Here is a 288,358-nt window from a genome sequence, read left to right on the forward strand (position 1 = left end):
ATGTAGCGGATTGCAAAAATGCACAACAGGTCAGTTTATCCTGTACAAAAAAGCACAGTAGGCTTAAGATTTCTATAAATTCCATCCATTTTGCTGAGACTGTAACACATGGCATTTTTGCCTAATGAAAATATGCGGCATCAAAAACTCACCAAAAACTTATTGTTGTAACTTAACCTTAATTTAAAATATATATTTCAATATCATGAGTGTTCTCTATGCCATTTGTTCAAACGTGTGTCCTTGCTAGCCTTGTATCGAAATGCAGTATGATGACCCTACTGTACCCCACCCCTCAACTGCCCCAACACAGCATGATCTCCCAATTCTTACCCCATATAGTACTCTATGCAGTACAATATGCCTATATTTAGTATGAGTCCCACACTGTATAATGGCCACAACACAGCCTTCCATGTAGTATGATGGACCCCACACAAACTTTCACACTGTATAATTGCTTGCATACAGTAAAATGGCCTCTTACATAAGCCTCCAAATATTATAATAGCCCCCACATAGTGCTTCATACAACATAATGCACCCTATAGTCTGTACAGTCTGTACAGTATAATGCACCCCATAGCCCATACAGGATAATGTAGCCCATATAGTATAATGCATCCCCCCTTGGTCCATACAGTATAATGCACCCCCATGGCCTATACTTTATAATGAATCCCTCATGGTCCATACAGTATAATGCATCCGCCCCTAGTCCTCAATACAGTTTTATGGCCACCACAAAGTTCTTAAAAAACCACTAAAATACAATACTCACCTCTCCTTCTTGTTCCTCTGCTGCATTGCACCTCAGCATTTAGGATGATATGTAGTGTCGTCATCACGCTGAAACGTTAGATGTCAAGGAAGAATGATGGGGAGGAAGCATCAGCTGATGCTCCCTCCTCCACCATTGTTTTCAACCGTATTGACGGAAGCCGATACAGTGAAACTCGCAGGGAGGCCTTGTATCGGTACATGTATGGCACAAGTCGGTAGTGAGTGTATGGAGTGGACACATGGGTTGAGCCCGCCCCAAACACGGCAGATAATGGCTCTATGTTACTCCCAGGGGTTTCCTCTAAAAGCTGCAGGTGGCGCAGAGCTCTGCCCGCAACTGTTAACCTGTTAAATGCCACTGTCAGACTCTGACAGCTCATTAATAGCATGCCAGCATGGGGGAATCATGCAATGCCTCCTTTGGTGCTCCAGTGATGTCTTTATGGGTCCCTGATGGATTGCTATGACAGCAGGGGTTTGTTGAAGACCTCTGTGCTTGTCATCGCAGCCTGTAGCTGGGCTTAAAAGGAGGCCATGATTTCTACTATATGCAGCAATACTGTGGAATGGCTATGTATAGCACAAGCGATTAGAAGATCTATGGTTCGTTCAAGTCCCTTAGGGGGACTAATAAACTCATCAAAAACTAAAATAACAAAAGTTTTAAAAATACTATTTTTTTTCAAAATTCACATTTTTTACCACTAAAATACAAAAAAACGGGACATGTTTGGTATCTCTGTAATTATACTGACGAGGGGAATCATATTACAAGATCTTTTTTACTACACAACGTACACCGTAAAAACAAATTCCCAAAAAACAATGTCAGAATTACATTATTTTTTTTTTTAAATTTCAGCAAACTTGATTTTGTTTTCCTGTTTTCCGGTCTATTATGTGGTAAAATAAATAGAGTGATTAAAAAGTACAACTCATTAAGTAAAAAACAAGCCTACATACATCTATGTGGACAGAAAAAAAAAATAAAGTTATGGCTCTTGGAGGAAGAGGAAAAAATAAAAATGAAAAAAATGATGTTGGCTATGTCGGTAAGAGATTAAAAAGAAATCACATTATTGTATAAACTTTTTTATTGCATCGGTTTGTCCTTTGAAATACAATCAAGTCTAAGATTATATGATAAAAATGTATACATAATCCATTATAATAAGAAGTGTATAATGTAATGCTGTTCAAGAAAAGTGACAATAGAGTGTACAATATTATTATTATTATTATTTATTATAGCACCATTTATTACAATATCATAATAATACAGTTTCTTAAATCACAGAACATCACATGAAATTAAGATTTTAGAGGAAAAAATAGAAGAGTTTTACCAGTGACATTCACATGCACGGAATGTGGATTTTCTGCTGCATAAAAATACAGCACAAAATCTACAGGAAAACACCCAGTGTGAACTTAACCTAATTTGTAGCAGATGTCTGGCCCTGGCTGAACAAAATACCGGAAAGAATAACCATAAAAAAAATAATTGGAAAAAAATGAAAAACTAGAAAACTAAAAAACTAAAAGCATCCTTAGAACTGAATAATAATAATAATAATAATAATAATAATAATAAGAAGAAGAAGAAGAAGAAGAAGAAGAAGAAGAAGAAGAAGAAGAAGATTGAAAAGAAGTTGAAGAAGAAGAAGAGGAATGAGGTGAAGAATGAGGTGAAGAATGAGAAGAAGAATGAGAAGGAGAATGAGAAGGAGAAGAATAAGTAGAAGAATGAGAAGAAAAAGAATGAGAAGAATGAGAAGAAGATGAAGAATGAGAAGAAGAATGAGAAGAGGAAGATTGAGGAGTTGAAGAAGAAAAAAACTAGAAAACAAAAAAACTAAAAGCATCCTTAGATCTGAATAATAATAATAATAATAGTAATAATAATAATAAGAAGAAGAAGATTGAAAAGAAGTTGAAGAAGAAGAAGAAGAGGAATGAGAAGAATGAGAAGGAGGAGAATAAGTAGAAGAATGAGAAGAAAAAGAATGAGAAGAATGAGAAGAAGATGAAGAATGAGAAGAATAATGAGAAGATTGAGAAGTTGAAGAAGAAAAAAACTAGAAAACTAAAAAACTAAAAGCATCCTTAGAACTGAATAATAATAATAATAATAATAATAATAATAATAATGATAATAATAATAATAATAATTAGAAGAAGAAGAAGATTGAGAAGAAGTTGAAGACGAATGAGAAGAAGAGGAATGAGGTGAAGAACGAAGTGAAGAATGAGAAAAAGAATGAGAAGATGAATGAGAAGAATGAGGAGAAGAAGAGGACGTAGAAGGACGTAGATCTGGGGATTTATTATGATGGAATATAGGCTGAACTGGATGGACAAATGTCTTTTTTCGGCCTTACTAACTATGTTACTATGTTAGTAAGAAGAAAAAGGAGAGGAATGACAAGAAGAATGAGAAGAAGAAGAAGAAGAAAAAGAAGAAGAAGAAGAAGAATGAGGAGAAGAAAAAGAAGAATGAGAAGAAGAAGAATCAGAAGAAGAATGAGGAGAAGAAGAATGAGAAGAAGAAGAATCAGAAGAAGAATGAGGAGAAGAAGAATGAGAAGAAGAAGAACATCGGTCAGACTAGCTGGTCGAGATTTCCTTCTTCCGTCACTATTCTGTTTCCTTTTTTCTGCTAGGCCATGTATGTCATACATATTTTAAGATTTCGTCTTCGAACAGTCTGTAATTTCCCCATTGATGTGCACCCACAACAGTGCTCGGAGGAGATAAAGTGTGACAGACACACACAAGTATGTTAATAGGTAAGGATGAATTCCCTGCCATGAAGCCCAGCCACACACTGTTTGAAAATTGTCAGCAACTTCCTGCAGACACTTTGAAGTTCCAATCTTTTAGAAGCTTCTGATCAATAGACCTTTGAATGAACTGGAAAGTATCAAATTACCGACAATTGGATAAGTTGTAAATAGAGGAGAACAAACAGAGCAATTGAAGGCTATCATTTGTTTTGTGCAACTTTGTGAATATCTTTTTTAATATGTATTTTCATCACTTCCGATTACTTTCTTGATGTTATAAATTAAGGTAATGTTTTTTTTTTTTACTTTTTTTGTTTGATGAACGTAATGGAGAAAATGACCTTAATCCATCTTTCCCTTAACCTAATCCCCCATCCAAGGAAATTATATAAAATAGACTGGGTACATTGGTAAAGCTTTTTAGAGTGGAATGATCCCCGGTTTATTGTCGCTAGCTTTGATATACTAAGACTAAATGACAAGGACAGAGCACAATTTTGTACAGTCTTGTTCTGTATTTATCTTTCTTCATGACATTTGACCCTGTAAAGTAATTCATATTTTATTTCATCATGTTTTGTTAATTATTTAGAGGCTATTACGAGTGTTTGCTTCTTTCATCGCATATATGCTTAGCCGTTCTTGGCGTTATATATTGTGGAAGACTTTAGTGGTTCTATATGGTCTATAAATTTGCTTATTTGCATATGGTTTGATAAAATGTGTAATAAAAAAATGAAAATATCTAAAGTACATGAATTGCACTCATATCCAATCCTCCACTGAGGGGTTCAAGAACCCATGACTCGCTAACACTTAAAGGGTTGGTCCAAAACTAACATTTATCCTAATCCTACATGTCTGTCTGTTTAATGTAATAATATTTTAATTAAAAACTCCCTACCATTCCCTCTCTATGCTATCTAACTGCATTATTTTTTTTACCTAATTCTGTTTATTACACTTCATTTGAGAAGCTGGTAAGAGAGTGCACTGTCAGTGTTCATTTTAGGGAGAAAACCCGTTGAACAGAGACCAGTCCTTCACTGCAAGTGACATTACTTGCAGCTGAGGGGCTGTACTCTGCTCCTGGGGGCGAGGATGGTCTCTGCTTAGAGTATCAGCTCACAATGCACACTGATACAACACACTCTTGCCACTTCCTCACTTCTCATCAGAGACCAGGAAGGAGCGCACTGTCACTGTGCATTAAAAAGGATACAAGATCTTATTGAGCATATATAGGAATTGACAACTGATGCTTGCTCAGTAGAGCATTCACCAGCCCAGCCCCTAAAATGGATGTCACAGATTTATTTATTTATTAATTTTACTGATTTACATAGTGTCATGCTAACCACCGAGCTCAGTGAAGCCTGATGACTCTTCATTTCAAGGTGGAGACAGAGGATGCAGTAGTGTATGCCCCTTGATCAAGTCTTATTTTAGCATCCCTGCATGCACTGTGGGCTCTCAAAAGAAATGTCATGAAAAAAGCATGTGAAAAGGTAAAGAAATTAGATACATTAGTGAGGGAATTTTTAATTAAAGTATATTAGAAAAGAGATTTGATTATGACATTAGACAGATATTTAGGATTAAAATTAATGTTAGTGGGCCACCCATTTAATACCGAATCCCAGGACTAAGTGTGACTGGTTCCCTTTATAGAGAACCAAGGCTATACTGTAAATGTGGCATTAGTCATCTCCACGGTACTTACAAACTTTCTAAGCTGGCTTTTTTGAAGCTTAATGTACAAGAGCCTTTCTCATAATGTACAGTTGTTGCTATGTAGAAGAAAATTATTATTACTATTATTATAGAAGATGTCTGGCTTATCACTTGCCTTACAGGCCTACAGTACCTTCTTCCACTTGCCCTAGCCAAATATTCATTGTCTACTTAGTTATAAAACATGTTTCGATGCATGACCTGCTAATGCATTTTCAATGCTTGCAGCTGATGGGGCCGGTTTCCAGGGGCACATACACCTAAAATAGTGTTTGGCTACACACTTGTGCAACTGTTTTCAGTGGGGGTAGTAAGCCGCTACCTTCCAGGAAAAGAAAAGGGGTAGGCATTTCAATTCAACATGTTCAATCCTCTCCCCTGGCATCAAATATTAAGCAAAAGCTGGGAGCCCACCTACTTTGAATATCGGCTAGTCTCCCCTCTCCCTATGGTCCATGGCTGACTCTTCTCAGGGCTGCTAGAGGTGATTGACAAATCTCTCCCTATGTACATGTGAGGGAAAGACCTGTCAGTCACCCATTAAAGGGTTTGACCTTTTCAAAAAATACCACTCATTTATATGTTGTCCATAGGTCCGGAGTTTCCACCAGTATTCCCAGTGTCTGATATTAGCGGTGCCACTGACGTAAGGACAGTATGGAGGCAAATCAGTGAGCTCAACGACTTTGAGGGGGTTGTTCAATCTAAACAAGAAGGGATGCAGAGCTGAATGATTGGCTGCAGTGTTGACGTGGACCCAGAGATGATGAATACAGAAGAGGATGTTTTTATCTAAAACTGAGTCTAATGACCGGGCAGTACTAAAAGTAAGATCCACTACGATCCATTTTGTGAGCCACATTCATTCCGGTGGTTTTCATGGATAGAACTCGTACCTGTGATAGTCTATTGGGCCGTTAAGATGTCCGTGAATTTCTGGGCAAAATTGAAGAGACATTGGAAAATCGGCAATGCAAGTTAGGGTTGAGCGAAACGGGTCGAACATTTTCAAAAGTCGCCGACTTTTGGCTAAGTCGGGGTTTCATGAAACCCGATCCGACCCCTGTGCGGGGTCGGCCATGCGGTACGCGACTTTCGCGCCAAAGTCGCGTTTCAATGACGCGAAAAGCGCCATTTCTCAGCCAATGAAGGTAAACGCAGAGTGTGGGCAGCGTGATGACATAGGTCCTGGTCCCCACCATCTTAGAGAAGGGCATTGCAGTGATTGGCTTGCTGTCTGCGACGTCACAGGGGCTATAAAGAGGCGTTCCCGCCGACCGCCATCTTACTGCTGCTGATCTGAGCTTAGGGAGAGGTTGCTGCCGCTTTGTCAGAAGCAGGGATAGCGTTAGGCAGGGTCCATTAACCACAAAACCGCTTGTGCTGCAGCGATTTGCACTGTCCAACACCACCCTCGGTGTGCAGGGACAGTGGAAGTTTTTTTTTTTTTTTTTTTCCCCTCAGCGCTGTAGCTCATTGGGCTGCCCTAGAAGGCTCCCTGATAGCTGCATTGCTGTGTGTACGCCGCTGTGCAAACCAACTGCTTTTTTCAAAGCACAAATCCTCTTGTTCCTTCCTTTCTGCACAGCTATCTTTTTTGTTTGTCCACACTTTTTATTTCATTTGTGCATCAGTCCACTCCTTATTGCTGCCTGCCATACCTGGCTGAGATTACTGCAGGCAGGGAGATAGTAGCTGCCTGCCATACCTGGCTGAGATTACTGCAGGCAGGGAGATAGTAATTGTAGGACATTCCCTGTTTTTTTTTTTTTTTTTTTTTTGGTGGGAGATTAAGATTGGCAATTTGGCATTTCTGCTAGAGTGCCATCCCTGTGTGTGCCATCTCTCTCACATAGTGGGCCATAGAAAGCCTTTTCATTTTTCTGTATTTTTTTTTGTGGGGTGTATAAATTCTCCCCGATAAAAATACAGTGGGAGATTAATATTGGCCTTTGGGCTTGTGTGCCAGTCCTGAGTGTGCCATCTCTCTCACAAATAGTGGGCCATAGAAAGCCTATTTTATTTTTTTTTGGGTTTTATAAATTCTCCCTGAAAAAAAGGGAGATTAATATTGGCCTCTGGGCTTGTGTGCCAGTCCTGAGCGTGCCATCTGTGCCAGCCCTGAGCGTGCCATCTCTCTCACAAATAGTGGGCCATAGAAAGCCTATTTAATTTTTTTTTTGGTTTTATAAATTCTCCCTGAAAAAAAGGGAGATTAATATTGGCCTCTGGGCTTGTGTGCCAGTTGTGAGCGTGCCATCTGTGCCAGTCCTGAGCGTGCCATCTCTCTCACAAATAGTGGGCCATAGAAAGCCTATTTAATTTTTTTTTTTGTTTTATAAATTTTCCCTGAAAAAAGGGAGATTAATATTGGCCTCTGGGCTTGTGTGCCAGTTGTGAGCGTGCCATCTGTGCCAGTCCTGAGCGTGCCATCTCTCTCACAAATAGTGGGCCATAGAAAGCCTATTTAATTTTTTTTTTGGTTTTATAAATTTTCCCTGAAAAAAGGGAGATTAATATTGGCCTCTGGGCTTGTGTGCCAGTTGTGAGCGTGCCATCTGTGCCAGTCCTGAGCGTGCCATCTCTCTCACAAATAGTGGGCCATAGAAAGCCTATTTAAATATTTTTTTGGTTTTATAAATTCTCCCAGAAAAAAAGGGAGATTAATATTGGCCTCTGGGCTTCTGTGCCAGTCCTGAGCGTGCCATCTGTGCCAGTCCTGAGCGTCCCATCTCTCTCACAAATAGTGGGCCATAGAAAGCCTATTTTTTTTTTTTTTTGGGTTTTAGAAATTCTCCCTGGAAAAAAAAAGGGAGATTAATATTGCCCTTTGGGCTTGTGTGCCAGTACTAAGCGTTCCATCTCTCTCTCTCTCTCAGTCAGTGGGCCATAGAACGCCTATTTTTGGTTTTATTTGTTTTCTAAATTCTCCCTGAAAAAATCATTTTATTTTATTTGGTTTCTAAATTCTTCCTGATAAAATCATATTTTTTTAATTATTTTTTTTTCTAAAGTCTCCCTGAAAAAAAAAAAAAAAAAAAAAAACAGTGGGAGATTAATATTGGCCTTTCTGCTTGTGTGCCAGTCTTGACTCCTGGGTGCGTCATCTCTCAGTCAGTGGGCCATAGAACGCCTATTTTTGTTTTTATTTGTTTTATAAATTCTCCCTGAAAAAATCATTTTATTTTATTTGGTTTCTAAATTCTTCCTGATAAAATCATATTTTTTTTATTATTTTTTTTTCTAAAGTCTCCCTGAAAAAAAAAAAAAAAAAACAACCAAAAAAAACAGTGGGAGATTAATATTGGCCTTTCTGCTTGTGTGCCAGTCTTGACTCCTGGGTGTGCCATCTCTCTCTCTCTCTCTCTCTCTCTCTCTCTCCAATTGTGGTCCATAGAAAGCCTATATTTTTTTTCCTTGATTTGGGTTCTAAAATCTACCAGAGAAAATAACTACATCAATCATTGGTAGAAAAATATTGGCCTCTGGGCTTGTGTGCCACTCCTGACTCCTGTGTGCGTCATCTCTCAGTCAGTGGGCCATAGAACGCCTATTTTTGTTTTTATTTGTTTTATAAATTCTCCCTGAAAAAATCATTTTATTTTATTTGGTTTCTAAATTCTTCCTGATAAAATCATATTTTTTTTATTATTTTTTTTTCTAAAGTCTCCCTGAAAAAAAAAAAAAAAAAACAAACAAAAAAAACAGTGGGAGATTAATATTGGCCTTTCTGCTTGTGTGCCAGTCTTGACTCCTGGGTGTGCCATCTCTCTCTCTCTCTCTCTCTCTCCAATTGTGGTCCATAGAAAGCCTATATTTTTTTTCCTTGATTTGGGTTCCAAAATCTACCAGAGAAAATAACTACATCAATCATTGGTAGAAAAATATTGGCCTCTGGGCTTGTGTGCCACTCCTGACTCCTGTGTGCGTCATCTCTCAGTCAGTGGGCCATAGAACGCCTATTTTTGTTTTTATTTTTTTTATAAATTCTCCCTGAAAAAATCATTTTATTTTATTTGGTTTCTAAATTCTTCCTGATAAAATCATATTTTTTTTATTATTTTTTTTTCTAAAGTCTCCCTGAAAAAAAAAAAAAAAAAACAAACAAAAAAAACAGTGGGAGATTAATATTGGCCTTTCTGCTTGTGTGCCAGTCTTGACTCCTGGGTGTGCCATCTCTCTCTCTCTCTCTCTCTCTCTCTCTCTCCAATTGTGGTCCATAGAAAGCCTATATTTTTTTTCCTTGATTTGGGTTCCAAAATCTACCAGAGAAAATAACTCCATCAATCATTGGTAGAAAAATATTGGCCTCTGGGCTTGTGTGCCACTCCTGATTCCTGTGTGCGTCATCTCTCACTCAGTGGCCCATAGAAAGCATATAGTTTGTTACATTTGTTTTCTAAATTCTCCCTGCAAAAATCTATTTTTTTTTTTTGGGGGGGTTTCTAAAGTGTTCCTGAAAAAAAAAAAAATAAAAAAAAAAAAATAGTGTGACATTAATATTAACATTTGTGCTTCAGTGACAGTCCTGCGTGTGGGGCATCTCTCTAATTTGCAGCCACCAAAAAAAGAGTGTGTAACATTGGGCCTGATTTTCGCTGTGGTCTCACCAACCTGTAAAGGGGTAGCTAAATCATACTGAAGTTATAGCTCACCGTGTAAGTTGTGTGACTGCAACAAATAACGTTAGTTTGGTTACGTTTTTAAAACAATGAGGAAGTCTAGTGGAAGAGGTCGTGGCCGGGGGCGTTCATTGTCAGCTGGTAATGAGGGTAGTGGTAGTGGTGGAGCATCAGGTGGTCGTGGGGAAAAAAATATTGCACCTAAGTCTGGAGCTGTGGAGCCAGGTTCGTCGTCCGGCTACACAAGGCCTCGAACGCTCCCTTTTCTGGGATTAGGAAAACCGCTTTTAAAGCCGGAGCAGCAAGAGCAAGTTTTGGCTTATCTTGCTGACTCAGCCTCTAGCTCTTTTGCCTCCTCTCGTGAAACTGGTAAAAGTAAAAGCAGCGCGTCGTTAGTGGATGTTCACGGTCAGGGACAAGTCACTTCCTTGTCCTCTTCAGCAAAAACAACAACAGAGAAGAATGCAGCAGGCGACACAACGGGTTACTCCATGGAGCTCTTTAAACATACCGTCCCTGGCTTAGAAAGTGAAGCAGTTAACAGTCCATGCCCATTACAAATTGAATCTGACATGGAGTGCACTGATGCACAGCCACAGCCAGACTACTATGCTGGTCCTTTGACTCAGACCACAACATTGCCCTCGCAGGGTGCTGATCAAGAATCAGACCCTGATGAGACTATGTTGCCCCATCACGAACGCTATACCACCGAACGACACGGTGACACAGACGAAGTTGCGCAGGAGGTACAAGAAGAGTTATTAGATGACCCAGTTCTTGACCCCGATTGGCAGCCATTGGGGGAACAGGGTGCAGGCGGCAGCAGTTCTGAAGCAGAGGAGGAGGAGGGGCCGCAGCAGGCATCAACATCGCCACAGGTTCCATCTGCCGGGCCCGTATCTTGCCCAAAACGCGTGGCAAAGCCAAAACCTGGTGGAGGACAGCATGGCCATCCGGTTAAAGCTCAGTCTGCAATGCCTGAAAAGGTATCCGATGCTAGAAAGAGTGCAGTCTGGCATTTTTTTAAACAACATCCAATTGATCAGCGCAAAGTCATCTGTCAAAAATGTTCTACTTCCTTAAGCAGAGGTCAGAATCTGAAAAGTCTCAATACTAGTTGCATGCATAGACATTTAACCACCATGCATTTGAAAGCTTGGACTAACTACCAAACGTCCTTTAAGGTTGTTGCACCCTCGGCCAATGAAGCTAGTCATCAACGCAACATCCCTTCCGGCAGTGTAGGACCACCATTTAGCGCACCACCTGCTGTATCTGTGCAGGTATCTTTGCCAGGCCAAAGCAGTCAGGGTCAGGGAATCACCAGTTTCGTAGTAGGAAACACTGCATCTAGGGCACCGGCGGCAACAATACCATCTCCCACCGTCTCTCAGTCTGCCATGTCCACCGGCACCCCCGCTAGTTCCACGATCTCCAGCTCTCCAGTCCAGCTCACCCTACATGAGACTATGGTTAGAAAAAGGAAATACTTAGCCTCGCATCCGCGTACACAGGGTTTGAACGCCCACATAGCTAGACTAATCTCGTTAGAGATGATGCCCTACCGGTTAGTTGAAAGCGAAGCTTTCAAAGACCTGATGGACTACGCTGTACCACGCTACGAGCTACCCAGTCGACACTTTTTTTCCAGAAAAGCCATCCCAGCCCTCCACCAGCATGTTAAAGAGCGCATCGTCCATGCACTCAGGCAATCTGTGAGCACAAAGGTGCACCTGACAACAGATGCATGGACCAGTAGGCATGGCCAGGGACGTTACGTGTCCATCACGGCACACTGGGTAAATGTGGTGGATTCAGGGTCCACAGGGGACAGCAAGTTTGGGACAGTTCTGCCTAGCCCACGGTCTAGTAAACAGTTGTCTGTAGCCGTTCGCACCCCCTCCTCCTCCTCCTCCTCCTCGTCCTCCTGCAGAAGCAAGAGCTCGTCCACAGACCGCAGTCGCACAAACACTCCATCCGCACCTGCCACTGTTGCACACCAGGTCTCCCATTATGGGGCAGCTACTGGCATACGTCAGCAGGCTGTATTGGCTATGAAGTGTTTGGGCGACAATAGACACACCGCGGAAGTTCTGTCTGAGTTCTTGCAGCAAGAAACGCAGTCGTGGCTGGGCACTGTAGATCTTGAGGCAGGCAAGGTAGTGAGTGATAACGGAAGGAATTTCATGGCTGCCATCTCCCTTTCCCAACTGAAACACATTCCTTGCCTGGCTCACACCTTAAACCTGGTGGTGCAGTGCTTCCTGAAAAGTTATCCGGGGTTATCCGACCTGCTCCTCAAAGTGCGTGGACTTTGCGCACATATCCGCCGTTCGCCTGTACACTCCAGCCGTATGCAGACCTATCAGCGTTCTTTGAACCTTCCCCAGCATCGCCTAATCATAGACGTTGCAACAAGGTGGAACTCAACACTGCACATGCTTCAGAGACTGTGCGAACAGAGGCGGGCTGTTATGTTTTTGTGGGAGGATACACATACACGGGCAGGCAGTAGGATGGCAGACATGGAGTTGTCAGGTGTGCAGTGGTCGAAGATTCAAGACATGTGTCAAGTCCTTCAGTGTTTTGAGGAATGCACACGGCTGGTTAGTGCAGACAACGCCATAATAAGCATGAGCATCCCCCTAATGCGTCTGCTGATGCAAAGTTTGACGCACATAAAGGATCAGGCGTCTGCACCAGAGGAAGAGGAAAGCCTTGATGACAGTCAGCGATTGTCTGGTCAGGGCAGTGTACATGACGAGGTACCGGGCGAAGAGGAGGTGGAGGATGAGGAGGATGATGGGGATGAGTATATTTTTAATGAGGAAGCTTTCCCGGGGGCACGGGAAATTGGTGGCGTGGCAAGGCCGGGTTCTGGTTTTTTGAGGGACACAAGTGACGTAGATTTGCCTGCAACTGCCCCTCAACCAAGCACAACCGCAGATTTGACAACGGGAACTTTGGCCCACATGGCGGATTATGCCTTGCGTATCCTCAAAAGGGACACACGCATTACAAAAATGATGAACGATGACGATTACTGGTTGGCCTGCCTCCTTGATCCTCGCTATAAAGGCAAATTGCAAAATATTATGCCACATGAGAACTTGGAACTAATATTAGCAACAAAACAATCAACTCTTGTTGACCGTTTGCTTCTGGCATTCCCTGCACACAGCGCCCGTGATCGTTCTCACACGAGCTCCAGGGGCCAGCAGACCAGAGGTGTTAGAGGGGCAGAAATCAGAAGTGGCGTTGGCCAGAGGGGTTTTCTGACCAGGTTGTGGAGTGATTTTTCTATGACCGCAGACAGGACAGGTACTGCAGCATCAATTCAAAGTGACAGGAGACAACATTTGTCCAGTATGGTTACAAACTATTTTTCATCCCTTATCGACGTTCTCCCTCAACCGTCATTCCCATTTGATTACTGGGCATCCAAATTAGACACCTGGCCAGAATTGGCAGAATATGCATTGCAGGAGCTTGCTTGCCCGGCAGCTAGTGTCCTATCAGAAAGAGTATTCAGTGCTGCAGGTTCAATACTAAAAGAAAAAAGGACTCGTCTGGCTACCCAAAATGTAGATGATCTAACCTTCATTAAAATGAACCACAACTGGATTTCAAAATCTTTTGCCCCACCCTGCCCGGCTGACACCTAGCTTTCCTATGAAAAGGTCTTGCCTGTGGACTATTCTGAATGACTTTTCCAATCTCGTAATTTTCTTCACCTGATTGTCCAGCATACGACATGTTTCCACCTCACGAAATGGCCAAACTCCCCACACGGGGCCGTGCTATCGCCACTTTGCGCTTGGACCCTTGAGAGTGCTGTTTGTCTGAAGAGGTGGGTGTGGCCGCTTTTGGTCGACGGCACTGCCACTGGGTCCCTCATAGTACAATAAAGTGTCTCTGGCGGTGGTGGTGCGCACCCAACGTCAAACACACCGTTGTAATATGAGGGGCCCTGTGCCTGTACCGCCGGCCACAAGACAGTTCCCCCCCCCAGCTCAAACAGTGCTCTACCACTAGCAAAATTATCTCTCACAGCTTCACCAATGTGTAGTCTAGGCGCTGACATCCTTCAATGCCTGGCACTGACAATACCATTGTTTTGACATTTTTGTTATGTTAGGCCTTCGAAGCCTGTCTGCGGTCCCTTCTTTCTACAACTACTACACTGACCAGGCCACTGCTGGCCGTGTTACCCTGGAACCAATTTAAAAGTGCCTACAGTCAGCCCAATTTTGTTATGTTAGGCCTTCGAAGACTGTCTGCCGTCACTCCTTCCACTAGACTTCCACTGACCATACACTGCTGCCCATGTACCCCTGGAACCAATTTAAAGTGCCTACAGCCAGCCCAATTTTGTTATGTTAGGCCTTCGAAGCCTGTCTGCGGTCACTTCTTCCACTAGACTTCCACTGACCAGACCACTGCTGCCCGTGTACCCCTGCAACCAATTTAAAAGTGCCTACAGCCAGCCCAAGTTTGTTATGTTAGGCCTTGGAAGCCTGTCTGCGGTCACTCCTTCCACTAGACTTCCACTGACCAGACCACTGCTGCCCGTGTACCCCTGGAACCAATTTAAAAGTGCCTACAGCCAGCCCAAGTTTGTTATGTTAGGCCTTCGAAGCCTGTCTGCGGTCACTCCTTCCACTAGACTTCCACAGACCAGACCACTGCTGCCCGTGTACCCCTGGAACCAATTTAAAAGTGCCTACAGCCAGCCCAAGTTTGTTATGTTAGGCCTTGGAAGCCTGTCTGCGGTCACTCCTTCCACTAGACTTCCACTGACCAGACCACTGCTGCCCGTGTACCCCTGGAACCAATTTAAAAGTGCCTACAGCCAGCCCAAGTTTGTTATGTTAGGCCTTGGAAGCCTGTCTGCGGTCACTCCTTCCACTAGACTTCCACTGACCATACACTGCTGCCCATGTACCCCTGGAACAAATTTAAAAGTGCCTACAGCCAGCCCAAGTTTGTTATGTTAGGCCTTCGAAGCCTGTCTGCGTCCCGTTCTTTCAACTACAACTACACTGACCAGGCCACTGATGGCCGTGTTCCCTTGGAATCAATTTTAACTTGCCTACAGCCAGCCCTATGTTATTATGTTAGGCCTTCGAAGCCTGTCTGCGTCCCGTTCTTTCAACTACAACTACACTGACCAGGCCACTGATGGCCGTGTTCCCCTGGAACCAATTTTAACTTGCCTACAGCCAGCCCAATGTTAGGCCTTTGATGCCTGTCTGCCGTCACTCCTTCCACTAGGCCTCCACTGACCTGTCTATTGCTGCCCGTGTACCCCTTGAACCAACATCATTAAATATAAAAAAAATTAATTTGATTATAAAAAATAAGATCGTGTTGAGATCTCAAATGCAGACATTTTAACAATCAAAACAAACACACAACAAATATCTGGAACTGTACTACAAAGGTCCAACAGCTACAATTTCTTTCTCCTGCAAGAAGTTAACTGAAAGTTTTTTGGAGTTGTTAACACAGATATGGCATCCACCGAGTGTTGTCCTGTCGCGTCTCCTTTAAATTATTTCCAATAAGATGTTAAACTATTAATTTAATAAAATCAATAATTAAAAAAATAATTGAGTAAGTCAAAAGCACATTGCAAATAAACATTAATTACAAATCAAGAAGCATGGCGCGTCCGAGGGTGAGTAGATACCGAATAAGAATATAATCACCCTCGGACGCGCAATGCTTATTTACAACAGCCTTCCTTCCTAAGAATCAGCCCTTTCGTGGTGTAGAGAGAGGTTGTGTTACACTCCAAGGTGTTCCCCAGGTTGCCTTTCCTGAGCTTCGATCTTCCGGCTCTCGTTTAGTAGCTGTTGGAAACTACGCTGCATTAGGCCTACTAATTGTGTATGGGTGAAACAGTGGCGCATCTGCGGTCCCTCCTTCCACTAGGCCTCCACTGACCTGTCTACTGCGGCCCGTGTACCCCTTGAACCAACCTAATAAAATATTTAAAAAATTAATTTGATTATAAAAAATAAGATCGTGTTGAGATCTCAAATGCAGACATTTTAACAATCAAAACAAACACACAACAAATATCTGGAACTGTACTACAAAGGTCCAACAGCTACAATTTCTTTCTCCTGCAAGAAGTTAACTGAAAGTTTTTTGGAGTTGTTAACACAGATATGGCATCCACCGAGTGTTGTCCTGTCGCGTCTCCTTTAAATTATTTCCAATAAGATGTTAAACTATTAATTTAATAAAATCAATAATTAAAAAAATAATTGAGTAAGTCAAAAGCACATTGCAAATAAACATTAATTACAAATCAAGAAGCATGGCGCGTCCGAGGGTGAGTAGATACCGAATAAGAATATAATCACCCTCGGACGCGCAATGCTTATTTACAACAGCCTTCCTTCCTAAGAATCAGCCCTTTCGTGGTGTAGAGAGAGGTTGTGTTACACTCCAAGGTGTTCCCCGGGTTGCCTTTCATGAGCTTCGATCTTCCGGCTCTCGTTTAGTAGTTGGTGGAAACTACGCTGCATTAGGCCTACAAATTTGGTATGGGGTGTAGAGACAGGTTGTGTTACACTCCAAGGTTTTCACCAGGTTGCCTTTCCTGAGCTTCGATCTTCATGCTCTCGTTTAGTAGGTGTCGGAAAGTAGGCTGCATTAGGCCTACAAATTGGGTATGGGGTGGAGAGAGATGGTGTGTTACACTCCAAGGTGTTCCCCAGGTTTCCTTGCCATTGCTTCGGTCTTCCGACTCTCGTTTAGTAGTTGTAGAAAAGTACACAGCATTAGGCCTACAAAATGGGTATGGGGTGGAGAGAGATGGTGTGTTACACTCCAAGGTGTTCCCCAGGTTGCCTTTCCTGAGCTTCGATCTTCATGCTCTCGTTTAGTAGGTGTCGGAAAGTAGGCTGCATTAGGCCTACAAATTGGGTATGGGGTGGAGAGAGATGGTGTGTTACACTCCAAGGTGTTCCCCAGGTTTCCTTGCCATTGCTTTGGTCTTCCGACTCTCGTTTAGTAGTTGTAGAAAAGTACACAGCATTAGGCCTACAAAATGGGTATGGGGTGGAGAGAGATGGTGTGTTACACTCCAAGGTGTTCCCCAGGTTGCCTTTCCTGAGCTTCGATCTTCATGCTCTCGTTTAGTAGGTGTCGGAAAGTAGGCTGCATTAGGCCTAAAAAATGGGGAATGGGGTGGAGAGAGATGGTGTGTTACACTCCAAGGTGTTCCCCAGGTTTCCTTGCCATTGCTTCGGTCTTCCGACTCTCGTTTAGTAGTTGTAGAAAAGTACACTGCATTAGGCCTAAAAAATGGGTATGGGGTGGAGAGAGATGGTGTGTTACACTCCAAGGTGTTCCCCAGGTTGCCTTTCCTGAGCTTCGATCTTCATGCTCTCGTTTAGTAGGTGTCGGAAAGTAGGCTGCATTAGGCCTACAAATTGGGTATGGGGTGGAGAGAGATGGTGTGTTACACTCCAAGGTGTTCCCCAGGTTTCCTTGCCATTGCTTCGGTCTTCCGACTCTCGTTTAGTAGTTGTAGAAAAGTACACAGCATTAGGCCTACAAAATGGGTATGGGGTGGAGAGAGATGGTGTGTTACACTCCAAGGTGTTCCCCAGGTTGCCTTTCCTGAGCTTCTATCTTCAGGCTCTCATTAAATTGTGGTTAAATGGAACAACTGCATTTGGCGTACTAGTTGGTTTGGGGCCTACTATCGGTGTCTGCCACTCCTTGCTGTTCTCCTGGTTTCCTGTCCTGAAATACCATTTTCAGCCTCTCGTTAAGTAGTTGTTAATGTTAGACTGCATTTGGCCTACTAGTTGGGTTGGGGCCTACTATCGGTGTCTGCCACTCCTTGCTGTTCTCCTCCACTGAACAAAGCTGTGCCGCCTGTTTACTACGGTTGCCAATTTTGAACTGCATTTCGACTACTTACTGATTTGGCCCTACTCTCTGTGTCAGCCTCTCATTCCAGTTGTCCTCCACTGCAATGCCCCCTGGTTATTCCTGTGTTACCAATTTTGAACTGCATTTAGCCCACTTTCTTCTTTGGGCCTATATCTGTGTTTCCACTTCATCGTGCCCATTGCCCAGCCAGTGATAGATGAGTCTGCTGGTACATTGACCCATAACGCAACATTCCCCGTGCACGCTACACAACAACATTGTGACCCTGCTGAAAGTCAGGTTGCTCTTCCCGCATACCATACCACCTTACACGGGGACAAAGAGGAAGGTGCAGATGAAAGTGCAGGTTCCTTCATCAGGTGGGGGGAGGAATACTAGTTGGCGACGTCACTGGCACAGGGCCTCTCATAGTACGCAAAAGTGTTGCTGCCGGTGGGAGGCGCCCCCGCCGTGCAAACACACCGCTGTACTTTGAGGGGCCCTGTGCCAGTGCCAATGCCAACGAGTGGGCCCCCCCTGCTTGCTCAGGTTCACAGCACTTGCAAAGTTGAAATACTTACCTCTCCCTGCTCCACTTCCGTGACGTGGTCCAGATTTCCTGGGCCCACTAATTACTTGAACCAGCCCTACCCCCCACAACTTTAGCCAAATGACCCCCAATTTCAAATGCCTTCCAATTATTATAAGGTAAATTACGCTTGACAAGCTTCATTAAGAAGAATGGATGGTTTTGACATTAAAATGGCCACTCTAGGTGTTTTCCTGGCCCCCACTCACTGCCGACTATGCTGCCCCATTGACTTGCATTGGGTTTCGTGTTTCGGTCGATCCCGACTTTACGTCATAATCGGCCGATTTCACTCGACCCGACTTTGGACATAGTCGGGTTTCGCAAAACCCGGCTCGACTCTAAAAAGGTCAAGGTCGCTCAACTCTAATGCAAGTCTATGGGTTCATGAAAAAATGCAACCTCACTCGGATTACATCTAAGTTTGGTCTTATTTTCATGGACTGTCAGAAAAGAGAAAGTTTTTTATTTCTCCATATACGAGAAAAACTGATGACACTTGAACCACACTCTGATCAAAATAATCGTGCGCGAGAAAACTGGTCGTCTGAGTGACGTCAAAGAATTATGCTGGAAAAATGGATTCTGGTGTAAATTTACATTAATGGGGTCAATCACATATTTCTATTGGGGTCCGGATTTATTTTTTCACATACTGACACTGGAAACAGTTTTCCTTATTGATGTCAGATATCACGTATCGTCTGATGGAATCCAATATTGCCTTTGTAAACAGGAACTGTTATCATTCCAAATATTATTCTGCTCCATTTCAAATATATAAAAATCATTGAAAGATGTCCTATGGTGTCAAATAATTACACCTCTTCCTGCCCTCCCGCCATTATATAAAAGGAGGACAATAATTGTTCCAAAAAATGAACAAACGGGAAGTGAACTTAAACAATATACAAAACTACTGGGAATAAAATAATAGTCGTTTTATGTTTAGGAAACCAAAGAAAAAAAAAAAGATCAAATAGGGTTTTTGATGTAGAAATAAAATATTTCCATTGTAGCTGCAAAACTTCATACAAAATGTATCAACGCTAAACTAGCAGATTATGTGGAATTTCGCCGCCGTTGTGCGGAATATCCTCAGATCCAGACAGAAAGCCTAGAAATTCTTAGATGCTTTGTGAGGCACAGTTGTCTAGGACCACATGCTGAATGTGTTCAATCAGCCAGGGCAGGCATACATCACAGCGTGAGTGCGGGCCTTTTACGGGGTAATCAATCTTATAAAAATGTGTTGGAACAGCTAAAAGGGGAAGTTCAGCGTGATAAGAAAACACTGCAGTAATAGTTTGTATTTCTCCACTCTTGGAACATCAGCTGCCAAATTACACAATCTTTTCATTACTGGCTTTAATAAATTAAAAGGAACGCCATCCATCTGTGGCCTGGGTTGTCTGCAGATTCATCTTCTATTGCTAGGAGTAACAGACAAACACACATCAACATGAAAGCAGACAGGGCTCCTCTGTGAAGTTCAGGAAAGGCAGCATCTAGCTGATTTTTTTTTTAATCACATCCAAGAGGTCACTGACTGGGTAAATTAGAAGACTGGGATGAAAAGATAGGAATGAGTATCATCTGGCAAACACTCCCTGCCCCCAACTCTATGTTACCCCCCACTTTCATCCCCAACAGCAGTGCATGCATCTCCATGGGTCCCTTGCCTAATGAATGATTGTCCCGAGGACAATGGCCCTGGTTGCTGGAGAGGTGGTGTGATAGCTTCAGGCTTTTGTTGTGATTATGTAAACATTGGCTATTCAACCTCAGGAACTCCTTTGATCTTAGAATAAAAAGCAATGACCTCTTCTCTTCCCTCTCCCCTCCACTCTCCTACATTGAATAACAGCTGCAGGAGAAGGAGAAGAAGGTCCTTGGATTTAAGATAGGTCTCTTCACTTCCGGCCTTTGAGGGTCCCATAACAAACATAACAAAACTTTGCTTGATATCTTTGTAAGTCTTTTATGTTGATGCTAGATCAAAGCTTCCAGACAAATAACTGTACGGCTCCGGAAAAACAATGGTCTAATCATGTTGTACTGTATAAAAAAAAAAAAGACATATTCCATCTCCATAAACGCAAGACTGAAAACATGATAAAACATGATGACACGGTTCTGTGGTATTTATGCTACACGTTTTACATTTACACGGCGCATAAACATTTTGAATGAGCGTGAATATTTTGAGGGGTCGTCCGGTCTAAAATGAAAAGTCTGCAGTCACTCCGTGTCACTCTGTGTGACTGTAGACTTGTGAATCCTCCCAGAGGATTCATAGTTACATAGTTATTAAGGTTGAAGGAAGACTATAAGTCCATCTAGTTCAACCCATAGCCTAACCTAACATGTTGATCCGTTGTCTGCCCTGAAAATGACGGTCAAGTACACGATATGCGTACTCCCGGGCAGAACCTTGCTACTGGACGCGGGTTTGCTCAATAAAAGTGTATGGAGTGGGCACGGTTGTCTAGTGGGCACGGTTGTCTAGTGTCTGCGGATACTTGTAGTGAGCAAAGCCGCACCAATTCAACAGATTCTGCCCTGTGGTATGCATATCACATTCTTGACCACCATTTTCGGGGCAGACAATAGCGAATCCATTCTGTGCGCTGGTAGGATTCACAAGTCTGCAATCACACAGAGTGACTGCAGACTTTTCATCTTAGATCGGACAGCCACTTTAAGGTTAGGTTCCCATGTCCAGTAATCATCAGTTAGAATGGATCCAGCATCAATCATTTGGCTAAAAAGCTGTTCGGACACAACTTTTTTGCCCACCTGAAAAAATTAGATCTTTTTTATAATCAGAGTCTATGGAAAACAGATCCCTTAAAGAGCCATCTGTTTTACTCCCATTAGAAAATCTGTTTTTTTGCTTACTGGAGGTGTAAAAAGAAATATTTAACTTACACTACTGGACATGTGAACTTTCAAGCAATCATCTATTTGAAATTGTTCCGTTAAGAAAAAAATGAATCCTTTTCAAATGGAAGAAAACAGATGGCTATTTAACGGATCCGTTTTCCATAGATTTCAATGTAAAAAAACATATCCAGCTGAAATGAGTTTTTTTCAGGCGGACATAAAAGATGTGTCTGGACAACTTCATTGATAACGGATCAGTACTGTGTCCATTCTAACTGATGACTACTACTGGACATGTGATCATAGTCTAACAGAAAACTTGGGTAGTCTATGATCACGTAGTCACTAATCATCCACCATCACCACTCTTTAACTAGAGACTCCAGTTCAAAACCCTAACCATGGCATACAAAGTCATCAAAAACCTGTCTCCTCCATATATCTGTGACCTCGTTTCCTGGTACTTAACTGCATGCGACCTCCGATCATCACAAGATCTTCTATATTCCCCTCTTATATCCTTTTCCCACAATCACACACAAGATTCCCCATGCATCCCCCCTACTCTTGGACTCTCTACCCTAACATAGACTCTCGCTTACTGTGGAAACCTTCAAAAGGAACCAGAAGACCTACTTCTTCCGACAGGCCTACAACCTGCAATAACCACCAATCCACCAAACCACTGCATGACCAGCTCTATCCTCACCTACTGTATCCTCACCCATCCCTTGTAGACTGTGAGCCCTCACGGGCAGGGTCCTCTCTCCTCCTGTACCAGTTGTGACTTTTATTGTGTAAGATTACTGTACTTGTTTTTAGGTATACCCCTTTTCACATATAAAGCACCAAGGAATAAATGGTGCTATAATAATAAATAGTAATAAATAACAATCAGAAATGGATTCAGAAGCAATTCGCTGACAAAATGTGAAGACGCAACATTTTTGTCCGAAACGAAAAAAAACCCCTGATTTTAACTGGATCCATTTTTTTTTTTTTTTAACATTGAAGGGTATGGAATCAAATCCGGTAAATAGCCATCCGTTTTCTTCCAGATCCATTAAGAAGAAAAAAGTTCTGTTTCAAATGGAAAAAAAACTGATGGCTGTTTAAAGGATTCAATTTACATAGACATCAATGTTTAAAAAAAATGGATCCAGTTGAAATACCTTTTTTTTTTTTTACAAAAAATTGCGTGAGCGGATTGTCAGTGGATTGCTGCTGGATCCGTTGATTACTGGACAGGCGAGTTTAGCCACAAAAGGTCATGTTTGGAATATGTTGGGAAATGCTCCTGACATGAGATTATTATACCACAGGGTACAGTAAGCTCAATGGCATCCAGCTGCTTGGATATAAAACTTCACCAATTTATTAGTACAACGTAAAATGTTCCAGGTCCTACTGACGGGTTTCCGACATAGAACTGTCCTTAGTGTTGGTAATTGGTAAGGTTTATACATAGGGGAAGGAGTCCGAACTAGTGGTGTGCGAACATGCCGGGATAAAGTGTTATCAGAGCATACTCGGGTGCTAACTGAGGGTCTTTGGCAACTCAAATAATATGTTCTAGTCCCCGTGGTTGAACTTCACCAATTTATTAGTACAACATAAAAGGTTCCAGGTCATACTGACGGGTTTCTGACATAGAACTGTCCTTAGTAATAGTAATTTGTAAGGTTTACACATAAAGGAAGGGATCCCATCTTGCATACTCGGGTGCTAAACGAGTGTCTTTGGCAACTCGAAAAATATGTTCTAGTCACCGTGGTTGAACTTCACCAATTTATTAGTACAACATAAAAGGTTGCAGGTCGTACTGACGGGTTTCTGACATAGAACTGTGCTTAGTAATAGTAATTGGTAGGGTTTATACATAAGGGAAGGGATCCCATCTTGCATACTCGGGTGCTAAACGAGTGTCTTTGGCAACTCGAATAATATGTTCTAGTCCCTGCAGATGCATGTCTTGCAGATGTTCAACAGCCACAACACATGCAGGGATTTTCTGCTTATTTTGGCTGCAGAGAAAACACAACTAATACGCTGTATGTGAATATAGCCTTACGTAGCTTTTACTTTCAGTGAACATCATATGATCCAAGCAGGAAAAATCATCGGATTAGCCAAACGATTCTGCAATGGCTATTCTGTAACAAGTTAATAGAGAACAGTTATGGAAACAGAAAGTGGTGACAAATCCTCTTTAATTATAATTACAATTAATAATTATATCGAAGCTAACGTTTGCCGTAAATGGTATGATGTAACTTAGGAATGTTAATTTTATATGAAAGTCCAACATATTACAAATTTGCAGTATGTCAGAGAGACTGATTACTTGTAATTCGTAGCATATCTGGAGTAGTATATCCATTGTTCCCTAAAATAGTCTGTCCATTGTGATAAAAACCCGCACTGGTTCATAGTTTTGTTGCCCCTTGCTGGCCATAAATGGTACTACAGCTGCTTAATATATGTATTGGATTGTACACTGTGTGCTCAATTATTAGGCAAATGAGTATTTTGACCAAATCATCATTTTAATACCTATTTTCCAGCTCCAAGCTGTAAAAACGCAATCTGCTTATTGGATGAAGCAGATCAGGTGATGTATATTTGTGTAATGAACAAGGGTGCAGCCTGAGAATATCAACTCCCTTTATAAAGGTGTGCAGAATTATTAGGCAAAGTGCACATGTTGAGTATTTGGTCAGTATTTTACCTCAGTATCAGTAGCCAAAACCAGGAGAGGAACAATCAGAGGAAAATGATAATAGAAAAAGGTCACCACTTCTGTATTAATCGCCCACTCCTGATATTGGCTTACAAATACTGAGATGAAAAAAAAGTCACCATATACTCAAAGTGTGCACATGGCCTTAGGCAGCTTGGTTTCTTAAAGGCAAATTAGGCCAGAAAAGATATTTAACTGATTTAAAAGTCCAAATTTCTCCGTCTCCTCTGATGCCGGCGTTTGCGGGAATCGCACTGCACTCTGGTGATATCCTAGTGCATTGCTATGTTCCACAAGCACCCATAGACGTATACTCAGCATGCAATCCCTGCATGCAATCACAGCATACTGCAATTTTTTTCCTGTTTGAGCGCAATCTGATTGGAGCATGGAAAAAAATGCAATTAGGACAGAACCATAGGATTAAATTGGTACGAATGCAGTCCTTTTTTTTAATCAAGAAACACCTACAAAACAAGGAAGCCAATGCCAGATTTCCAAATAAAGTCATCGATATATCTTTATTAAATAATCATATTAATTTTTTTTTTTTACAAACGTAGATACAATGCAAAAAAATAGTACCGCCATATACAGGACAATATCAAAGCATATACATTAAAAAAAAAACATAGTAGTAGTTAATGAGTCAAATCACAAGTTAAACTAACATCTAGATCTGAAAAAAGACGCAATAATTCCCAATCTTGATCCTTATAGCAAAGGTATGTCCACTACACAAATGCCCTAGGTAAATCAACCAAAGTAAAGTGCTCAATGCATATATAGCCATATAGGGGTAGTTACAAAAAGTGCTTAGTGCCACATAAATAATTGCAACAGTGCAAATATGTTTGTATATCCCTGGCTATTATTATAATACCACTAAGAGTACCATAACCAAAATGATATAAGGAATATCAGAGGGTAAAGTGCAATCCATAGCAAATGCTCCATAGACATGCACCTAAATGTAAGCTATAATAGAAAAAAGTAAATACCTAACCTGTATATGCGGTGCCTGTGCCCCGACGCGCGTTTCGCGTTTAGCTTCTTCTTAGGGGGTCTTTTTTTAATCAGTTTGCATTCGTCTGATTTAATCGCAAGCGGGAGCGAGCCCTAACAGATGAAAAACAATTGAGATGGGATATTTTTCATTTTTTTGCATAATAATTGTGCACATTAACAGTTGCCCGATAATTCTGCACACAGATATTATCCTATGTGACAGGGTCACTGGAGGTGTATGTGAGGGGAGATATGTGTCACGAAGATTGCTTTCTTCCATGATATGAAACCCATACATTTCTCCCCAGCATGCTATGTGCTGAAGGGGTTAACTGGCCAATGACCAAGCCAATTTTTACAATTTCATTATTATTATTATTATCTACTATATAAAGCTGAATGTGTGTGTGTGTGTATGTGTGTATGTCCGGGATTGGCATCTGCACCGTCGCAGCTACAGCCACAAAATTTTGCACAGTCACACGTCTGGACCCCGAGAGCGTCATAGCCTTTATTGTGAGGCGAAATTTTAACCCCGCGCGTTCCAATTCACCAAACAATTTTGCCCCTATCTACATAATGGGGAAAAAAGTGAAAGGAAAAGTGTTGGAGGCGTCGCAGCTACAGCAACAAAATTTTGCACAGTCACACGTCTGGACCCCGAGAGCATCATAGGCTACGTTGTGAGGTGAAATATTAACCCCGCACGTTCCAATTCACCAAACAATTTTGCCCCTATCTACATAATGGGGAAAAAGTGAAAGGAAAAGTGTTGGAAGCGTCGCAGCTACAGCAACAAAATTTTGCACAGTCACACGTCTGGACCCTGAGAGCGTCATAGGCTACGTTGTGAGGTGAAATTTTAACCCCGCGCTTTCCAATTCACCAAACAATTTTGCCCCTATCTACATAATGGGGAAAAAGTTAAATGAAAAGTGTTGGAGGCGTCGCAGCTACAGCCACAAAATTTTGCACAGCCACACGTCTGGACCCTGAGAGCGTCATAGGCTACGTTGTGAGGTGAAATTTTAACTCCGCGCTTTCCAATTCACCAAACTAATTTTCCCCTATCTACATAATAGGGAAAAGTGAAAGGAAAAGTGTTGGAGGCAAATTGACAGCTGCCAGATGTGAACAAGGGGGACTTAAAGAATGAGAGCGATGGCGCAAAAGAGTATATACCGATCAGTTGCTAAGGTGGGGCCCCGACATGAGATACTCACTACACATGGGGATATGAACACACACACAAAATGCGCCACACACTACCACGTGCTTGAACACATATACCACCCTCAGCACACATTTCACCACACATACACCAATCTCGCCACATAAAAGTCGAAACACAAAAGTCGCCGCTCAAAACTCGCTACGCGCAAAACTCGCCACATGCAAAAACTAGGCTCACGCAAAACTCGCCACAAGTGCAAAACTCACCTCATGGAAAACTCGCCACACGCAAAACTTGCACACGCGGAAAAATTGCCACATGCACAAAATTTGCAACACATGCAAAAGTTGCCTCACACAAAACTTGCACATACTCAAAAGGCACCAGACATAAAACTCACCACGCGCAAAACTCGCCATGCGCAAAACTTGCTGCACACAACTTGCTACACTAACCTGTTACATGCAACTCGACACACAAAAAGTTGCTACACGCATGTTGCCACACAAAACTCATCTCACAAAAGTCGCTACATGCATGTCGCCACACGCAACTCAACACACACAACTTGACAAACGAAACTCGCCCTAAAACATACACAAGTCTGGTATTAGCCTTCAAAAATAAAAATCTGATTAATAAGCAGACAAACTACAAGAGCAACAAATGTACCATATAGGAAATACAGCTCCTGTCAGTCACATGACCTGTCTATTATGTGTATGTGTGAGCTAATATATACTGCCAGGGGGAGGGCTTCCTGTTGGCTAGGGATTTATCAGGCTGCCAATTTATCTTACAAATACTGAGGTAAAAATACTGAGCAAATAACGTGTTAACGAGGTCTAATACAGGAGATCACACAGGTATATACTATATACAGGGGAGATGACACACAGATATATACTATATACAGGAGAGATAGCACACAGGTATATACTATATAGAGGAGGAGATGACATACAGGTACATACTATATACAGGAGGAGATGACATACAGGTTTATACTAAATACAGGAGGAGATGACACACAGGTATATACTATATATAAAAGGAGATGACATACAGGTATATACTATATATAGGAGGAGATGACATACAGGTATATACTATATACAGGGGAGATGACACACAGCATGTATATACTATAAACAGGGGAGATGACATACAGGTATATACTATATACAGGAGATGACATACAGGTGTATACTATATATAAGGGAGATGACAAACATGTATATACTGAGGTGAAAATGAGAGGTGTGAGGTGAAAATGAAAAGGTGTGAGTGCAAAATGAGAGGAGTGAGGGAAAATAGTGTAGTGATTGGAAAATGACAGATGTGAGGTCGAAATGACAAGTGTTGGGGGGAATGAGAGGAGTGAGGGAGAAAATGAGAGGTGTGAGGGAGAAAATGAGAGATGTGAGGGGGAAAATGAGAGGCGTGATGGGAAAATAAGAAAAGTGAGGTGCTATAACTAACCACAGATATTTACTATGCCCAGGCAACGCCGGGCTCTTCAGCTAGTTTATTTATATAGCACCATTGATTCCATGGTGTTGTACAGTTGTACATGAGAAGGGGTTACAATTCTGACCACTGTCATTTTATGAAGTTATGGCTCTGGAACGCTTCAACGTATCCCACTGATTCTAAGACTGTTTTTTTCGTGACATATTGTACTTCATGTAAGTGGTAAAATTTATTTGATATAACTTGCGTTTATTTATGAAACAAAATGTACATTTGGCAAAAATGTTGAAAATGTTGCAATTTTCAACCTTTTAATATTTGTACCCTTAAATCAGAGAGCGGTGTCACACAAAATAGTTAATAAATAACATTTCCCACACGTCTACTTTACATCAGCATATTTTTAAAACATAACTTTTTTTGTTGGGAAGTTAGAAGGGTATAAAGTTGACCATCGATTTCTCATTTTTCCATCAAAATTTACAAAACCTTTTTGTAGGGACCATCTCACATTTAAAGTGAGTTTGTAGGGTCAATATGACAGAAAATACCCCAAAATGAAACCATTCTAAAAACTGCATTCCTCAAGGTGCGCAAAACCACAGTCAATACGTTTATTAACCCTTCAGGTGCATCACAAGAACTAAAGCAATGTGGAAGGAAAAAATGAACATTTTACTTTTTCACAAAAAATTTAATTTGGAACCAATTAATTTTATTTTCACAAGGGTATCAGGAGAAAATAGACCACAAAATTTGTTGTGCAATTTCTCCTGAGTTTGCCTATACCATGTTTGTGGGGGAAAGCCAGTGTTTGAGCGCATGGCAGGGCTCAGAAGGGAGGGAGCACAGTTTGACTTTTTGAATGCAAAATTGGCTGGAATCAATGGTGGGCGTCATGTTGCGTTTGGAGACCCTTGATATACCTAAACAGTGGAAACCCCCAATTTTAACACTAACCCCAACCCTAACCACAACACACCCCCTAAGCCTAATCCCAACCCTAACCATAACCCTAACCACAACCCTAACCCCAACACCACCCTAACCCCAACACCACAACCCTAACCCCAACACAACCCTAACTCCAACACAGCACTAACCCCAACCCTAACCCCAACTCCAGCCTAACCCCAATGCCTCAACCCTAACCCCAACACAACCCTAACTCCAAAACAACCCTAACCCCAACCCTAGCTCCAACTCTAACCCTAGCGCCAACCCTAACCCTAGCTCAACCCTAACCCTACCCTAACTCTAGCTCTAACCCTAGCTCCAACCCTACCCCTAGCTCAACCCTAATCCTAGCTTTATCCCTAGCCCAACCCTAACCATAGCTCTAACCCTAGCCCCAACCCTAACCCTAGCCCCAACCCTAACCCTAGCCCCAACCCTAACCCTAGCTAAAACCCTAACTATAAACCCAACCATAACCCTTGCCCAACCCTAACCCTAGCTATAACCCCAACTATAACCTCAACCATAACCCTAACCCTAGCTATAACCCCAACTATTACCTGATCTATAACCCTAACCCTAGCCCTACCCCTAGCCCTAAACCTAACCCTAATGAAAAATTGGGAAAAAATACATTGTTTTTATTTTATTATTTTACCTAACTAATGGGGGGGTTTTCTTTACTATTTATTTTGATCGCTGTGATAGGGTCTTTCACAATGATCAAAATGAATTAATAGGAAAAATCTCCTATTGCTGCCGTCTGTCGGCTGGCAGATCTCGGCGGGCGCACTGTGCATGGGCCCGCCATTTTCTTCCAGGAAGAAGATGCCGACAGCCAGGGGACAGGACTGGGGGATGCAGCAGGGTCCAGGGACACCAGAGGTGCCGGGGGGCTAGGGGACCCCATTTCTCTCCTCTCTGATGTGTTAGATCATATCAGAGGACAGAGAAATTAAATGGGAAATCATACTTTATTTTTCTTTTAGCAGTCGCCGGTAGTGTTGAGCGATACCTTCCGATATCGGAAAGTATCGGTATCAGATAGGATCGGCCGATATTCAAAAAATATCGGATATCGCCGATACCGATACCCGATCCCAATGCAAGTCAATGGGACCAAAATATCGGAATTAAAATAAACCCTTTCTTGCCTTGTAGGTTCATTCTACATGAAGGAAAACAACTAAGAATAATGCCGGATGTATTTGGGGAGGTGGCGGAGACATTAAAGTCATAGAGGTTTATCCCAATCAAATAGAATAGCATGTTTTTTGTTTTTTTTTAAGACGTTCGGAGTGACAAAGATATTGACTATGTAAATTTTTTTTTTAATTTTGTCAGATATTGATGTTTCACTATTCCACGCCCTTCCCCTTCTTTTTTTTCTTTTTTTTTTTTCTTTTCCCACACTTTCATCTTCATCATCATCAGCATCTTTGACATCAACTTCTTCTTCACCTTATTCATCTTCTTCTTCATCCTTTACCTTTTTTTTTTTTTTTTGATTACATTCTTCATATTCATTTTATTCAACTATTATTATTCTTCCTATTCTACATATTCTTTTTATTCCACTGTTATTATTCTTCCTATTCTACTTCTTCATCATATTCTCATTTGTGACAGGCATTCCCGTAGTTGTTATCTATAAAAGTTGGAAGATTACACCTTCCGTTCTGCCAGTCACAAAAGTTACATTTGTCCGTGTTCAGTTTGGCCTGCAGCATCAGGCTTTATCCAGGGGCACCACGAGGAGGAACGGACTCACCCCCATACACTGCTTAGTCTTCTTCTGCATATAATTTAGATAATATCTTTTGCTCTGATATTAAGTCTTATGCATAATGTTCTTCTGCTCTTTGTTCTGCAGCCTCTTGTTCTTCTGCTTCTCGGTCTTCCATGTCGTCGTCTCCAGGGTCGTCATCTCCGCCGTCGTCGTCTCAGCCGTCGTCGTCTCCGCCGTCGTCGTCTCCGCCGTCGTCATCGGGGTGGTCTTCCGGGTCGTCGTCGTCGTCGTCATCGGGGTGGTCTTCCGGGTCGTCGACTTTAGGGTCTTCAACTTGGAAATGTAGCAGAAGGTACAAGAAGGCTGAGAAAATGCCAAGAACCAGCTGATGGAACTGGAACTCGGATGGCTACCCGAAGGTTCAAGAGCCTATGGAACTACCGAGGACCAGCTGACGTTACTGGAACCCGGTTACTAAGCAGGAGGTACCCGTGCTAAAAAGCACTACCAAGGACCGCCTGACGTTGGCGGACTCGGATACCCAGAAGGAGGCACCTAAGCCAAAGGCTCTGCCCGGAACCAGCTGACGGTACTGGAACCAGGATGGGGAGCAGAAGGTACAAGAGCAAAAGACACTGCCGAGAACCAGCTGACGGTACTGGAACCCGGATGGGTAGCCGAAGGTCCAAGAGCCAATGGAACTACCGAGGACCAGCTGACGTTACTGGAACCCGGTTACTAAGCAGGAGGTACCCGTGCCCGAAAGCACTACCAAGGACCACCTGACGTTGGTGGAACTTGGATACCCAGAAGGAGGCACATAAGCCAAAGGCTCTGCCTGGAACCAGCTGACGGTACTGGAACCAGGATGGGGAGCAGAAAGTACAAGAGCAAAAGACACTGCCGAGAACCAGCTGACGGTGCTGGATCCAGTTGGTGGACCTGAAGGTCCACAGGAGAGGAGAGAAAAGCTAGGCCGCGAGGCAGCCACAGTTACCAAACCCCAACAGTCTTACAGGGGGAGCTGGGCCTACTGGCACTACAGAACCAGCCTTGACTACCAGTTCACGCAGCCCACATAGGAAGCTCCTAAACTGGAGGCACCCTGGAGTTGGCTAACCCGACCGCAACACGACGGGGCAAGCATAGGCGTCTCAGCGAGTTTGACACAACCCGGAAACAGCTGACGGTGCTGAAACCAGGTTTGGCACGAGGGAGTACCTGTGACAAAAACACTGCGAGAACCAGCTGGCGGTGCTGGAACCCAGATGCGTTGCCCCAGTGTGCAAGAGCCAATGGCACAACCGAGGACCAGCTGACGGTGCTGGAACCCGGTTACTAAGCTGTAGGTGCCCGCGCTTAAAAGCACTACCAAGGACCGCCTGACGTTGGCGGAACTCGGATACCCAGGAGGAGGCAACTAAGCCAAAGGCTCGGCCTGGAACCAGCTGACGGTGCTGGAACCAGGTGGTGGACCCGAAGGCCCACAGGAGAGGAGAGAACAGCTAGGCCGCGAGGCAGCCGCAGTTACCGAACCCCAAAAGTCCTACAGGGGGAGCTGGGCCTACTGGCACTACAGAACCAGCCTTGACTACCAATTCACGCAGCCCACATAGGAAGCTCCTAAACTGGAGGCACCCTGGAGTTGGCTAACCCGACCGCACCACGACGGGACAAGCATAGGCGTCTCAGCGAGTTTGACACAACCCGGAAACAGCTGACGGTGCTGAAACCAGGTTTGGCACGAGGGAGTACCTGTGACAAAAACACTGCGAGAACCAGCTGGCGGTGCTGGAACCCAGATGCGTTGCCCCAGTGTGCAAGAGCCAATGGCACGACCGAGGACCAGCTGACGGTGCTGGAACCCGGTTACTAAGCTGTAGGTGCCCACGCTTAAAAGCACTACCAAGGACCGCCTGACGTTGGCGGAACTCGGATACCCAGGAGGAGGCACCTAAGCCAAAGGCTCGGCCTGGAACCAGCTGACGGTGCTGGAACCAGGTGGTGGACCCGATGGCCCACAGGAGAGGAGAGAACAGCTAGGCCGCGAGGCAGCCGCAGTTACCGAACCCCAACAGTCCTACAGGGGGAGCTGGGCCTACTGGCACTACAGAACCAGCCTTGACTACCAATTCACGCAGCCCACATAGGAAGCTCCTAAACTGGAGGCACCCTGGAGTTGGCTAACCCGACCGCACCACGACGGGGCAAGCATAGGCGTCTCAGTGAGCTTGACACAACCCGGAAACAGCTGACGGTGCTGAAACCAGGCTTGGCACGAGGGAGTACCTGTGTCAAGAACACTGCCGAGAACCAGCTGGCGGTGCTGGAACCCAGATGCGTTGCCCCAGTGTGCAAGAGCCAATGGCACGACCGAGGACCAGCTTGCGGTGCTGGAACCCGGTTACTAAGCTGTAGGTGCCCGCGCTTAAAAGCACTACCAAGGACCGCCTGACGTTGGCGGAACTCGGATACCCAGGAGGAGGCACCTAAGCCAAAGGCTCGGCCTGGAACCAGCTGACGGTGCTGGAACCAGGTGGTGGACCCCAAGGCCCACAGGAGAGGAGAGAACAGCTAGGCCGCGAGGCAGCCGCAGTTACCGAACCCCAACAGTCCTACCGGGGGAGCTGGGCCTACTGGCACTACAGAACCAGCCTTGACTACCAGTTCACGCAGCCCACATAGGAAGCTCCTAAACTGGAGGCACCCTGGAGTTGGCTAACCCGACCGCACCACGACGGGGCAAGCATAGGCGTCTCAGCGAGTTTGACACAACCCGGAAACAGCTGACGGTGCTGAAACCAGGTTTGGCACGAGGGAGTACCTGTGACAAAAACACTGCCGAGAACCAGCTTGGGGTGCTGGAACCCAGATGCGTTGCCCCAGTGTGCAAGAGCCAATGGCACGACCGAGGACCAGCTGACGGTGCTGGAACCCGGTTACTAAGCTGTAGGTGCCCGCGCTTAAAAGCACTACCAAGGACCGCCTGACGTTGGCGGAACTCGGATACCCAGGAGGAGGCACCTAAGCCAAAGGCTCGGCCTGGAACCAGCTGACGGTGCTGGAACCAGGTGGTGGACCCGAAGGCCCACAGGAGAGGAGAGAACAGCTAGGCCGCGAGGCAGCCGCAGTTACCGAACCCCAACAGTCCTACAGGGGGAGCTGGGCCTACTGGCACTACAGAACCAGCCTTGACTACCAATTCACGCAGCCCACATAGGAAGCTCCTAAACTGGAGGCACCCTGGAGTTGGCTAACCCGACCGCACCACGACGGGGCAAGCATAGGCGTCTCAGCGAGTTTGACACAACCCGGAAACAGCTGACGGTGCTGAAACCAGGTTTGGCACGAGGGAGTACCTGTGACAAAAACACTGCCGAGAACCAGCTGGCGGTGCTGGAACCCAGATGCGTTGCCCCAGTGTGCAAGAGCCAATGGCACGACCGAGGACCAGCTGACGGTGCTGGAACCCGGTTACTAAGCTGTAGGTGCCCGCGCTTAAAAGCACTACCAAGGACCGCCTGACGTTGGCGGAACTCGGATACCCAGGAGGAGGCACCTAAGCCAAAGGCTCGGCCCGGAAACAGCTGACGGTGCTGGAACCAGGTGGTGGACCCCAAGGCCCACAAGAGAGGAGAGAACAGCTAGGCCGCGAGGCAGCCGCAGTTACCGAACCCCAACAGTCCTACAGGGGGAGCTGGGCCTACTGGCACTACAGAACCAGCCTTGACTACCAGTTCACGCAGCCCACATAGGAAGCTCCTAAACTGGAGGCACCCTGGAGTTGGCTAACCCGACCGCACCACGACGGGGCAAGCATAGGCGTCTCAGTGAGCTTGACACAACCCGGAAACAGCTGACGGTGCTGAAACCAGGCTTGGCACGAGGGAGTACCTGTGTCAAGAACACTGCCGAGAACCAGCTGGCGGTGCTGGAACCCAGATGCGTTGCCCCAGTGTGCAAGAGCCAATGGCACGACCGAGGACCAGCTGGCAGTGCTGGAACCCGGTTACTAAGCTGTAGGTGCCCGCGCTTAAAAGCACTACCAAGGACCGCCTGACGTTGGCGGAACTCGGATACCCAGGAGGAGGCACCTAAGCCAAAGGCTCGGCCCGGAACCAGCTGACGGTGCTGGAACCAGGTGGTGGACCCCAAGGCCCACAAGAGAGGAGAGAACAGCTAGGCCGCGAGGCAGCCGCAGTTACCGAACCCCAACAGTCCAACAGGGGGAGCTGGGCCTACTGGCACTACAGAACCAGCCTTGACTACCAGTTCACGCAGCCCACATAGGAAGCTCCTAAACTGGAGGCACCCTGGAGTTGGCTAACCCGACCGCACCACGACGGGGCAAGTATAGGCGTCTCAGTGAGCTTGACACAACCCGGAAACAGCTGACGGTGCTGAAACCAGGCTTGGCACGAGGGAGTACCTGTGACAAAAACACTGCCGAGAACCAGCTGGCGGTGCTGGAACCCAGATGCGTTGCCCCAGTGTGCAAGAGCCAATGGCACGACCGAGGACCAGCTGGCGGTGCTGGAACCCGGTTACTAAGCTGTAGGTGCCCACGCTTAAAAGCACTACCAAGGACCGCCTGACGTTGGCGGAACTCGGATACCCAGGAGGAGGCACCTAAGCCAAAGGCTCGGCCCGGAACCAGCTGACGGTGCTGGAACCAGGTGGTGGACCCCAAGGCCCACAGGAGAGGAGAGAACAGCTAGGCCGCGAGGCAGCCGCAGTTACCGAACCCCAACAGTCCTACAGGGGGAGCTGGGCCTACTGGCACTACAGAACCAGCCTTGACTACCAGTTCACGCAGCCCACATAGGAAGCTCCTAAACTGGAGGCACCCTGGAGTTGGCTAACCCGACCGCACCACGACGGGGCAAGCATAGGCGTCTCAGTGAGCTTGACACTACCCGGAAACAGCTGACGGTGCTGGAACCAGGTTTGGCACGAGGGAGTACCAGTGACAAAAACACTGCCGAGAACCAGCTGGCGGTGCTGGAACCCAGATGCGTTGCCTATTAAAGATTGTCTTCCTAGAGCCCCAACTAGCGGTGCTGGAGCAAAGGGTAAGCAGGGGGAGCAGAGTGTAGGCCGAAGCCTGCACTGGAGGCAGCTTTGTGTCAGCGTTGCGTTTGCAGGACACTTTGCCGGCTACACAGTGTGGGAACAGCTGGCGTTGCTGAACCCCACTAACCCAATGGCGGGTGTTTTTCTCTGTGCAGCTAGCACTTGCGGGCAAAAACTTGCGATGTTAGAGCCCGTGGTGAAGCAGGAGGAGGAAGAGAGGAGCAGAGTGTAGGCCGAAGCCTAGTTGAACCAATTTCAAAGGAAACCTTTAACCCCCCCCTCAGGTGTTACAAACTACAAGAGACACACCTTGTGCAGTATTAATGCTGCACAAGTGAAAGGTTGCTCTATTTAATTTGCTCCTTGCACACGCTGAATAAAACACGTACACTATTTAGCCCATTCTACAGTCAAACTGTAGTGGATGCGTGACTTGGCTTTTTAAGGAGACGCAGCACAGGTGTCCCAAATAACGCCTTGGTGCTTGGCGCAGCTTCCTGAGCATTGTTATTTGCTGTACAGGAGTCTGCGCTCTTGTGTTATTCCTTGGCAATGCCCTGTTAGAGCTGCCCGTCTTATGACCTCATTTCATGTTGGCCGGTGCGGTTAACGATGGCCATAAATCCCAGACCCACAGTGCCTTTTCATAAAGTCACACTGCGGTGCTGGGATTCGTGGCCTTGAGCAGTAAATATTTTGGCCGCTCACACACGTCCTTACACCTGCTTCAGACTGGGCGGCCTCTGCTGATCCCTTCTCGCATGCCGCGGCCATGAGGCTGCACAGTCTGAAGAAGGCGGAAGGAGATGAGTTAAGACAGGCGAAGATATGCACTGCTCGTGCCCATCAAGCACACCCTCGCAGTCAAAATAAGTAAGACAACGAGGAGCATTGTTTCAGGCAGGGTGGACGCACAGGCGCAACAAGCCAACCAATGATGTCAGAAGACGGGCAGCGCTACCAAGGGGGGTGCTGCGTATCATTAGAAAGGAAAGTCACACCTCAGGGACAGTGGAATGGTCTCTAATGAGACACATTTTGTACGTGTTGAGTTCCACATGGGCAAGGAGAAAAAGTCAGCCACCTTGTACAAATGCAGCAGTACTGCTGTACAAGGTGGCTGTTATACATAGAAACACCTGGGGGGGTGGGGCCAGGTTCCCTTTAATTTCAGTTCATGTGCCTGCGTGGCGTTTGCAGGTCACGTTGCCGGCTACACAGCAGGGGAACAGCTGGCGGTGCTGAACCCCACTAACACATTGGCTGGTGTTTTTCTCTGTGCAGCTAGCACTTCCGGGCAGAAACTGGAGGTGTTTGAGCCCAGGGTCAGCAGGAGGAGGAGAGGAGCAGAGTGTAGGCCGAAGCCTGCACTGGTGGCAGCTTTTGGTCAGTTGTGCCAGCGTGGCTTGTGCTGGACACGATGCCGGCTACACAGCGGGGGAACAGCTGGCGGTGCTGAACCCCACTGACACAATGGTGGGTGTTTTTTTCTGTGCAGCTAGCATGTCCGGGCAGAAACTGGCGGTGTTTGAGCCCAGGGTCAGCAGGAGGAGGAGAGGAGCAGAGTGTAGGCCGAAGCCTGCACTGGTGGCAGCTTTTGGTCGGTTGTGCCAGCGTGGCTTGTGCTGTACACGATGTCGGCTACACAGCAGGGGAACAGCTGGCGGTGCTGAACCCCACTAAGACATTGGCTGGTGTTTTTCTCTGTGCAGCTAGCACTTCCAGGCTACAACTGGCGGTGTTATAGCCCAGGGTCAGCAGGAGGAGGAGAGGAGCAGAGTGTAGGCCGAAGCCTAGTTGAACCAATTTCAAAGGTAACCTTTAACCCCCACTCAGGTGTTGCAAGGTACAAGAGCCACACCTTGAACTGCATTAATGATGCACAAGTCAAAGCTTGCTCTCTTAATTTTGCTCCTTGCACACGCTGAATAAAACACGTACACTATTTAGCCCATTATACTGTCAAACAGTAGTGGAGGCGTGACTTGTCTTTTTAAGGAGACGCAGCACAGGTGTACAAATTTACACCTAGGTGCTGGGCGCAAATTCCTTACTGTTGTTATTTGCAGTACAGGAAACTGCGCTCTTGTGTTATCCCTTGGCAATACCCTGTTAGTGCAGGCCGTCTCATGACCTCATTTCATGTTGGCCGGTGCGGTTAACGATGGCCATAAATCCCAGACCCACAGTGCCTTTTCCTAAAGTCACACTGCGGTGCTGGGATTCGTGGCCTTGTGCAGTAAATATGTCCGCCGCTCACACATGTCCTTACACCTGCTTCAGACTGGGCGGCCTCAGCTGATCCCTTATCGCATGCCGCGGCCATGAGGCCGCACAGTCAGAAGAAGGCGGAAGGAGGGGAGTGAAGACAGGGGAACATATGCACTGCTCGTGCCCATCAATCACACCCTCGCAGTCAAAATATATGAGACAACGAGGGGCGTTGTGTCGGGCAGGGCGGACGCACAGGCACAGCCAGCCAACCAATGATGTCAGAAGACGGGCAGCGCTAACAATGGGGGTGCTGCGTTTCATTAGAAATGAAAGTCACACCTCAGGGACAGTGGAATGGTCTCTAATGAGACACATTTTGTACGTGTTGAGTTCCACGTGGGCAAGGAGAAAAAGTCAGCCACCTTGTACAAATGCAGCAGTACTGCTGTACAAGGTGGCTGTTATACATAGAAACACCTGGGGGGGTGGGGCCAGGTTCCCTTTAATTTCAGTTCATGTGCCTGCGTGGCGTTTGCAGGTCACGTTGCCGGCTACACAGCAGGGGAACAGCTGGCGGTGCTGAACCCCACTGACACATTGGCTGGTGTTTTTCTCTGTGCAGCTAGCACTTCCGGGCAGAAACTGGAGGTGTTTGAGCCCAGGGTCAGCAGGAGGAGGAGAGGAGCAGAGTGTAGGCCGAAGCCTGCACTGGTGGCAGCTTTTGGTCAGTTGTGCCAGCGTGGCTTGTGCTGGACACGATGCCGGCTACACAGCGGGGGAACAGCTGGCGGTGCTGAACCCCACTGACACAATGGTGTGTGTTTTTCTCTGTGCAGCTAGCATGTCCGGGCAGAAACTGGCGGTGTTTGAGCCCAGGGTCAGCAGGAGGAGGAGAGGAGCAGAGTGTAGGCCGAAGCCTGCACTGGTGGCAGCTTTTGGTGAGTTGTGCCAGCGTGGCTTGTGCTGGACACGATGCCGACTACACAGCAGGGGAACAGCTGGCGGTGCTGAACCCCACTAACACATTGACTGGTGTTTTTCTCTGTGCAGCTAGCAGTTCCGGGCAAAAACTAGCGGTGTTTGAGCCCAGGGTCAGCAGGAGAGGAGCAGAGTGTAGGCCGAAGCCTAGTTGAACCAATTTCAAAGGTTACCTTTAACCCCCCCTCAGGTGTTGCAAGGTACAAGATCCACACCTTGTGCAGCATTAATGCTGCACAAGTAAAAGGTTGCTCTATTTAATTTGCTCCTTGCACACGCTGAATAAAACACGTACACTATTTAGCCCACTATACTGTCAAACAGTAGTGGAGGCGTGACTTGTCTTTTTAAGGAGATGCAGCACAGGTGTCAAAATTTACACCTAGCTGCTGGGCGCAGATTCCTGAGCGTTGTTATTTGCTGTACAGGAGTCTGCACTATTGTGATCCCTTGGTCATGCGCTGTGAGCGCTTCCTGTCTTCTGACCTCATTTCATGTCGGCCGTTGCGGTTAGCGATGGACATGAATCCCAGACCCACAGTGTGATTTCAAAAAATCACACTGCGTGGCTGGGATTCGTGGCCTTGTGCAGTAAATATGTTTGACACTCACACATGTCCTTACACCAGCTTCAGACTGGGCGGCCTCATCTGATCCCTTATCGCCTGCCGCGGCCATGAGGACACCCAGTCTGAAGAAGGCGGAAGGAGATGAGTGAACACAGGCAAACATATGCACTGCGCATGCCCATCAATCACACCCTCGCTGTCCAAAAAAATAAGACATCGAGGGGCGTTGTTTCGAGCAGGGCAGACGCACAGGCGCAGCCAGCTAACCAATGATGTCAAAAGACGGGCAGCGCTAACAAGGGTGGTGCTGCGTATCATTAGAATGGAAAGTCACACCTCAGGGACAGTGGAATGGTCTCAATGAGACACATTTTGTACGTGTTGAGTTCCACGTGGGCAAGGAGAAAAAGTCAGCCACCTTGTACAAATGCAGCAGTACTGCTGTACAAGGTGGCTGTTATACATAGAAACACCTGGGGGTGGGGGGCAGGCTCCCTTCAATTTCAGTTCATGTGCCTGCGTGGCGTTTGCAGGTCACGTTGCAAGATACACAGCAGGGGAACAGCTGGCGTTGCTGAACCCCACTGACACATTGACTGGTGTTTTTCTCTGTGCAGCTCGCATGTCCGGGCAAAAACTGGCGGTGTTAGAACCCAGGGTCAGCAGGAGGAGGAGGAGAGGAGCAATGTGTAGGCCGAAGCCTGCACTGGTGGCAGCTTTTGGTCGGTTGTGCCAGCGTGGCTTGTGCTGGACACGATGCAAGCTACACAGCAGGGGAACAGCTGGCGTTGCTGAACCCCACTGACACATTGACTGGTGTTTTTCTCTGTGCAGCTCGCATGTCCGGGCAAAAACTGGCGGTGTTAGAGCCCAGGGTCAGCAGGAGGAGGAGAGGAGCAATGTGTAGGCCGAAGCCTGCACTGTTGGCAGCTTTTGGTCGGTTGTGCCAGCGTGGCTTGTGCTGGACACGATGCAAGCTACACAGCAGGGGAACAGCTGGCGTTGCTGAACCCCACTGACACATTGACTGGTGTTTTTCTCTGTGCAGATCGCATGTCCGGGCAAAAACTGGCGGTGTTAGAGCCCAGGGTCAGCAGGAGGAGGAGAGGAGCAGAGTGTAGGCCGAAGCCTAGTTGAACCAATTTCAAAGGTTACCTTTAACCCCCCCTCAGGTGTTGCAAGGTACAAGAGCCACACCTTGTGCAGCATTAATGCTGCACAAGTAAAAGGTTGCTCTATTTAGTTTGCTCCTTGCACACGCTGAATAAAACACGTACACTATTTAGCCCATTATACTGTCAAACAGTTGTGGAGGCGTGACTTGTCTTTTTAAGGAGACGCAGCACAGGTGTCAAAATTTGCACCTAGGTACTGGGCGCAGATTCCTGAGCGTTGTTATTTGCTGTACAGGAGTCTGCGCTATTGTGATCCCTTGGCCATGCGCTGTGAGCGCTTCCTGTCTTCTGACCTCATTTCATGTCGGCCGTTGCGGTTAGCGATGGACATGAATCCCAGACCCACAGTGTGTTTTCAAAAAATCACACTGCGTGGCTGGGATTCGTGGCCTTGTGCAGTAAATAGGTTTGCCGCTCACACATGTCCTTACACCTGCTTCAGACTGGGCGGCCTCAGCTGATCCCTTATCGCCTATCACGGCCAGGAGGCCGCACAGTCTGAAGAAGGCGGAAGGAGATGAGTTAAGACAGGCGAACATATGCACTGCTCGTGCCCATAAACCACACCCTCGCTGACAAAATAAATATGACAACGAGGGGCGTTGTTTCTAGCAGGGCGGATGCACAGGCGCAGCCAGCTAACCATGATGACAAAAGACGGGAAACACTACCAAGAGGGGTGCTGCGTATCATTAGAAAGGAAAGTCACACCTCAGGGACAGTGGAATGGTCTCAATGAGACACATTTTGTACGTGTTGAGTTCCACGTGGGCAAGGAGAAAAAGTCAGCCACCTTGTACAAATGCAGCAGTACTGCTGTACTAGGTGGCTGTTATACATAGAAACACCTGGGGGGGTGGGGCCAGGTTCCCTTTAATTTCAGTTCATGTGCCTGCGTGGCGTTTGCAGGTCACGTTGCCGGCTACACAGCAGGGGAACAGCTGGCGGTGCTGAACCCCACTGACACATCACCTAGTGTTTTTTCTGTGTAGACAACACTTCCAGGTGGCAACTGACAGTGTTGAAACCCAGGGAATCAAAGAGGAGCAGAGTGTAGGCCGAAGCCTGCAGTGGAGCAAGTTGAAAGGGAACCTTTAACCCCCCCCCCCAGGCATTTGTTGCTGAAAGAGCCATCTTGTACAGCAGTAATACTGCACATGGAAAATGGTGGCTCCGAAAATTATGCTCCTTGCAAACGCCTAGGGGGGGGGGGTCAGGTCCCCTTACATTTTAGTTGTGCCAGCGTGGCGGTCGCATGACACATTGCCGGATACACAGCTGGGGATCAGCTGACGTTACTGAACCCCAATAACAGAGGAGCGACTGTTGACTGTGCACACAGCACTTCCAGGCACCAACTGGCGGTGTTAGAGCCCAGGGACAGCAGGAGGAGCAGATTGGAGGTATTGCCGCACACACAGCTGGGGATCAGCTGACGTTACTGAACCCCAATAACAGAGGAGCGACTGTTGACTGTGCACACAGCACTTCCAGGCACCAACTGGCGGTGTTAGAGCCCAGGGACAGCAGGAGGAGCAGATTGGAGGTATTGCCGCACACACAGCTGGGGATCAGCTGACGTTACTGAACCCCAATAACAGAGGAGCGACTGTTGACTGTGCACACAGCACTTCCAGGCACCAACTGGCGGTGTTAGAGCCCAGGGACAGCAGGAGGAGCAGATTGGAGGTATTGCCGCACACACAGCTGGGGATCAGCTGACGTTACTGAACCCCAATAACAGAGGAGCGACTGTTGACTGTGCACACAGCACTTCCAGGCACCAACTGGCGGTGTTAGAGCCCAGGGACAGCAGGAGGAGCAGAGGAACAGAGTGTAGGCCGAAGCCTGATTGGAGCAAGTTGAAAGGGAACCTTTAACCCCCCCCCCAAGACGTTTGTAGCTGAAAGAGCCATCTTGTGCAGCACTAATGATGCAAAAGGAAAAGGTGGTTCTTTTAATTATGCTCCTTGCAAACACCGAAGTAAACACTAAAAATGTGTCCCCTTATACCGTTAAACCGTCCCGGAGGTGCGAATTTCCTTCGTAATGGGACACAGCACAGCTGACATTCCTATCCCCTTGGTGCCGTGCGCTGCCTCCTCAGCGTTGTTTTAAGCTGTCACGGAGCCTGCGCTGTTCTGTTAGCCCTTGGCCATGCCCAATTAGCGCTGCCTGTCTTCTGACATAATTTGGTGTCAGGCTGTTACTGCCTGTGCGTCCACGCTGCTCCAGATCCCACCTCGCAGTCTCGTCCAACGTAATCCCACTGCGGGCCTTGGAACCATGGACATGCACAGTGCATATCCTCGACTCTCACTCCCCTCCTTCCCTCTTCTTCAGACTGTGCGGTGTCACGGCCGTGGCATGCTATTAGGGATCAGCTGACGGCGCACAGTCTAAAGAAGGCGGAGGGAAATGAGCGAGAGCCCGAGGGGAAGATATGCACTGCGCATGGCCATGGATCCCAGGCCCGCAGTGTGACTCAATCAGAAGACACAGCGAGGCGGGATCTCGGGCAGCACGGCCGCACAGGCGCAGCCAGCCTGACACCAAATTATGTCAGAAGACAGGCAGCGCAAATAGGGCATGCCCAAGGGATAACAGAACAGCGCAGGCTCCGTGACAGCTTAAAACAACGCTGAGGAGGCAGCGCATGGCACCAAGGGGGTAGGAATGACGGCTGTGCTGCGTCACATTGCGAAGGAAAGTCCCAGCTCCGGGACAGTATAACGGTATCAGTGAACACATTTTATAAGTGTTAAGTTCTGCGTGTGCAAGGAGCTAAAAAAAAAGAGCTACCTTTTCCTTGTGCAGCATTACTGCTGCAAAAGATGGCTCTTTCAGTAACAAACGACGGGGGGGGGGGGACAGGTTCCCTTACATTTAGGTTGTTGTGCCAGCGTGGCGGTCGCAGGACACATTGCCGGCTACACAGCTGGGGATCAGCTGACGTTACTGAAACCCAATAACACTGGGTCGTATGTTTTTACTGTGCAGCCTGCACTTCTGAGCCGCAACTGGCGGTGTTGGAGCCCAGGAATAGCAGTTCAGGTGGTAGAAAGATGAACACAGCAGGAGACCTGGATGACACCCAATTACTTAATTAGGCAGAGGAGTGGCAAATTCCTGCGAGATCCAGGCCTGGTTCATTTTCAGGAAAGTAAGCCGGTCAACGTTATCGGAGGATAGTCGCACGCGACGGTCTGTTAGTACACCACCTGCGGCACTAAAGACACATTCCGATAAGACACTAGCCGCAGGGCAAGCCAGCACCTCCAATGCATACTGGCTTAGCTCTGGCCATGTATCCAGCTTAGAGACCCAAAACTTGAACGGGGAAGAGCCGTCTGGGAGTACAGTAAGAGGGCAAGCCATGTAGTCTGTCACCATCTGACGGAACCGTTGCCTCCTGCTGGCTGGAGCCGCCGGTGATGGTGTAGACATTTGGGGCGGGCACACAAAAGTGTGCCAGAGTTGTGCCATACTGGGCTTGCCTTGGGCAGAGGCACTGCTTCTGCTCCCTCTTTGGGCAGAGCCTCCCCCACTGCCTCGACGCACTGAGCTGCTTTGTAAAGCACTAGCAGCACTCCTCTCAGTTGGACAGGAGAAGATGATGGAATTCACCAGTGTGTCGTGGTACTCCCGCAATTTACGCTCCCGGGTCAACGCAGGGATGAGGTTTTGGACGTTGTCCCGGTAGCGAGGATCGAGGAGGGTGAACACTAGTGTTGAGCATTCCGATACCGCAAGTATCGGGTATCGGCCGATACTTGCGGTATCGGAATTCCGATACCGAGATCCGATATTTTTGTGATATCGGGTATCGGTATCGGAAGTGTAAAATAAAGAATTAAAATAAAAAATATTGTTATATTCACCTCTCCGGCGGCCCCTGGACATCAGCGGGAGGATCCGGCGTCCGGCACGGCTTCTTTCTTCAAAATGCGCGCCTTTAGGACCTGTGGAATGACGTCCCGGCTTCTGATTGGTCGCGTGCCGCCCATGTGACCGCCACGCGACCAATCAGAAGCCACGACGTCATTCCTCAGCTAAAGTCCTAGAATGAGCGCCTTCTAGGACCTGAGGAATGACGTCGCGGCTTCTGATTGGTCGCGTGGCGGTCACATGGGCGGCACGCGACCAATCAGAAGCCGGGACGTCATTCCACAGGTCCTGAAGGCGCGCATTTTGAAGAAAGAAGCCGTGCCGGACGCCGGATCCTCCCGCTGATGTCCAGGGGCCGCCGGAGAGGTGAATATAACAATATTTTTTATTTTAATTCTTTATTTTACACTTTAATATGGATCCCAGGGCCTGAAGGAGAGTTTCCTCTCCTTCAGACCCTGGGATCCATGAGGATACATTCCGATACTTGATGTCCCATTGACTTGTATTGGTATCGGATATCGGTATCGGCGATATCCGATATTTTTCGGGTATCGGCCGATACTATCCGATACCGATACTTTCAAGTATCGGACGGTATCGCTCAACACTAGTGAACACCCAATAATCAGGCATGTTGAGAATGTGGTCGATGCGGCGGTCGTTTCTCAGGCACTGCAGCATGAAATCCACGATGTGCTGCAGAGTGCCAACTGGCCCAGAAATGCTGTCCCCTGCTTGAGACATGATCTCTGCCCACTCGTCATCACCCCACCCTCGCTGTACACACTGACCACTGGACAATTGTGTCGCTCCCTCCTCTGGACGGAGCTCTTCCTCCTCCATTGACTCCTCCTCATCCTCCTCACAAATTGGCCCCTGCGTACCCCTTTGTGAGGAACCACGTGGCGCTGACTCTCCAGAAGCTGATGGAAAAGGTGACTCCTCATCCTCCACCTCTTCCACAACATCATCCCTTAACCCTTGCAAAGTTTGCTGAAGCAGGCAGATAAGGGGGACAGTCATGCTGACTAGTGCATCATCTGCACTTGCCATCCGCGTGGAATAATCAAAAGGACGCAAAACCTGGCAGACGTCCTTCATAGTGGCCCACTCTGTGGTTGTGAAGTCTGATCGGCGCTGACTGCGACTTCTTTGCGCCTGATGCAGCTGGTACTCCATAACTGCTTGCTGCTGCTCACACAACCGCTCCAACATATGTAACGTGGAATTCCACCAGGTAGGTAGGTCACATATGATGCGGTGTTCCGGAAGGCGGAATCGGCGCTGCAGAGCAGCAATGCGGGATCTGGCCAAGCTGGAACGCCGCAAGTGAGCACACTCTAGGCGGACCTTGTGCAGCAGGGCATCAAGATCCGGATAGTCCCTCAGAAAACTCTGCACAACCAAATTGAGCACATGTGCCAGACATGGGATGTGAGTGAGGTTGCCAAGGGCCAAAGCTGCCACCAGATTTCGGCCATTGTCACACACTACCATGCCTGGCTGGAGATTCGCTGGCAGTAACCACACATCGCTCTCCTGCTTGATGGCATTCCAGAGCTCCTGCGCTGTGTGGCTTCGATGCCCCAATGAAACTAGTTTCAAGACGGCCTGCTGACGTTTGGCCACGGCTGTGCTCATGTCGGTCATAGGAAAACGTTCACGGGTCCATGTGGAGGTGGACTGTGACGGATCCTGCAGAGAGGAATCTGAGGAACTGGTGTAAGAGGAGGAGTCGATGCGTACAGACTGGATTCCTGCAATCCTTGGAGTGGGCAGGACACGTCCTGCGCCACTCGCACGATCTGTACCTGGCTCAACAACATTAACCCAATGGGCAGTGAGGGAAACATATCGCCCCTGTCCATGCTGACTGGTCCACGCATCGGTGGTGAGGTGGACCTTGCTACTGACGGCGTTCAGTAGCGCATGTTTTATGTTTGCCTCAACATGCCTGTGCAGGGCAGGGACAGCCTGCCTGCTGAAGTAAAAGCGGCTGGGCACCTTGTACTGTGGGACTGCCAATGCCATCAAGTCACGGAAGCTGTCAGTCTCCACCAGCCTGAACGAGAGCATTTCCAGGGACAACAGTTTTGCAATGCCTGCATTCAGAGCCTGTGCTCGGGGGTGGTTGGCCGAGAATGCCCGCCTTTTCTCCCATGCCTGTACTACCGATGGCTGTAGAGTAGACTGGGAGTGTGAGGATGACTGGGAAGGTGGTGCTGTGGGTGGAATTACACTAGGTCTCTGGACAACAGTGGAGGAAGAGGCAACACGAGATGAAGAGGTGGTAGCTGCCGCTGTTGGATGGCCTACGTCTTCACTGTGTTTCTGTAACTCCACCGCGTGCCTGGTCCGCACATGTTTCCACATATTTGTGGTATTGAGGTTGCTGACACTTTTACCTCTTTTTACTTTCTGATGACACAGCTTGCATTTGACAAAACAAATGTCATCTGCAACTGTGTCAAAAAAGGACCAGGCACTGCAAGTCTTGGGAGCGCCCTTTTTGGCTTTGGAAAGAGACAGGCTCCTAACGGGTGCCAAAGTGGAGGCTACAGGCTCCGCAGTCTTCCCCCTCCCTCTCCCTCTTTGGCCCGTAAGGGGAAGCTCTTCCTCAGAGCTGCTCCCACCACCTTCCTGTTCCTCACGCCACGATGGGTCAAGGACCTCATCATCTCCACTACCCTCTGCCACCAACTGCTCCTCCTGGGTAGTCTCGGCAGCACAGTACGCATCAGAAAGCGGCACCTGAGTTTCATCATCAGATGCGTACTGCGCTGTGGTCACCGGAGGCACTGGCCCACCTGCCTCTTCAGAGTCAGAGAGAAAAAGCTGTTGGGCATCACTGCACACTGCCTCTTCTTCCATTTCTCCAATGCTGCTTGGCTGGCCCCCTGTTTCCAAGCCAAGAGATTCAGAGAACAGAAGTAGAGACGGCTCCTGTCCTGGGCTCTCTGACTGCCTGGCCAATTTGGCAGGTGGTGAAGAGACAGATGGCTGCTCTCCAGTGCTCTGTGCCTGAGAGGATGTGGCACTAACTGAAGTCGATGCCGAGGCGTTAGCTGCCATCCACCCGACAACGGCTTCAATTTGGTCTTCACGCAGCAGCGGTGCACGGCGCTCTCCGACAAAGCTGCGCATGAAGGACTGTTCCCTGCTGAAACTGAGTGACGACGAGTCACCGGCGCCCGCAGCAGGCACAGAATCACCACGTCCTCTTCCTGCTCCTCTCCCTGCTCCGCGCCCACGCCCACGTGCCTTACTCCCTGCCCTCTTCATCTTGGTTGACAGATAAAGATAAGCAGAAAAGTACTAAGGCCTTAGCGTGCTTATTCCTGAAATGCTCCTCCTAACAGGTGTAAGAAACACTAATGTTGTAAAGTGTGGACTAAACTTTATTATTTTTCAAATGTGGCCTACACAAGTGTTAAGTTGTGTTTGGTGAACTTTACTTTTTTTTTTGTGCAGATCGGGCTACAGAGCTAGTTTAACCCCTTAGTGACCGAGCCAAATTTTTGAAATCTGACCAGTGTCACTTTTTGTGGTAATAACTCTGCAACGCTTCAACAAATCCCAGTGATTTTGAGATTGTTTTTTCGTGACACATTATACTTTATGATAATGGTAAATTTAGTTCAACATTTTTTGTGTTTATTTATAAAAAAAATCAAAAATTTGAGAAAAATGTTAAAAAATTAGCAATTTTCTAAATTTGAATGATTATCCCTTTAATCCAGATGGTCATACAACAGCAAACCATTAATAAATAACATTTCCCACATGTCTGCTTTACATCAGGACCATTTGTAAAATGTTATTTTATTTTGTTAGCATTTTAGGAGGTTTAAAAATGTAGCAGCAATTTTTCATTTTTTCAAAGAAATTTACAAAATTTATTTTTTTAGGGACTTATCCATGTTTGAAGTGACTTTAGGGGTCCCATATATTGGGAAACCCCCAAACGTGATACCATTTTAAAAACAGCACCCCTAAACATATTGAAAACTGCTGTCAGGTAGTTTATTAACCCTTCAGGTGCTTTACAGGAATTAATGCAAATTGGTATGACAGAAATGAAAATGTGTATTTTTACCACCTAAATGTTGCTAACTTCTAAACCGATTACTACAGCCGTCAGACTCTAAGGCCGCTATTTGGTCATGAATTGCCATGGCAAACCTCAGGACCGCAAAATCATGATCTGAGGGCACCAATTGGGATAAAGAGGAAGCCCCCACACTCTGTTAACCATTTATAATGATGTAGTCACTATTGACAGCAGCATCTAAGGGGTTAAACAGATTTAGAAGGTGCAAATACTGATCGTGGCTGGTGCAGCAAGTTGTCAGCTATAGTGTACAGCCGACAGATGATGGATTGTCATCTGTATGGGGATACTATTCTCTTATATCTAAGGTCAGTTAAAAGACGTATTGGCGGTCATTAAGGGGTTAAATCACACGGAGACCGTGCAGACAGCCGTAAACGGCGCTGCAAGGCCAAAAAACCCTCCTCTAGGTTATCCTATGTAGTGTTTTTCCACTATTTAGCTGGAGACGGGTGGAAAGACACTAATAGGAATTTTTTTTTTAAAATTTTAAACAGGCTGCACTATTTGAAAAAAAGGAAATTCTTTTTCAAGGTATGAGGCAGTAACGCACCCTGAGCTGAATCCAACCGGCTATGGCTGCACACAGACTACAGGGCGAGCTGCGCTCACACAGAGACCGTGCAGACAGCCGTAAACGGCGCTGCAAGGCCCAATAAACCCCCTCTAGGTTATCCTATGTAGTGTTTTTCCACTATTTAGCTGGAGACGGGTGGAAAAACACTAATAGGGAATTTTTTTAAAAATTTTTAAACAGGCTGCACTATTTGAAAAAAAGGAAAATTTTTCTCAAGGTATGAGCCAGTAACGAACCCTGAGCTGAATCCAAACGGCTATGGCTGCACACAGACTACAGGGCGAGCTGGGCTCACACGGAGACCGTGCAGACAGCCGTAAACGGCGCTGCAAGGCCCAAAAACCCCCCTCTAGGTTATCCTATGTAGTGTTTTTCCACAATTTAGCTGGAGACGGGTGGAAAAACACTAATAGGGAATTTTTTTTAAAATTTTTAAACAGGCTGCACTATTTGAAAGAAAGGAAAATTTTTCTCAAGGTATGAGCCAGTAACGAACCCTGAGCTGAATCCAACCGGCTATGGCTGCACACAGACTACAGGGCGAGCTGGGCTCACACTGAGACCGTGCAGACTGCCGTAAACGGCGCTGCAAGGCCCAAAAAACCCCCTCTAGGTTATCCTATGTAGTGTTTTTCCACAATTTAGCTGGAGACGGGTGGAAAAACACTAATAGGAAATTTGAGAAAAAATGTGCAGCAGGCTGCACTATGAGCAAAAAAGGACAACTGTGTGAGGCAGTGTGAACCCCCCCTGAGCTGAATACAACCGGGTATATGGCTGCACACAGACTACAGAGTGAGCTGCACACACACACACACACAGAGACCTTGCAGAACGCTGTTAAAACAGCGCTGCAAGGCAAGAGCAAGGTGAACAGTGAAGAACACACAGCGTTTTGCTAAATTAGCCTTTGGAAAGGAAAATAAAGCAATTAGCTAGCTCAACTGGCCCTCAGTTAGAACACAGCGTCCTGTCCCTAACTGAAATCACAGCAGAGTGAGCGCAAAATGGCGGCAGCGTTTTTTATAGTGCAGAGTGACATCATTTCAGCAGCCAATCACAGCCTTGCCAGTACTTACATGCCCACCATGCTAAACAGGATGTGCCCACACTTCCAATCATTCCTCATTGGCTGCTGCGTTCAGTTTGAATTCTGGGAACTTCCGATTCCGGTATCCGATACGCGGGAAGTATCGGAATTCGGTATTGGAATTCCGATACCGCAAATATCGGCCGATACCCGATACTTGCGGTATCGGAATGCTCAACACTAGTCGCCGGTGATCGCATCACTAAGGTCGGTAAAAACTGACTGAAATCATGTTTTCCATTGTCTCAGCTACCCCCGGTAAACGAGACCCCGGAGAAATTCCTACATTGGGTGGGTTATAAACTTGTTTCTCAGCGCCGTTAAAAACGCGGTGCTGAGGAATAAGTACCCTTAAGGTACTTAAGGTGCATCGGCAGTCATTAAGGGGTTAATTAAATGACTTTACTCTGCGTTTTTATTAAATTTGACTATGGGGTTAGTAATGAGGGTGTCTGATAGACTAACTGCAAACATAAAACAGCTGACATCAGCCCCACAACTAGTGATGGGTGAACTCATGGATGTTTGGGTGTGGCAGGTTAAGCCGAATATTTTTAAAAAGTTCAGTTCAGGTACCAGAATGGTACCCGAACGAGAATTCGAACCTGGACCCAAATCAAATGAATTATTGGAGCCCAAACATTCAGTGATTCCTATACTGTCATCTGTGTGACCGCACAAGAAACTCCAGCTCCGATAGGTGGTAAGTTCCTTACCACCAGTCAGAGGGCTGTGGTTTCCACACTGTCATATAGATGAGAGCATGTGAGCCAGCAGCTGTGACCGGCTGTAAAAAGTTACCACCAGTCACAGGCGTCGGCTGATAAGAGTGCTACTCTCATCATAGTATGCAAGGTCTCACTGATAGCAGCGAGAGCAGGCATACGATGATGAGAGTATTCATCATCCTGTGCAATACATAAATAAATTTAAAAAAATAGCATTGTGCCCCCTTTATTTTTCCTAACCAGCAAAGACAAAACTGACAGCTGCGGAATGCAGCCCTCAGCTATCAGAGTTATCTTGACTGGTTAGCAAACATAGAGGGGTCCCCACACCATTTTTTTTTAATTATTTAAATAAATTAAATAAATCATTTTAACCCCTTAAGCCCCGAGGGTGGTTTGCACGTTAATGACCGGGCCAATTTTTACAATTCTGACAACTGTCCCTTTATGAGGTTATAACTCTGGAACGCTTCAACGGATCTTGGCGATTCTGACACTGTTTTCTCGCGACATATTGTACTTCATGATAGTAGTAAAATTTCTTTGATATAATTTGCGTTTATTTGAGAAAAAAACAGAAATTTGCAGAAAATATTGAAAATTTCGCAATTTCCCAACTTTGAATTTTTATGCCCTTAAATCACAGAGATATGTCATGCAAAATACTTAATAAGTAACATTTTCCACATGTCTACTTTACATTAGCACAATTTTGGAACCAAATTTTTTTTTGTTAGGGAGTTATAAGGGTTAAAAGTTGACCAGCAATTTCTCATTTTTACAACACCATTTTTTTTTAGGGACCACATCTCATTTGAAGTCATTTTGAGGGGTCTATATGATAGAAAATACCCAAATGTGACACCATTCTAAAAACTGCACCCCTCAAGGTGCTCAAAACCACATTCAAGAAGTTTATTAACCCTTCAAGTGTTTTACAGGAATTTTTGGAATGTTTAAATAAAAATGAACATTTAACTTTTTTTCACACAAAATTTATTTCAGCTCCAATTTGTTTTATTTTACCAAGGGTAACAGGAGAAAATGGACCCCGAAAGTTGTTGTACAATTTGTCCTGAGTAAGTTGATACCCCATATCTGGGGGTAAACCACTGTTTGGGCGCATGGCAGAGCTCGGAAGGAAAGGGGCACCATTTGACTTTTCAATGCAAAATTGACTGGAATTGAGATGGGACGCCATGTTGCGTTTGGAGAGCCCCTGATGTGCCTAAACATTGAAACCCCCCACAAGTGACACCATTTTGGAAAGTAGACCCCTTGAGGAACTTATCTAGATGTGTGGTGAGCACTTTGACCCAACAAGTAACATAGTAACATAGTAACATAGTTAGTAAGGCCGAAAAAAGACATTTGTCTATCCAGTTCAGCCTATATTTCATCATAATAAATCCCCAGATCTACGTCCTTCTACAGAACCTAATAATTGTATGATACAATATTGTTCTGCTCCAGGAAGACATCCAGGCCTCTCTTGAACCCCTCGACTGAGTTCGCCATCACCACCTCCTCAGGCAAGCAATTCCAGATTCTCACTGCCCTAACAGTAAAGAATCCTCTTCTATGTTGGTGGAAAAACATTCTCTCCTCCAGACACAAAGAATTCCCCCTTGTGCCCGTCACCTTCCTTGGTATAAACAGATCCTCAGCGAGAATCTTCATAGAAGTTTATAATGCAGAGCCGTAAAAATAAAAAATCATATTTTTTCACAAAAATGATCTTTTTGCCTCCAATATTTTATTTTCCCAAGGGTAAGAGAAGAAATTAGACCACAAAAGTTGTTGTGCAATTTGTCCTGAGTACGGTCATACCCCATATGTGGGTGTAAACCATTGTTTGGGCGCATGGCAGAGCTTGGAAGGGAAGGAGCGCCATTTGACTTTTCAATGCAAAATTGACTAGAATTGAGATGGGACGCCATGTTGCGTTTGGAGAGCCCCTGATGTGCCTAAACAATGAAACCACCCACAAGTGACACCATTTTGGAAAGCAGACCCCCTAAGGAACTTATCTAGATGTGTTTTGAGAGCTTTGAACCCCCAAGTGTTTCACTACAGTTTATAACGCAGAGCCGTGAAAATGAAAATTCTTTCTTTTTTCACAAAAATGATTTTTTAGTCCCCAGTTTTGTATTTTCACAAGGGTAACAGGATAAATTGGACCCCAAAAGTTGTTGTCCAGTTTGTCCTGAGTACGCTGATACCCCATATGTGGGAGGGAACCACTGTTTGGGCGCATGGCAGAGCTCGGAAGGGAAGGAGGGCCATTTGGAATACAGACGTAGATGGATTGGTCTGCAGGCGTCACGTTGCATTTGCAGAGCCCCTGATGTACCCAAACAGTACAAACCCCCCACAAGTGACCCCATATTGGAAACTAGACCTCCCAAGGAACTTATCTAGATGTGTTGTGATAACTTTGAACCCCCAAGTGTTTCACTACAGTTTATAACGCAGAGCCGTGAAAATAAAAAAATCTTATTTTTCCCACAAAAATGATTTTTAGCACCCAAATTTTTATTTTCCCAAGGATAACAAGAGAACTTGGACCCCGAAAGTTGTGTTAGGGCTAGCGGAACGCACCGAGTAAATAGAGATGTTTATTGATATTGGTGCGTTCGCAGCCCGGGGTCCACCGTGCAGGAGTACCTGCTGCTAGCAAACGGCGGAGCTATATGGCGGTATAGACTTACTCAGTTAATTCACTGAGTAGCCGTGAAAGGAAAGCACTGTGCCCTGTTAGACTCCACAGAGGCACAGGCTAACTGCCCAAACAGAGAGCAGTCAGTGGTCACACAAACACACAAAACTCCTCGCCGGAGGAGCCAGCATTCTAGGGGCTTATTTCAGCCGGGTCCCTGAATACACTCAGACTCAATCTCCTCGCCGGAGGAGCCAGCATTCTAGGGGCTTATTTCAGCCGGGTCCCTGAACACACATACATGTGACCACACTGGCGCAAAGCACATAACATAAGACAATACTAGCGCATGGCCGTGCGGTCATGCGCAGTTTATATAGTTGCAGCACAGGAAGCTGCTACTGAAGTTTTTGCCCTTTCAGGACCTTCCAGAAGGACCAATGGAAAGTGCTGCAGTACCTGAGCATGTTTTGCCCTTTCAGGACCTTCCCGAAGGACCAATGGAATGTACTGCAGCACCTGAGCATGTGACCGAACATGTGGCCCTCGACCTCCAATGGGAGACCCTGCCCTGGGCATGCTCAGTGTGAGTAAACAAGGACTTAGTCCCAGAGAGGCTCGCTCGCCGCAGATCAGTGCAGGGTACCATAGGAAAGCCAGAAAAGGCAGTAGTGACCCTATGCACCGAATCAGCCCCAGCGAGACGCTGGGAGCGACATCTCCGCTGAGCAGAGCCCACTGCGGCCGATACCGAATGGGAGACCGCAGCAGACACAGATCGAGATTCCCCCTGTGCAGCAGAGGAAACTCGACTCCTAACATTACCCCCCCCTCCTAGGGCCCCTCCCTCCTTGAGCCTCACTACGCTCAAAAGCTGCGATAAGCAGCGGAGCCCGAATGTGCTCCACAGGCTCCCAGGTTCTATCCTCTGGGCTGTGACCCTTCCAGTCCACCAGATAAAATTTCTTGCCACGTACCACCTTGCACCCCACAATAGCATTCACCTCAAACTCATCCGTGGATGAACCCGATGTCCCAGCAGATGACTCAGAAAACCGGGACAAATGAACGGGCTTTAAGAGGGAAACGTGGAAAGTATCGGTGATACCAAGGCGTGGAGGAATAGCCAAACGGTAGACCACAGGGTTGACCTGTTCCAGAACCTTAAACGGGCCAATGTAGCGAGGAGCAAACTTAGTGGACTCAACTCGCAGCCTGATGTTACGGGCGGAGAGCCACATTAAGTCGCCAGGAGTAAAGACCGGAGCGGGTCGCCGGTGTGTATCAGCCGAAACCCTCATTCTCTCCTTGGAGGCCCGGATGGCATCCTGTGTGCGGTCCCAGATGTCACGTGCCTCCACCGCCCAGTCTGCCACCCTAGAATCGGTGGATGACACGGGCATGGGCACAGGGACACGCGGATGCTGGCCGTAATTAAGGAGAAAAGGAGTTTGACCAGTGGAATCGGCTACGGCGTTGTTCAGGGCAAATTCCGCCCAAGGTAGCAAAGATGCCCAGTCATCCTGCCTAGCAGAGACGAAATGTCGCAAATATGTCACCAGAGTCTGGTTGGTTCTCTCCACCAACCCATTCGTCTCGGGATGGTATGCAGAGGAGAGGTTTAACTCTATGCTGAGTAAACGGCAGAGCTCTCTCCAAAACCGAGATGCGAACTGGGGACCCCGATCGCTGACAATCTTATCAGGCATACCATGCAATCGGAAAACGTGTTTAATGAACAACACCGCCAAGGCCCGTGCTGAGGGTAACCGAGGAAGCGGCACCAAATGCACCATCTTGGAGAAATGGTCGGTGACAACCCAAATAATGGAGCAGCCACGCGACTTGGGTAGACCCACCACAAAGTCCATCCCGACCATCTCCCAGGGCCTGTCTGCCACCGGTAGAGGGTAAAGCAACCCAGCAGGCCGTTGCCGAGGAGACCGATTCTGGGCGCAAGAAACGCACGCCTGAATATAGTCCTTGACATCTCGGGCCATATGCGGCCACCAGTATGTTCTCGCCAGAAGCTCAGATGTCCTCTTGATCCCAAAATGCCCACCCACTCTGGAGGAGTGAGCCCAAGAGAGAACCTCCGGTCGCAAGTTAGCTGGTTTGAAAGTCTTTTCCAGGGGCACAGACTCTAGCAAAACCGGAGCTACAGTTCTCAGGCTCTCAGAAGGGACAATAAGCCGAGGCTCCTCCTCCTCCGATGTCACCACGGAGCGGGAGAGAGCGTCAGCACGAACGTTCTTCTCCCCGGAGAGGAAATGGAGAGTAAAATGGAACCGGGAGAAGAACAGGGACCATCTAGCCTGGCGAGAATTCAGCCGCTGGGCCGTTTGCAGATACACCAAGTTCTTGTGGTCAGTGAAGACTTGGAAGGGAAAGCGAGCTCCCTCCAAGAGATGTCTCCACTCCGAAAAAGCCAACTTCATGGCCAGCAACTCCCTGTCCCTGATGGAATAATTCCTCTCCGCTGGTGTGAAGGTCTTGGAGAAGAAGAAGCAAGGATGCTTCCGACCTTGAGCATCCTTTTTGGAAAAGGACTGCTCCAGCACCAACGGATGAGGCATCCACCTCCAAGATAAATGGCTTATCAACATCGGGGCGATGTAGGATGGGAGCGCTAGCGAAGTGTGACTTGATCGAGAGAAAGGCTTTGGAGACCTCCTCTGACCACAACTTGGGATTTGCTCCCTTCTTGGTGAGGGCAACCAAGGGAGCTACCAAAGTTGAGAAGTGTGGAATGAACTGGCGATTAATGAACCCCATAAAGCGCTGCACCGCTTTAAGAGAATGGGGTTCCTGCCAGTCCATTACAGCCTGTAGCTTGGCAGGATCCATAGCCAAACCCTGGGCAGAGATGATATAACCAAGGAAAGGCAAGGACTCCTGCTCAAACACACACTTCTCCAACTTGGCGTAGAGGGAGTTTGCCCATAAGAGGTCGAAGACTTTGCGAACATCTCTTCGATGGGAGTCAATATCTGGAGAGAAGATGAGAATATCATCCAGATAGACTACGACCGAGGTGGTGAGCATATCCCGGAAGATGTCGTTGACAAAGTCTTGGAAAACGGCTGGGGCATTACAGAGCCCAAAGGGCATCACCAGATATTCATAGTGCCCATCCCTGGTGTTAAAAGCCATCTTCCATTCATCCCCCTCACGGATGCGAATCAGGTTGTAAGCACCCCGCAGATCTAACTTTGTAAATACCCTCACTCCCCGTAGCCTATCAAACAGCTCAGATATCAGGGGTAGTGGGTACTTGTTCTTAACGGTGATGGCGTTAAGACCCCTGTAGTCTATGCATGGACGTAAGTCTCCAGTCTTCTTCTGTAAGAAGAAGAACCCTGCCCCTGCCGGTGACACTGACTTCCTAATGAATCCTCTTGCCAGATTCTCTTGGATGTACTGGGACATTGCCTCCGTCTCCGGGAGAGATAACGAATAGACTCGACCCCGGGGAGGCTCAGCACCAGGCAAGAGGTCAATAGGACAGTCATAGGGGCGGTGAGGCGGAAGGGTCTCCGCAGCTCTTTTGGAGAACACATCTGCATAGGGCCAATAGTGCTTGGGGAGAGAGGAAAGATCTGCGGGTACCTGTGTAGTAGCAACCTGAACGCACTCCCTCAGACATCTACCCTCGCAGGATTTACTCCATCCCAAAATTCTCCCAGAGGACCACTCAATATGAGGAGAATGGTAGCGAAGCCATGGTATCCCCAACAGGACCTCATCAATTCCCTCAGGAATGACTAATAGGGAGATTATCTCCTGATGTGATGGAGACACAGATAGCGTGAAAGGAATGGTTTGGTGGGTAATCTGTGATGGTAGTGTTGACCCATTTACCACTTGAACGGTTACTGGCTTGGCGAGCATCACCAAGGGTATTGCGTGACGCTGGGCAAAAGCGGAAGACATAAAGTTACCCTCTGCCCCAGAATCCACGCATAGCTCGACCATAAGAGTGGATGGGCCTATGGTAATTGTCCCCTTGAAGGACAACTTTGAGGCAAACGTCGCCGTGTCTAGTGTACCTCCTCCAACTGCCACTAGACGCTGACGTTTCCCTGACCACTGAGGACCCTTGGAGGCAAGGTGTCCTGACTGCTGGCAAACATGACGGACCTTATGTGCACGGGCAGACTGAGACTTGGATCCCGCTCGTGTCACCTCTAAGGCCTCATGTGACTCGGATGCCTGAACTGGAGATTCCAAAGGTTTGGCGAAGGTGGGAGCCAGCCGAAACCTCTGCCTACACTGGGCTCGCTCCAACCTCCGCTCGTTAAGACGGAGGTCAATACGAGTAGAGACAGTTATTAACTCCTCCAGTGTGGCAGGAATCTCCCTAGTGGCCAGAGCGTCCTTAATGTGGTCAGCCAGGCCCCTCCAAAATATGGGGATAAGGGCTTTATCCGACCACTCCAGCTCGGAAGCTAAAGTACGGAAGCGGACGGAAAAATGGCTGACCAAGGACTCACCCTGAGTTAATGCCAGTAGTTGGAGCGCTGTGTCATGGGTGACTTGAGGTCCTAAAAAGACCTTTTTCAGAGTGCTCAGGAACAACGGAGCACTCTGCACCACATGATCACCACGCTCCCACAGCGGCGTAGCCCACTCCAACGCCCTGTCCGACAAAAGAGACACAATAAATCCCACCTTAGCCCGCTCTGTAGGAAAACGTGCAGCCGGGAGCTCGAGGTGAATAGAGCACTGACTCACGAATCCCCTACAAGTTTTGCTATTTCCAGAAAATTTTTCTGGCAGCGGGAGGCGAGATAACGTCGGAACAGGGGTGGCAGTGGACAAGGTTGCTGCAGCCACTCTAGCAGCCTGTACAGCAACTGCGGTAACATCCACAGCTGAGGTTGAGCTCTCGAGAGCCGCCAACCTACCCTCCAGCTGCTGGATATACCGCAAAGATTGCTGAATGTCCGCCATTTACTAGCCAGACCCTGGCGCTAGTATTCTGTTAGGGCTAGCGGAACGCACCGAGTAAATAGAGATGTTTATTGATATTGGTGTGTTTGCAGCCCGGGGTCCACCGTGCAGGAGTACCTGCTGCTAGCAAACGGCGGAGCTATATGGCGGTATAGACTAACTCAGTTAATTCACTGAGTAGCCGTGAAAGGAAAGCACTGTGCCCTGTTAGACTCCACAGAGGCACAGGCTAACTGCCCAAACAGAGAGCAGTCAGTGGTCACACAAACACACAAAACTCCTCGCCGGAGGAGCCAGCATTCTAGGGGCTTATTTCAGCCGAGTCCCTGAATACACTCAGACTCAATCTCCTCGCTGGAGGAGCCAGCATTCTAGGGGCTTATTTCAGCCGTGTCCCTGAACACACATACATGTGACCACACTGGCGCAAAGCACATAACATAAGACAATACTAGCGCATGGCCGTGCGGTCATGCGCAGTTTATATAGTTGCAGCACAGGAAGCTGCTACTGAAGTTTTTGCCCTTTCAGGACCTTCCAGAAGGACCAATGGAAAGTGCTGCAGTACCTGAGCATGTTTTGCCCTTTCAGGACCTTCCCGAAGGACCAATGGAATGTACTGCAGCACCTGAGCATGTGACCGAACATGTGGCCCTCGACCTCCAATGGGAGACCCTGCCCTGGGCATGCTCAGTGTGAGTAAACAAGGACTTAGTCCCAGAGAGGCTCGCTCGCCGCAGATCAGTGCAGGGTACCATAGGAAAGCCAGAAAAGGCAGTAGTGACCCTATGCACCGAATCAGCCCCAGCGAGACGCTGGGAGCGACGTCTCCGCCGAGCAGAGCCCACTGCGGCCGATACCGAATGGGAGACCGCAGCAGACACGGATCGAGATTCCCCCTGTGCAGCAGAGGAAACTCGACTCCTAACAAGTTGTTGTCCAATTTGTCCCTAGTACGATGATACCCCATATGTTGGGGTAAACCCCTGTTTGGGCTCACCGGAGAGCTCGGAAGGGAAGGAGCACTGTTTTACTTTTTCAACGCAGAATTGGCTGGAATTGAGATCGGACGCCATGTCGCGTTTGGAGAGCCCCTGATGTGCCTGAACAGTGGAAACTCCCCAATTCTACCTGAAACCCTAATCCAACAACACCCCTAACCCTAATCCCAACGGTAACCCTAACCACACCCCTAACCCTGACACACCCCTAATTCTAATCCCAACCCTAATCCCAACTGTAAATGTAATCCAAACCCTAACTTTAGCCCCAACCCTAACCCTAACTTTAGCCCCAACCCTAACCCTAACTTTAGCTCCAACCCTAGCCACAACCCTATCCCTAGCCCTAACTCTAGCCCCAACCCTAATCCTAGCCCTAACCCTAGCCCCAACCCTAACCCTAACCCAAGCACTAACCCTAGCCCCAAACCTAGCCCCAACCCTAGCCCTAACCCTAACCCTAGCCCCAACCCTAGCCCCAACCCTAGCCCCAACCCTAACCCTAGCCATAACTCTAACCCTAGCCCTAACCCTAGCCCTAACCCTAACCCTAGCCCTAATGGGAAAATGGAAATAAATATATTTTTTTAATTTTATTATTTTTCCCTAACTAACGGGGTGATAAGGGGGGTTTGATTTACTTTTATAGCGGGTTTTTTAGCAGATTTTTATGATTGGCAGCTGTCACACACTAAAAGACACTTTTTTATAGCAAAAAAGTTTTTGTGTCTCCATATTGTGAGACCTATAATTTTTCCATATTTTGGTCCACAGAGTCATGTGAGGTCTTGTTTTTTGCGGGACGAGTTGATGTTTTTATTGGTAACATTTTTGGATACGTGACAGTTTTTGATCTCTTTTTATTCCGATTTTTGTGAGGCAGAATGACCAAAAACCAGCTATTCATGAATTTCTTTTGGGTTAGGTGTTTATACCGTTCTGCGTTTGGTAAAATTGATAAAGCAGTTTTATTCATCGGGTCAGTACGATTACAGCGATACCTCATTTATATCATTTTTTTATGTTTTGGCGCTTTTATACGATAAAAACTATTTTATAGATATAATAATTATTTTGGCATCGCTTTATTCTGAGGACTATAACTTTTTTATTTTTTGCTTATGATGCTTTGTGGCAGCTTGTTTTTTGTGGGACAAGATGACATTTTCATCGGTACCATGATTATTTATATCCGTCTTTTTAATCGTGTGTTATTCCACTTTTTGTTTGGCAGTATGATAGTAAAGCGTTGTTTTTTGGCTCGTTTTTTTTTTTTTTTTTCTTACGGTATTCACTGAAGGGGTTAACTAGTGGGACAGTTTTATAGGTTGGGTCGTTACGGACGCGGCGACACTAAATATGTGTACTTTTATTGTTTTTTTTTTAAGATAAAGAAATGTATTTATGGGAATAATATTTTTTTTAATTTATTTATTTAGTAATTTTTTTTTTTTTTTTTTTTTACACATGTAGAATTTTTTTTTTTAAACTTTTTTACTTTGTCCCAGGGGGGGACATCACAGATCGCCGATCTTACAGTTTGCATAGCTCTCTGTAAGATCGGCGATCTCACTCACATCGCTGCAGGCTTACCAGCACCTGCAGTCGACCCGGAAGTACTCCCTGCAGGACCTGGACGCAGCCCCGCGGCCATTTTGGATCCGGGGACTGCAGGGAGAAGACGCTCGGTACAAGGTGAGCACATCACCTTGTACCGATCGTCTCAGGGAAGCACGCAGGGAGCCCCCTCCCTGCGCGATGCTTCCCTGTACCGCCGGCACACCGCGATCATGTTTGATCGTGGTGTGCCGGGGGTTAATGTGCCGGGAGTGGTCCGTGACCGCTCCTAGCACATAGTGCCGGATGTCAGCTGCGATAGTCAGCTGACACCCGGCCGCGATCGGCCGCGCTCCCCCTGTGAGCGCGGCCGATCGCTATAACGTACTATCCAGTCGGTAGGAATTAAGGCCCACCCCACCTCGACGGGATAGTACGTCATATGGGATTAAGGGGTTAAAAAACAGCGTGGGGTCCCCCCATTTTTGACAACCAGTCAAGCTAAAGCAGACATCTGTAGTCTAACATTCTCTAACTGGGAAGGGCCCCCATCCTAAAAATAGAAGGCGAAGCAGCCCCAGAAAAGTTGCATCTATTAGGTACACCAATTCTGGAACTTTGCCCAGTTCTTCCCACTTGCCCTGGTGCGGTGGCAAGTAATGTAATAGTTGTGGGATTGATGTCACCTTTGTAATGTCAGCTGACAGCAAGCCCATATCCATAAGACATTAACTCCATATTCAGATGTAATAAAAACACAGACACAGAGAAAAGTCCTTTATTTTAATAATTTAAAACACAGACTACTTTACTTGAAACATTACCAACTCTCTTATACTTATTTAATGTAAAATTAAAAATATTAAAACACCATATTTCTCACATGTCCGACAATAATTCATATGTCCTAGGAAGTACTCCAACTCTGCTACATCTGGATTGCATAGATGAGCGGTGGTGTGATGCGACTGCTAAGCCGTGAATGCAGAAGACACTTAGCTGAGCCTGAGCACACAGCTTCAGGGACTTGTGGTGACTTCACTGAGGTTACAACTGCTAATCCATGCGACACCCTTGATCTCTTGTAATAAATGAAAAAATAACAAACCAACAATATACCCACACCTGTCCGGTGTTCAGTCCCACGCTGTAATCCATATCTGGGGAATATACAGTTTGCAGCCAGGAGCGGTGCTAATGCGACCACCCAGGCTGTAAACTACTGGGGAATGACTGAGAAGCTGCCGGCGCTTGCTTCAGAGACAAGTGCTGACGTCACTGAGTCTGCCCTCCCTCACAGTCCAAACTCAGATGAACTCTTGAGTGTGGGAAAATGCCAGCTGAGAGTCAGCGCAGCACAGGACGCCCCCGGAAGAAGCGGGATGCGAAACGCGCATCAGGGTGAGGATGGACCCTGTAATCTGTGTGTGGCTGCAATCCTTATCACTGCATTATCTTTCTGGTAATATCTACCGTTTATATTTTTCATGATTGCATGCTTGAATAACCTCTATTTAGCCTGGCCACTGATGTATGGCACATGCCTATTATATGTCATTCTTTGCTTACTTTTGGGTAAGTGTTGTGACTTGAAATACATCAGCTATTTGATATGGGCTTGTAATGTGTCATAATTTTCCACATAATGCAGTGTGTTAGGGCTAGCGGAACACACAAAATAATAAGATAGATAGAATAAGGTGCGTTTGCAGCCCGAGGTCATCCGGGCAGAGATGGAACCTGCTGCTGAGTAATGACGGACTATATGGCGTTACAAAATGGATTCACACACGGGTTAACTTCACTCTGTATGAAGAAAGCGAACCCTGTTATGTCACAGGGCCGCGGTACCGCACAAAAGAGCACAAGCAAGGAGTCACAGAACGTAATCCCAAGACTCTGGATTAGAGTTCATCTAGACCTCTTGCTCTCTACACTGCAACTGGGGTGTCAGAGTGAATGAAATAATAATAATTATTTAGATGCACAAGAGTGCGTGTGGTGCCGCTCTGGCGGACACCACAATCCACCCAGGCTTGGGTAAGGAAAGCGCTGTGAAAGCGCATGGCGCCGCACTGGCGGTGACAGCAATTTGACGCTGTTTTGTGTGTCACGTGCTGACAGCTAAGTCGGGCGCTAGATAGCAATCATCCACCTTACTCAAGCAGTCATACACAAGGGAGGGGATAATTAATAAATGACTTTCACACGTCAACACACACACGTTTCCAAGTGTACACTAGCGTATGGACGAGCGGCCATGCGAACCTTTTATAGCGGCAGTGCTACAAGACCTTCCAGATGGTCCAATAGGAGCCGCAACAGGACCTGAGCATGTGACCCTCTACCTCCAATTGGAGGTCGTCCTGTGGGCATGCTCAGTATGGGAAAAGCAGGACTTAGTCCCAGAAAGATCTGCTCGCTGCTGATCAGTGCTGGCTACAAAGGCAGAGCCTGGAAGCACAGTAGTAACCAGTCGCCCAGTATCAACCTGAGCTAGACGGTGGGACCGACGTCTCCGCTGAGCAGTCTCCATTGCAGCTGGAGAAGAATGAGAGACCACAGCGGAGATGGTTCGAGATTCCCCCTGTGCAGAGGCAGGAACTCGACACCTAACATGACCTTGCTACGCTCGAAGGCCGCAATGAGCTGTGGAGCTCGAATGTACTCAATAGGCTCCCAGGACCTGTCCTCTGGGCTATAACCTTTCCAATCCACCAAATAACATTTTTTACCACGTACCACCTTACACCCCAAGATAGCGTTCACCTCGTAATCGTGCGTAGACGAACCAGATGTCCCGGGAGATAACTCGGAAAACCGGGACATGTGTACAGGCTTTAAGAGGGACACATGAAAGGTATCAGTGATACCAAGGCGTGGAGGAAGGGCCAGAAGGTAGACCACAGGGTTAACCTGTTCGAGAACCTTGAAGGTACCCAAGTAGCCAGGTGCAAACTTAGTGGACTCAACTCGCAGCCTGATGTTATGGGCGGAGAGCCATACTAAGTCGCCAGGAGCAAAGGTCGGAGCGGGGCGCCGATGTGCATCGGCGAAAGACCACATTCTCTCCTAGGAGGCCCGGATGGCATCCTGAGTGCGGTCCCAAATGTCATGTGCCTCCACAGCCCAGTCTGCCACCCTAAAGTCAGCAGAAGATATGGGCATAGGCACAGGAACCCGCAGATGCTGGCCGTAATTAAGGAGGAATTGGGTCTGACCAGTTGAGTCGCCTACGGCGTTGTTTAGAGCAAATTCCGCCCATGGAAGCAAAGATGCCCAGTCATCCTGCCTGGCTGAAACAAAATGTCGCAGGTATGTGACCAGGGTCTAATTGGCCCTCTCTACCAAGCCATTCGTCTCGGGATGATATGCTGAAGAGAGATTCAACTCAATGCTGAGAAGACGACAAAGCTCTCTCCAGAAACGAGACACAAACTGGGGACCCCGGTCACTGACAATTTTGTCCGGCATACCGTGTAGAAGGTAGCCGTGAAAGAGGCACCAAGTGCACCATTTTGGAAAAATGGTCGGTGATCACCCAAATAATGGTGCAGCTACGAGACTTGGGTAAGCCCACCACAAAATCAATCCCAACCATCTCCCAGGGCCTGTCTGCCATCAGCAGGGGTAAAGCAACCCAGCTGGCCATTGTCAAGATGACTTGTTCTTGGCACAGGAGACACATGCTTGAACATAGTCTCTGATGTCACTTGCCATATGCGGCCACCAGTATGTCCTCGCCAGCAGCTCAGATGTCCTTCTGGTCCCAAAATGTCCACCCACCCTGGAAGAGTGAGCCCAAGAGAGAACCTCTGGATGAAAATTTGATGGTACAAAAGTCTTGCCCGGAGGCACAGACTCTAGCAAAACCGGAGCCATGGTTCTCAGGCTCTCAGAAGGGACAATAAGCCGAGGCTCCTCTTCCTCCTCCTCATATGATACAACGGAGCAAGAGAGAACGTCGGCACGAATGTTCTTCTCGCCAGAGAGAAAATGGAGGGTGAAATGGAGAAGAACAGGGACCATCTGGCCTGGCGAGAATTTAGCCACTGGGCTGTCTGTAAGTAGACCAAATTTTTGTGGTCTGTGAATACTTGGAAGGGAAAGCGAGCCCCCTCCAAAAGATGTCTCCATTCTGAGAAAGCCAGCTTCATTGCTAGCAACTCCCTGTTCCCGATAATTCCTCTCCGCTGGTGTGAAGGTCTTGGAAATAAAGAAGCAAGGATGCTTCTGACCTTGAACATCCTTTTGGAAGAGGACTGCTCCAGCACCAACGGATGAGGCATCCACCTCCATTATAAACGGCTTATCTACATCTGGGCGATGTAGGATGGGAGCGCTAGCAAAATGAGACTTAATAGAAGTAAAGGCCTTGCAGACCTCCTCATACCACAATTTGGGATTTGCTCCCTCCTTGGTGAGGGCTACCAAGGTAGCTACCAAAGTAGCTACCAAAGTTGAGATATGAGGGATGAACTGGCGATAATAGTTAATGAACCCCATAAAGCGCTGCACCATTTTAAGAAAATGGAGTTCTTGCCAGTCCATCACAGCCTGTAATTTGGCAGGATCCATGGCCAATCCCTGGGCAGAGATGATATAGCCCAGGAAAGGTAAGGAGTCATGCTCAAATACACATTTCTCCAACTTGGTGTAGAGGGAATTTGCCCATAAGAGGTCAAAAACTGCAAACACCTCTCCGGTGGGAATCAATATCTGGAGAGTAGATGAGAATATCATCCAGATAGACTAGGACCGAGGTGGAGAGCATATCCCTGAAGACATCATTTACAAAGTCTTGGAAAATGGCTGGGGCATTACAGTGCCCAAAGGGCATCACTAGATATTCATAGTGCCCATCCCTGGTGTTAAAAGCCATCTTCCATTCATTCCCCTGACGATGCGAATCAGGTTGTAGGCACCCCGCTGATCTAGTTTATTAAATACCCTTGCTCCCCGAAGCCTATCAAAGAGCTCAGATATGAGAGGATACTTATTCTTAATGGTGATGGTGTTAAGAACCCTGTAGTCTATGCATGGACGTAATTCCCCGTTCTTCTTCTGCACGAAGAACCCAGCCCCCACATGTGACACTGACTTCCTAATGAATCCTCTTGCCAGATTTTCCTGGATGTACTGTGAAATTGGCTTAGTCTCCGGGAGAGATAACGTATAGACTCGACCCTGGGGAGGCTCAGCACCAGGCAAGAGGTCAATAGGACAGTCGTAGGTGCGGTGAGGCGGAAGGGTCTCCGCAGCCCTTTTGGAGAACACGTCCGCATAGGACCAATATTGCTTTGCGAGAGAGGAAAGATCTGTGAGTACCTCAGTAGTAGCAACCTGAACGCATTCCCTCTGACATCTACCCCCACAAGATTCACTGCATCCCAAAATTCTGCCTGTTGAGAGTGGTACCGTAGCCAAGGTATCCCCAACAGGGCCTCATCAATTCCCTGAGGAATGATGAGCAGAGATATAATCTCCTGATGAGATGGCGGCATGGATAGAGTAAAAGGGATAGTCTGGTGTGTTATCTGTGAGGGCAGTGTCGACCCATTCACCACTCGTATGGTTACAGGTTGAGCAAGCGTCAACAGGGGTATTGCGTGTCATTAGGCAAAGGCAGAAGACATAAAGTTGCCCTCAGCCCCGGAATCCATGCAAAGCTCTACCAAATGAGTGGATGAGTCAATAGTAATTGTCCCCTAAAAGGACAATTTGGAGGCAAACGTCACCGTGTGTAGTGTACCTCCACCTACAACCACTAGACGCTGATGTTTCCCCAACCGCTGGGAACATCTGGTGGCAAGATGTCCTGACTGCTGGCAGACATGACAGACCTTGAGTGCATGAGCGGTCCGAGACTTAGATCCCGCTCGTGACACTTTCATGGCCTCATGTGAGTCAGGCGCCTGGACCGGAGATTCCAAAGGTTTGGCAAAGGTGGTAGCCAGACGAAACCTCTGCCTATACTGGGCTCGCTCAAACCTCTGCTCGTTAAAACGGAGGTCAATACGAGTGGATATAGCTATTAGCTCCTCCAGTGTGGCGGATATCTCCCTAGTGGCCAAAACGTCCTTGACATGTTCAGCCAGCCCCCTCCAAAATACAGGGATAAGGGCTTTATCCGACCACTCCAGCTCAGATGCTAAGGTGCGGAAGTGGACCGCAAAATGGCTGACTAAGGATGAGCCCAGAGTCAATGCGAACAGTTGGAGCGCCGTATCATGGGTGACTTGAGGTCCTAAAAAGACCAGTTTCAGAGTGCTCAGGATCAGCGGAGCACTCTGCACTAGAGTTGAGCGACTTTTACTTTATTCGGATCGAGTCGGGTTTCGCGGAACCTGACTTTGTCAAAAGTCGGGTCGGGTGAAATCGGCCGATAATTGCAAAAAGTCGGGGGTCGACTGAAACACGAAACGCAATGCAAGTCAATGGGGAATCAAAGTCGACAGTGAGTGGAGGACAGGAAAAAACCTACAGTGCCCATTTTAATGCCAAAAACATCAATTCTTATTACTTAAGCTTGTCAATCTTAATTTACTTTATAATAATAGTTAGGCATTGAAAACTGGAGGTCATTTGGCTAAAGTTGTGGGGGGGTAGGGCTGGCTCAAGCTTTTCATGGGCCCAGGAAATGTGGAATACATCATGGCGGTGGAGCAGGGAGAGGTAAGTATTTCAACTTTAGAAGTGCAGTGATCCTGAGCAAGCAGGGGGGGCCCACTCGTTGGCACTGGCACAGGGCCCCTCATAGTATGGCAGTGTGTTTGACGGCGGGTGGCGCCTCCCACTGGTAGAGACACTTTTGCGTACTATGAGGGGCCCTGTGCCAGTGACGTCGCCAACAAGTATGCCCCCCCACCTGATGAAGGAACCTGCACTTTCATCTGCACCTTCCTCTTTGTCCCTGTGTAAGGTGGTATAGTATGCGGGAAGGGGAACCTGACTTTCAGCAGGGTCAGATTCTGGCTGTGTAGAGTGCAAGGGGAATGTAGTGGTCTGGGTCAATGTACCAGCAGACTCATCTATCACTGGCTGGGCAATGGGCAGGATGAGGAGGAAACACAGATATAGGCCCAAATAATAAAGTGGGCTAAATGACTGCCAAAAAAATTGTTCATAAATAAACATGTGGCATAGCTAGGTACAGGGGTGGGCTCCTCTGCTGAGTAGCAGACAGTGGTAGTAGGCGCAAAGTTTAACTGGTCTAAATGGATGCCAGGGCCCCTGCATATTTGAACTATCATCTGTCATTTCAACAAATTGGTATTGGTAGTGTCATTGAAGGATTTAACAGCACAGACTACACAGTGGTGGAGCAGGGAGAGGTAAGTATTGCAAGTGGTAGAGCACTGTTCGAGCTGGGGGAGAACACTCTCTCGTGGGCGGCGGTACTGGCAGAAGGCCCCTACTATTGTCCGATTCATCTTGTAATGGGCAGTTAACAATTTCCCTTTCTAACCCAGGCACGGTATGTGTAAAGAGCTCCATGGAGTAACCTGTAGTGTCGCCTGACGCATCCTTCACTTTAGGTTTGGGTGAAGGAAACAAGGAAACGTCTTGTTCCTGACCAGGAGCATCCACTGATGACTTGCTGCTTTTATATTTGGAACTTTCTGAAGAGGAGGCGAAAGAGCTAGAAACTTTTTCCTGCTGCTCTGGCTTTAAAAGCTGTTTTCCTACTCCCAGATAAGGGAGCCTTCGAGGCCTTGTGTAGCCAGATAATGACGCTGGCTCAACACCTCCAGCCTTAGGGGCTATTGTGCTTTTGCCACTACCACCAGATGCACCACCACCACCATCAGTACCAGCTGGCAACCACCACCCACGGGCTCTTCCATCAAACGACCCTCATTTTTTGGAAAATCTAACCAAAATAACAACCGTCATATGGTACTGTAAAACAAGGTAGAAGGTGTATATAAACGTGTTGAGAATTTAAATCTCCCTTTTTTGGGGGAGACTGAACCAAAACTCAGGCCCTGTGCAAAAAACAACACAATGTAAGTGGCAGAAAGTGGCTGGCTGATATACAACAAACTAACAGGACTGCAGTATATCCACTTTGTGAGAATTTGAATCTCCCCTTTTTTTCTTGGGAGACTGAAACAAAACTCAAGCCCAGTGTATATAACAACGCAATCTAAGTGGCAGAAAGTGGCTGGCTGATATATGACAAACTAATAGGACAGAAGTATATCCACTTTGTGAGAATTTGAATCTCACTTTTTTGGGGGGAGACTGAACCAAAACTCAGGCCCAGTGTATATAACAACATAATGTAAGTGGCAGAAAGTGGCTGGAAGATATATGAAAAAATACAAGGACTGTAGAACAATTTCAATCTCCCTACAATGATCTCAGGAAAAGTATGGCAGCAATAAAAAGGACTGCTGCACATAAAAGTGTGGACAAATAAACAAGATAACTGTGCAGAAAGGAGCAACAGGATTTTTGCTTTTAAAAAAGCAGTTGGTTTGCACAGCAGCGTACAAACAGCAATGCAGCTATCAGGGAGCCTTATAAGGCAGCCTAATAAGCTACAGAGTTGATGCACAAAAATGTAGCCTCCACTGTCCCTGCAAACAAATGGTGGTGTTGGACAGTGGAAATCGCTACAGCACAAGCAGTTTGGGGGTTAATCTTCCCTCCCTAACTATATCCCTTCTTCTGATGAAGCTGCAGCAACCTCTCCCTATGCTAAGATCGGCAGAAGTAAGATGGCGGCCGGCATGCACGCCCCTTTATAGCCCCTGTGACGCTGGAGAAAGCAAGCCAATCACTGTCATGCCCTCTTTTAAGATGGTGGGGACCAAGACCTATGTCATCACGCTGCCCACACTCTGCGTCCTCCTTCATTGGCTGAAAAATGGCGCTGAAAGTGTCATACGAAACGCGACTTTTGCGCGCAGATCGGTGACCTCATGGCCAATCCCACACTAGGATCGGGTCGGGTTTCATGAAACTTGAATTTGCTGAAAGTCGGTGATTTTTGAATGTGTCCGATCCGTTTCGCTCAACTCTACTCTGCTACATAATCGCCATGCTCCCATGGTGGCGTAGCCCATTCCAACGCCCTGTCCAACAGGAGAGACAAAATGAATCCCACCTTTGCCCGCTCTGTGGAGAAACGTGCAGCCAGGAGATCGAGGTGTATAGAGCACTGGCTCACGAAACCCCTACAAGATTTACTATCACCAGAAAATTTTTCTGGCAGCGGGAGGCGAGATAGGGTTGGAACAGGGGTGGCAGAGGACAAGGTTGCTGCAGCCGCGCTGGCGGCCTGAACATCTACTGCGGTAACATCCACAGCATGAAAATGGATTCACACACGGGTTAACTTCACCCTGTATGAAGAAAGGAAAACCCTGTTATGTCCACTGAGCAGACTCCACTGTGGCTGGAGAAGAATGGGAGACCACAGCGGAGATTATTCGAGATCCCCCCTGTGCCGAGGTGGAAACTCGACACCTAACACAGTGTTCCCCCTAGTTAGGGTGCTCTAGTGTTTACTCTATTGTTTTAATATGTGCGTTTTTGACTTTTTTTTAGTATTATTAATAAAGCATTGTAATTTTGAGCAAATATGTTGTATCCTTCTACATAAGGTTAGCTTGTTTTTGAAGACTTTGCTTCCATGGATCCAATATTTGGAGGATATGAGATTGCCTTTTGTAGCAAACAGATGGACCAGACAGTTGGGGACCGGAGGCATACCCCTCTTGCTACTCAGTTTTCTTCTTCTCCTTTATTTTTATTTTTCCTCTTCTTCTTTTCCTCCTTCTGTTGTTTTCCTATGCTCTGATTTGTACAAAAAGAGCGCTGTGTTATTATGCCATGAGATCTTATTTACTAATTCATTTGATTTTCTACTTTTCATTGTATAATGGTTCAATAAACACTGCCCAAACCACAGTATCATGATTATAGCCGGGTGTCTTTAAAAAAAATGTACCAGACTGGAATCTGCAGATGAGCTCAGATTCATGCTGCCTGGGGATTGTGTTGCATGAATAGATTGACAGGTTCTCTTTAACTGTAGCTGAAGACACAATACAGATTCATTGTTATTTATAGTGCACAGTAGGTGCTAAAATAATGGAGATATTTCTCTGAAAAAATACTGATTAGATTGCTTGGAAAATTTATCTCCTATAACAAGTAATATAAACTCCTCAACATTGCAATTCCAAATCCAGGAAGGAAAAGTTGTGGAATTATGGAGATCACAGGATGGATAGAAATGTTACTGATATGCAAATGATGGAAAAATTGAAACTAAATTTTCAAAATATCTCGATTTCTTCAGCATCAAGTATGAGTGCCATGTGTGAAATCCATGCAGTTACAGTCTTGGCTGCTATCAATGAGGTTATTAGTAGTAGTCTGAGGAATGTTCTGTTGCTCTGAATGCACTTGGGCAAATCATCAAGATTCGCTGCTGGCAGCTCTCTTTGCAGTTTTTAACCAATAATGTCCAGGGTAGAATACAAGACCGGAGATGCTACAGATCATGGCAGCATGTTTAGGTCCCGCTCTTGTCTTGGATGCAATGATAGAATGAGACTGGTCTTGAGACCACGTGGACGACACTGTGAAGAGGTCTTCAGGAGGGAACGTCACAACCGATCCTACTCAGCGGATTAGGGTATGGGGGGTTAAAATGAATGGTAGCCAGATCCAGAACTAGACTGGTCCAGTTTAGTAGTGGGCCACATTGGCCTGCAACACTTAACACTATCGGTGTACTCAGGAGTAATAAAGCACTAAGCAGCTTCTATCACAGGCACAAAATGGAGCCCATATACTGTTCTTGTACAGGGGCCATCTTCTAACTGTGTCCAGCACTGCATCAGGCAGTGTGATGACATCACTGCATAGGGAGTAACATCCCAGTGCTGGACCTGCGCAGGGTGAGTAAACACGTTTTAATGGTATTCAGTTCTTTGAAATGTAAATCCATTTACTTCTTTATACCTTTTTTCTGTTGCTGCATTTCTGAGAAATAAGCTCCTTCATTAATGTACAGAAGAGGTATTTAGTGCTCTGGGTGTGTCCGAGCACTTAAGGAGCCACTGTCCCCACAGTTTATTTCCACACCCATCATCAGCATCTTTAGTTTGGTTGATAGCTCACTGTCTGATTTCCTTGCCTGTCACTCACAGGCAGTGAGCTATCAATTAAGCAAAATAAACTGGTTCTTTAACACCTCATTTGCATATGAATTAAAGCACTGATTCCTCGGAAATTCATCAACAGAAAAGATATAAATGTGTCAATGATTTACATTTCAAAGACTTGTAATCCCATAGATTGGGTTAAGGGGTTGATCTTACAAACAGATTCCCCTTATTTAGTGGTATGCTTGGTAAATGTGATCTTGCAGTAAAGGTACCGTTACACTAAACGACTTACCAACGATCACGACCAGCGATATGACCTGGCCGTGATCGTTGGTAAGTCGTTGTGTGGTCGCTGGGGAGCTGTCACACAGACAGCTCTCCAGCGACCAACGATGCCAAAGTCCCCGGGTAACCAGGGTAAACATCGGGTTACTAAGCGCAGGGCCGCTATATAAAAAAAAAAACACATGCTCACATTCCAGTGTCTGTCACGTCCCCCGGTGTCAGCTTCCCTGCACTCCTCCTGCATCCTGTGTAAGCGCCGGCCGTAAAGCAGAGCGGTGACGTCATCGCTGTGCTCTGCTTTACGGCTGGCCGGCGCTGACACAGGATGCAGGAGGAGTGCAGGGAAGCTGACGCCGGGGGATGTGACAGACACCGGAATGTGAGTATGTGTTTTTTTTTTACATTTACAATAATAATAATAATAATAATCTTTATTTTTATATAGCGCTAACATATTCCGCAGCATATTCCGCAGCAGTTTGCACACATTATCATCACTGTCCCCGATTGGGCTCACAATCTAGAATTCCTATCAGTATGTCTTTGGAATGTGGGAGGAAACCGGAGTGCCCGGAGGAAACCCACGCAAACACGGAGAGAACATACAAACTCTTTGCAGATGTTGTCCTGGGTGGGATTAGAACCCAGGACCCCAGCGCTGCAAGGCTGTAGTGCTAACCACTGCGCCACCGTGCTGCCCTGGTTACAATGGTAACCAGGGTAAACATCGGGTTACTAAGCACGGCCCTGCGCTTAGTAACCCAATATTTACCCTGGTTACCAGTGAACACATCGCTGGATCGGCGTCACACACGCCGATCCAGCGATGACAGCGGGTGATCAGCGACCAAATAAAGGTCCTGATCATTCGCAGCGACCAACGATCACCCAGCAGGGGCCTGATCATTGGTCGCTGTCACACATAACGATTTTGTTAACGATATCGTTGCTACGTCACAAAAAGCAACGATATCGTTAACAAAATCGTTATGTGTGACGGTACCTTATCTCTTATTTCCTTGAATGCCGACAGGGTAATATTTGTAATAGAAGCCCCCATCTGGGGAAATGGATGAGATGCTGGCTCTGTATACTGTCAAATGCCAGGGCAAAATCTCCATCCCAGTCAAGCACAGGTTGGATCCCTCTAGTCCTCATTTCGGACATTTAAATAATTTGGTGGTGGCACCAATGGTATGTCTATTTCTACAAAGCATCCCAGGAACAGTCTTTCGACGGGCAACCACGGGCCGCATGTTGCTCATGCTACTGTCAGCAGCCAGACTGACCAAATATGCTACCATGGTCTGCAGTGTCTCCAGACTAGTTTCTCATCAACCACATCTAAGACTAAATAGATCGAGACGTTTCAAAAAATTTGCTTCCATTTTTTCAAAATTTGCGTATCATTAACATATTTATTCATCCTATGATTTCCATAATTCCATGACTTTTCCTTCTTGGTGTTGAAATTTCATTGCTGAAGAGTGTATGTAATTATGATGAACACTGAAGGTTGCCATATACCTAAGAGAGTGGTCTCAATAGGGAGGGGGGTACACTACTGCCACGTCTGATTTTTGCCTACTTACCTTTGAGACCAAAAGATCAGGCATTTTTGATACTTCTTACACATTAGATGGTTGGTCAGTTTATCCAAAATAATGGAGTTTGGCAAAATGGGGCTTCTCGCTAACTATTTGTGTCACCTATCTACAGAACAGGTCTTAAATGTATTATCACTTGGGCTTCGCTACCCATCAATCTCTAGAACTGGAGTCTCAAAGTCTCATGCGCAAAAAAGAGCAACGGTGCATAGTGTGACCGCTAATCCATTTATGCCCCACGGGACTGACAGGGATAGCAGAGTGCTGGTCGCACAACTCACCATTGCCTTATTTAGAGGGGATTTTGAGCCCCCTGATCTCCTCATTGATGGAGGGCCCAAAAGGCAAACACAAGCAATCATATACTCATCACCTATGCTGTAGACGGGATAATTACCCCTTTACGGTAAATTCACACAACGCAGATTTTTTGTAGACATTTCAGGATTATGAAGTGGTTTCATCTGAACAGGGTTGTTTTGGCAGAAAGCTTGGATTACTACAAACCTTATTCAAGTGAATGCAAGAAACAAAAAACATTTCTTCACCAAATCTGCTGCATGTGAATATGTCCTGAAGGTGCAGGGCCAAAATGTGATATTGGGTGATATAATTCAGTATTGTGAAAAATCATAAAGGAAAAAATCATAAAGTTTAACATCTGCACCAGTAATAAAGTTATAATACAATATAAAAGTAAAATAGCACTATTATAAAAGGTAAAGAGCACATGTGTACAGCCCACATGTCTGGCATTGTGCCTATCCCACCCGTTATATACACATGGGCACATAATCTTGCACTTAAGCAAATTCAGATTTTAGAGCCATTATTCTGACCTCATTATGTGCTAAGGTGTTTCCAATACAACTAGCGCTATCATATCATGAGATACTACATACGTCCAGACTCATGCAAAAAGAAGTTTTTTTGTGTTTTTTTTTGTACCAGCTGATATAGGTGAGTAGAATTACATGGCTTCTCACATTTGTATTGTATTGTGTGTGATTAAAAACTTTGATTGCTACTGCTATTTTGCGTGGTGCTATTTTCCCATTTTCAATGGTTTTTGATCAAATATTTCAAGAACGGTCGGTTTTATTTCAAACCTTCAGAAGTGCCTGATTTACCTTAATGCCAAATTTGGTGCAGATTGGTCCCTTCCTCTGACCATATATCACTATTGATTAAAAAAACTGACAGTCACATCCAAACATAAACTAACTGTGAACAGGTGCTGAACCTAGAGTCACCAACTCATATACAGTCAAATAAATAAGGCAGCACTCTGTAGCACCAAAACTTGCAAACATGAAATATGAAAATTGAATAGCATTACTGCACCAGAAGTATGAAAAATTGAGAAAGTTTAGCGCTTAAATTGGCCAATCCATGTGCACCTGGAAGCCACGATAAGGCATAACTCGTTTACCTGGACCTGACGATGTCTTTCATCTCTTAGAATAAAGTCTTCTTCTGTGTGGGAACATGAATCCTCTGTTAGACTAAAATCTCTCTCTCTGTGGAAGGGTAGTGGTCCTGCTGGAATTAAAAACACCTGTGGCTAAAAGGCGGAGTGCTCAGTCAGAAGGCTAATGAATGCAAATTTTAAAAAACTGACCATCACATCCAAATATAGACCAAGTGTGAACAGGTGCTGAACCTAGAGTCACCAACTCATACACACTCAAATAAATAAGTCAGCATTCTGTAGTGCCAAAACTTGCAAACATGAAATATGAAAATTGAATTGCATTACAGCACTAGAAATGTGCTAAACTTTTTCAATTTTTCATATTTCTAGTGCAGTAATATAATTAAATTTTCATATTTCATGTTTGCAAGTTTTGGTGCTACAGAGTGCTGCCTTATTTATTTGATTGTGTATGAGTTGGTGACTCTAGGTTCCGCACCTGTTCACACTTAGTCTATGTTTGGATGTGAGGGTCAGTTTTCTGAAATTTGTATTCATTAGCCTTCTGATTGAGCACTCCGCCTTTTAGCCGCAGGTGTTTTTAATCACAGCAAGACCACTACCCTTCCACAGAGAGAGAGATTTTAGTCTAACAGAGGATTTATATTCCCATACAGATGAAGACTTTATTCTAAGAGAGGAAAGGCAGTGCTAGGTCCTGGTAAATGAGAAATGCATTATCGTGGTTACGAGGTACACAAGAATTGGCCAATTTATGCGCTAAACTTTCTCAATTTTTCATATTTCTAGTGCAGTAATGGAATTCAATTTTCTTATTTCATGTTTGCAAGTTTTGGCGTTACAGAGTGCTGCCTTATCTATTTAATAATATATCAATATTGGCTTTCTTATTCCATTTTTTTTTCAACATTCGCAAGAAACAGTAGGTCCTAAAGAGCAGAAACACAGTGTAAAGTCTTCAAAAGTGCCTGGTTTGCCCAGGTAAAGAAACAATGCGTGAGAGCGGATGAGGAGAATAAAATGGCGGATATCGTCAGAGCGCCCCAATGCAAGTTTACGTATGATTTTGTTGCAAGTGATTAATCAATTAATTATGTCTGTTTTGTTCTATATAAAGCCCTTAGTGATGCCCAGTGTTAAGATGGGTTGCCGAGGACCCACCAGTAATATTGTCTTTGGGGGCCCAATTTTCACCTGCAAACTAGAGTTGAGCGACCTTTACTTTTATAGGATCGGGTCGGGTTTCACGAAACCCGACTTTTTCAAAAGTCGGGTCGAGTGAAATCGGTCGATCCTATAAAAAAGTCGGGGTCGGGGTCGGCCGAAACTCGAAACCCAATGCAGTGCATTGGATTTCCATGGTTCCCAGGGTCTGAAGGAGCGGAAACTCTCCTTCAGGCCCTGCGATCCATATTTTAGTGTAAAATAAAGAATTAAAATAAAAAATATCGCAATACTTACCCTCTGACGCGCCCTGGTACTAACCGGGAACCTTCCTTCCTTAGAATCAGCCTTCCAGGACCTTGCGGTGACGTCGCGGCTTGTGATTGGCCGCACGGCCGCCCATGTGACCGCTCGCGCGACCAATCACAAGCCGCGACGTCACCGCGACGTCACCGAAGGTCCTGGAAGGGCTGATTCTTAGGAAGGAAGGCTGCCGGAAAGAAGCAGGGCGCGTCCGAGGGTGAGTATATACCTAATAGGAATATATACCTAATAGGAATATACTCACCCTCGGACGCGCCCTGCTTCTTTCCGGCAGCCTTCCTTCCTAAGAATCAGCCCTTCCAGGACCTTCGGTGACGTCGCGGTGACGTCGCGGCTTGTGATTGGTCGCGCGAGCGGTCACATGGGCGGCCGCGCGGCCAATCACAAGCCGCGACATCACCGCGACGTCACCGCAAGATCCTGGAAAGCTGATTCTAAGGAAGGAAGGTTCCCGGTTAGTACCAGGGCGCGTCAGAGGGTAAGTATTGCGATATTTTTTATTTTAATTCTTTATTTTACACTTAAATCTGAATTCCGATACCAATTCCCGATATCTTAAACATATCGGGAATCGGTATCGGAATTCCGATTCTAGATTCAAAACATCGCCGACTTCATGGCCGACCCCACACAGGGGTCGGGTCGGGTTTCATGAAACCCGACCTTGCCAAAAGTCAGCGACTTTTGAATATTTTTGACCCGTTTCGCTCAACCCTACCGCAAACAAATATTGCACTACCCTAGTTCACAAATTTGCCTATATCTTTATATAATAAACTGGCTAATTTGGTTACTGAATGATGAGATGCTGCTTTTTTTTGTACAGAGTAAATCAAGTGAATTAGGCCATGTACTGCCCAAACAATGGGGTTGGGGGCCCATGTCTGGACAAGGGCCCACCAGGGGATTCCCTTGTTCCCCTATGGGCCAGTCTGAGCCTGGTGATGCCTATGTTTGTACTTACTTGATGAAGGGGATGTACAATCCCTGAAATGCATAGTTTTCCTCAAATCGTTATCCTCATCTGATCTGGCTGGTCTTCTCACTTGCAGCATGGTGCCCTGATGATGTTCGCCCTTTTACTTTTTCATCTTTCGTCTTGATTTGCATTTGCCGAGGTGACATATTTTGGGGCAAATTGGTCAAGTCGATTGGCCGTAAACTAATGTTTGCATTCATGTTCTGCTTGTATATTACATTATTAGGTGACTACGTCTTGGAGAGCTGGAACCTGATATTAAACCTTGTGAAGTTCCTAATTTACCTACGTGGTAAATGTGAGAGCTGAAACCTAATAAAAGCTTCAGAAGGGCCTGATCAAAGTTTAGGGCAAATTGATTCTGTTGCTTGGCTGTAAAGTAACATCTTGTATTCTTGTTCTTTTTTTGGCAAATATCTCGAAAATGGCAAATGTGGGCAAGATGCAGCCAATTAGCTTTAAATTAATATTTGCGTTTGTGTTCCTTTTTTTCTGCATATCATGAGAATAAAAAACCTAGAAAGCTTAAACCTGATAGAAAACCTTCAGAAATGCCTATTTACCTAGATAGAAAGTTTGGGGCAGATACATTTCCTTGTTTGTGAATTAAAAGTTTACATTTCTGATCTATTTTTGCGGCAACTATCTTAAGAATGGTAGATTGAAGAAGGCTGAAACCTTTACTAAAACCTTCGAAGAGGTTGATTTACCTATGGGCCAAGTTTAGGTCAGATTGCTCCAGTTGCTTTGCTGTAAATTAATATTTGCTTTCAAGTTTCTTTTTAAGTAAATATCTGGAGAATAGTACTATGTTTTTTGGCAAATACGCTGTGTGCAGAATTATTAGGCAAGTTATATCTTGGAGGATTATTTTTATTATTGATCAACAACTATGTTCTTAATCAACCCAAAAGACTCATAAATATCAAAGCTTAATATTTTTGGCAGTTGGAGTGGGTTTTTTATTTAGATTTGGCTATCTTAGGAGGATATCTGTTTGTGCAGGTAACTATTACTGTACAGAATTATTAGGCAACTTAATAAAGACCAAATATATTCCCATCTCATTTGTTTATTTTCACCAGGTAAACCAATATAACTGCACAAAATTTAGAAATAAACATTTCTGACATGCAAAAACAAAACCCCAAAAAATTAGTGACCAATACAGCCACCTTTCTTTATGATGACACTCAGCAGCCTTCCATCCATAGATTCTGTCAGGTGCTTGATCTGTTTACGAACAACATTGCGTGCAGCAGCCACCAAAGCCTCCCAGACACTGTTCCGAGAGCTGGACTGTTTTCCCTCCTTGAAGATCTCACATTATGAGGGACCAGAGGTTCTCTATGGGGTTCAGATTCAGGTGAACAAGTGGGCCATGTCATTATTTTTTCTTCTTTGAAACCTTTACTGGCCTGCTACGCTGTGGAGTAGTTGGAGGCATATGATGGAGCATTGTCCTGCATGAAAATCATGTTTTTCTTGAATGATACCGACTTCTTCCTGTACCATTGCTGGAAGAAGTTGTCTTCCAGAAACTGGCAGTAGGTCTGGGAGTTGAGCTTCACTCCATCCTCAACCCGAAAAGGTCCCACAAGTTCATCACCAGCCCATACCAGTACCCCACCTCCACCTTGCTGGCGTCTGAGTCAGAGTGGAGCTCTCTGCCCTTTACTGATCCAGCCTCTGGCCCATCCATCTGGCCCATCAAGAGTCACTCTCATTTCATCAGTTCATAAAACCTTTGAAAAGTCAGTCTTAAGATATTTCTTGACACAGTCTTGACGTTTTATCTTATGTTTCTTGTTCAAAGGTGGTCGTTTTTCAGCCTTCCTTACCTTGACCATGTCTCTGACTATCTCTTGCGCTTTTTGTTACTCCAGTAATGTTGCAGCTCTGAAATATGGCAAATGGCATCTTGGCAGCTTCACGCTTGATTTTCCTCAATTCATGGACAGATATTTTGTGCCTTTTTTGCCCTACACGCTTCTTGCGACCCTGTTGGCTATTTGCCTTGAAACGCTTCAAAACGCTTCAAAAGTTTGGCAATTTCAAGACTGCTGCATCCCTCTGCAAGACATCTCACAATTTTGGACTTTTCAGAGCCCGTCAAATCTCTCTTCTGACCCATTTTGCCAAAGGAAAGGAAGGTGCCTAATAATTAAGGACACCTTATATAGGGTTTTGTTGTCATTAGACAACACCCCTCCTCATTACAGAGATGCACATCACCTGATTTACTTAATTGGTAGTTGGCTCTCAAGCCTGAACAGCTTGGAGTAGGACAACATGTATAAAAAGTATCATGTGATCAAAATACAACTTGCCTAATAATTCTACACACAGTGTAGGGCATAGAGAGCTGAAACCTGATGTAAAAGCCTTCTGAAGTTTCTAATTTACCTATGTCTCAAATGTGGGGCAGATTGGTGTAGTCATTTGGTTGTAAATTATAATTTACCTTTTATGTTCCTCTTTTTGGCAAATATGTCTAGAACAGTAGGTCTAAAAGCAGAAACCCAATGTAGCCCCCTTTGAAGCTCCAGATTTATCTATATGGGCTCATTCCCACTTGTGATGAAATCATATGAATGCAATCCGATAAAAAAATCGGATAGAATTCAGACAAATGTTATTCTATGATTGTGTGTTCATTTTTTTTTCCAGCTCGGATTAGATCACGATTGGACTTGGAAAAAAGTTGCAGCATGCTGCAATTGTAATCGGAAATTGGATTGCATCCCGCAATAGAAGTCAATGTGTGCGAGAAAAAATCCCACAGCACTCGGACCATGCGAGTGCTGTTAAATTTTTATACACTGATCGCATTTGAAAAGCTGGCAATTCATGTGCCACATACAGTAAAATCACACTGACAGGTTACAATGGAATAGATAGAATTGGTGTACACACATAGAATACATAGATATATACAGTGGGTACGTAAAGTATTCTGACCCCTTTACATTTTTCACTTTTTGTTTCATTGCAGCTATTTGGTAAATTAAAAAAAGTTCATTTTTTTCTCATTAATGTACACTCTGCACCCCATATTGACTGAAAAAAAAACAAAAAATGTAGAAATTTTAGCATATTTATTAAAAAAGAAAAACTGAAATATCACATGGTCATACGTATTCAGACCCTTTGCTCAGTATTGAGTAGAAGCACCTTTTGAGCTAGTACAGCCATGAGTCTTCTTGGGAATGATGCAACAAGTTTTTCACTACTGCATTTGGGGATCCTCTGACATTCTTCCTTGCAGATCTTCTCCAGTTCCGTCAGGTTGGATGGTGAATGGTGGTGGACGCCATTTTCAGGTCTCTCCAGAGATGCTCTATTGGGTTTAGGTCAGGGCTCTGGCTGGACCTGTCAAGAATGGTCACAGAGTTGTTCTGAAGCCACTCCTTTGTTATTTTAGCTGTGTGCTTAGGGTCATTGTCTTGTTGGAAGGTGAATCTTCAGCCAAGTCTGAGGTTCAGGGCACTCTGGAAGAGGTTTTCATCCAGGATATCTCTGTACTGGGCCGCATTCATGTTTCTCTGAATGATAACCAGTCGTCCTGTCCCTGCAGCTTAAAAATACCCCCATAGCATGATGATGCCACCACCATATTTCACTGTTGGGATTTTATTGGGCAGGTGATGAGCAGTGCCTGGTTTTCTCCACACATACCACTTAGAATTATCACCAAAAGGTCTATCTTCATCTCATCAGACCAGAGAATCTTATTTCTCATAGTCTGGGAGTCATTCATGTGTTTTTTTTAGCAAACTCTATGCAAGCTTTCATATGTCTTGCACTGGGGAGAGGATTCCGTCGGGCCACTCTGCCATAATGGCCAGACTGGTGGAGGGCTGCAGTGATAGTTAACTTTGTGGAACTTTCTCCCATCTCCATAATGCATCTCTGGAGCTCAGCCACAATGATCTTGGAGTTCTTATTTACATCTCTCACCAATGCTCTTCACCCACGATTGCTCAGTTTGGCTGTACAGCCAGGCCAAGGAAGACTTCTGGTGGTCCCAAACTTCTTCCATTTAAGGATTATGGAAGCTATTGTGCTCTTAGGAACCTTAAGTACTGCAGAAATTCTGTTGTAACCTTGGCCAGATCTGTGCCTTGCCACAATTCTGTCTCTGAGCTCCTTGGCCAGTTCCTTTGACCTCATGACTCTCAATTGGTCTGACATGCACTGTGAGCTGTGAGGTCTTACATAGACAGGTGTGCACCTTTCCAAATCAAGTCCTATCAGTTTAATTAAACACAGCTGGACTCCAATGAAAGCATAGAATCATCTCAAGGAGGTTCACAAGGAAATGGACAGCATGTGACTTAAATATGAGTGTTTGAGCAAAGGGTCTGAATACTTATGACCATGTGATATTTCAGTTTTTCTTTTTTTAATAAATGTGCAAACATTTCTACATTTCTGTTTTTTCAGTCAAGATGGGGTGCAGAGTGTACATTAATGAGAAAAAAATGAACTTTTTTGAATTTACCAAATGGCTGCAATGAAACAAAGAGTGAAAAATTTAAAGGGGTCAGAATCCTTTCTGTACCCACCATATATAAATAAAGAAACACTGGAATATGTATCCAGGAAAGAGGCAGCAGCAAACAGTTCCACCAGTTCTTATATACACTGCTCAAAAAAATAAAGGGAACAATTAAACAACAGAACATAACTCCAAGTAAATCAAACTTCTGTGAAATCAAACTGTCCACTTAGGAAGCAACACTGTTTGACAATCAATTTCACATGCTGTTGTGCAAATGAAATAGACAACAGATGGAAATTATTGGCAATTATCAAGACACACTCAATAAAAGGAGTGGTTCTGCAGGTTGGGACCACAGACCACATCTCAGTACCAATGCTTTCTGGCTGATGTTTTGGTCACTTTTGAATGTTGGTTGTGCTTTCACACTCGTGGTAGGATGAGACGGACTCTACAACCCACATAAGTGGCTCAGGCAGTGCAGCTCATCAAGGATGGCACATCAATGCAAGCTGTGGCAAGAAGGTTTGCTGTGTCTGTCAGTGTAGTGTCCAGAGGCTGGAGGCGCTACCAGGAAACAGGTCAGTACACCAGGAGATGTGGAGGAGGCCGTAGGAGGGCAACAAACCAGCAGCAGGACCGCTACCTTAGCCTTTGTGCAAGGAGGAACAGGAGGAGCACTGCCAGAGCCCTGTAAAATGACCTCCAGCAGGCCAGAAATATGCATGTGTCTGCCAAATAGTTAGAAACCGACTCCGTGAGGATGGTCTGAGTGCCTGACGACCATAGATGGGGGTTGTGCTCACAGCCCAACACCGTGCAGAATGCTTGGCATTTGCCACAGAACACCAGGATTGGCAAATTCGCCACTGGTGCCCTGTGCTCTTCACAGATGAAAGCAGGTTCACACTGAGCACATGTGACAGACTTAACAGAGTCTGGAGATGCTGTGGAGCGTGATCTGCTGTCTGCAACATCCTTCAGCATGACCAGTTTGGCAGTGGGTCAGTAACGGTGTGGGGTGGCATTTCTTTGGATGGCCGCACAGCCCTCCATGTGCTCGCTAGAGGTAGTCTGACTGCCATTAGGTACCGAGATGAGATCCTCAGACCCCTTGTGAGACCATAGGCTGATGCGGATATCCCTGGGCTCCTCCTAATGCAGGACAATGCCAGACCTCATGTGGCTGGAATGTGTCAGCAGTTCCTGAAAGATTAAGGCATTGAAGCTATGGACTGGCCCGCCTGTACCCCTGACCTGAATCCGATTGAACACATCTGGGACATCATGTCTTGCACCATCCACCAATGTCATGTTGCACCTCACACTGTCCAGGAGTAAGCGGATGATTTAGTCCAGGTCTGGCAAGAGATCCCTTAGGAGACCATCCACCGCATCATCAGGAGCAAGCCCTGGCATTGTAGGGAGGTCATACAGGCACGTGGAGGCCACATTCTACTGAGCATCATTTCCTTGTCTTGAGGCATTTCCACTGAAGATGGATCACCCTGTATCTTAATTTTCCACTTTGATTTTGAGCATCATTCCAAATCCAGACCTACGTGGGATATTAGTTGTGATTTACGTTGATACTTTTTAGGTTTTATTGTTCACAACTCATTCCACTATGAAATGAATAGAGATTTACAGCTGGAATATTTCATTCAGTGATATCTAGGATGTGAGATTTTAGTGTTCCCTTTATTTTTTTGAGCAGTGTATGTTAATTCTTGTATGGCTGATGGTGAAGTGTCTCTTTCTTCACTTGAACAGACGGAAAAGGTGGAAGACAGCTTATGTCAATCCAGGAAGAGTTAATAGTACAGGTGCACATATTGTCAGAACAATGGAACAACTAAAAAAATCAAAGACAATATAGACAACATAGCAAGTGAGAATTTCTGCTGCACAAAGTAGGGCTGTAGCCCTGCTGTGGGTAGCACAGATGATCAGATGATTGCAGCTTCTAACCTCCCATGGAAACTATTGAAGCAATTGAAAAGTTAAAAAAAAAGTTTTTAAAAATATAAAAAAGAAAAAAATATAAAAGCTTAAATCACCTCCATAAAAAAAACACTTAAAAATATATAAAAAATACACATATTTGGCCATGTTAAGAATCGCCCTATCTATCAATATATACAAATAATTAATCCGATTGGTAAAAGGCTTAATGAGCAAAAAAAAAGCAAATCACCCGAATTACAGTTTTTAGTCGCCACAACATTGCATTAAAATGCAATAACGGACTATCAAAACTACGTATCTCCACCAAAATAGTATCAATAAAAATGTCATCTCAGCACACAAAAAATAATCCCTTACTTGGCCACAGATCATGAAAAATGGATACGCTATGGGTCTCGGAAAATGACACAATTTTATTTTTTTTCACAAATTTAGTTTTTTTTTTCACCACTTAAATAAAAAATAACCTATACATGTTTGGTTTCCACGAACTCATAATGACCTGGAGAATCATAATGGCAGGTCAGTTTTAGCATTTGGCAAACATGGCAAAAAAACAGAAAACAATTGGGCAATTGCACCTTTTTTGCAATTTCACTGCACTTGGAATTTTTTTTTCCATTTTCCAGTGCATTATATGGTAAAATCAATTGTGTTGTTCAATGGTACAACGCGTTCCGCAAAAAACAAGCCCTCACATGGCAGAACAAAAAATATATGGCTTTGGGAAAATGAGGAAAATACAGTGGGGCAAAAAAGTATTTAGTCAGTCAGCAATAGTGCAAGTTCCACCACTTAAAAAGATGAGAGGCGTCTGTAATTTACATCATAGGTAGACCTCAACTATGGGAGACAAACTGAGAAAAAAAAATCCAGAAAATCACATTGTCTGTTTTTTTTATCATTTTATTTGCATATTATGGTGGAAAATAAGTATTTGGTCAGAAACAAACAATCAAGATTTCTGGCTCTCACAGACGTGTAACTTCTTCTTTAAGAGTCTCCTCTTTCCTCCACTCATTACCTGTAGTAATGGCACCTGTTTAAACTTGTTATCAGTATAAAAAGACACCTGTGCACACCCTCAAACAGTCTGACTCCAAACTCCACTATGGTGAAGACCAAAGAGCTGTCAAAGGACACCAGAAACAAAATTGTAGCCCTGCACCAGGCTGGGATGACTGAATCTGCAATAGCCAACCAGCTTGGAGTGAAGAAATCAACAGTGGGAGCAATAATTAGAAAATGGAAGACATACAAGACCACTGATAATCTCCCTCAATCTGGGGCTCCACGCAAAATCCCAACCCGTGGGGTCAGAATGATCACAAGAACGGTGAGCAAAAATCCCAGAACCACGCGGGGGGACCTAGTGAATGAACTGCAGAGAGCTGGGACCAATGTAACAAGGCCTACCATAAGTAACACACTACGCCACCATGGACTCAGATCCTGCAGTGCCAGACGTGTCCCACTGCTTAAGCCAGTACATGTCCGGGCCCGTCTGAAGTTTGCTAGAGAGCATTTGGATGATCCAGAGGAGTTTTGGGAGAATGTCCTATGGTCTGATGAAACCAAACTGGAACTGTTTGGTAGAAACACAACTTGTCGTGTTTGGAGGAAAAAGAATACTGAGTTGCATCCATCAAACACCATACCTACTGTAAAGCATGGTGGTGGAAACATCATGCTTTGGGGCTGTTTCTCTGCAAAGGGGCCAGGACGACTGATCCGGGTACATGAAAGAATGAATGGGGCCATGTATCGTGAGATTTTGAGTGCAAACCTCCTTCCATCAGCAAGGGCATTGAAGATGAAACGTGGCTGGGTCTTTCAACATGACAATGATCCAAAGCACACCGCCAGGGCAACGAAGGAGTGGCTTCGTAAGAAGTATTTCAAGGTCCTGGAGTGGCCTAGCCAGTCTCCAGATCTCAACCCTATAGAAAACCTTTGGAGGCAGTTGAAAGCCCGTGTTGCCAAGCGAAAAGCCAAAAACATCACTGCTCAAGAGGAGATCTGCATGGAGGAATGGGCCAACATACCAACAACAGTGTGTGGCAACCTTGTGAAGACTTACAGAAAACGTTTGACCTCTGTCATTGCCAACAAAGGATATATTACAAAGTATTGAGATGAAATTTTGTTTCTGACCAAATACTTATTTTCCACCATAATATGCAAATAAAATGTAAAAAAAACAGACAATGTGATTTTCTGGATTTTTTTTTCTCAGTTTGTCTCCCATAGTTGAGGTCTACCTATGATGTAAATTACAGACGCCTCTCATCTTTTTAAGTGGTGGAACTTGCACTATTGCTGACTGACTAAATACTTTTTTGCCCCACTGTATATGGCTTTGGGAAAATGGGGAGCTAAAAACAGAAATGCAAAAACGAAAATGGGCTGCAGCGTGAAGGGGTTAGTCAATATTGAGCAGAATTAATTTCAGCCTGTTGGTTCGGCCTCCACAAACGGTCTTTCATATAGCCCCTTGGGAAAATTAATCTCCGACCCCTGCTCTATTTTGCATAGCGCTATGTTATGTACAGTGCCATACAGCAGGGAAAAAAGTACTATCTCTGTACGAATGTGGCCCAGAGCACTTGTCTGTTGCTCACATCTATCTATATAATTGTCTAAGGGTCACTGCCGTCTTTCTGTCTGTCTTTCTGTCTGTCTGTCACGGAAATCCCAAGTCGCTGATTGGTCGCGGTCAAACGGCCACGACCAATCAGCGATGGGCACAGTGCGGCTGCGAAATGGCCGCTCCCTACTCCCCTGTCGTCACTGCAGGCTCCATACTCCCCTCCAGTCAGCGCTCACACAGGGTTAATGGCAGCGTTGAAGGACTGCGTTATGCCACGGTGTAACGCACTCCGTTAACACTGCTATTAACCATGTGTGACCAACTTTTTACTATTGATGCGGCCTATTCAGCATCAAAAGTAAAAAAATCTAATGTTAAAAATAATAATTAAAAAAAATCATTATATACTCACCTTCTGTCGGCCCCCAGATCCAGCTCAGGCCTTTCCCGCTCCTCGCGACGGTCTGGTCCATGCATTGCAGTCTCACGAGATGATGAAGTAGCGGTCTCACGAGATCACTACGTCATCACTCTTGGGACCGGAGCGTCGCGGGGAGCATCGGTAAATGCCTGGGCTGGATTCGGGGGCGACGGAAGGTGAGTATATAACTATTTTTTATTTTAATTCTTTTTTTAACAGGGATATGGTGCCCACATTGCTATATACTATGTGGGCTGTGTTAGATACTGCGTGGGCTGTTATATACTACATCTCTGTGCTATATGCTATGTGGGCTGTGCTATATACTATGTGGCTGTGGTATATATTATGTTGCTGGGCAATATGCTACGTTGCTGTGCACTATAATATGTGGCCTGTGTTATATACTGCATGGGCAGTGTTATATACTACGTCTCTGTGCTATATACTACATAGCTGTGCAATATACTACGTGGCTGTGCAATATACTACGTGGCTGTGCAATGTATTATGTGGCTGGGCAATATATTATGTGTCTGTGCTATATACTACGTGTTTATGCTATATACTACGTGGCTGGGCAATATACTACGTGGCTGGGCAATATACTACGTGTCTGTGCTATATACTACATGTCTGTGCTATATACTACGTGGCTGGGCAATATACTACGTGGCTGGGCATTATACTACGTGTCTGTGCTATTTACTATGTGGGCTGTGCTTTATACTACGTGTCTGGGCAATATACTACGTGGCTGTGCTATATACTAAGTGGCTGTGTTATATACTACGTGGCTGTGTTTTATACTAAGTGGGCTGTGTTATATACTACGTGGGTTGTGCTATATTTCTCTGCTGTACCTGTGCATCATGAATCGTGGTATGTGTTAAAGAGGGAGGCCCACGGAGACTCTTTCGCCCGGGGCCCTCAAAAACCTGGAGCCGGCCCTGGCTTCACTGATTGGTCACGCACAGCCGTGAACAATCAGCGACAGTTGCAGTATGCCCGTGAATTGGCGCGGAATTTGAACCACGCTTCGCTAATTGCACGTGGCCGGCCGGCCGAATCCTTTGTATAAATTGCATTATTCTGAAAACTTCATAAATAAACTACATACATATTCAAGAACACCCGATGTGTTAGAATTGGGCCACCATCTAGTGATCTACAAAAGAGGATCATGTCACATGAAACCTCGGGAGGCCACGCCTACTAATCTGACCTCGGCCAGGCTACTCTTATTCTGCCCCTGCAAATAAATGTTTGTCTGCTGTTACGTACTTCTCCCCGATCCAGCACAACTTCTTCTTGTCTTATTGGTGACTACGTTGCTAATACAATCAGCAGCCATTTTTCACGTTGCATTTCACTAAAGCATCCAGTTGTATAGGCAAATCAGGCAGCCTATAAAAAGAGGAGCTGTCAAGAGGTCAGACGCCATCACTAGGGTTGAGCGACTTTTACTTTTTTAGGGTCGAGTCAGGTTTTGCGAAACCCGACTATCTTAAAAGTCGAGACGAGTGAAATCGGCTGATTATCGCGTAAAGTCGGGGTCGGGATCGACCGAAACACGAAACCCAATGCAAGTCAATGGGGGAGCATAGTCGGCAGTGAGTGGAGGCCAGGAAAACACCTACAGTGCCCATTTTAATGGTAAAAACATCCATTCTTGGTACTAAAGCTTGTCAATCTTAATTTATCTTATAATAATAGTTAGGCATTGGAAATTGGGGGTCATTTGGCTAAAGTTGTGGGGGGTATGGTGGTTCAAGTATTTAGTGGGCCCAGGAAACGTGGACCACGTCACGGCAGTGGAGCAGGGAGAGGTAAGTATTTCAACTTTGCAAGTGCTGTGATCCTGAGCAAGCAGGGGGGCCCACTCATTGTCATTGGCACTGGCACAGGGCCCCTCACTGATGCGTACTATGAGGGGACCTGTGACAGTGACGTCGCCAATGAGTATCCGCCCCCCACCTGATGAAGGAACCTGCACTTTCATCTGCACCTTCCTCTTTGTCCCCATATAAGGTGGTATAGTATGCGGGAAGGGGAACCTCACTTTCAGCAGGGTCAGAATCTGGCTGTGTAGTGTGCAAGGGGAATGTAGCGGTCTGGGTCAATGTACCAGCAGAGTCACCTAGCACTGGCTGGGCAATGGGCAGGATGAGGAGGAAACACAGATATAAGCCCAAATAATAAAGTGGGCTAAATGCACTTCAAAATTGGTTACAGGACTAACCAGGCGGCATTGCTTTGTTCAGTGGAGGACAACTGTAATGAGAGGCTGACACAGTGAGTAGGCCCAAATCAGTAAGTAGTCTAAATGCAGTTCAAAATTGGTAACCGTAGTAAACAGGTGGCACTGCTTTTTTCAGTGGAGGAGAACAGCAAGTAGCGGCAGACACCGTTAGTAGGCCCCAACCCAACTAGTAGGCCAAATGCAGTGTAATATTAACAACTACTTAACGAGAGCCTGAAAATGGAAGTTCAGGACAGGAAACCAGGAGAACAGCAAGGATTGGCAGACACCGTTAGTAGGCCCCAACCAAACTAGTAGCCCCACTGCAGTTGTTCCATTTAACAACTATTTAACAAGAGCCTGAAGATAGAAGCTCAGGAAAGGTAACCAGGAGAAGACCTTGGAGCGGCAGACACTGTTAGTAGGCCCCAACCAAGCTAGTAGCCCCACTGCAGTTTTAAAATTCCGATAGGCTGAAAACCTGATAATTGCAGGTCATTTTTTTAAAGAGGACAGCTGTATTGAGTGATGCAGCCAGACACTGCTAGTAGGCCTTACACCACAAAGTTGGCTCGATGCAGGTTTAAAGAAGGTTACATGGTTACACGGTCAGCATTGGTGTGGTCAGTGGAGGACTATTGGAAGGATGGACCGCAGACAGACTTAGTAGGCCTAACATAAAAAAGGTGGCTCAATGCAGTTTCAATTTTCTTGCAGGGGTACATAGGCAGCATTGGTGTGGTCAGTGGAGGATAATTGGAAGGAGGGACCGCAGACAGACTTAGTAGGCCTAAAATAACAAAAGGAGGCTCAATGCAGTTTCAATTATCTTGCAGGGGTACACAGGCAGCATTATTGTGGTCAGTGGAGGACTATTGGAAGGAGGGACCGCAGACAGACTTAGTAGGCCTAAAATAACAAAAGGAGGCTCAATGCAGTTTCAATGATCTTGCAGGGGTACACAGGCAGCATTGGTGTGGTCAGCGGAGGACTATTGGAAGGAGTGTCTGACACAGTTAGTACTCCGAAAGAATACATAGATGTTAATGTCTCGCAAAAAAACAAAACCCCCCAAAAAAGGTGGCATACTTAGGTACAGGGGAGGGCTCCTCTGCTGACTTTCAGACATTGTTATTTGGCGCAAAGTATTTACTGGTGTAAATGTAGGACAGGGCCAATGAATATTTTAAGTAGCATCATACATGTCAACAAATTGGTATTGTCAGTGTGAGGCATTAAAGGATTTCACCGCATAGACTAAACAGCGGTGGAGCAGTGACAGATAATTTTGCAAGTGGTAGAGCACAGTTTGAGCTGGGGGGTGGGGGGCACTCTCTCATGCCCGGCGGTAATGGCCAAAGGCCCCTCATGTTACAACAGTGTGTCCGACGTTGGGTGCACGCCACCACCGCCAGAGACACTTCATTGTACTATTAGGGACCCGGTGGCAGTGCCGTCGACCAAAAGTGGGCACACCCACCTCTTCAGAAAAAAAGGCACTCCCTCGTGGGGGGAGTCAGCCCATTTAGGGAGGTGTAAACCTGTCGTATGCTGGACATACAGCAGCTGCAAATGGAGAAATTGCAACACTCAGTAAGACCAGTCCAAAAGCAAGACCTTTTTAAAGGAAAGCTATGTGTAAGCCGGGAAAGGTGGGGCAAAATAATTAGAAATCCATGAGTGGTTCATTTTAATGAAGGTTAGATCATCAACATTTTGGGTAGCCAGACGAGTCCTTTTTTGGTCAGTATTGAACCAGCAGCACTGAATACTCTTTCTGATAGCACACTAGCTGCTGGGCAAGTGAGCTCCTGCAATGCATATTCGGACAATTCAGGCCAGGTGTCTATTTTCTATTTTGGATGCCCAGTAATCAAATGGGAATGACGGGTGAGGGAGAACATCGATAGGGGAGGAAAAATAGATAGTAACCATACTGGACAAATGTTGTCTCCTGTCACTTTGAATTGATGCTGCAGTACCTGTCCTGTCTGCGGTCATTGCACAATCACTCCAAAACCTGGTCAGAAAACCCCTCTGTCCAACGCCACTTCTGATTTGTGCACCTCTAACACCTCTGCCCTGTTGCCCCCTGCATCTCGTGTGAGAACCATCACCGGCGCTGTGTGCTGGGAATGCCTGAATCAAACGGTCAACAAGAGTTGCTTGTTTGGTTGCCAATATTGGTTCCAGGTTCTCATGTGGCATGATGTTTTGCAGTTTCCCCATATAGCGTGGATCTAGGAGGCAGGCCAACCAGTAATCGTCATCGGTCATCATTTTTATACTGCGGGGGTCCCTTTTTAGGATACGCAAGGCATAATCCGCCATGTGGGCTAATGGTCCAGTTGTCAATTCACTGCTTGTGCTGGGTTGAGGAGCACTTTCGGGCAAATCAACGTCTCTTGCCTCCCTCAAAAACCCTGAACCTGGCCTTGCAACGCCACCAGTTTCTATTGCCCCCTGAGAAGCTTCCTCATCCAAAAAATACTCATCCCCATCATCCTCCTCGTCCTCCTCCTCTTCGCCCGCCACCTCGTCCAGTAGACTTCCCTGACCAGACAATGGCTGACTGTCATCATGGCTTCCATCGTCCTCGGCTGCAGACGCCTGCTCCTTTATGTGCGTCAAACTTTGCATCAGCAGATGCATTAGGGGGATGCTCATGCTTATTATGGCGTTGTCTGCACTAACCAGCCGTGTGCATTCCTCAAAACACTGAAGGACTTGACAGAGGTCTTGTAGCTTCGACCACTGCACACCTGACAACTCCATGTCTGCCATCCAACTGCCTGCCCCTGTATGTGTATCCTCCCACAAATACATAACAGCATGCCTCTGTTCGCACAGTCTCTGAAGCATGTGCAGTGTGGAGTTCCACCTTGTTGCAACGTCGATGATTAGGCGATGCTGGGGAAGGTGTTGTGAATTCTGTTGTTAAGCTCCCTCCTGTGGTCAAGAATGGTACTTCGGCTGGTTCTGTCCATGGGCTTCCTCTAGTGGCTGTGAGTGGAGCTGCTGCTTCTGAGTTTCCTTCCACAGGTGACGAGGTTAATTCGTTAGCTGGCTGCTCTATTTAACTCCACCTAGATCATTGCTCCATGCCACCTGTCAAAGTTCCAGTATTGGTCTAGTTCGCTCCTGGATCGTTCTTGTGACCTGTCTTCCCAGCAGAAGCTAAGTTCCTGCCTGTTTTTCTCTGTTTGCTATTTTTTCTGTCCAGCTTGCTATTTTGATTTTTGTCTTGCTTGCTGGAAGCTCTGGGACGCAGAGGGAGCGCCTCCGCACCGTGAGTCGGTGCGGAGTGTCTTTTTGCGCCCTCTGCATGGTCTTTTTGTAGTTTTTTGTGCTGACCGCAAAGTTACCTTTCCTATCCTCTGTCTGTTCAGTAAGTCGTGCCTCACTTTGCTAAATCTATTTCATCTCTGTGTTTGTAATTTTCATCTTAACTCACAGTCATTATATGTGGGGGGCTGCCTGTTCCTTTGGGGAATTTCTCTGAGGCAAGGTAGGCTTTATTTTTCTATCTTTAGGGCTAGCTAGTTTCTTAGGCTGTGACGAGGCGCCTAGGGAGCGTCAGGAGCGCTCCACGGCTATTTCTAGTGTGTGTGATAGGATTAGGGATTGCGGTCAGCAGAGTTCCCACGTCTCAGAGCTTGTCCTGTATTATTAGTAACGATCAGGTCATTCCGTGTGCTTTTAACCACCAGGTCCATTATTGTCCTCACCAACAGGTCATAACAGTACAGGTGGCCCAAAGTATTAATGCATCTCAATAGAGGGATAAGAGAAGTTCTGAGACCATTTTTTTTTCTTTGCAGTGTGTTTTGTCTCTCTTTTCCCCTTTACCTCTGGGTGGTTCAGGATACAGGTGTAGATATGGACATTTAAGATTGGAAATCTATGTCTGTGTCCAGCTATGGTTGTCAGGGGGTACATGGTGATGTTCCATTTTTGTCTATTTCGTCATCCACCCCTTCTGAAGTCCCGGAGTTTTTGTCGGATTACCGGGATGTATTTGATGAGCCCAAGTCCAGTGCCCTACCTCCTCATAGGGATTGCGATTGTGCTATCAATTTGATTCCTAGTAGTAAGTTTCCTAAGGGCCGACTGTTCAATTTATCTGTGCCAGAACACGCCGCTATGCAGAGTTATATAAAGGAAACTCAGAAGCAGCAGCTCCACTCACAGCCACCAGAGGAAGCCCATGGACAGAACCAGCCGAAGTACCATTCATGACCACAGGAGGGAGCTTAACAATAGAATTCACAACAGGAAGGTTCAAAGATCGCTGATGGTTCTGCATACGGCTGGAGTGTATGGGCGAATGGCGGATGTGCGAGCAAAGTCTGCGCACCTTCAGGAGCAGGTTGGGTAACCCCGGATAACTTTTCAGGAAGCACTGCACCACCAGGTTTAAGGTGTGAGCCAGGCAAGGAATGTGTTTCAGTTGTGAAAGGGCTATGGCAGCCATAAAATTCCTTCCGTTATCACTCTCTACCTTGCCTGCCTCAAGATGTACACTGCCCAGCCATGACTGAGTTTCTTGCTGCAAGAACTCGGACAGAACTTCCGCGGTGTGTCTGTTGTCGTCCAAACACTTCATTGCCAATACAGCCTGCTGACGCTTGCCACTAGCTGTTCCATAATGGGACACCTCGTGTGCAACAGTGGCAGCTGCGGATGGAGTGGCCGTGCGACTGCGGTCTGTGGACGAGCTGTCGCTTCTGCTGGAGGAGGAGGAGGAGGAGGAGGGGGGCCAACGCCTACAGCCAACTGTTTCCTAGACCATGGGCTAGGCAGAACTGTCCCAATATTGCTGTCCCCTGTGGATCCGGTATCCACCCCATTAACCCAGTGTGCAGTGATGGACACGTAATGCCCCTGGCCATGCCTACTGGTCCATGCATCTGTTGTCAGGTGCACCTTTCTGCTCACAGATTGCCTGAGTGCATGGACAATGCGGTCTTTTACGTGCTGGTGGAGGGCTGGGATGGCTTTTCTCGAAGAGAAGTGTCGACTGGGTAGCTCGTAGCGTGGTACAGCATAGTCCATCAGGGATTTGAAAGCTTCGCTTTCAACTAACCGGTAGGGCATCATCTCTAGCAATGAGGGCGTTCAAACCCTGTGTACGCGGATGAGAGGATGAGTACTTCCTTTTCCTAATGAGAGTCTCTTGTAGGGTGAGCTGGACTGGAGAGCTGCATATGGTGGTACTAGTGGGGGTGCCGGTGGACATGGCAGACTGAGAGAGGGTTGGTGATGGTATTCTTGCTGTTGGCCTACATACAGTGTTTCCTACCAAGAACCTGGTGATTCCCTGACTGCTGTGGCCTTGCGACAAAACCTCCAAATTTGCTGCAGGTGGTGTGGTAAACGTTGGGCTTACAGTGAGGGAAGTGATGTAGCGTTGCTGACTAGCTTCATTGTGAGAGGGTGCAACAACATTAAGAGACGTTTGGTAGTTAGTCCAAGCCTGCAAGTGCATGGTGTTTAAATGTCTACGCATGCAACTTGTATTTAGACTTTTAACATTCTGACCTCTGCTGAAGGTCCTTGAGCATTTCTTACAGATGACTTTGCACTGATCATTTGGATGTTGGTTAAAAAAATGCCAGACTGCACTCTTCCTACTATTGGATACCTTTTCAGGCATTGCACACTGAGCTACTTTAACCGGATGGCCACGCTGTTCAACAACTGGTTTTGGTTTAGCCACACGTTTTTGGCCAGATACAGGCCTGCCAGATGGAACCTGTTGCAATGTTGATGCCTGCTGCGGCTCCTCCTCCTCCGCTTCAGAGCTACTGCCGGCTGCACCCTGTTCATCTATGACCTCCTCTTCTATGCGCTATGCGCCTTCCTCTGTGTCACCGTGTAAGCCGGTGCTATAGCGTTCGTGACAGGGCTCCATAGTCTCATCTGGGTCAGATTCTGGATCAGTACACTGCGAGGGCAATGTTGTGATCTGAGTCAAAGGAACAGCATAAGAATCTGGCTGTGGCTGTGCATCTGTGCACTCCATGTCCGATTCATCTTGTAATGGGCATGACCTGTTAACAATTTCCCTTTCTAACCCAGGAACGATATGTGTAAAGAGCTCCATGGAGTAACCAGTTTTGTCGCCTGACGCATCCTTCTCTGTTTTTCTGGGTGAAGAACGCAAGGAAGCGACTTGTCCCTGACCGGGAACATCCACTGACGACATGCTGCTTTTACATTTTGCAGTTTCCGAAGAGGAGGCAAAAGAGCTAGAGGAAGAGTCAGCAAGGAAAGCCAAAACTTGTTCCTGCTGCTCCGGCTTTAAAAGCGGTTTTCCTACTCCCAGAAAAGGGAGCGTTCGAGGCCTTGTGTTGCCAGACGATGACGGTGGCTGAACAACTCGAGACTTAGGTGCTATATTGCTTTTCCATTGACCACCTGATGCTCCACCACCACTACCATCATTACCAACTGGCAATGACCGCCCACAGCCACGACCTCTTCCACCAGACTTCCTAATTCTTGGAAATATGTAACCAAACTTACAAATGTTATTTGGTATTGTAAAACCTGTTACAAGGTGGATGCAAAATTGTTGTGAATTTAAATCTCCCTTTATAGGTGTGTGAGAGTGCAGGGAAAATCAGGCCCACTGTATTAAAGTACACAGTTTCAGTGGCACACAGTGGCTGACAGATATGCCACTAACAGGACTGACGCAGATGCACAGATTTGCCAATATTAATCTCCCCTTCTTTTTTGGGGGGGATGGGAGACTAGTAAATCAATCTGGCCCATAGTTTTACAGTAGTGTTTCAGTGGCACAAAATGACAGACCGATACCACTAACAGGACTGACGCAGATGCACAGATTTGCCAATATTAATCTCCCCTTCTTTTTTTGGGGGGATGGGAGACTAGTGAATCAATCTGGCCCACAGTTTTACAGTTGTGTTTCAGTGGCACAGAATGACAGACCGATACCACAGACTGGACTGGCACAGATGCACAGATTTGCCAATATTAATCTCCCCTTTTTGTTTTTATATGGAAGACTAGTGAATAAATCTCGCCCACTGTTTTACAGTATTGTTTCTGTGGCTGAAAATGACTGACAGATACAACAGACTGGACTGGCACAGATGCACAGATTGGCAATATAAATCTCCCTTTTTTTAGGTGTGGGACAGTGCAGAAAAATACAGGCCCACTGTTTCACACTACACAGTTTCAGGGGCAGAAAGTGGCTTGAAGATATATATAAAAAAGGAACTGTACTACAATGACTATCTCCCTACAGTAATCTCAGAAACGTATGGCAGGCAGCAATAAAAAGGACTGCTGCACACAAAAGTGTGGACAAACAAACAAGATAGCTGTGCAGAAAGGAAGGAGCAACAGGATTTGTGCTTTGAAAAAAGCAGTTGGTTTGCACAGCGGCGTACACACAGCAATGCAGCTATCAGGGAGCCTTCTAGGGCAGCCCAATGAGCTACAGCGCTGAGGGGAAAAAAAAAATGTAGCTTCCACTGTCCCTGCAAGGAAAAGGTGGTGTTGGACAGTGGAAATCGCTACAGCACAAGCGGTTTGGTGGTTAATGGACCCTGCCTAATGCTATCCCTGCTTCTGACGAAGCGGCAGCAACCTCTCCCTATGCTCAGATCAGCAGCAGTAAGATGGCGGTCGGCGGGAACGCCCCTTTATAGCCCCTGTGACGCCGCAGACAGCAAGCCAATCACTGTAATGCCCTTCTCTAAGATGCTGGGGACCAGGACCTATGTCATCACGCTGCCCACACTCTGCGTCCCCCTTCATTGGCTGAGAAATGGCGCTGAATGCGTCATATGAAACGCAACTTTGGCGCGAAGGTCGCGTACCGCATGGCCGACCCCACACAAGGATCGGGTCGGGTTTGCCAAAAGTTGGCGACTTATGAAAATGACCGATCCGTTTCACTCAACCCTAGCCATCACTTTTTGCTCTTGTTTTATTCCTGCCATTTCCCTAATTATTGTGTTGGTTTTATAAAATTCCCTCTGCGGTTCCAAAGATAAAGGCCTTTTTACGTAGTGCTTATTTTTATGGCTCACAAGATAATAATGCAGAGCTGCCTAAAGCCACACATGGAATCATGTGAGCCACACTTCTTGCTGGAGACTATAAAACATTGCATTTAAAAAAAAGTCCATATCTCCAGAAACAGAGCAGATTTTTTTTTTTTTGCAATGTTTTAAAAAACCTGAAAACTCAGAGTATTGGCAGGAATAAAACTGGAGAAAGAACTTATCACTTTTCTTCTGATGATAGACAGAGGTGTATCTAGATTTTCTGGCACCCAGGGCAAGAATTCAGTTTGGCGTCCCCCCAGCACCCCAAGCAGGTACAATACAGAGCAAATGTTTGGACACACCTTATAATTTAAAGATTATTCTGTGTTCTCATGACTATGAAAATAGTACATTCACACTGAAGGTCTCAAAACTATGAATTAACACATGTGGAATTATATACTTAACAAAAAACTGTGAAACAACTGAAATTATGTCTTATATTCTAGGTTCTTCAAAGTAGGCACATTTTGCTTTGATGACTGCTTTGCACACTCTTGGCATTCTCTTGATGAGCTTCAAGAGGTAGTCACTGGGAATGGTTTTCACTTCACAGGTGTGCCCTGTCAGGTTTAATAAGTGGGATTTCTTGCCTTATAAATGGAGTTGGGACCATCAGTTGTGTTGTGCAGAAGTCTGGTGGATACACAGCTGATAGTCCTACTGACTAGACTGTTAGAATTTGTATTATGGCAGAAAAAAGCAGCTAAGTAAAGAAAAATGAGTGGCCATCATTACTTTAAGAAATGAAGGTCAGTCAGTCCGAAAAATTGGGAAAACTTTTAAAGTGTCCCCAAGTGCAGTGGCAAAAACCATCAAGCGCTACAAAGAAACTGGCTCACATGAGAACCGCCTCAGGAGTCTTTGTGCAGCAGGCCTTCATGGTAAAATAGATGCTAGGAAACCACTGCTAAGGACAGGCAACAAGCAGAAGAGACTTGTTTGGGCTAAAGAACACAAGGAATGGACATTAGACCAGTGGAAAACTGTGCTTTGGTCTGATGAGTCCAAATTTGAGATCTTTGGTTCGAATCACCATGTCTTTGTGCGACGCAGACAAGGTGAACAGATGGACTCTACATGCCTGGTTCCCAATGTGAAGCATGGAGGAGGAGGTGTGATGGTGTGGGGATGCTTTGCTGGTGACACTGTTGGGGATTTATTCAAAATTGAAGGCATACTGAACCAGCATGGCTACCACAGCATCTTGCAGCGGCATTCTATTCCATATGGTTTGCGATTAGTTGGACCATAATTTATTTTTCAACAGGACAATGACCCCAAACACACCTCCAGGCTGTGTAAGGGCTGTTTGACCAAGAAGGAGAGTGATGGGGTGCTACGCCAGATGACCTGGCCTCCACAGTCACCAGACCTGAACCCAATCGAGATGGTTTTGGGTGAGCAGGACCACAGAGTGAAGGCAAAAGGGCCAACAAGTGCTAAGCATCTCTAGGAACTCCTTCAAGATTGTTGGAAGACCATTCCCGATGACTACCTCTTGAAGCTCATCAAGAGAATGCCAAGAGTGTGCAAAGCAGTGATCAACGCAAAAGGTGGCTACTTTGAAGAACCTAGAATATAAGACATAATTTCAGTTGTTTCACACTTTTTTGTTAAGTATATAATTCCACATGTGTTAATTTATGGTTTTGATGTCTTCAGTGTGAATGTACAATTTTCATAATCATGAAAATACAGAAAAATCTTTAAATGAGAAGGTGTGTCCAAACTTTTGGTCTGTACGGTATGTAATTTTCACACTTAGGGCTCATTCTCACATGCGAGAAACTCGGATGAGTCTCGCACGTCAATACCTGGCACTGCACCCGACACTCGGATCGGAGCGTGCACCACGTAGCAATACATGCAGCCTCTCGCTCCGCTCCTGAGTGCCGAATGCAGTGCCGGGTACTGACGTGCAGGGCTGCCACTAGAAATTTCGGGGCCCCATACTGGCAAAATTTTCGGGGCCCCCTTGAAACTCCACCCAGGCTCCACCCCAGCCCCGCCTCCAGGCTCCACACCACGAACTGTCCACAGTCCCACTGCTCTCTCTTGGAAAATCTCCACTTCTCACCTATCATACATTAACAGTTATCATCACCAGATCACACATATAGCCGGCAGCTTTTGTTTTGGCCAAAAGATTTTTTAAGCCGACACCATAACACGGTAGACACTTTTGGCCGGGCCCTACTCTACTGTAAACTACTAAATATTTGTTAAAATATGCAATACAATTTAGGTATATTTTTATTTATTTTTCAATTTTTAAAATGACCTATAATACTACATACAAGGAACAAATACCACAGCACTATGACCAGATGACATATTACCACCACAGTGATCGAATAATATAAAATACAAGGAACAAATGACTGAATACTACAATACTGATCAGTAATAAAAAAAAACCCCACAATACTATCACCATCAGTGCCATTATGCACAGGAGATCTGTAATTAGTAAGCAGTGTCTGTGTACAGGTAATACAGTGATCACCGGTGACATTACACACAGGAGCTCTGTATATAATGTATAGGTAATACAGTGATCACTGGTGACATTGTACACAGGACCTCTTTATATAGTATACAGTGTATAGTGTCAGTGTATAGGTAACACTGACTCACCAGTGACGTCTCTAGGTGAAGTCCTTCATCTTTCATCCAGCACAGACCGCCATCACTTCATCCAGCCAGGACTCGTCTCTGCAGGAAATAAAACAGTTATCTCGAGTTCCGCTTGTAGAACACATTACTTAATTTTCCCAACTTCTACATTACACCACATGAAGAAGGCAACATAGTATCACTCTACACAGTAACAGGACCGCCCCTCCATTTAAAACAGTATACTCAAAAAATAAAATAAATACATCACTGCAATAATAATATCCCTTAATTAGCCCCTATGGTAATATTCACCATCCTAGCCCCCGTGTGTCTCATTCCAGGCTCCAGCCATATGTTCTCCCATCCTGCCCTCATGAGTATCCATTCTGCCCCATATGATCTCCCCATCCTGCCCCATCTGTCTCCATCGTATCCATCCTGCCCCATCTGTCTCCAATCTTGCCCCATCTGTCTCCATCCTGCCCCATCTGTTTCCAATCCTGCCCCATTTGTGTCCAGCACTCTGCCCCATCTGTGTCCAGCACTCTGCCCCATCTGTGTCCAGCACTCTGCCCCATCTGTGTCCAGCACTCTTCCCCATCTGTGCTCAGCACTCTGCCCCATCTGTGTCCAATCCTGCCCCATCTCTGTCCAGCACTCTGCCCCATCTCTGTCCAGCACTCTGCCCCATCTCTGTCCAGCACTCTGCCCCATATCTGTCCAACACTCTGCCCCATCTGTGTCCAATCCTGCCCCATCTCTGTCCAGCACTCTGCCTCATCTCTGTCCAGCACTCTGCCCCATCTGTTTCCAATCCTGCCTCATCTCTGTCCAGCACTCTGCCCCATCTGTGTCCAGCACTCTGCCCCATCTGTGTCCAATCCTGCCCCATCTGTGTCCAGCACTCTGCCCCATCTCTGTCCAGCACTCTGCCCCATCTCTGTCCAGCACTCTGCCCCATCTCTGTCCAGCACTCTGCCCCATCTCTGTCCAGCACTCTGCCCTCCATGTGTCCAGCTTTCTGCCCCCCATGTGTCCAGCTTTCTGCCCCCCATGTGTTTCAGCTTTCTGCCCCCTCTGTGTCCAGCTTTCTGCCCACTCTGTGTCCAGCTTACCCCCCCCCCCCCCCCGGATCGCCGCTCCCAATAAAAAAAAAAAAAAAGTTCTGCTTACCTGCCGCGCTCCTGATCTCTCCACGCAGCTGCACTGTGCACTCGCCGGCGACTGACAATGACGTCAGACGCCGGCGACCTGCACGCTGCGGCTGGCAGGCCCGCACGTCAATAGCGTTAAACAGCTGTAGCGCCGGCCGCCGCTAAGGGCCCGGTTCAGCCTGCGGCTGCCGGTAGGGGCCCGGTGAGCAGGTAAGAGGGGGCCCGATACGGGCCCCCTCTGCTCACCGGGCCACATACGCCAGTCACGGCTGTAATGCCCTGATGGCGGCCCTGCTGACGTGCAAGACTCATCCGAGTTTCACGCATGTGAAAATGAGCCATTAGTCATGTGCTGACGTGCTGCTCGTCCTAATTCATTGTTCAGTGAAAAACTGAGAGAAGCAGGAAAAGAAGCTCGTTGTCACGTAACAGCATACGTATGAAAATTGTATTTGAGTGAAGCAGCCATGTGATGATGACTGCTGGGACCTGCAAGCAGAGCTTGATCTTGACAGTGAGGATATTTCATGCTATGAGGATTGGCTGCAGGGCTTCATTTTATAATTAAAGGGTGCGTTCAGGTTTGAGATGAAAATCTGGACTATAGGTGGCTGCAGGCATCTGAATTCTCACAGCGCATATACTGCATACTTTTAGGATTTTTCCTTGCACAAGTATGTGATTTGTATACTTCAGGCCACATTCTGACTAAACGTGCCCAGCTTCACTCAGTTCATTTTCATTGAGTGAGGCCACACATGTCTAGTCAGCACGTGACCACATGTATGCAAATCAGCGGCACCAAAGAATCCAGACAGCATGCAGTATGCACTGTGAGAATTCAGAAATCTGCAGTCGCATACAATTACTGCAGACTCAACCCAAACCTGGACAACCACAGTTCAAATTCATCGCAGTGAAATTCTCCCAGTAAACTGCAGTGAACTCGCTTCTGCATCGGGAGACTTTTTCTCACTGTGCTAGCGGTGATCTCACTGAGGTCACCGTAGTTCATTGGCTCAGCTGGGAATGCAGCCTCAGTGACTGGCAGTAACTTCGATGATGTCACCACTAGTCACTGATGTTGTGCTCGCAGCAGCTCATTCTTCAGTGGGTTTCAGCCTGGACGGTCGCATCTTGGCCAGGTTGAAAACACATTTTGGCACAGTTCTCTTTCTCAGTTTTTGTTTTTTTATTTTTACAGTTTTCATGATATAGCAAAGAATGACTTTCCAAGTCAGTAGAACTACGGCGATACCAAACATGCCTAGTTTTTTTTCTTTTTTTGTTAAAGGGGTTGTCTGTTCCGGCTCAGAAATGGGCAAATTCCCACAGTGCATAGTGTGTGCGCTGGGGGGATTCATAAGTCTGCATTCACACAGACTAACTTCAGACTTATAGATTTGGACCGGATTAAGCAGTGAGAAAAATTCAGAAATATTTTTTTTTAAATGTCAATTTTGTTGCCTTTTTCCGAGGCCCGTAACACTTTAAATTTTCAGTCTATGGAGCTGTGTGAGGTATTGCTTTCTGCACCCTCGACCAATATTTCTATTGATACCAGTTTAGGGTAGATTCAAACTTTTATGTTTTCTTTTTAGGGTATTTTGCAGTCTTCTTAGTGAACTTGAACCTGGGATTGTCTGACCGATTGTAATATACACATCAATACCATGGTATTGCTCTTTACAGCCAAACCATGGTCATTTATGAATACCAGAAAGTGGCTGGCATCCGTAGCAATTACATCATGGGGGTGCCGGAGCGCAATCCGAAAAGCGAACCCCCACGCTGCTTGCAGAAAATGCTGTTGTCACAAACTGACCCTGTCATTTAAAAGGTTAGAGGCAGACGACAGCTGAGTTTCTGAGCCTGTATTGAAGTCAGGGAGTGGATGTATGATGTTCTATTGCATCATGTGTTGGTAAGGGGTTAATACATCTGGTATATTTTATGACTTGACTCTTAATTTTCTAGGCGCACTGTTTTGCATGTCATACCGCACCCCTTCCTGATAAACCACACCCCTTTAATATAAGGTCACATCCCCTGCCAGACAAACTTCTTAACAAATATTGTGTCGGTCATTCGTGGCACAAATTACACCAGAATTTTGGCGTCTTTAGCTCGATAAGCCGTCTGTGAGTGAGATTAGTGCTTGGTAATCCAGTATATATAATCTCATAGTTTTGCATCAGAGTAAATTCACCTTCCACATGTATCATAAGCTGCTGTTTCCTCCTCTACTTTCTATTTTCTTTTCTCTGTACTTCTTTTTTCTTTACGGACTTTAATATCAGCTCTGCAGTATGAGTAGGTACAGTCCACCAGCCTGTGTGCAGCACAATAGTCTGCTTCACAAATCAGTCGTGATGCCCCGGGGCCGGTAGCCAGGTGGCTGCCAGGCTCTGTGCACTTGTGGTTGGGACAGCAGGAGGTGCGTCAGAAGTTCTGGAACAAAACACAGGTTGCCGTGGGCAGATTTAGGTTAAAGGAGTGAAGTTTAATATTTGAGACAAAGTTTAACCCTTTAGAAAAATTAAAAAAAAAAAAAACACAGAACAACCCAAAAGAATCGTGTAGAGAAGAAAGTTCTAACAGCATAAAGGACGTTTGAAAGATGTGGGCCTATCAAAACAGCTAAGCCGTGTGGATGTTACAAAATGGGGTCACTGCTGAGGAACCCTGCTGTGAAGAACGGTGGAGACTAGAGCATTTCTAATCCTGGAAGTTCTGACCTTCTGTGTAGTAGATGGTTAGCTTTACATCCAAATGGTGGCCACAGAATCAGCTACTTGTCAGGACAACTTCTTTTTTAAAGAGATGCTCACAGAGATGAGTAAATCATTTCTAGTGGAGTTGTCTTCTTCTCGAATTTTGCTAAAAATCTTCATTGACCAAAAGGCCATTTTTGTATAACTGATTTCCACTAAAGATGAAAAAACTGGCTATACTCACCTCACCGCTGACCTCTTTTGCCCCCTTTCACCTCACCGCTGACCTCTTTGGCCCGTTTTCACCTCACCGCTGACCTCTTTGGCCCATTTTCACCTCACCGCTCACCTCTTTGGCCCCTTTTCACCTCACCGCTCACCTCTTTGGCCCCTTTTCACCTCACCGCTCACCTCTTTGGCCCCTTTTCACCTCACCGCTAACCTCTTTGGTCCCTTTTCACCTCACCGCTCACCTCTTTGGCCCCTTTTCACCTCACCGCTGACCTCTTTGGCCCCCTTTCACCTCACTGCTGACCTCTTTGGCCCCTTTTCACCTCACCGCTCACCTCTTTGGCCCCTTTTCACCTCACCGCTGACCTCTTTGGTCCCTTTTCACCTCACCGCTCACCTCTTTGGCCCCTTTTCACCTCACCGCTGACCTCTTTGGCCCCTTTTCACCTCACCGCTCACCTCTTTGGCCCCTTTTCACCTCACCGCTGACCTCTTTGGCCCCTTTTCACCTCACCGCTGACCTCTTTGGCCCCTTTTCACCTCACCGCTCACCTCTTTGGCCCCTTTTCACCTCACCGCTCTCCTCTTTGGCCCCTTTTCACCTCGCCGCTCACCTCTTTTGCCTCTTTGCTGCAAACCACCACCACTCAGCCAGTTCTTGCCATATCTTCTGTTTCCCCTTCTCTTTGAGGCTCTCACGTAGGGTGTCATGGTGCCAGAAAGGGTTCTATGCAGGTGCCTCGAAAGTCACGGTGCACGTAATGAGATAATGACGCTGCTGGCCTACCTGCTATGAAGTCTGGCAGACACCAGGACACCCGGATATCCAACGCAGTAGAAAAGGACCGAAAATCCCAACGTGAGTGATGGAGTATTAGAAGATGCAGCGAGGACTGGATGAGTGAGGAGCGGAGGGGCTGGAGAGGTGACCGGTGAGGAACGTATAATGATTTTTTATATCTTTTACATACTAATTTTATATGCTCAGGGGCATGGAGAGACTACAGTGCATAATAAGGGACATTAAATTCATGGAGAATAACTTGTCCATAAATACTTTTTTTTAGTTTTTTTGCAACAAATGTATTTAAGGTCATATGTTAATTTTTTAATAATTTCAATATTTTTTTTAAAGGACTGTATGCATTGTATTTTGGGGATTATGTGGTCCTTTGGCAATCTGGCCTACAATTAATGCCAGAAAGAAATTAAACATTTTTTGTAAATATGACAACAACTTTACTCATATGAATCACAAAGGTATGTGACGTAAGCGATATTTATTTTTGCCAAATTTGTGTCATTATTGCAAGAGAACAGAGAAAAACAAAAAATGGGATAAAGAACTTGACATATGTTGGCCACAGATTTTACACATATACTGTAAAGTAATCATAAGGATTTATGTGCAATGATAATTATGTCCTTTGTCATGCAATAATTCACAAGATTCAGTTAAAAGGGTCAGATATATGAAGGGTGTTGATTACTTTGTACACATTAGGAAGATGTGGGCTCCAGGACTGGTATTCATTTTTTGAAGAAAAAAAAAACCTGAGATTCCAGTGTCGGCTCTGCTGGAATGGTTTCAGATGTGTAGTAAAATTAATTCAACTGCATCTGTTATTCTGACACCTAGTGGCAAATATAAAAACTGCAATACTTGTAACACTAGGAAAAAAGCAATAAACTACAAAAGAAAAAAATAATTTGAAAAATAGGTATACAATATATTGTAACAAAATAAATTATACCGCATACTACTACTATTGGCAATAATAATAAATAAAATAAAAATTATGGAGAGCAAGGAATTATACCAAGTTATGAAACAAAAGGCAGTTGTTTGCTGGCAATGAGCAACACAGAGAAAGAATCCACACGGTAAAAAAGATAAATGCACTCTGAATCCTCATCGCTGAAACTGCGTCACCAGGAAAGTTGTGAGTTACCAGCTTTTCACATCTAGAGGTGACATTTTTGCCCCTTCTTCATTGCACACTCGCTCTAGCTCGGGGATATGGGATGGAGACATCTGTTAACAGCAATTCAAATCCTTGTAATGCTTGAAGGTGAAGATATGCCCATCTCTCAACTTTTGATTCCTCTAACAGGTTGTTCTCCAGGGTTGTCCTGTATTAAACTCCATCCATCGTCCCATCAACTCTGACCAGCTTCCTTATTCCTGATGAAGTAAAGCATCCCCAAAGCATAATGCTGCCACCACTATGTTTGACAGTAGGGATGGTGTTTTCAGGTGCTGTGCAGTGTTATTTTTCTACCACACATAGCATTTTTCATTAGGTCCAAAACTTTGGTGTCTTCTGATGAGAGTACCTTCTTCCACCTGCTAGCTGTGTCCCCTACACGGCTTTTTGCAAATGGGACTTAGTATGCCTCATGGGGGCTATATCCAAATGAATGTCAAAATTTTCACATGTTTATTTTTAAAATATTTTATAAACCATTTATCAGTTCCTTTACACTTCACTAATACTTGCTACTTTGTGTAGTTATATCACACAAAATCTCAATAAAATACATTTAAGTTTGTGGGTGTAACATGTAAAAATGTGGAAATAAAGACATAACGCTGAGACTGTGTTCACATGAAGCATAAACGATTTGATGATTTTTTTTTCTGCACATTTTCTGCAGATGTCCGCACCACACTGCCCAATAACAATCTTCTCTGATTATTGAGTTTTTCTGCCTTGTTTTATAAATTTTCCCTCTTATTTGACGCGTTTTTGATGCAGATTTTAAGTAATGTTCTTAACGTATATTTTTAAAAGCTTTGATTCTGCACTTAAAAATTAATTTTAAGTTAATTTTTCTTCAAGCTCTAAATAGAAGCCTATAGTGAAAAAATGCACCAAACCGCACAGTTTAACCAGTGAGGTCTGAATTTTTCCTATGTAGCATAAATGCTGTGTCTTTTTCTGCTGCTTTTTTTCCTCAGAAATTCTGCTGTGTTTAAATGTTGAAACACACCTACAGACGTTGCTGAAATGTGCATTTTTTTTTTTTTTTTTTTAGTCTATAGACTTATGGGGAGCCTAAAAAAATGTAGTTTTTCAGTGGAGAATCTAAGCATTTGATAAAAAATCATTAAAAATACTGTTTGAAATCCCCACTAAAAATGCATCAAATAGGGGGAAAACACATTTAAAAAATTCCGCAAAAATGCAATAACCAGAGAAGATTGCTACTGCATAGTTTGGTGCGGACACCTGTAAAAAAAAAACATGGCGGAATAAAAAAAGCAAAGTATTTAAGCAAAGAGTGAACACGGCCTTACAAACACAAAGAAGTAAGATGATACTTGAGAAAGTTATAGCTGCTACAACTTTGAATAAATGAACAAAAAATAAATCCATGAAACCCAACTGTCCCGGATTTGGGGGAGAGGTAGGTTCTGAATTTGGGGAGGGGGTCCTGGATATGGAGTGTAAGGAAGGACACCAAGAATTGTACATTTTAATATGACCTTTGTTCATCACGTTACAATATTAATTTATTCCAGGACGATATAAATTGAAAATATGGAACTTGGGATCGTAACTCCTTGGATAAATAGTAATTGGTTCCATGGCATCAAATGCATTATCCCAAACTAAGAAAAAAATAAGGAAACCAAATAATAAGATACCTAAGGGAGATTTGTGCAATTTGCGACATTTAAGCCATGCCCTTAGGAATCCCCCCAAAATGCCAACTTTTAGGCATGATTTTGCTACCAAACAATACCCAGCCCATCTAGATAGGAGTATTTAGTCACACAGCTTATTGTTCTAAATTAAACATCCACTTGATATTAAAATCATTGACCCACTAAATCGTTCTGGATGCAGTCTGCACCCTCATTCTCAAAAAAATGATCAGTGGGTTATTTTTTCGTTATCATGTAAATGTTAATAGGGTATAATACACTTTGGAATAAACACTGGTGCAGCATATTATGAGTACTATTAATAAGTCTGCTGACACATGACTTGAGCATGGTGGCATGGTCTGAGAAACAGCTGGAGTCATCAATACTGATGAGCTGGTTGCACATATTAAATAACTGTGGCTTTGCTAAGCATGGCCATTTGAAGACTCAGTTCGATGGACCATATGTCAAAATAGCCTTCATCAAGTGCAGCCTTAAAGTGCACATTACAAATGTACCAGAAGTGATCAGAAGGGAAATGCTACCACAATTTACTAACTGCACCTTCCTTTTCATTTTCCCACACTTACTCTCAGATCTTACTTACATATGCCATAATGGTTACTGCTTCAATAATTTTTACTCTCCTTCGCTATCTCCAAATCCCCAAATCTCTCCACCTGATCTCATCTACAGAACTGCTGCTAAACCTCAGATCCCTCATTCTAAACCACAAAACAAGCCAAGCACTCTCTTCCTCCAACTTGTTTTCTATTCCTGTTTCTTTTCAGTATTGGTGATATATAGCCCAAACCCGGACCTCCACCGCCAATACCACCCAATATTTCTTCCTCCTATCACTCCCCACAACTACAAAATACTGCAACCTCTCCAACATAAAACCCATTCTCTTGACCCCCACTCTGCCAGTGCCTCTCTCAGGAGTTCTTTGGAAAGGCCATTCCATCTGCAATAAGAGCTATATCATTCAAGGTCTCTTTATGTATCACAACCTATTCTTCTTAGGCTCCACCAAAACATGGCTTACACCCTTCGACACAACCTTCTCTATTGCATTGTTACGGGTGCCTTCACTTTTCCCACACTACTCACCCTGGCAATAGAAATAGTGGAGGAGTTAGTACTCTTCTTTCCAACAACTGCACCATCAGCCCAATCCTACTTCTACCCTTCATTATCCCTTCTATTGAAGTACACTCTGTCTGTATCCGCGCTCTCTCCAACCTCCCAGTGACGATCACTTTTCTACCATGCTTCTACATTTCCTCTGTGCTGACATTCCCACCATGATCATGAGTGACTTCAACAACCCCACTGACATCCACCGGTTGTCCGACTCCAAACTCCTGTCTCTTGCTTCATCCTACACTGAGGTCATCCACAGCCTCCCACACAGACAGGTAGACCTTATCATCACCCGCATCTGCTCCCTATTGAACCTCACAACTTCATCTCTTCTCCTATTTGACCACCATCTACTTATTTTCTCATGCTTGACCTCTTCACCTGCCTCCCAAGTTTGGAAGCTAGCACACCCTCACAGACATCTTGCACACTTAGACATTTTCACACTCTATAACTCTATAACTCTATTCTACTGCTGTCACCACCACTGTCTTCACTACATGACACAGATAGCACCACCATTTTCTACAGTGCCACATTCACATATGCTATTGACTCATTTGCCCCTCTCATGCATGTCATAGTGTGACGAATCAATAGACAAGCCTAGAACACCAGCCTTACTAAAAAGGTTTGGCAAGTGTCCAGGGTTGCAGAGCTGACCTGGAAGAAAATGAACTCACAGGAAGAATATATTACATTCCAGCAAAAAAACTTTCACATTCAAATCAGCCCTCACCTTTGCTAAACAGGTCTACTTCACAACCCTCATATCTTCTCTATACCATAACCCCAAACAGTTATTCAAAACATTTAATTCCCTTCTCTGCCCACCATTTCTCCCTCCGACCTCTCTCGTTACTGCAGAAGACTTTGCCTCCTATTTCAAAAACAAGATTGACCAAAAAAGACTAGACTTTACAGCTCAACTACCACAATCTCTATGTATAACAGACCACTGCCCTTCTCCATAACCTTTTTCCCACAATCTCCAAAGGAAAGCTTAATCATCTCCTCTCCAAATCACAGCTCACCCCTTGTGTACTTGACCCAATCCCACCTTCTTCCCAATCTCACCACTACTCTTATCCCAGTCTTAGCCCTATTATTAATTTGTACCTTCCATTCTGTTTAAAATCATGCAACAATCACACCTATCACGAAAAAGCCATGCCTCATCCAAACTTCTGCATACAGCTATAGCCTCAAATTGCTGCTCCAGTGCACTTCCTAACTCCTGGAATAGCACATTCACATCAAACTTTTCTCCCATCTCTCATGCAACTCATTTCTTGACAACCCTCAATTTTGCATCCATGCCCACCAGTCCACCGAAACAGCCCTAGCCAAAATTACTAGCAACTTACTGCCATCTCACCTATACGAACTATCACAATAAAGGACATCATGCTTTCCCTGTATCATAAGTCCGCTTCCTCAGAGTAACCTTTGTCTCTGGCTTGTCCTTCAAACCATATATCCCAGCCCTTTCCTCTTCCTGCCACCTCCAACTCAAAAATATTTTCAGAATTCATCCTTTTCTCAACCCTGTAGATACTAATACATTATTTTAGTGCATGTCCTCATAATCTTCCACCTAGACTACTGTATAGCCTATTCTGTGGCCTACCTGCAAACACTCTCGCACCTCTCCAGTCTGTCCTTAACTTTGCTGCCCAACTAATCCATCTCTCTCCTTCATTTCTTTCCTCTACAAATCCCTTGATTGGCTTCGAATTACCAAACAATCCAGTTCAAACTACTAACATTGACCTACAAGGCCATCCATAACCTGTTCCCTTCCATATATCTCCAAACTAATCTCTCTATGTCATCCCTCATGTACTCTCTGATCCTCCCAAGACCTCCTTTTCTCCTCTACACTTGTACATTCCTCACCCAATTGACTACAAGATTTTTCCCAAGTATCCCCCAATCTCTAGAATTCCATGCTCCAACACATCCGATTATCCACTAAATTTTGTATTTTCAGCCATTACCTGAAAACTCATCTCTTCTAATGGGCTTACAGCTAGCAATGATGCCCCTGTCACCTCACCACCACCAAAGCAGCCACCCTGATGAAGTCACTTAGGTGACGATACGCGTTGGGTGGGCTATTTTGGAGCTGACTTTCCCTCTTTTCACCTCAAACTCCTCAGCCCTATGCAGTATGTGAGCTGGCCTATTAGGAACTATTTGTTAGGTAAATGTATTTTTTTCCCTGATTAACCCTTTGGGGTCTTTTTGCTCAACCATGCTGTGTATCTATTGAGATTCCTATCTAGATTTGGTGCCAAACTGTTATTTGTGCTTTTGCGTTATTTAGCTACATGTGTTCTTGATGCCCATTATATTAGCACCATAACTGCACTCTATACTATATTATATTGTTTACATTGTTTATATCTATATTGGGTACCAATCCATAATCAATAGGCTGTTTGGAGGTAAAATATGATTTATTGATGTTTGTGGGGCATTATACGATTCTTTGAGGTTATTTGGTGAGGGATTGTCCTCTTCCATTGGCAAGATTCCATCCTTGTACACTGCCCTTGTTCTTGGGTGTATTTTTGTATTCATGTTTTTAGATGTTTTTAAAATTCCAGTTGTGTGGTTAAAAGACATTAAATAAAACGTTATATGTTTATATACTATATACTGTCTTGGTGATCCCTGCGTTTGTGCATGTTTCTTTTCTCTTTTTTTGCAAAGCAGCCACCCCAACACCACCAAAGCTGCCGCAAACCTCCAACCTACGTCTTCGTCCATTCTATCCCGTAGACTGTAAGCTCACAAGGTCAGGGCCCTCTTCCCCTTGTTACCAGTCTGTCATTGTTAGTTTGTTCATTGTAACCTATATTTGTGTTTTATATGTCAACACTAGGGTTGAGCGAAACGGGTCGAAAATTTTCAAAAGTCGCCGACTTTTGGCAAGGCCCGACCCCTGTGTGGGGTCGGCCATGAAGTCGGCGATCTTTTGAAACTAGAATCGGAATTCCGATACCGATTCCCGATATGTTTATATCGGGAATTGGTATTGGAATTCAGATTTAAGTGTAAAATAAAGAATTAAAATAAAAAATATCGCAATACTTACCCTCTGACGCGCCCTGGTACTAACCGGGAACCTTCCTTCCTTAGAATCAGCCTTCCTGGACCTTGCGGTGACGTCGCGGTAACGTCGCGGCTTGAGATTGGCCGCGCGGCCGCCCATGTGACCGCTCGCGCGACCAATCACAAGCCGCGACGTCACCGCGACGTCACCGAAGGTCCTGGAAGGGCTGATTCTTAGGAAGGAAGGCTGCCGGATAGAAGCAGGGCGCGTCCGAGGGTGAGTATATTCCTATTAGGTATATACTCACCCTCGGACGCGCCCTGCTTCTTTCCGGCAGCCTTCCTTCCTAAGAATCAGCCCTTCCAGGACCTTCGGTGACGTCGCGGTGACGTCGCGGCTTGTGATTGGTCGCGCGAGCGGTCACATGGGCGGCCGCGCGGCCAATCACAAGCCGCGACGTCACCGCGACGTCACCGAAGGTCCTGGAAGGGCTGATTCTTAGGAAGGAAGGCTGCCGGAAAGAAGCAGGGCGCGTCCGAGGGTGAGTATATACCTAATAGGAATATACTCACCCTCGGACGCGCCCTGCTTCTATCCGGCAGCCTTCCTTCCTAAGAATCAGCCCTTCCAGGACCTTCGGTGACGTCGCGGTGACGTCGCGGCTTGTGATTGGTCGCGCGAGCGGTCACATGGGCGGCCGCGCGGCCAATCTCAAGCCGCGACGTTACCGCGACGTCACCGCAAGGTCCAGGAAGGCTGATTCTAAGGAAGGAAGGTTCCCGGTTAGTACCAGGGCGCGTCAGAGGGTAAGTATTGTGATATTTTTTATTTTAATTCTTTATTTTACACTAAAATATGGATTGCAGGGCCTGAAGGAGAGTTTCCGCTCCTTCAGACCCTGGGAACCATGGAAACCCAATGCACTGCATTGAGTTTCAGGTTTCGGCCGACCCCGACCCCGACTTTTTTATAGGATCGGCCGATTTCACTCGACCCGACTTTTGAAAAAGTCGGGTTTCGTGAAACCCGACCCGATCCTATAAAAGTAAAGGTCGCTCAACCCTAGTCAACACCTTTTTACATGTACAGCACCATGGAATCAATGGTGCTCTAAATAATAATAATAATATTAATAATAGTAATAAACTGTGTTTGCCACCAATATACCCCTATTTAATTATACTGGCTCTAAATCTGTGCCTCAGTGATACACTATGTGGACAAAAGCTTACTTCAGACCCTAGGAACCATCCAGGATACATTCCGATATTTGTGTCCCATTGACTTGCATTGGTATCGGGTATCGGTATCGGCGATATCCGATATTTTTTGGATATTGGCCGATACAATCCGATACCGATACTTTTAAATATCGGAAGGTATCGCTCAACACTACTGCTATGTGCTAGCGTCGGGTAGAACAGGCAGGTTGTTATCAACTAACTAGAAATCTGAAGAGAAGTACGGCAACACTCACCGATCCAGTGTGGTGCAACAATCTTTATTCAAGCCTTTAAAACGCCATCACATAGACGGCCCGGGACAGTGGAACAAGGGAGGAGGTGAGCAGGATGTGACGATGGCCGTTTTGCGCCTACGTCAGCGCTTCAACGGGTCTCCCTCATGCCTGGAGGCCTTGTTGTCAGCACACTGATCTCACAGCAGCTGTGCGATCAAACTTTCTTCTTTGTTTGTTATCAACTAACTGCCTGTCAATTTTTAGGCCCATAATAAAACAAAAGTCCTGGACAACCTTTTGTATTTAGAAATATTATATAACTGTGTGTTGGTGATGTAAAGTCAGCTCATGTATTGGAGGAAGGTACGGTTTTGTTTCGAAAACTTTTTAGAAGCAGCAGGTTAAAATGAGTTGACAAAAAAACAAACATCTCATACTCAGGGCTGTTAGTGTAATATGCAAAATATGAAATATGGAGGCAACTTGTGCTACTTATATACCCAAGTACAAATGGAGCATGACTGCTATATTCAGACAAGTACGGTCAAGCAGCTTTTTTTTACTGCAACAAAACAAAAGTGGTTTTGCTACATTTTTGTGACATTGGTCCTAAATATCCGCAACTGATCACATCATTTTAAACTACCCTAATGCAGTTTCCTTCAGGGGTTAACAAGAGGATTCTGCTTATTTAATGATTTAGTAATCTGGCCACATATGAAACAGATCAAACTGTGAATTTTCCTCTGACTTGTTTGTGAGGCCTAATGGAAGGATCCCCATGAGAGCTTAGAGATAAGCATGAAAAATAAAGCTTTAAAGGCAAAAACAGCTCAAGCTGTGTAATGTACATCTGACATGTGCGTCTGGTATTTTATATTATATACCGGTAGTATATAACGTATCGTGTCATCACTACTCATCTTATTGCCAACATTGATGTCAATTGTATTTAACGGCTGTACTAGATATAAAATCAGCTCTGCCGATTGGGATAGTCTGTATATTGCAGAAGAAAGATGAAGGGATATTGCACATTATTATTCAGTGGATATAGTTTACAAGATTCAACTCCGTTCCCCACCGCAAAGCATTATGGTTCAGAATGTCGGAACCATGAAAAATGCACTTAGTGGTGATTTGCTTTGTTAATTATCTTAATGTCGAATTACTAACTGGATGATGTCGGCATGGAAACATTCATGTACATATGCAGAAAACAGTTATAATTCTCATTATATATATATATATATATATATATATATATATATATATACTAGCTGAAGAGCCCGGCGTTGCCTGGGCATAGTAAATATCTGTGGTTAGTTATAGCACCTCACTTCTCTTATTTTCCCATCACACCTCTCATTTTCCCAATCACATCTTTCATTTTCCCCCTCACATCTTTCATTTTCTCCCTCACACCTCTCATTTTCTCCCTCACTCCTCTCATTCCCCCCTAACACTTGTCATTTCGACCTCACATCTGTCATTTTCTGATCACTCCACTATTTTTCCTCACTCCTCTCATTTTGCACTCACACCTTTTCATTTTCACCTCACACCTCTCATTTTCACCTCATCACCTCAGTATATACATGTTTGTCATCTCCCTTATATATAGTATACATCTGTATGTCATCTCCTGTATATAGTATATAACTGTATGTCATCTCCCCTGTATATAGTATATACCTGCTGTGTGTTCCATCTCCCCTATGTATAGTATATACCTGAATGTCATCTCCTTCTATATATAGTATATACCTGTGTGTCATCTCCTCCTGTATATAGTATATACCTGTGTGTCATCTCCCCTGTATATAGTATATATCTGTGTGTCATCTCCTCCTGTATATAGTATATACCTGCATGTCATCTTCTATATATAGCATATACCTGTATGTCATCTCCTCCTGTATATAGTATATACCTGTAGGTCATCTGCTCCTGTATATAGTATATACCTGTGTGTCATCTCCTCCTGTATATAGTATATACCTGTATGTCATCTCCTCCTGTATATATATGTACCTGTATGTCATCTCCTCCTCTATATAGTATATACCTGTGTGTCATCTCTCCTGTATATAGTATATACCTGTGTGTCATCTCCTCCTGTATTAGACCTTGTTCACACGTTATTTGCTCAGTATTTTGACCTCACTATTTGTAAGCTAAATTGGCAGCCTGATAAATCCCCAGCCAACAGGAAGCCCTCCCCCTGGCAGTATATATTAGCTCACACATACACATAATAGACGGGTCATGTGACTGACAGCTGCCGTATTTCCTATATGGTACATTTGTTGTAGTTTGTCTGCTTATTAATCAGATTTTTATTTTTGAAGGATAATACCAGACTTGTGTGTGTTTTAGGGCGAGTTTCGTTTGTCAAGTTGTGTGTGTTGAGTTGCGTGTGGCGACATGCATGTAGCGACTTTTGTGAGATGAGTTTTGTGTGGCAACATGCGTGTAGCAACTTTTTGTGTGTCGAGTTGCATGTGACAGGTTAGTGTAGCAAGTTGTGTGCAGCAAGTTTTGCGCATGGCGAGTTTTGCGCGTGGTGAGTTTTATGTGTGGTGCCTTTTGAGTATGTGCAAGTTTTGTGTGAGGCAACTTTTGCATGTGTTGCAACTTTTGTGCATGTGGCAATTTTTCCGCGTGTGCAAGCTTTGCGTGTGGCGAGTTTTCCATGAGGTGAGTTTTGCACTTGTGGCGAGTTTTGCAAGAGCCTAGTTTTTGCATGTGGCGAGTTCTGCGCGTGGCGAGTTTTGAGCGGCGACTTTTGTGTTTCGACTTTTATGTGGCGAGGTTGGTGTATGTGTGGTGAAATGTGTGCTGAGGGTGGTATATGTGTTCAAGCACGTGGTAGTGTGTGGCGCATTTTGTGTGTGTGTTCATATCCCCGTGTGTGGTGAGTATCCCATGTCGGGGCCCCACCTTAGCAACTGTACGGTATATACTCTTTGGCGCCATCGCTCTCATTCTTTAAGTCCCCCTTGTTCACATCTGGCAGCTGTCAATTTGCCTCCAACACTTTTCCTTTCACTTTTTCCCCATTATGTAGATAGGGGCAAAATTGTTTGGTGAATTGGAAAGCACGGGGTTAAAATTTCACCTTACAACATAACCTATGACGCTCTCGGGGTCCAGACGTGTGACTGTGCAAAATTTTATGGCTGTAGCTGCGACGCCTCCAACACTTTTCCTTTCACTTTTTTCCCCATTATGTAGATAGGGGCAAAATTGTTTGGTGAATTGGAATGCGCAGGGTTAAAATTTCGCCTCACAACATAGCCTATGACGCTCTCGGGGTCCAGACGTGTGACTGTGCAAAATTTTGTGGCTGTAGCTGCGACGGTGCAGATGCCAATCCCGGACATACATACATACACACACACACATTCAGCTTTATATAATATATATATATATATATATATATATATATATATATATATATATATACAGGTCCTTCTCAAAAAATTAGCATATAGTGTTAAATTTCATTATTTACCATAATGTAATGATTACAATTAAACTTTCATATATTATAGATTCATTATCCACCAACTGAAATTTGTCAGGTCTTTTATTGTTTTAATACTGATGATTTTGGCATACAACTCCTGATAACCCAAAAAACCTGTCTCAATAAATTAGCATATCAAGAAAAGGTTCTCTAAACGACCTATTACCCTAATCTTCTGAATCAACTAATTAACTCTAAACACATGCAAAATATACCTGAGGCTTTTATAAACTCCCTGCCTGGTTCATTACTCAAAACCCCCATCATGGGTAAGACTAGCGACCTGACAGATGTCAAGAAGGCCATCATTGACACCCTCAAGCAAGAGGGTAAGACCCAGAAAGAAATTTCTCAACAAATAGGCTGTTCCCAGAGTGCTGTATCAAGGCACCTCAATGGTAAGTCTGTTGGAAGGAAACAATGTGGCAGAAAACGCTGTACAACGAGAAGAGGAGACCGGACCCTGAGGAAGATTGTGGAGAAGGACCGATTCCAGACCTTGGGGAACCTGAGGAAGCAGTGGACTGAGTCTGGTGTGGAAACATCCAGAGCCACCGTGCACAGGCGTGTGCAGGAAATGGGCTACAGGTGCCGCATTCCCCAGGTAAAGCCACTTTTGAGCTACAGAGAAGCAGCACTGGACTGTTGCTAAGTGGTCCCAAGTACTTTTTTCTGATGAAAGCAAATTTTGCATGTCATTTGGAAATCAAGGTGCCAGAGTCTGGAGGAAGACTGGGGAGAAGGAAATGCCAAAATGCCTGAAGTCCAGTGTCAAGTACCCACAGTCAGTGATGGTGTGGGGTGCCATGTCAGCTGCTGGTGTTGGTCCACTGTGTTTCATCAAGGGCAGGGTCAATGCAGCTAGCTATCAGGAGATTTTGGAGCACTTCATGCTTCCATCGGCTGAAATGCTTTATGGAGATGAAGATTTCATTTTTCAGCACGACCTGGCACCTGCTCACAGTGCCAAAACCACTGGTAAATGGTTTACTGACCATGGTATTACTGTGCTCAATTGGCCTGCCAACTCTCCTGACCTGAACCCCATAGAGAATCTGTGGGATATTGTGAAGAGAAAGTTGAGAGACGCAAGACCCAACACTCTGGATGAGCTTAAGGCCGCTATTGAAGCATCCTGGGCCTCCATAACATCTCAGCAGTGTCACAGGCTGATTGCCTCCATGCCACGCCGCATTGAAGCAGTCATTTCTGCCAAAGGATTCCCGACCAAGTATTGAGTGCATAACTGAACATTATTATTTGTTGGTTTTTTTGTTTGTTATTAAAAAACACTTTTATTTGATTGGATGGGTGAAATATGCTAATTTATTGAGACAGGTTTTTTGGGTTATCAGGAGTTGTATGCCAAAATCATCAGTATTAAAACAATAAAAGACCTGACAAATTTCAGTTGGTGGATAATGAATCTATAATATATGAAAGTTTAATTGTAATCATTACATTATGGTAAATAATGAAATTTAACACTATATGCTAATTTTTTGAGAAGGACCTGTATATATATATATATATATATATATATATTATATATATATACACAGCTCTCTGGTAAAAGTTAAGAGACCACTTCAGAATGTTCAGTTTGTCTGATTTTTCTCTTTATAGGTATCTTTTTGAGTAAAATGTAAATTGTATTATTATTATTGTAAATTGTTCTTTTAGTGTATGAATTTCTGCCAACATGTCTCCGAAGTTCCAAGCAATACATTTTGTATTTATTTTATGAAAATGAGAAATGGTCAAAATAGCAAAAAATGCATTGCTTGCAGACTTCAAATAATGCAAAAAAAAGTTCTTAGTCATTTAGAAACAACAATACTAATGAATTAACTCAGGAAGAGTTCAGAAATCAATATTTTGTGGAATAACCAACATTTTTTAATCACATCTTTCATGTGTCTTGACATGCTTTCCACCAGTCTTTCACACTGCTTCTGAAGCTAAAATGTAAGCAGTTCTTCTTTGTTTGATGGCTTATGACTATCCTTCATCCTCTTTATTGCATTCTAAAGGTTTTCAATGGGGTTCAGGTCTGGAGATTGGGCTGCCCATAACAGGTTTTTGATGTGGTGGTCTCTTAATTTTTGCCAGAGATAGATATATATATATAGAGAGAGATATATACTGTATATATATTTTGCCATAAAAGAAGGGGGATCCAGACACATTTCTTGCACACGGACCCCAAGCTTTCAATGTCCACCCTTGGGAGTGTGTACTATTCATAATTAATGTCACTAGTACTATGGTGAACTGTCTATTCCCACCCAATTTCCCCTTGCATTAAATTAAACTTTAACAATTTACCATACTTTACTCTGAATACTATTTTCTTGTCTTTATGTCACTCTTGAAATGAGTGGGGCGAGAGGTCAGAACCAATAAATTGAAATGTACAGAGCTCCTCTGAGTGTTCCAGTGTGGGAACACTTATCTCCTGAGACCCACCATGGTGGGAGAAAGGAGGATCAGAGCGAGAATTATGTGGTCCAGACTTTTGACTAGTGAGACAGGACTGTGTAGAAGACAGGGTGATGCTGAGAAACATGCTGGGGGCATTATCTGCCATCCAACCGACCACCTGTTTGCACTGTTCTGGCTTCAAGAGTGGTGTCCTGCGCTCCATTGCAAAGTGGGACAGAAAGCAAGGTCTTGTGGGTGAGCATGTTTGTTGTACTCCTGAGTCCCTTGCCATAGCATTTCATTTCATTCAAATGTTGAGGAATAGTTTGCACTGATACTGATGCAACCTCAGCCTGCAGGGCAGATTGAATTTCTTTGGAACTTGATTGGGGCTGCTTATCCACCATTTGGACTATCCTGCATTGCAACCTTTCGTCAATTTTTCTGTGCCATCCACATTGAGTGAGATTAGCTCCCATGCCTTGGGTTGTAAACTTCATTATTATTTTGCACACAGTGGACAAAGGACCATCAAGATCTCTGGAGGTGGACATGTAGCCTTGACTTGAGATTGTTGATTTTTTCAATAATTTTGGTTTTCAAGTCCTCAGACAGATCTCTTCTCTTTCTGCTCTCCATACGTAGTGTAGCACATACGGACACACAATGCAAAGATAGAAACTGTAGAAGTTGATTCAATCTGGTTTCAGGTGTTATTTTCATATTGCCCACACATGTTACTTCCAATATTCTTGAAACAAAGCTGTTTACCCACAATTTTGGAAAGGTGCCAACAATTTTGTCGGGAACATTTTTAAACTTTTGTGCGAAATTATGTCCAAGTTGCCTATTTTTTCCTCTGTTTTTTTTGTGTTGTTCCAATACACACAAACTAAATAACATGTGAAATTGCAATAATTATCTTAGAGAAATACTTCATTTTTTGGAACAATTTCAAGGGTGCCAACTAATGTTGAGCGATACCGTCCGATATTTGAAGGTATCGGATGGTATCGGCCGATATCCGAAAAATATTGGATATCGCCGATACCGATATCCGATACCAATACAAGTCAATGGGACACAAATATCGGAAGGTATCCTCTATGGTTCCCAGGGTCTGAAGGAGAGGAAACTCTCCTTCAGGCCCTGGGATCCATATTCATGTGTAAAATAAAGAATTAAAATAAAAAATATTGATATACTTACCCTCGGACGCGCCCTGGTTGTCACCGCTGCAACCGCCATGCTTGCGTTCCTAAGAATGAGCGTGTTAAGGACCTTCGATGACGTCGCGGCTTGTGATTGGTCGCTGAGCGGTCATGTGACCGCTCACGCGACCAATCACAAGCCGTGACGTCATCGAAGGTCCTAAACACGCTCATTCTTAGGAACGCAAGCATGGCGGTTGCAGCGGTGACAACCAGGGCGCGTCCGAGGGTAAGTATATCAATATTTTTTATTTTTATTCTTTATTTTACACATGAATCTTAATCCCGATACCGATTCCCGATATCACAAAAATATCGGAGCTCGGTATCGGAATTCCGATACCGCAGATATCGGCCGATACCCGATACTTGCGGTATCGGAATGCTCAACACTAGTGCCAATACTTTCGGTCATGACTGTATGTGTTTATGGAAATAATGCAGCAAAGTAAGACTGCTTGAGAAAGGCCATGTGATGCGACAAAACATTGCCACATGGGCTAATAAAGTCCGCTTTTTTAAAATTTCCATGTGTTGAATTCTTGCTCCTTTTATGTATCTATGTCTTGGTTATACCCCTCAGTGTGTTTTGGATGCAGTTAATGACAGCTTAGCCATCTAATCTAGTGCAGGGGCATGCTGACCTGTCGGTGCGTTGATTGACACATTGGCCATCCTATCTGAGAATGAGAGGTGCTGGCTGTCTCCAGTTGTTCATTGTTTCAGGTAATTGCCAGGCTACTTAACTATGCTGCTAATCCCAGATTTCTGCCAGATGTATATTCAGCTATTTTGTTGTTTGTCTCTCTGTGCCTAGCATTCTGTTTGTTGATCGTTCAATGCCTAACCTTGGACCTCATTCTGATCATCCGCCTGTTTTACCCCTTCTGCTCTGATCCGCTATCCTCGTGGTATTTTGACTTCAGAATGTTACCTGACTATGCTTTTGTCTCTTTCTTCTGTTTATGATGTACTCTCTTGGCTTTTGTCCTCATACAGAATAGTCAAGGATAATAATCAAAGGTATCCAAACAAAAAGCATATTTGAAAAGTAAGCAAGTAGAATAATTACTGAAGATAGCCAAATAGGCGACCAGTAATAAGGGAAACTCCACTATATATGAACCCTATATGCAACTTGGAGTCAAAAGAACCCCCAGAAAAAAACATGTAAAAATATAACAAAATTTATTTCACAGAAAAAATTATGTACAGAAACATAACGATACAGATGTAAAGAGTAAGGCTACTTTCACACTAGCGTTAACTGCAATACGCTAAAATGCATCGTTTTGCCGAAAAAACGCATCCAGCAAAATATTTTGCTGGATGCGTTTTTTCCCCATAGACTTGTATTGGCGACGCATTGCGACGAATTGGCATACGTCGGTATACGTCTTTCGACGGATGCGTCGAAATTAGGCGACACGTCGTCTGGAAAAACGTAGATTGTAACGTTTTTTGGCTCCGACAATAAAACGTGTCTCGGCGCATCCTGCGGCATGCGTCTTTTGCTACAATGAAAGTCTATGAGCGACGGATGCGTCGAGACACGTCGTACGACGCAATGCAGCGCTGCAATACGTTTTTTTCTACTGAGCATGCTCAGAAACAGGATTTTTTATCTAATTGGCCAGACATCCCCAAATCTATATAAACCTGGTCTGGGCCTTCAACCCCCACATATGCCAGCAAGACCCAGAGAGAAGAAAGAAGCCTCCAGCCAGCCGGACACCAAGACCCCAGCCTGGCAGCAAGACCCCAGACTGGACACCAAGACCCCAGCTGGACACCAAGACCCCAGCCTGGCAGCAAGACCCCAGCCTGGCAGCAAGACCCCAGCCTGGCAGCAAGACCCCAGCCTGACACCAAGACCCCAGCCTGGCAGCAAGGACCAGAGACACTCCAACAGTGTGAGTATATTGCCATTTTTGTGTGTGTGTGTGTGTGTGTTTTCGTGCGCATTTGTGTATGCCGTACTGACTACAGCAAGAGCTTTTAAAACCTGAATCCAACCTGAGGCCTGCCGTCGTCCTGCAACAGCCAGTGCCCTGCTACAGTCCAGATCCACCCTGAGGCCTGCCACTGTGAAGACATCCAGCTCCAGCCGGAGGACTGATGGCCGTGTGTGTGTGTGTATTTTTGTACCGCTGTGTGCTTTTGTATGTATGTGTTCACGTGCCTGCACCTTATTATGCCTTTGTCAATATTACGCCTGTTCATGTGTTATGCTTGCGTTACGACTCTGCTTGCAGGTACGTTTGTGTGCGTTTTGTTGGTTGCATGTGCATTTGTCAATGTCATATTGGTTAATGTACTTTTTTGATGTATTTACTAGTATAGTGGTTTGTGCAGCCTGTGTGTTTTTGTTTTTAATCTGATGTATTATTGCAAAGTCTAGTGGTCTGCAGCTTGTGGTTAGAATGTGTTTTTTTTTTTTTTTACAAAGTGTTGATTTTTTTAACTGTTGAAACCATTCCAAGGTGATGTACTTGTATTTAAAATAAAGAGCATTTCTGCTCCATTGTGATTACTTTAAAAAAAAAAAACGAAAAAAAAATAATAATAAAATGTTTAAAAAATTGTCCGTAGTATAATTTCATAAAGGTAAATTTTAAACTGGTGTATGTACCAATGGTTATACAGAGTTGGTTGAGGGCTCATTTTTTACTAAAGGCTATCCTTGGAAGGTTTTTTGGGGGAGGTTATTTTAAAAAAAAAAAAATGTGGTAAAAATATTTTTCCATGGTGTCTCATTTTAATTTTTTTTTTTTTTTCTGGGACATGGAAATGAATGGTATAACGTGCATCTGTTTTTGGGTTTTGGTTTTCAGCCATTTCTCACATTTTAACAGGGTGTTTATTAGCAAACATTAACTATTTCTGCGGTGGTCTAACTATAAATCCATAATACTTATTATATTGCAGATAGAGTAGGGACCACAGCGACCAGCCGTAGCCACCAGGACCACAGCCACTGGCCGTAGCCATCTGGACCGCATCCTGAAATTCTTAAAAGTAAGTTTTGAAGACCCCAAATCTGCTACTTCAATGTGTAGAGCAGATTGGAAGTGTCTTTTAACTTACAGACCCACCAGGACCACAGCCACTGGCCGTAGCCACCTGGACCGCATCCTGAAATTCTTAAAAGTAAGTTTTGAAGACCCCAAATCTGCTACTTCAATGTGTAGAGCAGATTGCAAGTGTCTTTTAACTTACAGACCCACCAGGACCACAGCCACCAGGACCACAGCCACTGGCCGTAGCCACCTGGACCGCATCTTGAAATTCTTAAAAGTAAGTTTTGAAGACCCCAAATCTGCTACTTCAATGTGTAGAGCAGATTGCAAGTGTCTTTTAACTTACAGACCCACCAGGACCACAGCCACCAGGACCACAGCCACCAGGACCACAGCCACTGGCCGTAGCCATCTGGACCGCATCCTGAAATTCTTAAAAGTAAGTTTTGAAGACCCCAAATCTGCTACTTCAATGTGTAGAGCAGATTGCAAGTGTCTTTTAACTTACAAACCCACCAGGACCACAGCCACCAGGACCACAGCCACCAGGACCACAGCCACTGGCCGTAGCCACCTGGACCGCATCCTGAAATTCTTAAAAGTAAGTTTTGAAGACCCCAAATCTGCTACTTCAATGTGTAGAGCAGATTGCAAGTGTCTTTTAACTTACAGACCCACCAGGACCACAGCCACCAGGACCACAGCCACCAGGACCACAGCCACCAGGACCACAGCCACCGTGTATCAGTAAGTAACCCAATTTTTTTTTTTTTTTAATTTTCTTAATTTTTATTCACTACATGCATTTATTATGTTTAAACAGGAATCAGAATCCGATGAGGAGCTGTCAGAAGGGACCGAGATGGGTGGAGATATACAAGTGGAGGAGGAACCAAGTGTAAGTAGTTGTGAAACACTTGCTTCACACCATACACCAGCACCATACACGAAACAGATTTTCAGATACAACGGAACCAAGAAAACATATACATACATTAAAGCTAACTTTTTTCTCCTTTATTTCAGTCTCCTGCTGCTGCTGCTGCACACCATGAAGGTTCTCCCAGGCACTCCCAGAGTCGGCGGACTCAACGCCGCGGTCGGCCATCAGTAAGTTGCTTTTTTTGGGGGGGCTTCGATTAGTCATTTTTTTTTTCAGTGTACTAATTTTTATTTTTTTTTTATATTTTTTTTCTCACAGGCTTCACAGCGTGCTCCAGCAGAAGATTATGACATTGAAATTGAAGCCCTCATCGAGGAGGTTCGCGAGCGGGAGCCGCTGAGGAACATGGCTGACCGCAGGCATGCTGACACCAGTGTCACCCGTCGGCTCTGGGAGGAAGTATGCCAGAACATATTTCCGAGGTGGGAGGACCTTCTTCCACAGCAGCAGAGCAAACTATGTAAGTATTCACTTTTCAGTGATGTTTAGAGCTGAATGTAATGTCTTGCATTTACCATTTTTTTTTCTTCATTCCTGTCTTCACAGGTAGCAAGGTTAGGAAGCGGTGGCGGTCACTGAGGGATCGCTTTAAGAGGGAATTTAACCAGGAGATGCAGGCCCGGAGTGGCTCAGCAGGAAGGAAGAAGAGAACATATAGATACGCCCCTGCCCTCTCCTTCCTGAGGTGAACCATGCTGAGTAGAGTGTAAGTATTCAACATCCCAGTAATAACCATGTTAACCTGTCTAATCACAAAACTTTTGTTTCAGTCCGGGCTTTTCCATATCAATATATTAATTGTTTTTGTTTTTTTCTTTCACAGCACCTACTCCTGAGTCCGCCACCGGGGACCACATCGGTAGGCCCCACACCTCTGACCCCTCTGTCCCCTCCACTGCATCCACCTCAGGCACTGTAGCGCAGCCTTCGTTACTCGCATCTGATGGTCAACAGATAGCGTTCCCTTTACCCCACCCCTCTGACCCTGCCACCTCTACACCACCATTAGGTTCGTGGCGGCAGCGTCAGAGGGGTCAGGAAAGGAGCTATGCTCCTGAGTTCTTGCATCTAAATGCAGGCTTCCAAAGTTCTTTTGAAATTTTGGGAGAACAAGTGACTGCTGGTTTCAGCATGGTGCAATCACGCATCAGTGAAACCCACCATGAAATCAGCAGTCGCTTGGATAGGCTGCATTTAGATGTAAGTCAAGCTCCAGCAAATCTTTTTTTTCAATCCATGCTCAGGAGCATGGAAAAGCTTTCTTTTGATCAGCAGATGCGGGTAATGAATAGCTGCCATAACGCTCTTCTTAAGGTCCTCAACGAATCCCAATCTACCCCCACACCTCCCCACACATACCAGTCACCATTCCCACACCATGCCCCCAATATCAACGTCAGTCTCAATACCATACCAGGCCCCCATTCCAAATGTATTCCCCAGTGTTTTCGTCTTCCTTGCCCAGCTTTTCTTCCCCATTCAGTTTCACAACTATCCCAACACAACCCTCCTCTGGTCAGCCTCCTGCTTTTCACCCCCCTTCCACTGCAGAACAAACAAGTAGGGTTTCCCCAATCCCACCTACCGATGTGGTCAAACCTTCCAGCCCCTCCTCCCATAGTTACTCCACCCGACACTACCAGGACTTGTAGTCCACAAATGTAAAATTTTAGAAATGTTAAAAAAAATCTTTATTTTGCAACTAAAAAAAAATGTTTTTTGAAAATGAAAAAAAAATGCAAAACAAGGTTTTAAATAAAAATCTTTCTGGTTTAAAATCTACTCTGTGTGTTGATTCAATAAGGTAAATATTAAAGGTGAAGTGAAAAGAAACACCAGACATTTTAAAGGTATAACAAAATGGTTTTATATTACCAAGCAAACCACACTTTGGGATTTTTTTTTTGGGGGGGGGTTTTGTTATGTTGCTACAAACACAATTTTTACATAAACAACAAAAGCCATGAAAAACATGCCACACAATGATGTCTTGCCATGGAATCCGCCCAACAGGTGACAAAAAATAATCCGCAAACTGGTCCCTCATCCTAGTAACAGAACCGGTGGAGCGAACAGAGGCACTGCGGTAATCCCACAAGGTTGTCTCCAATTCTTCGTCATCCAAGGTAACGGGCTCCTTTGAAATGACAAAATTATGGAGCACTACACATGCCTTGACAACATCGTCTACAGTTTTGGTTTTCAGTTTTATTGCCATCAGCAGAACTCTCCACTTTGCCGTCAATATACCGAAAGAGCACTCTACTACTCTTCTTGCTCTGGTAAGACGGTAATTAAATACCCGCTTGGTACGGTGTAATTCACGGCTGCTGTATGGTTTCAGTAGGTGCGGCGACAGTTGAAAGGCTTCATCACCTACACACACATATGGCATGGCTGGTTCACTTGTTCCTGGGAGCGGTCTTGCTGGCGGGAAATTGTATGTATCTCCATACAGGCAGCGACCCATTGGAGAGTTTTTAAAAACTTGGGAGACGTTGGACCGGCCATACGCTCCTATGTCCACAGCAAGGAATCGGCAGTTGGCGTCTGCAATAGCCATGAGTACAATGGAGAAATATTTTTTATAGCTATAGTACTCGGATCCTGTTCCTGCCGGTTTAGCAATCCTTATGTGTTTGCCGTCCACGGCACCAACACAATTTGGGAAATTGCAAATTCTCTCAAATTGTTCGGAACTTCTCAACCAGATTTCCATTGATGGTTGTGGGATATACTCCAGCTGTAAAGTGTCCCAAATCGCTCGACATGTGTCCTTCACAATTCCGCCAATAGTGGAAATCCCCTGCCTGAATTGGAAATGGAGTGAAGTCAGAGACTCACCCGTAGCTAGGAAGCTGCAGAAAAAAAAATCTAAAAAAAACTTGCACAGACCATCAACAAAAAAAAACAGTGGAATGGCCTCAAACAAACCAAAAAATTACATGCTGCAGAAAATGCTGCGCAATGTGTCAGTGCAGTTTTCTCTGCAGCATGTAATAATATTCAATATGACCAATGACACAAGAAAAAACAACCAGTGGAATGGCCTCAAACAAACCAAAAAATTACATGCTGCAGAAAATGCTGCGCAATGTGTCAGTGCAGTTTTCTCTGCAGCATGTAATAACATTCAATATGAGCAATCACATAAAAAAAAGATGCTTACTGCAGTGTCACCAGGAGCCGCTCCGCCGGTGTGATGGCAAGCCTCATCCTTGTGTCCTGCCTTTGGATGACATCCTCTAGTTTTCCAACCAAATAATCGAAATGTTCCATCTTCATCCGTACATAATTAAAGAATTTCTGTGGGTTGCACCGCAACTCCAGATAGAGAGTGGACTGGACACCCCTGGTCATCCGCAGCTCATTGATTGGATGTATCCAGAATCGTCGCCTTCTCCGTTGCATCCTCCGTCTTTCTGCTGCCGCCTCCTTCTCCCGCACTATGATATCCAGGCGATTCGTCTCAAATATAACATCAGTAACCAAACTTGCAATCCTCCCAAGTACACCATCCATCCTTGCCACTAAACTAAAACCCTCAAAGATGGGCTGTAAATACAGTCAGTATATAGATTTCCCTTAGTTTCCAGTAGCCAATCAAATTTTGGTGCCTCCCATTTTAACAACGGATCCGTCGTAAAAACGGATGCAATGGATGGTAAAAACTTATGCAACGTATGCAACGCATCCAGCATTTCAACGCAACCATTTATCGGATTTGCGACGGATCCGTCGAAATGCTGTATGCGTTGCATACGTTTTGCAGTTTTGACGCATCCGTTTTTTCGGGAAAAAGACGTTTTTGTGACGGTTTGCAGTTTAACACTAGCGTTAAAGTAGCCTAAAAAGTACAACAGGGAAAAGGTGATGTCACAGGATGTCACAAAAAAATGCAATCTCACATAAAAAAAGTGAAGGGAATAGGTAAGTCAAAATCCCTATGGACAGGGTATGCCGGAAGTCTAGTATCCATAATATAGACCTAGAAATGACATAGTATTAGGTACACTCTTCACACATTAAGTGCTTAAAAGGTATATATATTATGTAATTTATATTAACTCAGAGGAATATGTATGGAAGCAAAAATAAACATAAACCACATGAATGAGAATGGTAGATAAGGGTAAGATGACCTGATGCCCAGTAACCCTTGTGAGAGAGCACAGCAAAAGAGCAGCCCCAATGCGCGTTTTGTGTTGGGTTCCTCGGGCGCTGTCAAGAAGTAGTCAAGAAGTCTAACGGCTTGTCTGTGAGAAATAACTCAGCATCACAATGTATATATAATGAAGACATGTGAATGCTTTCACTAGAAGTTCTAGAGGCGATAATTGTTTATTTTGTTCAACTAATAAGATGTAAAGAAAATGAACAAAAGGGAAGTCTAAAGCAAATCAATATTTAGTGTGACCGCTCTTTGCCGTCATCAGTTCTTCTAGGTACTTTGCACTTGTACACAGGTTTTGAAAAAAATCAGCAGGGAGGTTGTTCCAAACATCTTGGAAAACAAAGATTGTTCAAATCCTTCTGTCCCTTCATGTAATCTCACACAGGCTTGAAAATGCTGAGATCAGGGCTCTGTGGTGCAATATCATCATTTCCATGACTCCTTGTTCTTGTTGACCCTGAAACTAGTTCTTAATGACACTGGCTAATGTTTGGTGTCATTGTGTGGATCTGTGGTTACTTCTCCAAGACGTTTGGAGTAAAAGAGGGGTACTTTGAGGAATCTAAGGTTTAGCACATTCTGGTTTGTTTCACACATATTTCTTAACTCCTTGTATCTATATGTGTTCACTCATAGATTTCCTGCCTTCAGCCTGAATCTACATACTGCATATTCCGATAAAAATAAAGTAAACCATGAAAAGTTACGTTCAAAATTTTGGTTGACTATACATATAGCTAAACTTATTTATAAAAATAGGTAAAAGAGGCAGCACTCCAAATTCAAGTACAAAAAAAGAACTTTCAAGCCTTCATACCCTTGAGAAAGGCTCATTGTAGCCGAATCGTTGCCACTAGAGTTGAGCGACTTTTACTTTTTTCGAATCAAGTCGCGTTTCGCGAAACCCGACTTTTCGACTTTTTCAAAAGTCGGGTCGGGTGAAATCGGCCGATTATTGCGAAAAGTCAGGGGCTGACTGAAACACGAAACCCAATGCAAGTCAATGGGGAATCAAAGTCGGCAGTGAGTGGAGGACAGGAAAACACCTACAGTGCCCATTTTAATGCCAAAAACATAAATTCTTATTACTGAAGCTTGTCAATCTTAATTTACTTTATAATAATAGTTAGGCATTGAAAACTTGGGGTCATTTGGCTAAAGTTGTGGGGGGGTAGGGCTGGCTCAAGATTTTCGTGGGCCCAAGAAATGCGGAATACGTCACGGCGGTGGAGCAGGGAGAGGTAAGTATTTCAACTTTGCAAGTGCTGTGATCCAGAGCAAGCGGGGGGGGGGCACTCATTGGCACTGGCACAGGGCTCCTCATAGTACAGCGGTGTGTTTGATGGCGGGTGGCGCCTCCCACTGGCAGAGACACTGTTGTGTACTATGAGGGGCCCTGTGCCTGTAACATCGCCAACGAGTATGCCCCTCCTACCTGATGAAGGAACCTGCTCTTTCATCTGCACCTTCCTCTTTGTCCCCGTGTAAGGTGGTATAGTAGGCGGAAAGGGGAACCTGACTTTCAGCAGGGTCAGATTCTGGCTGTGTAGAGTGCAAGGGGAATGTAGTGGTCTGGGTCAATGTACCAGCAGACTCATCTATCACTGGCTGGGCAATGGGCAGGATGAGGAGGAAACACAGATATAGGCCCAAAGAATAAAGTAGGCTAAATGCAGTTCAAAATTGGTAACAGGACTAAAGAGGCGGCATTGCTTTGTTCAGTGGCGGACAGCTGTAATGAGTGGCAGACACAGTTAGTAGGCCCAAATACTAAAGTAGGCTAAATGCAGTTCAAAATTGGTAACAGGACTAAATAGGTGGCATGGTGGGCTCCTCTGCTGATTAACAGGTACAGGGGTGGGCTCTTCTGCTGATTAGCAGACAGTGGTAGTAGGCGCAAAATATTAACTGGTCTAAATGGAGGCCAGGGGTCCTGTATATTTTAACAATCATCTATCATTTTAACAAATTTGTATTGGCAGTGCCATTGAATGATTTAACAGCACACACTACACAGTGGTGGAGCAGGGAGAGGTAAGTATTGCAAGTGGTAGAGCACTGTTCGAGCTGGGGGGAACACTCTCTCATGGGCGGCGGTACTGGCACAGGGCCCCTCATATTACGACGGTGTGTCTGACGTTGGTTGTTCACCACAACCATCAGAGACACTTCATTGTACTATGAGGGACCTTGTGCCAGTGCCATCGCCCAAGAGTGGGTGCACCCACCTGTCCAGGCAAACGGCACTCGCACGGTTGCTTGCGCCAGGTGGTGACCACGGCCCTGTGGGGGGAGTCAGCCCATTTAGGGAGGTATAAAAATGGCCTATGGTGGACATTCAGCAGCTGCAAATGGAGGAATTGGAGAAGTCAGTACGAGGAAGCCAAAAGCAAGACATTTTTCAGGCAAGCTACGTGTCAGCAGGAGAAGGTGGGGCAAAAAAATTTGAAATCCATGATTGGTTCCTTTTAATGAAGGTTAGATCATCTGGCTTTAAAAGCTGTTTTCCTACTCCCAGATAAGGGAGCCTTCGAGGCCTTGTGTAGCCAGACGATGACGCTGGCTCAACACCTCCAGCCTTAGTTGCTATTGTGCTTTTGCCACTACCACCAGATGCTCCACCACCACAACCACCATCAGTACCAGCTGGCAAGCACCGCCCACGGGCCCTTCCACCAGACTTCCTCACTTTTTGGAAAATCTAACCAAAATAACAACTGTTATATGGTACTGTGAAACAAGGTAGAAGATGTATATAAACTTGTTGAGAATTTAAATCTCCCTTTTTTTTGGGGGGGGGACTGAACCAAAACTCAGGCCCAGTGTATATAACAAAGCAATCTAAGTGGCAGAAAGTGGCTGGCTGACATACAACAAACTAACAAGACTGCAGTATATCCACTTTGTGAGAATTTGAATCTCACTTTTTTTGGGGGAGACTGAACCAAACCTCAGGCCCAGTGTATAAAACAACACAATGTAAGTGGCAGAAAGTGGCTGGAAGATATATGAAAAAATACAAGAACTGTAGTACAATTTCAATCTCCCTACAATGATCTCAGGAAAAGTATGGCAGCCATAAAAAGGACTGCTGCACACAAAAGTGTGGACAAATAAACAAGATAACTGTGCAGAAAGGAGCAACAGGATTTTTGCTTTTAAAAAAGCAGTTGGTTTGCCCCGCGCTGTGCAAACAGCAATGCAGCTATCAGGGAGCCTTATAAGGCAGCCTAATAAGCTACAGAGCTGATGCACAAAAATATAGCCTCCACTGTCCCTGCAAACAAATGGTGGTGTTGGACAGTGGAAATCACTACAGAACAAGCAGTTTGGGGGTTAATCTTCCCTCCCTAACTATATCCCTTCTTCTGATGCAGCTGCAGCAACCTCTCCCTATGCTAAGATTGGCAGAAGTAAGATGGCGGTCGGCGTGCACGCTTCTTTATAGCCCCTGTGATGCCGCAGAAAGCAAGCCAATCACTGTCATGCCCTTCTCTAAGATGATGGGGACCGAGACCTATGTCATCACGCTGCCCACACTCTGCATCCTCCTTTATTGGCTGAAAAATGGCGCTGAAAGCATCATACGAAACGCAACTTTTACGCACAGATCACCGACCTCATGGCCGATCCCACACTAGGATCGGGTCGGGTTTCATGAAACCCGACTTTGCCTTGGGCTCTGCATTTAAAATATAGGACATCAGAGATGGATATCGCTATTTTCCCCTGTATTGTATAAATGGTCTGCCAAAAATAATTGATTCTGTATCTAAACTTTGAAACTGCACTCCTTGTTAAGTCACATCATTAAAGTACACTAGTTTTTTTTTTACTTTTGATAACTATAACTTTTTTGTGAAAAGGTAACTGTGGAGACATGAGGGGTCAGTTTGTGCTCTTGTCTGCTGGCCCTAGATCGTATGGACCAGAGCTCATCCCACTGAATGCCTGCTCTCATTTTCCCATGGACATAATACTACTCTGACAACACAGGATGAGGGTATAGCAGAGTGGCAATACTTTATTGAATTTCCAACAGACAATAGCACATAGAACAGTCCCAGTAAATCACCCAAGATGGTGAAAATTACAGAGTCTCACCCTTCCGCTAAATCACCAGGATTAGAGCAGCTGTGACTTTGGACTTCCAGGACAGACTACCTCCACCTGTGGCACCCCGCTTTTGTTGGGCACTCAGAGAGGAGGTAACGACAAGCTTAGAAAGCTGACAGTCCATTGAGGCACATGACCAGATGGCTTCTCCAAATATATTCATGGGTTCCAGGTGACCGGAGTGTCCCAATCTGGCTTCTCCAAACTTCTCCATGGAGCCAGGTGACCAGATGGTCCCAATGTGGAGTTATCCAAATGTATCCATGAGTTCAGTGACAGTCAATGGAGCAGATTTGTATTCATCCAGCTGGGGCCATGGTCCCCTAAGCTGACATCCTGTGGAATGTCAAATCTGTGTACCTTTTGATGGAGACATGTTGTCCTGGTAGAGTGTTCTTTTATGGAGTCATGGTGCCCCAATTCCTTATTGTTGTTCAAACAAAAACACAAAATGTCAAAAAATAAACATAAATATAATAGCCCATGTTGCCAGGCCTACTGACAATAGACGTCTGGATAACTAAGATTTAACACGGTCATCACAGTAACAATTTTAGAGGAAGTGGTCAACAGAGTTTGCTACTTAACCCATCAATGTTGAAGGAGGGATATACATGGGATATACATTAAGGTTCCTCCTCTTACCTTAATCTCTGAACTATTCTTTTTCCCTGGGGAGGAGCACCATTGGCTTCATCTGCCTAGGGCACTAAAATACTTTGTTTCTGCAATGATAATTCCCGCAATGACTCTGCGACGAAAATAATGTTCTTTTTGTGTCTGTTAGAAAATAATAAAGGAGCACAACATTGCTCGCACCTGCTCCCCACAGGGTTAATTTGGCAAGTAGAGCAATGCATATTATCCACGAAATATTACATTTTTTTTTTAAATACTTTCAAGTTTTGTTTTTTTTTATTTTATTTTTATTTTTATTTTTTTTATAGAATTTTTTAATATAAAAACAAGAAACCCAAAACAACAACGTAAAGACAGAGGAGACCGTTTAGGATTTAATTGAAGTAATGGATTTGTACAGAGAGGGAGATGACCTGTTTGAGGAGGTCTCCTCTCTTTTTCTAGTAGGTTGTGTGTGTACCGTATATACTCGAGTATAAGCCGACCCGAGTATAAGCCGACCCCCCTAATTTTGCCACAAAAAACTGGGAAAACTTATTGACTCGAGTATAAGCCTAGGGTAGAAAATGCAGCAGCTACCGGTGAATTTCAAAAATAAAAATAGATGCTCCATACCGTTCATTATTGCCCCATAGATGCTCCATATACAACTGTGCTATATACAATGCTCTGCACCGTTGATTATGGCCCCATAGATGCTCCTTATAATGCTGTGCCCCTTACATGCTCTGCACCTTTATGGCCCCATAGGTGCTCCTTATAATGCTGTGCCCCTTACATGCTCTGCACCTTTATGGCCCCATAGGTGCTCCTTATAATGCTGTGCCCCTTATATGCTCTGCACCTTTATGGCCCCATAGGTGCTCCTTATAATGCTGTGCCCCTTATATGCTCTGCACCTTTATGGCCCCATAGGTGCTCCTTATAATGCTGTGCCCCATATATGCTCTGCACCTTTATGGCCCCATAGGTGCTCCTTATAATGCTGTGCCCCTTATATGCTCTGCACCTTTATGGCCCCATAGATGCTCCTTATAATGCTGTGCCCCATATATGCTCTGCACCTTTATGGCCCCATAGATGCTCCTTATAATGCTGTGCCCCATTTATGCTCTGCACCTTTATGGCCCCATAGGTGCTCCTTATAATGCTGTGCCCCATATATGCTCTGCACCTTTATGGCCCCATAGATGCTCCTTATAATGCTGTGCCCCTTATATGCTCTGCACCTTTATGGCCCCATAGGTGCTCCTTATAATGCTGTGCCCCTTATATGCTCTGCGCCTTTATGGCCCCATAGGTGCTCCTTATAATGCTGTGCCCCATATATGCTCTGCACCTTTATGGCCCCATAGATGCTCCTTATAATGCTGTGCCCCTTATATGCTCTGCGCCTTTATGGCCCCATAGGTGCTCCTTATAATGCTGTGCCCCTTATATGCTCTGCACCTTTATGGCCCCATAGGTGCTCCTTATAATGCTGTGCCCCATATATGCTCTGCACCTTTATGGCCCCATAGATGCTCCTTATAATGCTGTGCCCCATATATGCTCTGCACCTTTATGGCCCCATAGGTGCTCCTTATAATGCTGTGCCCCATATATGCTCTGCACCTTTATGGCCCCATAGATGCTCCTTATAATGCTGTGCCATATATGCTCTGCACCTTTATGGCCCCATAGGTGCTCCTTATAATGCTGTGCCCCTTATATGCTCTGCACCTTTATGGCCCCATAGGTGCTCCTTATAATGCTGTGCCCCATATATGCTATCCGCACCTTTATGGCCCCATAGGTGCTCCTTATAATGCTGTGCCCCATATATGCTCTGCACCTTTATGGCCCCATAGGTGCTCCTTATAATGCTGTGCCCCTTATATGCTCTGCACCTTTATGGCCCCATAGATGCTCCTTATAATGCTGTGGCCCATATATGCTCTGCACCTTTATGGCCCCATAGGTGCTCCTTATAATGCTGTGCCCCATTTATGCTCTGCACCTTTATGGCCCCATAGGTGCTCCTTATAATGCTGTGCCCCATATATGCTCTGCACCTTTATGGCCCCATAGATGCTCCTTATAATGCTGTGCCCCATATATGCTCTGCACCTTTATGGCCCCATAGGTGCTCCTTATAATGCTGTGCCCCATATATGCTCTGCACCTTTATGGCCCCATAGGTGCTCCTTATAATGCTGTGCCCCATATATGCTCTGCACCTTTATGGCCCCATAGATGCTCCTTATAATGCTGTGCCCCATATATGCTCTGCACCTTTATGGCCCCATAGATGCTCCTTATAATGCTGTGCCCCATTTATGCTCTGCACCTTTATGGCCCCATAGGTGCTCCTTATAATGCTGTGCCCCATATATGCTCTGCACCTTTATGGCCCCATAGATGCTCCTTATAATGCTGTGCCCCTTATATGCTCTGCACCTTTATGGCCCCATAGGTGCTCCTTATAATGCTGTGCCCCTTATATGCTCTGCGCCTTTATGGCCCCATAGGTGCTCCTTATAATGCTGTGCCCCATATATGCTCTGCACCTTTATGGCCCCATAGATGCTCCTTATAATGCTGTGCCCCTTATATGCTCTGCGCCTTTATGGCCCCATAGGTGCTCCTTATAATGCTGTGCCCCTTATATGCTCTGCACCTTTATGGCCCCATAGGTGCTCCTTATAATGCTGTGCCCCATATATGCTCTGCACCTTTATGGCCCCATAGATGCTCCTTATAATGCTGTGCCCCATATATGCTCTGCACCTTTATGGCCCCATAGGTGCTCCTTATAATGCTGTGCCCCATATATGCTCTGCACCTTTATGGCCCCATAGATGCTCCTTATAATGCTGTGCCATATATGCTCTGCACCTTTATGGCCCCATAGGTGCTCCTTATAATGCTGTGCCCCTTATATGCTCTGCACCTTTATGGCCCCATAGGTGCTCCTTATAATGCTGTGCCCCATATATGCTATCCGCACCTTTATGGCCCCATAGGTGCTCCTTATAATGCTGTGCCCCATATATGCTCTGCACCTTTATGGCCCCATAGGTGCTCCTTATAATGCTGTGCCCCATTTATGCTCTGCACCTTTATGGCCCCATAGGTGCTCCTTATAATGCTGTGCCCCATATATGCTCTGCACCTTTATGGCCCCATAGGTGCTCCTTATAATGCTGTGCCCCATATATGCTCTGCACCTTTATGGCCCCATAGATGCTCCTTATAATGCTGTGCCCCATATATGCTCTGCACCTTTATGGCCCCATAGATGCTCCTTATAATGCTGTGCCCCATATATGCTCTGCACCTTTATGGCCCCATAGGTGCTCCTTATAATGCTGTGCCCCATATATGCTCTGCACCTTTGATTATGGCCCCATAGGTGCTCCTTATAATGCTGTGCCCCATATATGCTCTGCACCTTTATGGCCCCATAGATGCTCCTTATAATGCTGTGCCCCATATATGCTCTGCACCTTTATGGCCCCATAGATGCTCCTTATAATGCTGTGCCCCATATATGCTCTGCACCTTTATGGCCCCATAGGTGCTCCTTATAATGCTGTGCCCCATATATGCTCTGCACCTTTATGGCCCCATAGATGCTCCTTATAATGCTGTGCCCCTTATATGCTCTGCACCTTTATGGCCCCATAGGTGCTCCTTATAATGCTGTGCCCCTTATATGCTCTGCACCTTTATGGCCCCATAGGTGCTCCTTATAATGCTGTGCCCCATATATGCTCTGCACCTTTATGGCCCCATAGGTGCTCCTTATAATGCTGTGCCCCTTATATGCTCTGCACCTTTATGGCCCCATAGGTGCTCCTTATAATGCTGTGCCCCTTATATGCTCTGCACCTTTATGGCCCCATAGGTGCTCCTTAGAATGCTGCTGGTGCTGCCATAAAAAAAAAAAAAATCACATACTCACCTCTCTTCTCAGGACGCCGGCGCTTTCAATAATTACCTGCTCCTCTGCGGCTCCGTCTCCAGCACTGACGCTCAGCAGAGGGCGCGCACTGACTACGTCACAGCACCCTCTAACCTGAGCGTCATTGCTAGAGGACGCTGCAGACGAAGCCGCACCGGAGCGAGGAGCAGGTAATTATAGCGCTGCGCTCCCCTTACCTGCTGCGGCGCGGTCCCTGCAGTCCCTGGCTTCTCCGGCGCTGCAGCTTCTTCCTGTAATTGAGCAGTCACATGGCACCGATCATTTACAGCAATGAATATGCGGCCCCTCCCCTATGGGGGTGGAGCTGCCTATTCATTTCTGTAATGAGCGGTGCCATGTGACCACTCAGTACAGGAAGAATCTGCAGCGCCGGAGAAGCCAGGGACTGCAGGGACCGCGCTGGGAGCAGGTAAGTATAATTACACAGCCCCCGCTCCCCCTCCCCTGCTGACACCCGGGTATATGACTCGAGTATAAGCCGAGAGGGGGACTTTCAGCCCAAAAAAATGGGCTGAAAATCTCGGCTTATACTCGAGTATATACGGTATATTTGAACAGAAATCAATTTGACAATTTTCTTAGAATGCTACAATTTAAATCTATTGATCTATATGCAGTATATATCCTTAACCTGTTTTTAACAATACAGGAAAGACAAGAGTTTTCAGGATTGTAACCACACGTTCATCTGACTTGGTTGTATATAAAACTCCCCATATGCCACATCACTTCATACACCTGAGAAAGGCTCATTCAGAGCAGAAACGCGTTGTGTTTTTTAAAAAGTTTTTTACGTTGTGAGTGCATGAGCACTTAAAAAATATTTTTAGAATAAATTTAATTGTACAAGTGTAATATTGTTACTCTGGAACACCACCTGGAGGTTGCTCCAGAATTAAGGTCTTTTTGGGATTCCAGCTACTAGAGGGAAGCACCTCCTAAAAAGCTTTTCAGTAATTTTTGGTTCCTGTTATTTTAGTGAAATACTGATACTTCCCTGTATTGTAGTATTAAATTATACAACTTTGCCGGTTTCAATTCATCTACTTATAAGCTATATATTATTTCAGTAGAAGCATTTAGACATATTAATTCAAACTATAGATCTATCTAATACAGTACCTACAAGTAGTATTCAACCCCCTGCAGATTTAGCAGGTTTACACATTTGGAATAAACTTGGCATTGTGATATTTGGACTGTAGATCAGCCTGGAAGTGTGAAATGCACTGCAGCAAAAAAGAATGGTTTTTCTTTGTTTATTTTTTTTTTTAAATTGTGAAAAGTCTTTTCAGAGGGTCATTTATTATTCAACCCCTCAACCCACCAGAATTCTGTTTGGTTCCCCTAAAGTATTAAGAAGTAGTTCAGGCACAAAGAACAATGAGCTTCAAATGTTTGGATTAATTATCTCTTTTTCCAGCCTTTTCTGACTATTTAAGACCCCCCCCAAACTTGTAAACAGCACTCATACATGGTCAACATGGGAAAGACAAAGGAGCATTCCAAGGCCATCAGAGACAAGATCGTGGAGGGTCACAAGGCTGGCAAGGGGTACAAAACCCTTTCCAAGGAGTTGGGCCTACCTGTCTCCACTGTTGGGAGCATCATCCGGAAGTGGAAGGCTTATGGAACTACTGTTAGCCTTCCACGGCCTGGACAGCCTTTGAAAGTTTCCTCCCGTGCCGAGGCCAGGCTTGTCCGAAGAGTCAAGGCTAACCCAAGGACAACAAGGAAGGAGCTCCGGGAAGATCTCATGGCATGGGGACATTGGTTTCAGTCAATACCATAAGTAACATACTCCACCGCAATGGTCTCCGTTCCAGACGAGCCCGTAAGGTACCTTTACTTTCAAAGCGTCATGTCAAGGCTCGTCTACAGTTTGCTCATGATCATTTGGAGGACTCTGAGACTGACTGGTTCAAGGTTCTCTGGTCTGATGAGACCAAGATCGAGATCTTTGGTGCCAACCACACACGTGACGTTTGGAGACTGGTTGGCACTTCATACGACCCCAAGAATACCATCCCTACAGTCAAGCATGGTGGTGGCAGCATCATGCTGTGGGGCTGTTTCTCAGCCAAGGGGCCTGGCCATCTGGTCCGCATCCATGGGAAGATGGATAGCACGGCCTACCTGGAGATTTTGGCCAAGAACCTCCGCTCCTCCATCAAGGATCTTAAGATGGGTCGTCATTTCATCTTCCAACAAGACAACGACCCAAAGCACACAGCCAAGAAAACCAAGGCCTGGTTCAAGAGGCAAAAAAATCAAGGTGTTGCAGTGGCCTAGTCAGTCTCCTAACCTTAACCCAATTGAAAACTTGTGGAAGGAGCTCAAGATTAAAGTCCACATGAGATACCCAAAGAACCTAGATAACTTGGAGAAGATCTGCATGGAGGAGTGGGCCAAGATAACTCTAGAGACCTGTGCCGGCCTGATCAGGTCTTATAAAAGACGATTATTAGCTGTAATTGCAAACAAAGGTTATTCCAGAAAATATTAAACCTAGGGGTTAAATAATAATTGACCCACACTTTTATGTTTAAAATTTATAAAAATTTAACTGAGCAACAAAACTTTTTGGTTTGTAAGATTTATGCATCTGTTAATATATCCTGCTCTTGTTTGAAGTTTGAAGGCTAAATCTGCAGGGGGTTGAATACTACTTGTAGGCATTGTATATAAAGCTGAATGTGTGTGTGTATGTATGTATGTCCGGGATTGGCATCTGCACCGTCACAGCTACAGCCACAAAATTTTGCACAGTCACACGTCTGGACCCCGAGAGCGTCATAGGCTATGTTGTGAGGCGAAATTTTAACCCTGCGCATTCCAATTCACCAAACAATTTTGTCCCTATCTACATAATGGGGAAAAAGTGAAAGGAAAAGTGTTGGAGGCAAATTGACAGCTGCCAGATGTGAACAAGGGGGAATTAAAAAGTGAGAGCGATGGCGCCAAAGAGTATATACCGTACAGTTGCTAAGGTGGGGCCCGGACATGGGATACTCACCACACATGGGGATATGAACACACACACAAAATGCGCCACACACTACCACGTGCTTGAACACATATACCACGATCAGCACACATTTCACCACACATACACCACCCTCACCACATAAAAGTTGAAACACAAAAGTCGCCGATCAAAACTCACCACGTGCAAAACTCGCCACATGCAAAACTAGGCTCATGGAAAACTCGCCACACGCAAAACTTGCACACGCGGAAAAATTGCCACATGCACAAAAGTTGCAACACATGCAAAAGTTGCCTCACACAAAACTTGCACATACTCAAAACGCACCACACATAAAACTCGCCATGCGCAAAACTCGCCATGCGCAAAACTTGCTGCACACAACTTGCTACAATAACCTTTCACATGCAACTCGACACACAAAAAGTTGCTACACGCATGTCGCCACACAAAACTCATCTCACAAAAGTCGCTACATGCATGTCGCCACATGCAACTCAACACACACAACTTGACACATGAAACTCGCCCTAAAACATACACAAGTCTGGTATTATCCTTCAAAAATAAAAATCTGATTAATAAGCAGACAAACTATAAGAGCAACAATTGTAGCATGTAGGAAATACGGCAGCTGTCAGTCACATGACTGCCAGGGGGGAGGGCTTGGGGATTTATCAGGCTGCCAATTTAGCTTACAAATACTGAGGTAAAAATACTGACCAAATAACGTGTGAACCCGGTCTAATACAGCTGGAGATGACTTACAGATATATACTATATACAGGGGAGATGACACACAGATATATACTATATACAGGAGGAGATGACATACAGGTACATACTATATACAGGGGAGATGACACACAGGTATCTATATATATAATTGTCTAAAGGTTTTTCCGTCTGTCTGTCTTTCTGTCTGTCTGTCTGTCTGTCCTGGAAATCCCGCGTCTCTGATTGGTCGAGGCTGCCAGGCCTCGACCAATCAGAGATCGGCACAGCATCGACGTAGAAATCCCGCATCTCTGATTGGTCGAGGCCTGGCGGCCTCGACCAATCAGCAAGGGCACAGCGACGATGATGTCATAAAGGACGTAGACATCCCGCGTCTCTGATTCAGCGACGGGCACAGTATCGACGTAGATGTCATAAAGGTTGCCATGGCGACGATGATGTCATAAAGGTTGCCTCGACCAATCAGCGACGGGCACAGTCTGCCGCGAATTCTGGAAACATCATTGTCCATATACTACGGGGACATGCATATTCTAGAATACCCGATGCGTTAGAATCGGGCCACAATCTAGTATACTATATACAGGGGCGATGACACACAGGTATATACTATATACAGGGGAGATGACACACAGGTATATACTATATACAGGAGGAGATGACACACGTATATACTATATACAGGGGAGATGACATATACAGTGGGGCAAAAAAGTATTTAGTCAGTCAGCAATAGTGCAAGTTCCACCACTTAAAAAGATGAGAGGCGTCTGTAATTTACATCATAGGTAGAACTCAACTATGGGAGACAAACTGAGAAATAAAAATCCAGAAAATCACATTGTCTGTTTTTTTAACAATTTATTTGCATATTATGGTGGAAAATAAGTATTTGGTCAGAAACAAACAATCAAGATTTCTGGCTCTCACAGACCTGTAACTTCCTCTTTAAGAGTCTCCTCTTTCCTCCACTCATTACCTGTAGTAATGGCACCTGTTTAAACTTGTTATCAGTATAAAAAGACACCTGTGCACACCCTCAAACAGTCTGACTCCAAACTCCACTATGGTGAAGACCAAAGAGCTGTCAAAGGACACCAGAAACAAAATTGTAGCCCTGCACCAGGCTGGGAAGACTGAATCTGCAATAGCCAACCAGCTTGGAGTGAAGAAATCAACAGTGGGAGCAATAATTAGAAAATGGAAGACATACAAGACCACTGATAATCTCCCTCGATCTGGTGCTCCACGCAAAATCCCACCCTGTGGGGTCAGAATGATCACAAGAACGGTGAGCAAAAATCCCAGAACCACGCGGGGGGAACTAGTGAATGAACTGCAGAGAGCTGGGACCAATGTAACAAGGCCTACCATAAGTAACACACTACGCCACCATGGACTCAGATCCTGTAGTGCCAGACGTGTCCCAATGCTTAAGCCAGTATATGTCCGGGCCCGTCTGAAGTTTGCTAGAGAGCATTTGGATGATCCAGAGGAGTTTTGGGAGAATGTTCTATGGTCTGATGAAACCAAACTGGAACTGTTTGGTAGAAACACAACTTGTCGTGTTTGGAGGAAAAAGAATACTGAGTTGCATCCATCAAACACCATACCTACTGTAAAGCATGGTGGTGGAAACATCATGCTTTGGGGCTGTTTCTCTGCAAAGGGGCTAGGACGACTGATCCGGGTACATGAAAGAATGAATGGGGCCATGTATCGTGAGATTTTGAGTGCAAACCTCCTTCCATCAGCAAGGGCATTGAAGATGAAACGTGGCTGGGTCTTTCAACATGACAATGATCCAAAGCAAACCGCCAGGGCAACGAAGGAGTGGCTTCATAAGAAACATTTCAAGGTCCTGGAGTGGCCTAGCCAGTCTCCAGATCTCAACCCTATAGAAAACCTTTGGAGGGAGTTGAAAGTCCGTGTTGCCAAGCGAAAAAGCCAAAAACATCACTGCTCTAGAGGAGATCTGCATGGAGGAATGGGCCAACATACCAACAACAGTGTGTGGCAACCTTGTGAAGACTTACAGAAAACGTTTGACCTCTGTCATTGCCAACAAAGGATATATTACAAAGTATTGAGATGAAATTTTGTTTCTGACCAAATACTTATTTTCCACCATAATATGCAAATAAAATGTTAAAAAAACAGACAATGTGATTTTCTGGAATTTTTTTTCTCAGTTTGTCTCCCATAGTTGAGGTCTACCTATGATGTAAATTACAGACGCCTCTCATCTTTTTAAGTGGTGGAACTTGCACAATTGCTGACTGACTAAATACTTTTTTGCCCCACTGTATATACTATATACAGGGGAGATGACACACATGTATATACTATATACAGGAGGAGATGACATACAGGTATATACTATATACAGGAGGAGATGACACACACATATATACTATATACAGGGGAGATGACACAGGTGTATACTATATATAGGAGAGATGACACACAGGTATATACTATATACAGGGGTAGATGACACATATATACTATATACAGGAGGAGATTACACACAGATATATACTATATACTATATACAGGAACAAATGACACACAGGTATATACTATATACAGGAGGAGATGACACACAGGTATATACAATATACAGGAGGAGATGACACACAGGTACATACTATATGCAGGGGAGATGACACATATATACTATATACAGGGGAGATGACACACATGTATATACTATATAAAGGAGGAGATGACATACAGGTATATACTATATACAGGAGGAGATGACACACAGGTATATACTGTTGCAGAGTGCGTCTTCTTGCAGTCACCGCTGTACTTAGGAAAGCTTCAATCAGCAAGATATCTTGAGTAAACAGTATTTACTTCATACTGGATAAACATGAGATACAATTCAGTGTCACACAGTCCGTGCACTGAAGACAACACATTCATGAAGAAAAGCAAAACCGAAAGTAAGAAAACAACCAACCACTGAGAGCTTCCCTCCCCACATTACAGCAAGTATATGACTTTACACACTATCGCCATCTGCTGTATGGTTAGTATAAAGTCCTCCTTTCACTTATAATAAGTCCCAATCTGTTGCATATGCCAACATATACAATATACAGGAGGAGATGACACACAGGTACATACTATATACAGGGGAGATGACACATATATACTATATACAGGGAAGATGACACACATGTATATACTATATACAGGAGGAGATGACACACAGGTATATACTATATACAGGGGGAGATGACATACAGGTATATACTATATACAGGAACAGATGACACACAGGTATATACTATATACAGGAGCAGATGACACAGGTATATTCTATATACAGGAGATGACTTACAGGTATATACTATATACAGGAGGAGATGACAAACTACAACAAATGTACCATATAGGAAATACGGCAGCTGTCAGTCACATGACCTGTCTATTATGTGTATGTGTGAGCTAATATATACTGCCAGGGGGAGGGCTTCCTGTTGGCTGGGGATTTATCAGGCTGCCAATTTAGCTTACAAATAGTGAGGTCAAAATACTGAGCAAATAACGTGTGAACAAGGTCTAATACAGGAGGAGATGACACACAGGTATATACTATATACAGGGGAGATGACACACAGATATATACTATATAAAGGAGAGATGACACACAGGTATATACTATATAGAGGAGGAGATGACATACAGGTACATATATATACAGGAGGAGATGACATACAGGTATATACTATATACAGGAGGAGATAACCTACAGGTATATACTATATACAGGAGGAGATGACATACAGGTATATGCTATATATAAAAGATGACATGCAGGTATATACTATATACAGGGGAGATGACACACATGTATATACTATATACAGGAGGAGATGACACACAGGTATATACTATATACAGGAGGAGATGACACACAGGTATATACTATATAAAAGAGGAGATGACACATAGGTATATAGAGGAGGAGATGACATACAGCAGGTATATACTATATACAGGGGAGATGACATACAGATATATACTATATACAGGAGATGACATATATGTATATACTATTTATAGGAGGAGATGACTTACAGGTATATAGTTTATTCAGAAGAGATGACATACAGGTATATACTATATACAGGAGGAGATGACACATAGGTATATACAATATACAGGAGGAGATGACATACAGCAGGTATATACTATTTACAGGGGAGATGACGTACAGGTATATACTATATACAGGAGATGACATACAGGTGTATACTATATATAAGGGAGATGACAAACCTGTATATACTGAGGGGAAAATGAGAGGTGTGAGGTGAAAATGAGGGGTGTGAGGTGAAAATGAGGGGTGTGAGGTGAAAATCAAAAGGTGTGAGTGCAAAATGAGAGGAGTGAGGCAAAATAGAGGAGTGATCGGAAAATGACAGATGTGAGGTCGAAATGACAAGTGTTGGGGGAATGAGAGGAGTGAGGGGGAAAATGAGAGGTGTAAGGGAGAAAATGAGAGATGTGAGGGGGAAAATGAGAGGCGTGATGGGAAAAAAAGTGAAGTGAGGTGCTATAATTAACCCCAGATATTTACTATGCCCAGACAACGCCGGGCTCTTCAGCTAGTTACATATAAAACAACATAAAATACCATGCCACCACACTCCACTCAGAGAAGAGAAACTCGGCTTTATAGCGTTGTGATTAAACCTTGAAATGACTTTGTAAATTGTTGTAGCTTATGCTTTAAGTGTTTGATCTGCAAGTTTAAACTGGTAAGACTGGCAGCAAATTGATTAAAGGTGCAATTGACAAAACAAGCAGGAAATCAAAAGCACTGGAATATTTTGCAATGACTGAAGTGCTAAACCGTCATTTTAACCTTTTCATGACATTTTACTGGAGAAACTTAACATAAAAACTGAAGTTCGTACTAGATATGTTCTATTTGACTGCTATACACTTCATGTTTTTTACCAGCATTACTAGAAAAAAATAATAATAACATAGTTACTCAATAAAAATAATATCTCCTGAATGTAGCACCTCTTTTTCTCATTTTTTTTAAATAAAACATTTATTTAAACAAACACTTTTTTTTCTCATCTTTGTGAGGATTTTATACTGTTTTTATTGCATTTTCCTTAACATGGTTATAATGGCAGTCATCATGCCTAAATTGAAGCTACAAAGATTTGCTTGACAAGTAAACTAATGGGGTCCAATACCCCCTCAAATGTCCATGTGTTTCCACCAAGAAGAGAGAAGTATACCACTGACAGACTTGTTTTAGTGGGCATTTCATCTTTCGCATTAACCGTAAGATAGGCATTATAATTCAACATGCTCTCTCCCTCAACATTATCTGTTTGGGAGGGAGGGAAATGAGACACCCCAAAACACATTAGATAGATGAATGTTCCTATGAAAATTGGAGGATTTGGCCAACATCACTCTAATGTATATAAGAGGCTTAAAAAGGTTCCCGCTAGTGATGGACGAACCCATGGATGTCCGGGTCCGGCGGGTTCGGCCTAACATCTAAGAAAAGTTCAGTTTGAGTACAAGAACAGTACCTGAACCCCAAACCCATTCAGATTATTGGGGGTCAGGACATCCATTGCTTGCCACGCTGTCATCCATGGAACAGCGCTGCAAACACAGGCTCTAATTGGCGGTAAGATCATTACCAGATGACAGCATGAGCCAGCAGCTGTTACCAGCAGATTTAAAGGCTACCGCTGGATACAGGCGTAGCCTGATTAGAGAGTACTACTCTCATCAGTACACGTGTGCTGTCACAGATAACACCAAGAGCAGGTGCGGCTGATGGGGAATTCATCGGCCGGCACCTCTGCTATAAAAAAAATGACATGGGGCCTCTTCTATTTTTGACAACTAGAGCAGGCAAACAGACAGCTGCAGGCTGCAACTCTCAGCTGTCAGCTTTATCAATTATGGCATCGCTCACTGCTTGACAAAATTAATTTCTGGGGTGGCTGTGGGCTGCCATTTTTAGGCTGGGTGAGGCCAATATCCATGGTCCCTTAACAGCCTTAGAATATGAGCCCCCAGCTGTCTGGTTTAGAGTGGCTGGTGTCAAAAATCGAGGTACCCCACACCATTTTTATGAAAAATTATTTTTAAATTATTTAAAAAAATGTTGTGGGACCCTTCTATTCTTTATATCCAGCCATGATAAAGCTGACAGCTGAAGGCTGCAATCTGCAGCTGTTGGTTTTGCCTGTACTGGTTATCAAAAAAAGAAGAGGCCTAACATAATTTATTTTTTATTTATTTATAGCACAAGTGCTGGCTGATGAATACTCTCATCAGCAGCGCCTGCTCTGGCTGAAATGAGTGACAGAAGGTGTACACTGATAAGAGTAGTACTCACTAATCATCCAACACCTGTGACCGGCAGGAAATTTTTTCCCACTGGTCATGCCTGCTGGTTCATGTTGTCATCTAATAGCATGGGAACTTTGATGGGCAGTAACTAACTTACCACTGAACAGAGAAGCCAATATTTCTAGTGCTGTCACACAGATGACAGCATGGGAAACAACTGATGCTTGGGGTGTCGAATCTGAACAGTAATACAGATGTCCTGGAGAAGTCCATGCTACTCAGAGATATACCTTGAAGACTTCTGTGTCCTAGTGCAAATTTTGTAACTAGTGTTGAGCATTCCAATACTGCAAGTATCAGGTATCGGCCGATATTTGCGGTATCGGAATTCCGATACCGACTTCCGATATTTTTGTGATATCGGGAATCATTATCGAGATTTAGATTAATGTGTAAAATAAAGAATAAAAATAAAAAATATTGATATACTTACCCTCGGACGGGCCCTGGTTGTCACCGCTGCAATCGCCATGTTTTCCTTCCTATGAATGAGCTTGTTAAGTACCTTCGATGACATCGTGGCTTGTGATTGGTCGCTGAGCGGTCATGTGACCGCTCACGCGACCAATCACAAACCGCGATGTCATTGAAGGTTATTAACGCGCTCATTCCCAAGAATGAGCACGTTAAGGACCTTCGATGACGTCGCGGCTTGTGATTGGTCGCGTGAGCGGTCACATGACCGCTCAGCGACCAATCACAAGCCGCGACGTCATCGAAGGTCATTAAAGCGCTCATTCTTAGGAAGAAAAGCATGGCGATTGCAGTGGTGACAACCAGGGCCGTCCGAGGGTATGTATATCAATATTTTTTATTTTTATTCTTTATTTTACACATTAATATGGATCCCAGGGCCTGAAGGAGAGTTTCCTCTCCTTCAGACCCTGGGAACCATTACGGATACCTTCCGATACTTGATGTCCCATTGACTTGTATTGGTATCGGATATCGGTATCGGCGATATCCGATATTTTTCGGATATCGGCCGATACCATCCGATACCGATACTTTCAAATATCGGACGGTATCGCTCAACACTATTTGTAACAAGTCCTCTCAACTACTATGCGTTGTTCATAATACTGTGTGGCAGAAAGGCCCATATGCACCCCACACAGCAACACCATTGTTCCTACTTTACACTAGTCTTACTCTAGACCTCAATTCCTTTCTTGTAAGTTTTCCCACATCTGTCTTAACAATCCTCACGTGCAAATCTGAGTGATCTCAGAAATGTTTGTTCACTGTAGCATTATCTGCATCTGCAATTGCAGATTTGGACTGTCAGTATCGTTTTTGGAGTTTACTAAGAAAAACATGGAGGACAAGATGATGCAAATAAAAATGAGAGGTAACACTTGCATTTACTGTCACTTTAATGATATAATTCTATATTCAATATTTAATTATATATACTTATAATAAAGAAGTGCATCAAAGGCAACTCCATGTTATATATATTTTTCATGAATTACTCCCTTATGTGCACTATTCATTTTGGGGATTCTGTGGTACAGTAACAAATCATATTTTCCTGATCAAACAATAAATGAGATGACAAAGCAAGAGGGAAATATTTTTTAATACGTTACGGCTAGCCCAAAATTTAATTACTTTATTATATTTATATATTTTCCTTGATGACAGAAACAATGATTGTGTGCGGTAATGATTAAGGAAACCAAGACTATGAATGAGTTAAGTCACTGTATGGAGGCAATTATACTTACCCTTCCCCCTTCATAAAACAGCAGCATAGCCAAGAACAACATCTGCTGTATAAATCAGAGCACATTCTTTCTCACTGGATCAACCGGCCTCTTTAGCTTTCCTTATTGTCAAAAGATGTACCTACTTATTCGCTGTCACTGGAAAAGTACCCATGGCATAAAAAGAGGAATTAGGAAGGAGTAGATTTATTTTGACTGTTAGCTGTGTAAAAGAAACAGATTGTGTTCAAAGGGAAACTTCCCACATTTAAAGGAATTAAGCATGTCCGCACCTGCGGGGAATCCCTTGTTTCCATTATACTGCATTTTCTTTATTACAATATATTTCTAAATTAGTTCAATAAGTTAATTCCATCACATTACTCACATTCTTCTTGAGACAACATACGCAATATATGTATAACTTCTGTTGTCTCAAGAAGAATGTGAGTAATATACCTCTGTATACATGCATGTATATACAGTCGTGGCCAAAAGTTTTGAGAATGACACCAAAATTATATTTTCACATGATCTGCTGCCCTCTGGTTTTTATTAGTGTTTGTCTGATGTTTATATCACATACAGAAATATAATTGCAATCATATTATGAGTACCAATAGGTTATATTGACAGTTAGAATGAGTTAATGCAGCAAGTCAATATTTGCAGTGTTGACCCTTCTTCTTCAAGACCTCTGCAATTCTCCCTGGCATGCTCTCAATCAACTTCTGGACCAAATCCTGACTGATAGCAGTCCATTCTTGCATAATCAATGCTTGCATTTTGCCAGAATTTGTTGGTTTTTGTTTGTCCACCCGTCTCTTCATGATTGACCACAAGTTCTCAATGGGATTAAGATCTGGGGAGTTTCCAGGCCATGGACCCAAAATCTCTATGTTTTGTTCCATGAGCCATTTAGTTATCACCTTTGCTTTATGGCAAGGTGCTCCATCATGCTGGAAAAGGCATTGTTGGGCGCCAAACTGCTCTTGGACGGTTGGGAGAAGTTGCTCTTGGAGGATGTTCTGGTACCATTCTTTATTCATGGCAAGACTGTGAGTGAGCCGATTCCCTTGGCTGAGAAGCAACCCCACACATGAATGATTTCAGGATGCTTTACAGTTGGCATGAGACAAGACTGGTGGTAGCGCTCACCTCTTCTTCTCCGAATAAGCTGTTTTCCAGATGTCCCAAACAATCAAAAAGGGGATTCATCAGAGAAAATGACTTTGCCCCAGTCCTCAGCAGTCCACTCCCTGTACCTTTTGCAGAATATCAGTCGGTCCCTGATGTTTTTTCTGGAGAGAAGTGGCTTCTTTGCTGCCCTCCTTGAAACCAGGCCTTGCTCAAAGAGTCACCACCTCACAGTGCGTGCAGAAGCACTCACACCAGCCTGCTGCCATTCCTGAGCAAGCTTGGCACTGCTGGTAGTCCGATCCCGCAGCTGAAACAGTTTTAAGATACGGTCCTGGCGCTTGCTGGTCTTTCTTGGGCGCCCTGGAGCCTTTTTGATAACAATGGAAGCTCTCTCCTTGAAGTACTTGATGATGCAATAGATTGTTGACTGAGGTGCAATCTTTGTAGCTGCGATACTCTTACCTGTTAGGCCATTTTTGTGCAGTGCAATGATGGCTGCACGTGTTTCTTTAGAGATAACCATGGTTAACTGAAGAAAAACAATGATACTAAGCACCAGCCTCCTTTTAAAGTGTCCAGTGATGTCATTCTTACTTAATCATGACTGATTGATCGCCAGCCCTGTCCTCATCAACACCCAGACCTGTGTTAAAGGATCAATCACTAAAACAATGTTAGCTGCTCCTTTTAAAGCAGGACTGCAACGATGTTGAAATGTGTTTTGGGGGTTAAAGTTCATTTTCTGGGCAAATATTGACTTTGCAAGTACAGTAATTGCTGTTAAGCTGATCACTCTGACATTCAGGAGTATATACAAATTGCCATTAGAAAAAATGAAGCAGTAGACTTTGGAAAAATTAATATTTGTCTCATTCTCAAAACTTTTGGCCATGACTATATATATATATATATATATATATGTATACATAAATGTGTGTGTATACAGGATATATTTCTCACAGACATGGACCGATCATGATGGCGTGTGTGTGTCACTGAGGTGCGTAGCCTCGGTGGTGTGAAACCTGGAGAATCGGGCTCCAGCACATATTCTGCTGAGAGGTATTTTAATGGACATGGATTTTGGGTCCTGGATTTAGGAATGACTGGAAGAGTTGGACTGGACTGGTCATTCCCATCCTCCAATCAAAGCTGTACAGATAGTGTAAAAGGGTAGCTAGACTGCTTCATAATGGTCTGTGGATGGAGGTGGAAAGACCTCTGGTGTTGTTTTGTCTCTGCCACAGGCTTGAGTGTGGACCTTAAGCTGAGCGGGTGAGCCCTACAGTGCAAGGAGGTTGGTGCAGACAGGCAGTGACCACAGGAAGTTCAAAACAAAGTTTCTTTACTGTCCAACGTACTCACAAACGGAAAACAAATAGTATCCTCCGGATCGAAGCCGGGAATCAAATCCGTATCTGATACTTTTTGTCGCCAGCGACTGCACCACCATGTCACATTGAGGGGTGCCAGGCCTTTTGGCTTTGCTTGGCTCTGTGTTACTTCACACAGGCTGAGACTTGCAGAGCACCCTGCTCTGCAGTTTGCAAACCAATACTGACACACCCAACCCTTTGCTGCAGGGATTTAAAATGGAATCTGTGGCCGTGGGCCACTTCTACGACTCGGCCTGGAAGGAGCGAACTGCCCCACTACCATTCTGTAGTTTGCTACAAAAATAAAAGCCCATGCCAGGTTTTCTTAAATCTGCCTTGGGCAAATAGCTTGTCCAAGACCAAACGTACTTTTATTTTGCACTGTAATCACAGCTATATCTGTGACTGCAATGCACTCCAGCAGCCTTAATACTCTTCTATGCACATTCTGGGGGACATATAGCGACCCTCGCATATAACACCTGTCACTGCCTCACAGCCCGTATTGCTTTATTGACTATTTTGATTTTGGTATACCTTTTATGCCAATGAAAGGCTATTTTGCTTCATGAGCTGTGCACTGTTTATGGACATTTAATAAAATGCTCACTGTTTGATACAAGAACCTTGTGACTGTGTGAATGCTGCCAGCTTCTGAGAGAGTGGATCCCTATATATATATCTACTATATAATTGTCTAAGGGTCACTTCCGTCTGTCTGTCTGTCTGTCCTTCTGTCACGGTTCTTCATTCGCTGATTGGTCTCACCAGCTGCGTGTTATGGCTGCCGCGACCAATCAGTGAAGGGCACAGTCCAGAAGAAAATGGCCGCTCCTTACTCCCCGCAGTCAGTGCCTGTCGCCCGCATACTCCCCTCCGGTCACCGCTAACACAGGGTTAATGCCGGCGGTAACAGACCGCGTTATGCCGCAGGTAATGCACTCCATTACCGCCGCTATTAACCCTGTGTGTCCCCAACTTTTTACTATTGACGCTGCCTATGCGGCATCAATAGTAAAAAAAATGTTAAAAATAAAAAAAAATAAAAAACTGCTATACTCACCCTCCGTAGCAGCTCACGCCGGCCGCCATCTTCCGTTGCATGTTCCGGTGGCAGAAGGACCTGCCATGACGTCACGGTCATGTAACCGCGACGTCATCACAGGCCCTGCGCGCCTGCGCGACAAGGACCTGCCATGACGTCACGGTCATGTGACCGCGACATCATCACAGGCCGTGCTCGACAAAGACCTGCCATGATGTCACGGTCATGTGACCGCGACGTCATCACAGGTCCTGCGCTCATACCAACCCTGGGACCGGAAGCTGACGTGGACAACAAGGGCTCCCTCGGAAAGGTGAGTATATGTTTATTTTTAATTTTTTCACCTGTGACAAACCTGGCTGGGCAATATACTACGTGACTGGCCAATATACTACGTGGCTCTATGCTGTATACTACTTCTCTGTGCAATATACTACGTGCCTCTTTGCTGTATACTACGTCACTGGGAAGTGTACTACGTCACTGGGAAATATACTACGTCACTGGGCAATATACTATGTGTCTGGCCAATATACTACGTGGCTCTGTGCTGTATACTACGTCGCTGTGCAATATACTATGTGGCTCTGTGCAGTATACTACGTCACTGGGCAACATATTACGTGGCTCTGTGCTGTATACTAAGTCACTGGGCAATACACTACATAACTGGGCAATATACTACGTGACTGGGCAATATACTACGTCACTGGGCAATATACTACGTAACTGGGCAATATACTACGTGGCTGGGCAATATACTACGTGACTGGGCAATATACTACGTCACTGGGCAATATACTACGTAACTGGGCAATATACTACGTGGCTGGGCAATATACTACGTGGCTGTGCAATATACTATGTAGCTGGGCAATATACTACGTAACTGGGCAATATACTACGTGGCTGGGCAATATACTATGTGGCTGGGCAATATACTACGTGGCTGGGCAATATACTACATGCCTGGGCAATATACTATGTGGCTGGGCAATATACTACGTCACTGGGCAATATACTACGTGGGCTGTGCAATATACTACGTGGGCTGTGCAATATACTACGTGGGCTGTGCAATATACTACGTGGACAAGCATATTCTAGAATACCCAATGCGTTAGAATCGGGCCACCATCTAATATATATATATATATATACATACACCGTATATACTCGAGTATAAGCCGGCCCGAGTATAAGCCGACCCCCCTAATTTTGCCACAAAAAACTGGGAAAACGTATTGACTCGAGTATAAGCCTAGGGTAGGAAATGCAGCAGCTACCCGTGAATTTCAAAAATAAAAATAGATGCTCCATACCATTCATTATTGCCCCATAAGATGCTCCATATAAAGCTGTGCCACATATAATGCTCTGCACCGTTGATTATGGCCCCATAGATGCTCCTTATAAAGCTGTGCCCCATATAGAATGCTCTGCGCCATTCATTATGGCCCCATAGATGCTCCACATAAAGCTGTGCCCCATATAAAATGCTCTGCACCATTCATTATGGCCCCATAGATGCTCCTTATCAAGCTGTGCCATATAGAATGCTGCTGCTGCAATAAAAAAAAAATCACATACTCACCTCTCTTCGCTCAGGACCCCCGGCGCTTTCAATATTTACCTGCTCCTCGTGCGGCTCCGTCTCCAGCACTGACGCTCAGCAGAGGGCACGCACTGACTACGTCACCGTGCCCTCTGACCTGAGCATCACTGCCAGAGGACGCTAGAATTCCTTCTTCTTTGATGCTGCCTGAGGCTGCATGGTCAGAGCAACAGCATCATCTCCATGTCCAAAGGTTGGGCGGGGCGCACCACATACTGTGCAAAAACTCCCTATACCATGAAATCTGTTGAGAGCATGGGGAGGCGCTGATGCTCTGACAATGCAGCCTCAGGCTGCATCAAAGAAGAAGGAATTTTCTTTTTGTCTTTCTCCTCTATCTTTCTCCTCTCTATCCTCCTTTTTCTCTGTCACTCTTTCTCTCCTCCTTCTCCTTTCTCACTCTCTCCCTCTATCTCTCCTCTGCACATCTACTCCTCCTTCTCCTTCTTCTCCACACCTCTTTCCTCTTTCACTCACCCTCCTTCTCTCCTCCTTCTTCACTCCCCCACCACACCTATCTCCTCCTGCTCTTCTTTCTCCACACCCATCTCCACGCTTCTCTTCTCCTCCACACCTCCCATCTTCGCCTCCCTCTGTTCCTTTTTCCTCACTCCTCACCTCCTCCCCACACCTTTCATCAACCCCTCCTTCTTCATCTCCTCCTTCTCTGCCCCATACATCTCCTCCTGTTTCAGACTCTTCTTCTTCTGTGTTGCCGGCTGGGCCAACGCCCAATTCAAACAATGTGGTGCTTGCAGGCAACCCTTCTATGTCCCTGGCACAGCGCAGCCATTGCCAGTTGTGATATCTGGGAAAGAAGGTGAAAATTCCCCTACACAGAATACAGTGCGCAGCTCCCAGACACATCAGGCAGCAGACAGCTCAGCCCTGGGTGCAGAGGGGGGAGGACTGATATCATCATCATCATCTGCTGATAATGTACAACTTCAGCACAGGTCAGAGCTGCCTACATTCACACCAACATAGAACTATAAGCCTATGCTTCAGCAAGGGGGGAAACATCCTCACACAAAAAGGCAACTTCTAAGTCCAAAATCAGCCAGTGTATGACCCCAGCGCACGCTATCACAACTATTCCTCTGATGAAGATGAAGAGGGAGCATCATACATGCTGTCCAGTACTAGGAAAAGAAACCCACAGGCACCAAGAATTCAGGGGCAGATAGAGGCACCACCATTACACTATGTGCACTTCAAGTCAGGTGACAATCTTCCAGACCCAGGGATGCATCCCATGCCATTTCACTGAAGAATGTAGCTGAACCAGCGAACATATATAGCCACCTGGAATGATCTCTGGGCCATAAATGGAAATAAAAGCAGGTGATGCACTCTGGCCAATCATGAAGGAACAATTCAAACTTCCAGCAGAATTAGATGTACACGCTTGAGAGTCAGGGCCACAGCTAATTGAACAGCTCAGAGAGTGGGCCAAAGGCAGATTGGCAGGACAAGCCCTCAGCTTACATGACATGAGCCAAGACAAGACAGAGTCTGTAAAGAAGTTTCATGGCAGAGTAATGCAAGTATTCCAAGACTTGAGCTTCACTATTCATGACCAAATACACACGCAAATGTTGGCACAGGCCTTTGTGCATGGACTGAGACAGCCAATCAGGAAACCACTGATAGTGTCTAGGCCCGAGAACAAGTCAATAGCAGTGGACTGACCCAGCAAAACGGGTTATGTGCGCCTGGGAGACTGTTTATTGCCAATTGTCGACAAAACTGCTGCCATCATAGCGCCACAAAGAGCGCGAAGAATGAAACGGGTGCCATGCTGCTGAGATTGCGGGAAGGGGAGCCAGAGGTAAAGACGCTGCAAAGTGTCGAGTGACATGCCGAGAGAACCGCTGCAGACTCCAGAGAGGAGACACCGACCTCAATAAGGTTAGCAAAGGGGAGAAGCTATGTTAAAGCAGGGGGAAGAAGTGAAGGCAGATGCAGGCGCAGCCCCTGTAATACCCCAAGACCTTGGGTTGGATGCAGCTGCCGGTCTTATGGCACCCCCGGGCCTCGCCATGGATGCACCTGCAGGCCCCATCTTACCACCGCAGCTTCAATCAGCAGGCCGGACCCCGCTGCCACTACAGTGTCCATCATGCCGTTATCCACAGTAGCCAAAGCGATTGAGTGCCAACCAGAAGTGCAGAGGACGGCCCCTCATGTTGACCACTGACCTGGAAGCGCAACCACCCTACAAAGACAGAACAAGTGTCAAGTGTTTCAACTGTGGCAAGTTTGGCCATTCCCGGAACCAGTGCAGAGCACCCATGCAACCCAAGAGTTGGTCCAGAGAAACAGGTCAAGCAAGAAGTACAGAAGGCAGTGAAGTACCCCTTCCGTATGACAGGTGCAAGCAAGCCAGGTCCGCAAGACACTACGCTCCTGACATGTAAAACCCCATCTGCAGGGCCAACACCTCAAATTACTCTGAAAGTGGATGGCGTTGTCAAATCTTTTCTTCTGCACACCAGTGCAGCCAGAAGTGTGATGAGACATGGGGAACTCCCTGATCCCACCTGCCTTTTAGAATCCTCTGTGTCTCGCATGGGCATCGATGGTCAAGTCAGACATTCTCAGCTTACAAAGCCTCTGAGCGTGTGCACTCAGCCAGGACATTCTATCCTGCCCGAGTTTGTGATGTCAGGGACCTGCCAATCAACCTGCTGGGAGCGGACCTACTGCAGAAGCTGAAGGCAATCACAGTGTTCCAGGATGATGGGACCGTGACACTTTCTTCATCCCTGACCCAAGAAGAATCATGCTGGCGGCCCTACAGGAACCTCAAACAACCGACGGAGGCCTACCCAAGGAGGTACTGGACGTAGTACCAGAAAGTCTATGGTATAAGGGACCCCAGGACGGGGGAAAACCTCAAGTTGCCCCAGTGTGGGTATCACTCAAGCCAGGCACTCCATATCCTCATAAGGCCCAGTATCCCCTGCCCATCGCCCAGAGTCAAGCTGCCTCTGACCAACTGAAGGTCTACCTGCAGTACCCCACTTTTCCCGGTCAAGAAAAAGACTGTAATAGGAGAGCTAGCCAAGTTCAAAATGGTACATGACCTGAGAGATGTGAAAGACGCCACAGTGTTTGAAACTCCAGTTGTGCCGAATCCGCACACTCCGCTCTCAAATGTGCCTGCCACAGCAAAAGTGTTCACAGTGACCGACCTGGCTAATGTTTTTTTCAGTGTTCCCCTTCACCCTGATGACCAGTGCCTGTTTGCCTTAATGCACCAGGGGGGGACAGCACGCATGGACAGTTATGCCACAGCGGGCCCAGAACAGCCCTTCACGGTTCAGCAAAGCAATGTCCACAGTCTTCACCAACTGGGTCACAGAACATGCAGAAGTAACCCTGCTACAATGCGTGAACAATCTACTCCTTTGTACACGTGTAAAGCCCATTCCTTGTCTATCCAACTCTACCTGGCAGAGCAGCACTGCAAGGTCTCAAATAACCAAGTCCAGTGGTGTCTGAAGCGAGTTACGTTCCAGAGACACTGTATTGCTCACCAGATGAAACATCTGACAGAAAACCGGAAGACCACAGTGGAGAAGAAGGTTCCTCCAACAACTCTAAGGGCCTTCTTTGGTCTAGTTTTGTATTGCAGAGCCTGGATCCCTGATGCCTCAGTCCTAATGCAGCCTCTGTGTGATTACATCAGTGTAACCCCGTTCCTCCTGACAGATGCAGCCTTCAGCTCGTTCAAGAAGTTAAAAGGCTCTGTAGTCTCAGCGCCAGCACTAGGCCTACCTGACTACGAGAAGCCATTCCGTCTCTGCCTGATGGAAAAAGAAGGCCTTGCTACTGGAGTCCTGATGCAGCTTCAGGGGGGAAAGCAGAGACCTTTGGGCTACTTTTCAGCTTGCTTGGATCCAGTTGCAAGGGAAGCCCCCCCCCCCCGTGCATGAGTGCAGCATTTGCAGCATACGCCCTCCTGGACAGGACTGCTGTCATCATTCTTGGGTATCCATTGGAAATTCTGGCTCCGCATGACATCTCAGCAATCCTCAACCGAACCCAGCCAAAACATCTCTCCACCGCCAGGCATCTTCGCCTCCAGTGCTCTCTACTCCTGCCCGACAATGTCACCATCTCTAGATGCACAGTCCTCAACCCATCCACTCTACACCCACTCCCAAGGGGGATACAGATATGGCCCTCAGATCAAAATTCTGATCAAAACCTGCATGATACCTTCCGTAGGGATCTGGATTTGCTCTGGACGGATGACCATGATTGCTTCAGCATCATGCCACAGGAAACAGCAGGACTACCCAAGGTGGCAGAAGAGCCAATGATCAAACCAAAGTTGATCCTCTACGTGGATGGCTCCAGATTTGCAGATGATGAAGGAAGATTCCACACGGGATGAGCAGTGACCAGCAATCAAGAGATCCTGTGGTCCAGAAGTCTGCCGCCTAGTCTGTCAGCTCAGGAAGCAGAACTGATAGTGCTGACGAAGTCCTGCCAGATTGCAGAAGGCAAAACATATACACCAATTCAAGGTACTCGCATGGCATAGCGCATGACTTTGGACCCTCTGGGCTGCAAGAGACTTCATCACAGCAAGCAGAACAGCCGTGAAGCATCATGTAGCTGCTGGATGCACTCCAACTTCCAAAAAATGGTGGCAGTACTAAAAGTCAAAGCATATGGAAAATTGAACACTGTAGAGGCGGATATAGCAGCCAAAGAAGCAGTCAAAGGAAGTTAATATGGAGAAGTGGGAGAGGTCGCAGAGTCGGACAGCTACTAACATGACGACTGAAGACAAGAAACCTGACCAGATGATGTCCTGAGATCTGCTCAAAACGTTACAAGAGCAAGCCCCAAACAAGGACAAGAAGGAATGCTGGTACGCACTCCTTGAAGCCAGGAGACTGGGTGTTGGTGAAAAAAATTTGTAAGGAGAACACCACTCGATCCCAGATTGATTGTCCTGTCCAAGTGCCGCTGATGACACCAACCTCTGTGAAGCTAGAGGGAAGACCCACTTGGATCCACGCATCGCATTGCAAGAAAGCTCCCCTACCAGAAGTTGACACCCAAGCCAGAATGATGTTGTGGATGCACTGCCTGACCGAATAGATACCATATCTGATAAAGAATGCATTACACATGCTATTGACTAAGAGACTGATTGCAACGAACCCCCATTAGGGACAGATCTCCTGACCACCCATTTGCGAAAAGTCTGTACGGAGTGGGGCGTAGGCGCTAGGCTTGCGTCAGTTCACCGGTAGCACAAAAGAATTGCAGCGCTTTGGAACAGGAGGCTAGGATAAGGGCAAGTGATATGTAAGGGGGGCTTGTGATAGAAATATATATATATCATATAGATCTCACTTGCATTTATCCTCCTCTATAATTATATATACTCATATATCCACAGCTAATATATACATTATAATCAATGGCTTAAAATGGTTGACATAAACTGATATAAGCCAGACAAACTGTATGGGGTTTTCCAAGCAAAAACAGGAACTTAGGCCAGATGTCCTGAAGTAATGTCTAGAATATCGCTGAATCTTGCTGAAATGGCAGATCAACAGTGCCAGATGTATTGAGTGCTGATTAGATGTCTCAACTCTGTCCTAAATGCCAAGAGCTACATTTTAGTTGCTTAATCAGCATTCATATGTGCATTTATCACAATATTCCATATATATTTAAATAACCAATAACAGAGGAGCTAGACAATATGGTAATTAAGTAAACACCCCTAACCACTCCTTTCTATATGCAATTACAAAAACTATGTATGTACAATAAAGTGTCAGTATTGATGGAATGTTATTGTCACAATGTTGTGCAGTCTCATTCTTGAGCGCTCAAAATACTCAGTCTTATTGGGAATGGCTGCAGCACACAGGGATAGATTTATCCAACCCAAATTTCCATTACAAAACAAAATTTGACATGTGCATAAGTATGGGCACCCTTATCATTTTCTTGTTTTAAATACTCCTACCTACTTTTTACTGACTTACTAAAGCACTTTTTTTGATTTTCTAACCTCATTGAGTTTTGAACTTCATAGCCAGGTGTATGCAATCATGAGAAAAGCTACTTAAAGGGCCACTTGCAAGTTGTTCTCCTGTTTAAATCTCGTCTGAAGAGTGGCATCCTGGGCTCCTCAAAACAACTGTCTAATGATCTGAAAACAAAGATTATTCAACATAGTTGTTCAGGGGAAGGATACAAAAAGCTGTCTCAGAGATTTAACCTGTCAATTTCCACTGTGAGGAACATAGTAAGGAAATGGAAGAACACAGGTACAGTTCTTGTTAAGGCCAGAAGTGGCAGGCCAAGAAAAACATCAGAAAGGCAGAGAAGAAGAATGGTGAGATCAGTCAAGGACAATCCTCAGACCACCTCCAGAGAGCTGCAGCATCAACTTGCTGCAGATGGTGTCACTGTGCATCAGTCAACTATACAATGCACTTTGCACAAGGAGAAACTGTATGGGAGAGTAATGCGAAAGAAGCCGTTTCTGCAAGCATGCCACAAACAGAGTCGGCTGAGGTATGCAAAAGCACATTTCGAGAAGCCAATTTCTTTTTGGAAGAAGGTCCTGTGGACTGATGAAACCAAGATTGAGTTGTTTGGTCATACAAAAAGGCGTTATGCATGGCGGCCAAAAAACACAGCATTCCAAGAAAAACACTTACTACCCACAGTAAAATTTGGTGGAGGTTCCATCATGCTTTGGGGCTGTGTGGCCAATGCCGGTACCGGGAATCTTGTTAAAGTTGAGGGACGCATGGATTCCTCTCAGTATCAGCAGATTTTTGACAATAATATTCATGAATCAGTGACAAAGTTGAAGTTACGCAGGGGATGGATCTTTCAGCAAGACAATGATCCAAAACACCGCTTCAAATCTACTCAGGCATTCATGCAGAGGAACAATTACACTGTTCTGGAATGGCCATCCCAGTCCCCAGACCTGAATATCATTGAACATCTGTGGGATCATTTGAAGATGGCTGTTCATGCTCGGCGACCATCAAACTTAACTGAACTGGAATTGTTTTGTAAAGAGGAATGGTCAAAAATACCTTCATCCAGGATCCAGGAACTCATTAAAAGCTACAGGAAGCGACTAGAGGCTGTTATTTTTGCAAAACGAGGATCTACTAAATATTAATGACAGTTTTCTGGTGAGGTGCCCATACTTATGCACCTGTCAAATTTTGTTTGATTGCAGATTGCACATTTTCTGTTAGTACAATAAACCTCATTTCAAGGCAGAAACATTACTGTGTCCAACAGTTATTAGATATATGAAACTGAAATAGCTGTTGCCAAAAAAACAATTTTTAGAAAACATTAAGCTTAATATTAATAGGGTGCCCAAACTTTTTCATATAACTGTTGTGAGGCTGTGGCCTCTGATACAGCTAGGGGGCGCTGTTTGTTCTCCCCAGAATGTGCATGCAGACGGATGAAGTCCATAGGTGTGCATGAGAGTTATGGATTTCCGGTCCGGGTTTTCCATGTGGCTGAAGGCCACAGGTTTGTGTGTGTTTAAAAACCCTGCAGTAAGGGGTATGGGTGTGTCAGGCCGTGCAGGCCATGTCACGTGTCTGGCCAGGAGAGGCCAGGTGCACATCAGTGTCAGCCTGGTGTTTGCTGGTCTGCAGAGTGCATGGATTCCAGCAGAGCCAGCACCCAGGGCAGCTGATAGTCTGGCACCCGCAGCGTACACAGAGATGGAAGTCGTCCATGGTACTGGTCTCGGATGTGGACAGTCCTGTGCCTGGAGGTGGATATCCTGTGCCCGTAGGAGTCGGATGTGGATAGTCCTGTGCCCGGAGGTGGATGTCATGTACATGAAAGAGGACTAGCATGTGTAACGATTGCAAACAGGTGGATATGGTGCCCGGCTGCTCTCCGGAGGATATCCTGAACTGTGTACGACTGTGTGAGTAAAGAGTCTGTAAAGGGACTGTGATACAGCGATGCAGGACACCCACGAGAACTAGTCAGAGGAGGGCTGGCTGTGTAGTGTCTGCAACATATGAGGCTGTGTGTAGGGAGATGTATAGAGACTGTGAGATGGCGTGCGGTCGCCCAGGGAAACTGGACAAGGAAAGTCTGGCCTGTTTAGGGACCGCAAATCTAAAGCCATGTGACATGCATTACTTTGAACTGGTGTAAACTGATCAATGAAGTTATATGCATTTACTGTATGTGAAGTGGACTTTAATGCTGTGAAGAAACACATTAAAAGAGACTTTTGTGTTTGAATTTGTGGGTCACTGCTTCTTCACTGCGTACGATGCTACTGCAGCTTTACACTGTATATATATATATATACTAGCTGAAGAGCCCGGCGTTGCCTGGGCATAGTAAATATCTGTGGTTAGTTATAGCACGTCACTTCTCTTATTTTCCCATTACGCCTCTCATTTTCCCAATCACATCTTTAATTTTCCCCCTCACATCTCTCATTTTCTCCCTCACACCTCTCATTTTCTCCCTCACTCCTCTCATTCCCGCCTAACACTTGTCATTTCGACCTCACATCTGTCATTTTCCGATCACTCCACTATTTTCCCTTGCTCCTCTCATTTTGCACTCACACCTTTTCATTTTCACCTCACACCTCTCATTTTCACCTCAGTATATACATGTTTGTCATCTCCCTTATATATAGTATACACCTGTATGTCATCTCCTGTATATAGTATATACCTGTATGTCATCTCCCCTGTATATAGTATATACCTGCTGTGTGTCATCTCCCCTGTATATAGTATATACCTGTATGTCATCTCCTCCTATATATAGTATATACCTGTATGTCATCTCCTCCTATATATAGTATATACCTGTATGTCATCTCCTCCTATATATAGTATATACCTGTATGTCATCTCCTCCTATATATAGTATATACCTGTATGTCATCTCCTTCTATATATAGTATATACCTGTATGTCATCTCCTCCTGTATATAGTATATACCTGTGTGCCATCTCCCCTGTATATAGTATATATCTGTGTGTCATCTCCTCCTGTATATAGTATATACCTGTATGTCATCTTCTATATATAGCATATACCTGTATGTCATCTCCTCCTGTATATAGTATATACCTGTAGGTAATCTGCTCCTGTATATAGTATATACCTGTGTGTCATCTCCTCCTGTATATAGTATATACCTGTATGTCATCTCCTCCTGTATATAGTATGTACCTGTATGTCATCTCCTCCTTTATATATATATACCTGTGTGTCATCTTTCCTGTATATAGTATATACCTGTGTGATCTCCTGTATTAGACCTCGTTAACACGTTATTTGCTCAGTATTTTTACCTCAGTATTTGTAAGATAAATTGGCAGCCTGATAAATCCCCAGCCAACAGGAAGCCCTCCCCCTGGCAGTGGCTTCACCCCCTCGTGGCTACGATCGCTCTGATTGGCAGTTTCACTTTCAACAGCCAATCAGAGCGATTTGTAATATTTCACCTATTATAACGGGTGAAATATTACAATCCAGCCATGGCCGATGCTGAAATATCATCGGCCATGGCTGGAAATACTAATGTGCCCCCACCCCACCCCTCCGATCGCCCCCCCAGCCCCCCGATCTGGCCGGTACACTGCTCCGGCTCCCCTCCGTCCAGTGCTCCGCTCCCCCCCCGTGCTCTTGTCCGCTCCCCCCGTGCTCCAATCACCCCCCCGTGCTCCAATCACCCCCCCTGCACTCCGATCCACCCCCCCGGTGCTCCGTTCCACCCCCCCCGTGCTCCATTCCAGCCCCCCCGTGCTCTGTTCCACGCCCCCCGTGCTCCGTTCCACCCCTCCCGCGCTCCGATTCCCCCCCCGTGCTCCGATCCCCCCCCCATGGTCCCCCCCAACCCCATCATACTTACCGATCCAGCCGGGGTCCCGTCCGTCTTCTCCCTGGGCGCCGCCATCTTCCAAAATGGCGGGCGCATGCGCAGTGCGCCCGCCGAATCTGCCGGCCGGCAGATTCGTTCCAAAGTGCATTTTGATCACTGAGATAGATTATATCTCAGTGATCAAAATAAAAAAAATAATAAATGACCCCCCCCCCTTTGTCACCCCCATAGGTAGGGACAATAAAAAAATAAAGAAATTTTTTTTTTCCACTAATGTTAGAATAGGGTTAGGGTTAGGGGTAGGGTTAGGGTTAGGGGTAGGGGTAGGGGTAGGGTTAGGGTTAGGGTTAGGGTTAGGGGTAGGGCTAGGGTTAGGGGTAGGGTTAGGGCTAGGGTTAGGGTTTCGGTATGTGCACACGTATTCTGGTCCTCTGCGGATTTTTCCGCTGCGGATTTGATAAATCCGCAGTGCTAAACCGCTGCGGATTTACCGCGGTTTTTCTGCGCATTTCACTGCGGTTTTACAACTGCGATTTTCTATTGGAGCAGTTGTAAAACTGCTGCGGAATCCGCACAAAGAAGTGACATGCTGAGGAATGTAAACCGCTGCGTTTCCGTGCAGTTTTTCCGCAGCATGTGTGCAGCGATTTTTGTTTCCCGTAGGTTTACATTGAACTGTAAACTCATGGGAAACTGCTGCGGATCCGCAGCGTTTTCCGCAGCGTGTGCACATACCTTTAGAATTAGGCTATGTGCACACTGTGCGGATTTGGCTGCGGATTGGCCGCTGCGGATTCGCAGCAGTATTCCATCAGGTTTACAGTACCATGTAAACATATGAAAAACCAAATCCGCTGTGTCCATGGTGCGGAAAATACCGCGCGGAAATGCTGCGTTGTATTTTTCGCAGCATGTCAATTCTTTGTGCGGATTCCGCAGCGTTTTACACCTGTTCCTCAATAGGAATACGCAGGTGAAATCCGCACAAAAAACACTGGAAATCCGCGGAAAATCCGCAGGTAAAACGCAGTGCCTTTTACCCGCGGATTTTTCAAAAATGGTGCTGAAAAATCTCATACGAATCCGCAACGTGGGCACATAGCCTTAGGGTTGGGTTGGAATTAGGGTTGTGGTTAGGGTTGTGATTAGGGTTATGGCTACAGTTGGGATTAGGGTTAGGGGTGTGGGGGGGTTAGTGTTGGAGTTAGAATTGAGGGGTTACCACTGTTTAGGCACATCAGGGGTCTCCAAACGCAACATGGCGCCACCATTGATTCCAGCCAATCTCGTATTCAAAAAGTCAAATGGTGCTCCCTCACTTCCGAGCCCTGACGTGTGCCCAAACAGTGGTTTACCCCCACATATGGGGTACCAGCATACTCAGGACAAACTGCGCAACAATTACTGGGGTCCAATTTCTCCTGTTACCCTTGTGAATCTAAAAAAATGCTTGCTAAAACATAATTTTTGAGGAAAGAAAAATGATTTTTTATTTTCACGGCTCTGCGTTGGGGGTTCAAAGTGCTCACCACACATCTAGATAAGTTCCTTTCGGGGTCTAGTTTCCAAAATGGGGTCACTTGTGGGGGGTTTCTACTGTTTAGGCACATCAGGGGCTCTGCAAACGCAACGTGACGCCCGCAGAGCATTCCATCAAAGTCTGCATTTCAAAACGTCACTACTTCACTTCCGAGCCCCGGCATGTGCCCAAACAGTGATTTACCCCCACTTATGGGGTATCAGCGTACTCAGGAGAAACTGGACAACAACTTTTGGGGTCAAATTTCTCCTGTTACCCTTGGGAAAATAAAAAATTGCAGGCTAAAAGATCATTTTTGAGAAAATAACTTTTTTTTTTTATTTTCATGGCTCTGCGTTATAAACTTCTGTGAAGCACTTAGGGGTTCAAAGTCCTCACCACACATCTAGATTAGTTCCTTTGGGGGTCTAGTTTCTAAAATGGTGTCATTTCTGGGGGATCTCCAATGTTTAGGCACACAGGGGCTCTCCAAACGTGACATGGTGTCCGCTAATGATTGGAGCTAATTTTCCATTTAAAAAGCCAAATGGCGTGCCATCCCTTCCGAGCCCTGCCGTGCGCCCAAACAGTGGTTTACCCCCACATATGGGGTATCAGCGTACTCAGGACAAACTGGACAACAATTTTTGGGGTCCAATTTCTCCTAATACCCTTGGCAAAATAGGAAATTCCAGGCTAAAAAATCATTTTTGAGGAAAGAAAAATTATTTTTTATTTTCATGGCTCTGCGTTATAAACTTCTGTGAAGCACCTGGGGGTTTAAAGTGCTCAATATGCATCTAAATAAGTTCCTTTGGGGGTCTAGTTTCCAAAATGGGGTCACTTGTGGGGGAGCTCCAATGTTTAGGCACACAGGGGCTCTCCAAACGCGACATGGTGTCCGCTAACAATTGGAGCTAATTTTCCATTCAAAAAGTCAAATGGCGCGCCTTCCCTTCCGAGCCCTGCCGAGTGCCCAAACAGTGGTTTACCCCCACATATGAGGTATCGACGTACTCGGGAGAAATTGCCCAACAAATTTTATGATCCATATTATCCTACTGCCCATGTGAAAATGAAAAAATTGAGGCGAAAAGAATTTTTTTGTGAAAAAAAAGTACTTTTTCATTTTTACAGATCAATTTGTGAAGCACCTGAGGGTTTAAAGTGCTCACTACGCATCTAAATAAGTTCCTTGGGGGGTCTAGTTTCCAAAATGGGGTCACTTGTGGGGGAGCGCCAATGTTTAGGCACACAGGAGCTATCCAAACGCGACATGGTGTCCGCTAACGATGGAAATAATTTTTCATTCAAAAAGTCAAATGGCGCTCCTTCCCTTCCGAGCCTTACCATGTGCCCAAACAGTGGTTTACCCCCACATGTGAGGTATTGGTGTACTCAGGAGAAATTGCCCAACACATTTTAGGATCCATTTTATCCTGTTGCCCATGTGAAAATGAAAAAATTGAGGCTAAAAGAATTTTTTTGTGAAAAAAAAGTACTTTTTCATTTTTACGGATCAATTTGTGAAGCACCTGGGGGTTCAAAGTGCTCACTATGCATCTAGATAAGTTCCTTGGGGCGTCTAGTTTCCAAAATGGGGTCACTTGTGGGGGAGCTCCAATTTTTAGGCACACGGGTGCTCTCCAAACGTGACATGGTGTCCGCTAAAGAGTGCAGCCAATTTTTGGTTCAAAAAGTCAAATGGCGCTCCTTTCCTTCCAAGCCCTGCCGTGTGCCCAAACAGTGGTTTACCCCCACATATGAAGTATCAGCGTACTCAGGACAAATTGGACAACAACTTTCGTGGTTCAGTTTCTCCTTTTACCATTGGGAAAATAAAAAAATTGTTGCTAAAAGATAATTTTTGTGACTAAAAAGTTAAATGTTCATTTTTTCCTTCCATGTTGCTTCTGCTGCTGTGAAGCACCTGAAGGGTTAATAAACTTCTTGAATGTGGTTTTGAGTACCTTGAGGGGTGCAGTTTTTAGAATGGTGTCACTTTTGGGTATTTTCAGCCATATAGACCCCTCAAACTGACTTCAAATGTGAGGTGGTCCCTAAAAAAAATGGTTTTGTAAATTTCGTTGTAAAAATGACAAATCGCTGGTCAAATTTTAACCCTTATAACTTCCTAACAAAAAAAAATTTTGTTTCCAAAATTGTGCTGATGTAAAGTAAACATGTGGGAAATGTTATTTATTAATTATTTTGTGTCACATATCTCTCTGGTTTAACAGAATAAAAATTCAAAATGTGAAAATTGCGAAATTTTCAAAATTTTCGCCAAATTTCCGTTTTTATCACAAATAAACGCAGAATTTATTGATCTAAATTTACCACTAACATGAAGCCCAATATGTCACGAAAAAACAGTCTCAGAACCGCTAGGATCCGTTGAAGCGTTCCTGAGTTATTACCTCATAAAGAGACACTGGTCAGAATTGCAAAAAACGGCAAGGTCTTTAAGGTCAAAATAGGCTGGGTCATGAAGGGGTTAAGTCCCACTTGTTCACATCTGGCAGCTGTCAATTTGCCTCCAACACTTTTCCTTTCACTTTTTTCCCCATTATGTAGATAGGGGCAAAATTGTTTGGTGAATTGGAAAGCGTGGGGTTAAAATTTCGCCTCACAATGTAGCCTATGACGCTCTCAGGGTCCAGACGTGTGACTGTGCAAAATTTTGTTTCTGTAGCTGCGACGCCTCCAACACTTTTCCTTTCACTTTTTTCCCCATTATGTAGATAGGGGCAAAATTGTTTGGTGAATTGGAAAGCGTGGGGTTAAAATTTCACCTCACAACGAAGCCTATGACGCTCTCGGGGTCCAGACGTGTGACTGTGCAAAATTTTGTGGCTGTAGCTGCGACGGTGCACATGCCAATCCCGGACATACACACACACACACACACACACACACACACACACACACACACATTCAGCTTTATATAGTAGATATATATATATATATATTTATATTTATATTCAGTTAGGGCCAGAAATATTTGGACAGTGACACAATTTTCGCGAGTTGGGCTCTGCATGCCACCACATTGGATTTGAAATGAAACCTCTACAACAGAATTCAAGTGCAGATTGTAACGTTTAATTTGAAGGGTTGAACAAAAATATCTGATAGAAAATGTAGGAATTGTACACATTTCTTTACAAACACTCCACATTTTAGGAGGTCAAAAGTAATTGGACAAATAAACATAACCCAAACAAAATATTTTTATTTTCAATATTTTGTTGCAAATCCTTTGGAGGCAATCACTGCCTTAAGTCTGGAACCCATGGACATCACCAAACGCTGGGTTTCCTCCTTCTTAATGCTTTGCCAGGCCTTTACAGTCGTAGCCTTCAGGTCTTGCTTGTTTGTGGGTCTTTCCGTCTTAAGTCTGGATTTGAGCAAGTGAAATGCATGCTCAATTGGGTTTAGATCTGGAGATTGACTTGGCCATTGCAGAATGTTCCACTTTTTGGCACTCATGAACTCCTGGGTAGCTTTGGATGTATGCTTGGGGTCATTGTCCATCTGTACTATGAAGCGCCGTCCAATCAACTTTGCAGCATTTGGCTGAATCTGGGCTGAAAGTACAGTTAGGTCCATATATATTTGGACAGAGACAACATTTTTCTAATCTTGGTTATAGACATTACCACAATGAATTTTAAACAAAACAATTCAGATGCAGTTGAAGTTCAGACTTTCAGCTTTCATTTGAGGGTATCCACATTAAAATTGGATGAAGGGTTTAGGAGTTTCAGCTCCTTAACATGTGCCACCCTGTTTTTAAAGGGACCAAAAGTAATTGGACAATTGACTCCAAGGCTATTTCATGGACAGGTGTGGGCAATCCCTTCATTATGTCTTTCTCAATTAAGCAGATAAAAGGCCTGGAGTTGATTTGAAGTGTGGTGCTTGCATTTGGAAGGTTTTGCTGTGAAGTAAACATGAGGTCAAAGGAGCTCTCCATGCAGGTGAAACAAGCCATCCTTAAGCTGCGAAAACAGAAAAAAAACATCCGAGAAATTGCTACAATATTAGGAGTGGCAAAATACAGTTTGGTACATCCTGAGAAAGAAAGAAAGCACTGGTGAACTCATCAATGCAAAAAGACCTGGGCACCCACGGAAGACAGCAGTGGTGGATGATCGCAGAATAATCTCCATGGTGAAGAGAAACCCCTTCACAACAGCCAACCAAGTGAACAACACTCTCCAGGAGGTCGGCGTATCAATATCCAAATCTACCATAAAGAGAAGACTGCATGAAAGTAAACACAGAGGGTTCACTGCACGGTGCAGCCACTCATAAGCATCAAGAACAAAAAGGCTAGACTGGACTTTGCTAAAAAAAACATCTATAAAAAGCCAGCACAGTTCTGGAAGAACATTCTTTGGACAGATGAAACCAAGATCAACCTCTACCAGAATGATGGAAAGAGTAGAGTATGGTAAAGGTATGGTACAGCTCATGATCCAAAGACTACCACATCATCTGTAAAACATGGCGGAGGCGGTGTGATGGCTTGGGCATGCATGGCTGCTAGTGGCAATGGGTCACTAGTATTTATTTATGATGTTACACAAGACAGAAGCAGCCGAATGAATTCTGAGGTATTCAGAGACATACTGTGTGCTCAGATCCAGCCAAATGCAGCCAAACTGATTGGTCATCGTTTCATACTACAGATGGACAATTACCCAAAACATAAAGCCAAAGCAACCAAAGAGTTTATTAAAGCAAATAAGTGGAATATTCTTGAATGGCCAAGTCAGTCACCTGATCTCAACCCAATTTAGCATGCATTTCACTTGTTAAAGACTAAACTTCAGACAGAAAGGCCCACAAACAGCAACTGAAAACCACTGCAGTGAAGGCCTGGCAGAGCATCAAAAAGGAGGAAAACCAGCGTCTGGTGATGTCCATGAGTTCAAGACTTCAGGCAGTCATTGCCAACAAAGGGTTTTCAACCAAGTACTAAAAATGAACATTTTATTTACAATTATTAAATTTGTCCAATTACTTTTGGTCCCTTTAAAAACAGGGTGACCCATGCTAAGGAGCTGAAACTCCTAAACCCTTCATCCAATTTTAATGTGGATACCCTCAAATGAAAGTTGAAAGTCTGACCTTCAACTGGATCTGAATTGTTTTGTTTAAAATTCATTATGGTAATGTCTATAACCAAAATTAGAAAAATGTTGTCTCTGTCCAAATATATATGGACCTAACTGTATATCCCGGTACACTTCAGAATTCATCCGGCTACTCTTGTCTGCTCTTATGTCATCAATAAACACAAGTGACCCAGTGCCATTGAAAGCCATGCATGCCCATGCCATCACGTTGCCTCCACCATGTTTTACAGAGGATGTGGTGTGCCTTGGATCATGTGCCGTTCCCTTTCTTCTCCAAACTTTTTTCTTCCCATCATTCTGGTACAGGTTGATCTTTGTCTCATCTGTCCATAGAATACTTTTCCAGAACTGAGCTGGCTTCTTGAGGTGTTTTTCTGCAAATTTAACTCTGGCCTGTCTATTTTTGGTATTGATGAATGGTTTGCATCTAGATGTGAACGCTTTGTATTTACTGTCATGGAGTCTTCTCTTTACTGTTGACTTAGAGACAGATACACCTACTTCACTGAGAGTGTTCTGGACTTCAGTTGATGTTGTGAACGGGTTCTTCTTCACCAAATTAAGTATGCGGCGATCATCCACCACTGTTGTCATCCGTGGACGCCCAGGCCTTTTTGAGTTCCCAAGCTCACCAGTCAATTCCTTTTTTCTCAGAATGTACCCAACTGTTGATTTTGCTACTCCAAGCATGTCTGCTATCTCTCTGATGGATTTTTTCTTTTTTTTCAGCCTCAGGATGTTCTGCTTCACCTCAATTGAGCGTTCCTTTGACCGCATGTTGTCTGCTCACAGCAACAGCTTCCAAATGCAAAACCACACACCTGGAATCCACCCCTGACCTTTTAACTACTTCATTGATTACAGGTTAACGAGGGAGACGCCTTCAGAGTTAATTGCAGCCCTTAGAGTCCATTGTCCAATTACTTTTGGTCCCTTGAAAAAGAGGACGCTATGCATTACAGAGCTATGATTCCTAAACCCTTTCTCCGATTTGGATGTGGAAACTATCATATTGCAGCTGGGAGTGTGCACTTTCAGCCCATATTATATATATAATTGTATTTCTGAACATGTTTTTGTAAACAGCTAAAATAACAAAACTTGTGTCACTGTCCAAATATTTCTGGCCCTAACTGTATATATATATGGCCGCAACAGAAACAAAGCAAACAAAGCACGAGCGGCACAGTCCCACATCCAGCGATGCCACAAGACCGTTTCACACAGGGTATGCCACTAGATGAAACTTATCCACGCACAGCTGACTCAAAATTTCAGGTGCTCCTTCAGGAAAAAAGACTTCTATCCGCATAATCCTGGTAAGAAAAATACTGAGGGCACTCACCAGTCTTCAAATGTCACTTCTTTATTAATAACAACTCCAGATGAAATTCATGGCTGGGGGAGAGGGAGCCGAAGCTCATGTGAGCAGGGGAGGACGACGGCCGTTTCGCGCTGTGCCTGCGCTTCTACGGGTCCCATAGAAGCGCAGGCACAGCGCAAAACGGCCGTCGTCCTCCCCTGCTCACACGAGCTTCGGCTCCCTCTCCCCCGGCCATGAATTTCATCTGGAGTTGTTATTAATAAAGAAGTGACATTTGAAGACTGGTGAGTGCCCTCAGTATTTTTCTTACTAGGATTATATATACAGTATATATATACCTATAAAAAATGCACAAGACAGACCTCAAAGTATGAAACAATACCAAAACTTTATTCAAAGTACAATTACAAGAGACCACCAATGATCTGGATACACATGATGAGAGCATTATACTGCCTCCGTACAAATCCCTAGTTAGACCGCACATGGAGTACTGTTTGCAGTTTTGGGCACCGGTGCTCAGGAAGGATATAATGGAACTAGAGAGAGTACAAAGGAGGGCAACAAAATTAATAAAGGGGATGGGAGAACTACAATACCCAGATAGATTAGCGAAATTAGGATTATTTAGTCTAGAAAAAAGACGACTGAGAGGCGATCTAATAACCATGTATAAGTATATAAGGGGACAATACAAATATCTCGCTGAGGATCTGTTTATACCAAGGAAGGTGACGGGCACAAGGGGGCATTCTTTGCGTCTGGAGGAGAGAAGGTTTTTCCACCAACATAGAAGAGGATTCTTTACTGTTAGGGCAGTGAGAATCTGGAATTGCTTGCCTGAGGAGGTAGTGATGGCGAACTCAGTCGAGGGGTTCAAGAGAGGCCTGGATGTCTTCCTGGAGCAGAACAATATTGTATCATACAATTATTAGGTTCTGTAGAAGGACGTAGATCTGGGGATTTATTATGATGGAATATAGGCTGAACTGGATGGACAAATGTCTTTTTTCGGCCTTACTAACTATGTTACTATGTTACTATGCTACTATGATGGTGATGTATACCAGTAAAAAAGACACCATGGACCTGAGGCATGTGTTATAAACACAATCCTTTCAGCCACATACTATATATAGATCTCACATATCATGCAATGATCATTACGCCAAGTGGCATATTATGATGATAATTAGTGATATTACTATTCTAAAGTGGCAAGATATATAACAAAGAAATCAGTTTGCATTACCTCAGGTCTGATGGTGCCAGGTCCCCTACGTGCGTTTCGGCTGCGTGTGCCTTCTTCCGGGGGAGTGGCACCATCAGATCACTGACCGGTTAAATAGTACTTCCACCCAATCAGAATAAAACCAAAGACATCGCGTCATATGGCCGCCTCCCTTATGCGGCGCATGCTCCGACCGCCGCCACACGGCCCGAGTCCTCCACGGCGTCATCAGGAAAAACACACCCACATGAAAGCCCCCAGGCGATCACGTGAGTGCAAAGCCCGATAAAGACGCCAGTGGACAACGCACAGCCGAGCGGCAAGGGGCGCGCACGCGCACAGGAGCGAAACACACATAGGCGATTCCACCGCTTACAAACACGTATCCATTAATCCTAAATGCTCGCATGAACCTAGGCGTCCACAAAAAGAGCCACGGACAAAGGGAAGATATTCCTACTAACGATCCAAAACTAATCTATGGAAATAACTATACCATAAGAAAAAATATATTACAAAGTGAAATATATGTAAATGGACCATACATTAAGTAAGTGCCATCTGTAAAAGGATTTATATAAAGTCCTAAATCTGAAAATATTTATACATAAGAAATTTATCCCCAATAAACATCATACAGTATACATCATATTGCATCATAAATACATAAGGTGCATAAATAGCAGCAATAGTAATAATATTAAAGTGAACCACATATATTATACAACACATAAAAAACACCATACAAATACATAAATATTGTATACAAAATACACAGATTTATTATAAAGTGCATGAAGTAGGAATATCTTCCAATTTTCGTCCAACTTTATTCCCAGCTCATGACGGGCCAACAGAGGACATATAAAGCGGAGGCTGAAAAATAGCGAAAAAGCATTAAAAACCCTATAAAAAAAAACACCAACTAAACGACATAAAATCAAAAAGTAACCACACTAAAGAAAAGGTGCAAAGCTCAGCATTTCATTTAAACCATCGGGTTTCAAGGTACGAAGTTCCCATATCCAGCGGGATTCTTTTTGGGCCAGAGCTTTACTCACATTACCCCCCCCCCCCCCGTAGATTAAGGGAGGCGGCCATATGACGCGATGTCTTTGGTTTTATTCTGATTGGGTGGAAGTACTATTTAACCGGTCAGTGATCTGATGATGCCACTCCCCCGGAAGAAGGCACACGCAGCCGAAACGCGCGTAGGGGACCTGGCACCATCAGACCTGAGGTAATGCAAACTGATTTCTTTGTTATATATCTTGCCACTTTAGAATAGTAATATCTCTAATTATAGTCATAATATGCCACTTGGCGTAATGATCATTGCATGATATGTGAGATCTATATATAGTATGTGGCTGAAAGGATTGTGTTTATAACACATGCCTCAGGTCTATGGTGTCTGTTTTACTGGTATACCTCACCATCATTGGTGGTCTCTTGTAATTATACTTTGAATAAAGTTTTGGTATTGTTTCAAACTTTGATGTCTGTCTTGTGCATTTTTTATAGGTTTATATACTGTCTGTACGGGACCGTTATATACACACAACCCCTGGCAAAATTATGGAATCACCGACCTTGGAGGATATTCATTCAGTTGTTTAATTTTGTAGAAAGAAAGCAGATCACAGACGAGGCACAAACCTAATGTCATTTCAAATGTCAACTTTCTTCTTTAAGAAACACTAAAAGAAATCAAGAACAAAAAATGTGGTAGTCAGTAATGGTTCCTTTTTTTTAACCAAGAATAGGGGAAAATTATGGAATCACTCAATTCTGAGGAAAACAAATGTGGAATCACCCTGTAAATTTTCATGCCCAAAAATAACACCTGCATCAAATTAGATCAGCTTGTTAGTCTGCATGTAAAAAGGAGTGATCACACCTTGGAGAGCTGTTGCACCAAGTGGACCGACATGAATCATGTCTCCAACAGGAGCGATATCAATTGAAACAAAGGAGAAGATTATCAAACTCTGAAGAGGGTAAATCCTCACGTTATGTTGCAAAAGATGTTGGTTGTTCACAGTCAGGCTGTGTCTAAAATCTGGACCAAATACAAACAACATGGGAAGGTTGTTAAAGGCAAACATACTGGTAGACCAAGGAAGACACCGAAGCGTCAAGAAACTTAAAGCAATATGACTCCAAAACAGGAAATGCACAACAAAACAAATGAGGAACCAATTGGTGGAAACTGGAGTCAATGTCTGTGACCGAACTGTAAGAAAATACCTAAAGGAAATGGGATTTACATACAGAAAAGCTAAACAAAAGCCATCATTAACAGCTAAACAGAAAAAACAAGGTTACAATGGGCTAAGGAAAAGCAATCGTGGACTGTGGATGACTAGATGACAGTCATATTCAGTGATGAATCACGAATCTGCATTGGGCAAGGTGATGATGCTGGAACTTCTGTTTGGAGCCGTTCCAATGAGATTTATAAACATGACCGCCTGAAGAGAACATGCAAATTTCCACAGTCATTAATGATATGGGGCTGCATGTCAGGTAAAGGCACTGGGGAGATGGCTGTCATTACATCTTCAAATAAATGAACAAGTTTATGTTGATATTTTGGACACTTTTCTTATTCCATCAATTGAAAGGATGTTTGGGGATGACAAAATAATTTCTCAAGATGATAATGCATCCTGCCATAGAGCAAAAACTGTGAAAACATTCCTTGAAAAAAGACACATAAGGTCAATGTCATGGCTGCAAATAGTCCGGATCTCAATCCAATTGAAAATCTTTGGTGGAAGTTGAAGAAAATGGTCCATGACAAGGCTTCAACCTGCAAAGCTGATCTGGCAACAGCAATCAGAGAAAGTTGGAGCCAGATTGATGAAGAGTCCTGTGTGACCCTCATTAAGTCAATGCCTCAGAGACTGCAAGCTGTTATAAAAGCCAGAGGTGGTGCAACAAAATACTAGTGATGTTTTGGAGTGTTTTTTGTTTGCTTGTTTTTCATGATTCCATAATTTTTCCTCAGAATTGAGCGATTCCATAATTTTTCCCCTATGCTTGGTTAAATAAGTAATCATTACTGACTACCACAATTTTTGTTCTTGATTTCTTTTAGTGTTTCTTAAAGCCAGAAAGTTGCCATTTGAAATGACTTTAGTTTTGTGCCATGTCTGTGATCTGCTTTATTCTACAAAATTAAACAACTGCATGAACATCCTCCAAGGTCGGTGATTCCATAATTTTTGCCAGGGGATGGATGGAGATATATATATACATATATATATATATATATATACATACACTAGTGGAACGCACTGAGTAAATAGATGAAGTTATTGGTGCGTTCGCAGCCCGGGGTCCACCGTGCAGGAGGATCCTGCTGCTAGCAAATGGCACTATATGGCGGTATAAGCAAACTCTGTTACCTCACATTAAGCTCACAGGAGTACACAGGTAATTGCTGAGCAGATAGTCTGTGATCATGCAGTCAGGAAAGCACACAACCAACTCCTCACCGGAGGTGCCGGTATTCTAGGGGCTTATTTCAGCCGGGGCCCTGAACTCATGCAAACAAACTCCTCACCAGAGGTGCCGGTATTCTATGGGCTTATTTCAACCGGGGCCCTGAACACATGCATACATGACAAGACTGGCGCCAAGCACATAACAAGATTAATACTAGCGCATGGCCGTGCGGTCATGCGAAACTTTTATAGCTGCAGCAACTTCAGGACCTTCCCAAAAGGACCAATGGGAGGCTGCCACAGAACTTGAGCAGGTTCAGGACCTTCCTAGAGGACCAATGGGAGTTGCTGCAGTACCTGAGCATGTGACCCTTGATCTCCAATGAGAGATCTTACCCTGGGCATGCTCAGAAGGGGAAAAGCAGGACTTAGTCCCAAAGATGTTTGCGCGCTGCTGACCAGTACTGGCTACAATGGCAGAATGTCATGATCCCAGTGCAGGATTTCACCTGCACGCCAGGGGTTAATGTGTTGATCAGTGCAGGCTCTGAACTGCACACCTGGGGCTTGTTAATGGCCTCTCTTTGGTTCGGGGTGAGCTTCTTATAGTCCTGGGAAGCTTCAATCTCTGTCAGTTATACTTTTGCTATTGGCTGAGTGTGTTGACCTCTGTTTGCTTGTGCCTTGTGCCAGTATTCTAGTTTGCTTGTATGGTTCTGACTCGGTTCTGTTCCCTGGTGTGATTTTGCCTTTTGATTCTGTACTGTGTATCTGCTTCTCTGATTTTCTGACTCCTGCCACGTCCCTGACTATTCTTTATTTCCTTGTGTACTGCGTTTCCGCTCCCGTTTATTGACCTCGGCTTGTCTTGGATTGCGCCTCCCTCTGCCTCATCCTTTCCCTGGTGTCCAGTGACTCCCTTTCCCTTCTCCTGTACCCTTTGTTCCTGTAGTATCCTGCATACTCCTGCTACAGGACACTAAGCCCCGCCCCCTGTTGTCACGTGACCACAGGTCCTTTTAGTACATTCACTACCTGGCGTTCTGCTCACTCCAGCTCAGCTGTTACGGTGTTTTCTTGCCCAGCTCTCGGGCGCTGTGAGTATAGCTGTCACAGGCTGTCTGAGACTCTGGGTTCTCACTGTCTGGGCAGCATAAACCACTGGGGAGTGCCACCTGGTGGTTTCTCCTGATATTATACCTGACCTTAAATTTGTTTTTTTTTTTCCCTGCAGCATGGACCCGCTGCATGCTTTATCTGAGCAGGTCAAACACTTGACTCAGTTGCTGCAGAAGCTAAATTTGGAGCACCAAACTCTGGCCCAGTCCCAACGGCAGGATGCGGACTCGGTTCAGGGGGCGCTATCCGCAGGGTTTCAGCAGGCGGGGGCTAGAGATGTCTTTTTAGTCCCACCCGAACCCCCGGTTAAGTTACCAGATATGTTTGCTGGTAACAAAAGAGATTTTAGAGTGTTTAAGGAGGGCTGTAAGCTTTTCTTTTCTCTGAGACCCCGCTCCTCTGGGGATGAGAAACAGAGGGTGGGGGTGGTTATGTCCCTGCTTAGGGGGTCCCCGCAAGCCTGGGCATTTTCTCTTTCCTCTTCTGCCCCAGAGAGAATGTCTGTGGATGTGTTTTTTGAGGCCTTAGGGCATATTTATGATGAGCCGGATAGAGTGCGTTTGGCTGAGGACAAGGTGATGAGTGTCTGTCAGGGGAAGCGCTCGGCAGAGTGGTTCTGTTCTGAATTTATACGTTGGACAGCCGAAGTTTCTTGGAATGATGCCGCCCTTCGGGGGCTGTTCCGTAGAGGCCTGTGTGAACGTCTGAAGGACGCCCTGGCACTTCATCCTCCACTTGACTCCCTGGAGGATGCCATGATTCAAGCGGTTCGCATGGATCGCAGACTGCGGGCAAGAGGCGTTATGCAACTCGAAACTTCGTTATTTTCCAGTGGAGGTGAGACCCGGACTCATCCTACGGCTATGAAGGTGAGCACGGTCACCTGTGAGATGGAAAGAAGATGTCGCCAGGAGAAGCAGTTGTGTTTCTATTGTGGGGAATCTGGACATTGGAGGAAGGACTGCCCCTCCTGTCCGTCATCCTCCAAGGTGGCGGGAAACGACTAGGTCTGGGTAGTAGTCGAGGAGGCTACCCAGACCTTCAGGTACGGTTTTCCTCACTTGAAAAAATTGTGCTTCAGGTGGAACTGGAACTTGGTGGTGGTCCTGTTCAGACTACCGCCTTTGTTGACTGTGGTTCTGCTGTTAACTTGATTGACACCCGGATTATGACTCTTATCCTTTTTACCCCCAAGGGTGGTTTGCACGTTAATGACAGGGCCAATTTTTACAATTCTGACCACTGTCCCTTTATGAGGTTATAACTCTGGAACGCTTCAACGGATCCCAGTGATTCTGACATATTTTCTCGTGACATATTGTACTTTATGATAGTCGTAAAAATTCTTTGATAGTACCTGCGTTTATTTGTGAAAAAAACGGAAATTTGGCGAAAATTATGAAAATTTCGCAATTTTCCAACTTTGAATTTTTATGCAATTAAATCACAGAGATATGTCACACAAAATACTTAAGTAATATTTCCCACTTGTCTACTTTACATCAGCACAATTTTGGAACCAAAATTTTTTTTTGATAGGGAGTTATAAGGGTTAAAAGTTGACCAGCGATTTCTCATTTTTACAACACCATTTTTTTTTTAGGGACCACATCTCATTTGAAGTCATTTTGAGGGGTCTATATGATAGAAAATACCCAAGTGTGACACCATTCTAAAAACTGCACCCTTCATGGTGCTCAAAACCATATTCAAGAAGTTTATTAACCCTTCTGGTGCTTCACAGGAATTTTTGGAATGTTTAAATAAAAATTAACATTTTACTTTTTTTCACAAAAAATTTACTTCAGCTCCAATTTGTTTTACTTTACCAAGGGTAACAGGAGAAAATGGACCCCAAAAGTTGCTGTACAATTTGTCCTGAGTACACCGATACCCCATATGTCGGGGTAAACCACTGTTTGGGCGCATGACAGAGCTCGGAAGCGAAGGAGTGCCATTTGACTTTTCCATGCAAAATTGACTGGAATCGAGATTGGACACCATGTTGCGTTTGGAGAGCCCCTGATGTGCCTAAACATTGAAACCCCCACATGTGACACAATTTTGGAAAGAAGACTCCCTAAGGAACTTATCTAGAGGTGTGGTGAGCACTTTGACCCACCAAGTGCTTCACAGAAGTTTATAATGCAGAACCGTAAAAATAAAAAATCATATTTTTTCACAAAAATTATCTTTTCGCCCCCAATTTTTTATTTTCCCAAGGGTAAGAGAAGAAATTGGACCTCAAAAGTTGTTGTCCAATTTGTCCTGAGTACGCTGATACCCCATGGAGGGCTCGGAAGGGAAGGAGTGCCATTTGGAATGCAGACTTAGATGGAATAGTCTGCAGGCGTCACATTGCGTTTGCAGAGCCCATAATGTACCTAAACAGTAGAAACCCCCCACAAGTGACCCTATATTGGAAACTAGACCCCCCAGGGAACTCATCTAGATGTGTTGTGAGAACTTTGAACTCCCAAGTGTTTCACTACCGTTTATAACGCAGAGCCGTGAAAATAAAAAATCTTTTTTTTTCCCACAAAAATTATTTTTAGCCCCCAGTTTTGTATTTTCCCAAAGGTAACAGGAGAAATTGGACCCCAAAAGGTGTTGTCCTATTTGTCCTGAGTACGCTGATACCCCATAAGTTGGGGTAAACCCCTGTTTGGGCACACGGGAGAGCTCGGAAGGGAAGGAGCACTGTTTTACTTTTTCAATGCAGAATTGGCTGGAATTGAGATCGGACGCCATGTCGTGTTTGGAGAGCCCCTGATGTGCCTAAACAGTGGAAACCCCCCAATTATAACTGAAACCCTAATCCAAACACACCCCTAACCCTAATTCCAACAGTAACCCTAACCACACTTCTAACCCTGACACACCCCTAACCCTAATCCCAACCCTATTCCCAACTGTAAATGTAATCTAAACCCTAACTTTAGCCCCAACCCTAACTGTAGCCCCAACCCTAACCCTAACCCTAGCCCTAACCCTAACCCTAGCCCTAGCCCTAATGGGAAAATGGAAATAAATACATTTTTTTTAATTTTTGCCTAACTAAAGGGGTGATGAAGGGGGGTTTGATTTACTTTTATAGCGAGTTTTTTAGCGGATTTTTATGATTTGCAGCCGTCACACACGCTTTTTATTGCAAAAAATATTTTTTGCGTTACCACATTTTAAGAGCTATAATTTTTCTATATTTTGGTCCACAGAGTCATGTGAGGTCTTGTTTTTTGCGGGACGAGTTGATGTTTTTATTGGTAACATTTTCGGGCACGTGACATTTTTTGATCGCTTTTTATTCCGATTTTTGTGAGGAAGAATGACCAAAAACCAGCTATTCATGAATTTCTTTTGGAGGAGGCGTTTATGCCGTTCCGCGTTTGGTAAAATTGATAAAGCAGTTTTATTCTTCGGGTCAGTACGATTACAGCATCACCTCATTTATATCATTTTTTATGTTTTGGCGCTTTTATACAATAAAAACTATTTTACAGTAAAAATAATTATTTTTGCATCGTTTTATTCTCAGGACTATAACTTTTTCAATTTTTTGCTGATGATGCTGTATGGTGTCTCGTTTTTTGCGGGACAAGATGACGTTTTCAGCGGTACCATAGTTATTTATATCTGTCTTTTTGATCGCGTGTTATTCCACTTTTTGTTCGGCGGTATGATAATAAAGCGTTGTTTTTTGCCTCGTTTTTTTTTTTTTTCTTACGGTGTTTACTGAAGGGGTTAACTAGTGGGCCAGTTTTATGGGTTGGGTCGTTACGGACGCGGCAATACTAAATATGTGTACTTTTATTGTTTTTTTTGTTTATTTAGCTGAAGAAATGAATTTATGGGAATAATATTTTTTTTTCATTATTTAGGAATATTTTTTTTTATTTTTATTTTTTACACATTTGGAAATTTTTTTTACTTTTTCATTTTGTCCCAGGGGGGGACATCACAGATCAATGATCTGACAGTTTGCACAGCACTCTGTCAGATCACTGATCTGACTTACAGCACTGCAGGCTTCACAGTGCCTGCTCTGAGCAGGCTCTGTGAAGCCACCTTCCTCCCTGCAGGACCCGGATCCGCGGCCATCTTGGATCCGGGGCTGGAGCAGGCAGGGAGGGAGGTAAGACCCTCGAAGCAACGCGATCACATCGCGTTGCTGCGGGGGGGCTCAGGGAAGCCCGCAGGGAGCCCCCTCCCTGCGGGAAGCTTCCCTATACCGCCGGCACATCGCGATCATCTTTGATCGCGGTGTGCCAGGGGTTAATGTGCCGGGGGCAGTCCATGACCGCTCCTGGCACATAGTGCCGGATGTCAGCTGCGATAAACAGCTGACACCCGGCTGCGATCGGCGGCTCTCCCCCCGTGAGCGCTGCCGATCGCATATGACGTACTATCCTGTCGGTGGTCATAGGGGCTCACCCCACCTCGACGGGATAGTACGTCTAATATCAGAAAGGGGCTAATAAGATAGGGACAGTTAGGCTTCAGGATCCTGTTAAACTGGTGGCGATTGTCTCATCCCCTCTTACTCAGGACGGTATCTGTTTCAGGTCTGAACCTTTTTCTCTGAGAGTTGGCCCCACTCATGTGGAAAAATTAAGTTGTCTTGTGTTAGATAATTTGCCTGCGGGACCGGTACTGGGAATGCCTTGGCTTCAACACCATAATCCTACCATTGATTGGGTGATGGGGGAGATCACTCAATGGGGATGCAAAGATAAATGTTGTAATCTGAAACCTCATGTTAACTCTGTTAAATCCATATCTGTGTCGTCTGTCGGTCTGGAGCGTATTCCAGAATACCTGAAGGATTTCGAAGACGTGTTTTCCAAAAGTGAGACTGAGGCGCTGCCACCACATAGACCCTACGATTGTGCCATTGATTTAGTACCCGGAGCCAAGTTACCTAAGGCTCGGTTGTTCAATTTGTCTGGTCCTGAGCGCCAAGCTATGAAGGAGTACATTGCTGAGAGTCTCCGCAAAGGGCATATCAGGCCTTCTGTTTCACCTGTGGCAGCAGGATTCTTATTCGTGAAGAAGAAAGATTGTGGTTTGCGTCCGTGCCTTGACTTTCGGGAACTTAACAAGATAACGGTTAGGAACACTTATCGGCTTCCCCTCATTCCAGACTTATGTAACCAGTTATCAGGGGCACAATGGTTCTCCAAATTAGATCTCTGGGGGGCCTACAACCTGATAAGGGTTTGGGAAGGGGACGAATGGAAAACGGCGTTCCTCACATCAGAGGGACTCTTTGAAAATCTCGTTATGCCGTTTGGGTTAACTAACGCCCCTGCTATTTTCCAGAACTTTATCAATGTGGTGTTTTCAGACCTGATAGGCCGTTTTGTTGTCATTTATTTGGATGATATTTTGGTATATTCCCAGGACAGTCAGTCTCACTTGCAACATCTACGGACAGTTCTCCAGAGACTCAGAGAGAACCAATTGTTTGTGAAATTGGAAAAATGTTCATTTTTCGTTCAAGAACTGTCTTTTTTGGGGCTGATTGTGTCCAGTATGGGGTTTCGTATGGATCCTAAGAAGGTGCTGGCAATTGCAGACTGGGTTCAGCCTCGAGATCTCAAGGGGCTCCAGCGCTTTTTAGCGTTTGCAAACTATTACCGGAGATTTATTAAAGGTTTCTCACAAGTTGTTAAACCACTGACGGATCTTACCCGGAAGGGTGCAGACGTAAAAAATAGGTCGGGACTTGCTAAGGAGTCCTTCTCTGCGCTTAAGAAATGTTTCATGTCAGCCCCGGTTTTGGTTCAGCCTGACCCGTCCAGACCTTTTATTGTGGAGGTGGATGCTTCTGAAGTGGAGGTGGGGGCAGTGTTGTCCCAGGGTCCGGTCACCCTCACTAATCTTAAACCCTTTCTCCAAGAAGTTCTCTTCCGCCGAGAGAAACTATGATGTAGGCAATAGAGAACTTCTTGCGGTCAAGCTGGCATTCGAAGAATGGAGGCACTTTTTGGAAGGGGCGGCTCACCCTATCACTGTTATCACGGATCACAAAAATTTAGCATACCTTGAATCTGCTAAGAGGCTTACTCCTAGACAAGCCCATTGGTCACTTTTTTTCACGATTCGATTTCTCCATTACTTTTCGACTGGGGTCCAAAAATGTTAAAGCGGATGCCCTGTCCAGAAGTTTTGACCCGGTGTCTCCCCCCGAGCCGCCGTCCTCCATTCTTCGCCAGGGGGTGGTAGTAGCGGTGATCTCGTCTGAGTTGGAACAAGAAATTTTGAGGGCTCAGTTCCTAGCTCCGACAGCTAGACCAGGGGATAAATTGTTTGTTCCAGATTTATTGCGGCCTAGACTTCTGCAGGAGTTTCATGGGTCTAGGCTCAGTGCTCATCCCGGTATCACAGCCACTAGAGAGGCTGTAGCCAGGGTGTTTTGGTGGCCTTCACTTGGGTCTGATGTTAAGAGATTCATTTCTGCTTGTGTTGTTTGTGCCCATTCCAAAAGCTCGCATAGCCGGCCGGCTGGGGAACTCATACCTTTACCGGTTCCTGATAGACCATGGACTCATCTCTCCATGGACTTTATTACCGGTCTTCCACCTTCCAGGGGTAATACCGTGATCTGGGTGGTGGTGGATAGGTTTTCCAAACAGGCCCATTTCATTCCCTTGGCAGCATTGCCCTCAGCAGAAACTTTGTCAAGGTTGTTTGTGCTGCATGTGGTCCGTTTGCATGGGGTACCCCTGAATGTTGTGTCTGACAGAGGGGTGCAGTTTGTGGCCAAATTTTGGAGGGCATTCTGTAAGAAATTGGGCATCTCACTCTCCTTCTCGTCGGCGTATCACCCGGAGAGCAATGGTCAGACAGAACGCACCAATCAATCCCTGGAACAGATTCTCAGGTGTCTGACCTCCGCCAGACAGGAGGATTGGTGTGATGCGTTACCGTTGGCGGAATTTGCTTTTAACAACCGGGTGAGTCAATCCACCAACATGTCCCCATTCCTGATCAGTTATGGGTTTAATCCCCATTTTGGGGAATTTTCTCGATTGGATTCTGGCTGTCCAGGAGCTGAGGGGTCTGTTCAACGGTTAAAAAATATCTGGGCTGAAGTCCAGCGTAATATCTCTCGGGCCCAGGGGAGGTATAAATATTTTGCGGACAGGAAGAGAGCCCTGGGACACATGTTTCAGGTGGGGGAGAAAGTTTGGCTCTCCACACGTAACATCAATTTAAAGGTACCATCAGCTAAATTGGGACCGAAGTTCATCGGTCCGTACGAGATTGTGGAGATAGTCAATCCAGTGGCATATAGGTTGCGTCTTCCCATGTCCTTAAAAATATCTAATGTGTTCAATAAATCTTTGTTGAAACCCATGGGGTCTGTCAAGGAGGACTCAGATTCTGTTGTTCCTCCAGTGTTAGTGAAGGGTCACTGGGAGTACGAGGTCGGACATATTGTGGACTCTCGGCGAGTGCGCCGCTCCTTGCAGTACCTGGTCCACTGGAAGGGATATGGACCGGAGGATCGTTCATGGGTCTCTGCTCACTTGGTACATGCGGATCGTCTGGTTCGGGCTTTTCATGCCAGGTACCCAGGGAAGCCTGGGGGTCCAGAGGCCCCCGTTGAGAGGGGGTACTGTCATGATCCCAGTGCAGGATTTCACCTGCACGCCAGGGGTTAATGTGTTGATCAGTGCAGGCTCTGACCTGCACACCTGGGGCTTGTTATTGGCCTCTCTTTGGTTCGGGGTGAGCTTCTTATAGTCCTGGGAAGCTTCAATCTCTGTCAGTTATACTTTTGCTATTGGCTGAGTGTGTTGACCTCTGTTTGCTTGTGCCTTGTGCCAGTATTCTAGTTTGCTTGTATGGTTCTGACTCGGTTCTGTTCCCTGGTGTGATTTTGCCTTTTGATTCTGTACTGTGTATCTGCTTCTCTGGTTTTCTGACTTCTGCCACGTCCCTGACTATTCTTTATTTCCTTCCTCCTTTTGTACTGCATTTCCGCTCCCGTTTATTGACCTCGGCTTGTCTTGGATTGCGCCTCCCTCTGCCTCATCCTTTCCCTGGTGTCCAGTGACTCCCTTTCCCTTCTCCTGTACCCTTTGTTCCTGTAGTATCCTGCATACTCCTGCTACAGGACACTAAGCCGCGCCCCCTGTTGTCACGTGACCACAGGTCCTTTTAGTACATTCACTACCTGGCGTTCTGCTCACTCCAGCTCAGCTGTTACGGTGTTTTCTTGCCCAGCTCTCGGGCGCTGTGAGTATAGCTGTCACAGGCTGTCTGAGACTCTGGGTTCTCACTGTCAGGGTAGCATAAACCACTGGGGAGTGCCACCTGGTGGTTTCTCCTGATACAGAACCTGGAAAGGCAGCAGTAACCCTTTGCACAGTATCAGGCTGAGCGAAACGCTGGGACCGACGTCTCCTCTGAGCAGGCTCCACTGCGGCAAGAGAAGAATGGGAGACCGCAGCGGAGATGGCTCAAGATTCCCCCTATGCAGAGGTTGGAACTCGACCCCTAAAATAACCCCCCTCCTAGGACCTCGCTACGCTCGAAGGCAGCAATGAGCTGCGCAGCCTGAATATGCTCAGCAGGCTCCCAGGACCTGTCCTCAGGACCATAACCCTTCCAGTCCACCCAAAAAATTTTTTTGCCAAGTACCACTTTGCACCCCAAAATAGCGTTCATCTCATAATCGTCCATAGATGAACCCGATGTTTCGGCAGATGACTCGGAAAATCGGGACATGTATACGGGCTTCAAGAGGGACACATGAAAGGTGTCGATGATACCCGGGCATGGAAGAAGGGCCAGACGGTAGACCACAGGGTTATCCTGTTTGAGGACCTTGACTCAACTCGCAGCCTGATGTTACGGGCGGAGAGCCACACTAAGTTGCCAGGAGCAAAGGTTGGAGTGGGGCGCCGGTGTGCATCAGTGGAGGACCTCATTCTCTCCTTGGAGGCTCGAATGGCATCCTGAGTGCAGTCCCAAATGTCCCGTGCCTTGGAGACCTCTTCAGACCACAATTTGGGATTTGCTCCCTTCTTGGTGAGGGCTACCAAGGGAGCTACCAAAGTTGAGAAGTGGGGAATGAACTGGCGATAGTAATTAATGAACCCCATAAAGCGCTGCACCGCTTTAAGAGAATGGGGATCTTGCCAGTCCATCACAGCCTGTAGTTTGGCAGGATCCATAGCCAATCCCTGGGCGGAGATGATATAGCCCAGGAAAGGTAAAGACTCCTGCTCAAACACACATTTCTCCAACTTTACGTAGAGGGAAGTTGCCCGTAAGAGGTCGAAAACTCTGCAAACATCTTTCCGGTGGGAGTCAATATCGGGATAGAAGATGAGAATATCATCCAGATAGACTACGACCAAGGTGGAGAACATATCCCGGAAGATATCGTTACCAAAGTCTTGGAAAATGGCTGGGGGCATTACAGAGCCCGAAGGACATCAACAGAAATTCATAATGCCCATCCCTGGTATTAAAGGCCATCTTCCATTCATCCCCCTCACGGATGCGAACAGGTTATAAGCGCCCCGCAGATCTCATTTGGTAATTACCCTTGCTCCCCGTAGCTTATCAAAGAGCTCAGGGGCAACTGGTACTTATTCTTAATGGTGATGGCGTTAAGACCCCTGTAATCTATGCATGGACGTAATTCTCCGTTCTTCTTCTACACGAAGAAGAACCCTGCCCCTGCAGGTGACACTGACTTCCTAATGAACCCTCTTGCCAAATTCTCCTGGATGTATTGGGACTAGAGTTGAGCGACCTTGACCTTTTTAGAGTCGAGCCGGGTTTCGCGAAACCCGACTATCTCAAAAGTCGGGTCGAGTGAAATCGGCCGATTATGACGTAAAGTCGGGATCGACCGAAACACGAAACCCAATGCAAGTCAATGGGGCAGCATAGTCGGCAGTGAGTGGGGGCCAGGAAAACACCTAGAGTGCCCATTTTAATGTCAAAACCATCCATTTTTCTTAATGAAGCTTGTCAAGCGTAATTTACCTTATAATAATTGGAAGGCATTTGAAATTGGGGGTCATTTGGCTAAAGTTGTGGTGGGTAGGGCTGGTTCAAGTAATTAGTGGGCCCAGGAAATCTGGACCACGTCACGGCAGTGGAGCAGGGAGAGGTAAGTATTTCAACTTTGCAAGTGCTGTGAACCTGAGCAAGCAGGGGGGGCCCACTCGTTGGCATTGGCACTGGCACAGGGCCCCTCAAAGTACAGCGGTGTGTTTGCACGGCGGGGGCGCCTCCCACCGGCAGCAACACTTTTGCGTACCATGAGAGGCCCTGTGCCAGTGACGTCGCCAACTAGTATTCCTCCCCCCACCTGATGAAGGAACCTGCACTTTCATCTGCACCTTCCTGTTTGTCCCCGTGTAAGGTGGTATGGTATGCGGGAAGGGGGACCTGACTTTCAGCAGGGTCACAATCTTGCAGTGTAGCGTGCATGGGAAATGTTGCGTTATGGGTCAATGTACCAGCAGACTCATCTATCACTGGCTGGGCAATGGGCAGGATGAGGAGGAAACACAGATATAGGCCCAAAGAATAAAGTGGGCTAAATGCAGTTCAAAATTGGTAACACAGGACTAATCAGGGGGCATTGCAGTGGAGGACAACTGGAATGAGAGGCTGACACAGAGAGTAGGCCCAAATCAGTAAGTAGTCGAAATGCAGTTCAAAATTGGCAACAGTAGTAAACAGGCGGCACAGCTTTGTTCAGTGGAGGAGAACAGCAAGGAGTGGCAGACACCGATAGTAGGCCCCAACCCAACTAGTAGGCCAAATGCAGTCTAACATTAACAACTACTTAACGAGCGCCTGAAAACGGAATTTCAGGACAGGAAACCAGGAGAACAGCAAGGAGCGGCAGACACCGATAGTAGGCCCCAAACCAACTAGTACGCCAAATGCAGTTGTTCCGTTTAACCACAATTTAATGAGAGCCTGAAGATAGAAGTTCAGGAAAGGCAACCTGGAGAACACCTTGGAGTGGAACACACCATCTCTCTACACCCCATACCCAATTTGTAGGTCTAATGCAGCGTAGTTTCCAACAACTACTAAACAAGAGCATGATGATCGAAGCATTGGCGAGGAAACCTGGGGAACACCTTGGAGTGGAACACACCATCTCTCTACACCCCATACCCAATTTGTAGGCCTAATGCAGCGTAGTTTCCAACAACTACTAAACGAGAGCATGATGATCGAAGCATTGGCGAGGAAACCTGGGGAACACCTTGGAGTGGAACACACCATCTCTCTACAGTGGAACACACCATCTCTCTACACCCCATACCCAATTTGTAGGCCTAATGCAGCGTAGTTTCCAACAACTACTAAACGAGAGCCGGAAGATCGAAGCTCAGGAAAGGCAACCTGGAGAACACCTTGGAGTGGAACACACCATCTCTCTACACCCCATACCCAATTTGTAGGCCCAATGCAGCGTAGTTTCCAACAACTACTAAACGAGAGCCGGAAGATCGAAGCAATGGAGAGGAAGCCTGGGGAACACCTTGGAGTGTAACACACCATCTCTCTACACCCCATACCCAATTTGTAGGCCTAATGCAGCGTAGTTTCCAACAACTACTAAACGAGAGCCGGAAGATCGAAGCAATGGAGAGGAAACCTGGGGAACACCTTGGAGTGTAACACACCATCTCTCTACACCCCATACCCAATTTGTAGGCCTAATGCAGCGTAGTTTCCAACAACTACTAAACGAGAGCCGGAAGATCGAAGCAATGGAGAGGAAACCTGGGGAACACCTTGGAGTGTAACACACCATCTCTCTACACCCCATACCCAATTTGTAGGCCTAATGCAGCGTAGTTTCCAACAACTACTAAACGAGAGCATGAAGATCGAAGCAATGGAGAGGAAACCTGGGGAACACCTTGGAGTGGAACACACCATCTCTCTACACCCCATACCCAATTTGTAGGCCTAATGCAGCGTAGTTTCCAACAACTACTAAACGAGAGCATGATGATCGAAGCATTGGCGAGGAAACCTGGGGAACACCTTGGAGTGGAACACACCATCTCTCTACACCCCATACCCAATTTGTAGGCCTAATGCAGCGTAGTTTCCAACAACTACTAAACGAGAGCCGGAAGATCGAAGCTCAGGAAAGGCAACCTGGGGAACACCTTGGAGTGGAACACACCATCTCTCTACACCCCATACCCAATTTGTAGGCCTAATGCAGCGTAGTTTCCAACAACTACTAAACGAGAGCCGGAAGATCGAAGCAATGGAGAGGAAACCTGGGGAACACCTTGGAGTGTAACACACCATCTCTCTACACCCCATACCCAATTTGTAGGCCTAATGCAGCGTAGTTTCCAACAACTACTAAACGAGAGCCGGAAGATCGAAGCAATGGAGAGGAAACCTGGGGAACACCTTGGAGTGTAACACACCATCTCTCTACACCCCATACCCAATTTGTAGGCCTAATGCAGCGTAGTTTCCAACAACTACTAAACGAGAGTCGGAAGATCGAAGCAATGGAGAGGAAACCTGGGGAACACCTTGGAGTGTAACACACCATCTCTCTACACCCCATACCCAATTTGTAGGCCTAATGCAGCGTAGTTTCCAACAACTACTAAACGAGAGCCGGAAGATCGAAGCAATGGAGAGGAAACCTGGGGAACACCTTGGAGTGTAACACACCATCTCTCTACACCCCATACCCAATTTGTAGGCCTAATGCAGCGTAGTTTCCAACAACTACTAAACGAGAGCATGAAGATCGAAGCAATGGAGAGGAAACCTGGGGAACACCTTGGAGTGGAACACACCATCTCTCTACACCCCATACCCAATTTGTAGGCCTAATGCAGCGTAGTTTCCAACAACTACTAAACGAGAGCATGATGATCGAAGCATTGGCGAGGAAACCTGGGGAACACCTTGGAGTGGAACACACCATCTCTCTACAGTGGAACACACCATCTCTCTACACCCCATACCCAATTTGTAGGCCTAATGCAGCGTAGTTTCCAACAACTACTAAACGAGAGCCGGAAGATCGAAGCTCAGGAAAGGCAACCTGGGGAACACCTTGGAGTGGAACACACCATCTCTCTATACCCCATACCCAATTTGTAGGCCCAATGCAGCGTAGTTTCCAACAACTACTAAACGAGAGCCGGAAGATCGAAGCTCAGGAAAGGCAACCTAGGGAACACCTTGGAGTGTAACAAACCCTCTCTCTACACCACGGAAGGGCTGATTCTTAGGAAGGAAGGCTGTCGGAAAGAAGCAGGGCGCGTCCGAGGGTGATTATATTCTTACTAGATTGTGGCCCGATTCTAACGCATCGGGTATTCTAGAACAGGGGTCCCCAACTCCAGTCCTCAAGGCCCACCAACATGTCATGTTTTCAGGATTTCCTTAGTCTTGCTAATTCCTTATAATTGCATCACCTGTGCAATGCAAAGGAAATCCTGAAAACATGACCTGTTGGTGGGCCTTGAGGACTGGAGTTGGGGACCTCTGTTCTAGAATATGCATATCCCCGTAGTATATGGACAATGATGATTCCAGAATTCGCGGCAGACTGTGCCCGTCGCTGATTGGTAGAGGCAACCTTTATGACATCGTCGCCATGGCAACCATTATGACATCATCGTCGCTGTGCCCGTTGCTGATTGGTCGAGGCCTGGCGGCCTCGACCAATCAGACGCGGGATTTCTACGTCCTTTATGACATCATCATCGCTGTGCCCGTTGCTGATTGGTCGAGGCCTGGCGGCCTCGACCAATCAGAGAGCCGGGATTTCCAGGACAGACAGACAGACAGACAGACAGACGGAAAAACCCTTAGACAATTATATATATAGATTAGGTATATACTCACCCTCGGACGCGCCCTGCTTCTTTATTTGTAATGAATGTTTATTTGCAATGTGGTTTTGACTTACTCTATTTTTTTGGTAAATAATGATTTTATTATTTTCATTGTTTTGCATCTTCTTGGCAATAATATAAAGAAGACGCGACAGGACAACACTCGGTGGATGCCATATCTGTGTTTAAAATTGAAAAAACCTTTCAGTTAACTACTTGCAGGAGAAAGTTATTGTAGCTGGTGGCCATTTTTAGTACTGTACCAGATTTTTGTTGTATGTGTTTGTTTTTAATGTTAAAATGTCTGCATTTGATATCTCTCCAGTATTTTCTTTTTTATAAGCAAAATACTTATTTTTATATTTTCTGATGTTGGTTCCAGGGGTACACGGGCAGCAGTGGTGTGGTCAGTGGAGGCCTAGTGGAAGGAGTGACCGCAGACAGGCATCGAAGGCCTAAAATAATAACACATGGCTGTAGGCAATTTTAAATTGGTTCCAGGGGTACACGGGCAACAGTGGTGTGGTCAGTGGAGGCCTAGTGGAAGGAGTGACCGCAGACAGGCATCGAAGGCCTAAAATAATAACACATGGCTGTAGGCAATTTTAAATTGGTTCCAGGGGTACACGGGCAGCAGTGGTGTGGTCAGTGGAGGCCTAGTGGAAGGAGTGACCGCAGACAGGCATCGAAGGCCTAAAATAATAACACATGGCTGTAGGCAATTTTAAATTGGTTCCAGGGGTACACGGGCAGCAGTGGCGTGGTCAGTGGAGGCCTAGTGGAAGGAGTGACCGCAGACAGGCATCGAAGGCCTAAAATAATAACACATGGCTGTAGGCAATTTTAAATTGGTTCCAGGGGTACACGGGCAGCAGTGGTGTGGTCAGTGGAGGCCTAGTGGAAGGAGTGACCGCAGACAGGCATCGAAGGCCTAAAATAATAACACATGGCTGTAGGCAATTTTAAATTGGTTCCAGGGGTACACGGGCAGCAGTGGTGTGGTCAGTGGAGGCCTAGTGGAAGGAGTGACCGCAGACAGGCATCGAAGGCCTAAAATAATAACACATGGCTGTAGGCAATTTTAAATTGGTTCCAGGGGTACACGGGCAGCAGTGGTGTGGTCAGTGGAGGCCTAGTGGAAGGAGTGACCGCAGACAGGCATCGAAGGCCTAAAATAATAACACATGGCTGTAGGCAATTTTAAATTGGTTCCAGGGGTACACGGGCAGCAGTGGTGTGGTCAGTGGAGGCCTAGTGGAAGGAGTGACCGCAGACAGGCATCGAAGGCCTAAAATAATAACACATGGCTGTAGGCAATTTTAAATTGGTTACAGGGGTACACGGGCAGCAGTGGTGTGGTCAGTGGAGGCCTAGTGGAAGGAGTCACCGCAGACAGGCATCGAAGGCCTAAAATAATAACACATGGCTGTAGGCAATTTTAAATTGGTTACAGGGGTACACGGGCAGCAGTGGTGTGGTCAGTGGAGGCCTAGTGGAAGGAGTGACCGCAGACAGGCATCGAAGGCCTAAAATAATAACACATGGCTGTAGGCAATTTTAAATTGGTTCCAGGGGTACACGGGCAGCAGTGGTGTGGTCAGTGGAGGCCTAGTGGAAGGAGTGACCGTAGACAGGCATCGAAGGCCTAAAATAATAACACATGGCTGTAGGCAATTTTAAATTGGTTCCAGGGGTACACGGGCAGCAGTGGTGTGGTCAGTGGAGGCCTAGTGGAAGGAGTCACCGCAGACAGGCATCCAAGGCCTAAAATAATAACACATGGCTGTAGGCAATTTTAAATTGGTTACAGGGGTACACGGGCAGCAGTGGTGTGGTCAGTGGAGGCCTAGTGGAAGGAGTCACCGCAGACAGGCATCGAAGGCCTAAAATAATAACACATGGCTGTAGGCAATTTTAAATTGGTTACAGGGGTACACGGGCAGCAGTGGTGTGGTCAGTGGAGGCCTAGTGGAAGGAGTGACCACAGACAGGCATCGAAGGCCTAACATAACAAAAATGTCAATACAATGGTATTGTCAGTGGCAGGCATTGAAGGATGTCAGCGCATAGACTAAACATTGGTGGAGCTGTGAGATAATTTTGCAAGTGGTAGAGCACTGTTTGAGCTGGGGTGGGGGGAAACTGTCTTGTGGCCGGCGGTACAGGCCCAGGGCCCCTCATATTACAACGGTGTGTCTGACGTTGGGTGCGCACCACCACCGCCAGAGACACTTTATTGTACTAGGAGGGACCCAGTGGCAGTGCCGTCGACCAAAAGCGGGCTCACCCACCTCTTCAGACAAACTGCACTCTCACGGGTGCTGTCGCCAAGTGTCGATACCACGGCCCCGTGTGGGGAGTTTGGCCATTTAGTGAGGTGTAAACATGTCGTATGCTGGACAATCAGGTGCAGAAAATTACGAGATTGGAAAAGGCATTCAGAATAGTCCACAGGCAAGACCTTTTCATAGGAAAGCTAGGTGTCAGCCGGGCAAGGTGGGGCAAAAGATTTCGAAATCCAGTTGTGGTTCATTTTAATGAAGGTTAGATCATCTACATTTTGGGTAGCCAGACGAGTCCTTTTTTCTGTTAGTATTGAACCTGCAGCACTGAATACTCTTTCTGATAGGACACTAGCTGCCGGGCAAGCAAGCTCCTGCAATGCATATTCTGCCAATTCTGGCCAGGTGTCTAATTTTGATGCCCAGTAATCAAATGGGAATGACGGTTGAGGGAGAACATCGATAAGGGATGAAAAATAGTTTGTAACCATACTGGACAAATGTTGTCTCCTGTCACTTTGAATTGATGCTGCAGTACCTGTCCTGTCTGCGGTCATAGCAAAATCACTCCACAACCTGGTCAGAAAACCCCTCTGGCCAACGCCACTTCTGATTTCTGCCCCTCTAACTCCTCTGGTCTGCTGGCCCCTGCAGCTCGTGTGAGAACCATCACGGGCGTTGTGTGCAGGGAATGCCAGAAGCAAACGGTCAACAAGAGTTGATTGTTTGGTTGCTAATATTAGTTCCAAGTTCTCATGTGGCATTATATTTTGCAATTTGCCTTTATAGCGAGGATCAAGGAGGCAGGCCAACCAGTAATCGTCATCATTCATCATTTTAGTTATGCGTGTGTCCCTTTTGAGGATACGTAAGGCATAATCCGCCATGTGGGCCAAAGTTCCAGTTCTCAAATCTGCGGTTGTGCTTGGTTGAGGGGCAGTTTCAGGCAAATCCACGTCACTTGTGTCCCTCAAAAAACCAGAACCCGGCCTTGCCGCGCCACCAATTTCCAGTGGCCCCGGAAAAGCTTCCTCATTAAAAATATAATCATCCCCATCATCCTCCTCGTCCTCCTCCTCCTTTTCGCCCGCTACCTCGTCCTGTACACTGTCCTGGCCAGACAATGGCTGACTGTCATCAAGGCTTTCCTCTTCCTCAGCTGCAGACGCCTGATCCTTTATGTGCGTCAAACTTTGCATCAGCAGACGCATTAGGGGGATGCTCATGCTTATTATGGCGTTGTCTGCACTAACCAGCCGTGTGCATTCCTCAAAACACTGAAGGACTTGACACATGTCTTGAATCTTCGACCACTGCACACCTGACAACTCCATGTCTGCCATCCTACTGCCTGCCCGTGTATGTGTATCCTCCCACAAAAACATAACAGCCCGCCTCTGTTCAAACAGTCTCTGAAGCATGTGCAGTGTTGAGTTCCACCTTGTTGCAACGTCTATGATTAGGCGATGCTGGGGAAGGTTCAAAGAACGCTGATAGGTCTGCATACAGCTGGAGTGTACGGGCGAACGGCGGATATGTGAGCAAAGTCCACGCACTTTGAGGAGCAGGTCGGATAACCCCGGATAACTTTTCAGGAAGCACTGCACCACCAGGTTTAAGGTGTGAGCCAGGCAAGGAATGTGTTTCAGTTGGGAAAGGGAGATGGCAGCCATGAAATTCCTTCCGTTATCACTCACTACCTTGCCTGCCTTAAGATCTACAGTGCCCAGCCACGACTGCGTTTCTTTCTGCAAGAACTCGGACAGAACTTCCGCGGTGTGTCTGTTGTCGCCCAAACACTTCATAGCCAATACAGCCTGCTGACGTTTGCCAGTAGCTGCCCCATAATGGGAGACCTGGTGTGCAACAGTGACAGCTGCGGATGGAGTGGTTGTGCGACTGCGGTCTGTGGACGAGCTCTCGCTTCTGCAGGAGGACGAAGAGGAGGAGGAGGGGGTGCGAACGGCTACAGCCAATTGTTTCCTAGACCGTGGGCTAGGCAGAACTGTCCCAAACTTGCTGTCCCCTGTGGACCCTGCATCCACCACATTTACCCAGTGTGCCGTGATGGACACGTAACGTCCCTGGCCATGCCTACTGGTCCATGCATCTGTTGTCAGGTGTACCTTTGTGCTCACAGATTGCCTGAGTGCATGGACGATGCGTTTTTTAACATGCTGGTGGAGGGCTGGGATGGCTTTTCTGGAAAAAAAGTGTCGACTGGGTAGCTCGTAGCGTGGTACAGCGTAGTCCATCAGGGCTTTGAAAGCTTCGCTTTCAACTAACCGGTAGGGCATCATCTCTAACGAGATTAGTCTAGCTATGTGTGCGTTCAAACCCTGTGTACGCGGATGCGAGGCTAAGTACTTCCTTTTTCTAACCATAGTCTCATGTAGGGTGAGCTGGACTGGAGAGCTGGAGATCGTGAAACTAGCGGGGGTGCCGGTGGACATGGCAGGCTGAGAGACGGAGGGAGATGGTATTGTTGCCACCGGTGCCCTAGATGCAGTGTTTCCTACTACAAAACTGGTGATTCCCTGACCCTGACTGCTTTGGCCTGGCAAAGAAACCTGCACAGATACTGCAGGTGGTGCGGAAAATGGTGGCCCTACACTGCCGGAAGGGATGTTGCGTTGCTGACTAGCTTCATTGGCCGTGGGTGCTACAACCTTAAGGGACGTTTGGTAGTTAGTCCAGGCTTGCAAATGCATGGTGGTTAAATGTCTATGCATGCAACTTGTATTGAGACTTTTCAGATTCTGTCCTCTGCTTAAGGTAGTTGAACATTTTTGACAGATGACTTTGCGCTGATCAATTGGATGTTGTTTAAAAAAATGCCAGACTGCACTCTTTCTAGCATCGGATACCTTTTCAGGCATTGCAGACTGAGCTTTAACCGGATGGCCACGCTGTCCTCCAACAGGTTTTGGCTTTGCCACGCGTTTTGGGCAAGATACGGGCCCGGCAGATGGAACCTGTTGCGATGTTGATGCCTGCTGCGGCCCCTCCTCCTCCGCTTCAGAACTGCTGCCGCCTGCACCCTGTTCCCCCAATGGCTGCCAATCGGGGTCAAGAACTGGGTCATCTATTACCTCTTCTTGTAGCTCGTGTGCAACTTCGTCTGTGTCACCGTGTCGGTCGGTGGTATAGCGTTCGTGATGGGGCAACATAGTCTCATCAGGGTCTGATTCTTGATCAGCACCCTGCGAGGGCAATGTTGTAATCTGAGTCAAAGGACCAGCATAGTAGTCTGGCTGTGGCTGTGCATCAGTGCACTCCATGTCAGATTCAACTTGTAATGGGCATGGACTGTTAACTGCTTCACTTTCTAAGCCAGGGACGGTATGTGTAAAGAGCTCCATGGAGTAACCCGTTGTGTCGCCTGCTGCATTCTTCTCTGTTGTTGTTTTTGCTGAAGAGGACAAGGAAGCGACTTGTCCCTGACCGTGAACATCCACTAACGACGCGCTGCTTTGACATTTACCAGTTTCACGAGAGGAGGCAAAAGAGCTAGAGGCTGAGTCAGCAAGATAAGCCAAAACTTGCTCTTGCTGCTCCGGCTTTAAAAGCGGTTTTCCTACTCCCAGAAAAGGGAGCGTTCGAGGCCTTGTGTAGCCAGACGACGAACCTGGCTCCACAGCTCCAGACTTAGGTGCAATATTTTTTTTCCCACGACCAGCTGATGCTCCACCACTACCACTACCCTCATTACCAGCTGACAATGAACGCCCCCAGCCACGACCTATTCCACCATACTTCCTCATTGTTTTAAAAACGTAAACAAACTAACGGTATTTGTTGCTGTCACACAAATTACACGGTGAGCTATAACTTCAGTATGATTTAGCTACCCCTTTACAGGTGAGTGAGACCACAACGAAAATCAGGCAATGTTACACACTCTGTTGTTGGTGGCAACAAATGAGAGAGATGCCACACACGCAGGACTGTCACTGAAGCACAAATGTAAATATTAATCTCCCACTGATTTGTTTTTTTTTTGTTTTTTTTTTCAGGGAGACTTTAGGAAAAAAAAATAGAATAAAATGATTTTTTCAGGAAGAATTTAGAAACCAAATAAAATAAAATGATTTTTTCAGGGAGAATTTAGAAAACAAATAAAACAAAAAAAGGCTTTCTATGGCCCACTGAGTGAGAGATGACGCACACAGGAGTCAGGAGTGGCACACAAGCCCAGAGGCCAATATTTATCTCCCACTGATTGATGTAGTGATTTTTTCAGGTAGATTTTGGAACCCAAATCAAGCTAAAAAAATAATAGGCTTTCTATGGCCCACAATTGGAGAGAGAGAGAGAGATGGCACACCCAGGAGTCAAGACTGGCACACAAGCAGAAAGGGCAATATTAATCTCCCACTGATTTGTTTTTTTTTTTGTTTTTTTTTCAGGGAGACTTTAGGAAAAAAAAAAAAAAAAGAATAAAATGATTTTTTCAGGAAGAATTTAGAAACCAAAGAAAATAAAATTATTTTTTCAGGGAGAATTTAGAAAACAAATAAAACAAAAAAGGCCAATATTTATCTCCCACTTTTTTTTTTTTGTTCCAGGGAAAATTTATAAAGCCAATAAAAAAAATAATAAATAGGCTTTCTATGGCCCACTATCTGAGAGACAGAGAGAGATGGCACGCTTAGGACTGGCACACAAGCCCAAAGGCCAATATTAATCTCCCTTTTTTTTTTAAGGGAGAATTTATAAAACCAAAAAAAAATAAATAAATAGGCTTTCTATGGCCCACTATTTGTGAGAGAGATGGCACGCTCAGGACTGGCACACAAGCCCAGAGGCCAATATTAATCTCCCCCTTTTTTTTTTTTTTTCCAGGGAAAATTTATAAACCCAATAAAAAAAAAATAAATAAATAGGCTTTCTATGGCCCATTATCTGAGAGAGAGAGATGGCACGCTTAGGACTGGCACACAAGCCCAAAGGCCAATATTAATCTCCCACTGATTGATTTATTGATTTTTTCAGGTAGAATTTAGAACCCAAATAAAGCAAAAAAAAAAAAAAATGGGCTTTCTATGGCCCACTGAGTGAGTAATGATGCACACAGGAGTCAGAAGTGGCACACAAGCCCTGAGGCCAATATTTTTCTCCCACTGATTGATGTAGTGATTTTTTCAGGTAGATTTTAGAACCAAAATCAAGCAAAAAAATAAATAGGCTTTCTATGGCCCACTGAGTGAGTGATGATGCACACAGGAGTCAAGAGTGGCACACAAGCCCTGAGGCCAATATTTTTCTCCCACTGATTGATGTAGTGAACTAGTGATTTTTCCAGGTAGATTTTATAACCCAAATCAAGCAAAAAAATAAACAGGCTTTCTATGGCCCACTGAGTGAGAGATGACACAGACAGGGATGGCACTCTAGCAGAAATGTCAATCTTAATCTCCCACAAAAAAAAAAAAAAACAGGGAGTGTCCTTCAATTACTATCTCCCTGCAGTAATCTCAGCCAGGTATGGCAGGCAGCAATAAGGAGTGGACTGATGCACAAATTAAATAAAAAGTGTGTACAAACCAAAAAGATAGCTGTGCAGAAAGGAAGGAACAAGAGGATTTGTGCTTTGAAAAAAGCAGTTGGTTTGCACAGCGGCGTACACACAGCAATGCAGCTATCATGGAGCCTTCTAGGGCAGCCCAATGAGCTACAGCGCTGAGGGGGAAAAAAAAAAAAATGTAGCTTCCACTGTCCCTGCACACCGAAGGTGGTGTTGGGCAGTGGAAATCGCTACAGCACAAGCGGTTTGGTGGTTAATGGACCCTGCCTAACGCTATCCCTGCTTCTGACGAAGCGGCAGCAACCTCTCCCTAAGCTCAGATCAGCAGCAGTAACATGGCGGTCGGCGGGAACTCCCCTTTATAGCCCCTGTGACGCCGCAGACAGCAAGCCAATCACTGCAATGCCCTTCTCTAAGATGGTGGGGACCAGGACCTATGTCATCACGCTGCCCACACTCTGCGTTTACCTTCATTGGCTGAGAAATGGCGCTTTTCGCGTCATTGAAACGCGACTTTGGCGCGAAAGTCGCGTACCGCATGGCCGACCCCGCACAGGGGTCGGATCGGGTTTCATGAAACCCGACTTTGCCAAAAGTCGGCGACTTTTGAAAATGAACGACCCGTTTCGCTCAACCCTAATTGGGACATAGCCTCCGTTTCCGGGAGAGAGAGGGGATAGACCCGTCCCCGAGGAGGTTCTGCTCCAGGCATGCGATCAATAGGACAGTCATAGGGGCGGTGAGGTGGAAGGGTCTCCCAGCCTTCTTGGAGAACACGTCTGCATAGGACCAATAGCACTTGGGAAGGGAACTAAGATCTGCGGGTATCTCTGTAGCGGTAACCTGAACGCACTCCCTCACACATCTTCCTTTACATGATTCACTCCAACCCAATATCCTCCCAGAGGTCCACTCAATATGTGGGGAGTGGAAACGGAGCCAGGGTATTCCCAGCAGAATCTCGTCTATTCCCTCAGGAATGAAAAGAAGGGAAATAATCTCCTGATGGGAAGGGGGCATAGATAATGTGAAAGGGATAGTCTGATGTGTAATTTGCAAGGGCAGTGTCGACCTATTCACTACTCGAACAGTCACCGGTTTGGCAAGCATCATCAGAGGTATTTCGTGGCGGTGAGCAAAGGCAGAGGACATGAAATTCCCCTCTGATCCAGAGTCCACACAAAGCTCGACTGTTAGAGTGGATGAGACTAAAGTGATTGTCCCTTTAAAGGACAGCTTGGAGGAATATGCCGCTGTGTCTAGTGAACCTCCTCCAATGGTTGCTAGACACGATCGTTTCCCAACCGCTGTGGACATTTATTAGCATAATGTCCTAACTGTTGGCAAATATTATATACCAAGCATACTCGAGCGGCCTGGGACTTAGGTCCCGCTCGAGAAACCTCCATGGCCTCATGGGAGTCGGATGCCTGAACGAAAGATTCTAGAGGTCTGGCGAAGGTGGGAGCCAGCCGGAACCTCTGCCTACAGTGGGTCCGCTCTAACCTCCGTTTGTTAAAATGGAGGTCGATGCGGGTAGATATTGTAATGAGCTCCTCCAGTGTGGTGGGAATCTTCCTGGTGGCCAAAGCGTCCTTCACATGGTCTGCCAGTCCTTTCCAGAACACCAGAATAAGGACTTTATCCGGCCACTCCAACTCTGAGGCCAGAGTCCGGAATTGGACGGCGAACTGGCTGACCATGGACGAGCCCTGTTTTATTGCCAACAGTTGGAGCGCCGTATCGTGGGTGACACGAGGTCCTAAAAAGACCTGTTTCAGAGAGTCCAGGAAGAGAGGAGCACTCTGCACCACATGATCATTGCGCCCCACAGCGGCGTTGCCCACTCCAATGCCCTGCCCAACAAAAGGGATAAGATAAAACCCACTTTCGCCTGTTCCATAGGAAAACGTGCAGCCAGAAGCTCTAGATGTATGGAGCAATGACTCAGGAATCCCCGACATTGCTTACTGTCACCAGCAAACTTGTCAAAGCAGGAGACGGGGTAAAGACGGAGCAGGGGTGGCAGAGTACACTCATGGTTAGTGGTTGGGTGAAGCCATTTATTGTTAAAGTACAGTGTTTCTCTTTTTAAATCATAATGATGTGGCGCCCCAGGGTCCTGGTCGTCACAGTGACATAGCTTTCCTCACGGGGAGAGTGATGTTACGTTTGGAAGCAATGAAGGATATCTTTTATCAGGTAACCACAATGCATACAACATGTTCACACTCCAGGCCAGAAGAGGGATCTCTAAGCCTGGTTTAGGATGAACTCCCTTATAAATACATTCTGATCTGGAGGGAAAGGGTTCAGAAAGTTACAGACAAAGAAGAGAGCAGACTGACATTCAGTGTCAGAAGGTCTGAAGGGGCCCTGTAGTCCAATGTACTACAGCCCCTGGAGAAAGAGACATACAGAAGGAAAGAACATCGTTCAATGAATGTGCAGGAGAGCGAAGTACAGGAGAGTGACATCAGGGGAGACCAGCCACGAATGAATTTACTCCTTCTGAAGTACAGATCTCCGGTAGCCAGAACACCGAGGTTGTAAGGGACTCTAAGACTTACATCAGAGACCAGCAGGACAGCTGAATTGCAAGTTACCTGTCCACCACACACACTTGAAGACAAAGTAACACATAGAGCCCGGGGCGTGATAGAGTCCCTGTAAAAAGGCTTGAGTTACCTGTCATACAAGTATTGTCCTATCCTATATGGGGGACAGAGATAAGAACTGTGAGGACCTTATCTGAAGGCAGTAAGGGACTACAACACCACCGCGCTAGAGGAAGGCTTTTAACTCCACCTAGTAAAGGGGACTCTGGATTCGCTTACAAGCCGGACCCTGCCTGCCCTGTGATCTGGTACCCTGGAGTGTGGCTGCCTGAAGTCTTCAGTAAACCAGATAAAGAGACTGCAAACCTGTGTTCTCATTTTTTACTGCACCATTCACCATCTTCCATCTATACACAGGGAGCCCTGGGAATATATTTCACCCGTGGGAAGTTATACCATCTAGCGGCCATAACATCACCCCAGTGGACCTCTAAAAGCAGCATCGGTCCCCACTGACCAAATACCACAGGTGGCGTCACGAACATAAACTTTATTCAATTTTCCCTTTTACATGGGCGCCCAGGGCCATGGACAAGGGCACACCTGAGACATCCCCCTGTGAACACCGGACCCGGTACCGGGTACCCCGCGGCCCTGGGGGGCGACTCATCTTGGCGTCACGAACAGGATGGACTGACTCAGCAAATCGGGTCTTGTGCGCCTAAAAGACTGTGCCTAACCGTGATTTATTAAGAGACTGTGCATTGTGAATTGCCACCAAAACTGCCGCCATTACGACACCGCGTGGAGCGCGAGGAGGAGGAGACATACCTTCATGGGCAGAGCCAGCCAGAAAGAGCACGAAGAAGGAAATGGGTACTGCACTGCGAGAAGAACGCTGGAAGCGAAGACGCCGTACAGCAGGGCCAGAAGTGTAATGACGCCGCAAAGTGTTGGACGGAGGACCGGGAACCGCTGCAGACTCCGGAGGAGAGACACCGGCCCATTTAAGGTTAGCAAGGAGGAGAAGCTATGTCAGACCTGGGGAGAGAAATGGTAATGGATGCAGCCGCAGACACTGTGATGCTCCAAGACCTCGGGGTGGACGCAGCCGTAGAACCTGCGATACTCCAAGACTCTGTGGGGGATGCAGCCGCCAGACTCCTGGCACCCCCAGGCTCCCCTGCAGACGTACCTGCAGGCCCCATATTGCCACCAGGTCCTGCAAGCCCCGTAGCTTCTACCAGCAGGCCAGACCCTGCTGCACCTACAGCACCCATCATGCCGCTGTCCATGCCCTATATTGCTGGAGCGGCCAGGCTTCCACAATATTCCGGTGAGTCCTATACATTAAGTGACTTTAAAGAAAGACTCTGCAGCCTATTTGAGGTATATCCCCTGACCGAGCATCAAAAGGTCAGCGTCTTAATTGGACAGTTGATAGGCGCAGCCCTAAGAGAAGTAAAATCATGGCCAAATATGGATAAAGGAACTGTGCAGCAGATATTTACTAAACTTAAAACCACCTTTGACACCCGCACCGCTGCAGAAATTAAAATGAAGTTTTTGGATGCAAGCAGAGAGCACAGGATAGCATACCGGACTATGCCCTTAATCTCCAAGAGGCACTGTGGGCCATCAGACAGTTTGACCCTAACAGAGTGCAGGATGGAGACAAGCTCTTAAAGGAACAGTTCTTTGAGGGTTTCCTGGCCAGCACCCACTGGATACAGCTGCGCATCCTGGCCCTGCAAAACCCCAACCTGGACTTTGGTCAATTTAAGGACAGGGCGATCTGGGTGCTGCACAAACCTCAGCCCAGCCGCACAGAGCCCATAGGCATCCAGCTCTCACGTACCACCAGGAGGTGGCATCATATCTTTAGGTCCCAGTTGAGGCCGACGCACAAATCCTGGATGATGACTCTTCTGCCGGACTACGCCTCCAGGTCCAAGAACTGACTAAAAACGTAGCAGCACTAGCTTAAACCGTGCAGCCCCTGCAGGAGTCACCGAAAGAAAAGATCAAGCTGGCTTCCAGACTGGAGGATGTCCCCTGGCAATGACAGAAGAGGATCCCGCCGACCTGAGGGAGAGACGACGATCGCTATCATCAGGACAGATGACCCATGTGCCGCCGCTGCAACCAGGCAGGACACATCGCAAGGTACAGTTGTTTAAATGAGCGACCCCTGGGGCAGAGGGCCAACCCCCAGGAATAGGACAACCAGGCCCACAAAACTGGCGAAGTACGTCGGAGGATGGCCAGTCCTCTCTATTGTGATCAACGGCATCCCGATGAATGCTTTACTGGACACCGGTTCTCAGGTGACAACGATGCCTTACATTCTATATAAATGATAATGGGCTTCCCATAGAATGGAAGTCCGCAAGGACAGGGTCCTCTCCCCTCTGTACCAGTCTGTCACTGTAAACCTGTTTTCTGTAAACGATATCTATAACCCTGTATGTAACCCCTTTCTCATCTACAGCACCATGGAATTAATGGTGCTATATAAATAAATAATAATAATAATAATAATGGGCTGACAAACATTAATCGCGGCCCAGATCATGATTTGACAATAGTAGCCAGTAATGGTCAGCTGCTACCCCTGGTGGGGTACAAAGAGGTCACCATTAAGGTGAGGCGGGTAGAATTGAAGGCCCAAGGAATGGCGATTGTTGATATTGACCGACGTGAACATAACCCCATGATGACCATTGGAACTAATGTCATGGAAAATTGTCTTGCAGAGGTTACTGTCTTATTACTACAGGTGGCCAAAACTGCTGGTTCCAGTGAACAACATGTCCTGCAGAAAAAAATTAGAGCTCTGGTGCGGAGACAGCAGATAGAACTATCTGGTGGAGAAATTTGCCATGCCACAGTGGGTGATTCCATCCCCATCGCAATACCCCCCAGGAGTGAAATGTTAATATGGTGTCGGGCAGCAATAGGCCTCAGAGGTAAAGACTACCAGGCCCTGGTAGTCCTTGTGTATTCAGATAGAAGGCCCATAATCCTGACAGCCAGAGGGGTAACTGAAGTCCGCAAGGGGAGGATACCAGTACGTGTCCTTAACTGTGGAGAGAAGGAGGTCCACCTAACCAGATATGCCACACTTGCCAAACTGTTTACTGTTGATAATAATGCAATACAGGTGACAGAACCCTTGGTCCCGTCCAACCAGGTGGAGGACAATGGCTCTGCAGGACAAATGGAGGATTGGTGTCAGAAATTACACATGGGCACTGACTCTACACCATCACACCAAAAACAAGGGACTTACCGGGTGGTCCATGAGTATGAGCGAGTATTCAGCAAACACCCACTAGATTTTGGGCAGGTAAAAGGGATTCAACATCATATCCCCACGGGAGATCATCCGCCCATTAAGGAGAGATACCGGCCTGTACCTCCAGCTCATTATCAGTGTGTCAAAGACATGTTACGAGAGAAGAAAGAGGCTGGGGTAATCAGAGATAGTTGTAGCCTCTGGGCAGCTCTATTAGTCCTCGTCTGGAAAAAGGATGGCACCATGAGAATGTGTGTTGATTATGGGCAGATAAACCACATTACACACAAAGATGCATACCCATTGCCCAGAATAGAAGAGTCATTAGCTACTTTAAAATCTGCTAACTACTTCTCTACCTTGGATCTCACCAGTGGGTACTGAAAGGTGCCCGTGGCAGAGGCGGATAAGGAAAAGACGTCATTCACCACACCGAAGGGACTCTGTGAATTCAAATACATGCCATTCGGACTGTGTAATGCCCCAGGAGCATTTCAGAGGATGATGGAGTGCTGTCTCGGGCACAAGAACTTAGAAACCGTCTTGTTGTACCTGGACAATGTCATCGTCTTCTCCAAGACTTATGAGGTGTTAGGGCTAGCGGAATGCACAGAGTAATAGGTAGGTAGCTACAAGGTGCATTCGCAGCCCGGGGTCCACTGTGCAGAGATATCTGCTGCTAAGTAATGGCGGATGGACTCTGAGCTCACACGTGGGTTAAGCTTCACCCCGTGTGAACTAGTAGTGAACTCTGTTGCCTCACAGAGTTGCGCTGTACACAAAACTAATACCCTAACTAGGGTTGTGCTTGCTCTGGAACTCTTCTGTGCTAACCGCACACATGAAGGAACCAGATGCTAAGCCAAGGCTAATTGCCCCCACTGACGCTAGCTGCCTGCCTGAGTGTACAGTCCCAATGCTAACAGCTTCACACCACCTAAGAACAGAGTGGTATCGTAACCACTGGCATAAGCCAAAACACACTTGATACTAGCGCATGGCCGTGCGGCCATGCAAGCCTTATATAGCTGCAGTAAGTAAAAGACCTTCCTAGCAGGACCAATGAGAGACTGCCATACATGATCATGTGACCCTAAATCTCCACTGAGAGATCTTGCCCTGGGCATGCTCAGTACGAGAAAAGCAGGACTTAGTCCTAGCACCTACAGGACCTTCCTGAAAGGACCAATGGACTTAGGTACCGTATCTGACCATGTGACCCTCGATCTCCACTGAGAGATCTTACTCAGGGCATGCTCAGAACGAGAAAAGCAGGACTTAGTCCCAGAAGCGTCTGCTCGCCGCTACCCAGCACTGACTTCAATGGCAGAAGCAGGAAAAGCAGCAGTAACTCTTTGTACAGAGTGGGACTGAGCAAGACGCTGGGACCGACGTCTCCGCTGAGCAGGCTCCACTGTGGCAGGAGAAGAATGGGAGACCGCAGCGGGGATGGCCCGAGATTCCCCCTGCGCAGAGGCGGGAGCTCGACCCCTAACATGAGGACCATCTGAAGCACCTGGCCGAGGTGTTCGAAGCTCTATTCCACTTTGGCTTGAAGGTAAAACCATCCAAATGCCATCTGTTAAAGCCCAAAGTACAGTACCTGGGCCATGTGGTGAGCGCCGAAGGAGTGGCACCAGACCCTGACAAGGTCACCGTGATCAGAGACTGGCCAAAGCCCAGCAACCTCCATAAAGTCCGGCAGTTCCTCAGGTTGGTAGGCTACTACAGAAGATTTATCAAAGATTTCACCAAGATAGGCGCACCACTACAAAACCTGTTTGTGGGCTAATCCAAGAAAACCAAGGGTAAGAATACCCCATTTGACTGGGATGATGGGCTGGAGAGATCCTTCACTCGATTGAAGTTGGCTCTCATGGGAGATGAGGTACTGGCTTACCCCGAATATGACCAACCGTTTGTGCTGTACACTGACGCCAGCAACATGGGACTGGGAGCCGTGTTGTCCCAGGTACAAAAAGGCAAAGAAAGGGTAGTCGCCTACGCCGGCAGGAAACTTCGCCCCACCGAAAGGAACCCCGAGAACTACAGTTCCTTTAAGCTGGAGTTCCTCACTATCATCTGGGCGGTGATAGAGAGGTTCAAGCACTACCTGGCCTCGGCAAGATTCACCGTCTACACGGACAACAATCCGCTGACACACCTGGAGACAGCAAAACTAGGTGCATTGGAGCAGCGATGGATGGCCCGGTTGTCCAATTATGAGTTCACCATCAAGTACCGTGCAGGGCACAAGAATGCAAATGCCGATGCTTTGTCCAGAATGCCCAACTTGCCAGAGATGGGAGAAGATTCAGAAACACTCGAAGAAATAGAGTTGCCAGCTTTCCATCACCCCAGGGCAACTCAGTATTCCCATTATGTGAGGAACAGGCACAGAAACAAGCAAGAAGCCACGCTGAACCCATTGCCCCACCACGGGTGGGCAGAGACACAGGACAGTGACCCCGCGGTCCATCTGGTCAAGAAGCTGCTGACGCAAGCCAATTCTCACCCTGGTCCAGATGCCCCACAAGAGACTCAACAGCTGTGGAAAGAGAAAGGCAAACTGTTTATGTACGATGGCAAGCTGTGTCGGAGGAGTATAGTGGTCCCAAGACAAGATGCGCCAATGGTTCTGGAAGCGTACCATGAGGAGCAGGACACTTCGAATGGAGTTAATTAGAGATCCTACTTCGTGGAAGGTTCTACTGGATTAGCATGAGGAAAGCCATCCAAAAGTGGTGCCGAGAGTGTGGCCCATGCAACCTGTGTAGAAAGGACCGTGACAGCCAGAGGGCTCCCCTACAGCCCATGGTCACCAAACAGCCACTTGAACTGGTGGCCTTAGACCATGTGAAGCTAACCCCAAGCTGGTCAGGCTATGTCTACGCTTTGACTATTGTGGGCCATTACTCCAGATTCCTGGTAGTAGTACCTGTGGAGTTCCTGACAGCAATTTTCTCCCATCTGGTTAGGATCTGGTCACAGGCCAGATCAGCTTCTCACCGTCGTGGCTCTGGTCTCAGTGGGATACTTCTAAGTGCACAACTATGAATTGCACCTAAATTTTGCAACTTTTCATAGCTTTCACACCAGGATTCTGATGTGAAAACTTTGATGAATTGGAGCCATAATATATAGAAAAAGACTTGTATATTTTTTGGGGATGTATGAAACAAAAAAAAGAAATTAGAGTTTTTATTTAACCCATATAGGTTGTGTCCCAGCATTTGATGCAGGCTGTGGTGCTGAGCCCACATCTTTTCCGGCACATGACTGTTGATTTGATTAGCTCTCATGTGCCCCTAACAGCTGTATGTGGAATTGTGATCCACCTGCGACTGTTAACATGTTAAAAGTTGCTGTCAATCTCTAACAGCGGAATTTAACTGACACTTACATGAAACAAGTTACAAACCACACCTAATGGGGACCCTGTCACATGATCATGGGGTGCCAATGGGTTGGCATGATAACCGGGGAACGGTCAGCAGAAGACCCCCATGAATGTCATTGCAGATCTCCTATGAACCATGGTCCTTTATGATACAGGCTGAAGCCCACCATTCAAAATAAAACTAACAAATGCACATATTTGGTGTAGCTGTGTTCAGAAACTCTCGAGTTTTCAAACTCTAAAACAATTAATCCGATTGGTAAACGGTGTAGCGAGATAAAAAAAAATCGAACCACTAGAATTATGTTTTTTTAGTTGCTGCAACATTGCAATAAAATGCAATACACGGTGATCAAAACATTATATCTACTCCAAAATGGTAGTAATAAAAACATCAGCTCGGCACGCAAAAAATAAGCCCTTACCCAGCCCCAGAGCCAGAAAAATGGAGACGCTACAGGTCTCAGAAAATGGTAGCATTTTTTTCTACAAACTTTGGAATTTTTTCATCATCTAAATAAAAAAGAACCTAGACATGTTTGGTATCTACAAACTCATAATGAACTTGAAAATCATAATGGTGGGTCAGTTTTAGCTCTTTAGTTTTAATAAAAAAGGGCACTTTTCTAAAAATCTGAAATATTTATAGAATTTTTTTTACAATCTTCACCATACATTGAAATATTTTTCAAGTGAAATTCTTTCGGTGTCAGCCAATGGCTGATAACGTATCATTAAAGCCGTCGTAAACATATATGACCACAAGATGGCAGCAGATTGTAATAAAGTGCAACGTGGTAACGCAGCAATGAATAATTGCCAAATAAGTCATGTAAGATGGTAAGTATCTAAATAAGAGTAAACATAAAGTAAGCGCCAAAATGAGAAAGATATTCTTCTCTGATACGGTTCCACCCTGAGGAGTATTTCAGAGTGCTTTCGTTAGGTGCAGTACAGGAAGGTGCTGCCCCATAAAGGAAAATGCAGAGCAGCCTGCAGTATTGCCATGGGATGTACACAATTGCTTAATTGTAGACTCGGTCAAACAGCTATATAAAAAGTAAAACTTGTGTACTTTAAAAAAATAAAATAAATTATTAAAATAAAAAAATTTAACGTCTTTTCTCAAAAAGGACATGACAATTTTGGACTATTAAAAACATATGCAAACATTTTTTAACTTTTTTGAAAAAAATATTTAGACGTGAAAGTCCTCAGTGGTTGATGCCTTTTAATGGCTAACTGAAAAGATGGTGACAAATTGCAAGCTTTCCAGACTACTCAAGTCCCTTCATCAGGCATAGACTAATAGAAATTCTGAAGAATCACATATTTATGCACAACACGGTACCAAGTTATATATCTTAACTCTTTTAAGGCCGGAGTCACACTCAGCGTAGGGAAATAGGGGCCGTATTTTACAGGTGTAATATGCAGAAATGTTCCCAAAACAGTGATCCGTATGTCGTCCGTAGGCAGAGTGTGGCTGCGTATTTTGCGCATGTAAACCTCCGTATGTAATCCGTACTGCGATATATTCTCGCCGGCTTGCAAAACGGACATGCAATGGACTCTGCCCACCCTGTGATCTGGTGCTCTTGACTGTGGATGCTGAAGCCTTCAGTAAAGGTAAAGAGACGTGATACGCTGACAAACGCTGCATGCTTCGATTTTCAACGCCTGTAAAATACAGCTGCGAAATATGCGGCAGATAGGAGCTGCCCCATAGAGAATCAATGGTCAGTGTGCAATGCGTAGTTTTTGCGCCTCTCACACGTCCGTAAAACTCTCTAGTGTGACCCCGGCCTAAAGCATGCACATTTCATGAGGTAGACAGTCGAACTTAAAGTTCTCTAATGTTGGACATTTTCTTTTGTCTTTAAAAAATAAAAACTTTGCAAAAAAGATGTCATTTATGGATTGTCAGTCTCAGGAGCCGTGAAGCACATTTTTTTTTCAGATAGACTAGCCTTGGTTTAATTTTTTTTCTATAGTAGGAAAATTAGGACTCCTGTATACAGTAAGAGCCCTCACATAGCCTATTATTTACAATATGAGCCCCATCATTGCCTCTTTATATATAGACAGGACTCCCCATATAGCCTCCTATATACAGCATGAGCCCCACAAAGCCTGTCTCTATACAGGATGAGCCACCACCAACAAAAGGAGAAACATAGGAGTTTTATGGTAGAAAAACTTATGACAAAACTTTATTAATAAAATCACACGTATATTGACAAACAGTTTTAAAAAAAATATATATGATGGTGAAGGACACCAATGAGCAACATACAGCACCATATAAATATGAACGTCAAGGACCAAAAATATATGAGGTAAATAACCCTATCCAATAGTGTGTCCAAACATATCCCCACAAGACCTCTAGGGGGAGGACAGCACAAGTTCTGTCCCAATGGTTAATGCATGATAATGTCCACAGTTCATAATAGCTCCATCTCACATGCTACCATGTAGGTACAAAGTTATAACATAGGTATTAGACAGAAAGAATAAGGGTTAACCTTACCGGTGCCGTATTGCGCAACAGGACGCACCCCGACGTACGTTTTGCTGCTTTACAGCATGGTTTTCTCAAGGGGAGGTGTGTTTCCACTCTCCTGCAGGACCTTAAGTGTCCCTGGTAACCGGTCACATGTGTGTCATGTGACCGGCCCCTTTTTTTTCCCTTTTTGTTGCGCTGTTGGGCTGTGTGTATACGGCGCATGCGCCCGCAGCCGACCCCACCAAACCCGCGCCGCCCGGCGCATCACTGCCCGGCATCCGAGCAGGAGCAGGGGGTAACCATAGCTCCCAGTCAGATGCCAGCAGCGACCATTGCCGGACCACGCAGGGTAGCAGGCGGCGGCAAGCGGGAGAATGTCCACCGCAGCCACAGCAACAGATATAAATAGCAAATGAACTTTAGACGCAATTACAATGTAACATATATCATAAAAGGGTTGTTCCAAATTGTAGCGTTTTATGGCATCATGATAACGATAATTCATTCTTCGAGTCTCCTATCTTTTGTGGTCCCAAACCCAGTGGATTCTTCAAGGAATATTCAAACAATGATGGGGATAACTGTGATGGAAAGATCAGATGTAGTTCATCATACCGCAGGGGATAGATTAACGTTAATAAACTATTCAAAGAAGAAAAAACAATAATTAAAATCAGATAAAAACACACACAAAAACCAGTTAAAAACATACAAGTGGAAGAGAGCATGAGCAGAGAAACAAACTGAGCCACCTCTAATTAAATTTCTTTACAGAAAGGGTGCGAAATTAAGGGCCTCATTAAGCCCAAATGGTTTAACAGTTCCTAGTGTAACAATCTATTTTAATTCCCTCAGCGCCAATAATTTTTTGACATTTTCCCCCCTAATACCTGTGTGGACCACGTCAATTCCCCTGATCAGAAGTCCTTTTGGGTCACAGTTATGAAAAGACCTAAAATGTCGCGGGATTGTTTTTAATTCCACAGGATCCTGTACGCCAATGTCCCGCACATGCTCCCTCACTCTTAAGGTACCGTCACACTGAGCGACGCTGCAGCGATACCGACAACGATCCGGATCGCTGCAGCGTCGCTGTTTGGTCGCTGGAGAGCTGTCACACACACAGACAGCTCTCCAGCGACCAACGATCCCGAAGTCCCCGGGTAACCAGGGTAAACATCGGGTTACTAAGCGCAGGGTCGCGCTTAGTAACCCGATGTTTACCCTGGTTACCAGCGTAAAAGTAAAAAAAAAAAAAACACTTCATACTTACCTTCCGCTGTCTGTCCCTCGGCGCTCTGCTTCTCTGCCCTGTGTAAGCACAGCGGCCGGAAAGCACAGCGGTGACGTCACCGCTGTGCTTACACAAGGCAGAGAAGCAGAGCGCCGAGGGACAGACAGCGGAAGGTAAGTATGAAGTGTTTTTTTTTTTTTTTACTTTTACAATGGTAACCAGGGTAAACATCGGGTTACTAAGTGCGGCCCTGCGCTTAGTAACCCGATGTTTACCCTGGTTACCAGTGAAGACATCGCTGAATCGGTGTCACACACACCGATTCAGCAATGTCAGCAGGAAGTCCAGCGACCAAATAAAGTGCTGGACTTTCTGCAGCGACCAACGACTTCACAGAACTATTCTGATCGCTGCTGTGTGTCAAACTGAACGATATCGCTAGCCAGGACGCTGCAACGTCACGGATCGCTAGCGATATCGTTTAGTGTGACGGTACCTTTATTCTCAGCTCCCTTGATGTGGGCCCTACATAGATCAATGAACAACTGCACGTGGCATAGTATATTACATTGATGCTCCCGCAATTGATGTATTCTTCAATCTGAAATTCCTTATTACCATCTGCGAAGCAGAATGAGGAGCTGCGAAGGACATTAGCGCAAGCCACACAATGGCCGCAGGTATAACATCCCCTTGCTGGTTTAACTGACCAAAATATGCTCTTTATTGGTGCTACATAATGGCTCTTAATTAGCACGTCCTTCAGGTTTCTCGCCCTGCGTGAGGTCATAAGAGGACGATCGCCAAGATATGGTCCCAGGGAGGGTTCAGTGCTTAAAATTGGCCAGTGTTTGGTCAGAATGTCCCTCATATTGTCCCATTCGTGGTTGAACACTGAAATAAAACAAACCTTTTCATCTCCCTTCTTCCTCCTATTATCTTGATAAAGCAGTAGGTCCCGGGGAGTCGATTTGGCTCTATTATAGCCTTGTTTGATGTTTCTTTTACTGTAACCCTGTTGACCAAAACGTTACCTCAAGTCTGCTGCTTGGGCTTCAAATCTTTCCTCCATGGAGCAGATCCGCCTCATCCTCAAGAACTATCCGACCGGGACGGCCCTTATGGTGGCTTGGCTGTGTGCAGATTTTGCATGGATCAGAGCATTAACTGCCATTGTCTTTCGAAAGACATCAATCTGGATGGCCGACGATGAATCGACCTCCAGACTGATGTCCAAAAAATCAATTTTAGCCAAATCATATCTGTACGTCAATTTGATATTATAACAGTTAGAATTCAACACAGCCATAAAATCCTCGAGCTGCCGCACCGTCCCGCGCCAAAGTAAAAAAACATCTATGTAGCGCAGCCAGCAAAGCAGATGGTCAGCGGCCCCGGCCCCCGCGTCACCAAAAACAACCCTCTCCCAGTAACCTAGAAAGAGGTTGGCGTACGCAGGCACGCAGGCCGCACCTATGGCCGCGCCATGCTTTTGATGGTAGAAGTTATCCTTGAAAGTAAAAAAGTTATGTGTTAGGACAAAATGCCCTTACCCAGGCTCAGATCCCGAAAAATTAACACACTCCGCGTCTTGAAAATGACGATAAGCAATTTGTTTTCCTTACAAATTTCAGATTTTTTTTCACCACTTAAATAAAAAAAACCTATACTTGTTTGGTATCTGCTGTAGTGTAGTGGGCTTGGTGCAGTGTGACATACAGGCAATGACCCAGGAAAGTCTCTTTTTAATGGTCAGCATACTCACAAACAGAGCAAAGTAAATAGGATCCTCCGGATCGCAGCCGGAAAACAGGATAGTCCGTAACCGGATGCCGGGGGCACACATGCGAGAAACTCGCATGAGTCTTGCATCTCAATACCCGGCACTGCCGCCGGCATTTGGGACCGGAGAGCAAAGCTGCATAGAAATACATGCTCCGATCCCGAGTGCTGGCAGTAGTGCCCGGTATTGAGATGCAATACTCGTGCGAGTTTCTCGCACGTGTGATCCCGGCCTAATAGTATTAAAAAGACTCATAATACTGGTTATTTGTATAAAAAAAGACCTTTACAGAGCAGGTGGTAATGGATTCACAAACGTCAAAAGAATGGTATTCGTAATTTGTGTCCACTAGATGGTGGTATATACAAGTTAATTGTCAAAACGCAAAGCAAGGAATTACCATATAAGTCAGATAATGAAATATAACCACCTTAGCAATTCAATTAATTAAATACATTTTCTGCATTCACTTCAAACTACGTCCTCACCTGTAATCACCAAAAGAGAAAACAAGCTTGGATGGTCCAATATTAGCTGTATATTTGAGTTGGGATGAGCAGACCCGTAGAAGTTCTGGTTCGTCGGGTTTGGCAGAACTTGAGTCCAAAGTTCGGTTCAGGTACCCAAACTTGACCCCAACTTGATGCCAGACCCAAACCCCATATAAGTTGATGGGGAACCCAAACTTTGGTGCTTTAAAAAGGATGTAGTATGGGCTAGGGGGCTGTGAAAGGAAGCTAATGGAGTAAGAGTGGAATAATTGAACTGCAAACAAATGTGGATAGAAAAAATTACTTAAAATAACATGGAATTAAAAAAAAAAAACCTTTAACCAGATGAGGTCCAAGTGGAAGAATGGAGCAGTGCCATGCATGTGTATCATAATAATAATCTTTATTTTTATATAGCGCTAACATATTCCGCAGCGCTTTACAGGTTGCACACATTATCATCACTGTCCCCGTTGGGGCTCACAATCTAAATTCCCTATCAGTATGTCTTTGGAATGTGGGAGGAAACCGGAGTGCCCGGAGGAAACCCACGCAAACACGGAGCGAACATACAAACTCTTTGCAGATGTTGTCCTTGGTGGGGTTTGAACCCAGGACTCCAGCGCTGCAAGGATGCAGTGCTAACCACTGAGCCACCGTGCTGTATCTTAATTTATTTGCAAATAAATGAAAAAAACGCAGATTCCGGTAGCCGGAAGACCGAGGTTGTGTCGGACTACAGGAGGCACAGCAGAAACCGTCAGGACAGCTGGACTTCACATCACCTGCCTGCCCTAATAGATTGGCTGAGGACACAATTATGGGTCTCACAAGTCTAACCACTGCGCCACCGTGCTGTATCTTAATTTATTTGCAAATAAATGAAAAAAACGATGTGGGGGTTCCGCTATTTTTAATAACTAGCCAAGTGAAGGCAGACAGTTGTGAGCTAGTCTTATTATGATGGAAAGGGGCCAATAATTATAGATTTTCCCTGCCTATTAAAATCAGCTCAATGCTGTCTGCTTTCTCTTTGCTGAGGCTGATAATTAAAAATTGGGAGACCCTAGTCAACTAACATGGGGTCCCACCTATTTTTAATAGCCATGTAAGGCAAAGCAGACTCCTGGGGGCTGATATTAATAAGCTGGGAAGGACAATGGATATTTGACCCTTTCTAGTCTAATAAGACTAGCCTTCAGCTGCCTCAGAAGTGGTGCAACTATTAGATGCACCAGTTTTGGAGCTTAGCAATGGCTCTTCCCGATTGTCCTGGTGTCACAACTCAGTTGTCGGTTGTCCCGGGACAAGGGGCTCTTTCCTTGTTCTTAACACTAGGGGTACCTTTGCTTGCCCTGTTCCCCAGATTACTTCTGATGGTGAAGATGACGGGGCCACGTACCTCGCTTTAGTTCCTGAAACCGTCCTCATTCTGTACCCTTCCCCCACCCAGGGATGAGGTAAGTAGTAGTGTCCTGTAATACACCAACCAGACAAAAAGGTAATATGAACAGGGATAGCGAAAAATACCAAACATACAAATATACTCACACAGACAACAGAGGAATTCACAGGGGAGTGGAGGATGGGTTTGAACCAAAGTAGCAGAAAAAAGAGAATCATCACACACTCAAAACCTAGCAACAGTCACAGATAATTCCACCAAATGCCTTCTCCAATAACAATCTCCAACAACCTGCAGCCATGCAGCATAAGCTAGCTCTGACAATGAGTTCTAGCCAGAGCCCATATTATAGAGGAGATGGTAGTGGCTAACAGTGAACAGCTGAGCCTTAATGCAGGAACACTTCAAGAAGCTCTCAACTGAGCAGATTAACCCCTACACTGCTAAAATAAACTTGCACCGCTTAATATGAAAGTGAAGTGCTTGTAACCAGTGCAGGGGTAGGACAAAAATGATGCTGCAGTCTTCTGGCTTTTCTCTGTCGTGGTAAACCTATGACACCTGGTGTGTTGGCAATTGGGGTAAAGGGATTGTTGGGTTGATATCATCAACTGGTCCTGACATCAAACCAGTGGGTTAGTTTTAGAGAGGCAACACACAAAAGTCCTTTATTTAAAAAGGTCACTCCCCGACAATTTCCCTCTTTTACTCATTTTTTTTTTTAAATAATGCACAGTGGTTTGCCGAAGTCCATATGGAGGTCCTACGACGACCCCCATCTTCATCATCCAGTGTATAAGAAGCAATATTCATGGCTTTTCTCAGCCTATTAATATCAGCCACCAGTTATCTGTTTTGCCTTCGCTGATTATGAAAATAGGGGGTACCCGCATCATTTTTTTTAGGGTCCCCCATTTTTAATGACTAGCAAAGGCAAAGCAGACATAAGCTGGAAAGATCCATGTTCCCAGCATAATAAGACCAGTTCACAGCTGTCTGCTTTCCCTTGGCTTATTATAAAGATCCCAGGAGACTCCAACACTGACCATCCAGGACCTACAGCACACAGGCCACCGAGTGCCAAAACCCAACCATGTGCTATTCAGGAATCCTATTCCCCAGGAGACTCCAACACAGGATTCCAGGGCCTTGCACTTGGACCGTTAAGATCCAAACACAGGAACCATATGACCTACACCCTGGTCACATTACATACCTGTAACCACTCCCCTGGGTGAGAGTGTGGGTGTGCGTGGGTTTGTGTGGCTAGTTTGACCCGCCCATCTCTCATAACTAGCCCTGGCAGTCTCCCTTTAGAATTACACAATTACTTGTGGGACTACAGGTCCCAGCACACCAGCCTAACTTCAGACTGACAGAGTGTCTTCCTCTGCGACACACATACCAGCCATTTATAATCCTGACAGACTTTGTCTCATCACCTCATTTATACATCCAAGCGCATCCTGAAGCGCAAACACAGCGCCCCCTGGCTGTAACTTTGGTCACTGCACCACATCTATATATATAATTGCCTAAGGGTTTTTCCGTCTGTCTGTCTGTCTGTCCACGAAATCCCGCGTCTCTGATTGGTCGAGGCGGCCAGGCCTCGACCAATCAGCGACGGGCACAGCGACGATGATGTCATAAAGGATGTAGACATCCCGCGTCTCTGATTGGTCGAGGCCTGGCGACGATGATGTCATAATGGTTGCCATGGCGACGATGATGTCATAAAGGTTGCCTCGACCAATCAGCGACGGGCACAGTCTGCCACGAATTCTGGAATAATCATTGTCCACATACTACGGGGACATGCATATTCTAGAATACCCGATGCTTTAGAATCGGGCCACAATCTAGTAATATAATAACTGGCTTACCCAGAGTCAACCAAAAATGCTACTTTTACCAGTTTGATCTTGTTAAATTGGCCACATAATGGAATACTAAAAGATTAAGTTGCACCCTGAATTGCTAAGAGTAATACCAATAGAACATTGGAACTGCATAACTGCCATTGAATATAGTAAAACACTACATTATGTACATATGGAATTTTGGAAAAATGAAACTGCAAAATTGCTACGTTCTTTAGAAGGACATGGGACTGGAGATTTATTCTGACATAATATAGGCAGAACTGGATGGACAAATGTGTTTTTTTGGCCTTGCTAATGTAACACCCCAAGGTCCTGGGTGTTATAGTGGCATTGCTTTCCTCATGGGAAAAGTGATGTAAGGCTTGGAAGCGAAGGAAGATCTTCTTTTTCAGGTAAACACAAACATACAAAATGTTCACACTCCAGAAAATGCATATACACCATCAGGAAAACCATTAGTACAAATTGCTAGGTAGCTCTATCATCCAGTGGATAGGCCACTAAGCACAAAAAATAGCACACTGCAAAAACAGCTACAAAAACCAAGAAAAGCGGAGTATAAGGTCTACAATCATTATAAAAAAATGACTACACCTTGATAAAGCTCACGCGAAATGCGCATCGGTGGCGGAGAGGCGTGTGTTCCTGCATGATTACCAGTGTGGGTAAGCACTTTGGTGAGAGGGGACGGTATTCTAAGCACAACATATGCATTGATCAATAAGATGAGCTGCTTCATACACTGATTGTTACCCCCTTGATCCATGTGTGGGAAGTACTGAGCACTTGCACTTTATATGATACCCCTATTGGTCTTTGGTCAGGAGGACACACTTTTCCTTTTCTACCTGATCCTTCATTGTCTGTGTCTCTCTGGTATAATTTTGTGACTTTGTATACTTTTATAAATTAACGTTTGTTGTATTTATTGAATTGTCATTAAAAATTATTTTTTATAATAATAACAATAATAATAATGTTTATTTATGTAGCGCCAACATATTCCGCAGCGCTTTACAGTTTAACAGTTTCAAACACAACAGTCATAGGTAACAATGTTAACAATACAGTAATAAAGCAAAATAAGACGACCCTGCTCGTGAGAGCTAATAACCTACAATGAGGTGGGGGAGATGCAAAGTACAGGTGTGTATTTACAATGATGTATTTACAATGATGGTCCAGCCATCTTCAGGGGGTGGGGGGTAGATGGAGATAGTGAATGGGCTACACACACACAAACATAAAATAACTGATTAGGGAACGTGATAGGCCGCTCTGAACAAATGAGTTTTGAGCGAGCGCCTAAAACTATGCAAGTTGTGGATGGTCCTAATATCTTGGGGTAGAGAATTCCAGAGGATTGGCGCAGCGCAGGAGAAGTCTTGGAGTCGGGAGTGGGAGGTACGGATTAGTGCAGAGGTTAGTTGAAAGTCATTTGCAGAGCGCAGTGGTCTGTTAGGCCGATAGACAGAAATGAGGGAGGAGATGTAAGGGGGTGCCGCACTGTGGAGAGCTCTGTGGGTGAGAACAAGTACTTTGAATTGTATTCTGTAATGAATGGGCAGCCAGTGTAACGACTGGCGAAGAGCAGACACGTCCGAGTAACGATTAGCCAGATGGACAACCCTGGCTGCTGCATTAAGGATAGACTGGAGAGGGGAAAGTCGCGTGAGGGGGAGGCCAATTAATAGGGAGTGGCAGTAGTCCAGGCAGGAATGGATTAGGGCGACAGTGAGAGTTTTTGTTGTCTCCATGGTGAGAAAAGGGTGGATTCTAGAGATGTTCTTTAGGTGTAAGCGGCACGAGCGGGCAAGAGATTGTATGTGGGAGGTGAAGGAGAGATCGGAGTCAAACATAACACCCAGACAGCGCGCCTGCTGCCGGGGTGTTATTATGGTGCCATCCACAGAGAGGGAAATGTCAGATTTAGGGAGGCTAGTAGAAGGCGGGAGCAGAAGAAGTTCAGTTTTGGAGAGGTTGAGTTTCAGATAGAGAGCGGACATGATGTTAGAAGCTGCAGACAGACAGTCATTGGTGTTCATCAAAATATAGATACAAAAAGCATGAATAAACAGTCCCAGCCAGAAGCATCGCTATACTAGCTTCTCCAATACTATACTTATTTCAAGAAAAGTGGACAAGCCAATATTACTACCAAAATATGAGTGCATCAAAGCACTCACAGACCACTATAACACACAAAAAATGTAATAAAATCAATACAGTTTATTGAAAAGCCATTAAAAACAATACAAAAAAATACAAAGTGAGGATGTCAAAAAGACTCAGAAAAATTCCTGCAGCAAACAATATATACATATGTCTTATGGAAAGCATATTAATGTTATATCAATATATATTTCTCTCCCGTCCAACAAAGGAAGCTCATCCAAAGTATCCTTTAAGGTCCTAATCTAATGTATGAAAACCCGGACAAAAAACGAGCTAAATTTGCCTAAACCTATGTGGCACAGTGACAAGTACATACAATGTAATGCTTACCCATAATAGATGCCGCTGCAGGGATGCCCCGACGCGCGTTTCGCCAATCACGTGCTTTCTCAAGGGGAGTGTGCATCTATCCCCCACCTTACCTCCTTAAATATCCCCCTGCATGCTCCGGTTAGCCAATCACAGGTCGCATGTGCAGACGCTTCACCAGGACACCAGGTGCATTGAGTTCGGTACTCCAATCCGGCGCGCGTTAGAGGAAATCCTCATAGACATCATTACACGCGCGCCGGAAATTGCAGGAGACCTGCATCAATGCAGCGGACCCGGTGCGCGAACACGCATGCGCACATCGGCGCCATTTTAAAGGAGCCCACAGGGAGCTACCATCTTTTCATGAATTGTATCTGTGCTCCCAAACCCCATCCAGCATATAATACTGCATAAAAATAAAAGCCAATTGCGCAGGCATGTTCTCAGCGCCATTTATGTACAAATCCACCACCAAACTACACTATCCTTCACAGGATCATGATGGAAATTAGACCTATGTGTTATCTAGGGATAATGTTACCTAATGAAGGAAAGGAAGGGGGGGGGGGGGGCCGAGATACACAAACCCGCATGCGCATATCAGCGCCATTCTTAAAGGGACCTGTGGCAATCAATCATCTCTCCTTGCCCTCAAATGATGAACCACGTATGCGCACCCAAGCGCCATCCTACATGCGATACTCCCATCAAAACTTAGTAGAATAGGCGCGCATGCGTATTTCAATGCCGTATGTATCTAATCCACTAGAATACACTATCCTTCTAAGATCCTGATGGAAATTCACAAAATGTGTGTCCCGCATATATATATTACCTTAAAGACAATTATTGCCTAATCTGAAGTGAAGAATTGGTGAACATAAATAAGTGTCAAAACATAAATCAAATTCTTAGGTGAAAACACATGCCAAATACAATATGATATTTATATAGTAACCCAGAGAGGGCCGTATATGAAAGATACATAATACAGACTAATCCCCTGATGCATGAATGCCCAGGAGACATATAAAAGTGCTTATATAGTGCAGAAAAAATATACTTATGTGATTGTTATGAATATAACAAACACATAAAAGTGCAATATGCATAGTATTACTACCCCACTTATAAAAAAAAAAAAAAAAAAGGACGGTGTGCATCAGAACCGTCTATGTTAACAAAAAAGTAGGTGTGTCATGTTGGTCAAACATGAATCCCCACTCCCAAGCACACACAAACAAGGTTGATAAAATGCCAGTGCAGAAGACATAACATACAGGATGTAGGGAAAAGACACAAAATATAAAAAAAATTAACAGAAGATTGCATCCTCGACCAAAGGACATCTAGATCTTCCATTCAAAGCAGCATCAGATCCTTCAAGATGTTCACATGGGCATATATAGTCATTCGGAGGTGACAATTGCCAAAGGCATAAATCGGAGCATAACGGCGGAAGACTGGGAGGTTGGGGGTAGATCTTCTTTGCAGTAGAAAATAGGAACAAAGTCTTGCAAAAGATGGTATTAAGGCTGATGAAACATATAAAAAGAAGAAAATTAAAAACACACAAAAACACAAATTCTTAAAAAACAGGGATTACAAAAAGGGTACAAAGCTAATTTTTTCGTTTAACCCATCTGGAGACATGGTCCCCAACTCAACAATCCACTTGGATTCCATTTGTGCAAGGGTTTGTTTGGTATTACCTCCCCTGATACCACAGTGAAGCCTATCGATACCAATCACTTTGAAACCTTTTGGATCACAGTTATGATAAACTCTGAAGTGTTTCGGTATGGTCTTTAGAACTGAAAGGTCATCCACCTCTCCTGCCGCAACAATATCTCTCACATGCTCTCTGGTCCTGGTACGCAATTCTCTGGATGTTAGTCCGATATAGACCTTATGGCAGGGACAGACTGCATGATATATGACATAGGTTGTACTACATGATATATAGCTGGTGACCGCAAAGGAACGAGTCCCGTCAACCGAAGAGAAGGAGCTTCCTCTTACTATATTACCCTTGTTACATGCCAGGCAATCACCACATGGGAAACATCCCCATCTTTGTTTCCTTGCCCCAAATGGATTTTTTGGTTTCACCGTGTAATGGCTCCTAACTAGATGATCTTTTAAGTTTTTACTACGTCTTGCTGTCATCAGGGGAGCTGGTGAGATCTCTTTTTGCAACACTGGATCGGTCATTAATACTGGCCAATGCTTAGTAAGAATTTGTCTGACAGAATGCCAGCGACAATTGAAGGTTGAGATGAATCGAGTCTTAAAGTCCTCCTCTTTAACCTTCCTAGTGGTGACCAAAAGTTTATCCCTGGAAGTATTTTTGGCTCTATAATATCCATGTTTAATCATCCTATGACTATAACCTCTGTCTAGGAATCTCTCCTTCAGATCCAGAGCTTGTGCTTCAAATTTACCTTCGGTAGAGCACGTGCGTTTGGCCCTTAGGTACTGACCAATGGGGATTGCTTTTTTAGTCGCATGCGTATGAGAAGATGATGCATGCAGCACCGAATTCACTGATGTCTTTTTGCGAAAAATATCCGTTTGGATAGTCCCATCATGGTCTACAGATATTAAGATGTCCAAAAAATCTATAGCATTTTTCTCAATTTTGTGTGTTAATTTAATGTTATATGGATTCTGATTTAATTCGGCAAAGAACTTAACAAGTTCAGTTTTAGGCCCATTCCAAAAAATCAAAAGATCGTCAATGTACCGGAGCCAGCACTGCACATGGTCGGCGGCACACGCACCGTCACAATGCACAACCTCCCTCTCCCAAAACCCGAGAAAGAGGTTGGCATACGACGGCGCGCATGCCGCACCCATGGCAGTGCCGCGCTCCTGCAAATAAAAACGATCCTTGAAAGTAAAAAAATTATGTTTTAAAACAAATTCTAACAACTCCAAAATCAATTCAATTAATGACCGATCCAGATTACTCATTTCGAGAAAAAAGCGGGTGGCTCTTATTCCGTCCTCATGACCAATAGAGGTATATAGGGACTCGACGTCTGCGGTCACCAGCCATACATCAGGTTCCAGGGTAATTCCATCCACTCTCACCAGGACGTCCGAAGAGTCCCTGACATAAGAGGGCAAGGTCTCAACCAATGGTTTTAAATAATAATCAATAAATTTACAGACCGGATCACATAGCCCTCCCATGCCAGAGACTATCGGACGCCCCGGTGGGTCCACAGGATCTTTGTGGATTTTTGGAAGCATATATAAAGTCGGAATCCTGGGAAATTTTACCAAGAGTCCGTCCAAAACTTTTTTAGGGATTATACCCATTTCAAAAGCCCGCTGCAATATATCATACAATCCTTCCGCAAATTCTTGTAGTGGATTTTTGGAGAGTATAGAATAACTATCCCTATTTCTCAGCTGTCTAAATACTTCTCGTTCGTACTGTTCCACCGGCCAGATCACCACATTCCCTCCCTTATCGGCCGCCTTGATGACAATATCATCAAGAGCCTTCAGTTCTTTGAGCGCCCGTCTTTGAGTACCGTTCAGATTGTCTTTTTGAATATGTCGCGGTATCTCTTTGAAGTCCTTCATAACTAATTTACAGAAAATTTCAACTTGTGGGCAGACCGATAAAGGAGGGAAGGTTAGTGATCTGGGCAGAATGGAAGTGGGAAATTTACCCACCGTAGTTGTTCCCTGTTCTTCTAGTAGCTCCTCCAGAATAGTGAGAGTCTCTTGTTCTGTGATAATGACAGCATCATTACCCCTTTCCTGTCGATGATGTAACTTTTTCAGGACCAATTTGCGGCAGAAGAGGTGGAGGTCCTTTACAGCTGAAAAGTAATTGAAACCGTTAGTTGGAGAAAAGGTGAGACCAAATTTTAGGACTTCCACCTGTGATTTGGATAAACTATGGGAAGATAGATTTATTACCTCCAAATTACCCTTCTTGGTTTTCCTATTGGATTGTCGTTGTGGAGAAATGTTCCTCTTTTTATTATATGATTTAGTCCCATTTCTTTTGACATCTTTAGGGAAACTCGGATTACCAATATCCGCTAGCCTTGACTCAGAGACACTCGATCTTGGTTCATCCACTGATGTATAGGAGGATAGTGATGTAGATCGTGACCTATTAAAAGGTCTTTTTTTGCCATTTTTATTTCTCCATCTATACATAGTGTTATTCTGTGAGTCCAAGGAGTCTCTTTGAAATTTCTTGGATTTAGTATTACAGATCTCAGTTTCCCATTTCTGGAAACTCTGCTCTAAATCCTTATTAATATCTTCCAGATTTTTATCTGACAGTTCTTTTTTCAGATCACCTTGAATTCCCTCGATGTCTTTTTCAATTTCTTTTAATTTATTATCATCAAGTTGGATCAATAATTCCATGAAACCTTTGGAGCATTCTCCAGCAATCTTTTCCCATTTTACTTTTATCGTCTCATCTTCCACTAGGAAAGATGGGAAAATCTGGACCCGAAGTCCCCGTGGGATCAAGCCTTTGGCTAAATACCTCTGCAAAAAGGCCTTATTCCACCAGACCCTTGTGCGCCTGTGGAGAAGATCCTTTAATTTGCCAATTTGTTCTTTCGTATCCCTGTCATCTAAAAACAAACTTGAGTCCTCTTTAAACACCTCATTAAGTTTCATAAGCCACGCCTGGTCGCGTGCTCTGAAGTCCATCTGCTTTGGATCAAATGCTGTGAATGACACAGTAACAAATACATCAAAATATAGATACAAAAAGCATGAATAAACAGTCCCAGCCAGAAGCATCGCTATACTAGCTTCTCCAATACTATACTTATTTCAAGAAAAGTGGACAAGCCAATATTACTACCAAAATATGAGTGCATCAAAGCACTCACAGACCACTATAACACACAAAAAATGTAATAAAATCAATACAGTTTATTGAAAAGCCATTAAAAACAATACAAAAAAATACAAAGTGAGGATGTCAAAAAGACTCAGAAAAATTCCTGCAGCAAACAATATATACATATGTCTTATGGAAAGCATATTAATGTTATATCAATATATATTTCTCTCCCGTCCAACAAAGGAAGCTCATCCAAAGTATCCTTTAAGGTCCTAATCTAATGTATGAAAACCCGGACAAAAAACGAGCTAAATTTGCCTAAACCTATGTGGCACAGTGACAAGTACATACAATGTAATGCTTACCCATAATAGATGCCGCTGCAGGGATGCCCCGACGCGCGTTTCGCCAATCACGTGCTTTCTCAAGGGGAGTGTGCACCTATCCCCCACCTTACCTCCTTAAATATCCCACTGCATGCTCCGGTTAGCCAATCACAGGTCGCATGTGCAGACGCTTCACCAGGACACCAGGTGCATTGAGTTCGGTACTCCAATCCGGCGCGCGTTAGAGGAAATCCTCATAGACGTCATTACACGCGCGCCGGAAATTGCAGGAGACCTGCATCAATGCAGCGGACCCGGTGCGCGAACACGCATGCGCACATCGGCGCCATTTTAAAGGAGCCCACAGGGAGCTACCATCTTTTCATGAATTGTATCTGTGCTCCCAAACCCCATCCAGCATATAATACTGCATAAAAATAAAAGCCAATTGCGCAGGCATGTTCTCAGCGCCATTTATGTACAAATCCACCACCAAACTACACTATCCTTCACAGGATCATGATGGAAATTAGACCTATGTGTTATCTAGGGATAATGTTACCTAATGAAGGAAAGGAAGGGGGGGGGGGGCCGAGATACACAAACCCGCATGCGCATATCAGCGCCATTCTTAAAGGGACCTGTGGCAATCAATCATCTCTCCTTGCCCTCAAATGATGAACCACGTATGCGCACCCAAGCGCCATCCTACATGCGATACTCCCATCAAAACTTAGTAGAATAGGCGCGCATGCGTATTTCAATGCCGTATGTATCTAATCCACTAGAATACACTATCCTTCTAAGATCCTGATGGAAATTCACAAAATGTGTGTCCCGCATATATATATTACCTTAAAGACAATTATTGCCTAATCTGAAGTGAAGAATTGGTGAACATAAATAAGTGTCAAAACATAAATCAAATTCTTAGGTGAAAACACATGCCAAATACAATATGATATTTATATAGTAACCCAGAGAGGGCCGTATATGAAAGATACATAATACAGACTAATCCCCTGATGCATGAATGCCCAGGAGACATATAAAAGTGCTTATATAGTGCAGAAAAAATATACTTATGTGATTGTTATGAATATAACAAACACATAAAAGTGCAATATGCATAGTATTACTACCCCACTTATAAAAAAAAAAAAAAAAAGGAAAAAAAAAAAAGGACGGTGTGCATCAGAACCGTCTATGTTAACAAAAAAGTAGGTGTGTCATGTTGGTCAAACATGAATCCCCACTCCCAAGCACACACAAACAAGGTTGATAAAATGCCAGTGCAGAAGACATAACATACAGGATGTAGGGAAAAGACACAAAATATAAAAAAAATTAACAGAAGATTGCATCCTCGACCAAAGGACATCTAGATCTTCCATTCAAAGCAGCATCAGATCCTTCAAGATGTTCACATGGGCATATATAGTCATTCGGAGGTGACAATTGCCAAAGGCATAAATCGGAGCATAACGGCGGAAGACTGGGAGGTTGGGGGTAGATCTTCTTTGCAGTAGAAAATAGGAACAAAGTCTTGCAAAAGATGGTATTAAGGCTGATGAAACATATAAAAAGAAGAAAATTAAAAACACACAAAAACACAAATTCTTAAAAAACAGGGATTACAAAAAGGGTACAAAGCTAATTTTTTCGTTTAACCCATCTGGAGACATGGTCCCCAACTCAACAATCCACTTGGATTCCATTTGTGCAAGGGTTTGTTTGGTATTACCTCCCCTGATACCACAGTGAAGCCTATCGATACCAATCACTTTGAAACCTTTTGGATCACAGTTATGATAAACTCTGAAGTGTTTCGGTATGGTCTTTAGAACTGAAAGGTCATCCACCTCTCCTGCCGCAACAATATCTCTCACATGCTCTCTGGTCCTGGTACGCAATTCTCTGGATGTTAGTCCGATATAGACCTTATGGCAAGGACAGACTGCATGATATATGACATAGGTTGTACTACATGATATATATATGATGAATTGCGTACCAGGACCAGAGAGCATGTGAGAGATATTGTTGCGGCAGGAGAGGTGGATGACCTTTCAGTTCTAAAGACCATACCGAAACACTTCAGAGTTTATCATAACTGTGATCCAAAAGGTTTCAAAGTGATTGGTATCGATAGGCTTCACTGTGGTATCAGGGGAGGTAATACCAAACAAACCCTTGCACAAATGGAATCCAAGTGGATTGTTGAGTTGGGGACCATGTCTCCAGATGGGTTAAACGAAAAATTAGCTTTGTACCCTTTTTGTAATCCCTGTTTTTTAAGAATTTGTGTTTTTGTGTGTTTTTAATTTTCTTCTTTTTATATGTTTCATCAGCCTTAATACCATCTTTTGCAAGACTTTGTTCCTATTTTCTACTGCAAAGAAGATCTACCCCCAACCTCCCAGTCTTCCGCCGTTATGCTCCGATTTATGCCTTTGGCAATTGTCACCTCCGAATGACTATATATGCCCATGTGAACATCTTGAAGGATCTGATGCTGCTTTGAATGGAAGATCTAGATGTCCTTTGGTCGAGGATGCAATCTTCTGTTAATTTTTTTTATATTTTGTGTCTTTTCCCTACATCCTGTATGTTATGTCTTCTGCACTGGCATTTTATCAACCTTGTTTGTGTGTGCTTGGGAGTGGGGATTCATGTTTGACCAACATGACACACCTACTTTTTTGTTAACATAGACGGTTCTGATGCACACCGTCCTTTTTTTTTTTTTTTTTATAAGTGGGGTAGTAATACTATGCATATTGCACTTTTATGTGTTTGTTATATTCATAACAATCACATAAGTATATTTTTTCTGCACTATATAAGCACTTTTATATGTCTCCTGGGCATTCATGCATCAGGGGATTAGTCTGTATTATGTATCTTTCATATACGGCCCTCTCTGGGTTACTATATAAATATCATATTGTATTTGGCATGTGTTTTCACCTAAGAATTTGATTTATGTTTTGACACTTATTTATGTTCACCAATTCTTCACTTCAGATTAGGCAATAATTGTCTTTAAGGTAATATATATATGCGGGACACACATTTTGTGAATTTCCATCAGGATCTTAGAAGGATAGTGTATTCTAGTGGATTAGATACATACGGCATTGAAATACGCATGCGCGCCTATTCTACTAAGTTTTGATGGGAGTATCGCATGTAGGATGGCGCTTGGGTGCGCATACGTGGTTCATCATTTGAGGGCAAGGAGAGATGATTGATTGCCACAGGTCCCTTTAAGAATGGCGCTGATATGCGCATGCGGGTTTGTGTATCTCGGCCCCCCCCCCCCCTTCCTTTCCTTCATTAGGTAACATTATCCCTAGATAACACATAGGTCTAATTTCCATCATGATCCTGTGAAGGATAGTGTAGTTTGGTGGTGGATTTGTACATAAATGGCGCTGAGAACATGCCTGCGCAATTGGCTTTTATTTTTATGCAGTATTATATGCTGGATGGGGTTTGGGAGCACAGATACAATTCATGAAAAGATGGTAGCTCCCTGTGGGCTCCTTTAAAATGGCGCCGATGTGCGCATGCGTGTTCGCGCACCGGGTCCGCTGCATTGATGCAGGTCTCCTGCAATTTCCGGCGCGCGTGTAATGACGTCTATGAGGATTTCCTCTAACGCGCGCCGGATTGGAGTACCGAACTCAATGCACCTGGTGTCCTGGTGAAGCGTCTGCACATGCGACCTGTGATTGGCTAACCGGAGCATGCAGGGGGATATTTAAGGAGGTAAGGTGGGGGATAGGTGCACACTCCCCTTGAGAAAGCACGTGATTGGCGAAACGCGCGTCGGGGCATCCCTGCAGCGGCATCTATTATGGGTAAGCATTACATTGTATGTACTTGTCACTGTGCCACATAGGTTTAGGCAAATTTAGCTCGTTTTTTGTCCGGGTTTTCATACATTAGATTAGGACCTTAAAGGATACTTTGGATGAGCTTCCTTTGTTGGACGGGAGAGAAATATATATTGATATAACATTAATATGCTTTCCATAAGACATATGTATATATTGTTTGCTGCAGGAATTTTTCTGAGTCTTTTTGACATCCTCACTTTGTATTTTTTTGTATTGTTTTTAATGGCTTTTCAATAAACTGTATTGATTTTATTACATTTTTTGTGTGTTATAGTGGTCTGTGAGTGCTTTGATGCACTCATATTTTGGTAGTCATTGGTAGAGTTGAGCGACCTTGACCTTTTTAGAGTCGAGCCGGGTTTTGCGAAACCCGACTATGTCCAAAGTCGGGTCGAGTGAAATCGGCCGATTATGACGTAAAGTCGGGATCGACCGAAACACGAAACCCAATGCAAGTCAATGGGGCAGCATAGTCGGCAGTGAGTGGGGGCCAGGAAAACACCTAGAGTGCCCATTTTAATGTCAAAACCATCCATTCTTCTTAATGAAGCTTGTCAAGCGTAATTTACCTTATAATAATTGGAAGGCATTTGAAATTGGGGGTCATTTGGCTAAAGTTGTGGGGGGTAGGGCTGGTTCAAGTAATTAGTGGGCCCAGGAAATCTGGACCACGTCACGGCAGTGGAGCAGGGAGAGGTAAGTATTTCAACTTTGCAAGTGCTGTGAACCTGAGCAAGCAGGGGGGGCCCACTCGTTGGCATTGGCACTGGCACAGGGCCCCTCAAAGTACAGCGGTGTGTTTGCACGGCGGGGGCGCCTCCCACCGGCAGCAACACTTTTGCGTACTATGAGAGGCCCTGTGCCAGTGACGTCGCCAACTAGTATTCCTCCCCCCACCTGATGAAGGAACCTGCACTTTCATCTGCACCTTCCTCTTTGTCCCCGTGTAAGGTGGTATGGTATGCGGGAAGAGCAACCTGACTTTCAGCAGGGTCACAATGTTGTTGTGTAGCGTGCACGGGGAATGTTGCGTTATGGGTCAATGTACCAGCAGACTCATCTATCACTGGCTGGGCAATGGGCACGATGAAGTGGAAACACAGATATAGGCCCAAAGAAGAAAGTGGGCTAAATGCAGTTCAAAATTGGTAACACAGGAATAACCAGGGGGCATTGCAGTGGAGGACAACTGGAATGAGAGGCTGACACAGAGAGTAGGGCCAAATCAGTAAGTAGTCGAAATGCAGTTCAAAATTGGCAACCGTAGTAAACAGGCGGCACAGCTTTGTTCAGTGGAGGAGAACAGCAAGGAGTGGCAGACACCGATAGTAGGCCCCAAACCAACTAGTACGCCAAATGCAGTTGTTCCATTTAACCACAATTTAATGAGAGCCTGAAGATAGAAGCTCAGGAAAGGCAACCTGGGGAACACCTTGGAGTGTAACACACCATCTCTCTCCACCCCATACCCATTTTGTAGGCCTAATGCTGTGTACTTTTCTACAACTACTAAACGAGAGTCGGAAGACCGAAGCAATGGCAAGGAAACCTGGGGAACACCTTGGAGTGTAACACACCATCTCTCTCCACCCCATACCCAATTTGTAGGCCTAATGCAGCCTACTTTCCGACACCTACTAAACGAGAGCATGAAGATCGAAGCTCAGGAAAGGCAACCTGGGGAACACCTTGGAGTGTAACACACCATCTCTCTCCACCCCATACCCATTTTGTAGGCCTAATGCTGTGTACTTTTCTACAACTACTAAACGAGAGTCGGAAGACCGAAGCAATGGCAAGGAAACCTGGGGAACACCTTGGAGTGTAACACACCATCTCTCTCCACCCCATACCCAATTTGTAGGCCTAATGCAGCCTACTTTCCGACACCTACTAAACGAGAGCATGAAGATCGAAGCTCAGGAAAGGCAACCTGGGGAACACCTTGGAGTGTAACACACCATCTCTCTCCACCCCATACCCATTTTTTAGGCCTAATGCAGTGTACTTTTCTACAACTACTAAACGAGAGTCGGAAGACCGAAGCAATGGCAAGGAAACCTGGGGAACACCTTGGAGTGTAACACACCATCTCTCTCCACCCCATTCCCCATTTTTTAGGCCTAATGCAGCCTACTTTCCGACACCTACTAAACGAGAGCATGAAGATCGAAGCTCAGGAAAGGCAACCTGGGGAACACCTTGGAGTGTAACACACCATCTCTCTCCACCCCATACCCATTTTGTAGGCCTAATGCTGTGTACTTTTCTACAACTACTAAACGAGAGTCGGAAGACCGAAGCAATGGCAAGGAAACCTGGGGAACACCTTGGAGTGTAACACACCATCTCTCTCCACCCCATACCCAATTTGTAGGCCTAATGCAGCCTACTTTCCGACACCTACTAAACGAGAGCATGAAGATCGAAGCTCAGGAAAGGCAACCTGGGGAACACCTTGGAGTGTAACACACCATCTCTCTCCACCCCATACCCATTTTGTAGGCCTAATGCTGTGTACTTTTCTACAACTACTAAACGAGAGTCGGAAGACCGAAGCAATGGCAAGGAAACCTGGGGAACACCTTGGAGTGTAACACACCATCTCTCTCCACCCCATACCCAATTTGTAGGCCTAATGCAGCCTACTTTCCGACACCTACTAAACGAGAGCATGAAGATCGAAGCTCAGGAAAGGCAACCTGGGGAACACCTTGGAGTGTAACACACCATCTCTCTCCACCCCATACCCATTTTGTAGGCCTAATGCTGTGTACTTTTCTACAACTACTAAACGAGAGTCGGAAGACCGAAGCAATGGCAAGGAAACCTGGGGAACACCTTGGAGTGTAACACACCATCTCTCTCCACCCCATACCCATTTTGTAGGCCTAATGCTGTGTACTTTTCCACCAACTACTAAACGAGAGCCGGAAGATCGAAGCTCATGAAAGGCAACCCGGGGAACACCTTGGAGTGTAACACAACCTCTCTCTACACCACGAAAGGGCTGATTCTTAGGAAGGAAGGCTGTTGTAAATAAGCATTGCGCGTCCGAGGGTGATTATATTCTTATTCGGTATCTACTCACCCTCGGACGCGCCATGCTTCTTGATTTGTAATTAATGTTTATTTGCAATGTGCTTTTGACTTACTCAATTATTTTTTTAATTATTGATTTTATTAAATTAATAGTTTAACATCTTATTGGAAATAATTTAAAGGAGACGCGACAGGACAACACTCGGTGGATGCCATATCTGTGTTAACAACTCCAAAAAACTTTCAGTTAACTTCTTGCAGGAGAAAGAAATTGTAGCTGTTGGACCTTTGTAGTACAGTTCCAGATATTTGTTGTGTGTTTGTTTTGATTGTTAAAATGTCTGCATTTGAGATCTCAACACGATCTTATTTTTTATAATCAAATTAATTTTTTAAATATTTTATTAGGTTGGTTCAAGGGGTACACGGGCCGCAGTAGACAGGTCAGTGGAGGCCTAGTGGAAGGAGGGACCGCAGATGCGCCACTGTTTCACCCATACACAATTAGTAGGCCTAATGCAGCGTAGTTTCCAACAGCTACTAAACGAGAGCCGGAAGATCGAAGCTCAGGAAAGGCAACCTGGGGAACACCTTGGAGTGTAACACAACCTCTCTCTACACCACGGAAGGGCTGATTCTTAGGATGGAAGGCTGTTGTAAATAAGCATTGCGCGTCCGAGGGTGATTATATTCTTATTCGGTATCTACTCACCCTCGGACGCGCCATGCTTCTTGATTTGTAATTAATGTTTATTTGCAATGTGCTTTTGACTTACTCAATTATTTTTTTAATTATTGATTTTATTAAATTAATAGTTTAACATCTTATTGGAAATAATTTAAAGGAGACGCGACAGGACAACACTCGGTGGATGCCATATCTGTGTTAACAACTCCAAAAAACTTTCAGTTAACTTCTTGCAGGAGAAAGAAATTGTAGCTGTTGGACCTTTGTAGTACAGTTCCAGATATTTGTTGTGTGTTTGTTTTGATTGTTAAAATGTCTGCATTTGAGATCTCAACACGATCTTATTTTTTATAATCAAATTAATTTTTTTTATATTTAATGATGTTGGTTCAAGGGGTACACGGGCAGCAATAGACAGGTCAGTGGAGGCCTAGTGGAAGGAGTGACGGCAGACAGGCATCAAAGGCCTAACATTGGGCTGGCTGTAGGCAAGTTAAAATTGGTTCCAGGGGAACACGGCCATCAGTGGCCTGGTCAGTGTAGTTGTAGTTGAAAGAACGGGACGCAGACAGGCTTCGAAGGCCTAACATAACAAACTTGGGCTGGCTGTAGGCACTTTTAAATTTGTTCCAGGGGTACATGGGCAGCAGTGTATGGTCAGTGGAAGTCTAGTGGAAGGAGTGACCGCAGACAGGCTTCCAAGGCCTAACATAACAAACTTGGGCTGGCTGTAGGCACTTTTAAATTGGTTCCAGGGGTACACGGGCAGCAGTGGTCTGGTCAGTGGAAGTCTAGTGGAAGGAGTGACCGCAGACAGGCTTCCAAGGCCTAACATAACAAACTTGGGCTGGCTGTAGGCACTTTTAAATTGGTTCCAGGGGTACACGGGCAGCAGTGGTCTGGTCTGTGGAAGTCTAGTGGAAGGAGTGACCGCAGACAGGCTTCCAAGGCCTAACATAACAAACTTGGGCTGGCTGTAGGCACTTTTAAATTGGTTCCAGGGGTACACGGGCAGCAGTGGTCTGGTCTGTGGAAGTCTAGTGGAAGGAGTGACCGCAGACAGGCTTCGAAGGCCTAACATAACAAACTTGGGCTGGCTGTAGGCACTTTTAAATTGGTTCCAGGGGTACACGGGCAGCAGTGGTCTGGTCAGTGGAAGTCTAGTGGAAGGAGTGACCGCAGACAGGCTTCCAAGGCCTAACATAACAAACTTGGGCTGGCTGTAGGCACTTTTAAATTGGTTCCAGGGGTACACGGGCAGCAGTGGTCTGGTCTGTGGAAGTCTAGTGGAAGGAGTGACCGCAGACAGGCTTCGAAGGCCTAACATAACAAACTTGGGCTGGCTGTAGGCACTTTTAAATTGGTTCCAGGGGTACACGGGCAGCAGTGGTCTGGTCAGTGGAAGTCTAGTGGAAGGAGTGACCGCAGACAGGCTTCCAAGGCCTAACATAACAAACTTGGGCTGGCTGTAGGCACTTTTAAATTGGTTCCAGGGGTACACGGGCAGCAGTGGTCTGGTCTGTGGAAGTCTAGTGGAAGGAGTGACCGCAGACAGGCTTCGAAGGCCTAACATAACAAACTTGGGCTGGCTGTAGGCACTTTTAAATTGGTTCCAGGGGTACACGGGCAGCAGTGGTCTGGTCAGTGGAAGTCTAGTGGAAGGAGTGACCGCAGACAGGCTTCCAAGGCCTAACATAACAAACTTGGGCTGGCTGTAGGCACTTTTAAATTGGTTCCAGGGGTACACGGGCAGCAGTGGTCTGGTCAGTGGAAGTCTAGTGGAAGGAGTGACCGCAGACAGGCTTCCAAGGCCTAACATAACAAACTTGGGCTGGCTGTAGGCACTTTTAAATTGGTTGCAGGGGTACACGGGCAGCAGTGGTCTGGTCAGTGGAAGTCTAGTGGAAGGAGTGACCGCAGACAGGCTTCGAAGGCCTAACATAACAAAATTGGGCTGGCTGTAGGCACTTTTAAATTGGTTCCAGGGTAACACGGCCAGCAGTGGCCTGGTCAGTGTAGTAGTTGTAGAAAGAAGGGACCGCAGACAGGCTTCGAAGGCCTAACATAACAAAAATGTCAAAACAATGGTATTGTCAGTGCCAGGCATTGAAGGATGTCAGCGCCTAGACTACACATTGGTGAAGCTGTGAGAGATAATTTTGCTAGTGGTAGAGCACTGTTTGAGCTGGGGGGGGGAACTGTCTTGTGGCCGGCGGTACAGGCACAGGGCCCCTCATATTACAACGGTGTGTCTGACGTTGGGTGCGCACCACCACCGCCAGAGACACTTTATTGTACTATGAGGGACCCAGTGGCAGTGCCGTCGACCAAAAGCGGCCACACCCACCTCTTCAGACAAACAGCACTCTCAAGGGTCCAAGCGCAAAGTGGCGATAGCACGGCCCCGTGTGGGGAGTTTGGCCATTTCGTGAGGTGGAAACATGTCGTATGCTGGACAATCAGGTGAAGAAAATTACGAGATTGGAAAAGTCATTCAGAATAGTCCACAGGCAAGACCTTTTCATAGGAAAGCTAGGTGTCAGCCGGGCAGGGTGGGGCAAAAGATTTTGAAATCCAGTTGTGGTTCATTTTAATGAAGGTTAGATCATCTACATTTTGGGTAGCCAGACGAGTCCTTTTTTCTGTTAGTATTGAACCTGCAGCACTGAATACTCTTTCTGATAGGACACTAGCTGCCGGGCAAGCAAGCTCCTGCAATGCATATTCTGCCAATTCTGGCCAGGTGTCTAATTTGGATGCCCAGTAATCAAATGGGAATGACGGTTGAGGGAGAACGTCGATAAGGGATGAAAAATAGTTTGTAACCATACTGGACAAATGTTGTCTCCTGTCACTTTGAATTGATGCTGCAGTACCTGTCCTGTCTGCGGTCATAGAAAAATCACTCCACAACCTGGTCAGAAAACCCCTCTGGCCAACGCCACTTCTGATTTCTGCCCCTCTAACACCTCTGGTCTGCTGGCCCCTGGAGCTCGTGTGAGAACGATCACGGGCGCTGTGTGCAGGGAATGCCAGAAGCAAACGGTCAACAAGAGTTGATTGTTTTGTTGCTAATATTAGTTCCAAGTTCTCATGTGGCATAATATTTTGCAATTTGCCTTTATAGCGAGGATCAAGGAGGCAGGCCAACCAGTAATCGTCATCGTTCATCATTTTTGTAATGCGTGTGTCCCTTTTGAGGATACGCAAGGCATAATCCGCCATGTGGGCCAAAGTTCCCGTTGTCAAATCTGCGGTTGTGCTTGGTTGAGGGGCAGTTGCAGGCAAATCTACGTCACTTGTGTCCCTCAAAAAACCAGAACCCGGCCTTGCCACGCCACCAATTTCCCGTGCCCCCGGGAAAGCTTCCTCATTAAAAATATACTCATCCCCATCATCCTCCTCATCCTCCACCTCCTCTTCGCCCGGTACCTCGTCATGTACACTGCCCTGACCAGACAATCGCTGACTGTCATCAAGGCTTTCCTCTTCCTCTGGTGCAGACGCCTGATCCTTTATGTGCGTCAAACTTTGCATCAGCAGACGCATTAGGGGGATGCTCATGCTTATTATGGCGTTGTCTGCACTAACCAGCCGTGTGCATTCCTCAAAACACTGAAGGACTTGACACATGTCTTGAATCTTCGACCACTGCACACCTGACAACTCCATGTCTGCCATCCTACTGCCTGCCCGTGTATGTGTATCCTCCCACAAAAACATAACAGCCCGCCTCTGTTCGCACAGTCTCTGAAGCATGTGCAGTGTTGAGTTCCACCTTGTTGCAACGTCTATGATTAGGCGATGCTGGGGAAGGTTCAAAGAACGCTGATAGGTCTGCATACGGCTGGAGTGTACAGGCGAACGGCGGATATGTGCGCAAAGTCCACGCACTTTGAGGAGCAGGTCGGATAACCCCGGATAACTTTTCAGGAAGCACTGCACCACCAGGTTTAAGGTGTGAGCCAGGCAAGGAATGTGTTTCAGTTGGGAAAGGGAGATGGCAGCCATGAAATTCCTTCCGTTATCACTCACTACCTTGCCTGCCTCAAGATCTACAGTGCCCAGCCACGACTGCGTTTCTTGCTGCAAGAACTCGGACAGAACTTCCGCGGTGTGTCTATTGTCGCCCAAACACTTCATAGCCAATACAGCCTGCTGACGTATGCCAGTAGCTGCCCCATAATGGGAGACCTGGTGTGCAACAGTGGCAGGTGCGGATGGAGTGTTTGTGCGACTGCGGTCTGTGGACGAGCTCTTGCTTCTGCAGGAGGACGAGGAGGAGGAGGAGGGGGTGCGAACGGCTACAGACAACTGTTTACTAGACCGTGGGCTAGGCAGAACTGTCCCAAACTTGCTGTCCCCTGTGGACCCTGAATCTACCACATTTACCCAGTGTGCCGTGATGGACACGTAACGTCCCTGGCCATGCCTACTGGTCCATGCATCTGTTGTCAGGTGCACCTTTGTGCTCACAGATTGCCTGAGTGCATGGACGATGCGCTCTTTAACATGCTGGTGGAGGGCTGGGATGGCTTTTCTGGAAAAAAAGTGTCGACTGGGTAGCTCGTAGCGTGGTACAGCGTAGTCCATCAGGTCTTTGAAAGCTTCGCTTTCAACTAACCGGTAGGGCATCATCTCTAACGAGATTAGTCTAGCTATGTGGGCGTTCAAACCCTGTGTACGCGGATGCGAGGCTAAGTATTTCCTTTTTCTAACCATAGTCTCATGTAGGGTGAGCTGGACTGGAGAGCTGGAGATCGTGGAACTAGCGGGGGTGCCGGTGGACATGGCAGACTGAGAGACGGTGGGAGATGGTATTGTTGCCGCCGGTGCCCTAGATGCAGTGTTTCCTACTACGAAACTGGTGATTCCCTGACCCTGACTGCTTTGGCCTGGCAAAGATACCTGCACAGATACAGCAGGTGGTGCGCTAAATGGTGGTCCTACACTGCCGGAAGGGATGTTGCGTTGATGACTAGCTTCATTGGCCGAGGGTGCAACAACCTTAAGGGACGTTTGGTAGTTAGTCCAAGCTTTCAAATGCATGGTGGTTAAATGTCTATGCATGCAACTAGTATTGAGACTTTTCAGATTCTGACCTCTGCTTAAGGAAGTAGAACATTTTTGACAGATGACTTTGCGCTGATCAATTGGATGTTGTTTAAAAAAATGCCAGACTGCACTCTTTCTAGCATCGGATACCTTTTCAGGCATTGCAGACTGAGCTTTAACCGGATGGCCACGCTGTCCTCCACCAGGTTTTGGCTTTGCCACGCGTTTTGGGCAAGATACGGGCCCGGCAGATGGAACCTGTGGCGATGTTGATGCCTGCTGCGGCCCCTCCTCCTCCTCTGCTTCAGAACTGCTGCCGCCTGCACCCTGTTCCCCCAATGGCTGCCAATCGGGGTCAAGAACTGGGTCATCTAATAACTCTTCTTGTACCTCCTGCGCAACTTCGTCTGTGTCACCGTGTCGTTCGGTGGTATAGCGTTCGTGATGGGGCAACATAGTCTCATCAGGGTCTGATTCTTGATCAGCACCCTGCGAGGGCAATGTTGTGGTCTGAGTCAAAGGACCAGCATAGTAGTCTGGCTGTGGCTGTGCGTCAGTGCACTCCATGTCAGATTCAATTTGTAATGGGCATGGACTGTTAACTGCTTCACTTTCTAAGCCAGGGACGGTATGTGTAAAGAGCTCCATGGAGTAACCCGTTGTGTCGCCTGCTGCATTCTTCTCTGTTGTTGTTTTTGCTGAAGAGGACAAGGAAGTGACTTGTCCCTGACCGTGAACATCCACTAACGACGCGCTGCTTTTACTTTTACCAGTTTCACGAGATGAGGCAAAAGAGCTAGAGGCTGAGTCAGCAAGATAAGCCAAAACTTGCTCTTGCTGCTCCGGCTTTAAAAGCGGTTTTCCTAATCCCAGAAAAGGGAGCGTTCGAGGCCTTGTGTAGCCGGACGACGAACCTGGCTCCACAGCTCCAGACTTAGGTGCAATATTTTTTTCCCCACGACCACCTGATGCTCCACCACTACCACTACCCTCATTACCAGCTGACAATGAACGCCCCCGGCCACGACCTCTTCCACTAGACTTCCTCATTGTTTTAAAAACGTAACCAAACTAACGTTATTTGTTGCAGTCACACAACTTACACGGTGAGCTATAACTTCAGTATGATTTAGCTACCCCTTTACAGGTTGGTGAGACCACAGCGAAAATCAGGCCCAATGTTACACACTTTTTTTGGTGGCTGCAAATTAGAGAGATGCCCCACACGCAGGACTGTCACTGAAGCACAAATGTTAATATTAATGTCACACTATTATTTTTTTTTTATTTTTATTTTTTTCAGGAACACTTTAGAAACCCCCCCAAAAAAAAAATATAGATTTTTGCAGGGAGAATTTAGAAAACAAATGTAACAAACTATATGCTTTCTATGGGCCACTGAGTGAGAGATGACGCACACAGGAATCAGGAGTGGCACACAAGCCCAGAGGCCAATATTTTTCTACCAATGATTGATGGAGTTATTTTCTCTGGTAGATTTTGGAACCCAAATCAAGGAAAAAAAATGTAGGCTTTCTATGGACCACAATTGGAGAGAGAGAGAGAGAGAGAGAGAGAGAGATGGCACACCCAGGAGTCAAGACTGGCACACAAGCAGAAAGGCCAATATTAATCTCCCATTTTTTGGGGGGTTTTGTTTTTTTTTTTTGTTTTTTTTTTTTTTCAGGGAGAATTTCTAAAACCCAAAAAAAAAAAAAAAATAGGCTTTCTATGGCCCACTATTTGTGAGAGAGATGGGACGCTCAGGACTGGCACAGATGGCACGCTCAGGACTGGCACAGAAGCCCAGAGGCCAATATTAATCTCCCTTTTTTTCTGGGAGAATTTATAAAACCAAAAAAATATTTAAATAGGCTTTCTATGGCCCACTATTTGTGAGAGAGATGGCACGCTCAGGACTGGCACAGATGGCACGCTCACAACTGGCACACAAGCCCAGAGGCCAATATTAATCTCCCTTTTTTCAGGGAAAATTTATAAAACCAAAAAAAAAATTAAATAGGCTTTCTATGGCCCACTATTTGTGAGAGAGATGGCACGCTCAGGACTGGCACAGATGGCACGCTCACAACTGGCACACAAGCCCAGAGGCCAATATTAATCTCCCTTTTTTCAGGGAAAACTTATAAAACAAAAAAAAAAATTAAATAGGCTTTCTATGGCCCACTATTTGTGAGAGAGATGGCACGCTCAGGACTGGCACAGATGGCACGCTCACAACTGGCACACAAGCCCAGAGGCCAATATTAATCTCCCTTTTTTTCAGGGAGAATTTATAAAACCAAAAAAAAAATTAAATAGGCTTTCTATGGCCCACTATTTGTGAGAGAGATGGCACGCTCAGGGCTGGCACAGATGGCACGCTCAGGACTGGCACACAAGCCCAGAGGCCAATATTAATCTCCCTTTTTTTCAGGGAGAATTTATAAAACCCAAAAAAAAATAAAATAGGCTTTCTATGGCCCACTATTTGTGAGAGAGATGGCACACTCAGGACTGGCACACAAGCCCAAAGGCCAATATTAATCTCCCACTGTATTTTTATCAGGGAGAATTTATACACCCCACAAAAAAAAATACAGAAAAAATGAAAAGGCTTTCTATGGCCCACTATGTGAGAGAGATGGCACACACAGGGATGGCACTCTAGCAGAAATGCCAAATTGCCAATCTTAATCTCCCACCAAAAAAAAAACAAAAAAAAAAAAAACAGGGAATGTCCTACAATTACTATCTCCCTGCCTGCAGTAATCTCAGCCAGGTATGGCAGGCAGCTACTATCTCCCTGCCTGCAGTAATCTCAGCCAGGTATGGCAGGCAGCAATAAGGAGTGGACTGATGCACAAATGAAATAAAAAGTGTGGACAAACAAAAAAGATAGCTGTGCAGAAAGGAAGGAACAAGAGGATTTGTGCTTTGAAAAAAGCAGTTGGTTTGCACAGCGGCGTACACACAGCAATGCAGCTATCAGGGAGCCTTCTAGGGCAGCCCAATGAGCTACAGCGCTGAGGGGAAAAAAAAAAAAAACTTCCACTGTCCCTGCACACCGAGGGTGGTGTTGGACAGTGCAAATCGCTGCAGCACAAGCGGTTTTGTGGTTAATGGACCCTGCCTAACGCTATCCCTGCTTCTGACAAAGCGGCAGCAACCTCTCCCTAAGCTCAGATCAGCAGCAGTAAGATGGCGGTCGGCGGGAACGCCTCTTTATAGCCCCTGTGACGTCGCAGACAGCAAGCCAATCACTGCAATGCCCTTCTCTAAGATGGTGGGGACCAGGACCTATGTCATCACGCTGCCCACACTCTGCGTTTACCTTCATTGGCTGAGAAATGGCGCTTTTCGCGTCATTGAAACGCGACTTTGGCGCGAAAGTCGCGTACCGCATGGCCGACCCCGCACAGGGGTCGGATCGGGTTTCATGAAACCCCGACTTAGCCAAAAGTCGGCGACTTAGCCAAAAGTCGGCGACTTTTGAAAATGTTCGACCCGTTTCGCTCAACCCTAGTCATTGGTGTTCAGTAGGGTTGAGCGAAACGGGTCGTTCATTTTCAAAAGTCGCCGACTTTTGGCAAAGTCGGGTTTCAAGAAACCCGATCCGACCCCTGTGCGGGGTCGGCCATGCGGTACGCGACTTTCGCGCCAAAGTCGCGTTTCAATGACGCGAAAAGCGCCATTTCTCAGCCAATGAAGGTAAACACAGAGTGTGGGCAGCGTGATGACATAGGTCCTGGTCCCCACCATCTTAGAGAAGGGCATTGCAGTGATTGGCTTGCTGTCTGCGGCGTCACAGGGGCTATGAAGGGGAGTTCCCGCCGACCGCCATGTTACTGCTGCTGATCTGAGCTTAGGGAGAGGTTGCTGCCGCTTCGTCAGAAGCAGAGATAGCGTTAGGCAGGGTCCATTAACCACCAAACCGCTTGTGCTGTAGCGATTTCCACTGCCCAACACCACCTTCGGTGTGCAGGGACAGTGGAAGCTACATTTTTTTTTTTTCCCCCTCAGCGCTGTAGCTCATTGGGCTGCCCTAGAAGGCTCCCTGATAGCTGCATTGCTGTGTGTACGCCGCTGTGCAAACCAACTGCTTTTTTCAAAGCACAAATCCTCTTGTTCCTTCCTTTCTGCACAGCTATCTTTTTGGTTTGTACACACTTTTTATTTAATTTGTGCATCAGTCCACTCCTTATTGCTGCCTGCCATACCTGGCTGAGATTACTGCAGGGAGATAGTAATTGAAGGACACTCCCTGTTTTTTTTTTTTTTTTTGTGGGAGATTAAGATTGACATTTCTGCTAGAGTGCCATCCCTGTCTGTGTCATCTCTCACTCAGTGGGCCATAGAAAGCCTATTTATTTTTTTTCTTGATTTGGGTTATAAAATCTACCTGAAAAAATCACTACATCAATCAGTGGGAGATTAATATTGGCCTTTGGGCTTGTGTGCCACTCCTGACTCCTGTGTGCATCATCACTCACTCAGTGGGCCATAGAAAGCCCTTTTTTTTTTTTTTTTTTGCTTTATTTGGGTTCTAAATTCTACCTGAAAAAAATCAATAAATCAATCAGTGGGAGATTAATATTGGCCTTTGGGCTTGTGTGCCAGTCCTGAGCGTGCCATCTCTCTCACAAATAGTGGGCCATAGAAAGCCTATTTATTTTTTTTTTTTTGGTTTTATAAATTCTCCCTTAAAAAAAAAAGGGAGATTAATATTGGCCTTTGGGCTTGTGTGCCAGTCCTAAGCGTGCCATCTCTCTCTGTCTCTCAGATAGTGGGCCATAGAAAGCCTATTTATTATTTTTTTTATTGGGTTTATAAATTTTCCCTGGAACAAAAAAAAAAAAGTGGGAGATAAATGTTGGCCTCTGGGCTTGTGTGCCACTCCTGACTCCTGTGTGCGTCATCTCTCACTCAGTGGGCCATAGAAAGCCTTTTTTTGTTTTATTTGTTTTCTAAATTCTCCCTGAAAAAATCATTTTATTTTCTTTGGTTTCTAAATTCTTCCTGAAAAAATCATTTTATTCTATTTTTTTTTTCCTAAAGTCTCCCTGAAAAAAAACAAAAAAAAAAACAAATCAGTGGGAGATTAATATTGCCCTTTCTGCTTGTGTGCCAGTCTTGACTCCTGGGTGTGCCATCTCTCTCTCTCCAATTGTGGGCCATAGAAAGCCTATTATTTTTTTAGCTTGATTTGGGTTCCAAAATCTACCTGAAAAAATCACTACATCAATCAGTGGGAGATAAATATTGGCCTCTGGGCTTGTGTGCCACTCCTGACTCCTGTGTGCGTCATCTCTCACTCAGTGGGCCATAGAAAGCCTTTTTTTGTTTTATTTGTTTTCTAAATTCTCCCTGAAAAAATCATTTTATTTTGTTTGGTTTCTAAATTCTTCCTGAAAAAATCATTTTATTCTATTATTTTTTTTTCCTAAAGTCTCCCTTAAAAAAAAAAAAAATCAAATCAGTGGGAGATTAATATTTACATTTGTGCTTCAGTGACAGTCCTGCGTGTGTGGCATCTCTCTCATTTGTTGCCACCAACAACAGAGTGTGTAACATTGTGCCTGATTTTCGTTGTGGTCTCACTCACCTGTAAAGGGGTAGCTAAATCATACTGAAGTTATAGCTCACCGTGTAATTTGTGTGACAGCAACAAATACCGTTAGTTTGTTTACGTTTTTAAAACAATGAGGAAGTCTGGTGGAAGAGGTCGTGGCCGGGGGCGTTCATTGTCAGCTGGTAATGAGGGTAGTGGTAGTGGTGGAGCATCAGCTGGTCGTGGGAAAAAAAATATTGCACCTAAGTCTGGAGCTGTGGAGCCAGGTTCGTCGTCTGGCTACACAAGGCCTCGAACGCTCCCTTTTCTGGGAGTAGGAAAACCGCTTTTAAAGCCGGAGCAGCAAGAGCAAGTTTTGGCTTATCTTGCTGACTCAGCCTCTAGCTCTTTTGCCTCCTCTCGTGAAACTGGTAAATGTCAAAGCAGCGCGTCGTTAGTGGATGTTCACGGTCAGGGACAAGTCGCTTCCTTGTCCTCTTCAGCAAAAACAACAACAGAGAAGAATGCAGCAGGCGACACAACGGGTTACTCCATGGAGCTCTTTACACATACCGTCCCTGGCTTAGAAAGTGAAGCAGTTAACAGTCCATGCCCATTACAAGTTGAATCTGACATGGAGTGCACTGATGCACAGCCACAGCCAGACTACTATGCTGGTCCTTTGACTCAGATTACAACATTGCCCTCGCAGGGTGCTGATCAAGAATCAGACCCTGATGAGACTATGTTGCCCCATCACGAACGCTATACCACCGACCGACACGGTGACACAGACGAAGTTGTACACGAGCTACAAGAAGAGGTAATAGATGACCCAGTTCTTGACCCCGATTGGCAGCCATTGGGGGAACAGGGTGCAGGCGGCAGCAGTTCTGAAGCGGAGGAGGAGGGGCCGCAGCAGGCATCAACATCGCAACAGGTTCCATCTGCCGGGCCCGTATCTTGCCCAAAACGCGTGGCAAAGCCAAAACCTGTTGGAGGACAGCGTGGCCATCCGGTTAAAGCTCAGTCTGCAATGCCTGAAAAGGTATCCGATGCTAGAAAGAGTGCAGTCTGGCATTTTTTTAAACAACATCCAATTGATCAGCGCAAAGTCATCTGTCAAAAATGTTCAACTACCTTAAGCAGAGGACAGAATCTGAAAAGTCTCAATACAAGTTGCATGCATAGACATTTAACCACCATGCATTTGCAAGCCTGGACTAACTACCAAACGTCCCTTAAGGTTGTAGCACCCTCGGCCAATGAAGCTAGTCAGCAACGCAACATCCCTTCCGGCAGTGTAGGGCCACCATTTTCCGCACCACCTGCAGTATCTGTGCAGGTTTCTTTGCCAGGCCAAAGCAGTCAGGGTCAGGGAATCACCAGTTTCGTAGTAGGAAACACTGCATCTAGGGCACCGGTGGCAACAATACCATCTCCCACCGTCTCTCAGTCTGCCATGTCCACCGGCACCCCCGCTAGTTCCACGATCTCCAGCTCTCCAGTCCAGCTCACCCTACATGAGACTATGGTTAGAAAAAGGAAGTACTTAGCCTCGCATCCGCGTACACAGGGTTTGAACGCACACATAGCTAGACTAATCTCGTTAGAGATGATGCCCTACCGGTTAGTTGAAAGCGAAGCTTTCAAAGCCCTGATGGACTACGCTGTACCACGCTACGAGCTACCCAGTCGACACTTTTTTTCCAGAAAAGCCATCCCAGCCCTCCACCAGCATGTTAAAGAGCGCATCGTCCATGCACTCAGGCAATCTGTGAGCACAAAGGTGCACCTGACAACAGATGCATGGACCAGTAGGCATGGCCAGGGACGTTACGTGTCCATCACGGCACACTGGGTAAATGTGGTGGATGCAGGGTCCACAGGGGACAGCAAGTTTGGGACAGTTCTGCCTAGCCCACGGTCTAGGAAACAATTGGCTGTAGCCGTTCGCACCCCCTCCTCCTCCTCTTCGTCCTCCTGCAGAAGCGAGAGCTCGTCCACAGACCGCAGTCGCACAACAACTCCATCCGCAGCTGCCACTGTTGTACACCAGGTCTCCCATTATGGGGCAGCTACTGGCAAACGTCAGCAGGCTGTATTGGCTATGAAGTGTTTGGGCGACAACAGACACACCGCGGAAGTTCTGTCCGAGTTCTTGCAGAAAGAAACGCAGTCGTGGCTGGGCACTGTAGATCTTGAGGCAGGCAAGGTAGTGAGTGATAACGGAAGGAATTTCATGGCTGCCATCTCCCTTTCCCAACTGAAACACATTCCTTGCCTGGCTCACACCTTAAACCTGGTGATGCAGTGCTTCCTGAAAAGTTATCCGGGGTTATTCGACCTGCTCCTCAAAGTGCGTGGACTTTGCTCACATATCCGCCGTTCGCCCGTACACTCCAGCCGTATGCAGACCTATCAGCGTTCTTTGAACCTTCCCCAGCATCGCCTAATCATAGACGTTGCAACAAGGTGGAACTCAACACTGCACATGCTTCAGAGACTGTGTGAACAGAGGCGGGCTGTTATGTTTTTGTGGGAGGATACACATACACGGGCAGGCAGTAGGATGGCAGACATGGAGTTGTCAGGTGTGCAGTGGTCGAAGATTCAAGACATGTGTCAAGTCCTTCAGTGTTTTGAGGAATGCACACGGCTGGTTAGTGCAGACAACGCCATAATAAGCATGAGCATCCCCCTAATGCGTCTGCTGATGCAAAGTTTGACGCACATAAAGGATCAGGCGTCTGCAGCTGAGGAAGAGGAAAGCCTTGATGACAGTCAGCCATTGTCTGGCCAGGGCAGTGTACAGGACGAGGTAGCGGGCGAAGAGGAGGAGGAGGACGAGGAGGATGATGGGGATGATTATATTTTTAATGGGGAAGCTTTTCCGGGGCCACTGGAAATTGGTGGCGCGGCAAGGCTGGTTTCTGGTTTTTTGAGGGACACAAGTGACGTGGATTTGCCTGAAACTGCCCCTCAACCAAGCACAACCGCAGATTTGAGAACTAGAACTTTGGCCCACATGGCGGATTATGCCTTACGTATCCTCAAAAGGGACACACGCATAACTAAAATGATGAATGATGACTAGTGTTGAGCATTCCGATACCGCAAGTATCGGGTATCGGCCGATACTTGCGGTATCGGAATTCCGATACCGAGATCCGATACTTTTGTGGTATCGGGTATCGGTATCGGATCCATAGGGATGTGTAAAATAAAGACTTAAAATAAAAAATATTGATATATTTACCTCTCCGGCGGCCCCTGGTGAGTCCGCGGGTAACCGGCAGGCTTCGTTGTTCAAAATCAGCGCTTTTAGGACCTGAGAAACACGTCCCGGCTTCTGATTGGTCGCGGGCCGCCCATGTGACCGCCACGCGACCAATCACAAGCCGCGACGTCACCGCAAGCTATTGACGCGCTCACTTTTAAAAATGAGCGCGTTAATGGCTTTGAAAGACATAGCGGCTTGTGATTGGTCGCGGCCAATCACAAGCCGCTACGTCTTTGAAAGTCATTAACGCGCTCATTTTTCAAAAATGAGCGCGCTAATAGCTTGCGGTGACGTCGCGGCTTGTGATTGGTCGCGGCCAATCACAAGCCGCTATGTCTTTCAAAGCCATTAACGCGCTCATTTTTAAAAATGAGCGCGTCAATAACTTGCGGTGACGTCGCGGCTTGTGATTGGTCGCGGCCGCGACCAATCACAACCCGCTACGTCTTTGAAAGCCATTAACGCGCTCATTTTTAAAAATGAGCGCGCTAATAGCTTGCGGTGACGTCGCGGCTTGTGATTGGTCACATGGCGGTCACATGGGCGGCCCGCGACCAATCAGAAGCCGGGACGTGTTTCTCAGGTCCTAAAAGCGCTGATTTTGAACAAAGAAGCCTGCCGGTTACCCGCGCTGAGTTCAGGGGCCGCCGGAGAGGTAAATATATCAATATTTTTTATTTTTATTCTTTATTTTACACCTCCCTATGGATCCCAGGGCCTGAAGGAGAGTTTCCTCTCCTTCAGACCCTGGGAACCATGAGAATACCTTCCGATACTTGATGTCCCATTGACTTGTATTGGTATCGGATATCGGTATCGGCGATATCCGATATTTTTCGGGTATCGGCCGATACTATCCGATACCGATACTTTCAAGTATCGGACGGTATCGCTCAACACTAATGATGACGATTACTGGTTGGCCTGCCTCCTTGATCCTCGCTATAAAGGCAAATTGCAAAATATAATGCCACATGAGAACTTGGAACTAATATTAGCAACCAAACAATCAACTCTTGTTGACCGTTTGCTTCTGGCATTCCCTGCACACAGCGCCCGTGATCGTTCTCACATGAGCTGCAGGGGCCAGCAGACCAGAGGAGTTAGAGGGGCAGAAATCAGAAGTGGCGTTGGCCAGAGGGGTTTTCTGACCAGGTTGTGGAGTGATTTTGCTATGACCGCAGACAGGACAGGTACTGCAGCATCAATTCAAAGTGACAGGAGACAACATTTGTCCAGTATGGTTACAAACTATTTTTCATCCCTTATCGATGTTCTCCCTCAACCGTCATTCCCATTTGATTACTGGGCATCAAAATTAGACACCTGGCCAGAATTGGCAGAATATGCATTGCAGGAGCTTGCTTGCCCGGCAGCTAGTGTCCTATCAGAAAGAGTATTCAGTGCTGCAGGTTCAATACTAACAGAAAAAAGGACTCGTCTGGCTACCCAAAATGTAGATGATCTAACCTTCATTAAAATGAACCACAACTGGATTTCGAAATCTTTTGCCCCACCTTGCCCGGCTGACACCTAGCTTTCCTATGAAAAGGTCTTGCCTGTGGACTATTCTGAATGCCTTTTCCAATCTCGTAATTTTCTGCACCTGATTGTCCAGCATACGACATGTTTACACCTCACTAAATGGCCAAACTCCCCACACGGGGCCGTGGTATCGACACTTGGCGACAGCACCCGTTAGAGTGCAGTTTGTCTGAAGAGGTGGGTGAGCCCGCTTTTGGTCGACGGCACTGCCACTGGGTCCCTCCTAGTACAATAAAGTGTCTCTGGCGGTGGTGGTGCGCACCCAACGTCAGACACACCGTTGTAATATGAGGGGCCCTGGGCCTGTACCGCCGGCCACAAGACAGTTTCCCCCACCCCAGCTCAAACAGTGCTCTACCACTTGCAAAATTATCTCACAGCTCCACCAATGTTTAGTCTATGCGCTGACATCCTTCAATGCCTGCCACTGACAATACCATTGTATTGACATTTTTGTTATGTTAGGCCTTCGATGCCTGTCTGTGGTCACTCCTTCCACTAGGCCTCCACTGACCACACCACTGCTGCCCGTGTACCCCTGTAACCAATTTAAAATTGCCTACAGCCATGTGTTATTATTTTAGGCCTTCGATGCCTGTCTGCGGTCACTCCTTCCACTAGGCCTCCACTGACCACACCACTGCTGCCCGTGTACCCCTGGAACCAATTTAAAATTGCCTACAGCCATGTGTTATTATTTTAGGCCTCCGATGCCTGTCTGCGGTCACTCCTTCCACTAGGCCTCCACTGACCACACCACTGCTGCCCGTGTACCCCTGGAACCAATTTAAAATTGCCTACAGCCATGTGTTATTATTTTAGGCCTTCGATGCCTGTCTGCGGTCACTCCTTCCACTAGGCCTCCACTGACCACACCACTGCTGCCCGTGTACCCCTGGAACCAATTTAAAATTGCCTACAGCCATGTGTTATTATTTTAGGCCTTCGATGCCTGTCTGCGGTCACTCCTTCCACTAGGCCTCCACTGACCACACCACTGCTGCCCGTGTACCCCTGGAACCAATTTAAAATTGCCTACAGCCATGTGTTATTATTTTAGGCCTTCGATGCCTGTCTGCGGTGACTCCTTCCACTAGGCCTCCACTGACCACACCACTGCTGCCCGTGTACCCCTGGAACCAATTTAAAATTGCCTACAGCCATGTGTTATTATTTTAGGCCTTCGATGCCTGTCTGCGGTCACTCCTTCCACTAGGCCTCCACTGACCACACCACTGCTGCCCGTGTACCCCTGGAACCAACATCAGAAAATATAAAAATAAGTATTTTGCTTATAAAAAAGAAAATACTGGAGAGATATCAAATGCAGACATTTTAACATTAAAAACAAACACATACAACAAAAATTTGGTACAGTACTAAAAATGGCCACCAGCTACAATAACTTTCTCCTGCAAGTAGTTAACTGAAAGGTTTTTTCAATTTTAAACACAGATATGGCATCCACCGAGTGTTGTCCTGTCGCGTCTTCTTTATATTATTGCCAAGAAGATGCAAAACAATGAAAATAATAAAATCATTATTTACCAAAAAAATAGAGTAAGTCAAAACCACATTGCAAATAAACATTCATTACAAATAAAGAAGCAGGGCGCGTCCGAGGGTGAGTATATACCTAATAAGAATATAATCACCCTCGGACGCGCCCTGCTTCTTTCCGACAGCCTTCCTTCCTAAGAATCAGCCCTTCCGTGGTGTAGAGAGAGGGTTTGTTACACTCCAAGGTGTTCCCCAGGTTGCCTTTCCTGAGCTTCGATCTTCCGACTCTCGTTTAGTAGTTGTTGGAAACTACGCTGCATTGGGCCTACAAATTGGGTATGGGGTGTAGAGAGATGGTGTGTTCCACTCCAAGGTGTTCCCCAGGTTGCCTTTCCTGAGCTTCGATCTTCCGACTCTCGTTTAGTAGTTGTTGGAAACTACGCTGCATTGGGCCTACAAATTGGGTATGGGGTGTAGAGAGATGGTGTGTTCCACTGTAGAGAGATGGTGTGTTCCACTCCAAGGTGTTCCCCAGGTTTCCTCGCCAATGCTTCGATCATCATGCTCTCGTTTAGTAGTTGTTGGAAACTACGCTGCATTAGGCCTACAAATTGGGTATGGGGTGTAGAGAGATGGTGTGTTACACTCCAAGGTGTTCCCCAGGTTTCCTCTCCATTGCTTCGATCTTCCGGCTCTCGTTTAGTAGTTGTTGGAAACTATGCTGCATTAGGCCTACAAATTGGGTATGGGGTGTAGAGAGATGGTGTGTTACACTCCAAGGTGTTCCCCAGGTTTCCTCTCCATTGCTTCGATCTTCCGGCTCTCGTTTAGTAGTTGTTGGAAACTACGCTGCATTAGGCCTACAAATTGGGTATGGGGTGTAGAGAGATGGTGTGTTACACTCCAAGGTGTTCCCCAGGTTTCCTCTCCATTGCTTCGATCTTCCGGCTCTCGTTTAGTAGTTGTTGGAAACTACGCTGCATTAGGCCTACAAATTGGGTATGGGGTGTAGAGAGATGGTGTGTTACACTCCAAGGTGTTCCCCAGGTTTCCTCTCCATTGCTTCGATCTTCCGGCTCTCGTTTAGTAGTTGTTGGAAACTACGCTGCATTAGGCCTACAAATTGGGTATGGGGTGTAGAGAGATGGTGTGTTACACTCCAAGGTGTTCCCCAGGTTTCCTCTCCATTGCTTCGATCTTCCGGCTCTCGTTTAGTAGTTGTTGGAAACTACGCTGCATTAGGCCTACAAATTGGGTATGGGGTGTAGAGAGATGGTGTGTTCCACTCCAAGGTGTTCCCCAGGTTGCCTTTCCTGAGCTTCGATCTTCCTGCTCTCGTTTAGTAGTTGTTGGAAACTACGCTGCATTAGGCCTACAAATTGGGTATGGGGTGTAGAGAGATGGTGTGTTCCACTGTAGAGAGATGGTGTGTTCCACTCCAAGGTGTTCCCCAGGTTTCCTCGCCAATGCTTCGATCATCATGCTCTCGTTTAGTAGTTGTTGGAAACAACGCTGCATTAGGCCTACAAATTGGGTATGGGGTGTAGAGAGATGGTGTGTTCCACTCCAAGGTGTTCCCCAGGTTTCCTCTCCATTGCTTCGATCTTCATGCTCTCGTTTAGTAGTTGTTGGAAACTACGCTGCATTGGGCCTACAAATTGGGTATGGGGTGTAGAGAGATGGTGTGTTCCACTCCAAGGTGTTCTCCAGGTTGCCTTTCCTGAGCTTCGATCTTCCGGCTCTCGTTTAGTAGTTGTTGGAAACTACGCTGCATTAGGCCTACAAATTGGGTATGGGGTGTAGAGAGATGGTGTGTTCCACTCCAAGGTGTTCCCCAGGTTTCCTCGCCAATGCTTCGATCATCATGCTCTCGTTTAGTAGTTGTTGGAAACAACGCTGCATTAGGCCTACAAATTGGGTATGGGGTGTAGAGAGATGGTGTGTTCCACTCCAAGGTGTTCCCCAGGTTTCCTCTCCATTGCTTCGATCTTCATGCTCTCGTTTAGTAGTTGTTGGAAACTACGCTGCATTAGGCCTACAAATTGGGTATGGGGTGTAGAGAGATGGTGTGTTACACTCCAAGGTGTTCCCCAGGTTTCCTCTCCATTGCTTCGATCTTCCGGCTCTCGTTTAGTAGTTGTTGGAAACTACGCTGCATTGGGCCTACAAATTGGGTATGGGGTGTAGAGAGATGGTGTGTTCCACTCCAAGGTGTTCTCCAGGTTGCCTTTCCTGAGCTTCGATCTTCCGGCTCTCGTTTAGTAGTTGTTGGAAACTACGCTGCATTAGGCCTACAAATTGGGTATGGGGTGTAGAGAGATGGTGTGTTCCACTCCAAGGTGTTCCCCAGGTTTCCTCGCCAATGCTTCGATCATCATGCTCTCGTTTAGTAGTTGTTGGAAACTACGCTGCATTAGACCTACAAATTGGGTATGGGGTGTAGAGAGAAGGTGTGTTCCACTCCAAGGTGTTCTCCAGGTTGCCTTTCCTGAACTTCTATCTTCAGGCTCTCATTAAATTGTGGTTAAACGGAACAACTGCATTTGGCGTACTAGTTGGTTTGGGGCCTACTATCGGTGTCTGCCGCTCCTTGCTGTTCTCCTGGTTTCCTGTCCTGAAATTCCGTTTTCAGGCGCTCGTTAAGTAATTGTTAATGTTAGACTGCATTTGGCCTACTAGTTGGGTTGGGGCCTACTATCGGTGTCTGCCACTCCTTGCTGTTCTCCTCCACTGAACAAAGCTGTGCCGCCTGTTTAATACTGTTGCCAATTTTGAACTGCATTTCGACTACTTACTGATTTGGGCCTACTCTCTGTGTCAGCCTCTCATTCCAGTTGTCCTCCACTGCAATGCCCCCTGATTAGTCCTGTGTTACCAATTTTGAACTGCATTTAGCCCACTTTATTCTTTGGGCCTATATCTGTGTTTCCTCCTCATCCTGCCCATTGCCCAGCCAGTGATAGATGAGTCTGCTGGTACATTGACCCATAACGCAACATTTCCCGTGCACGCTACACTGCAAGATTGTGACCCTGCTGAAAGTCAGGTCCCCCTTCCCGCATACCATACCACCTTACACGGGGACAAACAGGAAGGTGCAGATGAAAGTGCAGGTTCCTTCATCAGGTGGGGGGAGGAATACTAGTTGGCGACGTCACTGGCACAGGGCCTCTCATGGTACGCAAAAGTGTTGCTGCCGGTGGGAGGCGCCCCCGCCGTGCAAACACACCGCTGTACTTTGAGGGGCCCTGTGCCAGTGCCAATGCCAACGAGTGGGCCCCCCCTGCTTGCTCAGGTTCACAGCACTTGCAAAGTTGAAATACTTACCTCTCCCTGCTCCACTGCCGTGACGTGGTCCAGATTTCCTGGGCCCACTAATTACTTGAACCAGCCCTACCCACCACAACTTTAGCCAAATGACCCCCAATTTCAAATGCCTTCCAATTATTATAAGGTAAATTACGCTTGACAAGCTTCATTAAGAAGAATGGATGGTTTTGACATTAAAATGGGCACTCTAGGTGTTTTCCTGGCCCCCACTCACTGCCGACTATGCTGCCCCATTGACTTGCATTGGGTTTCGTGTTTCGGTCGATCCCGACTTTACGTCATAATCGGCCGATTTCACTCGACCCGACTTTTGAGATAGTCGGGTTTCGCGAAACCCGGCTCGACTCTAAAAAGGTCAAGGTCGCTCAACTCTAGTGTTCAGTAGTACAGCGGGGGTAAGGTCAGGGGGTGATGTGTATAGTTGTGTGTCATCAGCATAAAGATGGTACTGAAAGCCAAATCTGCTGATGGTCTGTCCAATTGGGCCTGTGTAGAGGGAGAAGAGAAGGGGGCCAAGGACTGAGCCCTGAGGTACCCCGACAGTGAGAGGAAGAGGAGATGAAGTGGAGCCGGAGAACAGAACACTGAAGGAGCGTTCAGAAAGATAGGAAGAGAACCAGGAAAAAGCAGTGTCCTTAATGCCTAGTGACTGGAGCCTAGAGAGTAGGAGAGGGTGGTCAACAGTGTCGAAAGCTGCAGAAAGATCGAGGAGAATGAGCAGAGAGTGGTCACCGTTACATTTTGCTGTCAGAAGGTCATTGGTCACCTTGATGAGTGCAGTTTCTGCTGAATGTAGGGGGCGGAACCCGGACTGTGAAGTGTCTAGGAGGGAATGAGTGGAGAGGTAACGGGTAAGGCGGGAGTAGACTAGGCGCTCCAGGAGTTTTGAGATGAAGGGGAGATTGGAGACCGGTCTGTAGTTGTTTGCGCATGATGGGTCAAGGGTGGGTTTTTTTAGTAATGGTGTAATGACAGAGTGTTTGAAGGAGGAGGGGAAAATGCCAGAGGAGAGGGAAAGATTAAAAATTGTAGTTAGGTGAGATGTGACGACTGGAGAGAGAGACTGGAGGAGGTGTGAGGGAATAGGGTCGGTGGTGCATGTGGTCAGATGAGAAGAGGAGAGGAGCTTGGAGACTTCTGTGATGGGATCAAATGCGGAGAGTGAGCCAGGGGAGATGCAGGGAGGAATGGGAGTCATTGCACTTGGTGTCTGGGAGCGGATTTCCTGACGGATATTGTCTATTTTCTATATAAAGTGGGAGGCCAGGTCATCAGCACAAATGTCTGAGATAGGGTCTTGTGCATTTGGCCTGAGGAGGGAGTGAAAGGTGTTAAAAAGTTTCTTGGGGTTGTTGGATAGTAAGGAGATCAGAGTGGTGAAGTAGGTCTGTTTGGCAAGGTGAAGGGCAGAGTTATAGGTCCTTAACATAAATTTGAAGTGTATGAAGTCTTCTGGGGTGCGAGTTTTCCTCCATAAGCGTTCAGCACACCTGGAGCATCACTGGAGAAATCGGGTTTGCGATGTGAGCCAGGGCTGTTTCACTCTTTGTTTGGAGGTTCTGAGGGTGAGGGGAGCTACTTGGTCTAGGGTGCTTCTAAGAGTGTCATTGTAGTGATGTACAGCCAGATCAGGACATGAAAAAGAAGAGATTGGGGACAATGATGAGTGTATGGAGTCTGAAAGTGTATGAGGGTTAATGGCATATAGATCTCTGAATGTGTGGTAGGTAGGAGGGTGCTGGGGTGGGCGAGGAGTTGTGAGTGTGAAGGAGAGAATGTTGTGGTCAGAGAGGGGAAGTGGTGAGTTATCTAGGTAAGCGATTGAACAGAGCCGGGCAAAGACCAGGTCCAGGATGTTACCGTCTTTGTGTGTTTCAGAGGTTGAGAGCTGTGAGAGGCCTAGGAAAGTGGTTAGTGATAGAAGCTGGGATGCAGATGTGGAAGTGAGGCTGTTAATGGGAATGTTGAAGTCTCCTAGGATAAGGGACCTCAAAAGAAGGGAATGAAAGTGAAGGAACTGGGGGTATAACCTGCAACGTGCATTGGGGGGACAAGAGTATGCCGACTCCACCACCAGGTCTGTTTGTGGGTCTTGGGGAATGGGAGAATTGTAAGCCACCATGGGAAATGGCAGCAGGGGAGACAGTGTCAGAGTCTTGGATCCAGGTTTCAGTGAGGGCCAACAGATTCAGAAAGTAGTTGTGCAGGAAAGGAAGCTTGTTACATACAGACCGTGGATTCCAAAGGGCACAATTGAAAGAGAGAGATAAGGGAGTGTGAGTAATATTAATAAGGTTAGTATGGTTTTGATATGAGGTAGGGTAGCAGTTGAGGTTGGGGGATGGGGGACCGGGGTTGGGGGATATGTCCCCCGAAATCAGTAGGAGTAACAAGATAAAAAGCAAGTAGTTTTTATAATGATTATGTTCACACTCCAGGCCTGAAGGGGGAGCTCTGATCCAGCTTATGGGTGCTATATATATATGTATTCTGGTCTGGAGGGAATGGCAGATTGTGAGAGGACAGTGAAGCAGAAAGATGTGCTAAGAAGGAGCTCCCTGTCAGAGGGAGCAAGAGAGAGATTGCTAGAAGGGAGCTTGTTGAGGAACATCAGCTTAGGCGGAGTTAGTACTAGAGGAGTGCAACTGAGCAGACGTCGGAGTCTGCAGCTCCTGGCAGATACAAAAACCGTGTGCACTACTGGAGAAGAATGGTGCTAGGTTAGGTTCCCACACCTTCATAGACTATAAAGAAAAAGAACCCAGCACTCAACTGATGCTTTAGTGCAATTTTAATCGTAGTAGTACCCAATAAACGTTTCGGTCCTTGAATGGACCTTCGTCAGTAACGTACTGTAGAATAATAGAATAGACCGTATGGTCATAGGGTACAAAAAAAGCAGCGTCTTATGTGTGAGTCAGATAGGAGCGGTACTGAGGAGACCGAGCTGGATGGTGGTGCTGTCAGACGCGGTGTCCACCGCTAGTCTCTGGAAAAGGACAATAGCATCGGTACAAAACTCTGGTCAATCAATACATAGAGTATATGCTGGGGAGAAAATAACCCGAATATCTAGGCTGAATTATGTTCCACTCAGGATGAAATAAGGAGAGATACACCAGAAAGATAATAGTGGGAGAGGAGGTACATACCGTACTGTAGAATATTAGAATAGACCGTATGGTCATAGGGTACAAAAAAGCAGCGTCTGTAAGTGTAAGAAAGTCCCATAAAATTCCCATGGACCGGTAAGCACATGGTGTCAGGGGATATAAGGTAAAACATACCTTATGTGTGAGTCAGATAGGAGCGGTACTGTGGGTGGATAATGAAAAAGAAATTACATACAGAAAAAAAAAAAAAAGTTCATACCGCAAAAACCGGCCGATCAGAGAAACGCTCTAGTGCAGGGGATTTACCTGAGGAGACCGAGCTGGATGGTGGTGCTGTCAGACGCGGTGTCCACCGCTAGTCTGATCAGAAGTAAGTGCGGCCGCCATCTTATAAGAAAGGGGCGGGACAAGCCAGCTCCAACAGCCAATCAGCGGCTGGGTGGCAGACAGGAAGTGACGGCGCGCTGTGAGGACTACCTCAGTGTGCAGCTCAATGAGAGTTCCTGTGTATGGTGACCGGAAGTGACATCACGTTGTCATAGGGATAGGGCAATACAATGGAAAAAAAAAAAAAAAAAAACCACGAGCGCTGCGGAAAGCGCGGCAAGGAAAAAGTAGAAAAGGAATGAAAATACAGGCAACATAGGACAAGTGATATGGAGCTGAAGTGCCTATACGGAGATAATATGCTGGGTGAACAATCTCCATGGTGATAGGTGCTCCTATGGTCTATAGGTCTGATTAGTGATATGATCAGCTAGGTGAGGATAACCAGCTTGGTCCAGTGAGATGTGCGGGTAGACCGAAGTGATCAGTACAGACGACTCTAGAGGTAAAAGAAAGGAAGAATTAGACAATGGTAAAAATTGCATCAATGACTTACAATGGTAAAAATAACAAAACCAGTAAGATAGAAGAAGTCCGTGATGACCTGTGGGACACCGCGTCTGACAGCACCACCATCCAGCTCGGTCTCCTCAGTACCGCTCCTATCTGACTCACACATAAGACGCTGCTTTTTTGTACCCTATGACCATACGGTCTATTCTATTATTCTACAGTACGTTACTGACGAAGGTCCATTCAAGGACCGAAACGTTTATTGGGTACTACTACGATTAAAATTGCACTAAAGCATCAGTTGAGTGCTGGGTTCTTTTTCTTTGCAGCTCCTGGCAGACAGCGAAGAAAGATAAAGGACTGAGGGGCCGTGCAGCCACAAGAGTGCTGCAGCTCCTGGACAGAGATGACATAGAAGGAAGAACAGCTTGTAGTTAGCGTGTAGGAGGGTGAAGCACAGGAGAGTGACAACTGGGGAGGACAGCTGCGATCGGGCTACCTTCCTGCAAAGCGCAGATTCCGGTAGCCGGAAGACCGAGGTTGTGTCGGACTACAGGAGGCACAGCAGAAACCGTCAGGACAGCTGGACTTCACATCACCTGCCTGCCCTAATAGATTGGCTGAGGACTAGTGTTGAGCGATACCGTCCGATACTTGAAAGTATCGGTATCGGATAGTATCGGCCGATACCCGAAAAATATCGGATATCGCCGATACCGATATCCGATACCAATACAAGTCAATGGGACATCAAGTATCGGAAGGTATTCTCATGGTTCCCAGGGTCTGAAGGAGAGGAAACTCTCCTTCAGGCCCTGGGATCCATAGGGATGTGTAAAATAAAGACTTAAAATAAAAAATATTGATATATTTACCTCTCCGGCGGCCCCTGAACTCAGCGCGGGTAACCGGCAGGCTTCTTTGTTCAAAATCAGCGCTTTCAGGACCTGAGAATCACGTCCCGGCTTCTGATTGGTCGCGGGCCGCCCATGTGACCGCCACGCGACCAATCACAAGCCGCGACGTCACTGCAAGCTATTAACGCGCTCATTTTTAAAAATGAGCGTGGTAATGACTTTCAAAGACGTAGCGGCTTGTGATTGGTCGCGGAAACGCGACCAATCACAAGCCGCGACGTCACCGCAAGCTATTAACGCGCTCATTTTTAAAAATGAGCGCGTTAATGGCTTTCAAAGACGTAGCGGCTTGTGATTGGTCGCGTGGCCGCGACCAATCACAAGCCGCGACGTCACCGCAAGCTATTAACGCGCTCATTTTTAAAAATGAGCGCGTTAATGACTTTCAGAGACGTAGCGGCTTGTGATTGGTCGCGTGGCCGCGACCAATCACAAGCCGGTACGTCTTTGAAAGTCATTACCGCGCTCATTTTTAAAAATGAGCGCGTTAATAGCTTGCGGTGACGTCGCGGCTTGTGATCGGTCGCGTGGCCGCGACCAATCACAAGCCGCTACGTCTTTGAAAGTCATTACCGCGCTCATTTTTAAAAATGAGCGCGTTAATAGCTTGCGGTGACGTCGCGGCTTGTGATTGGTCGCGTGGCGGTCACATGGGCGGTCCGCGACCAATCAGAAGCCGGGACGTGATTCTCAGGTCCTAAAAGCGCTGATCTTGAACAAAGAAGCCTGCCGGTTACCCGCGCTGAGTTCAGGGGCCGCCGGAGAGGTAAATATATCAATATTTTTTATTTTAATTCTTTATTTTACACATCTCTATGTATCCGATACCGATACCCGATACCACAAAAGTATCGGATCTCGGTATCGGAATTCCGATACCGCAAGTATCGGCCGATACCCGATACTTGCGGTATCGGAATGCTCAACACTACTGAGGACACAATTATGGGTCTCACAAGTCTATGTGAAAAAAACGTATCCTGCGGGCAACTTTGCAGGATGAGTTTTTTCCACAGAACGACGCATTGTGATGGTCTGCAAAAGACGGAAATGTGAAAGTAGCCTAAGGCCTCTTTCACACATCAGTTTTTTAGAATCAGTCACAATTCGTCAAAGTGTTGAAATGTTGAAAAGATGGATCGGATTTTTTCCCTGAATGGAAAAATGGGTTAAATTACAGGAATAAAAAATTCTTCCAGGCATGCTCAGTTTCAAAAAACGGAATCCGTCACTGAATTCCGTCTTTTGACGGACAGCAATGGATCTTGCTTCCATAAGCTTCCATTATAGCCAACGACGGACAGCGCAGTATCCGGCGCTGTCAGATTTTTCTACGTACACAAAAAACGTACATAGAATTTACGATGGATCCGACAAAAGGCCATCCATCACATCCGACGGAAGTTTGTGAATTTGTGAGTGATGTGGGCAGCGGACGCAGTGTTTCAATGCGTCCGCTGCCCATTGTAAAGTCCCAGGGAGGAGGGGGTGGAGTTCCGGCCGGCATGCGCAGTAAAAAATGCAGGACACAACATACGAAAAAACATTCCCTTGAACGTTTTTTCGATACGACGGCCCGCCAAATACCGACGCATCCAGTGCACGACGTATGGAGCATTTGTCCATACGTCACGATGCGTCGGTAATACAAGTCTATGAGAAGAAAACAGATCAAGCAGCAATATTTGCTGGATCCATTTTTTTTCACAAAAAGACGGATTTTGACGGAAACAAAAAGACTGAAGTGTGAAAGAGGCCTAAGGGGTTAATGGATAATTAAAGATAAAAATAAAATAGACATCATTATAGAACCAGGGTATAGGCTTGTGGAGCAGGTTCTGGACAAAGATCCAAAAAACTTCATAATACTCTTTCCGATATAGATTTTAACCTATATACAGTACAGACCAAAAGTTTGGACACACCTTCTCATTTAAAGATTTTTCTGTATTTTCATGACTATGAAAACTGTACATTAACACTGAAGGCATCAAAATTCTGAATTAACACATGTGGAATTATATACTTAACAAAAAAAGTGTGAAACAACTGAAAATATATCTTATATTCTAGGTTCTTCAAAGTAGCCACCTTTTGCTTTGATGACTGCTTTGCACACTCTTGACATTCTCTTGATGAGCTTCAAGAGGTAGTCACCGGGAATGGTTTTCACTTCACAGGTGTGCCCTGTCAGGTTTAATAAGTGGGATTTCTTGCCTTATAAATGGGGTTGGGACCATAAGTTGTGTTGTGCAGAAGTCTGGTGGATACACAGCTTATAGTCCTACTGAATAGACTGTTAGAATTTGTATTATGGCAAGAAAAAAGCAGCTAAGTAAAGAAAAATGAGTGGCCATCATTACTTTAAGAAATGAAAGTCAGTCAGTCAGAAAAATTGGGCAAACTTTGAAAGTATCACCAAGTACAGTGGCAAAAACCATCAAGCGCTACAAAGAAACTGTCTCACATGAGGACTGCCACAGGAAAGGAAGACCAAGAGTCACCTCTGCTTCTGAGGATAAGTTTATCCGAGTCACCAGCCTCAGAAATTGCAGGTTAACAGCAGCTCATATTAGAGACCAGGTCAATGCCACACAGAGTTCTAGCAGCAAACACATCTCTACAACAACTGTTAAGAGGAGACTTTGTACAGCAGGCCTTTATGGTAAAATAGCTGCTAGGAAACCACTGCTAAGGACAGGCAACAAGCAGAAAAGACTTGTTTGGGCAAAAGAACAAAAGGAATGGACATTAGACCAGTGGAAATCTGTGCTTTGATCTGATGAGTCCAAATTTGAGATCTTTGGTTCCAACCACCGCGTCTTTGTGCAACGCAGAAAAGGTGAACGGATGGACTCTACATGCCTGGTTCCCACCGTGAAGCATGGAGGAGGAGGTATGATGGTGTGGGGGTGCTTTGCTGGTGACACTGTTGGGGATTTATTCAAAATTTAAGGCATACTGAACCAGCATGGCTACCACAGCATCTTGCCGCGGCATGCTATTCCATCCGGTTTGCGTTTAGTTGGACCATCATTTATTTTTCAGCAGGACAATGACCCCAAACACACATCCAGGCTGTGTAAAGGCTATTTGACCAAGAAGGAGAGTGATGGGGTGCTACACCAGATGACCTGGCCTCTACAGTCACCAGACCTGAACCCAATCAAGATGGTTTGGGGTGAGCTGGACTGCAGAGTGAAGGCAAAAGGGCCAACAAGTGCTAAGCATCTCTAGGAACTCCTTCAAGATTGTTGAAAGACCATTCCCGGTGACAACCTCATGAAGCTGATCGAAAGAATGCCAAGAGTGTCCAAAGCAGTCATCAAAGCAAAAGGTGGCTACTTTGAATAACCTAGAATATAAGACATATTTTCAATTGTTTCACACTTTTTTGTTAAGTATATAATTCCACATGTGTTAATTCATAGTTTTGATGCCTTCAGTGTCAATGTACAATTTTCATAGTCATGAAAATACAGAAAAATCTTTAAATGAGAAGGTGTGTCCAAACCTTTGATCTGTACTGTACTTAACAAGAGCATGCTGCCCCATAATTAGACATAACGTTATCAATAGTAAAGAATGTAAACTTTATTGATATAATACAGAACATTTTTAAAAAATCGATAATCAATCAAGTGTAAATACCGGGAATTGGTGAATGAACAATGGATGACTCCAGCAGCAAACCCACATTGAAAAAATGTAAAGGTGCAAACCAAAAACAGCACATAAATATAATACACAGTTTAGAAGGTGCATAAGTGCATTTTAGAAAGGGGAAAGGTACAAATAACTCTATCCTGAACTAGTGCCCAAATATCAGCACCAAGTAAGTGCCAGTAAATCAACCCTATCTCAATCCACCCACATTGCACTAAGCCCATTAGAGTAAAAAAAGTCTACCTATATAAAGTGCCGTGTGTTCTGCTTACCCATGTGTGGTTTAGCGCTGGGTACATCCATCAGATAGCCATTAGATAGCCCTGGCACGCATTTCGCGTACTGCGCTTCCAGATATAGATATAGCAAAATGTTTTTACATTGATGATAATGTTGGAAATGAGCCACTACAGAGGCTAGGTATTTCCCCAATTTATTTCTTAGCTTAGTTTTTGCAACTGGCTACTGTTACGTGTTTTTTATGTTTTTTTTCTCTAATAAAAATTAACATATATTTGTAATATTGTTCTTTCTAGGATCATTTTGTTTTGGTGATTATTATTGTTTTTATCAGTGAACATTGCAACATTGCAAATAAAGACTAGCCAAAATAGAAAAAGTCAAGGATGAATATAAATGTAATGAGAACTTACAGGAAAGATATACTGTATATCTTGGTACCATGTTAGCCAGTGGATAGAAAAATATTTAGAATTGAGAGTCCTCAGTGGTTGATACCTTTTAATGGCTAACTGAAAAGATGCTAACAAATTGCAAGCTTTCGAGGCTACGCCGGACTCTTCATCAGGCATAGACTATTAGAAATTCTGAAATAACATAGAATCAGACACCAATCAGAGGACAATAAAACATTCACATTCCTTATCTATGAACTGTTCCAATATTTATGGACATAGCTGTTTATCCCTCACATAATGGTAGTTCTGCTTCACGTCACCTGTCTTATCTATGGCATTTTCTGTGCTGTGTTGTGCATAAACATGTGATTCTTCAGAATTTCTATTAGTCTATGCCTGATGAAGAGACGTGAGTAATCTCGAAAGCTTCCAATTTGTTACCATCTTTTCAGTTAGCCATTAAAAGGTATCAATCACCGAGGACTCTCAATTCTAAATATTTTTCATATGTGAGCTTGTGATTCTGACCATCAGATTTGGTTATGATGAAAGATTCAGACAAAGATATGAAGGAGGAGGAAATGGGGGACAAGAGGTAACATTTGCAAGTGAATGTGATAAAGTTTTCAGACAAGAAAAGTTGGCTAAAATCTTACATGATTTAATGTCTGTGGTGTAATAGACCTTAGGTATGCATCATGTTGGGGAATATGATGATATTGATAGATCACTACTTGGAATGTCAATGGTACTAAATTACTCCCAATGACTTATGTATTTATTTCACAGTTATACAAATTGGCTCTACAGACGTCTTTTAGCATAGTAATATTCTGTCATATAATACATGGATCATATACAGCAGAGCAGGGCCGGAGTCAGCACCCGGCGTACCCGGGAAAGTGCCGGGGCCCTGGCGAGACAGGGGGGCCCATTCAAGGCCGGCGTTAGGGGCAGGCAGCTGCCAGTGCGTAGGACCACCGCTCCCCCAGGGGCCCTCAGCTAGCGGCACATCATGCAGCTGACTCAGCAGGGGAGGGGGAGCAGTCGGGGGCTGTCTAATTATACTCACCTACCTACTCCTGGCAACTGGCACGGTCCCTGCAGGTCCCCAGCTTCTTCCTGTACTGAGTGGTCACATGGTACCGCTCATTACAGTAATGAATATGCGGCTCCACCTCCCATAAGGGTGGAGCTGCATATTCATTACTGTAATGAACGGTAACGGTGACCACTCAATACATGAAGAAGCTGCCGCGCTGGGAGGCAGGGACTGCACCGCTCCAGGAACAGGTGAGTATAATGGGGAGGGGAGCGCATCTCTGCACGATAGTCACCTGTTCCTCGTTCCAGCCACCGCTCCGCCTCCGTCTTCCGCATCTTCTGCAGTGACGCTGAAGTCAGAGGGCGCGGTGACGTGGTTAGTGCGCGCCCTCTGCCTGAGCGTCAGTGCAGAAGACGCTGAAGAAGATGGAGCGGCGGCTGGAATGAGGACAGGTAAATATTGAAAGTGCCGGGGGCCTGAGCGACGGAGAGGCGAGTATGTGATTTTTTTTATCGCAGCAACAGCAAATGGGGCAAGTGTCTGTATGGAGTGTTATGACCTGGTGGTCAGGACAATAATGGACCTGGTGGTTAAGAGCACACGGAATGACCTGATAGTTACTGATAATAAGGACGAGCTCTGGGACGTGGGAACTCTGCTGACCGCAATCCCTAAACCTATCATACACACTAGAAATAGCCGTGGATTGCGCCTAACGCTCCCTATGCAACTCGGCACAGCCTAAGAAACTAGCTAGCCCTGAAGATAGAAAAATAAAGCATACCTTGCCTCAGAGAAATTCCCCAAAGGAAAAGGCAGCCCCCCACATATAATGACTGTGAGTAAAGATGAAAATACAAACACAGAGATGAAATAGATTTAGCAAAGTGAGGCCCGACTTACTGAACAGACCGAGGATAGGAAAGGTTACTTTGCGGTCAGCACAAAAACCTACAAAAAGACCACGCAGAGGGCGCAAAAAGAGCTTCCAGCAAGCAAGACATCAAATTAAATAGCAAGCTGGACAGAAAAATAGCAAACCAAAGAAATACAAGCTGGAACTTAGCTTCTGATGGAAAGACAGGTCACAAGAACGATCCAGGAGTGAACAGACCAATACTGGAACATAGACAGGTGGCATGGAGCAAAGATCTAAGTGGAGTTAAATAGAGCAGCAGCTAACGAATTAACCTCGTCACCTGTGAAACTCAGAATCACCCACCAGAGGAAGTCCATGGACAGAACCAGCCGAAGAACCATTCATGACCACAGGAGGGAGCCCGGCAACAGAATTCACAACAATGGAGCATCTTATGAGGCAATAACGTTTGTGCAGCACTATATGGGGCAAATGTCTGTATGGGGCATCTTATGGGGCCATAACGTTTGTGCAGCACTATATGGGGCAAGTGTCTGTATGGGGCATCTTATGGGGCCATAACGTTTGTGCAGCATTATATGGGGCAAGTGTCTGTATGGAGCATCTATGGGGTCATAACGTTTGCGCAGCACTATATGGGGCAAGTGTCTCTATATACTACATGGCTGTTCTATATGCAGCGCCCAAGAGACCTGGTCGTTGCAGTGATGTCACTCTGCCACTAAGGGGAGTGATGGTACGTTTGATGGCACTAAAGGAGTTCACCTGACCAGGTATCACAGTCACACACTACATTTCACACTCCGGCCACCAGGGGGAGCAAAAGGCACTATTTACTAGGCCACTCCTCACACTTTGGTAAAACTGGGGGTTGGATAGGAAGTTAGTCAGAAGCTGGCTGGGTTTTGTCAGGCGTGGGAACCTGGCAGTGACTTAGCGACAAGGACAGATCGTTACAGAACCGCTCCTGCACTACCTTGCGGCCGTATCTAAAGAAAGGACATGAAGCGAAGTATATTGTCGAGAAGTGAGAAACGAGATCAAAGCACAAAGGAGAACCAGTAGGAGTCATGCCCCAAGATCGGCAACATCCTACTGAGGCGCATAGCCGGTGGCCAGAACGCCGATGTAGTAACTGTTGTGAATTCTGTGGCCAAGCTCCCTCCTGTGGTCGAGAGTGGTACTTCGGCTGGTTCTGTCTATGAGCTTCCTTTGGTGGATGAGAGTGGTACTGCGGCTTCTGAGTTTCCTTCCTCATGTGATGAGGTTAAGTCGTTAGGTGCTGCTCTATTTAACTCCACCTGGTGCTTTGATCCTGGCCTCCAGTCAATGTTGTAGTATTGGTCTTGCTTCCTCCTGGATCGTTCCTGTGGCCTGTCTATCCTGCATAAGCTAAGTTTTGCTTGTGTTATTTTTGTTTGCTATTTTTTCTGTCCAGCTTGCTATATTGGTTTTTCTTGCTTGCTGGAAGCTCTGAGACGCAGAGGGAGCACCTCCGTACCGTTAATCGGTGCGGAGGGTCTTTTTGCCCCTCTGCGTGGTTGTTTGTAGGTTTTTGTGTTGACCGCAAAGCTATCTTTCCTATCCTCGGTCTATTCAGTAAGTCGGGCCTCACTTTGCTAAATCTATTTCATCTCTGTGTTTGTGTTTTCATCTTTACTCACAGTCATTATATGTAGGGGGCTGCCTTTTCCTTTGGGGAATTTCTCTGAGGCAAGGTAGGCTTTTTTTTCTATCTTCAGGGCTAGTTAGTTTCTCAGGCTGTGCCGAGTTGCATAGGGAGCGTTAGGCGCAATCCACGGCTACCTCTAGTGTGGTGTGATAGGATTAGGGATTGCGGTCAGCAGAGTTCCCACGTCACAGAGCTCGTCCTATGTTTTTGGTAATTGTCAGGTCACTTTGTGTGGTCTGAACTTCAATGTCCATTGTGGTTCTGAATTACCTGTTCATAACAGTACTGGAGGCCAGGATCAAAGCACCAGGTGGAGTTAAATAGAGCAGCACCTAACGACTTAACCTCATCACATGAGGAAGGAAACTCAGAAGCCGCAGTACCACTCTCATCCACCAAAGGAAGCTCATAGACAGAACCAGCCGAAGTACCACTCTCGACCACAGGAGGGAGCTTGGCCACAGAATTCACAACAGTACTGTTATGAACAGGTAATTCAGAACCACAATGAACATTGAAGTTCAGAGCACACAAAGTGACCTGACAATTACCAAAAACATAGGACGAGCTCTGAGACGTGGGAACTCTGCTGACCGCAATCCCTAATCCTATCACACCACACTAGAGGTAGCCGTGGATTGCGCCTAACGCTCCCTATGCAACTCGGCACAGCCTGAGAAACTAACTAGCCCTGAAGATAGAAAAAAAAGCCTACCTTGCCTCAGAGAAATTCCCCAAAGTAAAAGGCAGCCCCCCACATATAATGACTGTGAGTAAAGATGAAAACACAAACACAGAGATGAAATCGATTTAGCAAAGTGAGGCCCGACTTACTGAATAGACCGAGGATAGGAAAGATAGCTTTGCGGTCAACACAAAAACCTACAAACAACCACGCAGAGGGGCAAAAAGACCCTCCGCACCGACTAACGGTACGGAGGTGCTCCCTCTGCGTCTCAGAGCTTCCAGCAAGCAAGAAAAACCAATATAGCAAGCTGGACAGAAAAAATAGCAAACAAAAATAACACAAGCAAAACTTAGCTTATGCAGGATAGACAGGCCACAGGAACGATCCAGGAGGAAGCAAGACCAATACTAGAACATTGACTGGAGGCCAGGATCAAAGCACCAGGTGAAGTTAAATAGAGCAGCACCTAACGACTTAACCTCATCACCTGAGGAAGGAAACTCAGAAGCCGCAGTACCACTCTCATCCACCAAAGGAAGCTCATAGACAGAACCAGCCGAAGTACCACTCTTGACCACAGGAGGGAGCTTGGCCACAGAATTCACAACAGTACTGTTATGAACAGGTTATTCAGAACCACAATGGACATTGAAGTTCAGAGCACACAAAGTGACCTGACAATTACCAAAAACATAGGACGAGCTCTGAGACGTGGGAACTCTGCTGACCGCAATCCCTAATCCTATCACACCACACTAGAGGTAGCCGTGGATTGCGCCTAACGCTCCCTATGCAACTCGGCACAGCCTGAGAAACTAACTAGCCCTGAAGATAGAAAAAAAGCCTACCTTGCCTCAGAGAAATTCCCCAAAGTAAAAGGCAGCCCCCCACATATAATGACTGTGAGTAAAGATGAAAACACAAACACAGAGATGAAATAGATTTAGCAAAGTGAGGCCCGACTTACTGAATAGACCGAGGATAGGAAAGATAGCTTTGCGGTCAACACAAAAACCTACAAACAACCACGCAGAGGGGCAAAAAGACCCTCCGCACCGACTAACGGTACGGAGGTGCTCCCTCTGCGTCTCAGAGCTTCCAGCAAGCAAGAAAAACCAATATAGCAAGCTGGACAGAAAAAATAGCAAACAAAAATAACACAAGCAAAACTTAGCTTATGCAGGATAGACAGGCCACAGGAACGATCCAGGAGGAAGCAAGACCAATATTAGAACATTGACTGGAGGCCAGGATCAAAGCACCAGGTGAAGTTAAATAGAGCAGCACCTAACGACATAACCTCATCACCTGAGGAAGGAAACTCAGAAGCTGCAGTACCACTCTCATCCACCAAAGGAAGCTCATAGACAGAACCAGCCGAAGTACCACTCTCGACCACAGGAGGGAGCTTGGCCACAGAATTCACAACAAGTAACTGACTCCAAGCATTGCTTCAAACAGAGGCAGGACAGTTGATTACAGGTTGGCTGTCTAACATACATCACCTAAGAAGACATAGGGGGCAAGCGTGGAGAGGGGCGTCTCTAGGGTCCCAGAATAGCTCCGAGCCTTCCCGTCAAACGGGTGCGTCCTAGCCATAACAAACTGGGGGACGAAGCAGAACATCAGAATAGAAACAACAGTTGTGAGGACTATCCCGAATGCTCAGCAGGGAAGGACTGCAACACACAGGCGCTAGTTGGTAGGCACTGATTTCCACCTGCAAAGGGAACTCTGGATGTGCCTTCGGACCGGCCGGTCTCAGACAGCCCTGTAACAGTGCTCCGGATTGAGGATCCTGAAGTCACCAGTAAAGAGGTAAAGAGACTGCAACCCTGTGTCCTCGTTATTGACTGCGCCTCACACCAACGCCACCTACACTACTGGGAAGCCCTGGGGACACACTTCACCTGTGGGAAGGTACATCATCTCCTTCACCCCAGCGGACCCCGAAGCAGCGTCGGTCGCCCTGACCGAACACTACAGGTGGCGTCATGCACCCTTGACAAACTACCATCAACTCTTTTATTGGACGCCCCTTAGCAGGGTCACGGACCGGGTCCCGCCACTGTGACAACCCCAGAACTGAAACAGAGAGGACCGGTTCCGAGTAACCTGTGGCCCTATGTCTGGGGGCGCTCCATATATACTACGTGGGCCGTGTTATATACTACGTGGGCTGTTATATACTATGTGGCTGTGCTATATACTATATGGGCTGTTATATGCTATGTGGGCTGTGCTATATACTACGTGGCTGTGTTATATGCTACGTGGCTGTGCTATATACTACGTGGGCTGTCTTATGTACTACACGGCTGTGTTTATATGCGATCATGAATCGTGGTATGTGTTAAAGGGGGGCCCACTGAGACTCTTTCACCCGGGGCCCTCAAAATCCTGGAGCCGGCCCTGCAGCAGAGCTTCTCTTGTTGGTGAGTGCAAATGGGAAGCAATATTTCACAGGATTGATCATAATCTACTCATGTCTTCTTCTGAATGCACCAATTTCTAATCATTAGTCTAACTTACTTCGCTTGTGCTCCTTTTAATGTTATACTGAGACCTTGAGTATAATTTCAAGATGAATTGACTTTTTTTAAATCAAGAAATTAAATTTGTCCTGTAACTGAGAGCTAAAATGCCAACCCAAGTTACAGGGAAATAATTCAGCAGTAACAAAAATGTATTTTAATGTATAAATGTCCACCAGAGGTCTTTTATGTCATTATAAGGGGCACAGTGGATTAAATAAATGAATAACAAGATAAAAAGCAAGAAAAAATAAAGAAATACAAATTAAAAAAGAAAAAACTCTAGTTTGAACCACTGTTTTAGACCCACCTCCGATAAAAAAAAATACGATGCCAACATATGAAAATTATTACGGCAAGGGGAACACAATTTATAATTTGTTTTAGTGGTCCTGTGTGTTCCTAAAAAAAAGTGGGAAAAAACCTACCATGTCTTGCTTATTTTTAGTCTACATTTTCTTTGTTAGCAACAAATAATAAACAAATATAAAAATTACATAAAAATCAGACAAAAATTATTTGAATAGTTGAAACTTGAAACATTTTAGAGCCTTTAAAATTTCATGTTTAAAGGAAAAAAATCTAAAATTTGCCAAGTCATGAACTCATGAATGAGGAAAATTGCCCCAACATGAACTCGTAATTGTATGTCAGGGTGAATGATATGAAAAAAAGAGTTCCTATTTATTTCCTACAATATGGTTTTCATGATATTCTCTGTGACTCTACAAATAAAAACAGTATTATCAATAAATCTTTTCCAGAAGACCAGGTTTGTTCCAAGGGTGCACAGCAGGAAGATGACATCATATTTCCAGCACCCCTTATACAAAACATTGATATAACTTGCGGTGAACTTGGTCCCACTGGTGGTACCTGAGGTTTGCAGGTAATGTTTTTGCTTAAAAGAAAATAGGAGTGTGGTGTTATGAAGCTGATTCAGCATTTTCCATACAGAATTCACGATACAACTCTGGAAGCTCAACTCTTCACACCCTTTGTTGCTCTCAGTCACTCCGTATAGAGAGTAACATCTACCTTCTGTGATATGTAATCATCTCTCTGCTTGGTCAAGTATCCACGGGATGTCGGTGATGTCTTTGCGGTAGGCTGGGAATTTCTTAATACAGCTCTGTAAGTGTTCATCAATTAATTTAGATAGATTTGCAGTTACGCAGTTAATGAACAAGATAATTGGTCTCCCTGGAGGTTTTTCTCGGAAACTTATAGATAGAATTGATAAAAAGACATCTCTCAGCATGCACACTCTGATCTTCCACTTGGCTCCTCATCCTGGTGGTTGGCTCACACAGATGTGGCGGCTGTACAAGCACATGCGCGTAATGAAAGAATTTTACTTTTACAAATGGAACGTTTCCAATTGGAAGCCAGATGGATCCAGAGATTTAAATCCCAGTACAATTCTGAAGTCAGTGAAGAGTTTAATAGATAGTAGTTAGTAGATTTAGGTTTCCTGAAATCCAATTCCTTTCGGGACATTCAATCTTTTTTCTTCATATGCATAATCGGTATAAGCGTGATTGAGCAAGTTTTACTCTTTAGTTTCAGCAACATCTTCCCCTACTAGCCACTATGGATTACATGCAGGAACGCTGTGACGCAGTGCAGGACCCATACATGATGGAGGCTAGAACGTGCAGTAAGCTTCTAGTATCTCCCCTTTGAAGGATCAATTTGACCTTATGTTCCAAATAATATTAGCAATGTCACCATTTTGAATGTTTTCAGATCAATGAAGATAATTACCATTGTCTATTCAAAAATTAAGTATCCGGACCAACAAGACTGTAGTAGTCCCTTGAAGCAGAACGTCAATATGCCCTTTGGAGAGAGGTGTTGATACTTGGCGTCAGTATTTCTGATAACATGGCTGTACTTCATTGCTGGTATTATACATAATTTCTTTGTGTAGTTAATGATTCTCATTTTATGCTCATGTGTAAATTTTGACTTATGGTAGTTATAATGGCATAAAGTGAATATTTCAGCAGGTTTTTGCTCTGTAATCTGGGGTAGCATTAGGCAGGGGCTGAGTCACTGGATCCAGCAACATGTCACTCACTAGGCTGTTGTTATGAACGTGACATACTCAAACACAGGTAACAGGAATAAGGAAGAGAGAAGTGCACCCACATCCTACTGGTCCCTGTACACACTAGACAGTCTCTAGTCGCACAACTAAGAACACTACCTGAAACTTAACCCCCTAAAAGGCCATTGAGGAGTTTCTTGTACCTCCCAAGAAACCACAGGTGAGGCCGCTACACACTGCTAACAAAGTGAGAGGAAAGCGTGCAGGTAGACACTTAGGCAATATGCACACGTTGCGGATTGCATGCGTTTTTGCCACATTTTTTAGCCACAAAATCTCTGCAAAAATGCATGCACAACACAGCCCATTGAATTCAATGCTGCGTATTTTTCCGCAGCGGAATCGTATTGAGGAAAAATACGCAGCATGTTCATTCTTTATGTGGAATCGCGGCGATACCGCACACATAGGAATGCATTGAAGCGCTCACTTTAAGCATGTGGCTATGCCCACAATGCGTAAAATGAGCGCTTCATGTGCGGTGGTACCCGGGTCTGAAGGAGAGGAGATTCTCCTCCAGGCCCTTGGGAACCATATTTCTGTTAAAAAAAGAAGTAAAATAAAAAATATTGAAATACTTACTTTCCGATGGCCCCCGGAGTCCTTCCGCCTCTCAGCGGTGCACGCGGCGGATTCTGTTCCCAGGGATGCATTGCGTGAAGGACTTGGGTTGACATTGCGATCACATGACTGTAACATCACAAAGGTCCTTCGCGCAATGTATCCCTGGGAACGGAAGCCACCGGGAGCGCTGCTGAGGAGATCGGGGGGAATCAGAATGTGAGAATAACCTTTAAATTTCATTCAACTTCACAATTCAGTTCAACTTGTTGTTGATTCTTCACCAAAAATTTACATTTGGTATCTTTATGCTTGAAGCATGATATGTGGGAAAAGGTTGAAAACTTCCAGGGGGCCGAATACTTTTGCAAGGCCCTGTATAACTAACATGAAAGTGTAGTGAAGACTGAGCAAATAAAACTCCACCCAGAAAGTGATAGGGCAAACCAAAACAGGATAAGAAAAACCTGTAAAGGAGCAAACCAATAAGGGAAAGCAAAGACAAAAGAAGGTATCAGCACTTGGACAGGGAAGAAAGGGCAATAGCTCAGCAGATGCTGCAACAGGTCATCGGATTGAATTCCCAAACGAGCCTGCCAGTAGCCCCATCATCTAGCAAACCCTCAGAAGCCCCTACTGCTGATGTAACTCTCTCAACAGGCAATCCTTATGAAGTTACTCCAAATTAATCAAGGAGTTATCCTCAGGGGAATAACGTTCCCATTTAACAAAATACTGCAGATGGCGTCTGACCCGCCTGGAAACAAAAACTAACTCTACCTCATACTACCATTCCCCTTCTAAATCCATTTTAATTATGTCTACTCTTGAGGACCCTATGTTCCCAATCAATTTTTGTAAAAAGAAAAATGGAAAGAATTATTGATTTTCCATGCAATAAGAATTTGCAACTTAACCATCACAGGACTTAAAATTGCAATCATTTTATAAGAACCTACAAATTTAGGTGCAAACTTCCTTGATGTGACCTTTAATTTCAGATATTTAAGAAAAAACATACAAAATCCACCACCCTAAACACAGGAGCTTTCCTAAATCTGTCGTTAGCACCTCCTCTGGCCTGGTCACTAGCTAGCAAAAGACACCTCCAGACTTTAAATAATAGGTGAGAAAATTTCTCCTCTGGCATGGAGGACGGTAACCTTAAAAGTTCCCAAACACTGGATGAAAACACCAACAGCAAAAAAAAAGCAAGGTCCTGGTAGCTGTAGAGGTACAGTTATTTAGAGCAAACTCGGCAAGGGTATACAAACTCCACCTAGTCTTCCTGATTACAGGAAACAAAACATTTCTAATACAGCCCTACCTCCTGGTTTATCATTTTTATTTGACCTTTAGTCTCGAGATGATAGCCTACGGAAAAAGACAGCTTGATACCCAATCTGCCAAAACTAGCCATAAATTGAAGCCCCCTATCAGAAATAATGTTTTTGAGAACATATGGATGACGCATGGGTGACACACTGATGTAAAACATTGATGGCACTAGTACCAGTTTTTCACGTCCGTGTTTAAACACAGATGTGTGAAGGAAACCGTACATATATGTATTCGTATATAAACACTATGCGATTTACATACTGAAGGTCTCATGCTGATTAAATGTACTTGGATTCTCTCAATACACTTCTGTTGAGAGAAGTTGGGCACATCTAGACAGCACGTGATTCGTGAATGTACCGGTAAGTATGTAAACCACACACATGCGGCCACGTGAACCCCTGTTTGATATGGGATAGATACTGTCAACCTACCTCCATCCTATAAATGGTCCTAGACATCAGCCATAAAATATAAAGAGGCTCCCAGCAGACCCAAAAACCTGAGATGCTCCACTGCTTCTACAACTTTGAGTACATGTCTAACCCAGAAATAGTGAGTCATGCTACAAAAGACCTCAATGATATATTCTACATCTACACCATGGCCAGATTATGGAAACAGAAACACATGGGCTACTTGCACAGTGAACAAGTCTGTAGGAACATGTTCACACACCACCAAGAAACCTGAAGACACAAAAGAGAATAGTAAAACCAAAAACACTCAGTTTGAAAAAAATTTGCAGAAATCCGCAAGTGCTAGTAAAAGATGTAAAAAAACAGGGTATTTGGTTGATACGTTTTTTGCAAAAAATATATACTAAGCTGCTCTACCAAACTTCACGGTATACCCATATCAGAGCAGTCCTAACTAATGCATGCAATCCCTATCTGATGTATTTAAAAACCTGATCATCTGTATATTACCTGTGTGAACAGGGTTCAGAGAGGAAAAATCCATGTGGGCATACAGAGTAGAACAGCTTTTGTGCAGATAGCCCAAGAGGAGTGGTGGTGAATAACTCCCCAGTCTTGTAGACACAAGAGAACAATTATGGAAACAGGAACACATGGGCTACTTGCACAGTGAACAACTCTATAGGAACATGTTCACACACCACCAAGAAACCTGAAGACACAAAAGAGAATAGTAAAACCAAAAACACTCAGTTTGAAAAAAATTTGCAGTAATCCGCAAGTGCTAGTAAAAGATGTAAAAAACAGGGTATTTGGTTGATACGTTTTTTGCAAAAAATGTATACTAAGCTGCTCTACCAAACTTCACGGTATACCCATATCAGAGCAGTCCTAACTAATGTATGCAATCCCTATCTGATGTATTTAAAAACCATGGCCAGATTGTCCAACCTTAAAAAAGTCAACTACAAAAGGTCAAAAGGAAACCAGGTTAATGGTTGGTTTAATAGAGAATGGAAAGCTGCATGAAAGACGTTGAGAACAGCCTCAAACAAGAAAGACAGAGACCCCTACCACCCAGGTCTGAGGGATGTACAGAAATGGAGTACAGAACCATTCTCAAGAGGAAGAAGCAGCTTTACAAAACAAAAAAAGTCCTGTCCTATGATAATGGGGTGCAATAAGTCCTGGACCATGCCAACCTCGAATAACTAGTTAGGACATGTTAGGTTAGGCTATGGGTTGAACTAGATGGACTTAAAGTCTTCCTTCAACCTTAATAACTATGTATGTTACTATGTTACTATAACAACTATAACTCAGTACTTTTGCCCACATTAATGTCCACTCTAACCACTGGATAGTCTTTAGCATCCCCGTTAATGCAGCAAGAGCCAACCTTCTTCCCAGGGATCAGCTGGAGAGGAAATGTGGCCCTCACAAGGGTAACCAAACTCCCTGAGTCTAGCAGTCCAGTTACTTGTTGACCATCCATCTTTATGGGGCAAGTTTGTAGCCTCTCGCTGGGTGATTAGTTCACACTACTTTTCAAATATGTATAGTGTGAACATCAATGACCCTGGTTACAGTCCATCTGCTCAGAGTTCAGGAGACAACGGGTGCAGGGGCGTAATTACCGCGGTCGCAGCGGTCGCCATTGCGACTGGGCCCGTCTGGTCAGGGGCCCGGAAAGTCTGAGGCACCCGACCCGGGCGGCACAATGAGATGGGCGGCACAATGAGACGCGGGCCCTTTAAATCTGCGGGCGGCGCCGATCGCCGCCACGACCAGGGCCCCCCCCGGTGCCATCACTGGCATTGGGCCCCCTTCTTCTAATACTCACCTCTCCTGGTTCCTGCGGCTGTGCGGTAGCTGCAGCGTCTTCAGCGCTCTCTGAGTCTGCGACATCTCAGGGCAGAGGGTGCGATGACATCATCACTGCGCGCTCAGCCTCTCTGTCCTGAGCATTGCAGAGCCGGTGAGACACTGAGTGCACCGGACCTGCGCTGGGAACGGGAGAGGTGAGGATTTTACTTTTTTTTTTTCTTTATGTCTGACTCTGTCTGGGGGCAATCCTGGACACTGGGGCAGATTTCCGGACACACTGGGGCAGATTTCTGGACACACTGGGGAAGATTTCTGGACATACTGGGGCAATGCTGGAGACCCTGGTGCAGATTTCTGGACACACTGGGGCAATGCTGGACACTGGGGCAGATTTCTGGACACACTGGGGCAGATTTCTGGACACAGTGGGGCAATGCTGGAGATGCTGGGGCAGATTTCTGGACACACTGGGGCAGATTTCTGAACATACTGGGGCAATGCTGGAGACCCTGGGGCAGATTTCTGGACACACTGGGGCAATGCTGGACACCGGGGCAGATTTCTGGACACACTGGGGCAATGCTGGACACTGGGGCAGATTTCTGGACACACTGGGGCAATGCTGGACACTGGGGCAGATTGCTGGACACACTGGGGCAATGCTGGACACTGGGGCAGATTGCTGGACACACTGGGGCAATGCTGGACACTGGGGCAGATTTCTGGACACACTGGGGCAGATTTCTGGACATACTGGGGCAATGCTGGAGACCCTGGGGCAGATTTCTGGACACTGGGGCAATGCTGGACACTGGGGCAAATTGCTGGACACGCTGGGGCAATGCTGGACACTGGAGCAGATTGCTAGACACTGAGGCAGATTGCTGAACACTGGGGCAATATGCTGGACATACTGGGGCAGGTTGCTGGATATACTGGGGGTAATATGCTGGACACACTAGGGGTAATATGCTGGACACACTGGGGCAGATTGCTGGACACACTGAGGGCAGGACTAGAGGCATGGGCAGAATGTAAACATGGGGCATGATTGGAGACACGGGGCAGAATGAAAGACATGGGGCAGGATTGGATCATGGGGCAGGATGGATACGATGAAGACAGATGGGGCAGGATGGGGAGATCTTATGGGGTAGAATGGATACTCATGAGGGCAGGATGCAAGAACATATGGCTGGAGCCAGGAATCAGATAAACGGGGCCAGGGTGGGGAATATTATTACCATGAGAGCTAATTAAGGGATATTATTACTGCAGTGATGTATTTATTTTATTTTTTGAGTATACTGTTTTAAATGGGGGGGCGGTCCTGTTACTGTGCAGAGTGACACTATATCGCCTTTTTTTCTTCATGTGGTGTAATGTAGAAGTTGTTAAAAATTAAGTAATTTGTTCTGCAAGCGGAGCTCGAGATAACTGTGTTATTTCCTGCAGAAGCGAGTCCTGGCTGGAAGAAATGATGGCGGTCTGTGCTGGATGAAAGATGAAGGACTTCACCTAGAGACGTCACTGGTGAGTCAGTGTTACCTATACACTGACACTATACACTGTATACTATATACAGCGGTCCTGTGTACAATGTCACCAGTGATCACTGTATTACCTATACATTATGTACAGAGCTCCTGTGTATAATACCACCAGTGATCTCTGTATTACCTCTACACAGACACTGCATACTAAGTACAGATCTCCTGTGAATACTGGCACTTATGGTGATAGTTGTCAGGTCGCCATTATCACCGCCGCGGCCCCTGCTGTCCGCTTTTGCTTACCGCTCCTCAGCGTCCCGGCGCGCTCCTGTTCCAGCACCGCCTTCTCTGCTCGCTCTCCCGGCTCCTGCTTCCTGTCGGGCGCGCGCGCACTAGGGTGTCCTGCGCACGCGCACTCTGCCTTCCCTGCTCCGGTCAGCCCTGTGTCTCGCTGGCAGCGCTCATGTTACTAAGCAGCGTTCCTGCGCATCCACAGCGCCCTCTACTGGGAGCTCATGTATGCACACTGTGCCTTTTTCTTTGGACACTCTTTCCCCTGCTGTCTGTGGTCCTGGAGGACCATGACCCGAAAGGTACGCTGCCACTCTGCATTTAAGGCCGCCTCTTCCTTTTGGCTGTGCCTGTCTGTCATTTGTTTTCTGGCAAATGCCTCTGGCTCCCTCGCTTCCTAGCGTACCTTACGTTCTCCCTAATGCTTGTCTCTGACTTTTTGTTTCTGTGTATTATCATTAACTGTCTCCGTGCTTCCCTTGCAGCTCCAGTTCTCCTGTACCTTCGTTTCTTCCCGGTGTTCCAGATCCTCTGCCTAGTCCTTCCGCCATCGTCTCCTGCGCTTCCGTAGTCTCGTGTCTCCATCCTGTCTTCCGGTTTGTCCTTCCATTCTCTGTCTGTCTTGTCAGTTCCCGTTACCCGTTCCGCTTCTCCTTCTTCGTTCTCTTTTCCGTCGTCCCTGCCCTGACCTTTTCCTTTCCCTGTACTTTGGTACCGGCTGCCATTCAGTAGTCTCCCCTGGGCCTGCTCCTAACGCTCCTTGTATAGGGGGCGGTCCACCTGGCCCACTCGTCCTGGGGAGGTTCGCTGTTTCGGTCCAGTGGGTCCACTTATCTCGCTTTCCTGGTCCCGGAGCGTAACAGTACAGACAGGCCATGGATCCCGCTGGTACCTCTGCTTCCACCCAAAAGAAACTCTTGTTTTTACGGGAGAACCAAAGCCGGATTATGGGTTTTCTTAAATCTATGGAGTCCCGTTTAGCTGCTCTTCAACCCTCCGACCCGGGGAGCGCAACCCAGCTGGCCAGTCTCCAGCAAGAGCTCGCCCAGCAACGTGATACCCAGGGCCACATACTGAGTTACATGGCTTCTGTGGATAATCGTCTGCTCATCCTTCAAACTGCCGCCTCGGCCCCTGCCCAGGCTCCGGCTTCACACCCTCCTCCTCGTCTGGCTAGGCCACCGCGATACGGTGGAGATCCTAAATTGTGTCGAGGTTTCCTAAACCAATGCCAGATGCACTTTGACTGACCGAGCTAAGGTGGCCTTTATTGTGTCTCACTTGGAGGGTGTGGCCCTGGCCTGGGTTAACCCCCTTTGGGAACGTGATGATCCTCTCGTCTCCCAACTCTCTTCTTTTCTAGAGACCTTTCGTAAGGTCTTCGATGAGCCGGGACGGTTGGCTTCTACTACCGAGTCTCTTTTTAGTCTCCGCCAGGGTACTCTTTCTGTCGGCCAGTACGCCATTCAATTTCGTGCCTTGTCGTCCGAGCTGGGCTGGAACAATGAGGCTTTGGTTGGGGCCTTCTGGCGCGGTCTGTCTGGTCGAATTAAGGATGAGTTGGCGGGTAGAGACACTCCTACAATTCTGGAGCATCTGATTTCCCTGGCGACCCGCATTGACTTGCGTTTTCAGGAACGTCTCCGTGAATCGGCCAGGGAGAGGAGACCGCCTCGTCCATTCCTATCTTCTCGCAGTCCTCCTCATTCTCCTCAAGTCTCTCCTTCTGTGGTATCTGCTCCTGAACCTATGCAGGTGGACCGTATCAAGCCGGCGGAGCAGCGTCGTAAGGAGAGACTGGCACAGGGTCTCTGCTTTTACTGTGGCAGTGCCTACCATCTTCTGCGTTCCTGTCCGGTGAGGCCGGGAAACGCTTCCGCCTAGGTCAGGTAAGGGAGGCTTACCTGGGTGATAGTGATTCCTCTCTACCTTTTACTCTTTCAGTTCAGTTGCATATCGGTTCCGCTCGCTTTTCTGAAGTAGCGTTTGTTGATTCTGGAGCGGCTGGAAATTTTATTCAACTCGAGGCGGTCAGTAGGTTTCAAATTCCTGTCAGATCCTTGGAGTCTCCTCGGCAGTTAGCTTCAGTTGACGGTCGGCCCTTGCAGGAGACCGTTACTTTGGTCACAGAAGAAGTGGAACTGCAAATCGGAGCTTTACATCGGGAGAAGATTGCCTTCTACGTGTTGCCATCTTTATCTCATACGTTTCTCCTAGATCTTCCGTGGTTAAGAATACACGAGTAGTTTTAGATTGGCGTTCTGGTGATGTCCTGCATTGGGGTCATTCCTGTCAAACTAAATGTCTACGTCCTGTTCTTCCTTTAAGGTCATCCTCGTCTACTTCTCCTCCGGCAGGTTTGCCTTCAGCCTATCACTCCTTTGCTGATGTCTTCGATAAGAAAGAAGCGGAGAACTTGCCCCCGCATCGCCGTTATGACTGCCCGATCGACCTCGTTCCTGGTTCAACTCCACCCAGAGGACGAATCTATCCACTGAATCTTCTTGAGTCTCAAGCCATGTCCAAGTATGTTCAGGAGAATTTGGCCAAGGGTTTCATCCAGAAGTCCTCCTCACCTGCAGGTGCAGGTTTCTTTTTTGTTAAGAAGAAGGACGGAACCCTCCGTCCCTGCATCGACTACCGTGGTCTTAATTGTATTACTATTAAGAACAAGTATCCACTGCCTCTTATTCCTGAACTTTTTGATTGGCTACGGGGTGCTCGAATGTTTACTAAGCTGGATCTTCGCGGGGCCTACAATCTTATCCGAATTCGTTCCGGAGATGAGTGGAAGACCGCTTTCAACACCAGAGATGGTCACTACGAGTACCTCGTCATGCCCTTCGGCTTATGCAATGCCCCCGCGGTATTCCAAGAATTTGTGAATGACATTTTCTGTGATCTTTTGTATTCTTGCGTGGTGGTATATCTGGACGATATTCTCGTTTATTCTCCTGACCTGTCTACTCACAGAAGGGACGTTCGTCTTGTTCTTCTGCGTCTGAGGGAGAATCGTCTATTCGCCAAGATCGAGAAATGCACCTTTGAGCAGTCATCTCTTCCTTTCCTGGGATACATTATCTCCGACTCTGGTCTATACATGGATCCGGAAAAGGTGTCCGCCGTGCTCAACTGACCACGTCCTCTTGGCACCAAAGCTATCCAGCGATTCGTCAGTTTCGCGAATTACTACCGACAATTCATTCCTCACTTTTCTTCTCTAATCAAATCCATCATCTCCTTGATTCACAAGGGATCCGATCCTCACATCTGGACCCCTGAAGCTGAAGATGCCTTTCTTTCTTTGAAACAAGCCTTCTCCACAGCTCCCGTACTTCATCGTCCTGAAGTCAATAAACCTTTTATTCTCGAAGTGGATGCTTCTGCAGTAGGAGCAGGGGCAGTACTGTCTCAAGAATCCTCGTCTGGGCGATTTGTCACCTGCGGTTTCTTTTCCAAGACCTTCTCTCCTTCTGAGCGAAACTATTCTATTGGTGACAGGGAGTTATTGGCCATAAAGTTGGCTCTACAAGAGTGGAGATACCTTTTGGAGGGAGCTGTTCACCCGTTCAGGATCTATACGGACCACAAGAATCTAGCTTATATTCGTTCGGCTCAGAGACTTAATCCCCGGCAAGCTAGATGGTCCCTTTTCTTTGCTCGTTTTAATTTCGAGTTACATTTTCGTCCTGGCAATAAAAATCTTAAGGCCGACGCTCTCTCCAGATCCTTTTTGCCTATCGACTCAGAGGAAGAGGCTTCGCATATTCTGGATCCCTCCAAGGTCATCGTAGTAGCTCCCGTCAATCTGTCTTCGCTGCCTCCGGGCAAGACCTTCGTCTCTGAGCGCAACAGAAAGCGAGTTTTACGTTGGGGCCATGCCTCCGAGTTTGCTGGTCATGCCGGTCTTAAGAAGATGCTCTTGCTTCTTTCCCGCTACTACTGGTGGCTGACTCTTTCCCAGGATGTTCAAGATTTTGTTGCTTCTTGTCCGTCTTGTGCCAAGAACAAGATTCCTAGACGACGGCCCTCAGGACTTCTTCATCCGCTGCCAGTTCCTTCAGCTCCGTGGCAACACATTGCAATGGATTTCATCACCGATTTGCCTCGCTCTTCCGGCTGCACTGTCATCCTTGTTGTTGTGGATAGGTTCTCCAAAATGGCTCATTTTTTATCCCTTCCTGGTTTACCCTCTGCACCTGAACTGGCAAAAATTTTAGTCCGCCATATTTTTCGTATTCATGGCTTTCCTCAACATATTGTTTCAGATAGAGGAGTTCAGTTTACATCTCGGTTCTGGAGAGCGCTCTGTAAATATATGAACATCTCACTTGACTTCTCGTCTGCCTACCACCCTCAGTCCAACGGTCAAGTGGAACGCACCAATTAGACTCTGGTAACTTATCTTCGTCATTTTTCCAATGCACATCACAGTGACTGGTCTGATCTTCTTCCTTGGGCAGAATTTGCATACAACAACCATCCCAGTGAATCTTCTTCCAAGTCGCCCTTCTTTTTCGTCTACTGTCAACATCCTGGTGTACCTCTACCGGTTCCTCCTGTCTCGGGGGTGCCGGCGGCTGATCTTTTGTCCGGGGAGTTCTCCAGGATCTGGCAGGAGACCAAGACCGCTCTTGAATTTACGCGAGACAGAATGAAGAGACATGCTGACAAGAGCCTAGACCCTCCGTTATATCATCCCGGTGATAGGGTATGGTTATCCTCTAAATTTGTTCGCTTAAAGATTCCTTCTCGTAAATTGGGTCCTCGTTATATTGGGCCTTTTGAGATTCTGACCCGTATTAATGATGTCTCCTACAAGTTAAAGCTGCCCTCCTCGCTGCGCATTCCTAATTCCTTCCATGTTTCCCTTCTGAAGCCACTTGTTCTCAATCAGTTTCATGCCTCTACTGCGCCTTCTTCCCGGCCGGTCTCCGATAATGATGTTTTTGAGATTAAGGACATCCTTGCCATGAAGAGAGTGAGGGGGAGGACCTTTTTTCTGGTAGACTGGAATGGTTTTGGTCCAGAGGAGAGATCCTGGGAGCCTCGGGAGAACATCCAAGCTCCTCGAGTTTTGGCTAGATTTCTTTCTGGTCTTAGAAAGGGGGGAGGTAAGGAGGGGAGTACTGTCAGGTCGCCATTATCACCGCCGTGGCCCCTGCTGTCCGCTTTTACTTACCGCTCCTCGGCGTCCCGGCGCGCTCCTGTTCCAGCGCTGCCTTCTCTGCTCGCTCTCCCGGCTCCTGCTTCTGTCGGGCGCGCGCGCACTAGGGTGTCCTGCGCACACGCACTCTGCCTTCCCTGCTCCGGTCAGCCCTGTGTCTCGCTGGCAGCGCTGACGTTACTAATCAGCGCTCCTGCGCATCCACAGCGCCCTCTACTGGGAGCTCATGTATGCGCATTCTGCCTTTTTCTTTGGACACTCTTTCCCCTGCTCTCTGTGGTCCTGAAGGACCATGACCCGGAAGGTACGCTGCCACTCTGCATTTAAGGCCGCCTCTTCCTTTTGGCTTTGCCTGTCTGTCATTTGTTTTCTGGCAAATGCCTCTGGCTCCCTCGCTTCCTAGCGTACCTTACGTTCTCCCTGCTGCTTGTCTCTGACTTTTCGTTTCTGTGTATTATCATTAACTGTCTCCGTGCTTCCCTTGCAGCTCCAGTTCTCCTGTACCTTCGTTTCTTCCCGGTGTTCCAGATCCTCTGCCTAGTCCTTCCACCATCGTCTCCTGCGCTTCCGTGGTCTCGTGTCTCCATCCTGTCTTCCGGTTTGTCCTTCCATTCTCTGTCTGTCTTGTCAGTTCCCGTTACCCGTTCCGCTTCTCCTTCTTCGTTCTCTTTTCCGTCGTCCCTGCCCTGACCTTTTCCTTTCCCTGTACTTTGGTACCAGCTGCCGTTCAGTAGTCTCCCCTGGGCCTGCTCCTAACGCTCCCTGTATAGGGGGCGGTCCACCTGGTCCACTCGTCCTGGGGAGGTTCGCTGTTTCGGTCCAGTGGGTCCACTTATCTCGCTTTCCTGGTCCCTGAGCGTAACAATCGTATTGTGGGTTTTTTTTATTACTGATCAGTATTGTAGTATTCAATCACTATGTGGTGGTAATATGTGGTCTGGAAATGGTGCTGTGGTATTTGTCCCTTGTATGTGCTATTTGGTCACCAAGTGGTGGCAATATGTGATCTGTTCATGGTGTGGCGGTATTTGTCCCTTGTATTATTCGGTCACTATGTGGTCTGGTCCTGGTGTGGTGGTGTTTCTTCCTGTATGTGATATTATTGGTCTTGGTATAGTGGATTGTGTTGTGTATGGCAGTCATTTGTTCTCTCTGATATTAATTAGGAGAAGATTCTTTATTTCCATTAGTTTTAATGCTTTGTACACAGTGGCGGAGATGCACTTACAGGGGGTTTCCTGTGGAAAAAAGTAATCACCTCTCCACAGGATAAGTGATAACGTATTGATTGGTGGGGGTCTGACTGCTTGGACCATTTTTGCATAGTTGGGGGGGCCCCATTTGAAAGTTCGCATCGGGGCCCATAACTTTCTAGTTACGCCACTGAACGGGTGGCTATATTGCCTGGGCCATGACATTTCCAGAATATAATTTTGCCAGCCTGGACCTTCAGCATAACGTCCCCACCCCTGTTGGACCTTGGATACCCGACCCCCATTTGGGCTTCCACCCCCTGTTGGGACCCCCAGTATGGAGTGGGTTGCCTCCTCAAGGAATCCTTGACCCTCTGATACCGTTAAACCTATCCAACCTGGTCATCTGCATTCTGGGGACCACCCTGGGCAACTCAAGTCTGTATTGGGTGTTTTTGTTTTAAGCACTATGGTTTATGCTGCACACAATAAACCCACTGATGTTTTCAAGTGCATGTGCTCCTGAGTCTACCTGAAGCATGGCAACCCTTCACAATATATGGCAACTAGATGATACACCTTCCCACAGATGAAGTATTTCCCCAGGGCTTCCCAATGTGTGGATGGTGGTTGATGAGAGGCACAGTGAAGAACAAGGACACAAGGTTGCAGTCTCTTTACCTTTTTACTGAAGGCTTCAGCGTCCACAGTCCAGAGCACCAGATCACAGGGCAGGCAGAGTCTGGCTGGTCTGAAGGCAAATCCAGAGTCCCCTTATCCAGGTGGAAATCAGTAGCCTTCCTCTAGCACCTGGGTGTTGTAGTACCTTACTGCTGAGCCTCTCATAAGGTCCTCACAACTTTTGTAGATGTTCTAGATGTTATGTCTCTTTCTCTGTCCCCTGATGGAAAGGATAGGACAAACCCGTATGACTGATGGCCTGAGGCTTTTTACAGGGACTCTAGCATGCCCCGGCCCCCACAAGTTGCCTCCGTGCCTCCTCGGTATAGGGCGGATCAGAAACTTGAAATTAGCTGTCCTGCCGGTCTCTGGAGCAAGGCATAAAGGACTGTTGCTCCCTTGGTGTTCCAGCTACCGGATCCTGCGCCTCAGAAGGAGGCAACCTGTGCAGGGCAGAACTCCTTCTGGTTTCCTCTCCTTTTGCTATGACTTCGTTCCTCACCCTCTACATTACAGTTCTCTTTCATGTCTGTTTCTTAGGGGCTGCGGCACGTCGGGCAGGCGCAGCTCTGTGTCCTTCTGTTTAGGCCTCTGACAGGATCCCACCCCTGTCAGGGACCCACTAACTGAGCGGAGCTCAGCTAGAAGCTCACTGGAGAAGCCCAGTCAGCTTCTGACTAACTTCCTATCCAGGCCACCAGTTTTACCCAATTGTGAAGAGAGCCCTAATAAATAGGAGCATAGGAGCAGTCCCCCTGGTGGACTGGAGTGTGAATTGTGTTGCATGTTTGTGATACCTGGTAAAGAGATCTCCCTTATTGCCTTCAAACGTAACAGGGGAGAATGATATTACTGCAACGACGTGGACCCTGGGGTGCTGCAACGTCGTGGTCATGCAAACGTGACATCACAAAGGTCCTTTGCACAAAGCATCCCTGGGAACGGAACGTACCGGGATTGCCTCCGAGGAAATCAGGGACCATCGGATAGCGAGAATAATAATATTTTTTATTTTTTTATTATTTTTAACATTCTATCTTTTACTATTGAGGCAGCATCAATAGTAATAAATTGGTCACACTTGTCAAGCACTATGCTTGACAATTGTGACCAACCTGTCAATCACTTTTCCAAGCGATGCTTCAAATTACCTGGAAAACGCAAGCATTCTGCAAGCTAAAAATGCTTGTGTTTTGCAGGAAAATGCATGCTAATTCTGCATGCGTTTTACCCGTGGCAGGGAGTTGCGGAAATGCTGCAGACATTTTCACAGCATTTTTGCACCATGGGTACATAGCCTTATAATACAATTTTCTACCACATTCCCCTATATCCCTTGAACATTTTTTCCCACAATGGATGTTAAGCTTACTGGTGTATAATTACTCGGGATAGACTTAGATCCCTTTTTGTAAATGTGCATCACATTAGTTTTGCACTATTTGCTCGAAACAATACTAGACAATAGAGAGTTTCCCAACATTTTGTAAAACCACTTCACTTACAGCGCTGCTGCCTTTTTTCCCTATTCTTTTCTCTGAAGAATGATATTGCTAGCATTAGATCTCAGATGGGTGGAGAAGTTCACTGAAAGAAGAGTGACCTGTCAATCACTAACAGGAGGCAGGTAGCACAGATGTGAATGCTGGGCCCAACCACAGCTGTGAATGCTGTGCCCAACCACTGCACTTGTGGCTCATTTGTATAAGAATTCATCAATATATTTCTATAAAATGTAAACCCAAATTTCTAAAATAAAAGGTGTATATGAAATCAGCATTACAGCACTGTAAGATATAGATTGTGATAATTTCTTGTATAAAAACATAATACGGTAACAGATTCCCTTTCATTTTTTACTCCAATTTTTAATCCTTTTGGTTTGAGCTTAATTCTTAAAAGCATGTTATATTTGCAAAATTATATTAGCATTCTGTTGTTTCTTTCTAGTGTTCCTGACATATGCCATCCTTATTCAAAATGGCCCATACTGAATGCAGCTCAAGTCAATCAAAATTATATGAATAATACATTTTCTTTAGTGAAAACAAGATTTGACCTCAAAAGGAATTAAGATTTCCAAACTCATTTACACTAGAAACTCAAACCTCAAATCACATCTCTAAACTCATATATACCTGAGATTAGACCCATAGTCTAGTTGAAAAAAATCCAGACCAGACTTCCTAAAGGGAATCTGACAGTGAGCTAAATCCCCCCAACTCAGACTTCTAAAATAAATCAGTCTCCATGATGCATTTATGTGGTGAAATACCAAGGAGCACATACACCAATCAGTGACATACACACTGGTGTATACTGCCATAGAATACTCTGAATTCCCTTAGGCCTTGCCTCAGCACCCCAGTTCAAGATTGGGTAAATATTGGGCAACTGTATTGCTACATACATCGGACTCACGCGATGATGTGGATCCTCTAAGCCCAAGGTCCGGGTGTGCACACGAACGTCAATGCAGCTGCTAGGTGGATCACGCAGAATATGGACATCTGAGGGACTAGAAACTGCAGGCAAGCAGGAGATGTCCAGGAGGACACATAACTAAATTTTAAGCAAAGTTATGGAAACCACAAGCAGACAAGAGATGTCCTGGAAGATTGCAGCGTTACTGACAACCTCGGGCAGATTTCAGAGTTACTGAAGACCTCAGGCAGACAGTAGGCATCATGGAGATGCAAACAGGTAGCAGGCAAAACTCCAGAGTGACAAGAAAATTTATTATCATGGAAGCCACATACAGCCAGCTTTGTCTTTGTCTTTAGCTCTCATGAATACTGTGATTACCTCATTTACTCACCCTTGCGATGCAGTCCTTTGTGGGACAAAAAGTATTTAAAGGCTTGCAGAATCTCACAAGTCATATCTTCAAAAGACATGCTTAGTTTGTAGTCTGTTAAATGCAATGAACAACCAAGAGTCGGTGTGGTATTTGCCTGCTGAGAAAGTTGGGCAGACCAAACAGATTTTATAAATTGGAGCACGTATGAATT

This window comes from Ranitomeya imitator, chromosome 10, assembly GCF_032444005.1.
Source record: "Ranitomeya imitator isolate aRanImi1 chromosome 10, aRanImi1.pri, whole genome shotgun sequence".
Taxonomy (NCBI): Eukaryota; Metazoa; Chordata; class Amphibia; order Anura; family Dendrobatidae; genus Ranitomeya; species Ranitomeya imitator.